Source organism: Lemur catta, chromosome 10, assembly GCF_020740605.2.
Source record: "Lemur catta isolate mLemCat1 chromosome 10, mLemCat1.pri, whole genome shotgun sequence".
Lineage (NCBI taxonomy): Eukaryota > Metazoa > Chordata > Mammalia > Primates > Lemuridae > Lemur > Lemur catta.
This window is the reverse complement of record NC_059137.1, coordinates 14,869,503-15,111,196: the sequence shown is the minus strand read 5'-3', so window position 1 is coordinate 15,111,196 and position 241,694 is coordinate 14,869,503. Positions and strand designations below refer to the sequence as shown.

General features: G+C 39.9%; 3 protein-coding genes across 20 annotated transcripts; 1 reads left to right on the top strand and 2 right to left on the bottom strand.

Moving 5' to 3' along the window:
- Nucleotides 1-17,554: 17,554 nt before the first annotated feature.
- TRAF1 (TNF receptor associated factor 1) lies at nucleotides 17,555-39,449 on the bottom strand. The gene is made up of 7 exons (XM_045563059.1): nucleotides 39,246-39,449; nucleotides 37,325-37,409; nucleotides 27,934-27,999; nucleotides 27,015-27,425; nucleotides 22,896-23,073; nucleotides 21,135-21,283; nucleotides 17,555-19,005 (listed from the first exon to the last, which is right to left on the bottom strand). Exons 1-7 carry the CDS (start codon nucleotides 39,383-39,385, stop codon nucleotides 18,787-18,789), a joined length of 1,248 nt encoding a protein of 415 aa, XP_045419015.1. The 5' UTR covers nucleotides 39,386-39,449; the 3' UTR covers nucleotides 17,555-18,786.
- A 477-nt stretch (nucleotides 39,450-39,926) lies between these two features.
- On the bottom strand, nucleotides 39,927-149,517 carry C5 (complement C5). Of its 9 annotated transcripts, XM_045563051.1 has the most exons (43): nucleotides 149,413-149,517; nucleotides 145,151-145,343; nucleotides 142,747-142,909; nucleotides 138,930-139,000; nucleotides 136,448-136,539; nucleotides 134,059-134,141; nucleotides 132,473-132,563; nucleotides 129,690-129,804; nucleotides 127,936-128,062; nucleotides 125,967-126,082; nucleotides 123,691-123,876; nucleotides 122,287-122,490; nucleotides 120,834-121,043; nucleotides 120,555-120,704; nucleotides 119,061-119,190; nucleotides 118,004-118,066; nucleotides 116,619-116,816; nucleotides 114,687-114,777; nucleotides 113,189-113,262; nucleotides 112,342-112,481; nucleotides 106,168-106,395; nucleotides 104,773-104,833; nucleotides 101,175-101,264; nucleotides 99,554-99,766; nucleotides 99,024-99,099; nucleotides 94,467-94,626; nucleotides 91,068-91,163; nucleotides 89,525-89,696; nucleotides 86,540-86,745; nucleotides 84,594-84,746; nucleotides 82,071-82,133; nucleotides 80,921-81,002; nucleotides 79,857-79,914; nucleotides 72,715-72,817; nucleotides 72,275-72,349; nucleotides 72,052-72,157; nucleotides 70,863-70,946; nucleotides 69,820-69,909; nucleotides 67,640-67,723; nucleotides 65,411-65,549; nucleotides 64,159-64,269; nucleotides 45,075-45,223; nucleotides 39,927-40,012 (listed from the first exon to the last, which is right to left on the bottom strand). In XM_045563051.1, exons 1-42 carry the CDS (start codon nucleotides 149,475-149,477, stop codon nucleotides 45,181-45,183), a joined length of 5,055 nt encoding a protein of 1,684 aa, XP_045419007.1. In that variant the 5' UTR covers nucleotides 149,478-149,517; the 3' UTR covers nucleotides 39,927-40,012; nucleotides 45,075-45,180. The 9 variants fall into 9 exon arrangements, with proteins under 9 accessions (XP_045419007.1, XP_045419005.1, XP_045419009.1 ...); XM_045563049.1 differs by lacking the exons at nucleotides 39,927-40,012; nucleotides 45,075-45,223 and adding an exon at nucleotides 50,453-50,989; XM_045563053.1 differs by lacking the exons at nucleotides 39,927-40,012; nucleotides 45,075-45,223 and adding an exon at nucleotides 53,744-54,024.
- A 6,858-nt stretch (nucleotides 149,518-156,375) lies between these two features.
- Nucleotides 156,376-240,736, top strand: CNTRL (centriolin). 10 transcript variants are annotated; one of them, XM_045563041.1, is made up of 44 exons: nucleotides 156,376-156,573; nucleotides 169,027-169,277; nucleotides 171,994-172,124; nucleotides 176,694-176,824; nucleotides 178,213-178,354; nucleotides 180,260-180,446; nucleotides 183,503-183,696; nucleotides 188,596-188,715; nucleotides 189,549-189,777; nucleotides 191,184-191,293; nucleotides 194,694-194,888; nucleotides 198,961-199,114; nucleotides 200,109-200,329; nucleotides 200,859-201,035; nucleotides 203,196-203,330; nucleotides 205,400-205,545; nucleotides 206,146-206,353; nucleotides 206,859-207,038; nucleotides 208,668-208,847; nucleotides 209,608-209,724; nucleotides 210,013-210,157; nucleotides 210,623-210,771; nucleotides 212,788-212,977; nucleotides 214,052-214,365; nucleotides 215,993-216,201; nucleotides 218,523-218,715; nucleotides 221,477-221,607; nucleotides 221,744-221,884; nucleotides 221,986-222,112; nucleotides 223,096-223,260; nucleotides 224,015-224,174; nucleotides 225,246-225,361; nucleotides 225,445-225,662; nucleotides 228,336-228,493; nucleotides 229,660-229,733; nucleotides 231,237-231,425; nucleotides 231,864-232,089; nucleotides 233,409-233,614; nucleotides 234,642-234,782; nucleotides 236,589-236,855; nucleotides 237,023-237,085; nucleotides 238,330-238,527; nucleotides 239,708-239,786; nucleotides 240,368-240,736. In XM_045563041.1, the coding sequence occupies exons 2-43, from the start codon at nucleotides 169,058-169,060 to the stop codon at nucleotides 239,756-239,758; spliced, it is 7,008 nt and encodes a 2,335-aa protein (XP_045418997.1). In that variant the 5' UTR covers nucleotides 156,376-156,573; nucleotides 169,027-169,057; the 3' UTR covers nucleotides 239,759-239,786; nucleotides 240,368-240,736. The 10 variants fall into 10 exon arrangements, with proteins under 10 accessions (XP_045418997.1, XP_045419001.1, XP_045419002.1 ...); XM_045563042.1 differs by having other exon boundaries at nucleotides 156,465-156,573; nucleotides 183,506-183,696; nucleotides 240,368-240,734; XM_045563038.1 differs by lacking the exon at nucleotides 156,376-156,573 and adding an exon at nucleotides 161,529-161,613.
- The last annotated feature ends 958 nt before the right edge of the window (nucleotides 240,737-241,694 follow it).

Below are 241,694 nucleotides of genomic sequence, written 5' to 3'. Positions count from 1 at the left end.
CTGCAGAGATCCCCGCGGGACTGGGGGAGTATGTGCTTTCATGGGTGTGACCCGTGGACACACCTCCCCCCAGAGCCTTCCCTGCTCACTGTCAAGTTGCCCACCCTTGCTGCTCTGCCTCCTATCCTGGGGGTGTGGTCTGTCTAGCCCCCTGCCTGCCTTTCCCAGGCTGAGACCCAGAGTCCTTTCACCTCCTTCCTTACCTCCTGCCACTCCTTGGTCCTGCTCCCCACTCCTGCCTCACTGACCCTTTCTCCGTCCTTGAGCCAAGGCAGAACCTGGCAGTTCTGAGCACCTGCCTCCCTCTGCCTGTGCCTGGAAAGAAAGCTGGGGAACAGCCCCATCAGATGGCATCTCCCAGTCCTGGAGAGCAAATTTTCAAGTCCCAAAGGGGCCCTAGGATCGTACTACTTATTCACATTTTGCCAAGAGGACATGTGTCCAGCGAGGGCAGGGCTGGTGAGGAGAGTGGGACACTCCCGCTGCTCTGCATTTAGGCTGGGGGGAGGGGAACAGAGATCATGGAGGGAAGTGTCACCTCTGAGGCTTACAGGCCATCTCCCCTCATTCCTAGCCGTGGGACCCTGAGAGTGTCACTTCAGCTCTTTAAGCCTCCATTTCCTCATCTAAATAGAATTGTTGGGAAGGTTAGAGTTAATGTATGCAAAGCCCCTGGCACCAGTGGGTGTGCAGTGAGTGATGATTTCTTTGTCAAGAAATTCTATATTTATTGAGTGCCCCCCTGGGTGGGACTAGAGCTGGGGACTGTGAGGCCCACATTCTCTTGGGGGAGTCTGTTGGCACAAGCAGTGACACGTACATAAATAACAGGGGCTTGTGCAGTGAACTGCACATGGAATTGCAGTGTCCTGGCTTCAAGTACAGCTCCGCCTCTGAGCCGTCGTGGGGTCCTGGGTGAGCTAGTCCCTCCTTAGGTCATGTTTCCTCTTCTGATCGAAGGGGGTTAATAATACTACCCCCATCTCCAGGGGCATTGCATAGATAAAGGTTCAAGTAGGATAATGAAGGAGGAGGTGCTTTTGTAAACTAAAAGGTGGTCTGCAAAATGATAAGTTGTTAAAACACTGCAGAACAGGAAATTATAAATGCCACAAGAAACATACAGTGTCACCAGTGATTGTTTAGAGGCAACTCTAACTTTGAGTTGAGGAGAGAGTAAGTTTCATGGAAAAGGTGACATTTATTAATAGATAGGCTGTGGAAATAGGGAGGTGGGTGTCCCAGATGGAGGAGGGAGTTTAACGGGCTGACAAAAATCCAATTTTTAAAAAAATGGGTTAAGGATATCAACAGGCAATTCATAAAAGAGGAAATTTAAATGGCCAAGATGGCCCAAAATATGAAAAGATGTTCACCCTCCTTGGTCATGTGGGAGAGGCACATGAAAAGAATGGTGGCACCATTTCACATCCACCAGACTGGCAGGCGGTGAAGAGTTGTCAGTACGGGGGTGGAGTGGGGGCAATGAGGACATGGCACACGTTGGGACGCTCACAGCCACGGATGGAGACAAGTAAATGGGTTTCATGACTTTGGAGAACAGTTTGGCAACATCTAAGGAAGTTGAAGATGCTCATATCAACAACTCAATGACCCCACTCCAGCCACCCAGCATATAATTGTAAAAATTTAGAAATTGATGAATTGTTCATCAACAGCAGTCCACATAGATAAATTGTGATGTCTTCATACAATGGAATAATAGACTGGGAATAAAAATAAATGAAGGCCATAAGCCTCAACATAAATACACTCTAGGAAAAAACCAACGTCAGGTTGTAGCATGGGTACAGTGTGATTCAAAATGTCTTTTAAAACATTCAAAAGTGTGCCACGTATACATTTTTAGGTGTACAGTCAGGTAGTAAAAGCATTGAAACACACATGGGAAATGAAAGACCCCAAATTTAGAATAGCGGTTACCTCTGGGAAGGAAGGGATGAGAATGATGTCAGAAAGAAGCATGTAGGGGATTCAGTGACATCTGTAACACTTTATTTCTTAGAAAAAAAATAAAGAGCTCTGAAGCAAAGACGGCAGTGTCAAGATTTGACAGGGCTGGGTGGCTCGTGCAGACTGGTTGCAGAAAGATCGGGACCTCTCTGATCTCCTCAAGTCTAAAACTTTTCATCTATTTTATGTGTGTTTGAAATATTTGAAATTTTACAGATGGGAGGGGCAGGAAGACTATGAGAATGTACAGAGGAGGTTCCACCTGTCAGGTGAGCAGGGTGGCTACGGCTCAGTGTCCTCTCTACTCTGGCATTGATCGCCCTCCTCTTTAAGACTTGTCACAGCTTAGTGAGCCAGGCGTGGCAGGCATTCAGGGGATAAAACTGCGGTTTGGAGAGGCGAGTGATTTCCCCAATTTTGTCTCACCCAATATTGTCACACACAGTAGGGAGTCAGGGCACATCCCCTCCTGTCAGCTGTGTCTCAGCTCCTGCCTGTCAGGGGAGATCACCAAGAGCCAAAGATCCCCAAGAGAATGCCTCCTGCCTCAAAATAATCTATCCTGCTCCTTCTGCTGAGCTGTTCTATTTCTTCTTTCAATTAAGGATGATTTGGAAAATATAGAAACACACAAGGAAGAAAACGAAAGTCACTTATGATTTTCACTTACTTTTAAAATCAGCTTTGTTGAAGTATACTTCACATATGACAAATACACCTTTTTGTCTTTTTTTGAGGCAAAGTCTAGCTCAGTGGCATCATCATAGCTCACTGCACCCTCAAACTCCTGGGCTCAGGGGATCCTCCTGCCTCAGCCTTCTCTGTAGCTGGGCCTACAGGTGTGAGACACCACGCCCAGCTAAAATTTCACCTGTTTTCAATGTACAGTCACTAATTTATTTCGAGAGAACATCATTTTGTTTCAGAAATATTTGTTCAGGTACTAAACAGGTTAGCATATGTGATAGTGCTGTACAAAGCAGATGAATAAGAATTATTAACACAATTTTTAGAGATCATTATTATGCAGGTGACCAGTTAGATGGGCCTGTGTTTCATTGCCTGAATTTGGGGGTCAGTTTGGTATGTCCTCACCATGGAGGTGCTGAGAGTTTTCAAATTATAGTAGAAAGCATGGCTGTTAACACCAATGGACAAAAAAAAAAAAAAAAGACTGACAGGGTCAGACTGTGACCTACTGAAGTGCCTGTGGCCTTGGTTAGCTGCCAAGCCATAAACACCTTTACCTGTGGCTTTTGTGGGGAAATAAGTCTGCTCTCTCTGTCAGCCCAGGAGGTGTAGAAAAAGGAGCCTTCGCCAGGCACAGGAGATCCCGTTACCCACCCCCATGCCCCCCAAGCTTGCTGTGGAGCCATGAGTGGGTCCCTTCCCTTCTCTAAATTTTAGTCTCCACATCTGTTAAAAATCAAGTGGTGCTTTATCCCCCCTTCCGACATCCCGCAGGCGTGTAGGCAGTCGCGCTGCGGGCAGGCACTGTGCTAAGTGTGGCAGGAGTGGCTTGGACATGAATAAGGTGCAGCCTCCCACCTCTAGAAGCTTCCAGTCCAGAGCCAGTGGCTGGGGCTGAGGGGACAGATGAATCCACAGGTGACTGTGGGAGTGTGTTAAGAGATGGGGTCTACACAAGGAGTGCTCTGCTCTGAGCAAAGCCTGATGACCGCTAAGGTCCCCTGATGACAAAATTATTTGATTTGATTCTATGAACTTAGTCTAAGCCTTGGTTCTCCGTCACTGGGTAACCTCGGATAAGTCACTTCTCTAATGGGCCTCAGATTCACTCACTGGTCAAAGTATGAAGCCGTGAACAAATCAGTGGTCCCCAATCATTCTTCATGAAGGACCTTAAGGAAAGATTTGACCCACCAAATGCTGCATTGACTGATTTGAGTTATTTTGTCTTGTTTTTATGAATTAGGTCTACATATGATGTTCAATTAGAGCTTTTGATTGACATGATAGAAATAGGATAATCATAAAAGATAGAATTCAATAGATAATAGAATTCTTCCAAAAGCAAGGGCAGTGGGTAATTTGTCAATCTATGCCATTTAATAGCAGACACTTCCAGAGATTAAAGATACCTTTAAAATTATCCCACATTAAAATACAGAGGAGCTAATTTAGTAGTGAACTCTAATAGTCACGAAGCATCTTTTCTGGGATGAGGAGATCCATGAATCTACCGGTGTGAGGTGGCGGAGCTCTCAGCCCCAAGCTGGGTGAGCAGGAGAGAGAGGAAATGAATGAGAACTGGTTCTGGAGCCAAGGCCCTTGCTGGGCGTTTCATGAAGGCGACAAGATATAACTGCTCAAGAAATAATCAGAAGAGAGCCAATAAGAAGATAACTGGATATAACAGAATCTTTGCATGTTTCAACTAGTATTGGTGGAATGGAGGTTTGAGTCCAGGTCCATCTGGTGTATTCAAAAGCCCACACCCACCCCACTGCCCCACATGCCTCTCTTGTGTCGTGACTGGAGGACAATGATGGTATCACCAATGTGGAGAATGAGCACGCCACTGGGTTTCATATTGGCTGTTACTACCCCACTTTACACATCAGGAAATGGGTGTATGTGGCAGAGCTGAGCCAGGAACCCAGGCAATCTGGCTCCCCAGCCTCTGACACCAGCCCTTCTGCCCCCGTTTGGTCTTGTGGGTCCTTATGCTGCTTACAACACCCTAGATATCATACTATGATATTTCATCTTGCAATGATACCTCCTATACAAATAGCTATTGGGAATTTAAACAAGGTCCTTCTCTCATCCCATCCCCACAGCAATTCTCCAAGGTGAATGAAGCAGGGTTTATGACTCCTTCCTTTTGTAGATGATGAAATTGAGGATAAGGAGGTTCAGGGATGTGGCCAAGGCCATGCAGCTAGGATGTGTTAGATGTAAGACTCAAGGTCAAGGAGTCCCCACTGGAGAGGACCTTCCAAGTCAGTTGCCCAACTTCTCATTTTCAGACGGAGAAACTGGTGTCTAGAAAGCAGGAGAGGCTTACTCAAGGGTCTGGGGGAAAGACTTGTTCAAGGTCAAATGATAAATTGGCTGATGAACCATGATTGGATCAAGGCCTCTGCCCCTCCCCTGCCCAGAGATGTACGTCATGTTGCTTGTGTCAGACGGCCAGCGGTCCTCTTGAGTTTTTCTATTGCCAAAGTTTATTTTAAAACCCTCCTGGTTGAGTGTTCTGTGACATGTGACATTCTCATGAATTTCAAGGGATCCCTGTCTGGGTAGGGGACCATCTAAGTGATCTTCAGGACCTCTTTGAGCTTGGAGAGGCTGTGACTCTGTTCCCAGAATTCTGCGGCTCTTTAAAGATAATCTTCACTCCTTTGCTGCTCTCAGGAGGAATTCTCAGGCCTGGTCTCTCTCTGTTGTCTGTTCTGCTCCCTGATCCTCGGGCTTAAGTTGGGGCGGAGAGCTCCAGGAGGTTTAGCTGGGACCGTTCAGATCAGCGCCTTAGCCTTATAGCCGCTTCTTCCAAGATTACAGTTCAAGGTCCCAGATGCCTCCAGCTGCAAAGGAGAGGAAACATCTGGGCCAGAGCTGTGGGGAGGGAGCCCAGTTGTGTGGGAGATGCCCTGGGGTAGGACCCTGTGAGCTCTTCATTCCAGATGTGGTCTGCCCACTGCGGGCCGGTCCCACCTGTGAGGAGGCTTTGATAGGCCCAGGGCATGTGTGCGGCCACTGGAGTGGGGGCGGTCAGGGGATAAGGATGCAGAGAGTTGAGCAGGCAGCATTCGCGAAGGAGGCTTCAAGGAGGTATGCGGGGCTGGTGGGGGAGGCAGGCATAGCTTGCACGGACTTCAAACCACAATGGAGAGATGCCAAGGCATCTAGACAAATGGTGGGGGCACTGCAGGGCACAGCCTCTGCCGTGAGGAGCTTAGTCTGTGTCGGTCACAGGGAAAGCAAAGAGGAACACAGGCTCACACCATGAGTCATTTACCCACTCACCCTTCAGGGCCAATCCCAGCATTTGGCAAAGCACCCTCAGTGTGACTATGGAGCCCCCGTCCCCCTCTGCAGCCAGGAGATGACCCAATGTCAGCTCAAGTGTTTTCCCCTCCACCAGCTGGTCTGTCCAACCTACAGTCATGGGAGGCGCCCAATCACAGGAGGCACCGCTCTGGGCCAACCTTTCTGTGATGGTTGATTATTTGTGTCAACGTGGCCAGGCTATTTACTCCAGCACCAGTGCAGGTGTTGCTGTGAACATGTCCTATCGATGTGGTTAACATCTATCATCAGTTGACTTTAAGTAAAGAAAATTATCCTCCATAGTGTGAGTGGACCACAGCCAATCAGTTGACTACATCTGCTTATAAAAATATATATATATGCACACACACACCACACAGAGATGGTCCCTAATTTACGATGGTTTGCATTGTAATTTTTGACTTTATGATGGTTTGAAGGCAATAGGCATTCAGTACAAACCGTACTATGACCATAGGGTAGGTGTATTAAATGCAGTTTCAACGTAAGATACCTTCAGTTTATGATGGGCTTACTGGGATGTAACCCCACGGTAAGTCAAGGAGCATCTGTATATATACACAGTATATCTCCTCCAACACAGGCCCTTTCACAGTACTTGAGAACAGAGCACTGATCAAGCCCCTCAAAGCACGTACCTCTGTCAGCAGATCACAACCACAGCTTGTATTCTGGCCGCCTTCTCCACACTCGTAACTCTTAAATAGCCAGAAGGTCCCAGATGGAAATGGAACTGCAAGGAGAACAAGCTTGGTGGCAGCTTGAAGATCGGGGCGGTCTGGAGCCCAGCAGTGAGACGTGAACAGGAGATGATACCTGCTTTTCAGGACGCAGGCAGAAGCCTGGACCACTGGGTCTATCTGCTATGATATTTCTCAGGTCAAATTTGGCAAGAGAGGCTGTGCCAACATTGTCACAGCATCCAAAAATGGCTTTCCCGGTAAGAAACTCCTTGGTCGGTGTCTGCAGCACCATGGGAGGTGGCTACTTCCTGCCAGCTCTGTAAACATGATGGAGACCTAGGACAGGATTCTGGGTCACAAGCAACCAGGACCAACTCTGTCCATCTTAAGCAAAGTGGGGACTTGCCGAAGGATAGTGAGGGTGCACAGAACCAACAAGAGGCTGGAAAATGGGCTTGGACAAAGGGCAGAGCCAAGGGAGCCACAGAAACTCCAGCCAAGGGAAGGCTGCAGGCACTGTCTGATCCAGGGTCCCCTACTGAGGGTGACTGATCTCCGAGGGTACCTTCACCACTCACTCAAGAGTCAGCCCCAAGAATGAGTATGCAGTCAGCTGATGTTGTATTCCACATGAGCCCGGGCAGGAGGGGATGGTGGGGAAGGATTTGGCGCTCCTGGGCTTTCCTAGTGATGGTGGCTCTGGGAGATGGGTGCTAGGTTGTCCCTGCCTCAAAACGAGGAATTCTCCCAAAAGGGAAACCATAGTTTTAAGGTGGGGGTGGATGGATGCTGGACAGATTATAGGTGACAGCTAAACCTCTTGGACTATTGCCCAACTTAAGCCAGTAACAGTTAGACTGTGTTGCTTAACCAGGGGCAAGATAGAGTGGACAGAACTTAGGATCTGGACCTGGATGACCCAAGGTCAAGTTCTACCACTTACTAAACATTGTGACTCTGGGCAAGTTATTTTATCTCTAACAGCCTTGATTTCCTCCTCTGAAAAGTGGGGATAATAACAGCACATGCAGCTCACAAAATGGTACGTGAAAACACTTTGGAAACTATAAAGGATTTGGAGCCCTGGAGGGTGGGCAGTTTCCCAGCCCGAGGCCTGGCGCCTGGTAAGTGCCCAGTGTGTGTTGAGTGAACAAACAAGTGCTCATCATCATCGAGCTAACTCGACCATGAGCTTTGCAGAAGAAAAACGGGCATATGTCGCCGGGCCTTGGTTCAGGTTTCATGAGCTCAGGCCTCACAAATGAGCCTGCATTTTTTTTTTTTATCAACCCTTTTGACGTTTTCATTTTAATATGTGAAACCTGGCTACTCGTCTCAGGGAGAGTTTATGGAAAAAAAGCTTCCAGCTGGCTTTGGGCAGCCCATAAAAATGTCCTGAAAACGTTGATCAGTTAGAAATGAGGAGCTGTTGGAGAACAGAGACCAGTGACGCCACAGACCCTGGTGGGGCCCACTGCGTTTCAGCAATTAGCTCCCTGGGCCGGAGGACGCGTTCTTCCTCCCTTCTGGTTCCTCGTCAAAGGATGAGGCCCCAGAATCTGTTAAAGAGAAACCACAGCTTTCAAATAACAAACACCATCTTTAACACAGGCAGTCTGTGATTCAAACGGCTTCAAAGGGCGTGGAGGCTGGGGGATGGGTTTTCAAGAGCTTTAACTGAAGCGGCTAATCAGAATGCCAGCTTCCCAAATCCTGCCGCTCCCCTGGCTTGGGTCTGGCCTCCTCCATGAAGCCCTCCTTGGTAACCCCAGTCCACCGTGGGTTGGTTTGTTCATCCATACAACTCCTTGCCCTACCTAAAACCCTCCAGAGGGGCCTCCTCGCTTCAGGGTCATATTCAATCTCCTCAGTTTGGCATGCAAGGCCCTTTGTGATTTGGCACCTTCCCACCTGTGCAGCCTCTTCTCAGGCTCCCCGCCCCCACCCTTTGACCCAGCTGTGCCAAACAACCTTCCCCGCCCCCGCCTCCACCTGGGCCTCAGAGCCTTGGCCTGCGTCCCTGGTTGGCTGGCATTTCTCTCCCCTTCTTCATGCAGCTGGGCGGTATTTATTCCCCAAGCTCAGCCCAAGCCTCTGCTCTGGTGGGGAGGAGTCTGGGTCCCCAAGGCTGGGTTAGGTGCTCCTGCTCAGGCTCCAGATTGCCGGTGTTTCCACTTGTCACACTTACTGTAAGGGCCATTTGCTCACCCGCCTCACCCTCTCCCCTCCCCACGAGCTCTGCTCAGCTGCAGCCAGTACGAGGCCGGCCAGAGAAGCTGCTCATTTTTAAGCCCCACTCCTCATACCTGCAGTACATTGGGATCACCTGAGGGGTTTTACAATGCGGACGCCTGTGTTCTTATCCTCAGAGATCCCCGTTTGATTGGTCTGGGATGTGGCCCAGGCCTGGGCTCCTGGAGTGTGGGTTAAAAAGCTCCCTAGGTGGCTCCCAGCCAAGGTGGAGTGCCACTGCCACTGTAATTTATAGCACATGACTTGGGACTCACCCAGCCACTCAGAAGAGCTGAGCACCTGTCAGGGAGCATAACCTTGAACTCAAAACCCTACGGTACTTGCCAAAAGTTGTGCTGAGAGAAAACTATTCATCCATTTATCTGGCTTGGTGGTGCTAGCAGCTGTACAGTTCCCCCAATCGCCCCCCCACTCCAGTCCTCCGCTTGATAGGAGAGACCACCCACATCACAGTCACCTCTGTTAGAAGGATGCCTGTCTGAGCCACAGCCCAAATCCAAGGAGCCACACCTGGGGCCCTGCACTATAGACAAGTTACCTGGCAGTCCCCTCATGCACACTGATGTGCCACAACTCAAAATATCCTAAAACAGGCCCGCACACTCCCGACAGCGTGAAGAGCCAGGCAGGAAAGTTAAAAGTGAAGAAGGGAACCATGGAGGGATGATCGGAGAGCGACTCAGCTCTAGCCAATTCTCATCCTTTGGGAATGAGGGCCCCATGTTGTCAAATTCCCCCACTTTTTTAAATTAAAAAAAAATACTACCAAAATCTGGATTTTTAAAATGTGAAATCTCCCATTTAAAGTTGACAACTAGTGCCAACAATCTAATGCAAAGCTCAGGCTGCACAAAGCTCACCTGAGAACTGCCTTTGGCATCTGCTACCAGCGTTCGCTATAAAGTGTGTGTGTGGATGAAGCTACAGTGGCGGCTCGCCTGGCCTTGTCTCTCCCCTCAGAGCTGCTTTACTGCTTTGGGACTTGGGCCAGCACGCAGAGGGGTGCCGGAAACAGCCCCTGAGACTTGTGCTGTACGTGCAATTGGAAGGCTGTTTGGGGACATTGCTCTTTACGTTCAAGAGTGTTCACTTCATGCCAGCTCACTAAAAAAAGACCTCTGCGTGCTCAGGGCCTACGAGAGAGTTTTGTTTTGCCTCAGCAACTGGCGTGTCAGTATCTTATGGACGCTGTGCACTGTGTGGGATCAAGTTTCTGCTGCTAGAAAGCTCAGAGAGCAATTTGTGGCCTGTCCCCATAACATGTAGGACTTCAAGGTCCACACTTTGGATACCTGTCTCATTCCTGGATTCTTCTGACTTCCCTCCAACTTCTGTTTATCATTTGTCACATGTCACATGACCACCCTTGTAAAATTTTATTCTTGTATATCAAGTAGAGAAGTTAAGAAGTTAAGTGCTTTCTGGAATAAGGCATGCTATAAATAAATACACCCATAAAATAGTAAGTGCTTAAAAAACGAAAAGGTTATTGAATACACGACTACTTGAATGATTCATTTTGTGGTCCCACCCAGGGCCTCGCACAGAGCAGGTGTTCAGGAAATGAGGGGCAGGATGATGGAGGGGAAAGCGGCGGTTTAGAGGTGGGGAGACAACAGCCCTGTCATTTCCTATCGCCTAGGACCTCAGCCAAGTTGTTTAACCTCTCTTAGCCTCAGTTTCCTTATCTGTACAGTGGGGATAATCTCAGCACCCACCTTATCAGAGTTGTTGGGAGAATTGACTGAGATTATATATGTAAAGTTCCTGGTATGTAATAGGCACTTAATAAGTGAAAGCTGTGATTATTTTAATAATTAAAAACACTCTCATACATGAATGTCATTCTTTAATAACCTAATAAATGCAGTAATGTGTGCAGCATGAGTGAGGGCACTCTTCCTCTGCTCAAGCCCACTAGGGTCTGACACAGGAGCCACATGAGCCCACTGGACAAACAGAAAGGCATTCTGGGAAGCCTTGTCCCAGGTCTCAGCTGGGCCAGCAGGTAGCTTCCTGTCCAAGTGCGGCCACCCCACATCCCTCTCTTCCCAGCAAGCTCAGGAGCAGAAGACCCTGTCCCACTTGCCCCTGTCACCCAATGCTCCAGCTCTAGCCCTGTGTGTCCCTTTTTTGGAAGCCTCTGGCAGTTTTCTGCAAGCTTCCCAGTCCCTGACTGCCCCTTCTCCTGGTGATCACTAAATGAGCAAATTCATCTTGAATGGTTCCTTGACCTTGCTTGATGGATGCACACAAAATGTGTCAAAATGTGTTCCATGTGGTACAGGAGGCGCATTCAGAGATGACTGAACGTCGTGTCTGGGGCTCATTCCTCTAAGGGTTCGGCACCAGTTAGGAACATAACCCTCTAGTATGGTTACAGGGAAGGAAATTCATCACAGAGCTTTGCGATGGAGGGTGGTCTATGGTGAATTTTAATCTACCTAAATGCCAAAAATTTATTTAGAAGAGGCATTATTGCGTAGGGCATAGGTTCTCAAAGCGTGGTCCCAGACCGGGAACATCAGCATGGACTGGGAGCATCTTATAAATGCAAAATTTCCATTCCTACCCCAAAACTACTGACTCAAAAGAGTTGGGGGAGGATCAGCACTCTGTGTTTTAACAAGCCCCCAGGGTGATCAGGTCCACAGCCAGATGGCGTGGTGGATCCCAGTCCTGAGCTTTGGTGGCCTCATCTGTAGACGGGAGGATACTTATGGCAGTGGGCTTCTGCAGGGGGAGCGAGATGAACGTGGGAGTCCCTGCCGGCTCGGGGTTGGTGGTGAGCACCTGCCTTCTCCAGCCGGTCATCAAACCAACTTTTGAGGGTCAGCTACCGCCTGGTGCTGTTCTGTGTCAGTATGAACCCCAAGAGAAAAGGACCCCAGTGGGAGGAGAGAGAGGACAAAGGGAAGGGAAGCCTGATCTGAAACCCTCAATGCCAACCTTAGGACTTTCATGTTTCTCTGCCTGCCACGAAGGCTTAACTGTTTCCATTACTTTTCTGCAACAAAGCACCAGGATCCTTAGGGGCCACCAGGATCCGTGGGGCCGCTGAGGACCAGCGAGTCCCCCAGGCAGGGTTAGTGTTTCTTCCACTGAGCACCCTGCCCTCCCTCGCTGGCCTTGGCGGTGCTCTGGGGAAAGGCAGCGGCCCTTCTTATCGGCTGGGGCCCTGGCTGCCAAGACAAGGCCGGTGCCTTCCAGGAAAAGGCGTCTGGGAGGGCAGCCCCGCGTGTTTGGAATGCAGGCGCTGCTCAATGCCTTCCATATGGCTGTGGGGCTGGGCCGCTCTGGGCCGGACCCAGGGGACAGACTCTGGCAACCAGCCGCTCCCCCTCGGCCCGGCCCGTAGTCCACCCCTCGCTGCCAAAAGGCACATGTTTTTGTTTGTTTATTGTCTGTCTCCTCCACCAGTCTGTGCACTGGGATGTTGACCGCTGATTACCAAGACTAGCAAGGCGCCGGGCACATATGAGGCATCCAGAGGATTTAAGAATAAATACCAAGAAAACGACTTAGTGGTAGGCAGCTTTAGAGAGTCTCCTCCTTAAGTAGCCCTGGCTTCAGCTAACATTCCTGGGAGCCTTCCACGACGCTGAGGGCCTTTTCCTTTAGATGTGTAATCCCAGCCCACCCTCATCTCCAGCGGGTCAGGGGCTTTGTTCTCCAACTTTGCCCAAGGTGAGAGTTGGGCTCAGAGGTGATGATGTGACTTGCCCAAGGTCACACAGCTAGCAGGGAGCAGGTCAGGATCTGAACCAGGCTAAAGAACTCCAGGTCCAGTGCTCTTTCTAGTCAAGCTCCTGAGGGCGGCAACCTCTTGCTGAAAGTTTAATCTAGCCTGGGATCCCTGGAGTTTTTCTCACGGGAATCCCAGAATTACTAAGACTCATGAAGTAAGGAACTCTCCCCTTAGGAAAACAAAGCATAGAAAACGCCAGTAAACTTTACTCTCTGTACCCCTCTCAGAGGGTTTTGAGATTTCAAATTTAAGAGCGCAACATTACCTTAAAGAGAAGCCTGTGACTTTCATGTTGCATTTATGTAATAGCCATAGTGGCTTTTTAAGGGCTTTATTGAAGTATAATCTACTTACCATAAAATGCACACTACATGATTTTAAGTTATTATATATTTCATCTATTTGAAAAAAATTTATATTTAGAAAATAGGACATCATTTGAAACCAAAAGCAAGTCTTTTAGACTGTATCAGTCAGACTGATTTATTGTCAGGAATTGACTTCCACCATGTGGGCTCTGGCTGGGCCAGTCTGCAATCACAGGGCAGGCCGCGGGAAGGGCTGGCAGGAGCTCTCAGGCAGGAGCTGGAGCTCCTGTCCACAGGGGAAACATCTTTGTTAGGGAACCCTTAGTCCCGTCCCCAGCACCTTTCAATAGATTAAATCTGGCCCACCCGGACCAACTAGGATAATCTCCTTTACTTACAGTCAACTGTTCATAGACATTAACCATGTCTACAAAATATCTTTATAGCACCTCCAAGATTATTATTGGATTGGGTAATTGGGAACCACAGCCTAGCCAAGCTGATACATAAAATTAACCACCATCTGGGTGAAGTTTCTGTGTCCCCGCCCACCATGATGTGCCAGAGACTGAGCCATAGATGGGAGCTGGAGGCCAAGCCCAGGGGTGCACGGGTGGGCAGTACCATCCTGAGCAGGAGTTAGGAAGGGCTGACCAGGTGTGACCATGGGCAGAGCAAGGCTTGCTTTGAAATGAGAGAACCTGGGTCTGTTTCACAGCCGGTTGATGCGATAGCTTAACTTTGAGTATGTCCCCTAAACTCTGAGCATCATTTTCCAAGTTGTTAAAATGGGGCTATGGATACCAACCTGGCAGCTCTGCTTGCTTACTGTTTCATCAGTTATTACACATTTATTGAGTGTCTACTCTTTGCCAGGCACTGGGTGCTTAGGAGGGCCAAATGAGGTAAAAACAATGACTAAAATTTATTAAGCACTTACTGTGTGTCAGGCATGGTTCTAAGCACTTTACATGGATTGATTCATTTAATCTTCACACCAGCCCTATAAAGTGGGCATAGCTGTGATTCCATTTTATAGACTAGGAATACTCATCAAAGTATCTGACCCTTAAAAAGACATGAACTAAACATTTATTTCCTTCCTCCTTTTAAGGGAGCAAGTAGTATGATTCATGTCAACATTTCTTTGAGTCCCATCTTATAGCTAGTTCTCATAAAGGGAGGAGAGAACTTTGACCCAGTGATTGGCATTAAATTTCAAATTCAGTCTGCTGGTGGGAATAGAAAATGGTGCAATTGCTTTGGAAAACAGTCTGGTAGTTCCTCAAAAGGTTAAACACAGAGCTACCATATAAACAACAGTTCTATTCCTAGGTATATATCCAAGAGAATTGGGAACATATGTCTGCACAAAAGCCTGTACACTAACATTCATAGTAGCATTATTCATACTAGCTAAAAGGTGTAAACAACCCAAATGTCCATGAATAGATAAATACAATAAATAATGGGTAAATGAGTGAAAAGATAAATCAACATGGTATATTCATTTAGTGGGATATTATTCAGCAATAAAAAGGAATGAAGGGTCTGACATGGTGGGTTGGTGCGGAAAGAAATCAGTTGTTTTCATAAAGAGAATATTCAATATTGATGCCAATGAGTTACTGGGTGCAGTGGGAAGGGCTAGGAACTGTGGTCAGAAGACCCAGGTCCTAGGTGGGCTCTGCCTTTTGGCACTGGGTGCCCCTGAGCAAGTCACTCTTCTCCTCTGAGCCCCTTCTTTTCATCTGTGAGAGGGGATCAGAGTCCCTGCCGCTGCAAGGATGCATCCAGCCACCCCAGAGGGCAGTGGGAGGGTGAGGGCAACAGGGTAGGAGGAAGTCCCAGCTGACCTCTCCTCATCAGAGAGGAGTCACAGGCCACCAGAGCCAAGCCACCCACCCACTGGGTGACCTTGCTCAGTGTCCACCCCACTCTGGACCTTGGCCTCCCTGCCTGTGCAGTGGTCAGGGTTATGGTGATGACGACATTGGCACTGCACACCCCAGATTTGCCTAAAATGCCTTTAGGATGGTGGGGGTTTGGGAAAGGACTCAACAGAGAAGAATGCCACTGGCCAGACAGTTGTACCATCCAGCTCCCTCTGGAACAGTCACCCAAATCCTGTCTGTGCCACATGAATGTGCTTTGCTTAAACATACACACACACACACACACACACACACATCCCAGATCCCGAGGCGGCAACTGAGATCCAGTTCCTGGCAAAGGGTCACCACACAGCATTGGCCCCCCAACCTCATCCTACCCCTCCCTGTAGCCGGTGTCAATCCCACCCAAGTGGCCCCCCAGGGTGGAGCACTCCAGGCAGGGGGCATCTTCCCTGGAGAGGGGTGCTGGAGAAGAAGGTCTGGCAGCTGGCCAGAAGGCACAGCACAGCTCATTTGACTCCCCCAGCGTCCCCCAGTCCCTGGAGAGGACACCACGGTGGGTAAAGACCTTGGGGAAATTGCCTGGCCTCTCTGAGACTGTTCTTTCATCTATAAAGTGAGGAAAACCATACCTTCCTCTCAGGTCTGTTATCAATATTAAGTGTGATACTTGCAAGTAAAGTTTGCGCTTAACAAATGATAGCTATCATCATTTTGTTATGGCTATTTAAAAAAATTATGTGACTTTTGTAGTTTTCCAGTTTTTCTATTATGTGTCTCTTACAATCAGACATGAGCAACTGCAGGCAAAAATGTCAGTTGTCCTCACTGCCCAGGGCTGTCTGCGCATCGCCTGCAGGCACCAACGAGGCTGCCTCCGTGAGCAGCCTGTGTGCTGCTGGCCGTGCTGGCCCTGCCCCCCTGGTCCTGCAGGGCTGGCCTCTGGCTGGGGGCAGAAGGACCCACAGACCCCCAAGGCCTCGCATGAGGATGTCACCTCATTGTGGCTGAAGACTCTACCCAAAAGGAAGCTTGAAGAGGAAGGAAAGTAACCAGAAACAAAAGACGTGGTTTCTAATGCCAACTCCCCTCCGCCCCTCAACTTTGAGCAGGCACCTGGTCTCTCGGGTCTTAGTTTCCTAATCTGTAAAAGGGGATTCAAGGGTGCCTGCCACACTGGGGGGTGTGTAAGGACCCAATGAAACAGGGGCTCTGCCGCGTCTTGCCTCCCCCATCCTCAAGTCACCTATGAGAGGTGAAATGTCAGGTCTTTGGTGCATTTAACATAGAGCTTTGTTGGAAGAGAAATTTTTCAACGTTTTAAATCATCGTCTCATCCTGCTGTTAGCAGGCCAAGGGTGACCCAGCAGGTGCTCTGGGGAGGGCAGTGCCAAAGCTGATGCCATCTACACTCCAGCTCACCCTACCTTTCCACTTCCCTCCACCGTCCTGCCACACAGACCCCGCCGCAGGCAAGCCCGCTTCCTGTCTCCAAGTCTGCACTCGCCCCTGTCCCCTCATCTTCTGCATTTCAAAATATTTCCAGGCTGCATTTAAATGCCACCTCTGCCATGAAGCCCTCCCTACCCCACCCAAAGGATCCGGGGTTCTGCGCTTTCTCTGAGCTTCTCCTACTTTCAGTCATGATGATCTACTTATGGGCCTGTTTCCCCCACAGAACTAAAAGTTTCTTGAGAGCAGGGTGAACATCTTACCTTCCTTCTCCCCAGTGTCCACCACAGCAGATGGCACACACAGTGTCAGTAAAGCTGTGTGGAAAGAATGGATGCTTCTCACACTGTTTGAAGATAGCATGTGTCTCTTCCCATCAGAAACAAGCAATTAAAGCTGTGGAGGGACAGCAGTCCCTTGTGATGGCTTGTCCTATGAATCCCCCTTTAGCTCAGCACTCGGTGAGAAGGGACAGAGAGGTCATTGCTAGGACACCAGCTCCGAGGCAGAAGCCCCATAACTTCCTAGGCCAGACCTTTACCTGTTACATCCACCTGTCAAAGGGAAGCGGGTCAGTCTCCGTGGCTGACACGCTATCAGCAGTGGGAAGAAGGAACAGCAGCCCTGGCGTGTTTGCAGCCTGTCATGCGCAGAAGACGCCATGGCACGTACACAGCGCTGGTGCTCCATCCCTGCAGCTGGGCCTCCTGCGAACCCTGTGAGCTGGGCTCCTCCTGGTTTTCAGGTGAGCAGGCTGAGGCACGAGGGATGCCACGGTTACAGCCGGGCTGGACCTGGGCTGTCTGATCTACTGAGCCCGCCGTGCCACGATCCTCCCTCACCTCCTTTGATCCTCCCAGACGCTGGGCTAGAGACAACAGGCAGGGCTACTGGCCCATTTTACAGAAGAAACCTTGAAGGTTTGCGGAGTGAAGACTATCACAGCCTCAGCAAAGGGAGGAAGAGTAAGCTGTCGGGAAGGCTGCCGTGGAGAGCAGCAGGAAGTCTCAGAGTCTCTGTAACATTGGGTGAGGCCTCCAAGGTGAGAAGACAAGCATGGGCCACCACCAGACTGTGACAGGGAGGCAGCAGTGCCCAGGGCCTCTCTCTCCCCAGTCTCTCCCATGTGGCATCTCCTTTGAGGGCTGGAGAACCTAGTGCGGGAGGCAGGCTGGGGTGCATCTCCCCATTATAGAACAGAGAAGACAGGCCAAGGCAGATGTTCCTGCCACCACGCCGGCCTCTGCTGCCACCTGCAGAACTGACGGCACCGCCTCGAACTCAGCAACGGCCTTTTCAAACTTGGCTCACTATGACCAGCTCCCACAGCCATGCACTTTGTGAAAAATCTAAGAGATTTAAAAAATTCTTTCTTTGGTTTTATACATATACAAAGAATAACCTCTGCTCTCTGGCTCAGAGGCCTTGATCAGTCAACTGAGAGAGGTGAATACTTTGCTTAATGAAGACACATGGGATTCTGGAAAGTACCAAAGATGGAGCCTCCAGGCAGGGAAGTGGGAAGTTTATGCCCCTCTCTTCCTTTGTGCTCCTTCGGTTGCTCCCAGGAGCTCACGGTGATCTGGTTTCACCTGGATGGAGTAAAGGGATGTTTGGCTGGTGGAGGACGGGACGCAAGGGCTGTGTGTGCTCCTGCATGTTGGGGAAGCTGAGCTTCCAGGGCTGGGGTGGCAGGTGCCCTGTGGGCCAGCTCAGCCCACCTGGGGGTACTTAAGGTGAGTGAGGAACCCAGAAGGCATGAAGATCCTGAGTGTTTCCAAAACCCCCTGCAGCCCTAGGCCTCACCTGGGCCAGGAGGCCTAGAATTAGCAACTTTCTTGGCTGGAAGGAACTACAAAATTCTCCAAACCTCCAATTTGATGCTCCATTGTAGCCCTCTGGATTTGCTTGTTCACCTCCAGAGACAGGGAACTCAGTCCAAGCCTGGACAGACTGACTCACATGGGCACCCCGTCCCTTCCACCCCCTGGTCCTGGTTCGGCCCCTGGGCGGTAAGAGAGAAAGCCTGTTTCCAGTTCTCTGTGGTCCCTGCAAAGGCCTCCCCGCCTAACGGCTTCTCTGCTCAGGTCCTGCAGCTCCAGGCCTGGTCCCATTTTCTCCCCATCTTGGTTGAAGTCTGCCTCAAAGTTCACGGCTAGTGTGGCTCCTTGGCCTCCCAGTGTCATGTGGTTGGTGCAGAGGGGAGCAGTTCTGCCCACCTCCTTCTGGACCCTTTCCTTTGTGGGCCCAGCCCAATGTCCTGCCATCCTCAGCTGAGGGCCAGCCACAGTCAACCTCTCAGTCCTGCTCAAGTCATGCCAGCCCTGGCCCATCCTTGTGCCCTGGGGTCTTGGGCACCAGGGGCAGGACATCATAGTCATCTTGCTAAGCCTCCAGTCTGAGCTGGTGCTCCCTCAGGAGCTGACCTTCCCACCCTAAGCACTGGTCTCCACGATGCACTTGAGAAACATGGTGTCGTCCTTCACGTAGGCGTGCTTGGGTGACTGCAGCTTGCTGAGGGGGAAGAAAAGTGGGCAGCCGCTGGCCACGTTGGTTTCACTCTGGGGCCGCTGGAAGGACGCTGAGCTCAGATCAGGCCGGAAGGCGTCAATGGCGTGCTCACGGTTGTTCTGGTCGAGCAGCATGAAGGTGACCTGCAGGGCAGGGACAGGCAGGAGATCAGGCCCCAGGCGGCAGCACCATGGCAGGGAGGCCCATGTTGGGCTCAGAGCCGGGCTCCATGCCTGCTGCCTGTGGGGCCCCTCTGACCCTTAGCCCAGTCGGATTAGGAGTCAAAGAAACCATGTAAGGATTGCCCCTGGTGGATGGCCAGACCCCAGCAGCCGGAGCACCTGAAATTCCGAGCAGGCTCCAGGGGCTGGGCTATGACTGGGATCAGATGTTTCTTCCTGCTGGTGAGGGCAGTCTGATACCTCAGCCAAGTTTGACTGGCTGCTGGGGGCTAAAGGAGGGACTGAGGCATTGACAAGGCTGCTGGACTCTAACTCTCCCTCTGGCTTGGAAATTTTTGATCATGAGCTACAGCCGGAACCTTCTGGGGCAAGGCAAAAGGGCAAGGACAGGCAGGCCTGCGAAGGAGGGGCTGTCGGTAAGTGCCCTAAACATTTATGGAGCTTCTGGTTTACACAGGGCAGATATAGGCACCCTGAGAAGCTGATCATCTAAAAGTGACACAAACTCTCTTCCCTGGCACGTGCCCATGAAACACCCACCAGGACCCTGAAATGTCTCCCTGTCACCTACTGAAGCAGTCCTTAAACTTGGCTTCATGTTAGAATCCCCTGGGGAGGCTTAAAAATCCTGGTGCTCAGGCCTTAACACTTACTGGGCTGAGACCCAGTCGTTGGTATTTAAAACAATCTCCCCAGCACCTCTGGGAACCGCTGCGGGGTGGGGACTACTGGCTCACACCCAGGCCACCATGACACGCTCACCCCGCCCCACCTGTTTCCCCACCCCAGCTGAGGTCTGTATTCTTGGCACCTCCCCCTCATGCAATGCTGCTGTTCACCTGCAGGGACTGCCTAGCCTCCCCCAGCAACCCCCTTTAAAGATTGTTAATAGACTTTATTTTTTAGAGCAGCTTTAGGTTCACAGCAAAACTGAGTAGAAAATACAGATTTCCCACATACCCCTGGCCTGCACGTCTGTCAACATCCCCACCAGGTGGTACTTTGTTAAAATGGATGAACCTACACTGACACATCTTTATCACCCAAAGTCCATAGTTTCCATTAGGGTTTGCTCTTGGTGCTGCACATTCTATGGGCTTTGACAAATGTATAATGACATGTACCCCTCACTATATTAATAGTATCATAAGAGTAATTTCATTACCCTAAAATTCCTCTGTGCTCCACCTACTCATCCCTCCCTGCCCCTTGGCCTTGGCAACCACTATTCTTTTTCCTCTCTCCATAGTTTTGCCTTTCCCAGAATGTCATGTAGTTGGAACCATACAATATACAGTCTTTTCAAGTTGGCTTCTTTCACTTAATAATATGTGTCTAAGGTTCATCCGTGTCTTTTCAAGGCTTGACAGCTCGTTTCTTTTTAGCACTGAATGATATTTCATTGTCTGGATGTGCCAGACATGCACCTACTGAAGGGCATCTTGGTTGCTTCCCAGTTTTGGCAATTATGGAGAAAGCTGCCATCAACAACTGCGTGCAGGTTTTTGTGTGGATGTAGTTTTCAACTCCTTTGGGTAAACGGCAAGCAGTGTGACTGCTGCACTGTGTGGTAAGAGTATGTTTAGTTTTGTTAGAAACGGCCACACTGTCTTTCAAAGTGGCTGAACCACTGTGCATTCCCACCAGAAATGGATGGGAGTTCCTGCTGCTCCACATCCTCCCAGCATTTGGTGTTGTCAGTGTTCTGGATTTTGGCCTCTTTAATAGGTATGTATTTGGTATCTGCCTCTTTCCCCTTTTTCTGGAAATCCTGCCAGTTCAGGCCAGCCTCACAGCACCTCCAGGCAGTTTCTGTATTCCCCAGACCATGCAAATATGCAAATAGGTTATTTCTACAGAACCTTCAGGAGTGCTCTGTTCCAGAAATTTTAGCTCCTGGACTCCCGGAGCTGGAGGGAGCTTTGGCTACTAGATCTGAAGTCAGCTTCTTGTTTTATAAAAGGGGAAACTGACAATGTAGAGAGGTGGGGGACTTGCCCAGGCCACATGGGCAGTTCATGCCTGAACCAGGACTAGGCCCCAGGTTCCCATACTCCCCCCACCCCACCCCCATCAGCCCCTGCCCAAACCTTGTTCCGGAAAGGCCACGGCAGCAGAGCGTCGTACTCCCCTCTCATGATCACGATGAAGAGCGACAGGTGGGTCCTCTTTCCCGTTCCGTCCCCATTCAGGTACAGCCGCAGGCACAACTTATAGCCGTACTTGGCAGTATAGAAAGCTGAAACACACAGGCAGCTGGGAAGTGCTGGGCTTTGCAGATGAGGGAACAGGGACCCGGCGGTTAGGCATGCCCCAGGTCAGTGGCTCAAAACTCAGACCACTAGGGCTAGAGCCCAACATTCTTCTTGATTAGAGTGTCAAAGAGGAACAGGCTCTTGGAGATCATCTAGTCCCGTGGTTGCCAACTGGCCATCCAAATCACAGACTGCTGGGCCCTACCCTCAAAGTTTCTGACTCAGTAGCACTGGGGTGAGCCTGAGGATTTGCATTTCTAACAAGTTTGCTGGGGACACCAATGCTGCTGGCCCTGGGGACCACACTTTCAGAAACCCTGATCTAACTAACCTGCATTTTAGAGTCTGAAAACTGAGCCTAGTAAAAGGAAGTGGCTGGTCACCATCTCTCAGTGTGTTGGGGGCAGAGACAGGATTAGGGGCCAGGCTTCCTCCCTCTCAACACTGGTTTCTTTCTGCTGCCCTAGGCCAACTGGTTGGGCTCTCCTGGGGGCTGGGGGTATGTACCGTGACTCACAGTTGTGCCAGCCGCCCTTTGCAAAGGCCCCTGAGCGCTGAGTCATCCCTGGTGGAGAAGCACAGAGACCCATGGGCTCTCCCCTTGGGCAGCTGAAAGGGCCACCCCATCTGAGTGTGGGTTCCAGCAGCTGTCACCCTCCGACACACGGTCCTTCTGGGAGGGGCTGGGTGGGGACGGGGGTCAGGGGCAGGCAGGAAGGGGTGGAGGAGGGACAGGCTGGCAGCCTGACTCATCTCTGCCTGTTATGTTTTGGTAGAACAGGAAGCCCGAGGCACTGCTTGCTTTTTCCCTCTTTGGAAAGAATTGAGGAAAGAAGGTCTGCGTGTGGGGCGCACAGCCACCCCATGGAGAGGGCTGTCCTGACAGAGGGGGATGAGCGCTGCTCCTGTAGGAAAGAGGCCCCGGCCCTGCTCTGAGGTGCAGGGCAAACTCTGCTGCCTCATTTCATGCACAAATATATGCACTGGTATATTAACAGACATCAACTAGTTAAGAGAAACATTTACCAGCAATTACTTTATGCAAGACATTGTGCCCAGCCTCAGGCCCCAGAAATGAGTAAGAACTGCCCCAATTTACACAACACTTATCTGTGCACTACCCGCAATTGCACACAAATGCGCAAGTGTTTTACTCAGTTCCCTACTTGTCTTATTCCAGACCACTGGCTATCTGAAGGCCGGGATCCCAAGGTGTTCGCCTGTGAAAACCACCATCTGCATCCCTCTCATCTGCACCAGCTCTGGCTCACAGCACACCTTCTTTCACATCCCGTGTCCACAGGAAGTGGATAACAATTTTCATTCCTATTTGCAGGATATGACTGATATTCAGGGAGGGAAAATGGCCTACCCAGGCCACTGTTGTATGTGGCTGAGAGCCACCCGTCAGAGCGTGGTTCACCTACCACCCCCACAGTCCCAGCACAGTTCCTGGCTATGGTAGGTGGCCTGAATGGACACTGGCCTAACTAGACACAGCCTGGCTGTCAGAGTTGACTGTTCTTATTGCCTGTTTCCTGGACCCCGTGGGGCCTGCCTCCCCCAGCTGGTCTCTGTGCTCCTGGGAGGTGTTACCTGGGGAGAAGAGGCTGACGGTCCTGCCACAGGCTGACTCGTGGCACCGCCTGGTGACGTTGGTGATCTTCCACAAGAAGGTGCCATCAAAAGATGCCTCCTCCATGAGGCGCAGGCTCTGTTCCAGCTTGCCTAGGGCCTGGTCTTTCTCGGCCAACGTCTGCTGCAACTCCACCACCTGCAGGGAAGCCCGTTCAGCCAGGGACATCAGAACCCGGCTTGAGGATAAGGTGGGGATGGCAGGATACGGAGATGGATCTGCCCCAAATATGCTTTCCTTGACCACACCTCACTCAGGCACATCTGTCTGCATTTGCATGAGCTGCCTCCTGCCTGGAGTTCCTTTTCCTTCCTTCTCCACTGGCCAACTCCTATTCATCCATTAGGAATCCAGCTCATATATCCTTTCCTCTGGGAAGCCTTCAACAACTGCCCTAGCTTGGCTGGTCACTCTCATCTATGTTCTCACAGAGTCTGTACTATGTTTTGTGAGATAGATTTTTCTGCCTTTCCTACCAGATGGTCTTCACTGAGGGCTGGGCCCATGCTCATTTTATCTTTGTGTCCATGCCTGGCATAGTGCCTGGCATGTAAAAGTATAGCCAGGAAGTTTGTTGGTGAAGCAAGAGTTACATAAATAAAGGCTTTACTCAGTCACTCAAACCCAGTGCCTAGACCTTCCATTAATGGTAGGTTTCCCCTATGAAATTTGAAAGAATGCAAATTTATTCTCGAGTATGCTAAGGTAGGGAAGCCAGGAATAGAAGGGAGTATGCTTAAAGAAAATATAACCCTTAATTTTACTGAGGGGGAAGCTGAGGTCCTGAGAGGGAAAGTGACTTGCTCAGACCTACACCGCAAGTTACTGGCGGAGCTGGACCTGAAATCCAGGCCTAATTTGGTGTGAGACGATGATGTAAGGCTGCTGCAGAAAAAGCAACGTGAGAATGGTGACTGGCTACGTTAAGAAAAGTATAAGCTCTGCAATTAGCCAAGAGAAAGAAATAAAGGGCATCCAAAATGGAAAGGAGGAAGTCAAATTGTCTCTCTTTGCAGATGACATGATCTTATATTTGGAAAAGCCAAAAGACTCCACCAAAAAACACTTAGAGCTGATAAACAAATTTAGTAAAGTTGCAGGATACAAAAATTAACATGCAAAAATCAGTAGCATTTCTATACACCAATAATAAAAGAGCTGAAAATGAAAGCAAGAAGGCAATCCCATTTACAATGGCAATAAAAAAATATCCTAGGAATAAATTTAACCAAGGAGGTGAAAGACCTCTATAAGGAAAACAACAAAACATTGATGCAAGAAATTGAAGAGGACACAAATAAATGGAAAGATATCCCATGCTCATGAATTGGAAGAATTAATATCATTAAAATGATCATACTGCCCCAAATAATATGCAGGTTCAATGTAATCCCTATCAAAACACCAACATTGGCCAGGTGTGGTGGCTCATGGCTGTAATCCAAGTGGTTTAGAAGGCTGAGGCAGGAGGACTGCTTGAGACCAAGAGTTCAAGACCACCCTGGGCAACATAGCAAGACCTCATCTCTACAAAAAATAAACAAATCAGCTGGGCATGGTGGCATGCACCTATAGTCCCAGCTACTTGGGAGGCTGAGGCAGGTGCCAAGAACATACACTGGGGCTGGGGAAAAACACCTTCAATAAATGGTGCTGGGAAAATTGGATATCCATATGCAGAAGAATGAATCTGGACCCCTACCTCTCACCATATACAAAAATCAACTCAAGATGAATTAAAGACTTAAACATAAGACCTGAAAGTATAAAACTACTAGAAGAAAACATAAGGAAAACACTCCAGGACATTGATCTTGGCAAAGATTTTATGGCTAAGACCTCAAAAACAGACAATTAAAACAAAAATAGACAGATGGGACTGTATTAAACTAAAAAGCTTCTGCACAGCAAAGGAAACAATCAACAGAGTGAAGAGACAACCTGTTGAATGGGAGAAGATATTTGCAAAGTATTCATTTGACAAGGGACTAATATCCTGAAAATACAAGGAACTCAAATAACTCAACAATAAAAAACCAGATAAGCTGATTAAAAAGTAGGCAAAGGACATGAATAGATAATTCTCAAAAGAAGATATAAAAATGGCCAACAGGTATATGAAAAATGTTCAACATCACCAATCATCAGGGAAATGCAAATCACAACCACAACTAGATCATCTTACCCTAGTTAGAATGGCTATTATTAAAAAGACAAAAAATAACAGGTGCTGGCGAGGATGTGGAGAAAAGGGAACTGGTTTTTTTTTTTTTTTTAAGAAACAGAGTCTCACTCTGTCACCAGGCTGGAGTGCAGTGGACTGAACGTAGCTCATGGCAGCCTCCAACTCCTGGATTCCAGTGAACCTCCTGCCTCAGCCTCCCAAGTAGCTAGGACCACAGGCATGTGCCACTATGCCTTACTAATTTTTTAATTTTTTTGTGGAGATGGGGTCATACCATATTGCCCAAGTTGGTCTCAAACTCCTGGTCTCCAGCCATCCTCCTGCCTCAGCCTCTCAAAGCACTGGCACTACAGGCATGAGTGAGCTACCATGCCCTGCCAAAAGGGAACTCTTATACCTTGCTGGTGGGAATGTCAATTAATACAACCATTATGAAAAAAAGTATAGAGATTTCTCCAAAAACTAAAATTAGAACTACCATAAAATCCAGCAATCATACTACTGGGTATTTAACCAAAGGAAAAGAAATCGGTATATCAAAGGGATACCTGCACTTGCATGTTTATTGTAGCACTAATCACAATAGCAAAGATATGGAATCAACCAAAGTGTCCATCGAGGCATGAATGGATAAAGAAAATGTGGCATGTTTTTCACCAAACTGATGCTTAAAAAACCAAAAAAGAAAATAAAATGTTGTATACATACACAATAGAATACTATTCAGCCACAAAAAGAATGAAATCCTGTCATTTGCAACAACATGGATGGAACTGGAGGTCATTATGTAAAGTGAAATAACCCAGGCTCAGAAAGACAAATATCACATGTTCTCACTCATATGTGGGAGCTAAAAAAGTTGATTTCATAAAGATAGAGAGTAGAATGATAGATACTACAGGCCGGGAAGGGAGGGTGGATGGGAAAGGAGGATGAAGAGACGTAGGTTAACAGGTACAAACATCCATTTAGATATTATAAAAGGTATAAGTTGTATCACTTGACAGCAGAATATGGTGACTACAGTTAACAACAATGTATTATATATATCAAAATAACTAGAAGAGAGGACTTGAATTGTTCCCAACACATAGAAATGATAAATACTCAAAGCGATGGACACCTCAAATACCTGGATTTGATCAATACACGTTCTATGCATGTAACAAAATATCACATGTACCATAAATATGTAAAATACTATTAATATGTATCAAAAAATTAAAAAAGAAAAGGAAAGGCATAAGCTCTGGAATAAAGGGGGGACAGTCCCATTGGACCAAGAATTCTCAGATAAGTAGATTATCTGGAGTCAGTCTGGGACCACACTCCAAGCATATAGACTCCTTTAGAGACTGAGCCAGAGCATATGAGGACAACATAAAACAATGTGCTCTGATGAAGGGGTGAAGGCACTGAGGCTTTTAGCCTAAAGAAGGAAAGCTCGGGTAGGATATAATCACTGACTATCCCTCTCTAAAGGGCTGCCACAGGGACTAGAAGGCAGATTTGTTTTATGGTCCCCAAGGGGCAGGGCCAGGAACAAAGCAGAGAAGACAGAGAGAGGCTGGTTTTAGCTTAGCCTAAGGAAGAATTTGCTAACAGTGAAAAATGTCTCACAACAGAATGAGCTGCCCAGTGAGGGGGTGTCCTATCACAGGAGAAGTTCAAGCAAAGGAACTGAAGCACTGGTTGGGGGTGTCTGACCTTGATTATAGCTTCTGACTCAGTACTCTTCCCGGAAGGTCCTGGGACACAGGGGAGATACATTTTGATGGGGGAGGGGCTGCTCTGAGCAGGATGAATGATTAGGAGGAAGGCTTTTCCACTGCTCTGGAGACAGGATGGGGCTCCCTGAGCCAGCCTTGAAGGCAAAACTGCTTCCCGCACTCACCCTCTGTTCCAAGCTCAGGATGCGCTCGCGGTCCAGCTGGCTCTGGTGGATGGAGGCAGCCAGGGCCATGTGGGAGGCCTCTACCTCCTTGTTGAGGACGGCGACAATGTTTTCAAACACGCGCAGCTTTCCTTCCAGCTCGGCCAGGAGTTTCTCCTTCATGAAGTGCTGCAGGGCCAGCTCCTCCTGACTCTCAGAGCAGGGTGCCCGGTAGCAGTCCACCTCCAGGTCCCCTGTCACCTCCACAGCTGCCTGCAGCTGCAGGTCTGACAGGTTCTGCTCCAGGGCCATGGGCCCGAACCCTAGGCCAGAGCCCAGCTGGGCCTTCCACTGTTTCATGAACCCCAGCAGCAGGTTTAGGTGGGAGGCCTGAGAGGTGACCTCATGCTCCTGCATGGACTGTGGGCTTCCCTGCCAAGAGAGTGGGACTGCTCAGTGAAAACAGAGGTGGAAGGAGGGCCAGGGAGGAGTGGACAGCCCTGCCATTAAAGGTTACCAAGCACTGGACATCTATTCACCCAGCAAAGGGGAAGTGTCTTTCTGTACACTGGGAGGTATTCAGGAGGAGGACCCTGACATCAGCCATGCCCAGGATGAGCCACGGGCATCTCAGTCTCAAGAGCAATGAGCCTGCCCTGCCCTTGAGCAAAACGATTGCTCAGGACCATGGAGAGAGGCATGGGGGGGGGGCGGTCACGTTAGTGATGTTACACCAATGCTTAGGTGAGGTGTTAAGAAGAACTTCCCTGAATACTGTGATGATGTAATAGTGCGAATTATTGCTTGGGAAAGTTATTAGTATGAGCAATGTCTAGAGGAGTCACTTGATGTTATGGGAAAATCCTGGCGGGGCTGGAGTGGGGAGGCCCAGAGGCCTGGAGCTGTAATGGACAGATCTTTCTTACACACAGATATTTACCTTGAAGGAGCAGCCAACACCTGCAAAGGGGCACCCAACTCCAGTCTCATCCATCTCAGGGTGAACCTGGAAATAATAACCATGTCACTGGATGTTATGGGGATCCCTGTGGCCACCCCTAAGGCTCTCTGCAATGCACCAGGATCCACCAGGGCAGGAGCTGGACTGGGCCACATGACTTTGCACATGCTGTTCCTTCTGCCTGGCTGACTCCTTTCCACCCTTTGAGCCTCAGCCCTTCCATGACCTTCCTTCGAAACAGGACCAGGACCCCTGCTGTGATCCTGGGCAGCGCTGCTCTTTCTCCATTCTCCATAATACATTCTCTGTTATCATTGTTCACTCATTGGTTGCCCCTGCTGGTCTGAGGGCTCTGTGAGGGTCATGGCTGTGTCTCAGTGCTGAGGGTGGTGCCGGCACTGAAGAGACACTCAGAGCATGCTGGCTGCATGAGTGAGCGCTTCCCTCCTCCTGAAGTCCACTAGGACTCCCCTTCTCACAATGCCCATCTGCATCCCTCCCTGGCCATCTGTCCTTGACTGAAGTGTGCCTGCCCTGCCCGGCTTTCCCTTCCAGGTGACATACAGCCCGAAGCCAGGGACACAGGAGGATCTTAGCAGTAATGGCAACTTGACATTACGGTCAACCTATTTAGGTCTGAAGGGTTTGCCAAGTGCTCTCATAATTCTTCATAATTCTGTCATAATGCTGTCATAATTCTTCCTTGGGCTCATTACAACACTGTGGGGAAGATGGGGCAGGGGTTTCCCCCCCCAATTTTACTGATGAAGAAACTGAGGCTCACAGAGGGGAAGGGATTTGCCCAAGGAGGCAGGGCTAGGGAGAGCGCAGCCCCAGTACTCCTCCCACACTGCATCACTCTCTTATCAAGAATAAGCCCATGGTCGGGGGAGATGGGAGAAATTTTTTTCAAAACATATACAGTCACGTGTCACTTAACAACAAGGATATGTTCTGAGAAAAGCACCATTAGACGACTTCATCATTGTGTGAACATGATAGAGTATACTTACACAAACCTAGATGGTAGTACCTTCTAGGTACATGTGGCCTTCTAGGTCCTTAAGTGCAGCCTTTTGACTGAATCCAAATTTTACAGAACAAATCCTTTTATTAAAAGGGGTGCAACAGAGAAAGATGAAGCTTCTCTTGCCTCCTTTGGTGCTTAAAAAAGAACAATCTTGAAATCAGAAGGCTACAGGTCCCCCATCCCTGGATAGCCTACTCTACACCTAGGCTATTATATGGTATAGCCTACTGCTCCTAGGATACAAACCTGTACAGCATGTTATTGTCCTGAATACTGTAGACGATTGTAGCACAATGGTAAGTATTTGTTTATCTAAACACAGAAAAGGTATCGCAAAAATATGGTATTATAAGCTTATGGGGCCACCTCATATATTCAGTCCATTGTTGACTGAAACACTGTTATGTGATGCTTGACTGTATCTGCAAAACGGCTGGTATCCAGAATCTATAAAGAACTCTTACAATCCAATAATAAAAAGATAAAAAAACTAATAAAAATGAGCAAACTACTTAAAAGATACTTCACAAAAGGAGATCTGTGAATGACAACAAGATGCTCAACCTCACAGGTCATCAGAGAAATGTAAATGCCACTAGCCACAATGAAATATCACTAACTACTCACTAGAATGGCTAAAATTAAAAAGAGCGACAATACCGAGTTTTGGGGAGGATGTGGAGCAGTGAGAATTCTCTTATGTTGCTGATGGGAAAGCAAAATGGTGCAGACACTTTGGAAAAATCTATAGAAGTATCTTATAAAGTTAAACCATATTTATAAAATAACTTACTTATAAACCATACTTACAAAGTTACCATACAATCCATACATTCCACTCTTAGGAATTTACCCAAGAGAAAGTAAAACATATGTCCTTACAAAAATGTGTATGTGAATGTTCGTAGCAGCTTTACTCATGATAGCTCAAACTGGAAGCAACCGAAACGTCACCAACTGGTGTATGGATAAACAATTTTTGGTATATCCATACTATAGAACACTACTCAGCAATCAAATGGAATTAAATACTAATATAAACAATAACATGGATGAACCTGAAAAACATTACGCTAAATGAAACAAGTCAAACACAAAAGACGATATACTACTTGATTCCATTCTTATGAGATTCTGGAAAAGGCAAAACTGTAGTGACAGAAAGTAGATCAGTGGTTGCCTGGGGCTGTGGGTGAGAGGGACAGTGCAAGGGACACAAAGTAGCTTTATCTGCAGCAGAAATGCTTGACTTTAGTGGGCACACGATGATGTACACTCACCAGACTATACACTTAACACGGGTGAATTTTACTGCATGTAAATAATATCTTCATTTTATAACAGCTTTGTTTTTTTTTCTTTTTAAAGAATAATCTATCCTTTAAAGGCCATGTGAAAGGAGATTAGAATGAAAGGAAAGGGAGAGAGGTCTTTTGGGTTGAGCAAATACAAAGCCATACTAGTTATTATTCTTTAAAAGTAAAATAAGCAGAGAGCTGCGGGCTTAATGAGTACAGTTGGTTTGGGACACAGAACACAGCTCAGCAAAGAGCCATCCCCCTCGCCCCACTGCCCAGGGCTTCAGGGACAATTTGTTCCCAACAAAGAATAGAAAACAGATGTTTTATGGAGGGCAGGCAGAGGGTGGCCCTGGCAGGGAGACCGTGCTGCAGCGACAAAGTGTCTCCCAATAGGTAGCTTTCGACTTGCGGGAATGATGGAGGGCCTGATACCAGGCGTGGACCCAGCTTCTGGGCAAATGGACTTGGAGGGTAACCTCTCAGGCCCTGCAACTCCCCAAAAGTCCATGATTTAAATCCTCTGTGGTTCTAAGGGTGGAAACTTGAAGTGAGAGTCATAGGGGATATAAAGTGAAAATGACCAAGCTCAGAGTCACCCCGCAGGTGGAGGGGGTGTGCTCTTGGGCAGCTAAGCCTTCCTGGTGCTGTGTGAGCAGTGAAAGCCCATGGCAGCGGGTAGAATGCTGTGTGGATGTACAGGTTATCCTTCTATGAGGCATGTGCAGGTGTGAACAACGACCTTGAATGGCTGCTGGAGGAGGGGGCAGGTGACTGGAGAGGCCTTCAGAGGCCTCGGTGGTCAGCCAGGCTGCCCTAAACCCTGTCATCAGTCACTCATTCCTCAGATATATGGGGGTTCAGGGTGTGGGCTCTGGAGCCGGCCTATTGGGGCTCAGAGCCCATTTCTGTCACTTCACGTACTAGCCGTATGGCCCTGGGAGAGTTATTAACCTCTCCACGTTGCAGCTTTCTGTGAGGATAATAAGGGTGCCCTTCCTTATAGAGTTTTTGTTAGGATTAAATGAGATAATCCAATAAGTTCTGATATTATTACCTATTGCTGCTATAACAAAATATCACAGACTTAATGGCTTAGAAGAACACAACAACACAACTTTATTATCGACAGTTCTGGAGGTCAGAAGTCCAACAGCAAAAAGTCAGCAGGACTGCGTTCCTCTAAGAGGCCCTAGGGGAGAATTTGTTCCCTTGGTTTTTCCAGCTTCTGGCGGCTGCCTGCTATCCTTGGCTTGTGGCCCCTTCCTCCATCTTCAGAGCCAGCAGTGGGACATCTTCTGATCTCTCTGACTCTCCTGTCTCCCTCTTATGAGCACCCATGCAGATAATCCAGGGTAATCTCCCCTTCTCAGTTTCCCTAATTTAATTATATCTGCAGAGTCTCTTTTGCCATTGTTATGGGCCCAGTATCCCTCCACCCAAATACATATATTGAAGTCCTCACCTCTAGGATCTCAGAATGTAGAGACAGGATCTTTAAAGAGCTAATTAAGTTAAAATTGAAGTCATTAGGGGTGAGCCCTAATCCAATGTGACTGGTGTCCTTATAAGAGGAGGAAATTTGGACATGAAGGACCATGTGAAGACATGGGGAGAAGATGGCCATCTATTAACACAAACCAAGGAGAGAAGCCTTAGAAGAAACCACCCCTGCCAATACCTTGTCTTGGAATTCTAGTCTCCAGAACTGCAAAGAAATAAATTTCTATTGTTTACACCATCCCGTCTGTGTAATTTTTTTTATTTTATTTTTTGAGAGAGGTCTTGCTCTGTCGCCTGGGCTACAGTGCGGCGGCATCATCACAGCTCACAGCAACCTCAAACTCCTGGACTAAAGGGATCCTCCTGCCTCGGCTTCCCCAGTAGCTGGGACTACAGGCACCTGCCATCACACCCGGCCTGGTCTGTGTACTTTGTTACGGCAGCCCTAGCACACAAACATCGCCATGTGAGGTGACACAGTTACAGGTTCTGGGGATTCAGTTATGAACATCTCTGGGGGACACTATTCTGCCTAACACGGTGTTCAGCAAATGTTAGCCATTAGTAGTGGTATTTCCATTAGTGCTATTATTCCTGTGGATTAAGCACTGCCCATTGGGACCTCTCCCCCAAGCCCCAGTGGTTGTCACATACATGCATCTCATTTCATTCTCACATCTCAAACTCTTAATAACTAATTCTATAAAACTCCATTTTCCCATTAGATTTCCTCAAGGAGGTAAGAAGCATCCCTAAATGTTTAAGTCCCTAAAACATCTTCTCTTATACAGGACCAAAGCATTTTTGAATGTTTTCTCATAGGATCTTTGCAACAATCCTTCGAGGCAGGTGGGGCTGGATCAGCTTCACCTTAATACTGACACAGAAACCAAGTGAGTGGCCTGTTTAGGGTCACGCTGAGCTTGCAAGCCAAGGAGCTGAGCAAATCTGGGTCTTCTCTGCCATAGTTACGAGCTGTGCAAGGGCCTGCTGCTTTCCCGGCACTTGTGCAGGCACCATCCCTTTGGATCCTCACAGCCATGAGGCAGAGGTCAGGGCTTTCAGGTTCTGCGTCCCTCATGCATGCGCGTAGGTAGGGCAGCCGAAGCTCAGGGGTGGTCAGGGACTTGTGGGAGGTGGTGGGGCAAGGCAAGGTTGAGCCCAGGCTCCTTCCTCCCCACCACAGAGTCCCTGCCTTGACCAAAGGGTGGCCTCACCTGAAGGCCGGGGACCAAGGGGAAGGAGAAGGAATCAGGCTCCAGTTGCAGAGGAAGAACAGGGGATCTGTCCTGGGCCAACCCTGGTGTATGTCTGGTGCCACAAGTGGCCCTTGTGTGAGTGGCCTTGCTGCTTGCAAATTGCTAAAAATAAAATTCACAGTGGAATTTCCGCTGAGGAGGAAACAGAAACACAGAAAACAGATTGCCAGCCCTGAGGGAACACTCGCTCTTCTGTCTGGGTCCAAGAAGTCTCTGGGTGTGTGGTGTTCCCGGCCAACCCGGCTACCCAGCCAGGCCCTTTGTGGTGGGGTCACAGTGGGCCTTGGCAGGGGCTCCCCATTCAGAGACCTGGGGGACTCCGAGCATGTGTGTTAAGAGGGTGTCCGGAGCATGAGTGCTGCCTCTGTGCAGCCGCCATGTGGAACAAAGAGGATCTGGGCATGCCAGGCACTGCCCGCCTGCTGGGCTGGGCTCACAGGCCAGCTGAGATTCTGCATGCCCAGGGGGCTGTTTCTGCTTGGGCCTCAGCTATGGCTGAGGGCCTGGTACCCTACAGTGACAGGGGAAACTTGGTCAATGTGCTGCTGCCTGCCAGCTGCTGCCCTCCTGTGTAAGTGGACCAGTTTCCTCTCTGTCAACCTCTGCTCAGGTCCACTGCCACCTCCTCCAGGAAGCCCCTGCCTGAATCTCCTGGTCTTGCCCATTCCCGCTTTTCCATAGCACTTAGTGGATTCTAGCACTTAAGGCGGATGGTGTTATTTAAACATGCATAAAACATTTTGGCGGGGGGAAATCTCCCATTTGGAGGTAGCACAGAGAAGAAGCCACCAGCCTAAGAGGCAAGAGTTGGAGCCTGGCTTTGCCTCCCGCTTGCTACATTGATTTTGAGCCAGGGACACCTCCTCACGGAGCCTATCTGATATACTGTCCAGAAAGTAGCCAGCCATGTATCCATTCTTGTTATATTACCAATGGCTAGATACTTTCCAGACAGACCTTGTATACCTATCAGTAAAATAGGGATATCACCACCACCCACCACACAGGATGTCATGGGATTGGTGAGATTACAGAATAACTGTCAAGTTCAGAAGTGTAAGAGTTTGGGGTTCATTTCCAGGTATCATGCTTCAAGAGACACAGAGGAGTGGAAGCACATTTACTCCAAATGCACGGAGCCTGGGCACAGACTCAAGATGGACGTGGTCAGTGTCTTTCCACAGAGGCAAGACTGACTAAGGAGACAGGAGGCTGACTTGCCTTTTATGGCCTCAAGAGAGACAGACTTCAGCTTAGTACCACTAAAGAAGAAAATGCTACAATAGTCATAGCCCCCCAAGGTGGGGTGCTTGTTTTACGGAATCATGGGCCTTCTGTCATTGGAAGGACATAGAGCCACATGGCGGGACTCCAGTACAGAGTGGGACCCAGGCTGGATATCTTAGACTCCTGCCATTTTCTAATTGTGAAAAAAGCCAGGGCATTATTGTGAGCTACTGGCATCAGATGCCAGCTTACCTTTGACCTTCCTGAATGGGCCTCAGGGGGAAGAGGGTGAGAGAAACAATCCCATTTGTGGGTACTTGGCAGACAGGATTGAATGTTATTTTCCTGCCACTGGGTCCCCTACTTCACTGTCAAAGGAAGATCATTCCAGGCAAGAACCACATCTCTAACTAGGTCAGTATTCATCCTTTAATACCTGCCTTTTACATTAGGTCTGTGCTCTGGGCACTTCTTAGCGAGATATTAATCTAATGAAGTCAGAGGATGAGGACAAACTGATAAGCAGATGGCAGAGAGAGTGTTTGCAGGGATGGGTGCTTTTGGGCTTAGCTCAGCAGGTGTCCAGCCCTCTGCCATTCCTCCCTTTCCTGGGGTGCTCCAGACACATAAATATAAGAATCACTGTGTATGCAAAGTGGTGACTTACCACTAGCTGCTTTCCTCTGGTCAAAAGTCCCCCAAAGTTCCCATCGGGGGCAGGAGCCAGAGGAGCCCCTGGTCCTTCCCCTCCATGGCTTTGTGCAGGTGATGACACCACTGACTCACCTCCCCCAGCTTTCCACTGGGCTGTGGTGATGGCTGCATATGCTGGGGCAGCCAGCAGGGACGGGGCTGACGCTTCTTGGATCTGCCTGTGTTCAAAAGGCCTTTGCCCCCAGACAGAGCAGCACCCACTCCCAACCCACAGCCTGTTAGGGTGCCTGTAATTCCACCATTAGAGTCCCTTCATTTGGTTCAAGGCAGCAAGTTTCAAACTGTGCTCTGCAGGGCCCTAGGAGTCCCCAGAGTCTCTCAGGGGCTGGGATAGGAGAAACAAATGGGGTAACTAGGAAGATGGTACTCCGGGGTCCCCTTTCATCAGAACACTTCTACTTTCATCTGATTTCACTTTAATAAAGATGAAAAAATTAAAGCCACTGGAGTAAGACATAACAAAATGTCCTTATCTATGTTATCTAATATTTGTACAATGCATGCCTATTAATTTTGTTAGGAGGAAAGAATAAAACAGGTTGTAAACAATAGTCCTGGAGCATGCAAGCAGGCAGGGCCTTAGGAAGCATCCTGCCCGCCCCTCCCTTGTGCAGGTGGGACACAGCAGCCCACAGGGCATTGAGTCTGCTCCTGTCTCACACCCAGTCCACTAAGACAGCCAAACAGGGAGGCGCAGGAAGTTACTCCATGATCAGTGTATCATATTAACTTGTACCACGTTGTAGAGTGTAAAGTTCTAGCAAAATGCACTTGATGTTTATTATTATTCCCTGAGGGCCTGCTGGTAGAGGGGCTTGCCGAGAAGGGGATGGGAGAACCCTTAAAACCGGCTCTGGGTAGGGCAGAAAATTCCCCCAAACTCTCTGAATGAGAGGACCAGGGTGGAAGAGGGAAAAGGTGTGGCCTCGCCTGCCACCGTTCCTGCTGGTGGGAGGGAGAGCTGCCCTGGCAACGTTGACACCACAGTCAGGACATCATGGATTCTAAAAGCTCTGCAGAGCCAACTTAACTTCTTCATTTTACAGATGGAGCAACATGGCGATTGCCTCCAGCCATGCAGCAAACTACACAGAACCATCCCTGGACACCAGGCTCCTGATCCCTGGGCCATAGTTTGCTGTAAGTAAAGAGCTTTGGCTGAAAGGTGCTAGGCACCTCACTGCAGGGGCAGGTGGGGCTGAGCAGCGAGACCCTGGCCATGGGAGAACTTCAGCACTGAGACTCCCCAGTGAGTCTTAAGGCCCACGTGTAAACAAGAGGGTTAGATTTCGAGCAGTGGTTCCTACATGTTTGGATTCATTGGCCAATACAATTATTTTTTTAAGTGAGAGATTAACATAGAGATTGCTATCTTTTTTATTTTACCTAGTAAAGGCTTTACCAAAAACTATCACCTACTCTCACATCATTTCATTTATATAAAGACATATAGGAATGACATAATCTCAGAGTAAAGGTTGACTTTACAATGGAAAGAATGTAGCTTTATATAAACTTATTTATATAAACTTTCTTCATTTTTATCATTTTGTTATGAACTAGTAGGCATGGGCATGTTCTGGATGTCATGTGGGAACCTCCAGGAGGGACAGATAACTAGGAGGGTCCTTCTAGCCTGGGAGGGCTGAGGTTCTAAACTGTAGCTCCTAAAAATGTCTCTTACTTCCAAAGGTGCCTCTTATTCTTAGAAGCACAGCTTGGCAGAGCCCAGAGGTGAGCAGGTAATGGCCTCTTTCTGCCTGAGGGCAGAAGGAACTATCTAGATCAGGAGTTGGTGAACGTTTTCTGTAAAGGGCCAGATAGTAAATATTTTAGGCTTTGGTCTCTGTTGCAAGTATTCAACTCCACTGTTGTAGGGAGAAAACAACCACAGATAACACGTAAATGAGTGGGCATGGCTGTGTACCAATAAAACTTTATTTATAGACACAGAGGTTTGCACTGGATGTAATTTTCATGTGTCCCTGTCTATCATTCTTTGATTTTTTTTTCAACCATTTAAAAACACAAAAACCATTCTTAACTCACAGGCTGTACAAAAACAGGTCGTGAGTCAGATCTGGCCCAAGAGCTGTAGTTTGCGGACACGTGGTCTAGACTGCTGTTACCCTAACTCTATCGCAGACCAGCCAGGTGGCATTGGGCAAGATGTTTCACCACTATGAACATCAGTCTCCTCATCACTTATAAAGCAAATTCAGTCCTGACTCAAGAAGGGAAGTGCCTGCCAGAGGCCAAGTGGGCAGCTGTCTACTTGGCCTCAACCTAGAAAAGTCAAGAAAATGGACAAATTCTCTTTCCTGGATATGCCAACTTACCTTCTCCTGAGTCAGAAGGCTTCCTGGGCTTACAGGGTGGAGGTCGTCTCCTCTGCATTTGGGACAGATCTGATCTTCACCATTCCTGGGGAAACGTGAACAGATCCCTGAGTGAGGCACTACGATGCCCTGGCACCATCTACTCTCCTGACAGCTCCGGAAGCCCAGACCTCACCCAGTGTGGCAACTGACATCAATGATCACGCAGGTCCATCATCCCGGAGCCACCATTCCCAAACCTCAAAATGCGCTGAGCATCCCGTGTTTTTCCTGAAGTTTTCAGAGAGTTTCCTGGGTAGCCAGACCTGGCCTGAACTGACCAGAAGCTATTATAGCCCTTACTTGCCCCACTTAGTGTGAATATTTGTATGTTTCATTGTAGAAACCTTAATGAGACTGATCATGGGGTACTACCCCACTCTCTGCCAGAAGAATTACATAATCCAATGATTTGCTTTTCTAAAAAAAGTCTGAATTTCCAAACACATCTGACCCCCAGGGTTTAGGCAAGGGACTGTGGACGTGTAACTATGTTTGCTCTTCTCAGCGTCCTCTATTTGGTTTTTGTCTCTTATTTTTAGTACTGACAGATGATCATGGCCTATTAGAACAAGAAGTGGCCTCAGAGAAATCTAGCCTGGAGGTTCTTAATCAGGAGAGGGTGTCAGATTTTGACTGGGGTGACACGTGGGCACCTGTGTTTTCACAAAGCTCCCAAGTGCTTCTGACCCACAGTGAGAGCTACTGACCCAGCCCATTTTACAGGTGAGGGAAATGAGGACCCAGGGGGCACGTAGATCTGCCAAGGTGGGGTGAGTCTGGAGCGGGGCTGGGCAGAAGCTCTTCAGGCCTCAGGCCCCTCCGACCTCTAGCCGCCTTCCTCCCCTCTCCTTTGCCAGGTTTTGGAAGAATGGAGGGAGGCAAGGAGACCTGCCACCAAAGCCTGAGAAGAGCCCCAAACAGCAGCTTGATGGTAAAACCAGCCAAGCTTTGCTCCCCCACCCCCTGACAGCTCTCCACTGCCACGACCTTTCCTCCCTCTTCTCACAGCCCCTCTTTGTCACCACATTTGACCTTCCCACTTGCCTGATTCAGTTTTCCCACCTTCTTAAGCTGTAAAACCCCAAACAAAAGGTCAACATGTGGGGCAGTTTAAGGGCATATTTGCCAGGAAACCTGGCCTGGGGCAAGCTTATCTAATCTCTCTAATAGGATATTATTAATAGTAGCCACCTCTCCAGGCTGTTTTGAGATTACTCACCACACAGAAGGTGCATAATAGCTGCTCAAAGAGGGATGCTAATAATAGTATTGATGTCATACCTTTCTGGGTTATTAACATCTTAAATATAAATAAATACATACATATATATTTTGTCCGTATCTATTAATATATATCTAGCTTTGTCCCCTTTAAAACGATTCCCAGCAAATAGTATGAGGCGATGGGCAATATTGTGGAAGGAGATATATTTGCATAACAGTTTGGCATCTACCAAGGGGTTTATATTTGTTATCATATGAAATTTTTTGATTATTATTGGTTGGGCCAATCTATTGACAATTCTGTGAGGCAGAAAATAGCTTTATAGATAAGAAAGCTGTGGCTTCAGACATCAGCAGCTTGCACCAGGCCACACAGTAAGTAAATAGCCTAGCTGGGCCTAGAGGCTCTTCCTTGGCAGAGGCTGGCCTTGTGCTGTGAGAGTTGACATCTTTCTGTGGCTACTTCTCCTTCCACCAACAGACAGAGGGGCAGTGTCAGGGAAAGTGAGGAAAGGTGTGGAAACTGAGGTCCAGAGAGGTGAAGTCACTTGCCCAAAGTCACCTGCTTTCCTCACCCTGGCCTCCCATCAAGCACCACTCCCCGCCGCTTCTCGCACTGTCTTCCCGTCCACCCTTTGCTCCTCTGTCCCCTCACCTCAGGTTCTCAGAGAGACAAGCTGTGCAGCAGAGAGCTCTGGGCTCTGTCGGGTCCTGGCAGACGGTGGGGGGACACCCAAAGGGAAACTCATTCTCATCAGGGGCTGGATGGGGGCTGCCGGCTGAGCTGGAGGCCATCCCAGGGTCCCAGGCTGGCCAGAGGGCCCGTCTGAGCTCTTCCAGGGCAGGGAACCAGCCCCGTGGAGTCTGTGATGACAGGAGAGGTGGGTCCTGGCCTGGGCCTCCCTCTCTGGTGAGCAGGACTCTCTGATGACTTTATCTTCACTCTGGCTTGTGTGGTTCAACGTCACAGCTGAGTCACAGCAGGGATGGGGCAGGAATTACCCTTTGTGGCAAAAAAAATCCCCTGGATGGTGACTGAAGGCTTCAGGAGTGTCCAGTCATTTTTTAGAGTGAGAAAAAGCAAGAAAGCGAGTCAGAGAAAAAGAACCATGTCACATACTTTCGGGAAGCACAGTTAGAGTTCCCCTGTCTGAGAGTTTGGGGCTGCCACTGGCTTCCTCTGCCTCCTCCCTGGGCACATCAAAGGAGAGGGCCACTGCTGGCCACTTGTCTGTGTGTTCCCTGGCTCCTCTGAGCAGCCTGGAGTTCTCGGTGGGGGTACTTACCTTCCTGGTAGAAATCCCCAAGGTCCTGGAGGCAGGTCCAAAAATTCAAGTTCCAGTGTTTTTGCTCTGCCTTGTCCAGCATCTGGGTGACCTCAGGTAAAAGTCACTTCCTCACAGTGGGTCTTGATTACCCCATCTGTAAAAAGAAAAAAAAAGGAGTTGCAACAGGTGGTCTCTGGGCTCTAAGATTTTGGGACCCTGTGGCAAAGGCCACCAGGGGCAGCAGGAAGGCCTGCAATGACCCAACTCTGTAGCATTCTGCATCAGTCGTGGTGATGACACAAGGCCCTCCCCTCCTTTGAAGTCCAAGGCCTTAGGACCACAGACTCCTCAGGGCCCTCCCCCACACCCCACTCAGGAAGTCATAGGTGGCTACATACTCGGTTCAGGCACCACCACTTCCCTGCCCTGAGGAGAACAAAGCGCTAAACAAATACAAGACCATGGCAGCTGGTCTCAGCAGCCAAGCGGGATGTGTTAATAGACTGACATTTGCAGGAAAACTGAACTGCAGGAATAATGGCTCTTGGCATGTCTGCTGTGTGCTGGGCCACATTTTCCCTCCAAATCCTTACAACAACCTGCTGGGAATTCTGCAGCCGTGTATAGGCTCAGAGAAGCAAGATGCCTGGTTCAAAGTCACACCGCCCCTAGTGAGTTCATACCAGGAGTGGAATTCATACCAGGGCTGTGGGGCTCCAAGCTCTGTGTTCTTCCACCTACACAAGAGACACAAGGGAGCTTGGTGGAATCTTTAGAGCCCAGGATGGACATCAGAGTATCCCACTTATCTCTCCTACTGAATGGAGAAGATGTCCCTGCACATCTGTCCTGTTGGGCTGCTACAGGGGCTTTGAAAACTTTCACTGTGGTTTCAAATCATGCGTTTGGAGGTCAGACAGATCTGAGTTGGGATCCTGGGTCCACCATTTACTAGCTGTGGGTCCTGGGACATGGTCCTTCACTTCTCTGAACCTCAGTTTCTGCATCTGTAAAATGGGACAATACCTACTTCACCCAACTGTTGTGATGACTTAATGAGATTGTACGTGAGAGTGTGGCATGGTGTGTAGCCCAAGTGAAGTGCTCCCAAGGCTTTGACATTTTACTCAGATGTTGGCCACAGCCACAGCCCTTCCAGTTCCTCAAAATCAGGGGAAAGGGTTAAAATAGTAAATTACGCTTATACAGTGTTTTCACATCTATGAACTTTACTTGAGCCTCACAGGTGGGCCAGGAAGGTCAGACATTGTCGTCTGACCCTAGATAAATTCACCATCCACCTTCCCTGGTATGACACCAGGGCTGCCAAGCGCAGCTGGCAAAGAGGGCACAGTACCCCGCCGCTGCAGTGTGAACTGGGAACTCCAGCCTCCCAGCAAACCCTGAGGCCTGCTTCAACACTATCAGAAAGTCATTCCCTTTACTGTACACTCTGAACTTGCAAACTCTCCTGCATGTCCACCTGTTTCCTCTTTCCCCTGATTTGGGATAGGAGAGGCACCCAAGACTTATCCCCCATCCTCTGAGTCTCTTTCTCTCCAGTCTCTTTTCTCTACCCTCTGTCTTCAATGCCTTCCTCTTTACCTGCTCCTTCCCATCAGCATCAAAATATGCTCGGGCAGCTCTAATAACAAAAGTGGAAAATAATAGGTACTACTTTTTAGTGCTGTGTTAAGTAATTTTCCAGACATCATCTCATCTAATTTTCACATGAATCCTATGAAACAGGTATTACCATCATCATCCCCATTTTACAGATGGGAACTGAGGCACAGAGAGGTTAAGTGACTTAAAGTTTTACGGCTAGTGAAGCCAGAGCCTGGGCTCTAACCACACACGCTTTAAAACACTTCACCCTCATCCCAAATTCCTCTCCCATCTACTCTCTCTACTCACTTAACAGTGGAGTTTCTAGAAAAGATCGTCTACACAGGTGCTTGAATCTCCGGGGAACCATCTCCCCAGGGTTATAAATGTCAAGGTTGCCAAACGTCCTGGGCTGGTCCCAGTTTCTATCCAACCAGCCCTCAGGCCAGCACATGACACGGCTCTTAGCCCTTCTTTCCCTGGCTTTCCGCACCCTGGGGTGGGGGGACATTTCCTCCCCTGCATCTCTGGCTGCTCGATCTGTATTGATCTCCTCTACCCCCTCTCCTCTTCCACTCTGAACCTGCCTCGGCCCCATCTCCATGGCTCCACCCGCCGGGGTCCACACGCGCGGGGTCTCTCTGCGCCGCCGCATGCTCCTATCTCCCCAGGCTCCCACTCGTCCTTAGGGGCGCATCTGCCCGCGTCCCCACTTCCCCAGGGAAGCCCTCTTTGTGATCCCTCGCGCCCCGCCGGCGCCAGCACAGACCCTGGCCGCCCGGCCCCGTGACGCCCGGTTGTCTGTCTGTGCCCCCAGCTCTGTCTGTGCGCCCCCCCGAGGGCGGGTGGCTGTCGTCTCCCCACCGCCACATCTCCAGTGGTGAGCGCAACTCTGGGAGCAGCGCGGCGCCCGCCCGCGCCTGCTCAAGGCTGACTGTGCCCCGGGGGTGCCGGGGCGCCCGCAGCAAGGGCTGGGGCAGTGCCGGGGCGGGCTCTGCAACCGCGACCGCAGGTCCCGGGCGGCCTTGGGGAGCCCCGGTCGGAGCGCGCGGTAGGCAGAGGCGGGCGGGGGTGCAGGGCGACCAACCTCCCGGCCGCCTGCGCTGCCTCCGCCGTCTGGCCGGGAGCTTCCGGTGGGGCGGGGGCGGCTCAGCCGGCAGAAGCGGGGAAGGCAGGGCCGGGGACCCGGGTCCTGCTCCGGAGGCCGCCGGTGGGTCTGGCAAGCGCTACCCTCATGGGGAAACCGAGGCTGGGGCCCGGTTCCCGGTACCGCGGGCACTGTTCTCCCACTGGTAACTACCGTGTTTCCGTGCCCCTCCTCCGCTCGCCGCGTTCCCGCCCCGAGTGCGGTGCCTGCACATGCTAAGTTCTCAGTAACATGCTCCCTGAGTAAATGAGTGCAAACCTGAAACTTGAGCCCTCAACCTGGTCACCTGCCTGTCTGAAATCCCGAGTGAAGACGAGGTGAAAATTAGTAAAACCTGAGTCTTAGCCTCCTTGGATTCCTGCAAAGAGCCCAGCACAGCGCCAGGCCGGTCTAAGCTTATTGGGTTGGAGCAATCAGTAAAGCGGTTCCGGGTGCTGTGCTTTTACAAAACTGGGTACTTTAAGGACCGGTTCGGTTTTAGTCTAAACACACACACACACACACACACACACACACACACACACGTGCGCGCGCGGCCGCTATTCCCTATGCATTTGTGTATATTAGTCAAAATAGTTATGGAGCTTAGTGTTGGGGTAGCATTTTAGTTTAAAAGCTACAAACAACCTTTATTTTTGCAAACTACCAGTTTGGTAAAAGCTCCTTCTCCATCAGGCCTCTTGTAGGACTGATAGCTGTGGGAGGGGTGAGGCTGCCCACCTTGAGATTTTGTTTCAACTCCTCAAAGGCACCCATTAAATTCTCTTTATGTATGTACATATTATGTGTCCTTTTATGTCTTGACTCTCAACTGCTAAGACCAGGGAACTATCTTTTACTTCTTTTGTTTATGTTTGTTTTTTAACCTTGGCTGTATATATAAGTCTCTTACCCATTAGGGGCTGAGCTGCTGTACCCCCAGCTTCTGGTGGACAGGCTGGTGCTGCAGGACAAAGTGTCCTGAGGGTGAAAGGAGAACCACGGGGTCTGCCTGCTTGTAGACCAGCAGAGGGTCTCAGGAGCCTCTAAGAGGGAATCAGCCATCTGTGGGAGGTTGACCAGAGGTGGGCTCTGTAGGGCCTTTTAATCTAAGAGAGAAGGATTCAGAGTTCCTTAAGTCTCTGATTTAAAAACTCATTGATTCTCAGTGCAATCCATGAAGTGAAGTTTCTCAAGGATTTGGGGCCTATAAAAGGCATTCTCCTGTCCCACCTCTCTCCCACCCACCCCTTCCTCTCTGCCCTAAGCCAGTGTAAGTGAAAAGAGCAGGCAGTCTGACCTCACTCTCTTCATGTGCCACATCCTGTTTTCAGATTAATGAGCTCATTCGTTGGAAATTTACCAAGGGAAATAGTTTAATTTTGGAAAGTACCAAAAACTTATCTGTAGTCACTCAGCTTAATTTTGGGGGCTCTTAAAATAGAGGGGCAACACCAGAGGACCTGCGAACGCTTAGTTAGGGAATGGCAAAGCTACAGAAATTGAAAGCTGAACCCAGTGAGGCTGAACCTGACTCAGAAAGGAAATAAAACCTTTTGGAGGCCACTCATCTCTGCCCAGTAGAATTTTTTCTTTTTCCTAAAAATAAATTTAAAAAGAGAAATAATCCATCTGGTCAAAACCTCAGATCTGGTGGTCTGAGCATAGGGCCATGATTGAGGAACAAGAAAACAAACACAGGGAAGTAGGTAATGTTTGAACCTCTCTTCTCATCCATGTATGTTCCACTTATTCTCAGAGGCACCGAAGGGCTTTCATTCTCCAGTTTTGCCCCTTTAGCTGTCAGACCCTTGACACTGAAGTTGTCTGTCTGGACATGTAGCCTTTTGCGCTTGTGGCTTCTGCAAAGAACTGAATGGCCAGGAGGATTCTGAATAAAGAGTTATGAGATACTCCGCATTGAAGATGATAGAGCACAAATGACATCCCCCCAGACTTTGCCTCTAAGTGCCCGACCACCTGCTGGCCTGCCCTGTTTCCTGGAGTAGAGAATTATAATTTACTCTAAGTGTAGAGTAGGAAAATGGTGAAAACTGATAAGGCCTTGAAAGTTTAGTACTGGAATGAAAGGAATTGTCTTCTTTCTCTCCACCGCTGTCTGAAATCTGTAGTGATACACTGGAAGGAGCACTGCACTGTGAGTCAGAAGACTTGTGTTCAGTTGTGTGTGTGCGTGCACCAAATAAATGAATCTTAAGTAATAATTCAAGAAATAATAGTTCATAGACTTTTTTTTTTAGCAGAAAATGATCTTAAAGATATAGAATGTGTTGGATTTTCAAACTTTGTATTAGCTGTAGGACCGTGTCTTCAAATACTCTTTCACTTGGAGCCCAAGTTCACAAACAAGATAGAAGCAGAGCAGGTGGCCAGGAACCCATGCACTGGGCTTCTCTCCTTCCCACCTTGACCTCGGGGACGCTAGATCCCCACAGGTGTGCACAATTTGAAAATCATGTACCTTATTTGAAGTTCTCAGGTCCCAGGTGTAGAAACTGGGGTTCTCTCCATGGCTTGCTTGCCTCTGCTGTCCAGCCCTGTCAACATGTTCTTCAACAGAGGTGCCTTTACACGTAGTATAGTTCAGGACCCTGGTAGCCAACGGTGTGGCTGGAGAGGGGAGAGAGTACACTGGCCTGGGTCATCGGCCCTCCAAGAAGAACCAGGACCAGTCTGCAGCTGAAACATCTCGAGAACTGGGGCCTGAGACTGTGGTCAAAATAACAATGACAATAATATCTTAATGACTACCTTTAATTTAATGTCAGACACTGCTCTAAGCACATTATATGTATTGCTCCATTTAATTTTTGTAACACCACCAAGAAGTGGTGAGAAAACTATTTTCTCTTTTCAGATGAGAAAACTAAGGCTTAAAGAGCTAAGGAATGTCTTCAAGGTCAAGCAGCCAGCAGTTGGCACTGCTGGGAGGGGAAGAACATTCACTTCAGGATTTGTGTCCTTTTCCCTCCTGTTCAGACGAAGCTGGGATCTCACCCAGTTCCCTCACTGGCAAGCCTCGAGTTGTCTTCCCACTCTGGGCCTCAGTTTCCTCATTTGTCAGGTAACAAGATACCCTCAAGGATCCTTTGCACACTGACACTCTTAGTTTACAAAATCCAGGCTTGGGGTACGGGTAAGTGCTGTGGGGCCACTTGACTTTCCATCTCAGTCCAATATGCCAGCCCACTCTTCAGCCATTTAACTAGAGATGGATCCCTGAGCCATTGTGACTCACATTTCCATTTAAGTGTCAGGAAGAGTCTTTAGTGAGGGGATCCTGGGAGAGAAGGAAATTGAGAGTCCAATTTGGGGGAAGTTAAGGCTCCATGGAGGGGTGAAGATATTTTGACTGACTTTGCCCATGTATTTATTGAACACCTGTAATAATAGGTTAGGCCATAAGCATGGCCCCAGATTACAGCTGTGAGTGAGACAAAGTTCCTAGTTGCCTACCAGCCACCTTCTAGAGCAGGATGATGCAAATGGAACTAGTAAATAAATCCAGTAGTTAATGACAGCCATTTGGGCATGCTGCTGTCTGTCAACAACCCTTAAAACGTGGAACCCAGAGTGGCTGTCACTCCCTGGACCCCAGCCTGCCCTTATCTTCTTTCTTTTCTCTGCCAGCACCATGCCTTGTCTCTGTCATACTCCCGGCTATGTTCAGTAAAAACAATTAGTGAACAGCTTTCCTGTTAGCGTCATCTTAATCTCCCCTGATAACTTCTGATTCCTGAACCAGGACATTTAATTAAACAGATGATTACAGGCTATCAGCAACCTACTAGATTAGAAGACCAAATGGTACTGGGTTCTTGAAGCCAAATTCAATATCTCCCTGTGGTACCTTACATAGTACTGATATTAACAACAAAACAAAGAAATAGACCAAATGATCTTGTAAAAATTGTAGCATATCATATGTATTTTTTGCTTTAGTTTGATGATTAAAAACATCCCAAGTTTCCTTCTGTTAATCTCTATTTTGGTTCTTATTACACATATTATAACTGGCAATTTAAAAAATGTGCCTGTTTACAGGGATTTTTTTCTTTCTGCCCCAGTAGAATTATAAATATGTGAAATTATAGGAATATATGAAACTATATGAATATATGAAAATAAATGGACTAAAGTCATAAAAGTAAAGCTGTGTCTGATTTCTTCATTGTTGTTTTCCCTGGCTTAACACAATGTTAAGTTCACTGGAGACATTCAGGAAATGTGTGTTCGATCAATGACTAATATGAAAGACACTATTAATAAACATTTTTACATAAAATAATAATGATAATTTCACTACCATCAGAAAACATTTATTAAGTATCTTTGACCTAGGTTTTCCCTGGGTCTTACAAAGTTAAAAGTAGCATTTTAGCAAAAATTTGGAAAGAAATCTTTGGTTTTGGAAAGGAGTTTCTATGTCTGGCTACTTTCCCCATCTCAACAGATTTCCAGATTTTTAGAAAAGAAATAGAACACCTCTGAAGTTATTTGAATTGTAGGCACCAAGGAATACCTGGGGTTTTTCTAATTGCTTATGGGACTGGCCGCTTTGATGGTACAATGGGGATTTCAATTTATGATGGGGTGCCAGTGACACCCATGGTCAGGTGATCTGGTCCAGGGGAAGAGCTTGGCAGGTGGACCTTTGATAAGGACCAGCTCTAAAATGCCCCAGTGAGGAAGGTGTTAATACTAGCCAACCCATTGCTTCTCTTCCACTGTCTCTGGCCACCTATGTGCCCTGTTTTAAGAGACTGTTTGCTGTGTGTCAATTCCTTCTTTCCTAGCCTCCGGAAACAAAGACTTTCCCCAAGGGGAGTACACTGCCCCGGGGCTGTTTGCTGGGCTGCAGAATTATTGCTCTTCCTTCACACTTAGGTTGTGAAGCTCAGGTTTCCTGGCTGCTGGCTAATGCAGAACAAGAATAACTTGGTGTTCTAGCTCAACAGCCGTCAACATCCATCCGGCTAGGAGGGGTGCAGCCTGGTGGTCTTCGTCTCACTCCACCCTGAGGACTCAGCCTGAGGGAGAAAATTCAAGGAGTGGGGAGAGCTCTTCCTCCAAAATCAGATCTGCTTCTGATGTTGACGTGGGGCTGCCCTCCCACCCTCGGGCCTAATATTCTCACCTGCTAAATGGGAGCAGGGCTTCAGTATGAACCAGTTTAATCACTTAAACTTTAATCATTCAAACCCTGCTGCTGGGGAAGGGGCACAAATCTCCCACCTATCTAGGGGCCACTCTCCCCATCTGGACTTGGGAAGAGTGGCCAGTACCATATGCTGGAAGTTTCCATCAGAGGCCCGGTCTTTTTGGACTCCAGATCTTTTTTTTTTTTTTTTTAAGGGAAGCTATGTGAAAAACTTTCTCTGATGGATTTCTTTCAGAGATCAAGTCAGGCAAATTCTCAGCATAAGCCAAGTCTTGGGAGCAAGAATGTGGGGTGGGAGCAAGTGGCTAAGAACTAGGGCTGCAGCTCCCACTCCCGCAAAGAATGCCCAAGCTAGGGGCCTGGAGGGTTGTGAGAGTGGGGTTGGTATTAACATTTGCTCATCTCTTCTGACCTCCTTGTCTTACAAAAGGGGAAATGGGGGCCCACAGAGGGAAAAGAGCTTGCATGGCAAGTCAGGGGTCCAGAAGCCTCTTCCTCTACATTCTGGTGCCCTAGTGTCCCCAAATGTCTCAGCAATGCCCTGTCCCTTTATTCCTGCACTCATTTCTCCTTGGATATCTCTCCACGGAACTGAGTTTGCCGAGGGCCAAGGAGCAGGGCTTATATGTCTTTGTAGGCCCCCGTGTACCCAACATTTATCTTGCATACAGGGGGGCCCAGTAAATACCTATTAAGAGGGACTTACCTGCCATCCTAAGAGGATCCAGGGATACTAGGAAAATATCAGTCCTACCTGTCACACCTGTGGGTTCCCCAAATGTATTTAAACGTGATTAAAAACAAATAAGTTTTTGGCTTCTCTCATGAGCCTTTTTGCTAATTTTTATAAGACTCCTGGCATATACATCTAGCAATACTTTCTGGGAAGATTATTTGTCTTAATCATTTCAGATCTAATCTTGTGACTTTTTAAAATGCTAAACCAAATAGATAAGAAAAGCCATTCTAACTGCCACCCTTGGTTACTATCTTCTGTAACCAGTGCCTCAGGGCACAGCTAGAGAGCCTTGGGTAGGGCCCATAGCTCTCTCTGGCCTCTGTGATTGCTGAAACTTGAGCTGCTGGGGGAGGCCTGGGGCCCTGGCACCAGCTTCTGCCCGGTCCTGCTTCTCCTTTCACAGAGGACATGTCTGCACACAAGCTCTCCTGAGCAGCCTTGGAACCCCTCCAAGGACAGCCCTGGAGACTGGCCAGGAGGGAGGGTGCCCCTGGGAAGGACACATCTATCAGGAAGCAGAGGCTGTGGCAGGCAGGCACACTCATGCTCCTGCCTGCAGGATGGCCAGCTCATCCAAGGTATCAAAAGAAACTGAAAATCTGGATTTTTATGTGAAATGTCTTGATTTTTAGAATACTCCATGAGTCAAAAAACAAACCCAAACCAATGGGCATCCCCACAAACCACGTCTGTGGGCCACTATTGGCAGCCTCTGGTAGAGCTTGGCATTCCGTAAAAACAACATAAGCAGATGTGTGAATATGCCCACGTGTAACTCACCTGGGCTATACACATCATTCATCCAGATGCAGACCCTACACACACAATGATAGAGACCATCAGTGAACACCGATACATATACACTATCTTTTAGGATGTGGTTTTAATATTTGCACTTTCTAGCTAAGGAGACTGAATGTCAAGAGAAATCTCCAAGATCATGTAGCTAGTGGGTAGACTTGAATCCCAGGCTGCCCGAACATAAAGCCAATGTTCTGAACTGCCATATAAGCCACCTCCCAGATGCTTGCCCTCTGAGTTGAAGTTGCCTGTTACTTTGCATCCCTCACTAAATTAAGCTTCATGAGGTTAGGGACTGTGTTCAATTTGCTGTTGCATCCCATCACTTGGCACTGTGGCCAGCAGAGCATAGAAGATGTTTAATAAATACTCACGGGATTGTACCCACAGGCACACACAAACATGTACAGACATGGCACGCATAAACCCACATAACCCCACTGTGCCCAAGAACATGTGCTCACCCACATTCATACTGCCGGCCTCCTTCTCCCACCTCCCAGGGCACTGGAACCTTAGCTGGGGCACCCCAAGGTCCCCCTGCCAGCCTTGCCCAAGCTTTTGCGAATAGTTTCCTGGAAATCTCAAGACGGCTGTGGTGTTCTTTTTTCCTAACTCAGGAGACAACTCAGCAGTTTTGCTTTTTAAAGTCTGGGACTCATAAACCTGGAATCCTTTCTTCATTTTTTCCACTAGAATTTTCCTTGGACTGTTGCCTTTCCCCAGGGCCTTGGCTGAGAGGTTACACTCAGAGCGCCCTCTGCCGGGCACTGCCCTCCCAACCGGTTGGGCAGTTGCAGAGGGGATGGAGGAGACCTACTTCACACAGCTTTACAGATGAGGAAACTGAGTCAGGTGGTGGTAGTGGAAGAGGTTAGGAGATATGGGCTTATTCCAAGTGTGTGTGAATGTTTATTACTAGTAAGTGGTCTTTTGTGATTTTTTTCATTGTTGAAAAAAATAAAAGAAGAAATGGCTTCCAGAGCTCAGATAAAAGCCCTCTGCTCTCCCTAGAGCCTTTGTGTGGGGCAGATGACAGAAGTTTGGGAACTTCACCTGAATCAACTTTACCCTTGAATCTCCACCACATTTAACAGGTGAGGAAACACATACAGAGAGACGTTGGGGGAAAGGGTGGGAGGAATATTTATTGAGCATCTGCTATGTGCTAGTTTTGCTTACAAATCTCTATCATTTAATCTTTTCAAGCAACCTTGTGAAGTAGGTGGTTTTGTTTCCATTTTACAGTTTAAGACATAGGGCCTAAGTGAGGTCGCAAGATCACAAAGGAAAGCGAGAAGAGCTGGAATTTGAATCCACACCCGCTGTTTTCTTGGCTGTGCAGCCTCCTGGATTTTTCCCATTTGGCTCCAGGTCTGAATTCAGTGGGGCCCACGGTGGAGTCTTTGTGGCTGGACTCATCAGAGGCAAGGGTTCTTTGGTCCTCCTGCTCAGGAAGGGAAGCCCTTCTCCTTGGGCTCTCCAGAGAGCCGTGTTCGGGGCCACTGGGAAATGGGCCAAGCAGCACCATCAGGCCTTTGAAGCCAAGGGCCACAGAGTTGGGAGTAGGGTCCTGGACTGGCAGCTGTGCCAAAGCCCCTTTACTAACAGTAAAAAACAGGATTGGACGTCTTTATAAACTGAACACGAGAGGCTCCAAAGGGCAGGGGTTTTCCTGGAAAAGAAAGCAAATCCTGGAAGGTTTTTGTTTTAATTTTTCTTCTTAATGGGACCCTGGTTAATGACTCAAGGAAATGAAGAACATGTTTCACCGAGAGTTAGTCGCTACCTTCCCTAATCCATCCTCTATCCTACTGCCCTGTTCAGAAACTTTCAAAACTTTTCACTTCCTGCAGGAAAAAAATCCAAACCCTGTATCTTTCTTTTTCATTTTTGGTCCAGCTTGGCCTTATCTTCCACTTGTCTCATTTAAACAAACTACCTAAGGATTTCTGTCCACACCTCCCTTGACTCCCACTGCTAGGCATTTGCTCCCATCATTTTTTTCTCTCTGAAATGACTTCATTTCAATGTATTCAAAATATTAGTCATTCTTCAAGTCCCAGCTCAGAGGTCACCTGCTCCACGGAGCTTTCTCCACTGAACCCAGCAGGAACTATCCTGCCTTGAACTCATCATATGGGTGCATGTTACAGTTCCCCTAATAGACTGAATCCCATGAGAAACAGTGTTGGATTCATCTTTGATTCCCCCATATATGGGCATGCACATGTGTGCATGTGCATGATGCACTTTATACTGCTTAGCTGTACGGTGCTGTAGAAAGAGCCCTGAGACCCTTAGCTCTGTCATTAGAAAATTAAGGTTGAATGAAGATTTTGTTGGAAAGAGCCGGTAATAAGATGTGTTTCCCCATTTCTTCTCAAGTCAAGACAGAGGGGCATGATGGAGTTTGCTTAGAGAATGTAACAGTAATGTCAATGGTAGTTTCAGGAGGGGATACATGTTGGGCTCTGTCTCACAGCAGCATCTGACAGCTACCCAAGAAATCTAAACGGTGAGAGATAGGCACCATCTTAGACAAACAAGACAGAAGAGAGGTGGCTCTGCTCTGATCAGCCTGAACTCCCAAAGCTGGTTTGGGCAAAGGATGGTGTCCCCATGGACGAGGAGTGGGCCATACATGAGAAGAGCTGATGTGAAGGCCTCTCAGGTTTGTCCAACAGGGGGAACAAACTGAAGGCACTGCTGGATTTCCAGGACTGCAAGAGGAGTGAACAATGGGATTCAGGGCAGTGCAATGCTCCTATAGTGGTGAGAGGTCCTTAGAAATTGGGAGGAGTGTCTAAAGACCCACGGTCATGCCCACCCAAGAGTCAGCTTTAAAGCCCTTGAAAGCCATCTTACAGCAGTACTGGTCAAGCACTCTCCTGCTCCCCTTTCTTCTACCTCTCCTCCCTACCCCAGCCCTCTAGCCCTGGAGAGGTCAGAAGTCACAGTTAGCTTGCACAGCAACATCAATATACTTAACACGACTGAACCGTTTACTTAGATGTAGTTAAGATGGTAAATTTTATGGTATGCATTTTTTATTTATTGCTACAATATCAATAAAAAGAAGCTTCCCCAGTTAGCAAACTGAGGAGGGAGGTCTGGGGAGAGAAGCAGCTGCCTATGACACTATTCCCAGCCTAGGGGGGTCCCACCTGCACCAAGCCCTGGTTGGGAGAGGAGGGAAGATTCAATTTTAAATCAAGTTTGGAATTTAGCTTTTGTATGGGACTGAACATGTAATTTATGAATAGAGTAGTTTGGTGACAGAAGTAATCACAGGACTTTTTACTTCCTAAGAGTGTTCAGAATATTCATAAGATACTTGGTTTTCCTTAAAGGACAGAGAAAGGACTTCTCTCCCTTCCCTCTGAGCAAGTCTTTATAGGGGGTTAGAAGACAAAATCAAGTTGACTTATGGATATATATAGCAAGTCTCATTTACTCAATGTAGCAATTATATTTGCTATTGTAAAACAGGATCTCGTCTTTCATTATATTTTCTAATTGTCATCATTTGCTTCTATCACTTCTTCCAAAGCAGCAAAGACCCTGTGCTTACTTCAGATAAAGCTACTGAACCATTGCCAGAAAGTTCAGCTGTTCTTCAGGCTTTAAACTCCTACCTTCTGGGGGTTCTCATGTCCACAGGTTGAGGGACTCAGTATCAATGTGCCTTTGTTGCAAGTTCTTATATGACAATTACATTCTGATTCTGATGTTCTATTAAATGTCACAGACTTTAATTTATACCTACCATGTGCCAGGTGCTTAGGATACAGAGAGCAACAAGATACAAGCCCTGACCTCAAGGAGCTCACAGAAGGATGGAGGGACACAGATAAGCAATCAGGAGACCGTGTGACAAGAGCTTTAGCAGAGGTGTGTTCCCAGTGACTATGGGAACTTGTACTGAGTCTACCCCTTGAGGCTGGCACAATGTCTAGTCCATGGTAAGCTCCCTACCCCAGGCATGCAGTTCTTTTTACAAAGGTCAGCTCTTCTAGGAAGTCTTCCTTGCTTAATTCTATTTCTACTCCAATTGCTTCTTTTTAAAAATTTATCTGATTTAATTAATTAATTAATTTTTATTTCAGCATATTATGGGGGTACAAATATTTAGGTTACATATATTGCCTTTGCCCCACTCAAGTCAGAACTTCAAGTGTGTCCATCGCACTCGGGATGGTGCATACCGCACCCATTAGGTATGCATATACCCATCCCCTCCTCCCCTCTCCCATCTGCCCCACACCTGATGAATGTTATTACTATATGTGCACTTAAGTGTTGATCAGTTAATACCAATTTGATGGTGAGTACATGTGGTGCTTGTTTTTCCATTCTTATGATACTTCACTTAGTAGAATATGCTAATATTCCCATAATATGCTGAAATAAAAACAATAAACTGGGTGGCTTAAAACAATAGGAATTTATTCTCTCACAGTTCTAGAGGTTAGAAGTCTGAAATCAAAGTGTCAGCAGGATTGGCTCCTGAGGGAGAATCTCCATGCCTCTCTCCTAGCTTCTGGTGACAGTGGCAAATCTCAGTGTTCCTTGGCTTGTAGTTGTGTCACTCCAGTTTCTGCCTCTGTCTTTATGTGGCCGTCTTCTCTCCAGTGTTTGTGTCTTCACATGGTGTTCAAATTTCCTCTTCTCGTAAGGACACCAGTCACATTGGATTAAGGGGCCAGCCTATACCAATGTAACCTCGTTTTACCTTAACTAATTACACCTGCAACAATCTTATTTCCAAATAAGGTCACATTCTGAGGTACCGTGGGTTAGAATCTCAACATATCTTTTTGGGAGACACAGTTCAACCTATAACATCTTCCTTTCTTATTTTCCTAAAAGTGCACCATTTCCTGTCTTCCCTAGCTGTATAAATGGCACCTGTAGTAGCTCAAGCCAAGAATCCATGAGTAATCCTTGATTCTCCTGCTTTCATCACCCCATCCCAATTCTTTCAGCAAATCCTTTCAGCCCCACTTCCAAAAATATCCTGAATCCATACATGTCTGCTCATCCCCATTTCTCCCATTCTAATTCAAGCTACTGTCATCTCTCACCAGGACAAGTGTAATAGCTTTTACCTGTCCTCCCCGCCTCTGTTCTCATCTCCAGTCTGGTCTCCTGCCCTTGCTTCATACTCTCAACTGCATAAAATCCAAACATCTCACCAGTGCTCACAAAATCCTCTTGATCTGGACCCTCTCACTTCACCAATCTCATTGTCCATTGCTTTCTTTGATCCAGCCACCTTGGCCTTTTTTTTTTTTTTTTTTTTTTTTGAGACAGGGTCTCAGTCTATCACCCTGGGTAGAGGGCATTGGCGTCAGCCTAGCTTACAGCAACCTCAAACCCCTGGGCTCAAGCTATACTCCTGCCTCAGTCTCCCAAGTAGCTGGGACTACAGGTGCTCACCACCATGCCAGGATAATTTTTCTATTTTTAGTAGAGACAGGGTCTCACTCTTGCTGAGGCTGGTCTCAAACTCCTGACCTCAACCTATCCTCTCACCTCAGCCTCCCAGAGTGCTAGGATTACAGGTGTGAGCCACCACACCCGGCCCACATCAGCCTTCTTGCTGTCCCCAGGACCACTGGGTATTTACATTCACCAGCCTCTCTTTCTGGAATGCTCTCTCCCAGACCTTCATATGGCTATTCCTTCCTGTTAAGAGAATCTCAACTTAAATGTCTCCTTATTTAGTGAGATTTAATAGACCTTCCCTGACCACTGATCTAGAGCAGCCACCCAGTTTTATTCTCTGTCACAGACCTTTATTTTAATTATCTGCAGAGAATTTAGTAAATATGTTTTTTCTTATTTATATAGATATTTATTGTTTTTCTCCCAATTATAATCTCCAGGAGAGCGGGGATCTTGTTTATCATGATTATACCATCTAGAACTATGCCTGGCACGTAGGAGTCACTCAATAAATATTTATTGAATGAATAATTAATCCCCCACAGAAGATCTTTGTGTACAAATTTTTTTTCCTTTTGGGAATTTACTCTACATAAATAATTCAACAGACGGATTATTGGATCAAGAGATATAAACGTATTTTGGCTCTCGGAATGCACTGTCAAGTTGCTTTGCAAAGAAGTCAGATCGGTTTTCATTTGCTGGGCAACTATTTGACTCCCAAGTGCCAAGGTGGTGATTTCTGGTATGTGGGGGAGAGAGGGAGGGAAGGCATGGGCTGGATGTGGGGATGGCAGATCAGAGCAGTGGCCCCTGGTGGGTCAAGGGAGCTATCGTGAGCAGCAGTGGTAATCAACCAAGCAGGGCCTCTCCACGGCCTGTCAAGAGGGGCAACAGCCCGGCCTCAAAGACCCATGTGGGATGACAGACCTGTTGTGTGAAATTGAGTCTGGCTATAGGGCCCAGGGTGAGCAGAAAAGCTGACAAGTGCACCTGCTCTTCAGCTTGCTATAGAGGTCTGGGGGACGGGGTTGGGAGGCAGTGAGGAATGAAAGCAAGGGCCACAAAGTGGGGCTTGAATCTGGTACTGAAGGCCCCTTCACAGAGGCTATTTCTAGTTTGGAGCTGTTCTGCTTAGGACATGGGGTTGGGAACACTAAGGGACAAGAGCACCTCTGTACGTAGACCTCTAGGGACAGAGAGACGTGTTTTATATAGTTCTGCACATTGCCAGGCCCACGCAGCAGCACTCTGTCCCTGTGTTCCTATGCTTCCTGCCTGGCCACTAGAGCAACAGCAGAATTTTTTAAAAATGAAAGAACATGGACAGTATTTGCTAGGAATATTACAAAAAAGGTGAAGCAAAAAAGAAAAAAAAAACACCCTCTAAGAACAAATAAATAAATACAAGCTAAAAATAAATAAAACAGAATAAGGTACAGGTTGTGTACCCCTTATCTGAAATGCTTGGGACCAGAAGCGTTTCAGATTTTGGATGTTTTCAGATTTTAGAATATTTGCATATATGTGTATATATATATATATATATATATATATATATATATATATATATATATATATATATATATATAAAACGAGATATCTTGGTGATGGGACCCAAGTCTAAACACGAAATTTATTTGTGTTTCATATATACCTCATATGCATAGCCTGAAGGTAATTTTATACATTATTTTAAATAATTTTGTACACGAAACAAAGTTTGCATTAAGTACTTATATATGGAATTTTCCACTTGTAGCATCGTGTCAACACTCAAAAAGTTTTAGATTTTAGGATTAGGGATATTCAACCTGTAACTATAAAATGATGGCAATTAGAAGGAAAAAAAGAGAAATTATTACAACTGCCCAAAAGAAAACAGGATGGCCTACCCCAGACCTACAGAATCAGAACTTGCAGTTTCACAAGCTCTTAAATAACACTTCTTAAACTTTGATGTGCCTATAATTTTCCTGGAGATCTATCAAAATACAGATTTTTCAGCTCTACCCCCAAGAGTTTCTGATTCAGTAGGTATGGGCTGGGGCCTGAGAACGTGCATTTCTAACAAACTCCCAGGTGATATGAATGCTGCTGGTTAGGAGACCACACTTTGGGTAGCACTGCTCTAAGGCCGACAGCCTGGAAGACCCAAGGAGGAAGCACTCAGGAAAATTTGAGGCACTGGGGGAGATTGTTTTTTGAGATAATGGCCCCTTTCCAATCTTTTAAAAGCATACCATGCAGTCTTTGCCAATGGTTTCTTAGCACAACAATACTTTTGGTTACTAATGCTATGTCCATATTTGTTCCAGATTCTACAATTTAAAAGTTCTTTCACTTGTTTAATATTATTCCATCCTTGCAACAATTCTGTAAATTGGGCTGGGAGAAATTTATCACCTCATTTCCAAAAGAGAGAACTGAGGCACAGAGAGTTAACAGGGTTAGAAATCACACTCTGGCCAGCTGCCATTGGCTGCCACAGACTGTGAGGTCCTGAGTTGGCACGTAGGTATTTTTTCTAATTCTTATAACACTTTAGGGCTGATAATGTTACTCCTACTTTATAGTTGGGCAAACTGAGGCTTGACAAGGTTCAGAAACACTCCCAAGGTCACAAGTGAGGGCAGCCCTTCTGTCTCATGGTTCAGTATCTTACTTCCTCACCATATCACTTTCCCATTGTAACGACTCCTTTTTCTCTCTCTCTTTATCTCTGTCTTTCTCTCTCTCTCTCACACACACACACACCCACACAACATAGCCAAATTGGTGAGCCATTTTAATTTCCACATCCAGCATTTAATTAACGTACAGACCACAGTTTGGCCTTTTGCCTTTAGAGGTGAAAGGAGGAGGCAAGAAGAGGATGAATGATGACTGACCCTGCCCCAATGCCCCAACAGACTCAGGAAACCTTTCTGCTCTCTCCTCCTACTCTGGGCATATCTCCTTTCTCTTCCTCTTCCTCTGCTCTCAGAGAATTAGAGCCTAATCCTGGCTCTAATTTCCTAAAGATTCTCTATTTGGAAAAATATTGTTAAGCCAAACAATCCTCCCCCTCCTGCCGTCCCCCGCATCTCTGTAGGCCTTGCTCCTCTCAGGCCTAGCTGGTAGGAGGAGATATCAGGCTGCCAACAGGAGGTAAGAGGAGCCGGGAGCTGGGGGTTCTAGCCCTGACTGTACTGCAGAGACCCCTCAGTGAGTCCTTGCTCTTCCCTGGGCCTGTTTTCTCACCTGTGAAAAGGGGAGGCATTGGTCAGGTGATCTCCAGGGGATCTTTAAACTTCAATATTTTATGATTGTAAGTAGGATATTCACAAGGAGAACATTTATTGAATTTATCACCTATAGTGTGCCAGGGACGTATTATTACCTAATCCTAAATTGCTTTTACTGGGCCAGGCACTGTGCTAATCATTTTATATGCATTACCTGTATTATCTCATTTAAGTCTAATAGAAATCCTCTGACTGAGGTATTATCAGTGCTTCCATTTTTCAGATGTGAAAGTGGAGGCTTAAAGAAGTAGATGTTTTCCTGACTATGAAAGGCCTCACATTAGGGCCACTGCCCCACCTGGAATTGCCCCTGCAATGTCCCTGGAAGGTGGCAGCTGGACTCTGCTTGGATGTCTGCAGCAACGGGGAACTCAGAGCCTACTCTACCTGAACAGCTCTGGCCGTAGGAAAACACTTCTTCACAGGGAGCCCAAATCTCTCCCTGTAACTCCTGTTTGTCGGTGTGGGGGAAAGAACACTGGGCTGAGTCAGAGGCCCAGGGTTTGTGTCCCTGCCCTTCCACCTAACAGCACCATAACCCCAGGCAAGCTGCCCCTCCACGCCTCTGGGCTTCAGTTCTCCCAGGGGAAAATGAAGGAAGTGGGTGAGATGAGATCTAGGTCCTTTCTGGTTTGGATGTTGTGTAACTTGTAACTGTGTATGTAACATACACATATCTAATTATAGTGATGGAAATAGTGAACGAGTGGACATTGTGTTCCAAGGAACAGATCCGTTTCTGCCAACTTGTCTGTCAGGGTGGCAACCCTGCCAGCTGAGAAGAATCCAGAAGGTTCTGAGAAATGGAGTTCTCTCCCTCCCTCCCTCTCTCTCTTCCCTTCTCTCTACTCCTCTCCTTTCAACCTCTCTTCTTCATTCTTTCCTTTCTGCCTCTCTCCCTCTCTCCTCGTCCCTTTCTTTGACTCAGAGACAGAAAGGAATATTTTAATCTCCCAATCAAAGTTAAAGATCGTGTCCCTGGTGACAGGTTTTTTCTCATTACATTAAACATACAGAATCAATCTCCTTTCAGGAGTAGGTAAAACCCACAGAAACATGATCCAGAGTGGCTTTGTGTCTCTGAGAACCTCCCAATTTGGCTGCTAAATTCCTGGCTCTTGAGACAGGGGTTTCCAATCAAGGGGTCCATGCATGGACTTTCAGGGGAGCCTCTGTAATAGTGTGCAAGCGTGTGCACTGTGTGCGTGTGCATTCTTTTGGGGAAAAGGTTCTGAAAGAGAAGAGCAGCCCGTGACAGTTGGAGCTAGGCCTTGGTGTCCCTAGGAGCTGACCTGAGACTCAGAGACAGGCTGTGGTGTACTCTGTGTCTGAACGTCACAGAACACCCACATCAGGCAAAATGCATCAAGACAAGAACAAAACAAAACAAAACAAAACAAAAAAACTACTCCAAATCATGTTTGAGCAGAGAATAAAAACAAGAACATTGTCCAAACCACAAAAATGACCACATCTCCCCCATTCCCAGCTATTGTGAGTGCTGTTCTTTTCCTCTTAGCTAGAGAATTCAGACACTGGACCGTAGGATTTTCCCTGCTTCCTGACAGCATCCAATCAGAGCAAATCTCCACTGCTCCAAACCTTCCCAAATAATCTCTCACAGGTACAAATCTTATAAGTCATTTCTACCACCCTCCCTCTCACTGAGCAGCCTGAGGGTACCATGGTGTGTGTTCTTCCTTGTTGCAAAGAGCCAATAAACTCAACTTTCCTCAGTTACAGGTGTTTCTAGTTGTCCTGACTGCAGGGAATTGGCAAGTCTATAGCTTTCATTAGACTCTGAGAAGGATCTGAATGTGGCTGGAGAAAACCCCACAAACCATGCTGACCAGTCCCACTTTACATTCATAACTAGAAACCTCAAGTGGATCCTTAACACTGAGAGGCAAACAGATCCTAAGTACTTAGTCTGTTCAGACTCCCTCTCTTCTAGACAACTTTTTTACCCCTCTTCCCTCCCCTCACACCTCCAATGGCTCCTCCTAGTCCCCATCTCAGGAGATGATCTTCCGATTTCTCTGAGGAAAGAACTTCCACAGACTCTCACCACCACGTCTACCCTCCTCAACATCTGCTCCTCGTACTCGGCCTCTCTGCCTGTCACCATGGACCAGGGATCAGTATGCTGCTGCCTGAGGGCTAACCTAGCCTGCCTCTGTCCACCCCAATTCCTTTCTGCATTATCTGTGGTTGCATTTGTGCTACAAGAGAGCTGAGCAGTTGCAACAGAGACAGTGTAGCCCACAACACCTAAAATATTTATGGATATTTTAATGTATGGCCCTTTACAGAAGTTGTTTGCCAACCCCTGGCACAGATGAGCTAGCAGTGTTCTTAGTTAAAGCCCAGTCCTCCACTTGTGCTCCAGATCCCATCCACTTTTCACTTTTCCTCTTCAGGGACATTATTCTAGCAATTCTCCTTTCTCTGTCCTGCAGCACCAATTATCTGATCTCTACTGGATCATTCCCTTTAGTGCACAAATGTGTTATTTCTTCCATCTTAACCTTTTCTTCACTCAAGTTCCCCCAACCTATTTCTTTGCTCCCCTTTGTGGCAAAATTTCTTGAAAGAATTGTCTATCCTCTCCTCCCATTCACCCTTAAATTCACTCCAATTGGGCCATTATTCCCACTACTTCACCTAACATGCTCTGTCAAAGTCACCAAAGCTAAACCCCATGGCCAAGTCTTCATCTTCTCTTTTCAGCAGCACTCGATGCAGTTCAACACTCTTCTTCCTACAAACTCTGTCCTTACACTTGGCTTGCAGGACACCTTGGTCTCTTGTTTTTCTCTCCTAACCCAAATCTTCCATCTCTTTTCTCTAACAACTTAACATCAGAATGCTTCAAAGGTCTGTCCTTGGTCCTCTTTTTCCCTCTCCTCTATATTCACATAATTCATTCATTGGTTAGTGCAATGAAATGGCTTCAATATGCTGATGACTCTCAGATTTTTATTTTTCAGTCTGGACCTCTCTCCTGAACTCCATACTGTATCACAATTGCCTTCTCGATTCCTTCACTTGGATGTTTAATAGATTTCTTCTGAAACTCAACACATCTAAAACTGAACTTCTGATTCCTAACTGCCCCCAGCCTGCTCCATCTGTGGCCTTCCCAATCTCAGTGAACTGCAACTCCATCTTTCCTGTGGCTCAGGCCAAAAATCTTGGCATTGTCCTTGACTCTTCTCTTTCTCTCATACTTGTTTCTAATTTATCAGGGCATCAAGTTGAATCTACTTTTAATATATATCCAGAATTCAACCACTTTTCAACACTTCCACGGCTACCACTCTGGTCAGAGGCACCATCATCCGTCACCTGGTTTATTATAGTTGGCTCCTAACTGGTCTCTTTACTTGTACCCTTGCCTTATTTTCAACACAGGAATTAGAGTAGTTCCTTCAAAAGGTAAGAAAGATCATGTCACTCTTCTGTTAAAAGCCTTGCAGTGACTCCCGCTTCCCAGTGAACCCAAAGCCCCTTCTGTTGACCTGTACAACCTGCACCTGTGACCCCAGCCTCTTGCTTCTCCTGTAACACACCAGCATGCTCCTGCTCTAGGCCTGGGCACTATGTTCCCAGAGTTCCTGGAACACTCTTATCCTGGTGGACACTTGGCTTCCACATCCTTCAAGTCTTTGCTCAAATCTCACCTTCTCACTGAAGCCCACTCGGACTGAACACCCTACTTAAAACTGCAACCCCTCCCCTGTCCATTACCAGTCTCCCTTAATCTGCTCTACTTTTTTTCCTCAAAGTTCCTTATCACCTTCTGACATCCAAGATCAATTCCCTAATTATTGCCTTTGTTGTTCATTGTATGTCTCCCCCAGTTGGAATTAAGTTCCACAGGGCAGGAATCTTGGTACCAAGCATCCAGAATTGGGCCCAGCCTACAGTTACCAATCAATACATATTTGTTGGATGTTCCTGAATAAATCAGTATCACAGGGGCTGAAAAGAGAGACTGAACATGACTTTGCTCCAGAGTCCCTTGCTGAGAAATACAGAGAGGGGCTGCCTGCCTCAGGCTTGGCGCATAGTCATCAACTCCACGTATTTTCTTAAGATAGGGTTTTTAAAATTTCAATCATTTGCATGCCAACCACCTGATTTTTGTCCTAAGAACAATCTATACTTTTATTTCCTTAATATTTTCCCTTAAATAGAGTTACTTCTTGACAAATAAATTTATTTTAAAAGAAAATTTTATATCATGGCTTTGATGTGCTATAGTTTTTCTTATACATGTTAAAATAAACATCTAGCTATAAAATGAACAATGTGTATCTGTATCACCTAAGATCACCTGGCTTACCCACTGTGGGAACCTGCCTTAAGCTTCCCCCCCACCCAGAAAGGCCTCTTGCACCCCTCTCTCTACCCAAATCCCACTGTCCTCCAGGAAGCCTTGGCTGCTCCTCCAGTGAGCTTCTCTGAGCTCTCTTCACACTTACAGACAGAAATAGATAGCAATATTTGGATGCTTACGTGCCATTTGATTTTGTTTTCCATTTCGCATCATAAGATTATAAAATATCTTCTTCTAGCTATAGATAAGAGAGATATTAGAGTGTTCAACTCCCTTGTTTTATAGGCTATCAAAGAGATTGAGAGGCTTGCCCCAAATCACTGCCTGTTAGGGCCAAAGCCAAGACTAGAACTTGGGTTTTCTGATTCCCTGCAACCAGTGGGGGTATCCATAAACACCTGTTGAGTCCCTAGAATGTACCTGTCATTGTGCCAGGCATGGGAGCTAATGGAGAATAGAACAGACCCAGACCTTGCCCACACAAGGCTTACAGTGTAGTCAGGAAGCTGCACTCCAAACAAATCTATATGATTAAGTAAATCACTGCAAGAGCACAAGTGCCCTTGGGGGAGAAGCATAGGGTTGAGTAGGGGCCCCAGTCTAGTTTGGGAGGTCACAAAAGCCTCACTAACAAAGTATGTTCAAATGTATAAGAGTTAGCTGAGGACGAGCTGGCAGATGTTTTAATGGTGCCAGGCTAACTCACAAAAGCTTGCTTTGATATTTGATAGTTCAGCTGCATTGCGGGTTAATTAGGCCATTGTGGCCCAACCTATTTGCTAGTGCTCAGGAAGAAGGCAGCTAAATAGCTCAGAGGCTCTTGTGCCTCCAAAGCAGCTTCAGTGGTTTCCTCTATTCTGCCTTAAGCAAGAAGGTAACAGGAGACACTGTTAGGCCCCCTCACCCCTCACTGACAGGGAGTTTGGGCATCTTGAATACATTGGTTGTTTTTTCCAAGCGAATGCCTACAATGTGAGCTTTGACATTAAAGAAAAATAAGTCCTTGGTTTCTGGAAGTGGAAAATCTTAGTGTTATTTACAAGGTACACTGTAGGGCCTCGGCAGTTTCACCTAACTGGTAAAATGCAGACTCTTCAGAGGGAATGCATTTCAGTCACTTTTAATTACCATTGTGGAGTTTATCTTCATGTTCCCTTCTGATAGTTCAGTGGGGCTGGTTAATCTACATCTAAGAAACTCCTACTACATGCTGCCTTCACCTTGGAAAATTAAGCCCCAAAGCAATGTTCTGTGTAGTGGTACAGAACAGGGATATGTTTAGACTGAGAGAGAACCTTCGGGTTTGATCTCCAATTCTGCCCCTTACTAGGCTAGGAAAATTGCTTCTCCTTTCTGAGCCTCTATTTCCTCCTCTGGAAAATGGGGTAATAATAATAATAATTCCTGTCCTTTGTGAGATTCTTGAAACATTAAATGGGAATATATGTGAGAACTCTCTTATAAGATTTGAAGTGCTGCAAAATGTCACTTAAAAATGAACCACCTTTTATAAATTCTCTTTTATAAAGCTCAAACTGAGGCTCAAAGACCTATTTAGGGCTAGAACAAAGGTCTCCTGATGCTCTTTCTTTTCACCAGGTTGTTGCACTGGGGCCTGCCTTCTGGTAGAGCAATTACTGGCAAGAGCAAGTTCCTGGGGGAAATGAACGTGTGCTGGGAGGGCCGGAAGGGAGTGGTGGGAGCTCCCATCTGGGGATGGAGAGGGCAGTAGAAGACGAGTGGGGCAAAGACAAGCTCGCCTACCTTCTCAGTTTGCTGAGGGCTCTGAGGTTAGGCCTTCTCAGTAGACAGTCTCTACTGTCGACCTTCTCCACTTCTCTCAATTGGCCTGGTCTTTGTGTGGTTGAAGCTGACCTAGCATAAAATAACATGCTCTTTAGCACATTTTGAAAGCAAAGTCAGGCTTTAATGATCAGTTTTCTGTTCCTTGGTATTTTCTTTCATGCAAAGGCCATGTTTTTGTAAGATACTCCATTTCAATGGGCTATTCTTTTGGCCCCAGGAAACATTCCTGAGTGCTAGGTTTTAGGAGGTGTTCCAATTTATTGCTTCCGGTGTCCAATAACCTTGGAGTATCTGCCTTCATGCCCCTCAAAGCCATGTTATTTCAGAAAGTTACAGCTCTTAAACCTGTTCTCTAATAAAAGCAAGTGCTACTAATTCTAAGTAAAGTGAGCTTTCCAAATAAGACCAGCTGTGAATGTTAAAAAAAAAAGAAGAAAAAAACTTCAATAATAGGAGTCCATAAGTGAAAACTGTATGCAGCTGAACTTCAGGCGTTTTGGCAGCCATTTAAAAAGATGTCTTCAGCAAACTCATCTAAATTAGCTAAAAATGCTTGACACGATGGACACGTTGTGTCTGTAGGCCAATATTCAATCCAGGTCAAGGAATCTAAAGGGTAGATGTACCTACCAAGAAAAAATGGAAAGAAAGTGTTTGTGAGGATGGCCACAAATAGAGAAAAGCTGTATTTGAGTTCCTTTGTAAGATCCCAGTTGTGGTCAGGTCCCCAGGGGTCAGGCTATCAGCCAAACTCTTCTGGACCAGCCTCTCCTGGGGAAGGTTCACAACCCCCTGCAGCATTGTGAAGCTGCTGGGGGCTCCTCTGGTTAAAGGCAGGAATGACGTCTATTTCAACGTCTAGTTTTCAAAAGCAGATAATAAAACGCATATATAAACATTTAGTTTTTTACAAACAGAACAGTCTGAGAACGCATTGAGGGAGCGGGTGGGGTGGTTGGGGCAGGCCAGACAAGCACATTCAGATTCACCATCAGGGTTAGTCACCCAGAGGGTTGGTCAGTCAGCTAGGTCCTCAGCTGCCATGATGGTTTCAAATAGTTCTCGGTTTGAAACTTGTATTATTTCATTTATGTTCATAATGGTCTGCTGGCTAACAGCAGGATACATGAGAAACATGTAGTGTATTTCAGAATAAATTACACAGAGTTTTGGAGGGAAGATCAGAGACTCCAAAATACTGATGACTTACCTGAAGCTGAAATTGTATTTTATCTGGAGGGCTTCTTTACCCATAATTAAATACTGTCTTCCTTTTACCAGGTCAGCATTAGCACAGGCAATCTTTCTAATAAAGGTGATTTCAGAGTCTTTCTCAGCAACGGCTTCCCCTGAGTGACACACAAGTAAGGTTATCACATTCGTGTTTTAATGTCACAATTATAAATTCTCTCTCAAGCTTTTCAGTTCCTTATGGCTACAGAGAAGTTCGTGGCAAGTACTGTATGATAGTAATTATGTAAATGACAAACTTTCATTAGTAATATAAATTTTAGTGTATATGCATTAGTTCAAGCTAATTTTCTTAGGCTGTCCCAATGGCATAGCTTCCTGTTGCAAGCAACATCTGAGCAATGCTCCCAGAACTATCTCCCAATTCAGCCCCTGTCATAGTAAGCAGTGTGGCTATGTGGGGCCTTACTATTTTTTAAAACTTTTTGTTGTGGACAATTTCAAGCCTATTCCGAAGAAGGGAGAATAGTTAACTAACCCCAGCTTCAACAATCACTAATCTTTTTTTCATCTTTTTAAACACCCTATGCTTTAGGAGAAATGCCAATTTATTATTGTCCTCAAACCACATAGTTTGCCCTGGATTCTAGATGGTTTGCTATTAGCGTACAGCAGTTCTTGTGTAAGTAGTATGTGGTATTTTGATATTTATATAAATTCAAAATTTATAAGTATTAAAAATGAACATCCAGAATGAAGAGATAAAGCATATGCAAAAGTTTCTTAACATTTCCTTTTAAATGTTATAAAAATTAACATTCTGAACCTACAGGAGAACAAAGAATAAATAATACTAATAAATGACTGCAGCTTGGGAATCATCTGATGCTGTGAAAAATTCAGAAAAGTCTGGAATGTCTTTGGATGCTATGAAAGAATTGGTACAAAATAAAGCAAACAATTTGTATTTCTGGAATGAAAAGCACTCTATTATTTCAGTAAAAAAGGAATGGCTTATGATTGCTTATGATGTCAATGTTGGATGCAAATGGTGCTCAAAACTTGGATTGTGGAAAGATCAAAGTGCTAAACACTTATTTCAACAGAATGGCAATCAGGGTTCAAATAAAGAAAATTTGTGACCATCAATGAAGAAAAAATTAAATAACATCACAAATCAGTTTCAAGCAGTGAAGCATTTGAAATAAAAAACTAAAAAAGTTTTTTATCAGAGTGTTGACAAATAAAAATTTGAAAAGTATCAATGGAATTTTAAACTCTAGAGTATTGTTAAAAATAATCAAGCCAGGAAGCTGAGATGGGGGAGCCCTTGAGCCCAGGAGTTTGAGAGCAGCCTAGACAATATAGCAAGACCCTATCTCACAAAAAATTAAGCATTTTCAGACTTGAAATACTTGATAGAATTTTAGAAGAGAGGCCAGGTGCAGTGGCTCACATCTGTGATCCTAGCACTCTGGGAGGCCGAGGCAGGAGAATTGCTTTAGCTCAGGAGTTTGAGATCAGCCAGAGCAACAGCGAGACCCCATCTCTACAAAAAACAGAAAAATTAGCTGAGTGTGGTGGCATGTGCCTGTATCTCAGCTACTCAGGTGGCTAAGGCAGGAGGATCACTTGAGCCCAGAAGTTTGAGGTTGCAGTGAGCTACAATGACACCACTGCACTCTATCTGGGGTGACAGACAGACTCTGTCTCAAAAAAAAAAAAAAAAAAAAAAAGAAAAGAAAAGAAAAAAAAAGAATTTTAAAAGAAAAAAATCAGTATAAATATATTATTGCAATTTAAATTTCTGGTCCTACTTATTGCAAAATTTGTTATCTACTGAAATGAGAAAATAACTTTTTGGAAGATATAAATAGGGTGGTAAGATACATTTTAATCATTATTGAATAAATCAACTATTTCATTTAAAAATGTTTTAAATAACTTCAAATGAAAAGTTGAAGATTTTGAAGATGGCTTATGGTTTTTGTTCGTCACAAGGTACTGGAAAGAACACATGAACAACATATCAAACGGCCTTGCTGAGATTTGGGAAAAAAGGATTCAGTGAGAAATATTTATATTAACACCTTTAAAAAATGTGTCTCCCCAAGAAGAATAAGCTTTATGAAGGCAGAAACCCTGGCTTGTTTTATTCAAGTTGTACCTTCTGTGTCTAATATAATGCCTGGCACATAGTAAGTACTAAGTATCTATTAAATGAAAGAATGAATAAATGACTTCTCACCAGTTTTGTAAATATCCAGAAGGGTTGCAGTGTACTTGATAAAGACATTTTCTTCAGTGATGGATGTGATTCTAACTTTATAAGCTGGTAAAAAACAAAAACAAAACAATTTAGGCTTAATACCAATAATGTTATGTCCAATAGAAGCTAGAATTTGTCAAACAAATGAGAAATTAAGCATAGCAAGCTATCATGGGCACCCTGAGGTAGATCTTATTTCTTCCAAGAAGCCTTTACAAATCTCCTCATTCTGAATCAATCTCTCAATCTGAGTCATTAGGCCTGGCCACTGTTATATAACAGGCTGATTAAGACAAAATCCATATTAAATTAAATAACAGAAGCACACAAAACAAACAAACAAGGCTTTGTTAAATGTAAGGTTCAGGTACTGATCCTTTAAGATTAGAGGAGTCATGCCCATGGGCATCCTTTGAAGAACATCTTCTCCTCTACCTGGCCACAGAGGGGGCTTTACTCTTCAGCCAAACCATGTGAGCCTCCTCATCTCCTTGCCTTGCTGCCACCTTGTGTAGCTCCACTGGCTTTGATCTTTAATAGAATTCTTTTTTTTCCTCACTCATCCTTGCTTGGATTGGCAACTATCTGACACGAACCACTCCCAATCCTGTTTTCTCTTTATTCAGGCATCAATGTTTGATGTATGGTGTGTTTGACCTCAGCTCTGGAATGACCAGCTTGAAGGAACCCATCCCTTCTATGGGGCCTCAGAAGAGACCCCTTTTATTTTGTTTCTGATGGAGTTGAAATGAATGACCTAAAAGGTTTGTCCATTTTTGAGATTCTGCAAGCCTATGAGTCTCTCCCAGATATAGACAGATAAATAAATGATACATAGATGGGTGAACTCATTGTGGCTGAGCCACAGGCTATGCTAATTAGTGGCTTAAAATGGATGAAAAATGTTCTGATTTTCAAATTCTTAAGTCTTTATGGTGAACATGGGTGTGGGTATGGGTAGAAAGAGGGAACTTGCATTTATTATCTGTGTTAAAATAGATTTCTCATATTTTAAAGTGAAAATATTCCTCAAATGAAGGGAAGAAATAATTAGCGAAATTCTTGTTTGTTAAAACAATATAGTATGCTCTTCAAGTCTTGATGTAAATTTTAAAAATTGCAGTGGGTCTTGGCAGACTTAGACAACTTTTTGACTTTTTTAAAAAATAAAGATGAATTCAAAGGAAAGAAATGCTACAAACCATACAAAATTCATTCTGGTGGCCATATTTCTATTAAGAGAATTCAATAGACTATGATGGAAATAATATTGGAAACCAGGATGCATCCCAGTTCTACTACTTACTTCCTGCATGACTTTGCATAACTTTGCAAATTATTTAATCTCCCTGAGGCTCAGTGTCTTCACTGACAAGGTGATGGTAGATCCTCTGTTACCTCAAAGGGCTTGTATGGAAATCCAACGAGAAATTGTATATGAAAGCAGTTGGTAACCACAAAGTGCCAAATCAGCTCTACCTATTTTTAAATTTATAAATAATGCCCTTCTAATTTCCAATAGAAGATCTGAGATAGCATCCAATATGCTCCTCTTCTCAAAAAAATTGAAAACTATGGATAGAAAATAAAGGAGCTAATTCTATCAGGAACTGAGACAAGGCAACAACTGTACTTCAGCATTGACTTAGCTCTGAGCTCTGGGCAACTAGAAGGAGATCCTCCTTTTGAAATGGAGAGAGTCTCAAACATGGATTGCAATTCTACATATATTGAAAATTATTTAGTATTTATGTTTTGACCTTGAAGAGATTTTTAAAAGAGCCAAACCTCCCAAATCACTTCAGTTTCTGCCTGTGCTCTATCAACTGCAAGAATACAGAACTGGAATCTTATATCTCTGTGGCTTCTCAATAGTTCCCTTTTGAGTATGTTTTAGTGCCTGTCATTCAAAAGGATTTACTAAAATATCTTGGCTGTGTGCATGTCACTTCTATTATTTTTTATGAAAATCATACTTCTTTGTTGAAGAATAAATAACTTTTCAGGTTAATGCTGAAAATTGATGGCATTTTCCTTCAAGGGAATACATGGAATGTTGTTTCCACATAATCATTATGTAAAGTTTTTGATTTTTCTAACTGATCTTATTTTCATAAAATTTCATGTTTAAAGGAACTCTATTGAACTTTTGAACTTACCATATGCAATCTCTGGTTTACATGCTGTTTCTTTTCTAGTATCTGCAGAGATTGTCAGATCCAATGCTTCCTGCATTTGCCCACAGTCAGCTGGATTTTGTGAAAAATGATATAAGTCAGCTTAATGTAAAGAAGCAGATACTCTCTCTGGGAGTAAACACGATTTCTTATAAGCCCAGAGACAATCCAGTATAATCTTACAAATGCCAGATTCCTAAGGCCAGCCCATTTTGTCCTCTTCCACAAAGTGAAACATTATATACAGCAAAAACAAAACAAGCAAAAACAAAAACAAAATCTTGAGCAAAAGTCTTATTCTTAGAGTGAGTGGTTACTCCACATTCAGCTCTTCAGAAATGCATATGCTTCCCTTGAAGAAAGGGGGAAATTTTTCCATTTTGAGTACAATCAAAAGACCTTTGAAAGACCCAAAATGATGATTTGATTGATTTGTAGCTAAAAGATGGCACAATAAGTACCTAGGAAATGTGCAGATATTAAGGATTTTGGGGGAAAAAAAAAAAAACCAAAACAAAGCCAAAACCAATCCAGACCCTTTTGGAGCCAGTGGTTGATTATTGGTGAGTTCTGGATCTTTTCCTTGGCCAAGAACTCTGTCTTTGATTTACAAGTGACTGAATGGAACTAGACAATAAACAGAGAATTCCATTAACTGGAAGGATAATAGGAAAGAAAGAGGAGCCAGTGTCTTAGACCTGAGCCTCTGTTCCTTGGGTTGTGGTCCTATTATGTTAAAAGACTAATTGAAAGTAAAATTTCACATCATGTTACCCCTGTGATATCTAACAACTGTCTGGATGGTGTTTCTCTGCCTCTGAACAGCACAAACTGTCAGGTTGTTCAGGAGTTATGGAGAAGTAGCTTTAAAATGCTCAAGGAATCATTAGCTTTCAATCAGCTGATATTACATTTCTACTTCTGAGAAATGATAGTTTGCCAAACAACTGCCCCCAGACTAACCTCAGATTATGAGTGGCTGCTTTAAACAAACATGCAGCCTAAATATGTTAAATGAAGTTTACCTTCTACACACTTGCACGTGGCTCCTTCACAGACTTTCTGAAGTTTGGTATTAGAAGTGCTATAAAACATGGTGCACTGTTTATCTGTGGCAATAAAAGTGTGGTTAAGAGAAGTGGTGTAATTGATGCACAACACATTTACTAATCGGTGAGTCTCTTACATGGGACCTCAGAGATCGCCTTTTCCAAACCCTTCTTTTTATAGCTAAGGACCAGGGAAGTTAAATTATGACTTGGCTATTCTGGGAAGGGCTCCTCTACCCACAGAAAGATTTCCCCTTGTCAGCTTAGTTCTGTGCCTGAAATTTTCCTGTTCAACATTTATTTCTCGAAATGAAAATATTTGATGCTTCCATGAATAAGAGGAAAATAAATTATGTTACGTGAGGATCTATTGAAAGAATTGCAATTGTTTAGGCTGGACAAGAGAAGAAAAGCATATATATCTCTCTCTTAGGGGGAAGAGGGCTTTAGGTATATCCTATGTGATTTCAGAATATAGAACTAGAATAAAAGGGTATCAGAGTTTGGTTCACTTTAAGAATTTTCTGACAAATAGAACCGCCCAAGGTAGAGTCATCTGTCTTGTGAACCAATAAACTCTCCAATCACTTAACATTCTCTGAGTAGTCAAATGCGGGATCATTCATTCAACAAATATTTATTGGGTTCACATTATATACTTGGCACTGTGTTAGATACTAGAGACACTCTGGCATTGGTGAGAAAGACATACAAACAAATAATTACAAGGTAGTGTGATAACTTCCATAATAGAGCTCTCTGCAAAATGTAATAACAATACAGATGGGGTAGAAGTTGTTCTGAGGAGATTAAAGAAATAGAAGGGTTAGTGGGCTTCTCTAAAAAGGAGAGATGTGATGAACACTGAAAGTGAACACCACAGATAAACTTGAAACCACAGATACAACTTTTAAAGTTGTAGGAAATATAATCCAGTTATTTTAAAAATGAAGAAACTCATGACTGAGAAGTGAAATGATTTGCTCAATGTCACGAAGTAGTTTGTATACAGTAGTTGGTATGAATGTTCTAGTTGAGACTTTTATGAAGAGTGGTGTCCAAAAGAGGCAATATATAAAATTTACAGGACTTTGGTGGATTTCTAAATGTTCTGTAAAGAATGTAAAGTAGTCTTCCAAAGAAATTTTAGAGTAGAGTTGATTACCTGGTCTGTGGTATTCATACACTGTGAAAGTAGCGGGACTAAGATACCCAACTTCAAAAAGTTCAAATATCCGGAATCGGACACAAAGGAAATCCCTGGAGGGAATCTGTTAGACAAATTCAAGGATTTAAAAAAATGATGGGAGAGAAGATATTCATAATATTTTAACCTGTAAATTTTGAATAGCAACAATAAAGAAAAAATGGTAGGAGGTGGAGCTTACTGAATTCAGTTGCAAAATAACATGTCCATCTTTGATCTGGTAATCAGTTAATAGTTGATCTACCCCATCAACAAGCTAAGGAAGGAAAGAGAAAAGATTGAATTTAATTTCATTATCTTTCTATTTAAATACATTCACCTGCTAATGAGATATTAAATCACAGGGCTGTGATCCACTACTCAAAGAAGTTGAAGAGCAGTGCCTCTTCTTGAAAGAGTCTGAACAGTTAGCATACGCGATCACATTTTTGGGCCATGGAACTATATGCTTCCATTTCACTTTGATAAATCAAAACTTAGGTAGATTGTTGTTTTGGAAAGAATATTCTGGGTAATTCTATGAAAGTGGCATATTAAAATGAAAGGAAATAAATTTATCTAAAAAATAATTCAGAAAAGAAAACCAAACATTCATAACAATATTTAAAAGAAAACACTTACAGCTTTTAAGTCATCTTGGTTTGCATTGATTCCAGTAGGTAGAGAGATATCCATCACTGCATGGGAGGATCCAGATGATGATTCTCCTGTGCTAGGCTTATAGCTAAAATACATAAGAGATTAGGAAATGTAATAAATAAATGGATAAGATTATTTAAGAAAGGACCCTATTCCTTAGTAGGCCTAATTTTTGAATCTGGGTTTCCCTTTATTTGCTTCTCTACATTGTATGGGTTAAAATTTCTGAATTTTAGAGTTGCAAGAGATCTTTGAGTCATCTATTCTCTTTCCTCACTTGACCAGTAATCTCAGTGGACTACTATTCTGGAGCATAGAGGTCATCCACTCCAAGCTAACTAGCTGGGGAAAATGAGGATGAGAGCAAGGCACTGGTTCAAGGTCACATGGCTAGTTCATGCAGAGCTGCACACGAATCCAGGTATTAGGTGGGCTTCATCCCAGGGATGCAAGGATGGTTCAACATATGTCAATCAATAAATGTGATTCACTACACAAACAAAAGCAAAAACAAAGACCATATAATCATCTCACTAAATGCAGAAAAAAAATTTGACAAAATCCAGCACCCTTTCATGACAAAAACCCTCAACAAACTAGGTATAGAAGGAACATATCTCAGAATTATAAAAGCCACATATGACAAACCCACAGCCAATATCATACTGAATGGGGAAAAGTTGAAAGCATTCCCCCTAAGAGCTGGAACAAGACAAGGATGCCCACTGTCACCACTCCTATTCAACATAGTGCTGAAAGTCCTAGCCACGGCAATCAGGCAAGACAAAAATATTAAAGGTATCCAAATCAGGAAAGAGGTCAAACTTTTGCTCTTCGCTGATGATATAATTTTGTATCTAAAAAAACCCAAAGATTCCACAAAAAGTCTCCTGGAATTGATAAATAAATTCAGCAAAGTCTCAGGATACAAAATCAATATACATAAATCAGTAGCATTTTTATATACTAATAACAGTCAAGCTGAGAGTCAAATCAAAGACTCAGTAACATTCACAATAGCTATAAAGAAAATAAAATACCTAGGAATATACTTAATCAAGGAGGTGGAAGATCTTTACAAGGAGAACTATGAAATGCTGAGTAATGAAACTGCAGAGGATACAAACAAATGGAAAAACATATCATGCTCATGGATAGGTAGAATCAACATTGTTAAAATGTCCATGCTACCCAAAGTGATTTACAAATTCAACACAATCCCCATCAAGTTACCAAAGTTATACTTCACAGACCTGGAAAAAATAATTCTACACAAAAAGAACAAATCTGAAGGCATCACATTACCAGACTTCAAAATATACTACAAGGCTATAGTAACTCAAACAGCCTGGTGTTGGTACAAAAATAGAGACATAGACCAATGGAACAGAACAGAGAACCCAGACATAAAATCATCTACCTACAACAAGCTGATCTTTGGCAAACCAGACAACAAACCCTGGGGAAAAAGAAGCCTATTTAATAAATGGTGCTGGGAAAATTGGATAGCCACATGCAGAAGGATAAAACAGGACCCCTACCTCTCACCACTCACAAAAATTAATTAAAGATGAATAAAAGACTTAGATTTAAGGCATGAAACCATAAGAATTCTAGAGGAAACTGTAGGAAAAACTCGTCTAGATATCAGCCTAGGCAAAGAATTTATGAAAAAGACCCCAGTGGCAATCATGGCAACAATAAAAATGAATAAATGGGATTTGATTAAAAAGCTTCTGGCATAGCTAAGGAAATAATCAAAAAAGCAAACAGACAACCTACAAAATGGGAGAAAATATTCATAAGCTATATATCCAACAAAGGGCTAATAACCAGAATTTACAAAGAATTCAAGCAAATTAGCAATAAAAAACCAAACAACTCTATTAAAAAGTGGGCAAAAGACATGAACAGATGCTTCTCAAAAGAAGAAAGACAAATGGCCAAGAAATATATGAAAAATGCTCAATGTCACTAGTCATCAGGGAAATGCAAATTAAAACCACAATGAGATATTACCTTACCCCAGTATTAAAAAGTCCAAGAACAATAGATGCTGGGGGGTGCAGAGAGAAAGGGACGCTTATATGTTCTTGGTAAGACTAACAATTAGTACAACCTCTATGGAAAACAGCATGGAGATGCCTCAAAGAACTAAAAGTAGGCCTACCATTTGATTCAGCAATTGCACTACTGGGTACCTACCCAAAGGAAAAGCCATTCAACCTAAAAGACACCTGAACTCAAATGTTTATTGCAGCACAATTCACAACTGCAAAGATATGGAATTGACCCAAGTGCCCATCAATTCATGAGTGGAGTAATAAAATGTGGTATATGTATACCATGTAACCATGGAGTCCTGCTCAGCCATAAAAAAGATGAATTAATACCTAATACCTTTTGCAACAATCTGGATGGAACTGGAGACCATTCTTCTAAGTGAAGTATCTCAAGAATGGAAAAAGAAACACCACATGTACTCACTATTAAATTGGAACTAACTGATAAGCACACATGTGCACAGAGGGAAGTAAAACTCCATGGAAAGAAACCAGGGGGAAGAGGAGAAGAGGGAGGGAAAGAAACCAACCTAACGGGTGCTATGAACACTATTTGGGTGATAGGCACACCTATAGCCAGGACTCAAGCATTACAAAAATGATTCATGTAATCTAAAACATTTGTACCCCCTTAATATTCTGGGGGAAAAAAAAGAATCCAGGTCTTTTGATTCTTGCTCTAGTTATTTTTCTAATGAAGCATATTCACAGGAGAAAATTGCTGTATATTGAAAAGAGACTCAATAAATATGTGTAGGAAAAGTTGGAAGAAAATACACTAAAATGTTAATGGTTACTTTCTTTGGATGGTGGGATTATAAGTGATTATTCTTTTTCATTTCTATGTTTTTCTCTATTTTCTAAATTTTCCACAATAGATGCTTTATTTAAAAAAATAATGTTTCAAGGACTATTCTTTGTCTAGGAATTATGCTAGTGCAAAGTTAAGCAGAAATGCAAAGAGGGTAAAATGGGAGGGTTTTTTTTGTTTTTGTTTTTGTTTTTGTTTTGTGAGAGAGAAAAGAACACTGAAATGGGGAATCAGAAACTTGGGTTTTATCCCAGTTCTGCTGAGAGACTCCCACAAATCATTTCCCCTTTCTAAGCTCATTTTCTTATTTGTAAAATTAACTGTGAAGAAGTATAAACTTGTGTTTGAAATTTATCTTTATAATTCCAAGGCTTTGGTTTTGGATGGCAGGGACCATTAAGGAAAGTTAGAGTACTTCAAATAGGGACAGGTTGGTGGGGCAGGGGCAGGGGTGGGACAGAGGGAGTGTGGTTCTGTAAAAGTTGATTTCAGGTTCCAGCCTCACCTCAAGATGCTTGAGAGTGGAGTTTGGAAAAGCAGTCAGGATTAAAAGGAAGAAACTGGGAAGGCAGCTTCATAAGGAGGAAAGAGAATCGAACTCACCTACATGGGTGAGTATTAGTAAAATAGGAAATATTATGTGAGTTAATTAGTTTTCAGGGCATATCATTTCCTCAATCACACCTCATAGAGCATCTATAAAGCAGTTCCTATTAGAAGTTTTAAATGTAATCTTTACCACAATACTTAAAAGTATTATAAAATCTCTGACTCATAAAATCTTTTTCACCCAGTTAACAATTTAGAACAGAATATAAGACATTGGATCTGCAATGTGACATCTGAGCATATCCCTAATTGGATGGGTAGAAGCAGAGAACTCTTGCTCACAGATGCAAATACTTTGTCAAGGAGATGGAAAAGGGCCTCCCGAGTGGAGCCTGTCTATGAAAAGGTTGCTGGAGCCTTGATGACTAGTTGCCATGGAGACTGTTTCAATGGTGGAACAGAAATCCTCCTTTCAAAAAGCCTTTGCCTGCTGCCAAAACCAGCAATCTTCCCTAAAGGCATTTTGTTGCTAGAGAAATGAAATCTTTTTTTCTTTTCTTACGAATACAACAGAGAGGTTGTAAAAAGCTAAATGCACGAAAGAGACCCTCTGAACATAGAAACTGTGAGCTGGCATTTTTTAATCAGGAGAGAGAATATTTGAAGGCAAAGAATTTCTTACATGAATAAGTACTACACAGTTACTTTTGGAATTTACCCAGCCTAACTTCAGTGTCACAGAGCCAAAAGGATATTCCACCCGCCTTTTTGGAACATTCTGTCCCCAATTTGTAAAAACCAAAGGATAGAATAGATAAGATTACATTTCTACTTGCTTTCTTTTGTATATTGACAATCTGGAATTAGGCCTCCTGTCAATGAAGTCAAATGAGTTTTTTAATAAGAACTTTTTACTGTATTAATATAGCAGAGTTGTGGACAATTAGAATGGGCAGAAACTTTGAGATAAGGTAGTATAATATCCTTGCTTTACAGAAGAGGACTGGAGATGTGAACTGACTTGCCAAAAGTCACTTGAATACTTCCTGGAAGAGCCTACCCCACAGCAGGTGTCTCAACCTACTATCAGAGAGCCCTTCTTTTTTAGAAAAATTACAATATATTTAGGGGATACAAGTACAGTTTTGTTACATGGATATATAGTATAGCAGTGAGGTCTGGGCTTTTAGTGTAACCACCGCCGAGATAGTGTCCATTGTATCCAATAGGTTACTTTTTCATCCTCCTTCCCACCCTCCCATCCTTGGAGTCTCCAATGTCTATTTTTCCTCTCTGTACAATGGTGTGTACTCATAGCTTAGCTTCCACTTATACGTGAGAACATGTGGTATTTGACTTTCTGTTCCTGAGTTACTTCACTTAGGATAATGGTGTCCAGTTCTATCCAAGTTGCTACAAAAGACATTATTTCATTCTTTTTTATGGCTGAGTGATATTCCATGGTATATATATATACTATATTTTCTTTATCCACTCATTGATTAATGGACACTTATGTTGATTCCATGTCTTTGATATTGTGGATTGTGCTGTAATAAACATATGAGTGCAGGTATCTTTTTGATATAATGACTTCTTTTCCTTTAGGTAGATACCTAGCAGTGGGATTGTTGGATCAAATGGTAGATCTACTTTTAGTTTTCTGAGGAATCTCTATACTATTTTATATAGAGGTTGTACTAACTTACATTCCCATCAAGTGTATAATTGTTTCCTTTTCACCACATCCACATCAACATCTATTGCTTTTTGACTTTTTAATAATGGCCATTCCGACTAGAGTAAGATGGTGTCTCATTGTGGTTTTAATTTGCATTTCTCTGATGATTAGTGATGTGAAGCAGTTTTTTCATACTTTTTTGGCCATTTGTGTGTGTGTGTATTTGTGTGTGTGTGTGTGTGTGTGTGTGTGTGTTTAAGAGATAGGGTCTCATTCTCTTTCCCAGGCTAGAGTGCAGTGGCATAATCATAGCTCACTGCAACCTCGAACTCTTGAGCTCAAGTGATCCTTCCATCTCACCTCCCAAGTAGCTAGGACTATAGGTGTATGCCATCATCCCTGGCTAATTTTTTAATTTTTTTGTAGAGATGGGATCTCACTATATTGCCCAGCTGGTCTTGAACTCCTGGCTTCAAGTGATCCTCCTGCCTTCGCCTCCCAAAATGCTGGGATTACAGGCATGAGCCACTGTGCCTAGTCTGTATATTTCCTTTTGAAAATTGTCTGCCCATGTCATTTGACCACTTTTTAATGAGGTTTTCCTATTTGCTGAAGATAAGATTATACCTAGAAAACCCTAAAGACTCCTCCAAAACACTTCTAGATTTTATAAATGAATTCAGTAAAGTCTCAGGTTCCAAAATCAATGTACACAAGTCAGTAGCATTTCTATATACCAATAATGACCAAGCTGAGAACCAAATCAAGAACTCAATCCCATTTACAATAGCTGCAAAAAAATAAAATACTTAGGAATATATTTAACCAAGGAGATGAAAGATCTCTACAAGGAAAACTACAAAACATTGTTGATAAACAATGTAGATGACACAAATGGATGGAAAAATATTCTATGCTCATGGATTGGAAGAATCAATATTGCTAAAATGACCAAACTGCCCAAAACAATCTACAGATTCAATGCAATTCCTATCTCAATACCAAAGTCATTTTTCACAGAATTAGAAAAAAGAATCCTAAATTTCATATGGAACCAAAAAAAGCCCTAATAACCAAAGCAATCCTAAGCAGAAAGAACAAAATTGGAGGCATCACATTACCTGACTTCAAATTATACTACAACGTTATGGTAATCCAAACAGCATGGTGCTGGTATAAAAACAGACACATAGATCAATGGAACAGAACAGAGAATCCAGAAATAAAGCCATATACCTACAATCAACTGTTCTCTGATGAAGCAGATAAAACCAAACACTGGGGAAAGGACACCCTATTCAATAAATGGTGCTGGGAAAATTGGATAGCCATATGCAGAAGAATGAAACTGGATCCCTATCTCTCACCATATGCAAAAATTAACTCAAGATGGATTAAAGACTTAAATGTAAGAGAATAAACCACAAAAATTCTAGAAGAAAACCTAGGAAAAACTCTTCTGGACATTGGCCTAGGCAAAGAATTTATGACTAGGACCCCAAAAGCAAATGCAACGAAAACAAAAATAAACAAATAGGGCTTAATTAAACTAAAAAGCTTCTGCACAGCAAAAGAAATAGCCAAAGAATAAATAAATAACATAGAATGGGGAAAAATATTCCCAAACTATACATCTGATAATGGCCAGAGATTTTGCTGGATAAATGCAATTTTTCTAAGTAAGACAGTAGGAAGTGCTTATGAGAGAATCTTTTGCATTTTATATTTAAAATACTTATATTACATGTCTACTCTTCTGAAAGATGGGAAAAATTATTATTACACTGTTTGAATCAGAAGACAAAAATGGGAGAGAAAACTATATGAGCAAAATCAAAGCTGTTCTTTTATAGTAAGTAGCTATTTAAGAATATCTATTAGTCTGCATTTTCTAAAAAATTGAACGATTTTGTACCTTCTGGATATAATAAAATTCAAAAATATGTAAAGAAATAATAGTGTAACAAAAGTGAGACATTGAATTCTATACTCCCCTTTGTGGAAACAGGCTCAGGCTCACCTGGCACACGCTACTATGCGTTTATACTCCGAGTCACTGTAGCCTCTGTAGCTGGATGCTGGTACACACAACAAACAAGCAAGCACATAAACAAATATGAGAGTAAACTGCTTTTAGCTGTTTTGGAACCTGTCAGAATAGAATCATTAATGAGAAATTCTCTGAACACTCTTAAAAATGATTTATGATTTGGAAGTTGACACTTTTGGTAATTTTAACAGGAATTCAAGGCTACTGACAATACCGGCAAGTCTTTAAATAATTAGAACAGTTCTCTGTTCTCAAAGAACTTATAGTTTAAATAAGTCATGTAAGATAAATATGTATTGGTAACTTGTTTGGGAGGTGTTGGAGGGAGGAAGAGCAGATGCTTGGATTTGCTGGTCGTTGGGCAGTTTTCTGTAGGAACAGGCCTCTGAGCCACAAATAGAAGACAACAGGGCAGAGGCAGCAGCACTTGCCCTGACCCTGGAGGCAACGGAATGGAGTGTGCAAGTGGACTTGATTTTGGACTGAGAAGGGAGAGCCAACCAGCCGAGGGATCTGAATACTACAGGTTAAACAGAAAAAAAAAAGGAAATTAAAATAAAAATCCATAAGTACTGGAGAGACCAAATTAAAGGTGGAGGCAGAGAAATGTGCATTTGCCTGACCTCTTGGAATACAGAAAGGCTAAGGGATGGAAAACTAGCAGGATAATAGAGAATTCAGGGTCCTGAACTGAAAGCTGACACAAAAGTAACAGAAATTCATGGTTCTAGAATTAGACCTTTCTGTGGCTTTACAGTTAGTGACACTTTTAAAAGTAATGTAGTCAAAACACTTTCTTGATCAATAGTGAATATATTTAGCTTTGTTATTTTAAGTTTAGTTTCCAACTATGATTAAAGAGTTCCATCTATTGTAATAAATGGCAGTAATGTTTACTTGGATGTTAACCTGCTAAAGAATACGATTAAACATTTTTGTTTTTTGAGCAAACACATTTTTCCTAATCAGGGAAGCTCTCTACTTGACATTCTTTATGTTTAGCCAAAATTACAATATAAATCAGGCTGTTTTACCTTCAATGTCCTGGGTATCAATTTTCAAATAAAAGCTGCAAAATTCCTCAGAGGTACTGGTTTTGTGAACTACAGTTCTTACCTACAATGGGGCAAGTAAACAAGAAGATTCTACTTAGAATGGGAAAGTGAAAAAGGTATCATGGCAGTACTGCTGCTGCAAATGGGATGCCTGAACTATTATTTTCATAATCCAGTACAAATGGTATACGTTAATGACTCATTTTTCCAGCAGCTGGACTGTCAGCAAACTACACAATCTGAAATGTAGCTGAGAAGCCCAAAGTAAGCAAAAAATGACTTCTGACAAGGCAGAAACTTGGTCCAAATCCCATGTGGTCAAATCTGAGCACCTTACTCTACACTAAAGTTCCCAAGGCTCTCATCCTGTTAAATTAAAATGAGTCTGTACATTTTAATTTAACACATAGCACTATAAGGCTAGGAAGTGCAGGTTTCTCCCAGCCCACACACCGTCATGGCCAACAGCAAATTTTAGGTGTGTATGGATGTGCAGGGGGCTTCCAGAAGTATGTACATCGAGAGCAACCAGAAGTGACAGAAAAGTGGACAATCTACACCCCCATGCAATCTTATAAACAGTCCTTGAAGGAATAAAGGTATGCTAAAGATAAGAGCATGATAAAAATCATCAGTAGAATGATGATGCACAAACCATGCAGTCTAAGACTGCATGGACACACATAAACAGCTTAGAAAAGTTTGCAACTGCCAAGTGGCTAAATTAAAAGAAATATAAGCCTTTATGTATAATACATCAATCCTTAAAGATGCTAGATAAATGAGATATGGCTATGTTACTAACCACAGAGAAAATATATATGTATATATGTACACACACATATACACACATAGGTACATATATAATCATGAAATTATATATCTATATATAAATATATATAATTTCTACAAATATACAGAATGTATAAATATGATGATTAACATAGTTGTTTTCAAAAATAAATTGTGAGGCCGGTTACAAAGATTGCTAGGAAGAATTAGACAAATGAATACTACTTTAGTCATGGTTACCCAAGCCCAGATTTCTTTGTGGCAAAGTGCCTGATTTTTATGTTACCTAGTACAAATGCACACCTAACTCCTTACTGGCTCTCAATTAAATACTTACATGTACCGTAGCCAAGCCACTGCTATATCCTGTACTGACAATGAGGTCATCATTGAGAGGCACCTGGAAAGGTGGGTAGAGAAACCATGCTTTCTTTTATCATCCAATAGGGAGGGAGTATAGAACAATGAAAAAAGTGGGCTGACACCTACCAGCCTCCCCTCTCAGAGATCTTGTGAGATTAAATGGATAAGACATTGAAAATGCTATGCCCATAGTAGGCACTGAAAAATGCTGGAACTTCCCACTTTCCTTGTACATGTAAATAAGATGGCTGAGATCTCTTGAGTGAGCCAACAAAACCAACATGTCAGAGGTCAGTTTTGGTTACATTTTCACTTATATATGGTTATGGTAAAACTGGATCTTCGTCTCCTTTGCCAACTGAATAAATTCCTTTCAGTGTGTAACTCAGGAATCAGCATTCTATGTGCCAACAAAGATCATTTTCATTAGCACCAGGAACAAGGAACTTCCACATAACCCTAGTGTGGGTGCAATCTATCTTTGACTCTCTCCCATCTCCCCCTTTGCACCTCTCTTCCACCTCTTGATAGTTCATCTTCCCCATTTGTCACTACGCCTTGTTTGTCAAAACCCCTGGTACTTTATCCCAAACCTCTTGCACTCTACCCAAGCCTGCCAAATCCTTAGTTGCTGATGCTATTCCCAGTCTGCTAGGAGGAAAGTGAAGACATGAACTGAGTTGAATAATTCTCCTTTCCAGAGAAACTCACCCCCATCCAAACGCTTCCTAATCTGTGGAAAGTATGGGAGAGATCATTTTGAGCAAAGGGCCCGAAGAGTTGGCTTTTCCTTTACTCCAAGTCTGCAGCCTCCCCTTCCCTTTGCTCAGCACGCCAATGCAACAGGGATTCTGCGTGCATTAAAGTTTGTCAATCCTTCCTTTAAATGTTAGCAAATGTAGGAAAATAGGTCAACTTTCTTGTTCTTCCTGATGGAATACAGCAACATTCACTGGAAAACAAGTGCCTTAAGACGCTGCATGAGAAAAGGCAACTGTGGACAAATAAGTTTGGGAGATGCTGTGCACTGTGCCCTGCCTCTGCACCTTTTCCTCCCCAGAGTCACCTCACTTACTCACATTCATATTAAAGATTAGGGGAATCTTAGATTAAAGAACTTGTTTAACTTCATTTAAACTAGAGTTTCCCATACATTCAGGAAACACTAGAGTGAAGAATTTCAAACTAGCTAGTAACAGCCCAGGTTTCACGTGGAGGCAGCATCCTGGGCTGAGGTTTAGGTTATTTTAAGATGACAAGCAGCCCTTACAACATTACCCCTCTAGAAAAGAATAATTCCAGCTACCTCAAATAGGCCTACCTCTCACATCAAGAGCTCCTCTTTAGAGCTTAGTCTCAGAATGTGAATCTCTGGTGAACTCTAAATGCTCCCAGGGAAGGGAGATACATTCCTTAACTAGGAACCACAAGCACAAATGCCTGCAGAAGCCCAGGCACAAAGCAAGAATGGGCATAAATGCCTATGCAGATGTCATGTGACTTGTGGGGATTGCAGCAAATTGAAGAAGGCATGCCAATGCCTGGAGCCCTGTCACCACATGTTTGGGTTTTTGAAGGGAAGTTGGGAATCAGATTTTTATTTGAAACCTCTGGATCTTTAAATGTTGCCATATATTTATGTCTATGTCTATATCCATATCCATACATATGTAAAATATATTTTTTACTATGGGCCACTGGTTTGCAATTTTTGCATTAAATTTTGTCACGCTTATTTACTTTTCACAAACATCAACTTGTGGAGGATGTTGACAGTGAGGACTATTTCCACTTATTTGTATATTTAAATATACTTGAAATAATACAAACATGGTAATTAGAAAAATATGTATTAGCAGCTGTATACTGGCAGTGAATATTAATATAGAGCCTAGTTTTTCCAATGTGTCCTTTTCTTGGGGAAATTTTCAAAAGCCATCAGTTTTAACTTTGAAGACTCCAATGGTAGCAAAGCACATGGCGTAAGGAATTGGGGGACCTAAAGGCTACTTCCACCCTGGCTATAGTCTGCATGGATGACCAGGGCCAAAAGAAACCACTGGCAGACTCCCAAACACATCTTCTCTCTTACTCTTCCGCTGTACTATGTATCCTATTATCTGTGTCTGAAAGCTTCTTCCCTTTTCTTCACCTGGATAATTCATTCTGATTCTTCCAGATTTGACCCATATATCTGGACATATCTAACAGACTCCAGTCTGGATTAGGAAACCCCCTCCGTAATTTCCATGTACCCATCAAGACTCTCATTTTTCACTGTCTATTTAAATGACAATCTCTCCCCAGCACATAGGTTCTCTGTGCTTTACTTTTGGATCCCTCATGCCCAGGATACCGCAGGCACCCTGCTCAGGACCTCGAAGGCACTCAGCATATGTATAAGTAGTGAATATATACACTTGTAAAATACGGGTGGAATAGATGATTTCAACGGTCCCATCCAACTGTGAAATATTATAAAAAATTCATCATTTACCTCCACTGGCCTCCCAAGGAAATTCTTCTCTGTCATCTTATATTGGTGGAAGTTACCTTTGTGCTTGTAAGAGACATTGATATCCATATTCAGGCGGAGTTCTTTAATCAGGAGTGAATATTCTGTCAGGCCCTCGATGGCATTAATTGTATCCTATCAACAATCAACAAGGCACAAAAATATGTTTAGCTTATTTATATACTCCCTGTTTACAAATGCCCTTTTTTATGAGAGGGTAGGGCAGCACTGTCTGGAGATGAAACTCCGTCTGACTGGTGGAACTGGTTAAAGGATCCACTGAGGAGGTGGAAAGGAGGTCTCTCCCCCGCCCAATAAGTATGCTGCTGTTAGCAGAGTCAGGAAGGAAGTGTGGCCTCAGATCTGGGTCCTCTCATACTTGTGCACGTAACCTCAGGCAAGCCACTCTTTGCAGAATGCTTCCGGGCTCTTTGCATGATTATCTCTTTCTTATCCTTCTGTCTCAGCTTAAATATCTCCCCAATGAGGCCATAAACTCTCCTTTCACATTATTCTGTTTCAGTGTTCCCCTCTGTCTTTTATAGCACTCACCTCAATTTGTAATACCTTTCATTTACAGTTTTTGTTGTCCTCCCCTATTATAATGTAAGATTCATGGGGCAAGTAGGTATTAATTGTATCTCTTTCTTGGTGTCTGCAATGGTTTGAATGTGTCCCTCAAAGTTCATGTGTTGGAAACTAGATGCCCAATGCAGTGGTGTTGGGAAGTGTCTGGGTCATGGGGGCACCACCCTCATGAATGGATTAATGCTGTTATCACAGGAGTGGGTTTTGTTCGTTTGTTTGTTTTTGCAGGTCTGGATTTCTTATAAAAGCATGCATTTGGTCTCTCTCTGCCTCTTTGTCTCTCTTCCTCACCTTCTCTTTGACCTTCTACCATGGGATGACACAGCAAGAAGGCCCTCACAAGATTCTTGTCCTTTGATCTTAGAATTCCTAGCCTCCAGAACCGTGAGCTAATAAATTTCTATTCATTATGATTAACCAATCTCTGGTATTCTGTTATAGCAGCACAAAATTGACAAAAACAATGTCCATTACATTCAGGAGGTACACATGGTAGCTATTCAACAAGTACTTGCTAAAGGGATAGTGAATGAACTTTATCTTTCTGGACCTCATCTACTTCATCTATAAAATCAGGAAACATGACTAGATCAGAGATGCTAAATACATAGCTCCTTCCTCTGCCTATGTTCATGGCAGCCAATACTAATCAATAGAGCACTCTTTTTTGCTAATCCCACAGTTGTACCCAAGATGAAACCTATTAGATGATCACTAAATTACTACTGAAGGACTCTTCTACCTCTAAAGTTTATATATATAGATATATATATTCCATCATTATCTAAATATCCAGAAAGCAAGGAAGATGGTAATATTTGAGCTAAACTTTGGATATAGATGTATGTTATACAACTACATAATAGTTGTAAGCTATTGCAACTCCAATGAGCTGATAGATAGCTAAATATCAATCAGTATTTCTCTCACCTTTTATTTATGTTTTTGGTGGGGAGGAAACATCAGTACCTTTACCTACATGGGAGCCATTATTTATTCCATAGGAGGTGACATAATCACTGATAATCATGCTAGCCTTTCACAGTGATTAAGAATCATACAGGAAGTACTGGGCTTAGAGTCAGGAAACATGAGTTCTGATTTTGGCTCTGCCACTAATTCCCTGCATGAAGCTCTCTGGGCTCATTCTCTCCTCTGTATAATAAGGGTATTAATGCAGACAACCTCTGGGGGGTCCTTTGATTGTGGATGTTTATTCATACCTGTGGCATGATGATTTGGTGGACAAAAGCATAGAGGCCAGAGTGAGTGTGGAATGTATGGTCTGGGAGCAAATAAAAACATCTACAGGAGGATGAAATGAGACAAATAAATGTTACCTGGGTTGAATAAAAGCCACCTCCATGCCTCTGTTCTTCAGATAGCCATTTGATGATTGGGTTGACATAATTCATTTCTTTCAAGCTCAGGCTGGTGAGTAAAGCGTAGGCAGTGGTTTCCACTATACGTGCTGTACCAGCATTAGGTACAGAGCTGTCTTTTTGTTGCAGATCGTCTTTCCAAAAACGATACGTGGGTGGATTACCTGAACATCAACAAATCACATTCATTAATATGATCAAAAATGTGAATTTGACATAAGAATTCTAACAGGTATATTATGGCTTTCCAGTTTCTAGAAGTTACTTACCTCTCTGTGTAAGAAGAACTTCCTCAAGACCAATAAAAAACAAGATCCCTTAATACAGTGCTACTGGACTTTACATGTTGAACAACCCTAATACAAAAATCCAAAATCCTCCAAAATCTGAAAGTTTCTGAGTGCCAACATGATGTCACAAGTGGAAAATTCCACCCTGACCTGGTGGGTTGCAGTTAAAACAAAGTCAAAACTTGTTTCATGCACAAAATTTTTTTAAAATTCTGTACAAAATTACCTTCAGGCTATGTATATAAGGTGTGTAGGAAACATAAACAAATTTTAGACTTGGGTCCAATCCCCAAGAAATCTCATTATGTATATGCAAATATTCCAAAATCTGAAAATATCTGAAATCCAAAACACTTCTGGTCCCAAGCATTTCAGATAAAGGATACTCAACCTATATTTAAAAAGGTCAACATAGAAATTCCATATGTACTGGGGAGAGGTAGTATAGTAGAATGGAAAGTGAAATAAACTGAGAATTAGTAAACCCAAGTTCTAGTCTCTCCTCCTAACTGTGTCAACTTGGGCAAATTCCTTTAATTCAGTGGGACTTGGTTTCCTAATACCTAAAGTATAGATAATAGTTTCTTCCATTGCAGTAAAACTCAAATGAGATACTAAACGTAATAGTTTTTGTAAACCTAAAAACACCATGCACATATAAAGGATTATTATTATTACTGACATGAAAAGATAAATTGGAAAACCTTTCTCCCTAATGGCGAAAATTCACATCCTGAAAATTATGAGATTATACCCAAAGCCTTAGTTCAGTCTTTCATTATCTCCTATTTATTTATGTATTTATTTTTAATTTTTTGTAGAGATAGGACCTCACTATGTTGCCCAGGCTGGTCTTGAACTCCTGGCCTCTAGTGATCCCCCCACCTCGGCCTCCCAGAGTGCTGGGATTACAGGCATGAGCTACCATGCCCGGCCTCTCCTCCCAATTTAAAGCACTAAAGACAATTTCACATATGTAGTACTTTTCATACATTAGGTTCTAATTATATTTGTTATTGCTTTAGTAATTTAAACTTGTAACCTCAAATTCTTCTTGGAACAAATTATTTTTTAAAAAACAGTAATGCATATTTGGAAATCATTTTTTTTAAAAAGCCAGTAATGTATATTTGGAAATTTTGATGTATATGTTCACATTTCATAACTACATTGTTTGTATGACCTTGACATGATACTTTCTTTCCCTCTCAGAGACTCCGATTTGCTGTATTTGAAATGAAGGGTTTGAAAAATAAATAAATAAATAAATAAAACGAAGGGTTTAGTTTAGGTTTTTAAAGAAACTTCTAGCTCAAACATTATTTGAATTATTAAGTTCCCTTCTGTCTCTTAAATTCTGTGATTTTATGATCCATATCTCACAATACACAATAATTTCTTTTATATTATTTTAGAAGTATCATACAAATGGTTTTGAGGTATATGTTAAAATTTAGTCATTTTTAAACAAATGATGACAGAATACAAATTTTGTAGATTGTTATAAACCTCAGTAAGATTTATAAAACTTTTAGAAAACCTTAGGCAGGAGAGGGCTCAGAAGTGCCCAATCATGCCAATGATCACTGCTACTCTTTCTATTTCTTTACTCTTGACCTGTAGGAAGCAATACCTTCATTCAAAACAAAATACATACTTTTATAGCAAACCTGATAGGATAAAATCCAGGTCATGTACTCCTTTGCTTAAAATTCTCCAATGGCTTCCCTTCTCATTCAAAGCTGAAGCTAAAGTTCTAGGCTCCCTCTGGCCCCACAGCACCTTGACATGGATGAGACACAGGCACCTCTTGCTTTGGGTGGAAGCAGCCCTAAACCAGGGCGCACAGCTCGAGGACTGGAGCACAGGCTGGATTTTAGCCTCAATTCACCTGCTCGCTTGGGTGAATTATCCATCCCACAACTGTATACAGAAGCCCCAAATAGCCGCTGTAATGACTCTAACGTCCTACATGACCTGCCTGTGCTTCTTCACCCTTTCTTTCCCTCACCTCACTTTCTACTCCTCATCTCACTTCTCTGCAATCACACTGGCGTCCTTGTCATTACTGGATGCCAGGCATGCTCATGCTTCAAATGATTTGCACCTGTTGTTTCTCCACCAGGAACACCCTTATACATAGCCACAGGACTTTTTTCCTCACCTCCTTTCAGGTCTTGACCCAAATACCATCTTCAGTGATGCTTAAGCCTAGACACCCTGTCTAAAATTACAACCCACCCCTCACTGTATCTCCTTTCCCTGCTTACTTTTCTTCCTATCAGTCATCACCAACCTATTCACAAAATTTTACTTATTTATCATGTTTGTTGATACCCAATTAGAATGTAAGTTTCATGAAGGACTGATTTTTTTTTAGGTCTGTTTTGTTTGTTGTCTTATCCCCAGAAACTAGAACAGTGCCAGGTACAAAGGAGGTATCCAGTGGATACTCAATTCATATTTACGGAGTAAAGGAATGAATAAATATTTGTTTAATGAATGAATAACAGCACTTATTACATTGTATTGTGATGGTTTGTTCCTTGAGGGCAGCAATGTGTCCTACTAAACTTTGCATGCCACCACCCACTTCCCAGAATTAGCAGACTTAGTAAATGCTTGCTGAACAAATGTATGGAACAGATCATACCTTTAGCCAAAGCTTCCCTCTTCAGGGTTGAAAGAATTAAACGAAACTGGGGGTGAGTTTTATCTCCCAGGGAAAGTGCATAAGCAGCAATGGCCAGTGTAAAGGTGCTCCGGGCTGGGAGGGTATTTTCAAGCAGAAAGTTTTCAGCTTTAGTTATAGCTGTGCTGATTTTCTGAAAACAAGAGCAGAAGATACCTAAGTTTCTTTGTCAAGCATCCTATGAACTGATATGAACTACCCTCAGGTCACACCATCCTGGGGCAGGCAAGATGAGGGGTGGAAAGAGGACCAACCTAATGGAAATAGATGGTGTCTCAGTGAAACAAATCCTTCTGAGAGAAGGAACAAAGCATAATCTCAGAAGGGACAATGACATTGTTCAAACTGGGTTAAGCTTTTGCCTCCAAATTCTCACTTCCCCTTCAGAAGTTTTGTCCCTTTAGTTTCTGATTGCAACATCACACTTAGTCTCCAGGAAGCAGCAGCACCGAGCATGGACGGAACTTTCATCATTCCCTCTCAGCATGGCTGAGACAGGCTCTCCAATTCAAAAGGAGATACACTTAAAAAATAGCACCATAAATAGCAGGAAAAGAATACTGCCAAAGTAGTTTTTGATCCTAAGAATTCCTGAAAAATAGTCCCAATTGCTTTGTCCTGACACTATCAGAATAGTTATTTTTGGATAAGTGGGTTAGGAGAAAGCCTGATGCAAGGCTGCTAACATCCAGCCTGGCTCCTAATCTCCCAGTTCTGCCTGTGTCTCTCACTCACGTGGCCACTAAGTGCCAACTGGTCCTCTAGGCCTCTGGGAACTGGTTGTCACTGATTATTTTGTCTTGTTAAGTGTAAATACCAATGCTTTTGAAACAAACTAAAAGGAAATGGTTTTGTTTTGTGGTTCCTGCAAATCCCCTGGGATTTTTCCATCTTGATTCTGTATCCTGGTTTGAAGGACATGTCTAATTGACTTCCGACTTGTAGGCAGGAGTATTTAACCTCAGCTCGGGGCTCCATCTCTTCCCAGACCAGGGTATCATTGCCATTAACCTTTGGGATCTTCTATGTTGATTCACTTAGGTGGATCCTCTCTTTTCTCCCCTCAGCTTCTGAGCAAATGAAGCAGAACAAGCTAAAGAAGCAGCGTCCCTCAACTACAGGATAACAGTAACATACGTATAGTAGGATCTAGCAGAGATAAGAGAGGGAAGCTGGAGACACTGGGTCATTCTCCCATCACAGTCCCAGTTACCGGTTCCAGACTCAGCTCTACAATTCAGTAGCCCGTGACACTGGGCAATTGAATTCACCGTACTTACAGGCCTCAGCTCTCTAAAATGTCAATGAGCAGGTTAGACTAAGTGATCTTTAATATCTATCGTAGTTCTGAAATCCTTTGATTCTGGAGTTAAAGTTATTTTCAAGTAATGTGAAAAGAAGGAAAGGCAGCTTTTGAAACTAAGTGTGTTCTGATAGGTGGCCCCTCCAGTACTGTGTTATAGAAATACATGATGGGTGTTAGAGAAAGAAAACGCTCACTTACCACCAGGGGGCATATATCAAAAGCCTTTCTAATTCCAATCACAGTAAAGGCTGTAAGATATAAGGTGTTCTCTTGGGTTTCAACAGGCAAGGTGCCCTAAAAAATAAGCAATGTTTTAAAATGAGAGTGAAATGGTGTCTTTAAAGTAAAATGACCTGGTTCTGATCTCTGTTTTGAGCCTTATCTCCCACTCTTTCCCTTCATGCAGTCCAGCTAGGCTGCTTACCACTTCTCAGTAAGCTCTGGGTCTTTCTTACTTGAATGCCTTCTCCTACCTGTCTCCCCTTCCCCTCCCCGAGCACCACTTCATACTTTTTCACCACATTCAAATTCTTTCCCTCCTTCAAGACCCTGTTAAAATGCCACCTCCTCTATGAAGCACTAATTGGTCTCTGTTCTCCCATAATTTTTCCTCTTAGTGTAGGGATATTCCAGCGCAATGCTTAGAAGACCTTCAGTGAAGTCTGTTTACTTCTCCAGTTTTATTTCATGCCACTCTTCCCCTAGCTCTTGGGGTCCCAGTTCTTTGATGAACCACCCTCTCTCTCTCCAATTCAAAAGGCCGGGCAAAACAGGGATATGATAAAACACTGAACATCATTAATCATCATGAAAATGCAAATGAAAACCACAAGGAGATATCACCTTACACCTGTTACGATGGCTATTAACCAAAAGACCAGATGGCAAGGATATGGAGAAAAGGGAACCCCCCCTGTACACTGATGGTGGGAATGTAAATTAGCAGAGCCATTATGGAAACTAGTATGGAGGTTCCTCAAAATATCAAAAATAGAACTACCATATGATCCAGAAATTCTACTTCTGGGTATATATCCACAGGAAATGAAATCAGCATGTTGAAGCACTGCAATATTTAATGTCCAATGTTCAATGTTCAGTGAAGCATTATTCACAATAGCCAAGATTTGGAATCAACCTAAATGTCCATCAACAGATGAATGGATAAAGAAAATGTGGTATATACTTGTCTCTTGGTATCTGCTGGGGATTGGTTCCAAGACCCCTACAGATATCAAAATTCATGAGTGCTCAAGTTCTTTATAAAAATGGCATAGTATTTGCATATAACCAACACACATCCTCCTGTATCTCTAGATTACTTACAATACCTAATACAATGTAAATGGTCTATAAATTGTTGTTATATTATATTGGTTTTTAATTTGTGTTTTTTAATTGTTGCATTTTTATTTTTTATTGTTTTTTTCCTGAATATTTTTGATCTGAGGTTGATCAAATCTGAGGATGCAGAACCCACAGATATGGAGAGCCAACCATACACACAACGGAGTGCTCTTCAGTCTTAAAAAAGAAGGAATTCCTGTCATTTGTGACAACATGGATGAACTTAAAGGACATTATACTGAGTGAAACAAACCAATCACAAAGAGACAAATACTCTATAATCTTGCTTACATGTGAAATCTAAAAAAGCCGAACTCCTAGAAGCAAAAATAGAATGGTGGTTACCAGGGGCTATGGGTGGTGGTGATTGGGGAGAAGAATAAGTCCCAGAGATATATTGTACAACAATAACAATACATTGTTAATAACAATGTATTATAAACTTGAAAATTGCTAAGAGAGTAAATTTTAAATGTTCTTACCACGAAAAATGAGAAATATGTGAGGTAATACATGTTAATTAGCTTGATTTAGCCATTCCACAATGTATACATACAGCAAGGTATCATGTTTTACACCTTATTTTCAATAAAAAAAGAATATTAATTCTTAAAAAAAGTGCCAGGCATGCTGTTGCCTCTACGTGAAATGCTCTTTCTGCTTCCCTCCCTCCTACCTGTCTCCTAGGAGCCTGGTTAACTCATTTTTTTCAACTCCCCCTATCTAGGTTAGATCCTCAGCTTTCAATGAAACTCTATTTCCCTTTTCTTAACATGTATCACACACTTGAAATTACTTAATAGCTGACATTTCTGCTGGATTGTAAGCTGTATGGCCTCAGTGACCACACCTGTTTTGTTCACTGTTGTGTCCTTGCCATCTAGCACTTAGTATGCATTCAACAGATATTTATTGAATAAATAAATGCACGTACAGACATATACATTGATTAGAGTTGCTAGTATTTATACTAGCATTTATACCCCACCTTCTTTACCAGTGTATGAGCTCCTTTGTGGCAGGAATACTATCTGGGGTCCAACCTTTCCACCCCTTCTGCCCCACCATGCCCAAAATAGTCCCTTGTATGTATTGAGATACTCAGTGAGTGGTTATTCAATGAATGCAGATAGATGGACGGATGGATGAGTATCTTAAGAAAAAAGAGTTGTAGTATTTTACTCTTCAAATAGCACCTAGATGATGTCCATTGCCCCATTTCTTGTGGGAGTTCTAATCTGCTATTGTTACAACTGAGGACCACTATGAGAGCCAATGTCAGCCATGGAGGTCACTCATGACTGGTAAGAAAGGGATTGGATTGGGGCAGCCAGAAAAAAAAGAGATTCTGTTGAATTTTAAAGAAACATTCTAAGGAATAGATGATATAGAGATATCTTGGAGTGATATTATAATTACAGATGCTCCTCAACTTATGATGGGGTTATGTCCTGATAAACTCATCATAAATTTAAAATATTCTAAATTGAAAATGTGTTTAATACACCTAACCTAGCTAATATCATAGCTTAGTCTAGCCTATTTAAACATGCTCAGAACACTTACATTAGCCTACAGTTGGGCAAAATCATCTAATTCAAAGCCTATTTTATAATAAAATACTGAATATATCATGTAATTTGTTAAATACTGTACTGAAAGTGAAAAACAGAACGGTTATATGAGTACTAGAAGTACAATTTCTACTGAATGCATGTTTCTTTCACACCATCATAATATTGAGGACCGTTTGTACTTTTTAATTCAAGCTTGTATGTAGATTCTAATCTCAAAATCACTTTGTTGTACTTTTTAATAAATTGGCCCCCATCTTTCTCACTAACAGGATATAAATAGGGTCCCATCTTTCATGACAACACCTTGCAACCTTGACCTGTAAGAAGGCTCTGAACTTCAGGTACAGATTCATATCGAGGGTAGGCAGACAAATTAGTATATTTTACTCATTGTGAGATCTCTGGAATTTATGCCCTGTGAACAATGAATGTCTGTCATGCAAGATGTCTAAGATATCACTTATCTGACCTCTAGTGAACTTTCTGAAGATCTTGTCACTTCAGATAGTGTGGGAAGACCTTTTGTATTCTTTGCTTGTTCACAAAAGGAGTTTCTTGCAGGATTATATATACTTTTTTCCTTTCTTCTTTTTCAGCCTCCCATAAAAGGATGAGAATGAAACTCAAAATTGTCAGTGAAACTACTGCTAATTTGTACATCTGGTTTCCTTACCTGTAATTTTATTGGTTGATACTGGGAATTTTCCTTGAAAGCTCCATTTTCTAATTGACAATTCTCAACCAGCCACAATAAAGAATTACAAATTGAATTTTGGTTCTGTTCTACATATCTATTTACTTGTCCAAGTACTCTTAAAGCAAAAGCTGTTAACCTTTAAGACAAAAGAAAATAAATAAATATTTAGAACATTGAATCCCTTTTGGCTTTTGGTTTATAAGGTGTTTTAGTTTATACAATTTTATTCTTTAAAAAAAAGTAACATTTTAAATATGCAATTCCAAAGTAAGTCACTATTTTACAAGGGAAGGGAAGATTTTGGAAGCTCTCCAAAGCATTCAGTCAACAAATGTGAACAGCACGTCTTCTGTGATTACAACATTGTTAGCTAGTACACAAGCTAAAAATTGATTCCTGATGATAAAAAAAAAAAACTCCCTAAAGCTAAAGATAACAGAGGTGAAATAAATAGCTTTGAGTCAAGGCACTGCCTCATGAACAACAGACATGAAAGAGTAAAATATTAAAATTCTAGATTGTGAAATTTGTACATGCCATGGAATGTAAGTTCCTATCTGTGGCCTGAATTCCCCTTCCCTACATTCTCTGGAGCGTTTATCTTTTTCCCTTTTGAATGATGCCATTGACACAGAACTCACTACCTCACAAGGAAGCTTTAATGATCATGATTACTTAGTCAAAAAGTAATTTCAGTCTCTACTAATATCCATCAAAGAGCATCAGAGAGGATGGAATTCATACCCTCTATGACGCCTCTTCAATTTCTCAGCTGCCCAAGAGCCCCAATCCTGAGATTCAGACCACTCGACTCCCCATCCCCCACTTCCTCTCACATAAAATTTGTTCTATCTTTGTGTTCATTTTCATTTTTAAAATGTATTTTAAGCAATTTTTTTCAAGAGGTAAAACCCTCAGGTAATTCAAAGGTCCAAAAGCATAAAAGGATATATAAGAAAGTCTCCCTCCTGCTCCATCCCCCATAGAAGGCTATTGTTGTTTCTCATGCATTCTTCCAAATAATAAATACAAGAATATAGTCTTCCTGTCTACCTTTCCCAACCATACACAAATAGTAGAATATTGTTTACATTATTCTGTACTTGGCTTTTTTTTATTTAATAATATACCTTGGAGATCTATATTAATATATAAAGTTTCCTCATATTTTTTACAAATGATTTTATACATTAAATTACATTTGGTAATCTGTACATTTGGTACAGATGCACCAAAACTATGTTAGTCATTTCCCTATCTATAGACATTTAGGTTGTTTTGATCTTTGCTCTAACAGCCTTAATTATTTTAAAAAATATTTTTTTGATATAAATTGGAACTTGCCTCTCCACAACTAGGTGCCTTTTCCTAATTCTTCCTCTGGAGACATCAAAAGTTCATTTTCTATCCTGCTGACTTTCAGGGGAAAGAATTGAGATCTCCTCTTCCTTTAATCTCCCATGATGCTCCCAAGGAGCAGGAATGCTTCCATGGATTGGTCATGTTCAAGGGCACTCACATTTTCAAGGATTGGCCTGAATGTTATATTGGGCTTTCTTGGGATTTTGGCCTTTGGAAGTCTCTTTTCTGTTGGCAGGTTAGGGAGGCCTATGAGTGTAGTCAGACTGCGAGGCTGACTATTAGCCACTTGGCCAATTATGTACCATCTCTGTGCTTCAGTTTCATCTCTGAAAAAAGGCAATGGCAATACATGGGAAAAGGTCACTCACCTCCTGGAATTAATTATAAGGATTAAATGTATGGATACACTTAAAATAGTTCTGGCTTACAATAAGTATTCATCAGTTGTAAGCTCTTATCTCTCATTCTCTTTGGTACTCTTAGGTGCCCCAGCCCCAGAGTCCTCAAGGAGTGAGTGTCTATACAGCTCTTCTCTAGTATCGAAGCAAATACATCTTGCTTTAGCTTTTTGTGTTCTCCTCTTCTCATTGACCTGTCTCTTGTAGACTGGCTTGAAATTTAAAATTTAAGAGAGGCTTGGAGGAAAGGAGAAAGAGCAGGCTATTTGACCTGTTTTTGTTCTAGATCCTAGACTACCTGTAAAAGTTCTTCACATACTCTAGTTTAGCTCTTCAAGTTTTAAAATAAGGTCTAGGACTAAAATAGTAGAAAAGAATTTTTAAAGTTATTTTGAAGAGAAATCTGGCAAAATCTTGCAAAACTGAAAATGTACATGCCTTATGTTGCACCAATTCCATCTCTTGGGATAGAGAAACTGTCACACATGTACACAAAGAGACATATGAAGATGTTCATTGCTGTATTGTTCATTATAGTAAAAATTGGAAATGACTGTCCATCAAAATGAGAATGGATAAAGAATATATGATACATGATATATTTGCAAAGAGAAATACTGCATGGCAATGAAAAGGGATGAGCTAGATTTACCTATATTGCTAGACCTACAAAACTAACTATTGAAGGAAAAGGCAAGTTGCAGAATGATAAGTATAGTACTAGTTATGATCATTTAAAAACACAAAAGGGACCCTATATAAATTCATATATATGTATATAAAGGATTAGAAATGGTCTGGAAAGATACACAAACTCATGCTAGTTAATGTCCTTGGGGGGAAGTAGATGAGAATAAGATGGAAACTTGTGTTAAAAGGAAAAGCTTGAACTATATCTGTAATGTTTTCTTTTTAAAAGGGAAGACTATGCTAATATGAAAATATTCACAGTAATTAATTTTGGGTTTTGTTAATATGAGCGATATTTGTACTTTTTCTGTATTGTCTCTGTATTTCTCAAAAGAAATGTTTGAGGGTATTCAGTGCCAGATACTTTCTTCTATGTATATTATTTCTTTCAAGGAACTTGTGGAGTTGGGTCTAGAACAGTACTCAAGTGTTCCTATGTTTCTGGATGAACATCATCCAGTCAGCCTTGCCCCAGGCTCTAGAAGGCTCTGGGTGTTTACTGAGAGGTTGTTGCACCTCCCCATGGGGACTTTTGTTCTCCAGGCATCTATTTTCCAGGTCCTGTTGTGGCAGTTTCCCAGTTTTCATTGACACCCACATCCACTCCTGAATGCTGGGGCTTCTCCTCTGCTTTGCATGCTCCAGGGTCTGGGAGTCTTTTTGAATGCACCACCCACACTTGGTCAGACCCAATTCTAAGGTACAATCTGTGGCACTTGGTAATTGTTGGAGATACAGCCAAAAGGAGAGGGAAGAGTCAAAAACCTAGCGATGATTCTGACGTGATCAATGCGGGGCAAAGTGTAGGGTATTGCTGCGTACTGATCATGAGAATAGAGAAATGTGTTTGAGAAAGAAGAGAATGAATTTGGCAGCAATTATGTTTGAAGGGCCTTTGGCTTCCAGTCACCTAGAAATGTGGATCTGGAACTTAGGAAAGAAGTTGTTAGGCCTTGAGATATTGATTACAAGTCATGAGCAAAAATGAGATTGTACAAGGACAAATTACAGAAAGTAAGAGCACTGAAGATGAAATTCTGGGGACTCTTATTTAAATGGCAAAATCTAAAAGTAAATTATTCTAGGTTGTAAATTTCTTAAATGTGTTTCATATAGAACCTACAAAACACCTGGCACATTGTATTTTTATTAAATATTTTTTCAAAGCATGATAATATTTTTTGAAAATAGACTACTATAAGGAATTTTAATCAGTTCAGACTGTGTTTCCCTCAAATCACTAGAATTATGGAAATTGTTTCACTGAATAAATATTGAGAACCTACTATGTGCCGGCTAGGTACCAGATGCTAGGAATACTCAGAACTGCTTACGTGGAGCTTATATCCTAGTGAGGAAGACGGGCAATAAGTGGAATAAGTAAAGATGTTAGTAATACATGCTAAGGAGAAACAGAACATGGGGGGAAGGAAATGAGGTATTGGGATGGGTTGTGATTTTAGATATCATGATATAGCACAGTTCTTACTGAGAAGGTGACTTTGGTAAAGACCTGAGGGAAATAAGGCCACCAGCCATGGTTAAACCGAGGGAGGAGCACTCCAGACAGAGGGAACAGTCAGTGCAAAGGCCCTGAAGTGGAGGGAAGCAGTGGGTAGGAGATAAGGTGGGAGACCAGAGGGGGGCGCAGAGCTTTGTAGATCACAATAAAAAGTTTGGTTTTTACTCCGGATAAGATGGGAAGGATTTTGAGTGGCACGACCTAATGTGCTTGAACAGGTTCACTCCAGCTGCTGCTGTGCTGAGTACAGACTGAAGAGGAGCAAGGGCTGAGGCAGGAATACTAGAGGCTAGTGCAAGACGCCAGATGAGCAATGAAAGTGGCTTGGCCCAGCATGGTGTGGTGGAGTTGGTGAGAAGCAGTCAAATTCAGGATATATTTTGAAGCCACAGCCAAACATTTCTGCTGGATCAGATGTGGATTGTAGAAAGAGAGGGGAGTGAAGGATGACGAGGCTTTCGGCCTAAGCAATGGAAGGAATGGAGTTTCCATTACGGCTGTTACTCTTTCGTTAATGAATCAACTACTGTATGAAAACACAAGTCAAAACCTTCTACTTACCAAGTGCTAGCACTTCCACCCTTCCACACACTGTAAGAAAAGTCAGCATTTCTGTAGGACATGACGCTCACCATTCCTAAGAGGCACCAGGAAAAGAACACAGTGCTTCAGTGACCCCATTTCTACTCAAAGAGCCCTTTACCAGCCCCTGGGAATGGTAAACTTCCTTTGGTGTTGGGCAGCAAGCATGTGTTCGGTGGCCAACACTGACTTCTCAAAGGAAGTATATGAATTGCTTGAATAGGGAATTATCAAGCAGAACATTCTGATCTCATTCAAAGAGGAAGGAAGTATTCTGTAGAACTTGGAAGGCAGGTGTCTTGTCTCTCATCCAGGCATTTTGGCACGTTAAGCCAAAATGCTACAGAAATAGTATTTATTTATATGGTAGAGTCCTCCTCATGATTTTTTTTTGACTAAAATGTTTTTACAATTAACCTTTATATAATTCATAACTTAAATATTAGTTTAATTAAAATATTAGTTCAAAAATCACTAGATTTTTATGTGAAATAGCTTTTTTTTTTTACCTTCTTTTAATTTTTTCTTCAGGTTCTGTTTTTTAGTTAATGAGTTCGGATGAAAAATGTTCCAATGATTTCCTGCTTCCAGGTAGTGGTAAACATAGAATATTGGGACAATGCTCATCAGCTCTGCCTCTGCACTCCCCTTTGGGAGGTGGGTTAGGATATCGATGCCTTCCTGACTTAGAACTGCAGACAGGACCTCACCGATAAGTAGTCCTGAAACAAAAAAGAAATCAAAGTAGACACAACCATTTTCTATCAACTTCTAACAGTATATTCTAAAGAGGGAAGAGTAACCTTCTCTATTCTTCCCTTTTTATCTAGGCAGTTGACTTGCTTCTCAGAAATAGGGTGAGAAGAAAAGATCTGGTTAGGAATATGAATTGAAAAGAAACAATAACAACAAAAAAGAAGATTTAAAAATATCACTAAAATATGGTGGGAGATAATGTAATATGATGGACAGGTTACTGGCAGAGAACATGGCAAATTAGTTGTCATTCAACCTGATAGCCTTAGACATTGTAAACCATGTTAACCATCCCTTCCCAGGAAGCAAGGCAAAGAGCCCAAACAGCAAGTGCTGTGACTACTCTGTCTGTAACTCACCATGTAATCTTGGGCAAGCCCTTTTTTTCATATCCAACAAAAGGGTTGCACATGGTCAAAAAGTTCCTTTCCAGTACTAACATGCTGTGATTCCAAGATTTTATCTGAGATAAAACGTAATCAGGACAGTCTATCATTTTGAATGACATGTTATTAAATTATAAAGGCTGGAGAGCAGGCAAAACCTACCAAACAAGTCACTTCTGCAAATGTAATGGAAGGGAGAGAATCTCTGCTATAGTTTGAATGTATACGTCCCTCCAAGATTCATATATTGAAACCTAATCACCAAAGCAATGGTATTAGAGGGTGAGGCTTTTTGAGAATCAGTTAGGTCATGTGGGCTCGGCCTTCATGAATGGGTTTAATGACCTTATAAAAGAGGAGTGAAGGAGCTGTCCATCCCTTTTTGCTCCTTTGGCTTCTGCCATCTACCACTTGAGGATGCAGCAACAAGGGGCCGTCTTGGAGGCAGAGGGAGCCCTTGCCGGACACTGAATCGGCTGGTGCCTTGTTCTTAGACTTCCCAGCCTCCAGAACTGTGAGAAATAAATTTCTGATCTTTATAAATTACCCAGTCTCGGGTATTTTATTTCAGCAGCATAAATGGACTTAGAAAACCCTTCTGGGACCGGTACTTCAGCAGAGCAGAGCTGTTCTCTTGGGGCCACTTACAGGTCGTATAGTCTTCTCTGGAGCAGGACTGGACCATGGAAAGTTTTTTAAGTCTAAAAGCAGCTGCACTCCCGTTTTAGAGAAGTCTTTGGGCCAATGACAGCCCCCATCCTCCATCATGGGAAAAGGAATCTCCATTTAAATCACGCCAGTGGGGGAAGACAGTTGGAAAAGTGATCAAATGTTTCAAGGTGGTGGTGGGTGGGGGTAGGGTACTCCCAGAGGTGGGTTTGTATGCTACTGAGCAAGGAAGTGGAGAAACAGAGTAATCATGAGGATATTTGACTTTTGTTTGAAGAAAAAGTGAAATAGGAAATAAAAATGGCATTTGTTAATTTACCTTTTACACTCAAAATCCTTTTGACTTTTGTTTTGGGGACCATATCTAATGGTATCCTGTATGGGAACTCCTTTCGTCTGCTGATGACACCTGTAATTTAAAAAATGTACATTTACACAGAGTTCCTAGAAGGCTATTTTCAGATTATTTAAAGTACATATACCTCCAAAATTTTTTTCAGAATAAAAGATGCTTTTTATAATAACACTATTAAAATTTTACAAGAAAGAAGTCACTGAGGAGTTTTATCAAACCTTGGGCTTGTATAGTTTCTTTAAATAAAGTATTAAATTTGGCTATAAGCTTACTGGTCATTATAAAAGATGAAATAAATAGGTTATATAAATCTTACTCAGCAGTAAAAGGTAGAATGCCATTTTTTCCAAAACAAGAAAATTGTTCCTAGAACTGAAATCTAAAAATAACCAACATGTAATTTCTTGTCAAGGATATATGAACATTAGCTCCACTGGGAATCATGACCTGAAATTCTTTCCACTTTTTCCTCTCAGTTTAATTTAGGATATTTTTTTCCCTAGGTGTACAATAATTGAGTTTTTGGCATACTGGTATCAGAGAATTTTTCTATTGAAAGCACTGGTTTATGTCATAAAAATGATAACATTTATCATTCTACTGATACAGCATCAAGCACTTTACTAAGCTCTTTAAATGCATTTGGATTGTCACAACAACCCTTTATTCAAGGTCTATTTTTATTATTTTAATTTTATAGATGAAGTTGAGGCTTAGAAAGAACTAGTACAAATGGAACTGCAATCTGAACTCAGGAAGTTTTACTGCAGAGCCCACAGTAGTCACTACCAAGAGACTCCACCTCCCATTGTCCTGCTAAGGAAGCTCTGAGGGCAGGAATCATCTCTTATACAAGATGTGGTACTTGGCACAGTCTCTGGCACATAGAAGATGCTTTAAAAATGAGTGACATTTTGCAATTTAGTGGACAAGCCACATGGCTTTGCCGCAGATGCAGAAACATTCCTTGTGAAAATTCTTTCTTCATTAACCCTTAGTAAATGCTGAGGTTATAATATAAAAATAAAACTCAATGAAGACATTTATAGGCTTGCATTGTGGTTGAACGAGCATGTTTATAAGATAAAATTATGATGGATTTGGCTCAAAGGTTTATTGTTGCTCAAAGAAGTACATCAGAGGCAAAATCAAGAAGAAATAAACAAGAAACCTCAAATGGAAAAGAGAAAAAAGTGCAAGAGATATGATTAGGCAATTGACAGATGGGAAGTCCAAATAGCCAACTAGTATATGAAGAAATGTTTAAAATCACTAGTAACCAGAAGAACCCAAATTAAAACAATAATAAGATATCACTTTATACCCATCAAAAATGCCACATTTTAGACACAGAATTAACACCAAGTGTTGGTGAGGATGTGGAGAGATGAGAACCCTCATGAACTGCTGGTGGGAGTATAGTCATTCTGAAGAGCAATATTGCAGAAGTAAATAACATGAAATATGTGTATGTCCTTTGACCCAGCAGTCCCACTCCTGGAGATATATATATATTCATTCCAGATAAATACATATTTTTCAAGAGAAATTTATAAGGATATTCACTGCAGTGTTTTTTATGGTAGTGGAAAATCCATCACTAGGAGAGGGGTAAGTAAAATTATGGGGCAACATACTCTGAAATTCTGTGTCAGAAGAAATGAATTAAATGTACATATAGCAATAGAGATATTTCTTTTAAATTGAGTATTGAGTTTAAAGTCTTAAGAAATAAGATAGGATCTATAACACAACATGTTTTATATATGTTAAAAAGATATGCACACAAAACAATATTGCCTCCCTATTCAAGGACATGTATCAAACACATTTGAGGTGTGCATTTGAAGGGAGGGAAATGGGAGTGGGATCATGGATGAAGGAAAAAATAAAACATGCGAGAGGCCTGCCCAGACCAACGAGGATGATCTTGCCAGGATGTGAGGGAGCTTAACTCTCTGCATTTGAGATATGAAAAGAGTTGGGAGAAAAGGGCTTGTCAGAGAAAGAAAGTAGAAACTAAAAACTAGAGCTAGTTTTGAGTATTGAGTCTCTGTATTTAGTCTCTTTTTAAGCTGATATCACACAATTTTCACTACTATTACTTTATAATTGGTTCTGATACCTCATTCTCCCTCACTAATATTTTCTTTTCAGACTTCCTTTAACATTATTGTCCACTTACTTTTCCAAATACATCTTAGCCTTTTAAGAAACTGAATTCTGTAAAGTATCATACTAGTATAATAATTTCAATATACATATATTGTAAGTCTCTAATAAAATCTCAGAAATAACCTAGACAGGACTGATGGTCATCTTTTTCCTCTTTAGCTCTCTAGAAAGCAAGAAAGCTGCCTAAATATAAGTTGTCTAAGATGATAAGGAAAAAAGTCATATGATAAGACTGGGAAGGAGTATAGATTTTTTTAAACCAAAATTTCTCCAGAAAGATTTATTCCCAGATAAAAAATCACTCCCATCTTGTGGCCCTGATGTTCACACCTAGGATGAGAAAGACAAGGCTGCTTTGCAAAACTGTTTGCAATAATGTCAGTATAGGAAGTATCAGTGGTGAAAAGGAAGAGAGGCCAAAGGACACAGTGGCTCTGAGGCTTGACGTAACTGCATGAAGCCAAACCCCTAGAACTTGTAACATCTCTACGCATAGATTATTCACAATGGGCAGACTGGGAGGAGGTCTGTGTGAAGGTAAAATTAGAGAAATAAGTTAGCACGTGGCTATATGTATATAGGGCGGATTTTTCATTTTATTACTCTACTGAAGTCATCCTTATTCATTTCATGATACTCAGCTGATTTAAAATGTAAAGGGTATTAATTCTTTGCTTCTCAGAGGAAATAACATTCTGAGTATAGTCCTCCTGATTTGTAAGTAAATGTTTTTTCCCACAGCTATATCACTGAAAGAAAACAAAAATGATTTGATACAATGGCAAGATAAATTGTAAGGATTTAATAAAAACTACTGCAGTCTGTCTTTTTTAGTTGAAAAGAAAAGAATTATTAATTGAGCACATTCTAAATTTCATAAAAACATGCATATGTATTTAGGCCTTGATTCAGTGCTCAAATGTTTGCAAAATTCTAGCTTTGAGAAGATTTAGAGTATCTCAATTGAAAGAAAAGCGGGGAAGCAGGAGTAAGGAGGAATGGGTTTAAGCAATTAATCAGCATTATTGTGTTTTCAAATAATACATGTTAAGTTATGTAAATGACTTTTTCTTAAGTGTTCTTTAGATTGATAGTTCTATAATAAAATATTATTGTGATGGATAGAAAATGACTAATATATAAGGGAAGTCATGCAATTATTACTATTTCAATGCTTTGCATTTAAAATTAGTGGAATTATTTTACTTTAGTCTCAGTCATCCAGATTATGATACAGCAAATCCTACCAAGAAAGGCAGTGATCTAAGAAGCGGATATTTCTGATTCTAGACAATTAACATTTTGAAAAATAGTGTTTTAAGTGATATTACACTTTAATTTCTAGAGCCAAAAGACAACATATGAAATAAAAACTCATTTTGCCTACCATAAATACCCTTAGGGTCCAAGGTAACACCAGAATAGCTTTCCCTTTTGACACCTTCTGGCTAAAATAAAGGCAGAAAACATTCAGTTGAGAATATAATTAAATTTATATGACCTGCATTCCCTGGATCAACTTTTCTGGACCATTTTTCCAATTAAAAAATCTCTTTTTTTGGAAAAGGCAAAGTGTGTATAAATACTTACATGCACACATGCATGAATAAGATTTTACATCTATTTGCATATTGATCACAGCAAACACTTAAATAGAAGTTATTATAAGCCAGATAATTGATCTAAGTGCTTTGTATGTATTAGCTCATTTAACCTCTAAAAAAACCTCTATGAGGTAGGTGCTATTATCACTTCTATTTGACAGATGAGGAAATTGACACACATGGAGATCAAGTACCTTATCCAGTGTCACACTAGTAGGAAGTGGTGGAGCCAGGTTTCAAAGCCAGGAAGCCTCACTCCAGAGTCTGTGTGTGGAACCATGATGCAAGGATGCATAAGAACATGCCTTGCACACAATAAGTCAATACATGTTCACTGAAGTAAATTTCAGAGCTAAAAACAGAACTCAGAGAAGGAAGAGCCAGGAAGACCCAGCCTGTCATTAACTAGCCACATGACCCTTGGCAGGAATCTTATCTTTTTTCAATTAATATGTTTTTAAATGAATAATGTCCTCATTTCTCTTTCTGAGGAATTCTTTATTTTCTTGAAGGTATATTTCTTTTTTTTAATTTCAGTATATTATGGAGGTAATATTTTTAATTGACAAATCATAATTATATAAGAATCTTAATAAGATAACATGAAAACACTCAACAGACTGTGGGTAAACAGTATTTAACAAATAATGGATGTCTTCCTTTTTTGACCTGTTTATTTATTTACAAAATGGAAAATTTTCTAGACTCCAAGTTCTTTAAACTCAAGAGCCATGTCTTATTTATTGCTTTTTCTCCAGTATCTAGCAAAATGTCTGGCACACTGATTTCAAGACATACTTTCTGAATGTGTTGGGACAAAAAAAACCTGGGAAGATATGTACCAAATTGTTAAAACTGGGTATCTCTGAGTGTGGGAATTATTAATAACTTTTATTTTTTCTCCATGGATTTTCAGTATTCTATATTTTCTACAATAAGCAAATGTTATTATTTAAAACTCTTAAGGATAATTTTAGACTTACAGAAAAATTACAAGAATAGTACCCAAAAAATCTAGGATAACCTCCATCCAGATTCCACATTTAACATTTTGTTATATTTATGTTATTGTTTCTCTCTCTCACTCTCAGAATTGTTTAAGCAAAAGTTGTTGATAACTTTTTTCCAGAATGAAAAACCATTTTTTAAAAGAATCATAAAAAGCATGTTTTTCTTACCACCACTCGTAATGTTTTTACTAAGATTTCTCTTCCAAATGAAGTCTCCAGTGAAAAGTTGATGTTGTGGAGGCCAATTTCCAGAGGAAGCACGCTGAAGGTCACCAAGTGACTGGAGGAGCCCTCTATTCTCTGGCGCACACACTTGGAGGGCTTTGTCCCGTGGGGATCAGTGGCTGGGCCTCCTGATGTGCAGATTCCCTCCACAGCAGACATTTTAACACAGAACTAAAATACCATGAGCGAAGAATTATATCAAAGTATTTTACCTCTAAGAAAGTTTACCCTGATTATGCTTGTCTGGATACCAACTCTCCACTGGTGCTTTAACAATTTTCAGAGAACCCCTTAGATTCCAAGGCATAGGAGAAAGCTCCTGTCAGATTTCTTGATATATATACACAAGTTGCTGTAGGGCTTAGCATTGTGAAAGGATGTCTAGAAAACTCAGCACTAGCTCAGCACTAATCTTACCTTCCTTAGACTGCTACCTACTAAATTAGGTCCAAAGCTGCTGTCATAAGTACTTTGTTCATACCGTTGTGATAGCACTTGCTATACTCTTTACACATTTGTATGGTAGACAGTGGGAGCCTCAGGCTCAGGTACTCGTTTATTTTTCTTTTATTCACCTTTGCATCTTTTACCTCAGCTGCTGATATTCAATAAATGATGGTTTGATGAAAGACTGATAATCCCATATCTTGGCATTCAAGGCCCTGCCCAATATGTCCCCACTTTATTTTTCCAATCTTATCAATTTCCTACTTGTATCCCATTTTAGAACTAAACTCTGGCTCCAGAAAGACCTAGATTCAAATCTTGACTATCCTCTTATCAGCTGTGGGAACAGGTTGCATGAACTCTCGAATCCTCCGTTTCCTCATCTTTGTAATGGGAGTAATAATAGTGGCCCACTGATTCTGGTTCAAATAGTGAATATTTTTCATCTTCCCTACAAAATCTAGTGAACTGACAGAATAGAGAACTATACCCTAAAGAACAAATCTATAAAATCCAGTATAGATCAAGCAGGTAAACAAGACAGAGCACTAACATTCCACAACTAATTTTGAGGAATTTCTTAAAAATGGAAAATTCCTTTTCCCTCTCAACTATCTTCTTGGGAAACACAACAGCCAGGGGAGTGGGGCAGGAGTTAAAGAAGGTTATTGGGTCACCTGTGGCCAATGATTCCCCCAGGATAGTGGGTGGAGGGTGGGGAAGGGTAGATATAGAAGTCATTTGATAAAATTCAACATAATTTCATTATAAAAACCTTTAGTAAATTGGGCATAGGAAGGAACTTTTGAAACTGATGGAGAACATCAATAAAAAATATACAGTGGTGGTTCTGGTTTCAGTAATAGCTAAGTACCTTGTATTGCACAACACTTCTTCAAAAATAACCATAAACTCTAGACAAGATATATACTAAAACAAACTCCCTAAATACACTACAGAGTGGAAGGGAAGGTGGCACTTGGGAGAAGAGAATGACACTGGGTAAGTGCCCTATTTTTTATAGCTTTAACCTGAAGGCAGGCATCATCGGTACCTTGAGGAGAGGCTAAAACCCCAGTGGCAACCTGCCATCTAACTGGGAGGTTTTAGACAGAGGAGAGAGTATGGGGTAGCCACCATAGCTGCAGAGTGAAGAAGCTTCAAGCTCTGTGCATAATCTTTGCTCAAACTTGGCCAACCCTTGAACTGGCATCCCTGAACCCTGAACACAGCACAGACTCCAAGCATCCAAGCTTAGGCTAAAATACTGAACTGAGATTTTAGACTTTGAGATTGAATTCAGCCAACTGCCTGCTAAAACACACACATACAAATGAAAGCTCTTCAGAGGAACATAATAGAATGCAGAGTCTTTATAATGCTGCATTAATCAAGTCCAAGGTTTAATCCAAATTTACTAGATATAAAGAAAAATCCTAACCCATATTCAAGAGGGAAGGTAATTGATAGGGACTAACCCTGAGATTGTACTTGTTTTGATATTATGGAAATACACTGATAATTTAAAGATTAAATAAAATATGGATGTATAGTGATATGTGTGATACTTTAAAATGCTGCCAGTTATAATTGTGTCATTGCAAAGGTCACACAAAAAGAGAAGGCAGACCAGATTTGGCCTGTGGGCCATAGATTTCTGACCCCTCATCTAGGACATAAAGTAAAAGGACAAAGAGATGTTAAAGATTCAATATTGTGGTGAGTCAGTTTCCCTTATCATAATTCATAAATTCAGGATAATACCTATCAAAATCTTAATACAATTTTAAAAGCAGAATTCAACAAACTAATTCCAAAGTTTATCTGGCAGAGTAAGTGTGTAAGAAAAACAACAACATCAAAAACATTTGAAAAATAAGAATACCAGAGAGTACTTGCCTATTAGATATACAATATAAAAACAAATCTATGGTACTTTAAAACAATGTAATATTGGAACAAAAAAAACCTGATAGTTCAATAGAATAGAGCAGAGAATCTATAAAGAGACCCACATATATGAGAATTCAATATATATGGGCAAGATGACATTTTAAATCAGTGGGAAGAATATGAACTCCTTAACAAATACTGCTCGATCAAGTGGCTATCTATTCGGGATTTTATTTCAGATAAAAAATCTAAATGCTCACAAAAGCTATAAAAGTACTAGAAGAAAAAAACATTTTTAAAAACTTTCAGCAAGGAAAGATTTCCAAAAACACAAAACTGAGAGGCATAAAGGAAAATTTATAGATTTTATAATATACAAATTAAAAGAACTATTAACAAAGTTAAAGAAAAGTAGCATATTAGAGAAAATACCAGCAATATATATAATCAACAAAGGATTAATAGCCATAACACACAAAGTGCTCCTATAAACAATAATAAATATATACATCTATTGAGTACTTACTATGGGCCAGGTACTATACGAATTAGCTCATTTAATCTTCAACAATCAAGTAGATAACTATTATTATCCTATTTTTTAGATGAAGCAATTAAACAAGGAGAGGCTAGGTACCTTATCCCTGAAAAAAAACAACTCCATGGAAAACAAGGGAAGAATATGAAGGCAGTACATAGGATATCAGAGGTAGTACATGAAAGAAGAAAAACAAATAGCCAATAGACAAATGAAAAGAGGTTCAACATTGTTAGTAATCAGGGTAATGAAATAGAAACAGAAATGACATACTATTTTTCTCTATCAAATTGGCAAACTTTTACATGTATTAATAATATACAGTGCTTTCATGTTTTCAAGTATTTATGTAGTTGTATTCATTGTGTACATATATTATTCTGCACTTTGTTTTTTTGAGCAGCATTGCATTTTTTGAGCTTTAATAAAAATGATACACGTAGTATCTATTCCATTCACTTCAACTGCTGTATGGCATTCATTACATAAATAAAGGAAAAAATGTTCATCCAAAAAATCATAAGCATGTGAGGAATCATGGCTACTCACACACAATTGGTATGAATATCAACTGATGTAGTCCTTTTGGAAGACAATTATGGCAATATTTATCAAAAGGTAAAAAGTTCACGCTCTTTAACCCCGTTATCCCACTCCAAGACAAAACACCTATCTTACAGAAATACCCATACATATGTAGGAAGATATGTATGCATAAGTGTAGACTTTGAAAAATCAATTATAATAGTTCAAACTTGGAAACAACCTAAATGTCTTTTATTTATTTATTTATTTAATTTTTTTTGAGACAGAGTCTTACTCTGTTGCCTGGGCTAAAGTGCTGTGGTGTCAGCCTAGCTCACAGCAACCTCAAACTCCTGGGCTCAAGCAATCCTACTGCCTCAGCCTCCCGAGTAGCTGGGACTACAGGCATGCACCACCATGCCCAGCTAACTTTTTCTACATATTTTTAGTTGTCCGATTAATTTCTATCTATTTTTTAGTAGAGACGGGGTCTCGCTCTTGCTCAGGCTGGTCTTGAACTCCTGACCTCGAGCGATGCTCCCACCTCAGCATCCCAGAGTGCTAGGTAAATATCTTTAATAGAAATATGGTTAAATAAATTATAATATATCCATCATGTGAATTACTATGCAGCTGTTAACATAATAAAGTAAATCTGTATATACTGATATGGAAAGATGTCTCTGATAATATTATTAGTGGAAACACAAGTTGTTGAAGAGGTGTATGCACATATATGCACATATCTCTTTTATATGTCTATGATTAGGTGAGCTGGGGAGCCTCCACTGATCTCTTCACTCCTCCTGTTGACCAGAGTGTGGCTTCTGTGTCCTCCCTACCTACTTATGTATCTACCCTGAATTACAATTTGACATGTTTTAAGAATGACACCTCTTAATATGATTTGTATTGAAAAATGAAATTGGCCTTTCTAAGGTAAGTCTGATTTTGGCTGATTGCTTTTGCTGTGACAATGAGAACTGATTTTTCCAGTTAGGTTATATGGCAAACATATTACATAAATTGAATAAGCTAAATGGAAATCTCTTTTATTAAGATAAAAATGTATTGATAAAGGGGCAATAAAATTGACAATATTTTTATTTTCCCAATCTTCCTGATAATATTATGTTAAACAAGAATGCTTACTTTTATAAAAATGAAAAGTAAGAATAGAATTTATGCTGAACCCTCTTTCATTCCTAGCAATAAATAGTATTTATCTATAGTTATTAAGCCAGTTGAAGAAAATTTTTCATTTACTTAATGAGATAATTTTTAATAAAATTTTATTTTTATGTTTAATAATTTTAGAAATTTATAATATGCTGTTTTATCAATTGGATGCTAATAATATTTGTGATGATAGCTAAATCCACAATTATTTGACACTTAGAGTCTTATAACCAATTTAAAAATATTTCATTTTTAATGTAAATGCATATTTTTGTTACAAAAAGTATGATAGAGTGATCAATAGAGAAAATTCAAGCATAAAATATATAATATTAGGGGAGTGGAATGGAAATATGAGTTCATTGAGAAAAAGGTATAATATATAATCTGTTGTTAAGACCTTATTTGAATGTGTTAAAAATAGATTGCTATGGTATTTAGATTCTGCTGTTACACTTAAAGGTTTGATTTAACAGTTTATTTAAAAATATCAATATTTAAAGATTCCAAAAATTATAGATTATCATCTTTTTAAAAACGTATGATAAAAAATTTTTGATGCCAATTTTAAAATGCATCCAAGGAGTACATAGTTTTTTCAAAAAAAAATTTAGAGGTTATATAAACAAAAATTTTGAAGACTACTGAAATACTACTCATCTCAAAGACTAAAATTAGAGTCTTTAAAAAATATAGTTAGATTTCTGGACCACACTGAATTCCCACATAAAATTTTATGAGTGTGATTTTCAAGTGAAATCCGTCTATTGTACAATTCTCTGTGAAGGTGTGCTGGCAAAGAGAGTACAAACGACGGGTCTGGCCATGGATTGTACCCTGGAGTGAGAGAGGATCAAAGGAATTGGCATGATTTTAGTCAGTGCGGTTATAATGATGGTTCACGAATTCTAACCTGAACAAGACGGCTAATGAATGAAGAAAAAGGGATTGTGTCAATGGTTTAGAGGTTTCAGCGATGCTGCAGAGCTGTAGCTATGGGAGTTAGCTGGTTACTGAGTTAGAGGGATAGGAAGCAGGTTGTGACTGGAGGATGAGATGTTTGAAATCAAGATTTTGAAGAGGATGACAAGATCTACAAAATGAAGATGAGTATAAATGGCTAAAATGGGGGAAAGGAAAGGTTTGTTACAGTCAAGGACATCAAGGGACTCAGAGTCCAGGCTAATAAAAAACCTAAATGTAAATTCATCCTTCTCTGAACTTCCACAGTACACTATATATTGATTATCTTAGGCACTTTATTCTTCTTGAAATTGAAATTACATTAATACGTACTTGTCTTAACCCTTCCTGCTTTCTTCATCCCTTCACTTGTTAAGCCACACATCTAAGTATAATATTCATTTTAAATGCTTGGCTTATACTGCTGAACTAAGTTGAATTTTTAGTGTGTGTGTGTGTGTGTGTGTGTGTGTGTGTGTGTGTGTGATAATTCCATCAGTAGAATTCTCAGAAAACCAGAGAATGTTTCCTTTTTTTCCATTTATTCTAATATACCATAAATATCTACTTACATACATCCCGGATGTCCTATAGTTATAAACAGTTCCTTTCAATTGGATCTGCTCCCCTCGTACAACAGAATATGGTATATTCATTTCCAGGAAGACATCTTTAAATACCTTTGCCTTGAGAGTATCAGCAACACATATACCTTCAGCCCAAAGTGAAAGCAAAGTAGAAGCATATTAGAGAATTCTTTTAATGTTTTATTAGTACCAAGATGTCTCATATTTGTTTTATTTCAATGAAAAAGTATTGGATCATGTTTTTCTCTGCACTGTCGCCCCATGTCCTTGAATTTTCTATTCATTGGCCTTTATTTCAATAATTATTGGTATTAACAGAAAACTTCATTTGTTTAACAAATATTTAATTCTATTTAAGGCATGAGAATACTCATCAACTATAGCACTGAATATTTTTAGATATTCATTATTGGCTCCATTTAATGGTTATACATTTTTGATTGTGGAAATCCAGAGTTTGTGAAAACAAAAATAGCAGACAAAACCAACCCTGAAGTTATTTATAAAGCCTTTGCACTTAGGGGCATTAGCCCAAGAGAGAGGTCACATATTTGTTTCTAAGGCTACACAAGCTCCCAGTCAGTGAGAAAAGTGAAGGAAAGTAAGGACTTGATACCAGCATTTATAAAATGACAGCTAATAGAAGAGCAAAGGAAGAAATCAATACACTCAAAGATATAGGAATATCCAAGTCTTTCAGTAATACATAAAAAAGAATATTTTAAAAATGATACCACCTAAGTCTTGGGTAAACTAAATAGACAATAATAAAAAGCTACATCTTGCTAATTAAATCATTCCTTAAATAAATATATAACTTAAGCTTGCTTACCACTATTTGAAATGCCAACACCTTGAATTTCCCAGGTAGTTAGAGAATCAGGTAGCACAAACTGCAACTGGTTTCTGAAAGTTAAAATGTTGACATTCAAATACAGTGGAACATTGATTAACCCAACTTGACAGAGGCAATCACTGACAGAAATTTTGCTTCATACTACTTTAGAAGAAAAAAAATCATAAGACAAAATCGTATCAGGTATTAATATTAAAGAAAAACTTATCTAGAAAAATATGTTCAGTAACTCTCCTACATATTCCATGTTCAAGTTCAGAAGGAAGCCTTTGAAATGTTGCAAAATCAAAGTATATAAAACAAAGAAAAAAATTATGCTCATTGTGAGTATGTTCTAAAATAGGAAAGCAAAGTAATGTATCTTAGCACTGCTCATAACAAAGGTGATAAAATTAAAAGTTTCTGATTACTGTTAAGCTTGCATACTTATTTACAGCTACTGTCCACCAACTTTGTGAAAGGCATAGTGCCATGCACTGAGCATACAGCACTTATAAGACATAGTCTCTCTCTGGCAGTTCACAGTCTAGCAGAAGAAATAGTAAAGAAAATAAATTGCATTTCACTGTAATAACTGTACCAATAAGGCATTAAAAGAGTTCAGAGACAGTGTGCATTCATTCAATACATTTATTTTCATGCCTCTACAAGCCAGATTCCAGGCCATGTCCTGGATATAAAATAGGAATCTGAATTTAGTCCTTGCCCTCCAGGTATTTACATTTTAATGTGGAAGACAAGCAAGTAAGCTAGCCATTATAATACTATGCGATACACACAACTGAGTTAATTGGGAGGGGTAATTAATCCAGTCACTGGTAAGATGGGAGACAGTGGTAGGAAGGTTTACCAGTGGAAGTGCTAGCTAATGGGCAGTGTTGGATGAAATGGACAATAGTGTGGAAGAAGAATGAGAGGGGACAAGGGTAGGAACAAGGGGACACATGAGAAGATGACAGCAGGGCTCTGGACTCATTCCTTGACTTCTCATAGGAAAGCCAGTGCTTTGAGCCCACCTAGGAAGAGGGAGGCTTGGGCACTTAGTATTGCCCATCACTGTTCAATGCCTGGTACAGAGAAGGCATGTCATAAAAATGTATTGAATAAAGAACTTCAACAAGAAAAGAAACTTCTTGTTTATCAATGTTGGCTTTATAGTACAGATATTTAAGGATGAAAGCAGCTGCTTCATATGATATATAGCACAGAGCTGTGTGCAGCAAATACATACTGAAGTGAAATGAAATTTAATGAATAGTACCTTTCATTACCAATAGTTAGTCCTGCCCTGGAGCTAATCACCAGAGGGAAGTACATTAAAAAAGCAAAGCAAAACAAAACAAAACTTGACCAAGTGTTAAGATCATCTTAACTCTTAAATAAGCTGTTGGGAAATGAGTAGTTCCCAGATTGCTGGCCATAATACTTGCATTATTCACCTTTCTTTCAGAGGAACATGAAAGAAGTATGATACCTTTTGGGAACATGATGAACTTCCCATAACCAGCTTTCTGGAAAATAGCTTCGAATTTCTGGCTTAGTTACTGGTAACAGGGTCCTCATATCTGGGCAAAAAAAGCATATTCAATTATGTAAAAACAATGTAGATTCTTATAGCTAAATTTTAAAATATGGCCATTAATCTATAAGTTTTTTCTGAAAGGCCAATGAAACATTTTGTTTAATGCTTTCAAAATAGAACTATAAAGATCTTAGAATTTCTCCACTAATAACATTGACAAAACAGAGCATGAAAATATCTTTCATGATTTGTTTCTTAAATTGTTAAATGTTTAGTGTTGCTGAGATTATACAAGATACTGGTCAGTCTATAAAGATATTTGAACTTCCATAATTTTAATAGTTGTGTTTATATTAGAAAATAGGAAAGTTTATGTGATTCTTCTGCCTTAACTCTGTAATTTATTTGTATTTACTTTAATAAAAATGGATATAACTCTGCTTCTGCTCAAGATATACTAATAAGGACTAGACTTACTCTTTTATCTTAAAAAATTAGAAAACCATACACAATAAATAAAACAATAATTTTCAGACGTTAGAACATAAGCAGCACAGGACTGTGATTCCCGAGAGAAGGGAAATAGATTAGATGAAGCCTAAAATTGCCCCAGTTTACTACCTACAGGCAGTTTATGGGCTAGGGCAGGGAGAGGAACCCATGCAGAGCCTGTTGGTCTTGAAAGTTTGTGGCAACACAAATGGGAGCTTTGGGAGGTCAAGCTGCCTGGAATAAGGGGTGGAGTACCATGGAGAAGGGGGCTACAAAGAGTGACTTCCACATAGCTGAAGCCAAACCAGACTGGGAAAAATAATAAGCAAAAATTGGAAAACAACCTAAATATCAATCAATTGAATACTCTGATTGTTTTGCTTAACAGTGTATCTTAAACATTGTCCATCTCAATGAATATATTTCTACAAACGTAAAATCTTATGGCCATTTACCAAAACCATGCTATTATATATACACTCATGTGTCACTTAAGAATGGGGATCCATTCCGAGAAATGCATCATTAGGCAATTTCCTCATTGTGCGAATATCATATAGTGTACTTACACAAACCTACATGGTACAGCCTGCTATCTACTTAGACTATAAGGCACAAGCTTATTGCTTCTAGGCTACAAACCTGTGCAGCCTGTTACTATACAAACTCTGTAGGCAATTGTAAAACAATGGCAAATATTTGTGTATCTAAACATAGAAATGTTACAGCAAAAATACGGTATTATAATCTTATGGTACCACTGTTGCAAATGCAGTCTGTCATTGACTGAAATGTCATTATGTGGTACATGTCAGTATAAAACAGGAGCTGTTGTTCTGCTTTTGTTTGTTTTATTAAAGACTATATATAAGTGAAAAGAAAGTTCTAAATGTTCTGAAAACATGTTAATCAGAGTTCTGTAAATTCTGAATACATATTTTGCAATTGAAACTGAAATAAGATTTCAACTTTTATATATGTACACTTAATTTTATGCTAGATTTAGAAATCTTTTGCTATATTTGGTCAGTGTAGTTATAAACTGAATTTTTAATGATTGTAATATCACAGAACCACAGAATTTTGGAACTCAAAGGCATGCTGGTTGCAGCTCCTTGCTTGTAGCTCACAGAGGATAAATAATCATTCAAGTTTACAGAATGATTTGGTTTTACATTTATACTGGGTCTTGGCTCTGTACTAGTGTACTCTGCACTATACTATAGCTCTTCTGATTCTCCAAAATGAGAGATTTTTTCTTATGGGCATTTACAATTTCTCTTTTCTACGTTCAATTGTAAATAAAGCATGAAAGCTGCCTTTCTTCGCAGCATAAAATTACATAAACTTCCCCATATCAGGCAGAATTCTGATAGAAAACATCATACTTACGTAGCCTTCCCAATTGCACAGGTTTATAAGAGTATTTAGCACGGACCTGGGTTGCAATGGTACAACATTCGTTGAAAGCTCTGATGCATACTGGCCCTATGGTAACCCGTGCAACTCGCTGTTCACAGGTTTCATCATTAACATGCTGAGCTCCATCATAACAACATTTCTTTGGTATTGGATGTTTGTATTTAGCAGCTGAAACGGTAATAATACAAGTGCCCTTGATTATGCATAGTTATAACATCTCAGGCTTAGAAGGAATCTCAATGGATACCTGGTTTCTACTGCCATACGACCTCCTTACCCACAGGCCAGGGCTACTTGATTGAGCAGCCGCCCCTTGGAACTACTCTAGGAATGGGCAGAATGTGACCTTACCAGACAGTCCATTTCAATTCATAATAAATATTAATAGTTAAAGGGTTTCCTGCTACTAAGGTAAATACTAACTCTTGACACTGGCACTTTGGGTTTAAGCAACCTTTGAGTAAAATAAGTTAAATATTCAAAAAGCCGTCAAATATTTGAGGATGGCTATAACCACTATACAAGTATTTCCTTCTTCAAGCTAAATATCCTATTTTTTCAAAAATTTCTTATATAACATGGTTTGTGGACCTTAATTAATGGCATCATCCTTTATTGTAAGTACTCAATGGCTCTTTTTTCATATCATTAGAACTCAGAATAAAGGTTAGAATTAAAATAACATATACAAATGGAAGAAATATTGCCATAGCATGATTATTGGTGGAACTCAGCTCACTGACTCCCAGTTCAATGTCTTTTCTACTGTAACATAACCAATTATCATATTCTATTTAAATAATTATTTAAAAATAATTACCATTAGATATATTTTCTAAAGAATAATCTAAAATGCTATTAACTGTTAAAACATATGAAATGGAAGTAATAGACTTTTATAGGTCTATTGTACCCCAAAGTTAATCAAATCATGAATTTTGTCAGAATGAAATAGAAGAATATGATTTTAATTGCTAGATGAAGTTTGTAGAGAGAAAATATTTATGATAAACAAAAGTTAATATTTTAGAATTTTTTTTCCAGTAGAGCTGTTCTCTCTATGTTGCCCAGGCTGATCTCCAACTCCTAGCCTCAAGCAATCCTCCCACTTCAGCCTCCCATAGATTTTAAAGATAGAAATAATAAAGACCCATTTGCCTCAGATTAAGGCTATGGCAAATAAGCTACTGGATTTATTTGAATTAATCTTTCTAAGAGAGGGGAGCTAGACCTCCATGTATCTTTCTTTTAACCCATTCTATTTGAATTATGGGAAATCATATAATATTGAATTTTCTCCAGCTTTTGAATGATGTGACCATAACCTTTTTATAATCACATGGATCTTACAATACCTGCTTCCTGAATTTTCTGTTGCAGCATTCTTTTTGGCCTGAGAATTTCTTTACAAGGTTCATCTGTTAAAAAAAAAAAAAAGATAGACAAGAAGAAAATGAGAAGATAAAATCTCAAAAACAATTCCATGAAATTGTTTAAGTATTTAAAACATTCACAAGTCATTCATTCAACAAATACTGAGAACCTGCTTCAGATTAGGAATTATGCACCACTTGACTAATTTGACTTGTTTTACCTTAGGGAACTCATGATCTAGTGTCATATAATTTGACTTGTTTTATCTGAATTTGGTTTTGAATCCTGCAACCTTTTTGATCCACTGATTACAGAGAAATACCCAAGCATTTAGAATAAGTAATGTTTTTGTTGGGTATGCTATTTTTGTTATTTTCTATTTGTGCTATATTATTACAAATATAAATATGAATATCGTAGTATGAAGTATCATTAAGAACAATTTTTAAAACATAGAAAGAAGATAGTTAAAATATGATTTCTGTCCTTAAAGAGCCCACAGTACAGTGGGTGAGACAGACTTATAACTAAGTGTGAGAATGTGCAATGACACACTGCTATCATATTACTTGTAAACAGATCTAGTTCCTACAATATCCTCCCAATTAAAAGAGGAGGGAATGATCAATTCTATATGTGGAAGAGGTCTCATAGAGGGGATGATTCTTACACCAGCTTCTTCTCCAGGATAATAAAGAGGAAAGCAGTCCTGATGAGTAAAGGTTCAAAGGTGTAAAATAGCACAGTGCCACTCAAGAACATACACCTGGATCTGTATAGCTTAAACGTAAGATACGGCACAGCAGGGTAAGAGATAGTTGGAGATAGTGGGGGAGAAGATTAGGGAAGGCTTTGGAGTATAACACTAAAGAATTTGTGCTTTATCTGAAGGCCAGTGAAAAATTTTATACAGGGGAGTTACATAGTCATGGCATTCTACAATCAGGGGAGAGAATATTCTGGAAGAGGGATAAAAATCACTTCTGGGAGGCAAATGATTATTGCAAATTTCAGTAATAAAAATGCTGAGTGTTTTACCATTTTCTTGGGAGTCATCTGCATTTGCGTTGGTAAGGAAGGTGAGTCCAGCTAGGTGGAACACATCTGCATTGTTGCGGCCACCACCTGCCCCACATCCCAAATCACTCTTCTCTAAAACTTGAAATACCTGTCCAGAAAGGCAAAATGTTGAGCCTACTCAGATGTATAAATCATTCTTTTAAAGAACTAAATGTACTAGTTGTTACAGGTTATAACAAACCAGTGAAACACACAGGTGACTCATTTAACAAATGACCAAAGACTAAATTTCCCTACTTTGTTTCTAAGTTTGTCCTTTTGTATTTATTAACATAAATATATTCCTATTCAAAATTAAATCAAGAACTAAGTCTTAAGCAAATAGCTTTGATGAGGAGTTTCTTAGAAACTGGCCCATGGTATTTTGTATATAGAATGCATGCTGCAATCAATATAATGTCCTAAATAAATAAATAGCTGGATGCATGAAGGAGTGAATTAACAAAGAAATTAATTTTTAAGTTGCTAAAAAAAGAGCATAACCTCTTGTGTTTTGAGAGGGAAGGCTCTAGGTTCTAAGTAGGTGAGAACTTGTTTGGGGGGCTAATTCTAGTTTTAATTTTGACCTGAAATATCCTTTTCTCTCTGAGCATTTTTAATTTTACAGTTTCTCAGTTCTTTCTTCCTTGTTCAAAGAATTCAAGCCTAGAAATAATAATAGCTAAGCCCAGTGGAGATAAATGGGAACTTATCAGAATTGAAAATTTTTCATATTCTTCTTTGCCATAGATTTTTTTTTTTTTCAGACAGTCTCACTTTGTTGCCCGGGCTAGAGTGAGTGCCGTCAGCCTAGCTCACAGCAACCTCAAACTCCTAGGCTCAAGTGATCCTCCTGCCTCAGCCTCCCGAGTAGCTGGGACTACAGGCATGCGCCACCATTCCCGGCTAATTTTTTCTATATATATTTTTAGTTGGCCAGATAATTTCTTTCTATTTTTAGTAGAGACAGAGTCTCGCTCAGGCTGGTCTCAAACTCCTGACCTCGAGCGATTCACCCGCCTCGGCCTCCCAGAGGGCTAGGATTACAGGCGTGAGCCACTGCGCCTGGCCTGGCACAGATTTTAATGAGAGCAAAACAACAGCAACAATGAAAACAAACCCAAAGTTTACCTATCCAGTCTTCTCTTGTGCTGCTACTATATAACCACCACCACCCCCAAACTCTCCTAATTGATGACACTCTTGTTCCACGGATGTAATTGCTATCACAATCTTATGTTTTTAAATGCTTACACATTTACATTTGCAAAAACAAAAAAGGACTGACCTGTGCTTTGGAAACTATTAATAACATGAGGATGTTAATTCTTACCTTCCTAAGAACCACTATGTTGAGTAGATTATAGAATAGCAGGCCTAGTCTTCCCTTAATTCTTCCCCTACAACCTACCCCAGTGGCCACACTTTGTGAAGCATTGCATTGAGCCAAACCACAGAAAGTCACCACTTAACTCTTTCCATGGGCTTTTTAGTGCTTCTTTGGACTCCATACACAGCACTGTCTACTGCTGTTAATGCCACCCATGAATCCATCTCAGTGGCCACATTAAGAGACACAGTTTGGCCTGGAGAATATGCATCTGCATCTGGAGACAGATGAACCTTAAAGTTCATTTGAAAAAGAAAAGAAAAGATGATTTGTATGAGACAAAACTTTTCAGAGGCAGCTACTTTGACAGCCTCCTTCACTGAGAAAAAAATTCAGTTGTGGTTTTGTAATTTGTGGCTGACCTGGAGCTGGTTGCCGCACTTCTCTTCAATGTTTAACCAGACTGAGTCAGACACTAATTCTGCTGTCTGCTCTCCTGTGACGATGTAATAGACCAGGAGACGAGCTGAAGGAACCATGTTCTGTGTCACTGGAATGTTTATACTTTGATAAGATGAATCTGGAAGCTTCTCCCTTGTGCCAAAGTGTATGATTTTGCCCTTGGATAAAATCTAAAAATAAACAGTGGCGGCAACAATAAGTACAAAACCAAAACCTGTATTTCACGATGGTGCTTGGAGCTGGAGCAGAAATTATGTTAAGGAAAAATAAGGTTAACATGTATGGGCCTATCATGTGCCAGGCAGGAACTTTAACATTTAACTCCTTTAATTCTCACAATATACCAGTAAGATAGGAATATTATTCCCATTGAAGAAACTGAAGCTCAGGAACCAACTCAAAATCATACTGATTTTAATTCAAAATCACATAACTAGAAAATTAGTGAAAACTTGAACACAAATCTGTTTAAAGTCATCACACTGTCACCAAAACCTCCTTTGTTTCATTGATTAAAAAAAACAGATGGATAAATGGAGTGCATCTTATTTGGGGATTAAGTTTTAAAGACAGGGATTAGATTCTAAATTGGAGGTTTAAGAATTTAAAAAAAAATCACATGAAGTCAAAATGTCCTCAAATATCCCTTAAATTGTCCTTAGGGAGAAGGACTGCATATATGGTTTTGGTATGTAGTCCATAAACAGTTTCCCTAATTTTTCATCAGTCAATGTTTTTCTATAGTTCACATTAATGTTTTAAATTTCTTCCTCAAAACTGTTGAAAAAGACATCACCACCTATTTGGCCTGGCCATTGGAATAATTCATCCCATTTCTTGGCAATTGTACGGAAGCCCTTAAGATATTTTGGACTTTCTTTCTGAGGTTGTACAAACAGGCTTGATTGATCCACCTCCAATTTAATATTAATATAAGTGATACATTAGGGATGTTAAATTGGAACAGGCATGATATGACTCAACTCTGAAGAGCAGGATTTGAATCCCCCCTTTTATGCTAATGAAATGTACTTATCTGAACTAGTTCTGGTCATGTCATCTTTGGCCACGAAGTAGAGCAGAGGTAGTCTGATTTAATCAGGCTCTCTCTGTGGGAGTAATTAGGAGTTATCAGATCAGGAGTCAGAGGTCCTCAGTTCAAATCAACATCTTCCTCTTCTGAGCTGAGTGACCCTGGGGAGTATTTTAACTTCTCTGTTCCTCAGTTTCCTCATCAGTGACACGCATGCCCTATCTCAAAGGTTTCTGAAAAGCTGATATTCAAATTAGATGATGTTCTTGAAAGTGCTTTGTAAATAACAAATGTAAGGGATCGTTCTAATGCTTCTTTATATGCAATGGAAAATGTTCCAGGTGGGGAATAAGATGTAAATCTATCATTATTGTACTTACCAAGTAATTGTAGTGAGTTATTTTGTCAATATATGGACTTTTGGGGGTAACGATAATATTCAGATGTTCTCCCACAAGCAAAGCTTCATGGTTTTCAGTCCAATCAATATAAAGGTAACTTTGGCTGAGAGATGAATACGCTGTTGCTTGGTAACATCTGCTGGCCTGATTTTCTTCTGGAAGATCTGAGGCATCGGTTTTGACCTGAAAAGGAAAATTTCAAAAAGACATGTGGACTGTGATGCAATGCTTTCTGTAAAACACACTTTTCAATTTTTTTTTTCTTTGCTTTATAAATTTCTAAATTTCCATTACTCCAGTGTTGATACTGCTGTGGTATCAAGTAACTTTGCAAAGACTGTGGACAATAATGACAGGATTATGGGCTATGGTGGAAAAGTCTGGTGAAATCAAGAGAGAAAGATGCTCCAGGAACAAATATTAGCACCCTTCCTGAAATGTCATGGTAAGTTGGAGACTTCTCTTCCTATGAGATGGCATGGCAGGAAATGGTAGGGTGGTGGGGAGGGTAGCACTAACTCTTGAGGACTGTGGTACGGGAGTTATGAGTGAATATCATAGAGACTATCTGGCCCAGTGTCACTGTGAAGTAGTGGCCTAGAGGAGTGCTTATAAACCAGGGTGGGGCAGAAATGATATCATGGCAGCAATATCTACCTGTAGACGACACAAGGGGTAACAGCTCATACTCTGGAGTCAGACATGCATTGGTTTGCATCCCAGCACCACCACTTGTTAACTCTGGATAAGTTATTTAATCAAAATAGAGGTTAGAAGCCTCCCTTTCCTCAGCCACAAAATGGCAAAGATAATATTTTCTAACTCACTGCTGATTAAATTGGTATTAAATGTGTTCTTCATAAAGCTCTTAGCACAATGCCTAGCACTTAGTAAGTGCTCGGTAGACGATAGTGAATATGTGCATACTGTAGTCATTGACCTGCATTATTAACTTACTCATATTTTATTTGATATTAGGAACTTAAACATTATTTGCTTAAACACTATTAAGTAAGCTCTAAAGTAGAGTGGTTCCTGCAGTTAGAACAAAAGAAAGCTTCCACATCTGACCCTTTTGTGGTCCTGAAAAGAGATTGAAAGTGGGGAGAAAAAAGAGGATATTCCTACCAGTCATGTACACTGTTATACCTACAGAGAGAAAATAATTATCAAATAAACAATTGATAGATTTATCTTTCATGAGGACCATTCAATAGATTAAGCAGATTGTCTCTGAGACTCATTTGTTTTGGATGCAAAATTATGGAACTGTTCACTGGGCTTGGGTTTAAAATCTGCTGCATCTGTTCTGCACACTAGCCAAAACACACAGTCAAAAAGTACACATTGTCCTAAAAAATAGAGCAGGAGAATTCAGCTCACGCAAAACTCCAGCGTCATCACTCCAGATGGGAGATTAACCACAAACGAAGCTACTCCATCACTGAGACGTGTTACACTATTCTTTGGCTCCAAGTGAGATGTCTCTTGGTTTTCATCAACTGTTTCTGCATTCAGGGTTACTGGGATCTCTCCTACCAACTGGTCAAGCGAATCCTTAACCTGCACCTGTTTGTCAAAACAATGCAAATCCATTTTAACAGCTCATCACTTCTTTTAAAGCATAACTATTTTGAAATAATTTTCCTTCTTCCCCACCAAAGTATAAATTATTTATACTTTGTTTCTTTTTATTTTCTGAGATGGGGCCTCACTATGCTGCCCAGGCTGGAGTGCAGTGACTAGTCACAGGCTCGATCATAGCTCACAGCAGCCTCGAACTCCTGGCCTCAAGCAAGCCTCCTGCCTTAGCCTCTGGAATAGCTGAGACCACAGGCATGTGCCACCATGCCTGGCTTATTTATGTATTCAGTAAAGAGAAATGTGTTCTCAGTTTGTAAGCTGAGAAAGGTTTAATTCTATTTAGTTAAATCATTCTTGAATGGATTCCCCCATATATCAAGCAGTCTCAAAACACAAATATCGTTCTATTAAGTCAGCCAAGGAGTAAATATGATTAAGGTCTTCTGCTATCTAAGTTCTGTATTTCTTTGACTGGTTTAGGGCTGGATAAAGGAGAAAATGAGGCAACCACTTCTGGGAATGATTCTCTTGGATATGAGAAAAAATAAATAGATATACCTTTTTTTTCCTTAACCTCTACCACTCACCACCATACATACACACACACACACACACACACACACACACACATGTATTTAGATATAATCTGTATACAATTTCCACAAAGATATATTTTGTTATTTTATATATGATATAAAATATTTAAAGGTAACTTAAATTTATATTATATATCACATTTTATATATTATATATTGTTAGATATTATATTATTGTATGATAATATATTAGATATTATATATATAAGAAGCTATAAGCATGTCCAAAGCTTGCTTTGGGCTTGGTAAATCTTTTTCTCTTAAAAGCCAGGGAACCACAGTAAGTAATAAGTAATACATTTTAAATATACTTACGTTGATTTTCTAAAGTAACATATTTTCAAAGAATAAAAGCATAAAACATTCTGCTCTAGCTTTCTAAAGTAAGAACAGGGAATAAAATTCCCATTTAATAAATATAATAAAATATGATACATTTTATAATAAAATATATAATATAACATAATAAATTTAAAGTATAATCAAAAATAACACAAATGTTTCAACTCTATACTATCAGCATTTAAAAAAGGAAAAGTAGAGGAAGGTGAGAAAAATTAAAGAAGAAGGACGAGACAAAAAAGACAGAAAAAAGAGACAGTAACAGAAAGAGTCAAAAATGAAAAGGACAGGCCAGGCGCGGTGGTTCATGCCTGTAATCCTAGCACTCTGGGAGGGCGAGGCGGCGGGTGGATTGCTTGATCTCAGGAGTTCGAGACCAGCCGGAGCAAGAGCGAGACCCCCGTCTCTACTAAAAATAGAAAGAAATTATATGGACAGCTAAAAAATGTATATATAGAAAAATTAGCTGGGCATGGTGGCACATGCCTGTAGTCCCAGCTACTCAGGAGGCTGAGGCAGGAGGATTGCTTGAGCCCAGGAGTTTGAGGTTGCTGTGAGCTAGGCTGATGCCACGGCACTCTAGCCAGGGCAACAGAGTGAGACTCTGTCTCAAAAAAAAAAAAAAAAAGAAAAAAGAAAAGGACAGAGAGCAATACAGGGAAACAAGGGACCAGACAGAATTATGCACAAAGACGATACAGAGACAAAGTGAAACATATAGAAATACATACTCAGGAACACACTGGAAATAATAAAATAGTGAGAAAAAGGGTCTGTTTTCAAGGAATGATATCTCTATCTTGAGGCTTTTAAAGAACTTGCCACCAAATAATTTTAAATGTTAGTAATTTTTGAACTATAGACTTCTGGGGTTCTATATGCATATAATCTAATGCAATGCTTACTTAGGTGATGCCTAAGATAAGGCTATCTTGCCCTAACTGTTGAAATCACTCAGAAGGCTGCAGCTGGCCTGCAGTTTCCCATGTGGCTTGCATCCACAGGAGGGGTAGGTTTTTACGGAATGAGCTCCCTCTGTGTCTCTCTTCTCCAGTATCTTTCCCCATTTTTCATTCACATGTTTTCCATAAACAGAAAAAGATAATTGTATTTAGCAGGGTTCCCTCCCCCACCTACCTTGATGGAATATGGAATCCCAGGCTTCAAGAAAAGAGGAGTAGCAACCAAATTCAGTTTGTAGGGAGAGAGGACGTATTTGACGCCAGGTACTTCTGCCTCTTCAGAAAATCCACCTAAGGAAATGACAAGCATCATGTTGACATTTTTTAGGAGTATAAGATCTGTGCAGATATCTATTTTGTCTCTATATGGCTCCACAGACTGATTCATTCACCCACTCAATTCTTGCATTCATTCATTTACCAGTAGTAACTAGGACGTGGCTCTTGGTTCAGAGGGCCAGCACAGAGCAGAGTTTGCATCTCAAGAGTCTCCAAAATCTTATGTACGAGGCTTGTAAGTAGAGAGGCCCTTGCAGGAGTAGAACAATAGGACTGAACTGAGGAGGGGTGTGAAGAAAGGATACTGCTTTTTATCAGTGGCCTGAGTTTCAGTTGAATATGCTCAAGGGATTAAGGAGAGAGGGAAAGGGTAGGCCAGAGACTGAGCCTTACAGGGGGTTCACTGAGCACAGGGATATGGAGAGACATGGAGAAGAATCAGAAAAAGACAGCTTGATGTAGAGAGAACCCTGAAGGTCTACTGGAAAGAGCCCAATAGTCTTACCCTCCAGCTAAAAATTAAGTTAAATTAGTCAGAATAATTTATGAAGCTGTAGTATCCCCAAACTCCTTGCCGAAAATTATATCCCTAATGCTCCCTATACATATTCTACGCTTTAGCCAAACAGGATAATCTGCTATCCTCAAAGATCAAGCTTCACTGTCTACCCTTCTTAGTTTGCCCTCTCACAGAGGGTGCCCTGCTTCACCCTGTCTGTCATCCCTGCCTCAAAACACTACTTGTCCTTCAAGACTGATCATCTTCATGACACTCTTCTTCTCTCTCTTTTTTTTTTAATTTGAGACAGGGTCTCACTGTTGCCTGGAATGGATGAAGTGGCATGATCACAGCTCACTGCAACCTCACGCTCCTGGACTCAAGCAATCCTCCTGCCTCAGCCTCCTGAGCAGCTGGGACTACAGGTGCTTGCCATCTTGCTTGGCTACTTTTTCTATTTTTTTTTGTAGAGATGGGGTCTCACTCTTCTCAGGTTGGTTTTAAACTCCTGAGCTCAAGCTATCCTCCCACCTTGGCCTCCCAGAGTGCTTAGTGCTAGGATTAGAGGCATGAGCCACTGCATCAGGCTAACGACACTGTTCTTGGTTGTCCAACAGTCATCCAGAAGCTCGGCTTCCTCTGAAGGTTAATAGCATTAAATACTTTGCTTAGAGCACATATAAGATTATCTCTTGTAACAGAGTTTTTTATTCACCTGTCTTACACCTGATGCTAGTTTGTAAGCCACTTAAGTGCAGAGATTACAAATCACTAATGTTTGTAAGCCTGTGTGTTTACTAATACTCTTTGAATATCTCATAAATATTGCTTAAACTGAATTTATTTGAAATAAATTTGAGGAAAAAAAGAAAAAATAACATTAAAATAATGCTGAAAACTTTAGACTTTAAGAAGCATTTAGTTCAACTCCGTCATTGTACAGAGGAGACTATAACAATGATAATAGTAATAGTTGTGTAGTACTTCATCAAACGTTTTTACATGTGTAATCTCATTTTGGTTTTGATTCTCACCAGGTGAGAACTCTGGGGTGCCAGATGTTCAAGCCAGATAGCCTGCAGAGCCACTTTGGTTATAAATTAGGTAGTTTTATACCATTTTTGCCATTGAGGGAATAGGGACCAAATTGCTTGCCCAAAGACTACAGAGAAGCAGAGCTCTACTCTTTTATAATGGTACAAAAATCTACTTTTTATAATAACATAAAAAGTAAAATCTGTGAAAGAAAATAAAATATGAAAGAACTATAGAACTTATTTATACCTTTAATATTCTATATAAATATTTCCCAAAAGAAAGTTAAAACACACACACACACACACACACACACACACACAAAATTTACCTGTAGATTCTATGACTGTTACAGCAATATAAAGGTACTTGTTGTTTAAATCTTCTAGACTGTTATAGGATAGTTCCTGGATTGCTGTTTCAGAATCAAATGTGACTTGAGCAATTCCATTTATCAACTTTTTTAAAGGGGAAAATGGAAGAGTTATTTCAGAGAAGAACTTATAATAATGAAAATTAACAAAATCTGCTCTTACTAGCCTCTAAATTGAAGGTAAATGTCAGAGGAATGATTTAGCATCATTAGTAAACTGGATGACTGAGTTGACAATTAAGCCCAGAATGTTATTTTTTAATTTATTTGTATAGAATTATAGATGTGGAAGAGTCTTGAACATCACATGGTCTGACAGGTCTTTTTGGTATGAGCTGACAAAAATGTCTTCTTCCAATTCCTGAGTCATCATCCATCTTCCTAGACCTCTCAACTTATATCTGCCCTTAACTGAGAGTTTGTTGAATTTTATAATATTTAATTTGTACTTTACTGTCTACAAATTTAAACACTAAGTTTAAAACAATGGGTAAAGGGATATAGGGCTAAGTCATATTATATTATTGATTAACACAACAGTAAAATAATATTTGCCTTATTTTTCCTTCTAAAATTGAATGACTTGAGGTGAGCTATTTTTTTCTTATTTAGCTTTAAATATCAGAGTCTAAGATAAACTCTTGCATTTTAAAAAGGCTTTTAACTTATGTCTTGAATAAATGAGGACTGGCTTTTGAAAAATCAGAGGCTAAATAATTGATGATGCAAACTACATGAAAATGCAATAGTGAACAAAAAGGACATGAACCCGTTATCATCTGTGGTATAATGTAAAGAACAATGAATAAGTGAAAAGGGAACCAGGGCTCTAATCTCATTCCAGTAACCACTAGCCCTTAACCAGGGGCAAATAACTTTACAAATTTCTTGCACCTACTCTGTGCAAGAAATCATGCTGCCTCTGGGTGTATAATGGGAATGATTCAGACCTGCAAACAGTTTAATGTCAAAAATGATAGGTAAGTAAATAAACTATTACAACAAAGAAGGCTTTCTCAACCTCAGCATTATCGACGTTTTGGACAGGATAATTCTTTGTTGTAGAGGCCTGCTTTGTGCATTGTAGAACTTTAGCAGCCTCCCTGGCCTATACCCACTAAACTCCAGTAGCACCATCTTCCTCAGTTGTGACACCACAAATATCCCTGGACATTGCCAAATGTCCCCTTGGGAGTAAAAATCATCTCTGGTTAAGAATAAAGTGTGAAAAATGCTCTGATAAGAGAGGCTCAGGGCCCAAGGGAGTATATGATAGGGGTAACTAATCTAGTTTAGAGGACTCAGAGGAGGCTTCCCAAAGAAAGGGTGTCAATGTTGAAACTTAAAGAATAAGAAGGAATTAGCCAGGCAAAGAAGAGGCAGGCAGGGACAAAGGGAGAGAGTATTTCCAAGCAGAAGAAACAACACTGCAAAGACCCAGAGGCAAGAGAGACCAAGATAAGTCTGAGAAATTGGAGTGATTATTTACAGGAGTGCAGGGGGAATGGCATGAGATCAGCTGGCAAGGGAGGCTGATGCCAAGGAAAATGGACTTCACCCTAAGGTCAGGGGGAAGCCAATGGAGGATTTTAAGTTTCAACTTCCACACCTGTATATAATAAGGGATCAGACTAGATGATTTTGAAGTAACTTTCCATCTCTCATATCATGATGCACCTTTAGGTAAGAGTGAATGTGTCTGAACAGCTTACCATTGTGTTTCGCATTGCTTTTTCCATCATTTCTTTTTGATCATCTTGTAAGTCTTCTCTTATCCCGAAAGCAATATAAACGTCAGCCTCAGTGACTACTTTATTATAAAAATATCTGTCAAACAATAGCATAAAATTGTTTTGCTAACATGGTTACAATAAGATTCAGATAAAATGTAACAATTTTTTTTTTTTTTTTGAGACAGAGTGTCACTTTGTTGCCCTGGCTAGAGTGAGTGCTGTGGCGTCAGCCTAGATCACAGCAACCTCAAACTCCTGGGCTTAAGCAATCCTACTGCCTCAGCCTCCCGAGTAGCTGGGACTACAGGCATGCGCCACCATGGCCGGCTAAAGTTTTCTATATATATTTTAGTTGGCCAGCTAATTTGTTTCTGCTCAGGCTGGTCTCAAACTCCTGACCTCGAGCGATCCACCCGCCTTGGCCTCCCAGAGTGCTAGGATTACAGGCATCAGCCACCACACCCGGCCAAAATGTAACAATTGGAAATTACATAGAGCACTTGATACATTTTAAAGTGTATTTCATGCACTATTTTATTTCATCCTCATAAAGCCACTATAATAAAGCTAGAGTATGGATTTTTATTACAATGTGCTAGATGAAAAGAAATTGATCTTGGGGAGATCAAAGGATTCAGATCCAGGATCTTTTCCTACAGGCCACATTACTTCCTTGATGATTTTTTTTTTTTTTTTTTTTTTTTTGAGACAGAGTCTCACTCTGTTGCCCGGGCTAGAGTGCCATGGTGTCAGCCTAGCTCACAGCAACCTCAAACTCCTGGGCTCAAGCAATCCTCCTGCCTCAGCCTCCCAAGTAGCTGGGACTACAGGCATGCGCCACCATGCCCGGCTAATTTTTTTTGTTTCTATATATATTTTTAGCTGTCCATATAATTTCTTTCTATTTTTAGTAGAGACGGGGTCTCGCTCTTGCTCTTGCTCAGCCTGGTCTCGAACTCCTGAGCTCAAACGATCCACCCGCCTCGGCCTCCCAGAATGCTGGGATTACAGGCGTGAGCCACCGCACCTGGCCCTTCCTTGATGATTTTGATACTAGTGGGAAGCTACTCCATATTTTCTTTTGTCTTAAAAGGTACATGTCCAATCTCACTGCTATATAAGTTCCTTTTTAAAAATTCAAACTGCATATTTCCTTTTAGTTTAGATAAAGTAAAAATAAACATTCTACAAAGTAAATAATATTATAGCAAGATTTAACTTTTCTTTCTTTTTTTTTTTTTTTGGAGACAGAGTCTTACTCTGTTGCCCGGGCTAGAGTGCTGTAGCATCACCCTAGCTCACAGCAACCTCAAACTCCTGGGCTTAAGCAATCCTTCTTCCTCAGCCTCCTGAGTAGCTGGGACTACAGGCATGCACCACCATGCCCAGCTAATTTTTCTATATATATATTTTTAGCTGTCCATATAATTTCTTTCTGTTTTTAGTAGAGATGGGGTCTTGCTCTTGCTCAGGCTGGTCTCAAACTCCTGACCTCGAGTGATCCTCCTGCCTCGCCCTCCCAGAGTGCTAGGATTACAGGCCTGAGCCACGGCGCCCGGCCTAACTTTTCTTATTAATAGTTTGAACAAATAAATTGTCTCCATTATAAGAAATCAGTTTCTATAATTTTCTCTCAAGTGAACATTTTATTTACTTAGCCTAAACCAGCATAAAAGGTACTCTATTTTCAGAATAAATGCTAATAAGAGAGGCAGTATAGGGCAGCGTTTGAGGCATAGACTTGGGGACCAGACAGGCTGTGTGATCTTGAGCAAATTTTTTAACATTTATATACCTCAGTTTTTTCACTTAGAACATCGAGATAGTCATACGATCTACTTCATAGAGTTGTTGTCAAAATTAAATGTTCTCATATATGCTTAGTGCTTAGAAAAGTGCCTGGCACATATACTTATATAAGTTGGCTATTAATAACTACATTATATCATTATATCATTATTTTAAAACAATCTAAAATTTTGTGATAGGTTGCTTGCAAAACTAACCTCAATTCTGTACCTCCCCATGTATCCACAATCTTTGCAGTTCCTTGAGTGTACAGGGCACGGGAGGTGTGTATTTCCTCTGGCCTGGCTTTGTAACTTGCTTTGGATAAAAGAATGTGGTGGAAGTGATGGCATGCCTGTACTAACTCACGCCTCAAGAGGACTTTTATGCTTTCATTCTCTCTCTTTCAGCATTGCTACTGCTGCAGGCTAACCTGCAGGTCAATGAGAGACACACATGGTCCAGTCACACTTTTAGCCCCGGCCAACTGCCAGACATGTGCATAGGACCTTCCTAGACCAGTCAGCCCCTAGCTGACCCACCAACTGACTGCAGGTACATGGGCGAGCCCAGCTGACAACAGACTGCCCAACAGACTCACAAATGCTTGTGGCTTTAAGGCATTGGGTTTCAAAGTAGTTATGCAGCATTAGCTGGCTGATTAAGCCATGAAAAAAATGACAAGTGAAGGCTTCATATCTCAGTCTCAGTATCCTAAGTCATGCTACTTCTAAACATACACACTAAACTTAAATCTTTAGGGCTTTTTGCTGGTAAATAACCAAAAAAGCTAAAATCAAAGTCAGCTGAAGTCAGAATAAGCAAATAAATATCGGCATGGTGTCTCTTCCATCAGGCCAAAGTCAGGGCAGACTCTGCTAATTAATCACGGATTTCACTTTGGGCAGCTATCACCAACCAGAGTTGGCACTTGATTTAGCTCATTAATCTGAAAAACAAAATAACTTTCTTACCTTGCTTTTACAGTAATTTCAAAATTCTTAAAGTTCTTATAACTAATGAAATTACTTTCTGGTTCTATTGAGACAGAGAAATGTGGCAAGACTAGAAGGAAAAACAAATAGACAATATCACCATTTAAATTAGCCATTTAAAATCTAGCTAACAACTATACTTTCTGGTATAGTTGGACAAGCTGTGCCATCAACACAAGATCCACCTTATCATCACCATTATCATCATCATCAAGAACAATATTTGGGAAACCTTCCAGCTCCACCAATCAGAGGTCAATCCAGCCACAATGTGCCAGAAGCACTTTGCTTATATTTTGATGATAGCATTTACTATAGGCAATAGATCATTTTCTCCACTAGAGTATGGGCTCCTTGAAAACAAAAAAAGACTATTCTCTTTATTTTTGTGTATCACTCAGCTTTTCTTTTCTTTCTTTTGTTATTATTTTTTTTTTAGAGACATGGTGTTACTCTGTTGCCACCCAGGCTGGAATGCAGCAGCGTGATCATAGTTCACTGTAGCCTCGAACTCCTGGTGTCAAGCAATCCTCCTGCCTCAGCCTCCCGAGTAGCCCTCCTAACTTTTCAATAGTGACATAACATGATGAGATTTGCATTTCCAAGATTATTTTGGCTAATACAAACCAAGATAGCTTGGAAGGAGAGACATCAGTTAGAAGACTTTCTCAGTATTCCTGGAGGGAGCCTGGTGATGAATTTATGAGGGTGGCTACAGATAGTAAAAGGTGGATGAATTTTATATATATACAGAAAGTAGCAAAAACACTTGGAGGAACGGAAATCAGTTAGGGTTATATGTTACAGAGGGCCTATAATCTTTAAGGTTGAGTTTCATTGTAACAAGTTTGTTTTGTCACTGTTTTCCTTGTTAATTGTTAAAATTTATGTAAGTATTTATTATTTTCCATATCATTATGAGTCTCCTGAGGGAATAAAAAATGGTTTCAAGCAGAAGAAAGTTAAATCTGATAGCAGAGCACACAGATAGTCTAGTATACTACTACAAGAAATAGAAAGATTAAGCTATTTATATGTTCATTATTAGTCCATTAATATGATTTATTTTGAAATAAGAATATCTTAACATTTCAAATTAATATATTAGGGATTTGTAAGCCCGAAGGAAATGGCACTGGACTAGAGGTAAGGAAACCCAGTTGTTGCCTTTGTTCTGTCACTGGTTATAAGACTTAAGTAAATCATTTATTAGTCTTACTAGGTTCCACTTACCTCATCTCTGTTTAAGTTTCTCCTAATAATAATCATAATTCTAGAAAGGACTTTAATTAGTTAATCTCATCAGCTAGACTAGTTCTCTTCCTGCTCTATGATGAGGAACACAAGTGCAGAGAGGTTGGTCTGCTTGCTCAAGGTTAACAAGGGCACACTGAAGCTAGAACCTAGGCATTCAAACAACCACCGCTCTCCTCAACCAGCACTTCTAACCATACCAGCAGGCTGCCTCATCTTCATCTGGGAATGATTTTGCATTAAGTACATTAATAAAAAGAATTATTGCAAAAACACTTCTTATAGGTAAACTTTTAATTGTCATAAATTACCATATTCTTTAATTTCAAAATATGTGGTTGCAGTTGTTGAAAAGTCCTCTTTATATTTAGCTCGAATTGTCCACACACCATATCTGTGGAAGCAAAATATTGAAAATTACAGATGTCATCAGATATTTTTAATTCACCCAGAGGAGGGCTAATAAATTCTTGATTTAAAGAGGGAAGGATACACAAAGATGTACGTAACCTAAGTAATATATTTTATTTGTGACATATTTTTAAGCAATAAACAGAAATGACTGAGCATTTTTAGGATAATAGAAATTGTTAAGTAATTAGTTTTTTATATATTGTGTCATCTTTTCCAGGTATTTTATGTTAATATAGTCATTAGCTTTGATTCAAAGAACTTATGATACTTGCAAATTTACATAATCCTGGATCTTAATTATGCTAACATAATGCTAAAATCCACAATATAGTAGAAAACCGATAATAATATTGCTAGAAACATGTAATACAGGTCAAGCCTATCCTGATGATAAAATTCATACCTCATATGAATGAAATTATGGTTTGAGACAAAATGTGTTTTAAGAGGAAAATAACCTGGATTTAATTAACAATCTTCATTCAAAAATACATACTGAGCACTGGATTAAGCACTGGAGATAAAAAATGAACAGGATAGAAGAACACCTGTCTTCATAGAGTTTAATATTAATAGTCCCTAGCAGTTCAAAATGTTACTTTTCCATTTACTAGCAGGTTTGACTTAGGCAAATTATGTAACTTCATTTGTAAAATGGGAAAAATAATACCTACCTTGCAGATTGGTTATGCAGTTAACAAATGTTAATATTATAATAATCATTATTATCATCATCAATTCAATGAATATTTATCAAGTATGCCCAGTATGTTGAAGTGCTGAAGATAAAACAGAGTGCAATACAGACAAGGCCCCTGCTCTTAAGGAGTTTATAAGCTAGTGGGGAATAAAAAAGCAAGTAAATAAATAATTATGACATTGAGATAAATGTCATGAAGAAAATAAACAAGATGCTGAGATAGACAGTAAAAGAAAGTGAGAGACGACATTAGCTCATGCAGCCAGGAATAGCCTTTTTGTAAAGGCACCATTTACCCTGTGTCCTAAAAATGAAAATAAGTCAGCCTTAGGAAGAGCAAGGTGAAACCCATTCCAGACAGAAGGGACTGCATGTGCAAAGGTACTGAGGTAGGAAAATATTGATCATAATAGACTCTCATGGCTATCATAATCCACCATGGGGCAGGTGGCATTAGATGAAGTTGCAGAAATAATAGGTTCAATTCTGTACTGTGGAACATGTAATATTTTCAAGAAAGTATACAATTTTTAAATTATCCAAATTACTTAAATCCCCCAATTTCAATCCAAATTTTTAGAATATTTTCAGTACAGTTAATTAACTGCAAACTCCCTTCTAGAGGACAGAAGAAAATGACTATAAAAATATTTTGCCTTAAAGTTATATTATAGACATTTATAGGTACATTTGTCTTATTCATCCTGTTCTATTGTAAGTTCCTTGAAGCAGGGACTGTGAATTCTTCATTTCTATTTTGCATCTCTCACTCCTATTGTGATTTGCATATAATAAGAATATGTTCACTAAATATTTATTACACTGAATCCTGTTTAAACTTGTTCTCTTTTTTTTGAGATAGAGTCTCATTCTGTTGCCCGAGCTAGAGTGCCATGTCATCAGCCTAGCTCATAGCAGCAACCTCAAACTCCTGGGCTCAAGCAATCCTACTGCCTCAGCCTCTGGAGTAGCTGGGACTACAGGCATGTGCCACCATGCCCAGTTAATTTTTTCTACATATTTTTAGTTGTCCAGCTAATTTATTTCTATTTTTTTAGTAGAGTCGGGGTCTCGTTCTTGCTCAGGCTGGTCTCAAACTCCTGAGCTCAAATGATTCACCTGCCTCGGCCTCCCAGAGTGCTAGGATTACAGGCATGAGCCACCGCATCCCACCTAAACGGCTTCTGGTAGTCTATGCAGACAAAAACTACAGAGGACCATATTTTATAACACCTAGAGGAGAGAATGGGACCACACCAGCCTTTTAGAAGGACAGTCAATTAAATTCCTAGGAGTTGATGGTTTTGATGAGAAAAAGCCTCGGGACTATTTCTGCCTCTTCTCAATTTTTATTTCTATTAATATATGTAGAAAGGATGGGTGAGAAGTATTGGGGTTTGTTTTGTTTTGTTTTGTTTGCCAGGAACAGAGCTCTAACTTCTCACTGGACTTAAAAAGATTTTGCATATCCACGTTTGTGACACTCTTTGTTAACACTAGATGGCTCCCTTTGGTTACCTGCTTCACAACCAAAAGTTGCAGATGTGCTTTTTAGAGAAAATTTTACTGACAAAACTTTAACATACTTAGGATTAGATGGAATCTTGAAGTCAGGAAAAGATATAATTCCAGTATAATCATTTTCTTCTACTATGTCAACTTCTGATCCTTCGGGATCCTTTGAATAAAAACAGACACCCTTAAAGCATAGAAACCACATCTTAAAAAAATTTAACTGATTATATGAACTTTGATCTACAAAAATATTCACCAATGAATACCCATGTCTTCAAATTAAATATGAAAGATGAATAACAATTAAATGTTATAGAAGGCAAATACCATTGATTTCGGCCACTTCCCTCCCTTTTTTCCAAACCTTTCCCATGTCTCCTCATTATCCAGAAGAGGCTCTACTTTCTATTCTACAACCAAAAAAACAAGTGTAACAAAATGTAAAAAAAAAAAAAAAAAAAGACCCAAAACTGATATTTTTAATAAACTAAATGTGAACTTAGCAGGCTTTGTAAATACCAGAGTTTAATTTTTGTATATGTTCATTTGAAGCTTTCTAAAGTAAATATTCTATAAACTGTATTCTTAGCTAGAAATTTAACATACAGCATGGACATTTTGGTGTGATAAAACCCTCAAAATCATTAAACAAACTTGATAGCTCTCATAAAGCTTCCTCATAAGCTTCATTTTGTGTTTGGGTTAGCAAATTATTGAAGTGAGGTTTTGACTTTCTTTGGACTACATGTGAAAGTCCAGCTCAAACTTAACTCAAAAACTCAGCACCATTTACCATGACTGAAATTCACAGTCGGAATTTTAAGGTATTTTTTTCTTGAATTTCAAATTGTAAATCTTACAAAAGCCTATTTTGAACAAGAATTATACTTGGGCTAAGCATCTTCATCCCACCATCGACTGTGCACAATCCTTCTAAGATCATCTTTCTTAAGTACTATTTTCAAGATACTTGCTACATACTGACTCCCTTCAGCTCTGGGTTCAGCTCCCTCAATCCTCTCTTCCTGGGGCAACTCTTACACAGGACAACTGGCATCCATTCTTCCATGTCTGGTGGCCAGAATTCTGCATCACTCAAGTTGGACAATGGAGATGTCGGACAAAGACCAGGTGTCCATACCCCTAGCATTTTCCAATAGAAAAGGTGCATTTGAGTTGACATCGCTTCTCTTTAGTTCTCTTCCAGACCTTCCACCAATCAACCAGTTTATTTACTATTCTCATTTTTTATTTCTTCCTGCCCCCAAAGCTTAACTCATGCTGCTTTTTACACGGGATGGTCTTTGTTCTTTTTCTTTTCTTTTCCTTTTTTTTTTTTTTTTTTTTTTTGAGACAGAGTCTCATTCTGTTGCCCAGGCTAGAGTGCTGTGGCATCAGCCTAACTCATAGCAACCTCAAACTCCTGGGCTCAAGCGATCCTTCTGCCTCAGCCTCCCGAGTAGCTGGGACTACAGGCATGCGCCACCATGCCCAGCTAATTTTTTTTTCTATATATATTTTTAGCTGTCCAGATCATTTCTTTCTATTTTTAGTAGAGACAGGGTCTCGCTCTTGCTCAGGCTGGTCTGCAACTCCTGACCTCGAGTGATCCTCCTGCCTCGGCCTCCCAGAGTGCTAGGATTACAGGCATGAGCCACCGCGCCCGGCCGGTCTTCTTTCTTTTAAAAGAATCTCTGTCTACTCCTTTCACCGAGACTCAGCTCACGGTTTCCTTTACCTATTCCACTCCAGAAAAGGATTATATTACCCTCACTCTCACCCCTAGTTTGTCTTCCCTCTGCATTCATGTTCTATTTGTCCTACTGTATAATTTCTTTGGTTTATATTCTAGTTTGGTTTTGTTCTCCAGTATCTTTTTTCTTGCACTTGCATTCTGATGAGTTTTTATTTTTTTATTTGCATAGCAGAAAAAGTGCCATAACCTATGGTGAAGGACCATTACTAGTACACCTACAGTTAATAAGTGAGCAGTTATGACTAATTATATTATTTAATTTCCCCACAAACATGTTTTAGGTGTGTGAAACAAACTGGGTAAGACTATGGGAGTTTAATGCACATCATGTTACATATGTCATGTCTGATAAATGGTTGGCAACTGCTGATCTCATGGTTTAGCAAGACTTTTTACATGTGTTAGTAAATTAGTTATTAAGCTCTGTAAGTTTCTTAAGAGTAAGTACTATGGATTATAATTCTTTATTATAAATTATACAAATAAAAATCTTATACATACAGATATTCAATTAATTCTTAGTGACTTATGGGTGTTCCTTAAAAAAGAAATCCCCAAGGATATACTTAAATGGTTTCATTCAAAGTCCTTTAAGTTGTTAAAATTTAATTTTTATGAACTTTTTGCATATGTCTATTGCAAAGGTATAGATCTGGAATACTATACTCATTGCAGGTGTTCAATAACCATTTATAGACCATTGAATGATTTAATGTAGTGTGAGAAAGGATTATGGAACTAGACTCTCGTTCTGAAAAAATGAGTTAAAGTATTATTTAAATAAATAAAATACTTACTATGAAAGTTAAGGCAGTTTCTCTTTTGGCTGGCTTCAAGTCATCATTCAATGAATAAACTCTAACCTTTACTGCAAGAATAATTGATGTCATCAAAAACTCTTCTAAACACCAGGACATTTTGATTTTTTTAAAACAATCATCCTTAAAAGAGATGTCTTATTTTATTTAAAAACTCAATATACAATCAATACACAAAAATTCATATTTAAAAGAAAGAAAAAGTTCATTTGCAGATACATACATTACTAAAGATTTTTTTTGCTTTAAAGAAAATTCTCTGGGATTCCTTTAAAGAGCTACTTCTAGCTAACTTGACTTACAGTTCACTTTATTAAAATACACTTAACATACAACTTTTTGGAAAAACATCCGTAGTACAAAATCAGTTACATCTGTAATTAGGCCATTGTTTATCAAGAATTCTGTAGTAGCAAAGTAGTGACATCTACCATATGGGTATAGGAGAGCATAATATATCGTCTCATACTAGAGTTGAAGATTTTAATGGAAAATTGGGAGTTTGATTCAGACATTATACACTCTTCCATTTATGAAAATCAACAAGACCTCGAATTAACTCTTACTGAAAAAGGGAGCTTTGAAGCGTACAGTTTTGTTGTATTTATTGAGCCAGATCCTACAATTATTCTCTTGTTGTTAAAAGAGTAATGGCAGGGGCTCAATAACTGTTAGTTCTCTTCCACATCTTTCTGTCAGTTAATAGATCCCTACTTTTTGCACAGAAGCATCTGTTTAGCTTTTAACTCACAGCTGTTTGAGGCACACTGATCTAGTTCCATCCAATGACATACTGTAATTTCTCCAGTGTTTTGCTGATGCTCAAATCATTTCATGGCCACAACTTTGCCCACAAAGTAAAACAGAACTGGCACTATAAACCCAAAACCTTTAAAAAGGTCAATATCACGCAAAGCTCTAAGAAGCCACATTAACTAATGCTGGTTTTACTAAGATCACAAGGTAAAAGCAATATGCTCAGTAAATCCTCAAGACTCTGCTCTGTCCTTCCCTTCACACCTGCCTCATGCACACACCTGGTCCAGGCCTGAGCATCACTGCGAAGCTGCCTGAGGCAGGCAGTATGTCACAGAAGTGAAGAGCACAGCCTCTAGAGTTAAAAATTTCGGTTTCACTCCTGCCTCTGCCACATTCTAGCGTGACTCTGAGTGTGAGATACTTAATCCCTTTAAACTTTAGTTACCTCACTCATAAACCAGGAATACTGGTATCTGCTCATAGTGTTATGAGAACTAAAGAAGACAAAGCTTTTGCATATCCTGGAACATAATTGTAATTGATAAATTTATATTACTTTTATTTTATTATTATTATTTCTATAACTACTATTCATCTAGTTTTTATCCCAGTTTGTTTAGGTTGGAAAATTAATCTTGTTTTTGCAGCAATAGTGTATCAGAGGCAAGATCAATATGATTTTTTGTATCAAAGATATGAGCTTATTAATTTAAAGAAATGTTTGAATGCCTTCTATGTGCCAGGCACTATGCTAGACACTGAGATGTAGTAGTGAAAACAGCTCAAACATGGGCATCTTCTAATGGAGGGAGGAGAGAGGCAAACACAATTATATGTAAGATTCCAAGGCTGTGAAGTGCTACAGATGACACCTGCCCAGCTTTATGTGCACGTAGTAGAGGAGATATGAAGTGGTCAGTGAGGTCAGGAAAGGCTACCCTTTAGAAGAGGCCTGTGATCACATGTAAGGGTAGAGTAGGAATTAGGGCAAAGGAGGGACAAGAATGTACCAGGCAGAGACAATGGCATGTTACACTGGCCTTAATATGGATGAGGAAATGGTGTGAGAAAGCAACTGAAAATGGTCAGTTTGGCTTGTGTCCACAGATGAGGGGGCACGTGGTAGGTGATGAAGCTGAGGAAAAAGGTAGGACACAGACTGTATGGAATTGAAGGATTTAGGCCAAAATTCTAAAGTCCTTTATCCTATAAGGGCTTGAAGATTTAAGCCTGTATCCTAAAGATACTTATACTAAACATACATCAAGGATCTTATGTGTAGATCAGGACATTAGAACTGTAACTAGCAAGATTTAATTTTTTTAAAAGTTACTTTTAGGTAATTGTTTTTCTTTTTCATAAATAAGGCTTTGTCCTATTCTATAGATTAGATAATAATGAAAAAAACTTTCTTAGTGCTTACTTTGTGCTTGTCACTATTTTAAATGCTTTGCACATATGAATTCACTTAATTCTCACAACTCTATGAGGTAAGTTGTCATATTACCTACATTTTACAGATGAGGAAAGTGGGGGTCTGAGGGGCAGAGTTACTCATGCAGGGTCACATAGCTAATAACAGCCTCAGCGGGGATTTGAACCCAGACAATCTAGCTCCAGAATCTGATTTTAATCACTTTACTTCACTACATCTCACTAAAGGGCCAATATTTAGAGCAAGGTTCTCTCATTTTCCTCTATGATTAGAATAGATAAGGATGTCATATTTTATGGTAAAGAGAAATAATAAATGAGGCAGTTCTTAAGGAAAGGCTTGATAATTTAAAAAGGTCCCAGGCTGTGAGTGTTAGACTACTTATTGGATGAAGACTGATGACCCTAAGTTGTAGGTAGTGTCAACAGTATCCAATTAATGAAGCATCCTCTAATGAGGGAAAGGATATGCTTATTTCTAGGTATGATTATGTTTAAAAAGACTCAACCTTTATAGGCAGAGACTATTTCCTTGTAGACCAACTGAACTTGGAGTCAAGAGATGCTACTATTCTGGCAATGATATTCTGGCCAAGCAGATAGCAATATCCCCACCCTCTCTAGGCCTTTCCTTTCTGAGATGATTATAACAAGTGCTCCTGCTGAAATGGTAATGATGTAGCCCAGTTTCACCTCACTACTGTCATCATCATCACAAACCAACATTTAGCAAATATCCACTGTGTGTAAAGTTTTTCAACAAAGCTGGCTTTTCTTCAACGAAGAAAGTCCTGCCTTCCTTTCTCTGTCTTGTCCCAACAATATCATTAACAAAACTCCACAGCCTCTCCCTCCCACATACATATTTCTCATAGCCTATCTCTGATGTGCTCAAAAGTCAAGGATGGCCAGAGGGAGGGAAAAATGGGGGAATTGAAGGCTTTGCAAATGTGTGAATGTACTCGGCAGCATTTGTACTTCGCTGTGTTTTATTTTTGATTTGTTGGGAATAAATCCAGTCATTCCTTATTCACAGGGTTTTGACTATTTGGCCCTTTTCCCTCTAAGAGAAGAACTGTGAATATGAAACAATGTTGTAACAGCAACTTTCTTAGGTAAATCCCCTTTGAAAATTAATATCCATATATTTCTGTGATCTAGTTTATTCTCTGCTGAAACATCTGATCCCCTAGGAGCAGATTTGTTTTCTGAATTTGGGGATTAGCCCCAGAGTCAAGGAAATTTTTTATGAACATGGCTCCACAATAAATTATTTTCCCATTGCCAAAATTGTATTTGCAATTAAGTCTTCTATTTGTTTAATAAATACGATCTAACATAACATTTTATAATTTTTAAAAAGATTTTTCTAGTTGGAAATAACAGAAGGGGTAGATAATATAATTGTGGATTTTGCAATTTATTTAGCAATTTTTCTATAAATTTAAAGTTATATGCTATTTGAAAGTATAAGTCATTAGGAACTGAGACTCTTTTGAGCAAGTTGGACACCTGTCTCCACTCAATTTCGGGTATTAAAAAGCTCTAAAATATAGTGTCAACCCCCACCCACCCAGGGAAAGAAACATTTTATATACTCTACCTGACTGATGTGGAGTATAAACAGGTTTATCTGTATGAATAAAGAGAAATCCATTGTCATAGGTTATTGGCATTTTTTTTGATTTTGAAAAATGTTTTGATATAACTTCCAAATACACATATGAAACTGGGTTTTGTCCACCAGACAATTGTTTTGGTTGTATCTGTAAAAGAAAATGTTGATGGAAAAGAGAATAATAATTCTAAGGTTGTAAAACATATTGAATTTCTAAATACCACTGTAATCTCATTAGAACAAAAAATGAGTATGTGTATCTAATCATTTAAAAAGTGGTACAGGAACCAGAATAGTAAATAAATTTACAAAGCCCTTCAGCGTCTAATATCATAATAAAAATTAAGCATTAAACAATTGAAAGTCTTTTGCTTCTACATTTCCTGAGTTTGATATACATTTTGTAAAACTACTATTTTAGAAGCTCTTAAGAAACCTTCACTTAATCAGCTTGCTGGATTCCCCATGCTCCCCATCCCCATCCTACAACATCCTAACTGACATTTTGGACACTTTGTATTATATCATTTACTTTTGTTCCCAAGGGTTGAGATGCATGCTTTCCAATTTGTCCAAGTATTAAGTTTGCACAACATTTAATATAACTAAAAAATTTACAAATTTAATACATGAAAAGTAATAAAAAAAAGAAAAGTATATCTATGAAAACTTAGGCTTTAGAAACATGGGATGAAAGTTAATCACTAACAGCAATTGTGAAATTAGCTATGTGAAATTATTGTAAATGTTTGGAAAACAGTAAAAATCCATAAATATCTGCACTCAGATTGCTTTGCAACTGTCTTTAAGTTCTCTCTCCACTTTTAAGAAACAGAAACTATAGAACACAGATGAATCGTTAAAGCTGTAAAATGTAAAAAATAAGATTTGACATGACAATCAGGGGATCCATACTTAAAGAAAAGACCTTGGCATAACATCAAACTCTTGGCAAATAAAGATATGTTATAATGTTAAGATAAAATTAAATGCTTCAGAAATGTATCACTTATTATTCCCCCACCTTAATCTACTTTTTCAGTTAAGCATCTAGGTCAGCACTGTTCAAATAACTTTCTGTGATGACAGAAATGTTCTATATCTATGCTGACCAATATAGTAGCCCCTAGTCACATGTGGCTATTTGAACACTTGAAATGTGCCTAGTGCAACCAAGAAACTGAATTTTTAATTTTAGTTGAATTTAATTGATTTAAATTTAAAGGTAAAAGCCACATGTGGCTCTTCTCACTGTATCAGATAAGAGAGTATCTACTGAAAATAACACTTTTGGGAAATTAATTTTAATTGTTAATAAACCTAATAAGTGGATGTATTTGTTAAGAGAGAGGAGGGTTTACTATTAAAAATATTAATGAAAGAATTCTTATTTTTGATTAGAACTTGCTTAGATCACTGTTGTTCAAACCTGAGTAATAAACATACCCTTTTTAAAGGATAAAGATGTAGAGGACCCTCAGCATTGACTTTTTATTATTTATACATACAACTAAAAATCATTTTTATTACAATGCTATTTCAATATGTACAAACTTAAAACTAGGTATAATCTTCTGTGCTTATGACTTTTATATGACCAAATATCAAAACAAATTTACAAAATAAATTCAAAATATTATAAGATCAATATAATTCTAATTTTAAACTCTTTTTAAAATTTCAATTTTTATTTCTTTATAAAGAACTCACTTTAGAGAAACAAAGGTCTAAATGAACAATAGCCTCTTTTAAGTATGATATTCTTTGATTTTCTGGTTCTTTATTAGTTATCAGAATTTTAATAAGAAATGAATTGCAAGTATGTCTCTAACCAATCTTACTATAATATCTTAATAGGAGAAAAGTTATTTGACTAAGATTGTTCTTTCTATTAACTACAGGTTGTCGATGAGAACTATTCACTTTAGTAATCAAAAATTCTATTAGTTTTGGATGCTATAATTATAGAATATTGGAGTTTAAACAAATGTTCAATAGCACCTATGGGTTTTTTGTGGGCAATGCACTATAGATCAATATGCATATTCATATTTCTCTATTTCTTTGTAATGATAATTTTCACAGCAAGTGTTTTCAGTTCATCTCCAAACATTTTTTGCATTAGTCCAATTTTATTTTCCAAAAAGAATGTGAAAATTTACATGCATTGCTCAAAAAGTAGATATATTACATCACATTCTAAACAACTCTTCCATTTAGAATTTTTTGTTTCACCCATATTATCATTAGTGATTGACATCATCTAATAATCACACAGTGGTTGAGTGGTATAAATTATCAAATCTCTATGTTATCAATATTCAAAGTTTGTACATATTTTACTGAGGATATTCGGTATTTATATAAAAAATGAAGATTAAATACGTACTGTAAGGATCGCAGAATTTTGGAATTTATTTTCTGAGGATAAACTAACATAGCCTGAAGAGTAAGTAAATTTTTTATCAGGATAACTTTTAATGGAGATTGTTGCATCAAATGCTTCAGTGTATCCATAAGCTTGAATTACAATATTTTCAGATGCTCCAACACGGAATACTTTTGGTGCTGAAATGACATAACTGTTGAAACAGGAAAAAAGAAGGTTCAGTACCTTTACAGGACATATTTTCTTATACTTTTGATTTTTTTCTCTCACTTGAGAGATTCAATTTGAAATAGATTTCCTCAATTTAAAAATGATATTATTAAGTAAAAATTTATTTGTGATCTATGATAATTTCAGCATAATTTCCAAGAAGAAATAGCTTGGAATTAAGACCTGAGAAATAGAGCTGGAGGTTTAGTTTACATTTAAAAAGGTAATAATAGCACGTTCCCTTAGATACTGCAGCCAAGGAAGACTTTTAATGATGTTGACCAGAATATGTAAGTGGAGTCATTATTTTTTTGTCCAGTGAAACAACACAGGCACCAATGATTGAATTCCAGCTCTGCCATCTGCTGGCCAAGTGACTGTGGTAAAGTCACTAACCCTCTCTGAGGCTAAAATAACTTACTTGTGAAAATATCACCACCTTCTGTAATAAGGATTAAATACAAATATGAAAAAATATATATATACACATATGTATATATGGGGGGGGCAGGCGAGGTGGCTCACACCTGTAATCCTAGCCCTTTGGGAGGCCAAGGCAGGAGGATTGCCTGAGGCCAGGAATTCAAGACCAGCCTGAGCAAAAGTGAGATCCCGTCTCTACAAAAAATAGAAAAATTAGCCAGGCATGATGGCACACGCCTGTAGTCCCAGCTACTCAGGAGGCTGAGACTGGAGGATTGCTTGAGCCCAGGAGTTCAAGACTGCAGTGAGCTATGATGATGCCACTACACTCTAGCCTGGGTGACAGAGCAAGACCCTGTCTCAAGAAAAACAAACAAACAAACAAACAAAAGAACATATATATGAAAGTGTTTATTGAGAATATTAGAATAGCATGCTTAGAACTCAATAAATGTTAAGGTTCATTGATTTCATTAAATTAGTTAAAAGGAAGTAATCTTAGAGATACTACGTTATACTATTAAGTGGCTAAAGAAAACAAGTGAGTTGGAGAAATGCATTTGGAAATGGAAATAGTGATGGAAGTCCTTGAAGAGCAAATCATCATCATCATCATACAACAGTAACAGTAATTGAGTAGTTACCATATCATCAGAGGATGTTAGCACTTTACAGACAACTCTTTTTAATCTTTACAAGCCAATGATACATGTACTATTATTATTTCTGTTTTACAAGTGTTAAGAGGTGAATTTGACTTGGGTCATACAGCTTGTAAGTGAATGGGGCAGGACTTTATAGTCAGGTCTTTCTCTGTTGTTATATGTACAATTGAGGTCAAGGTTAAAAGTGTTATTCACAACCATAGACTTGTTTTCTCATTTTTATTTTTCATGTGACAGAAGTGAATGTATGCATGCTTTTGTAATACAAATTTTAAAATATGTGATTTTTCATTGTTTTACTAAATAAAAACTTAGAAACATAAACTAGATTATTAACTATGTATTCACAAAAATATCTAATTTGAATAGTGAGAGCTACATATGCTATTGCATAGGAAAAAAGGCATTTCAACTAAAAAGGACATAGCGAGTGACTAATTCAAGTGGTCCAACAGGCTTGGGGTGCACCCAGCACCCCAACTGGCAGAATTATTGCAGGCTCCTAACAACATTACAACATTTTAAAAGTTTTTTAAAAGCAACAAGTTTTTAGTAACAATGAAATGAATTTGTTAGCAATTAAATCCTTTAAAGTATCTGGCAGTTCTCCTCCATGACAACTTGGATCCATTTATAGGCAAATTGTAAAAGAGGGGAAAGAATTTATAGATTTGCAGCCATCATCTGAACTCCTCCCTTCCCCACATGCTTAACAGGGACAGTAGAAAATTAGAAAAGTTCAGCTTTGATGGTAATAAGATGCATTTACTGAGCTCTTACCATGTGCTAGGGACCATTCTAAACTCTACGTACGTAAACTCATTGTGTTGCTGCTACAACTGCTCTGTGGGAAAGGTACTATTATTACTCCTGCTTTAAGGTGAGGACACTGCTAATTAACTTGCCCAAGTTCACATAGCTCATAAGTTAATAGAATTAGGAATTGAACCCAAGCAGCCTATTTCCAGAATTAGCACTTCCAACTGCTGTACTAAACTGAACTTATCAAGAATTTTGTAATCAGAAAAATCTAGGGATAAAAAACTATTTTAATTTCAGTGTTTGTAGATGCTATATGTTTTTCAGTTTAGTGATGTTTTAATTTTGAATTGTCTATATGGTGATAGTGGTCAAATGTAAAATATTTAGTGTTTAGAAGCCAATAAGAGATGACTCTGGAACCGCCCTTCATATAGACTTTGGTCCTTATTGATTTATCAGTAGCATAATCTATTCATATAAAAAATTCATACTTTTCTTATTTTCTTTCAAGGACTGCAGAGGATCAGGTGACTGAACTTAGATAGAGGTCCTGGCCTTCCTGGAATGCTCTTTCTCCAGATACTTGCATAGTTTGTTCCCTCACTTACTTCAAGCACTGTTTGAGTGTCACTTCCTTCAGGGAACCTTCCCTGTCCACATTTTTAAATAGTTACCTATCATTTCTTTATTCTCTTACTCTCCTTTATTTTTTTCTTCATAATACTAATAACTACCTGACGTTACTTATACATTCTTACATTGGTTCATTCATTCATTATTTGCTTCTCCCACTAGAATGCAAGCTCTAGGAATTGTCTTTTACCATTTGCCATATCTCGGTGTCTATCACATGGTAGGTGCTCAATAAATATTGGTTGAGTCAATCAACTGATTAATTAAAGTGATTGATTACCATTTTGTAAATGATACACTCTCATTTTTCAGAGAAAGTGAGGAGAAACTTTTATTAAGGGCCAGTGCAGTATCAGAATAACTCTGGACAAGAATCACAGAACCCAGTTTCTAGCCCTAGTTCTACCACTAATTTGAAGTCACTTAATCTCAATCTCTCTGAGCTTTATTCCTTTCAAAAAGGAATACATAAAAACTGCCTAAGATTATGGAGTGATTTTGGCTATGTGAAAAAAATCTCAGATTAGAGATGGGAGAGTGCTAAAAATTAATGACATCCTAAGTATACATTTATATGTATATATTCATGACAAAATGAAAAAAATTTGATGTGATAAACAGGATACCTTAATGAAAATCTTGCCTCTGTCTCTCTCTAGCAGTATGACCTATCTCCTATCTGGATTTAACCTCATATATAAAATGAATAGGTTTCATTAGATAATCTTCAGTGACTTTTCAGTACTAAAATATTATTTCTAGATATAAGATCGCTATTTTTAAGATGTGGTTTAAAATGCATAGTATTTCAATAATAACACTAAAAACGGTGACTGGGTGTGGTGGCTCACACCTGGATTCCTAGCACTTTGGGAAGCTGAGGCAGGAGGATCGCTTGAGGCTAGGAGTTTGAGTCCAGCCAGAGCAACATAGCAAGACCCTATTTCTGGAAAAAAAAAAATTAGCCAAGCATGGTGGTGCACATCTGTAGACCCAGCTACTCAGGAGACTAAGGCAAGAGGATTGCTTAAGCCCAGATTTTTGAGGCTGCACTCACACCACTGCACCCCTAGCCTAAGCAAGATCCTGTCTCAAAACAAACAAACAAGCAAAACACCACTAAAAATCGTGAAGAATAAGCTCATAAATGTAGAACTAATTACAACAATAGGTTTTCAAGTCACATTTATTAGATTTGACCCCCAAGTAACTCTGGCTTAACTGTGTATAGTCTATGAAAAACAAAGAATAGTAAGCACCAGATAAAAATAAGCCAAAAAATGCCCAGAAAGTTTATTATCTTGAGTTTATTTTACATTTTTTTGAAGAGGAATTTGAATAATCACTTATGTAATTTTCTATAAATAACAATCACACAAAAGCTGTTATATTGTTAGCCACTCAACAAATCAAGGTGCTTCCATGACTTTCTCATTCAGAAATGAGACTTTTCACTTGGTATTCTCAGAAGGAGAAAGTTACTTTCAAATTAGCACAAACTGTCAAATTTACTTTTCACTCATCACAACTAAGATGCATTGAAAAGTGAAGATGGCTTGTTTTACTTACGTTTGTTCTTGTCCCCAAGTTTTCCATAGGAAGATTAAAAAACAAAGTATTCCCAAAAGGCCCATGGCTGGAGGGAGCAGTAAATCATGGATATAGCCTTCTTGAAGTTATTCTCCTTTTAAATAAACTGAGCTTAAAGGATTTGAATAATCTGGTTAATTATTAATATCAGAAAGACGAACCTCTAAGTAGGAAAACTAAACTAAAATTTGAACAAAAACACCCTTTCATACCCAGAAATAAAGATAGCGGGTATTTCATAGAAACTTACATCCTGGATATTTAGTTTTTATTTTATTATTTATTTATTTATTTATTGAGACAGACTCTCACTCTGTTGCCCGTGGCAGAGTGCCGTGGCATCAGCCTAGCTCACAGCAACCTCAAACTCCTGGGCTCAAGCAATCCTCCTGCCTCAGTCTCCCAAGTAGCTGAGACTACAGGCATGCGCCACCATGCCTGGCTAATTTTTCTACATGGATATTTAGTTTTATTAATATAAATGCGAGTTTGATTCCCGGTCAGGGAACCTTTTTTAAAAAAGGAAAAAATAGAAAAGAAAATACAAAAAAAGGAACTCTGAAATAGGAGTTTGACACTACAAGGAGTAGCCCAAAGCTAGAAACCAGTAAGTCACGTGGCCTTTGGGCTTTCTCTTCTTGGCCAGGGCATTTGCTCTGATGTAACATCTGTGAGCATACCTGTGCTAGGTGCACTGTGATACTGGATGGAGACCCACCTGGATTTAGTTTCAAATTGAGATGATTTTAGAATTGTTTGGTTTAGACAGGGCTCACAAGGTTGTCTTTTTTAGAGACCTGAGCAGTAGTGTCCTTGGTGCTAGAAATGGTCTAAGGATAACATAGATCTGCAAAGGGAGTCCAAGGAATGATTTGTCCCAGTCTAAAGGAGAAGTCGAAAATTAGGTGGAGGAAAGATTGTGACTGGGAATAAAAATGCCATGATGAGCTTGCTGGCATTGTTCTCTACGTAATTACTCAAATACCTTAATATTTAATAGGGAATGGATATCCTCCAATATTTGTTAATTCATACACCACTCATTCAAAATTTGCCTTTATTCAGATAGAGAATATCTTCCTTTAAAAAAACTCATGTTATATCTTTCAGTGAGAATTTTAATAATTTTAATATAAGAGCTCAAGGAAAACAAAGTTTCCTATAACAACTGAGTCTAGTAATTAACTTACAATGAAATAAAATTTTATCTTTAACATTTTTAATTAAGTTTATTTTTATGTTTTATGTTCATTAGAAAATTTATTTACTACCTTCCTCTTACTAGTACCCATTTCTACCTTAGTATATAATATATACTCTAACTTAAAGTGATAAAACAGATGTCTCTAAACATATTTCTATAAATCAGATATCTATGGTTCCAATGGCATTCCTTACTTCGAATTAATAAATAACAACCCAATATATTTACTTTTTGGTCAATCATTTATTTATTATTCATTAATTTGGTTTACCAACACTTTAATACTGAATTCACTAGGGAAAAAAAGGAGCACAAAGGAAAAATGGATATATAAATTTCACTAACACTATCTCTTGCATATGTTATTGAAAAGGCAAAAATTTGGCACTATCATCTGCCCATCTAGCCCATTTATTTCAAAAGGGAATCTTCAAATAAATGATTAAGCTAGGTTGTGAAAGACGGGTCAAGTTAAAACAAGCAAAGTCCTTTTGTCATCATTTTCGGGAAACAGAATTTAAGAGAGAGCAAGAACATTCAAATCAACATAGGTAATATTTGTATTTTTAGTGCAAAGAAGTTTGTTTGCTTGTGCTATAGAGTTTACAGGAAACTGATATTTGCAAATCATTGGCCTGTTTCTCTGGAAGAAAATGTTTAAGAAATAATGGATCTCGGCCGGGTGTGGTGGCTCACACCTGTAATCCTAGCACTCTGGGAGGCCGAAGCGGGTGGATCGCTCGAGGTCAGGAGCTCGAGACCAACCTGAGCAAGAGTGAGACCCCGTCTCTACTAAAAATAGAAAGAAATTATCTGGCCAACTAAAAAAATATATATAAAAAATTAGCCGGGCATGGTGGCGCATGCCTGTAGTCCCAGCTACTTGGGAGGCTGAGGCAGGAGGATCGCTTAAGCCCAGGAGTTTGAGGTTGCTGTGAGCTAGGTTGACGCCACGGCACTCACTCTAGCCCAGGCAACAGAGCGAGACTCTGTCTCAAAATAAAAAAAACCTTTCTGGTCAAATTTCCTTCTACTGCGTTGGTGGTATAGTGGTTAGCATAGCTGCCTTCCAAATTTCACCCTATTATCAGTACTTATGTAACTTAGGCCACAAACAGTCGACATTCTCAAATACTGAAACTTTTAGAGTTTTTGCCCTCACCTTGTGACAAATAGAAAGGAGAAAAAATAGTACTGGTAGGTTATGTCAGCGTTTCTCAACCTCAGCACTACTGACATTTTGGGCTGAAAGACTGTTGTGAGCAGCTGCCCTGTGCACTGTAGGCCACTTAGCAGCGTGCCTGGCCTCCACCCACTAGATGTCAGTAGAGCCTTCCCAGTCCTGAGGACAAAATGTCCTCAACATTGGCAAATGTCCCCGGGTTGGGGGCAGGGCAAAATGGTCCTTGGTTGAAAATCTCTGGTTGTTGTACGGCTATTTTAGCAGTTAAAAGGAGAATGGGGAAAGTACTTACCTGCGTTCCTTTCAAAGATACAGAATTCAGCAGTCTCTTCACTTGCACAACTTGGCTATTTCAAATTACCATGGAAAACTATAATTCCTACATTTTCTTCACAAGGAGGAAAGTCATCACTTCAAATGCCATTTCTCTACTGCCAGCTTCCAAATTTATCTCTTCAATGGGAACCTCTCCCCTTGAATGTTGGAGTGCCCGAGCACTCAGGCTTCAGACCTCTTTCCTATCTACATTTACTCACAAGGCAATCTCACCAACTTATTTGGATTGGAATATCAGTTATATACACCAACACACCTACATTTAATTTCCTAGACATCTCTCCTAAGCACAAAATTGTACCTCTAACTGCCTCATTCAAAATCTTCACTTGTATATCTAATTAGCATCTTTAAAAACTTACTATGTCCAAAACAGAAATTCCAAAGACCTCCCCTCTCCAACAGAACAAAGAATTACCAGACATCTAAGGAAGGCCTCTAACATGGAAGATAAGGACCAAAACATTCACAGAAAACCAAAAAACTTGGACTAAATAGAGGGTATACAAAGTGAAGATTATTCCTCTCCCTTGCCCCAAAAGAATAACCTTCATTAATATACTCATAAAGAGAAAGTAAGATATTGTATCCCCAAAACAAGACTAGGATACCATAAAAAAGGAACATTCAGAGAACAAACTGAGCTCTTGGATATTAAAAACATGACAGCATGATCCATTTGAAGATACCTTTACTATCATTACAATGGGATTTGGGAGGATATGATGCCAAAAAAAATTTTAAATGAAATAAAAGAGTCCCCCATAATATTTTGAAATGAAAACAATAAATAAAAAAATAAAAGAGCGATTTAGTTCTCCTTCCCTCAGTTCCCATTGTAAAGGTATTTTCCCCTTTGCAATTAATAAGTAATTTGTGGGGTGATATTTTGAGACCAAGGGAATATCTTATTCCCCCAGCAATATTTCATGCAACGGTTTTAATATCTATTGATGATCTTTGAATTAAACATATACAGAGTGCTGTAAAATAGCGATTTCCTAGTTCAGTCCTTTCATTTATATTTATTAGCTGATACTCTTCTAAACAGAAGGGCTTTCCCTTTTGCAGAAATTCAAAATGTTAACTTATAAAACCTTTAAATTTCCGAAAGCAGTTATAAGAATTAGAGCTGAAAATATTTTGAAGCTGGACACAAGCAAATTGTATTTGGAGGCTGTTTTGGTCTTAAATATTCTCTGGATATACCCTTTCAGTCACATGGGAGAGTCCCTCTGGCTGGGGGAAGTGAATAGTAAATAACAGTTTGGCTTTAAGTGGTAGAGCTCAGAGGTAGAGGAGTTCTGGGTTTGCCTGACTGCCTCTGGTTTGGACCTGAGCACACAGACCCTGCCCTGGCCCTCTTGAGAGTAGACCCAAACTCACAGAGCAGGCCACAGATTCTTTAAGTCACAATGCCTTCATAAACCTTGGTGCTAGAAACAGCCCAGGGTTAACCTGGGAAGAGTTTTTATGAAACACTGGACATCGTAGGTCCTTCCCATTCTGAACTCTAATCCTTACAGGGATTCACACAGAACAATACCAAGTTTCTAATTCTACTCTACTGTCATAGTGTTTTACTTTTCTGTATTTCCCAATAGTCCATAATCTCAGTAAGGACGGAAACTGTGTCCATCTCATTCACCATTGCATTCCCATAGAACTGGCACATAGTAGGGTTTTAATATATATACTGACAAAATGAATAAAGAGGCGATCAGGGAAAGTTGAACAACAACAAAACCAAAACCAAAAAACAGACCCAGTACATTGAACAAAAATTATAAAGTGCTTTACAAGCTGGCCCAAGAAATTTGGTATTTTCAACACAGTGGCAGTTCATTCTGCATTCTTGTAAAGCAATCAGGTCATTTTCACATATCAATAGTCACCACTGTCTAACGCAGAACTTACATTTAGACATAGTACATGATCTTTTATATTGCAAATTATACCTTACTCTGTGAGATTTTAAAAATAAACACTTATTTAAAATATATTTGTAATTCAATTAATTTTTTAAATCACACTAGCAAGTCAAAGAAAGAAATGACAATAACGGAAGCTGCCATCCTTGCCTGACAAGTTAGTCTGGTTCTTTCTCTAAAGCAAATTTGCAAAATGATTAAACAGGGTTGCAAAAGAGGAGGCAAGTTAAAGCAAACAGAATAGCTTTACTTTCATTTGGAAAAAAGGACTGAGGGATAGCTAGGTCACTCTGTATTGTAAATGCAACTCAGAAGAACGACAACTTCTTCACATTGTTGGATAAGTCCAAATTAGTGTGGAATGAAAGAGCTGCCCCCACTCCTTTCTATCCTCACTCCTGCTTTGGGGAGGAAGGTTCTTTTAGCATGCTAGTAGAGACAATTAATATTCAAATTAATTAGAGAAAGTTCTCTCCTTTGAAGTCTCTAAGGCCTGAGCTGCCTTAGAGACCAAGTTAGACACCAGCAGAGGGTCCTGGGTCTGTATGAAGGGGGAAAATCGGGCAACATGGGACTGGAGAATGCCATCCAAGGCTCACCGGATATGGACTGAGAGACTTCACAAGGGAAAAATAAGTGTTTTGCACCATCCACAGCACTTTGTATTTTCAATGACTTCTAATAAAATTGATAACGAACTACACTAGCACACCATGATTTGACAATGGATCCCACCTGAATACCATTACAGACTTTGAGGGGCATAGTTATGAGGTGACACAATAAATTCAAGTCTCTGGTGGAAAAGAAAAAAGGAAATAATGAGTGTCACACTCCCAACTAATAAGTATCATCTGAACTTCCATTAAAAATGGATACAATCTTCTTTTAATTTTAAATGGAGCTTTTCAGGAATTCTGGCTTTCAACTCCAAGGGCTTCCTTCTGTGTTGCATAAACGGGGTTGGCGGGGGCGGGGGCAGGGGGAGAGGGGAGCATCATTCACGTAAATGTGAATGAGAATGGTGTTTCTTGTTGGAAGTTACCTGGATTTCCTGTGGTGAAGCCATCTCTGCCTTAAGGAAAACGGAAGTGTCTAATAACATTTATAGTAAGTCCCCTTTTCTTTAACTTCTCCACCCCAGATTTTTGCACGAGCCATACTGAACTATTTAATGTCTCCATACTACTTATGTTTTGTTCCAGCCACACTGAATTACTTAACATCCAGCACATTGCCAAGCTCTTTCCTCCCCTTCTGGGACTTGCACAAGTTGTTCTCTTTGCCAAGCAAATTCTTCCCCACCTCCCTACTCCTTGACTAAATTCTTCTCTTTTGGGCATAGGATGAAACATGACTTCTCGGAAACCTTTGCCTAATAATAAAATAACTACAACATATTAAGAACTTACTATAGGCCGGGCACTGTTCTAAGTTCTCTCACGTGCTTTAACTTATTATCAGGACGACTGTAGGACGTAGGTATGAGTACTTCAGTGAGGAAACTGGAGCACGGATAGAGGGAATTTCTGAAATAGTGTTGATTTCTGGAGATGGTGCAGCCTGACGGTAACACGGTCCAAGTTATCCTTTGGAAATGGGAGGGAGGCTGGTGTGAAAGATGTCCCTGTCGATAACGCTTTAAAAAAGTCACTGTATTTCCCTAGCACCCAGCAGTCTCTGCTAAATTCTCTTAAAACATCTGTTTAACGCATGTAGTGAATGCAGCACTTAAGGGCAAGCCCCAAGGGAAGTCTGCAAATGCTCCTTGCTTTAGCTTCCCTGTACCAGCCCGAGGAATATTCTGTGCCCCGGATTTCCAGGCTGGTCTTGCTCCCTAAACCTCGGGTGACAGCCGGATCCCAAGCTGCGTCCGCCATGAGGTTCATCCATGCCTGGTCTGTTCGGTCCCTTGCGAGAATTCGCCTCGGAAACAGCCGTGCAAGAAGAGGCGTGGGGCGAGGCACACAGGCTCCAGGCCAGCGGGTCAGCGAAGTGGAGGAAGCCTGTGACAGCGCCGCGTCTGTCCCGCAGTTAGTCCTCCGACCCAGCCCGGGGGAAGCCTGTCAAGAGTCTCAGAGTGAGGCGTCTGCAGCTTCGCCTCAGCGAAGGGAAATGGCCTTAAGGGCGGCTGCCGCAAGAAACCTCACCTCTCGCATACGCGACCTTCCCAGCATCGCCACGCCGGGGCAAGGGCGTCGCGGGCCGCCGGGCTCGCGCAGCCGGAAGCCTCCAGGCCAGGCCTCCCGGCGCCCTCGCGCGCCAGCGGCTGAGGCGGCAAAATTGGCGGGAAGCTCCTCCGCCCCTCCCAACGGCTCCGGGGACGGGCGTGGCTGAGACAGGCCCCGCCCACACGCGCGCCGGCCCTCGGCAACCGGCACAACATAACAAAATGGCCGCGGGGCCGTCGGGCGCCTGAAGGGAAGGACCCGCGCGTCTCTTGCTCCGCCTCGTCCCGCGGGGCTGCTCGGCCCGACTCCTAGGCGGTGAGTGCCAGGCCTGTTGAGACCGTCCTCCGGCGTCCGGACCGAGCGGTAGGGGCCGGCGGCACCGGCGGGAAGGCCTGGACCTAGCGGGGGGTGGGCCGGCTCGAGATGGATTCGGGGCGGGGGCGTGTGGCTGGGGATTGGGATTGGATGGGAAGGATGGGAGGACCCGGAACGGGCGTGCGGAGGTGGGTGGAGGGAGGTTTGGATGAGAAGGCGTGGGGATGGCGGGGGCGATTGGGAATGGAGGAACGGCGTGGGGCGTGGAAGTCGGGTTGCGGCCCCGAGAAGGATGGGGGTCCCACCACCTGAAGGGGACGGAGGGGCTGAGGTGCGCCAGGTGTCTGTGGGGAATGACCGGGGTAAAGGATGGTTTGGGTGTCCTGACCGGTGTCATGGTATCGGGTGGAATAGGGTACATGGAGGAAAAGATCAGAGTTAGGATGTTGGGACGAAATGCTAAGAGGCTGGGAAGAGCAACTACTTTGTTGTATAATGGTTAAGGGACAGTGAATTTTGAATCCAAACTTAGGTCGGTGGTGGAATAGAGACTTGATCTCAAGTCTCTATTCTACCCCCTTGTGTTATTTAACCTTCCTGAGCATGTTTCCTCACTTGTGAAAATCATTGTTAATCACCTTTGAGTGTTCACTGTGTGTCAGAAACAGTTCTAAGTACTTTGCACGTATTAACTCATTTAGAATTTAAAATAACTTGTATGAAGTTATCATCCCCGTTTTAAAAGTGATGGCACCAAGGACCAGAGAGGTTAAGTAATTGGCCTAATGTCACACAGTATGTGGAAAAATCAGGATTTGAATTCAGGCTGTCTAGCTCCAGAATCCAAGCTCTCAATTGTTAATGATACACTGCCACTTGTAAATGAGATTAATAAATTCTGATTTTATACAGCATCTGTGAGGATTTAAATTTGGTAATGTCGTTAGAGTGTTTAGCACAGTCCTTCAGTCAACAAATATTTATTGTCTGCAGAACAACAGACAAATAGAGTCCCTGCTTTCTTGTAGTTTATAGTCTATAAGGAGAAACAGGAAATAAGTAGTTTCACAAATAATTATTTTCAATTGTAAATGTTATAAAGGAGATGACTTGGTGCAAAGACCATGTGTAACAGGGTGATATAATCCTGTCGTGCATCTTAAATGTAGAAACCCTGCCTTCTCAGCATTGTATTCTTAGAACCTAGCACGGTTCTTGGCACATAAAAGTTGCCTAATAAAATTGAATAAATAATTAATGGAAAGGGATAGGAAACTTGGGTTTTACGGTATCTGAGTAGAATGAGAGACATGGCAGAGGGAAAATCAGGCTGTTAATAGGATGGATGACATAGGGGCCAAGATGTTAGGATGGAAAGGCAACTAAGTAGGCAGTTCCATTGGGATAAAGAGGAATGGGTGGAAGTTTGAATATTTTGTTTGGGAAGGGGAATATTTGGAGGGCAGAGTATTGGAATGCACTAGGATGTCAGGATATTTTCTGGGATGAAGGAAGATGAGCAGTTTGGGAAGTCTAGATGGATATAGAAGTGTTGAGGGAGGGTACTGGAAAGAGCTGTAGAGAAATGGGGGGAACTAATGTGGTGTTAGGGAACTGAGAATTTGTGGGAAAACTTGGTAATCAGAGTGCGATGAAGAAGGACGGAAGGCAAAGGTAGGCAGCACAGGATGGAGGAGTTAGCTTTGGAAAGAAAAGAGACTGGAAACTTTGAAGAGGAATGAGAATCAGGATATTTGGAAGGACTCAAGAAGGTTAAAGAATAAGAGTATTTGAATAGGTCAGAGGGTATGGGATGAAGTAGAATTGGAGGGAAAGTACTAAGACCCTAAAAGGATATAGTGTGGAGAGAAATATGGGAGTTAAGAAATGGGGATGGGTATTGCATATTAGGATGGTCTGTAGAGAGACAGAAGGTTTTGGGATTATTGAGGTCTGCCTCATTTGGAGATAGAGAAGATGGGAAGTTAGGAATGTTAGGATAGCTGGATAGAGGTGGAATTTGCAGTCTCTAGTGAGCTGTGATGGACAGGATTTTTGTATCAGGGCAAGTGTCTGGGTTTGTGGGTGGCAGGGTGGATAGTGTTTTGCTGCCATATGATTCTGATTATTACATCATTCCAATGCCTTTCTCTTGCTCTGCAGACTACCTTCTGGGCCTTTAAAATATGACTCCAACTCTGGACTTGGTTTCTTTGTTTTCTCTTTATCCTGAACTTCCAGTCACTCTAGCCCTACCTCTCAGCTGTCTTTTCCATTGCTTGGTCTCTTTGTTCATGTGATTGCAAACAACATAGTAGGGTCAAACTACACCCTCATCTCTCCCTTAAAATTGTAATGCAAGGTTTACCACCTCTAGGCAGTAGTCTTCTGAAATAATGCCAACCATTTTTAAATGCTAAATCCCTAAGCCTAGTTCCCAGAGTTAGCTATTCTATGAGGTAGAATACATGTATCTGTTTTTCAGTGTCCAGGCTTTACAGGAGCTATGGCAACCCAGGAAGGGGATTTGAGAATGCTCTGTGACTTTGGAAGCCTTACTTAATCTTTCATGGTATATTCATAAAAGGAAAGAGTTGATATAGATTTCTGGAATCCATTCTAATTTTTTTTTAAAGTCCATGAATGAGTAAGCCTGAGTTTTACTAATCAGGAGAGGTGACAGAGGACCTCATGATCATCAAGTGAGGGACAAAGGGTCTTGGTCATTAGGATGACATGAGAGGAATTCTGGATAGTTCAATACTTTGAGAATTTGAAGAGAAGTCTAAGATGCCGGATATAAAATAATTACGTTGCATAAAAATATAGAATGCTTTTTTAAAAACCAAGAAATTTTTAAAAATACAAAGCATATCTCTATAGCATGTAGCACACAATATTATTCCAATTTTATAATCTTCTCTCATGCTAGGGATGGAGAAGGATATATAAAAGTGCGACTGTGTCCTGTTCCTCCTCTCTTTTATTTTTAAATTTCTTGCCTTTATGAAAACTACATGCTATAGTGTATGTCATCCATTAACTCATTTAACTCAGGAATGAATAAAATTTTACCTTTCTAAGCACATCCCTCTTAGCTATTCTCTAATTTGAGAATATTAATCTTATTTAGAAGGAAAACATCAGTACAGTTTAGCACAGAATCAACAGTATTACTCGGAGAATACAGGATTAAACAAATTCAATTTCTCCCACTACACTCTCAATTCTGTAGGTATTTTCCCCCACACGTCAAGTAAGCAATCAGTTCTGCAGTGGTGGATACCAGCTGGGTTTCCTGCAATCCAGTTCAGTCTGATACTATCTATCTGGAAATAACAGATCAGATCCCAGAGGTTGAGGGCTTAGTCCCACAAGGCTGCCCCCTGCCAATTGGAAGCCCCAGATTGTTTTTACTGACTGGCTATAAATTGGAGTTCTCATGACCCCCTCCTTGGGTTTGATTAATTTGCTAGAGCAGCTCACAGAACTCAGGGGACTCTTACTTATAGTTGCTGGTTTATAATAAATATTACAAAGAATACAGATGGGAAGATGCATAGAGCAGGGCAAGTGGGAAGGGGCACGGGGCTTCTATGCCCTCTCTGGGCAGATTGCCCTCCAGGAACCTTTGTGTGTTCACCTATCCCCAAACCTAGTCTTTCTGGGTTTTTATGGAAACTTCACTATGTAGGCATGATTGATTACATCATTGACCATTGGTGATCAATTCAACGTTCAGCCCCTCTCCTCTTCTCAGAGGTTTGGGGAGTGGGGCTGAAAGTCCCAACCCTCTAATCATGGCTTGGCCTTTCCAGTGAGAGGTGGCAAGTCAGTCAATTTACTAGCATACAAAAAGACACCTGTCACCTTGGAGATGCCAAAAATTTTAGGAGTTGTATGCCAAGAAAAGGAATTAAGGCTAAATATATATTTCACAATATCATAGTTACTAAGAGACTTTTTTCTATGACAGCATGGTGTGATATAAGATACAAAAATTGTTTACCACATTTTTGAAATTAGGACCAAAAGTCTTGTTTGTGGCAATGGCATAAGTAGCAGTTATGTGACACAGGAAGGGAGATTCTGACCCATGTGGATAGTTTAATATGAGGAAATGAAAGAAAAATAAAGACACATTTAAGTTAGCAATTTAAAGTACAAGTTGAGTATGCCCTTATTGAAATACTTGGTACCAGAAGTATTTTGGATTTTGGATTTTTTCAGATTTTGGAATATTTTCAATGTACTTATCTGCATTTGTATTTTTTATATTTATAATTAAATATTTCAGAATTTTAGATTTGGGATGGTCAACCTGTAGTGATCCTAGGATATTGGAACAAGGCAGTTGGCCATATTGTAATGTATGTCTGCAAATTAATAATTGACTTTTTAAAAACAAACAGTGTGGCAGATTTTTATTTTCTTCACACTAGGCACCTTAAGAGGCCAGATCATGATTTCAGTGATCCTATCTTTGTATAATATTTTCTGGTTTTCCTTCAGGAATTGTTTTTATAGTGTATGTCACCGATTAATCCAAATCATTTAGTGGCATTTATTTATGGTCTGTTTTGTGTAAAGTATCATGCTAGGCCCTAGAGAACAAAGCAAACATAATCAGGATTCCAGGAAACTCAGTCAGCTATATGACATAGTAATGAAAAACATGGATTTTGGAATCAGATCAGGATTCAAGTTTTGCTCTAAGCAATTAAGGAACTCTGAACAAACTATTTAACATCTTCATCCATAAAATAGGAAATAACAACACCTATCTCGTAGAGTTATTGTATTAAATTCTTTCAATGTAATGATACATGTAAAGAGCTTATCACAGATATTTGTTTGTTTGGTTTTTTTAGAGACAGGTCTGCCTGTGTTGCCCAGGCTGGAGTACAGTGGCTATTTACAGGTGCAATCACAGCAAATCGAACTCCTGGGCTCAAGTGATCCTCCTGCCTCAGCCTCCCAAGTACCTGGGACAACTGGCACACGCTGTGCCCAGCTAAATCTCACAATATTTGGTACATGGTAAGCCCTCGGTAAATATTAGCCACCAGCATTATATTCTTTAGAATTAACTTCAGTGTCATCTTTTCAGAGAGGATTACATTTTTGAAAGTAGCCAAATTCATTTGGAGTCAAGTTTACTGAAAAAGGTTAGTGATCAAACTGGGAAAATAAAGACAAAGTGTAGCTGAAGTGATGGGCCTGATTTTCTTCTGAGACTTATAAATTAATTCTGAAAGTAGGACCCAAAGAGGAATTCTAAGAATGTTTTGGGCAAAATCAGCATTCCTAGAATGACTATATGGTCATTGAAGGGTATTACATCTGCTAAATGCTGGCTAATTGATTGAATATATTAATGAATTATATTAATGGAAGCCCACCGTTATACTGTATGTGCTCTGTAGAGATAGAAAGGGGATTATCCCTTTCCTTCCCATCATTAAGGTCATGGTTCCTACCCCTATAACAGGTTAACAAGAGAAAAACAACAAATTTATTCAATCATAGTTTTATGTGACATGGGTGCCAAAGAATGAAGACCCAAAGATACAGGGAAAGCTATCCATTTTTAGGCTTAGGATCCATTATGGACAGCCAAGTAGAAATATGATTGGATAAAAAGGTTATGATCTAATGCTAGTAGACTAAGTTAGTAAACTCAGCAAGGCTTGTCTGTTCAGATTTTTCCTGGCCTCTCCGTATACCATTTCTTTCTCCTGAGTATGGAGTAGGACCCTTATGGAACAGAGGTCTTAATTTCTTTATGGCCAGCTGTTACACAGAAAGACAATGGGTAGCAGGGGTAGAGTAATATTTTTAGACTTTATGGCTGTCTTTGAGGAAAAGGGGTTCTGGTTTCTATGACCTGCTTTGGGGAAGAAGGATTCTAGTTTCCATGTCTTGCTTTGTGGGAGAAGGAGGGGCTAGAGACTGGAGGGCAGAAGAAGGCTCACTTTGCTTCTGAGGTCTTCACTTTGGGGTATCATTTATCTGAGTTCCAACAGCTCCCACCATTTAAAAAATAAGTTTCTTCATAATCGCAGCCTACATAATAATCCCTATGAAGGTATATTATATATTAATATAAATAGGAAAAACCCAAAGTGTTTTTCCCACTCTCACACCGTGCAATACAATACTTGTGACACCAGATGTGTGGGGATTGTTTCCCTACATACCAAGTACTTCCCCAGTAGACACCAGCTGGGTGTCCTCTTATTCAATTTAATTTTGAAACTATCTACCTAGAGGTAGCATCAGATTTCACAGGTTAAGGACTCAGTCCCAGTCAGCTGCTGCCCACTTCAGACACCCGTCACAAGTAGTAGATTGTCACCTACACTTCTGACTAACCGGCTATAAATTCAGGCACCCACTACTCCCTCCTTGGATTCGATTAATTTTCTAGGGAAACATTTTGCTTACATTCACCAGTTTATTAATAAAAGATATAATAAAGGATGCAGTTGAAGAGTTATATAGGGCAAGGTATGTAGGAGGGGGCATGAAGCTTCCATGCCCTTTCTTGCGTGCTATCCTCAAGGTACCACCATGTGTTCAGCTATCAGGAAGCCCTCTGGACCCTGTTTTTTGGGTTTTTTATGGAAGCTTCATTATGTAGGCAAGATTGATTACATCATTGGCCATTGGTGATCAAAAGAACCATTAGCCACTATTTTGGTGACCAGCCCCCATCCTGAGACTATCTAGGGGCTCATTAGTTATATTATTAGCATACAAAAGACACTTAGCACTCTGGAGATCCCAAAGGTTTTAAGAGGTATGTGATAGGAAACAGGAGGAAGACAAAAGGAAAACTTTCAACAAATTACATTTAACAGAGTTTACTTGAGCAAAGAACAATTCATAAATTGGGAAGGCCTCAGAATCAGAAGTTCAGAGAGCTCCATTCTGCAGTGTGGTCAGGCAGCATTTATGGACAAAAGGGAAGTAAAGTACAGAAACAGCTTGCCTGGTTACAGCTGGGTGTTTACCTTATTTGAACATGGTCTGATCAGTCTACTGTCTGTGATTGACTGAAGCTCAGCTGTTGTGATTGGCTGAGACTCAGCTATTTGTTACAAACAGAGAGTAAGGCTTTCAGTTAGTTTACCTACCAAGTTTGGTTGCAGTTCATTATGTATTAATATTGGTGGCAGTTGATTGCTAGACTCAAAGTACAGAGGTACCCTCAGGCCAAATTTAGTTGAACACACAGTCATTTGTCCCTTAACAGGATACATTCTGAAAAATGCATTGTTAGGTAATTTCATCATTGTGCAAACACAGAGCATACTTACACAAACCTAGATCACATACCTACTCCACACCTAGGCTGCATAGTATAGCCTATTGCTCCTAGCCTTCAAACCTGTACGGCATATTACTGTACTGAATACTATAGGCAGTTGTAACACAATAGTAAGTATTTATGTATCTAAATATACAAAAGGTATGGTGAAAATATGGCATAAAAGATAGGAAATGGTATACCTGTATAGAGCACCTACCATGCATGGAGCTTGCAGGACTAGAAGTTGCTTTTTTAGATAGTGAGTGGGTGGTAAGTGAATGTGAAAGCCTGGGACATTAGTGAACACTACTGTAGACTTTATAAACACTGTACACTTAGGGTACACTGAATTTATAAAAAATATATTTTTCTTCGATAAATAACCTTAGCCTCCTGTAACATTGTTATTTTATAAACTTTTTAATTTTTTAAACTTTTTGACTCTTTTGTAATAATACTTATCTTAAAACATAAACACATTGAATAACTATACAAAAATAATTTCTTTATATCTTTATTCTACAGTTTTTTTCTATTTTTAAGATTTTAATTTTTTTCCAGACTTTTTAAATTAAAAACTAAGACATAAACACATTAGCCTAGGTCAGGATCATCAATATCATTGTCTTCCACCTTTGTATCTTGTCCTACTAGAATGTGTTCAGGGGCAATAACACACATGCAGCTGTCATCTCCCATGATAACAATGCCATCTTTTAGAATACTTCCTGCCTGAGGCCGTTTTACAGTTATCTTTTTAAAGGAAGTATAAGGAGTATACTCTAAACCTGTGGTCCCCAACCCCTGGGCTGCAGACCAGTACTGGTCCATGGCCTGTTAGGAACTGGGCCAGACAGCAGTGAGCCATGGGTAAGCCGTGGGCAAGGAAGCAAAGCTTCATCTGTATTTACAGCTGCTCTCCATCACTTGCATCACCGTCTGAGCTCCACCTCCTATAAGATCCGCAGTGGCAATAGATTCTCTTAAGAGCATGAACCCTACTGTAAACTGCGCATGCAAGGAATCTAGATTGCATACTCCTTATGAGAGCCTAATGGCTGATTATCTGAGGTGGAGCTGAGGCCATGATGCTAGCACTGGGGAGCAGCTGTAAATACAGATTATCATTAGCAGAGAGGTTTGACTATACAGAGACCATAATAAGTCAATTGCTTACAAACATATCAAAACCTTATCACATCAAAACCTTATCAGTGAGTGGCAAGTGACAATGTAACAATAATAGAAATTAAGTGCACAATAAATATGATGCGCTTGAATCATCCCAAAACCATACCCCTCTCCCCTCACCCCTGCCCCTCACCCCTTTCCCCCAGGGAAAAATTGTCATCTGTGAAACTGATTCCTGGTGCCAAAAAGGTTGGGGACTAGTGCTCTAAACTAACAATAAAAGTATAGTATAGTAAATACATAAACCAGTAACGTGGTCATTTATTATCATTATCAAGTGTTATATACTCTACATAATTGTGTGTGCTAGACTTGTATATGACTTGCAGCACAGTAGGTTTGTTTACACCAGCATCATCACAAACACATGAGTAATACATTATACTACCAGGTTAAGACATCTACCATGTCACTAGGGGATAGGAATTTTTCAGCTTCATTATAGTCTTATGGGACCACTGTCATATATGTGGCCTGTTGTTGACTGAAACATCTTTATGTGGCACATGACTATACATATTTCACAATATCACATATATGAAGATGTGTACAGATGTGTACACATCATTCCTTTACAGTATTCTTTTCTAATACCAATTTATGTGGTACTAAGACTTGAGCTACCCCAAATAGTTGGATTGAAAATTACTTTAACCTTATTTCACTAAATAAGGTTTTAATCTTATTTCACTAAATTTTTTCTAAAAAATAATCTGTTTTATCTTCACATTTTTAGCAATGAGAGTAGGGGAAATTCAGGTATTGAGCAAAGATAAGATCATTGTTAATGCAGCCTTGCTCAAAATCTATACATCTTATAAGATTTTTTATCTAAAAATGTGTCAAATTTATAATTTTTGTACTGTTTTTAGATTAAATGTACTTATAAGAGCAACTATATATCATGAAAATATTGTTTGTATACCCCTTACTTTGCAAATTAGGATTCTTGGTGTTAAGGGCTAATATTGCTCATGAAGATATCTTTTTGTTGAAGTACCAAATAGTATTTTATAAGTTCCATGTTCTTTATGACTAATTCATTTAATAAATATTAATTATTTACCATTTTCTAGGCTCTGTTCTAGGCCTAGAATACATCAGTGAACAACATCCTTGCTTTCATGGAGTTTATATTACACTAGATTAGTATATGATTTGACTTACAAATTAGGTTGAGAGACGGAAAACTTATTCTCATCATTACTATTGCTAGCACTGTGACTAATCAAGTCATTTATTTTCTGAAACTTAATGGTTATTAGCTGCGCCATTCTTTCATACAAGAAAAGAAATGTTTTTATATGAAAAATAAAGGAATTTGACCAAGGTCCCTTTCATGCATCAATGCTTTAGTTCCTTCTGGAATACCTACACTTCAATAAAATGGATTTTGTGGACAAGCAATAGTAGGAACCGGAGTTTGAAGTGGTCAGATGTCTTTAGCATGAGACAAACATGAATGAATTTCAGAAACATAATGTTTTACAAAAGAAAGCAGATATAAAAGATATTATATGATTTCATTTATGTAAAGTTTAAAAATAGTTCAAGAATCTCTGTTGGAAGTCAGGATAGTGATTACCCACATGTGGGGGTTAATACTGAGGGAGCATGCAAGGGCTTCTGGGGTTCTGGTCATATTTTGTTTCTTGATCTGGCTGCTGGTTACATAGCTCATATTCACTATATAGAAATTCATAGAGTTATAACACTTATGATTTGTATACTTTACGTATGATATATTGTATTAAAAAACATATACATACAGAGAGAGAGTATGCATGAGAGAACACACTTTGAAAGTGTGGTTTCTAAACAGGTTTAATTCTAGCTGTAAGATGTTAGATGTATTCAAGGCCTATACACATTGAGATGCTGGGAATTTAGAGATTATTCTTCTACTTGTGGATATTACATTCTGGGCAAGCAAAAAATATAAAGTAGAATAAATTCTTTAGTAGAGGTAGATTCAATGTGATAAACAGGGAGGATTGGTTCTACCTGAAGGAAGTAGATTTTTGGAATGTCTTTACAAATAAAGTGATATTTGAGTTGGTAGAGAGAAAGAAGAGGATGCCATTTTAAGGAGAGGGAATTTCATGAGCAAAAACCTATGATGCATTCAGGTATGATAAAAAGATGCCTGGAGTGTAGGGTACGTGGCAGGTAGGGGTAAGAGATTAGGGCAGAATGTTGGGGCCAGATTATGAAATGTTTAGACTTATAGGCAGTGGAAACCATAAGATGAGTTTTGTTTTTATGACGTAAGTGGGTCAAAGGTAGAGGGCAGATTAAGGGTAAGGCAAAGGAGGATTAGAAGGAAGCTGGTTCAGAGAGTATCATAGTAGGCTAAGCAGAAGATGATAAATGTTTGATCTAGGGCAGTAGCTATGAAGATGGGTACAGATGAATTTCCAGATATTTCAGAGATAGAATCAATACCTTGGTGGGTGAAGGAGAGGGATGAACAGAAGGTAACTCCATTCATTCAACCAATATTTATTGAGTTCCTTCTAGGTGGCCTGCACCATGCTAGACTGGGAAGACAGTGGTAAACAAAACAGAGAAGCTCTTATGGGGCTTACAGTTCAGAGGGGAGACAAATGTTAAGCAAAAATCACATAAATGTATAATTCCAAACTGTAATTATTCAAAGAAAAAATACAAATTGACTGAGGGTATAGAACTGGGGACTTCACTTTGTCTGCCCTATACCAGAGGCTTTCCTGAGGAAGCAACAGTTGAGCTGGTCTCTGAAGAAAGACTAAGAATTAACATGATAAAAAGAATGGGATCAAGCATTTGAGGCAGAGGCCAGTGGAGGCTAGTGTGACTGGAGCCCACAGTTAAGGGGATGAAAAACAGAGGTGAGTCTAGAGAGACAGGGCCAGATCATGGGGGACCTTGTAGATCATGGTAAACATTCCATATTTCACAGTCCGCTAGATTTACTTTCTAAATAGATCACTCTGGCTGTCTGGCTGTGGGGTAATAATGGAAGAAGGTGGCAAAAGAGCTTGTAGACAGATCGGTTAGAAGCTATATAGTGGTTTGGTGAGGGCTTGGATTAGAGTAGATGAGAGTGGAGATGGAAAGAAGTAAACTAATTTGAGAGGTATTGGGAGTTAGAATTAACAGGACTTAGTGATTGGATATGGGCAAAGGGAAGAGGGAGGTGTCGAGAATGACTCCCAAATTTCTCGCTTATTCTAGTGAGCACCAATTACTAGTTAGGGAACACTGGGAGGAACAGGAGAGTGAGGGGAGAAAAGGGATAAATGATAAATTCAATTTCAACTGAGTTTAGTATGCCAATGAGATATCAAGTAGGCAATTGGGAATAGTCTGGAACTCAGAGAAAGGTTGGATTGAAGATATAAATATGAATATACACGTAGCATTAGGAGCAATGGTTGTGCATTAGATTGTCTAAGATGAGATGAGAGAGAGACTAGAGGGAAGCTTTGAGAAGCTCTGACATTTAAATTAGGCTGCACAGAGGGAAAAAAGCCCATGAAAGAGGCCATGAGTAGCCAGGAAGGCAGGAAGATACCAGGAGAATGTGGTGTTCCAGAAGCCAAGGGAAAAAACTTTCAGAAAGGAGAGAGTGCTCATCAATATTAAATACTGCTGCTTGCCAAAGAGTCCAGCTTCCTGCATTCTAGGATGCCTTTGTGTGTGTGGAAGGGGCCTTGTGACTAGTTTGATCCAGTAAACTGAGAACAGAAATGACAAGTAACACTTGTGGCTGGAGCATGTGTCAACACTAGATCTTCTGGAGGTCTCTTTTACCTCTGGCAAGGTGATCAGTGATGTTTGAAATAATGTCTATAGCCTCCGAGTTTATAACTTTGTAGTTCTGAAAGCTCTAGAAATAAATTAATTTAATAGTTTTGATAGCTCTTAAAAATTAACCTTGTTGAATATACTGAAAACTCTTACAGGTGTTGATGGACACCTGGCTTTACTCTTGCAATGAAGAAAGGTCCTCAACAAAAAATATTCTCCAAAGCAAAGATGCCATTATCATCTCACTCTCCTAGTCCATGGTCTCTTAAGACCAATATGAGATCTAGGTCGCTTTCACCTTTAATTGGATCAGAGACTCTGCCTTTTCATTCTGGAGGACAGTGGTGTGAGCAAGTTGAGATTACAGATGAAAACAATATGCTTTTGGACTGCCAAGACCAGAAAGGTACCACTTTTTTAATCTAAGAATTTGACCGCATACTCTTAAGCAGAGATGGAAAATTTTGAGCTAACATTTTTGGCCCAAATATAATATCTATTCTGGTACTAACTTGATCTGTTGTAGTTATTGTCAGAAATTGTGTAAGGAGAGTGGGAGGACTGAGGCTTCTGGGTGAGGGTGAAGATGTCTGAAAGGGCTTGGGGAGGAGAATTTCCAGAAAGAGGAAGCTTTATTTCCTGTGGTAGGAGACTGCCTTAAAGCTCATACCCAAAATTTGCCGTCCTCTTTGGTTGGGGAGAGGGTGGGTGGATCTTTTCACTTCAGAGTGGAGTGCCTTAATTCGATGTGAAAATTCAGGCCGGGAGCGGTGGCTCACACCTGTAATCTCAGCACTCTGGGAAGCTAAGGCAGGTGGATTGTTTGAGCTCAGGAGCTTGAGACCAGCCTAAACAGAGTGAGACCCTGTCTCTACTAAAAATAGAAAGAAATTAACTGGACAACTAAAAATATATAGAAAAAATTAGCCAGGCACGGTAGCGCATGCCTATAATCCCAGCTACTGGGGAGGCTGAGGCAGGAGGATTGCTTGAGCCCAGGAGTTTGAGGTTGCTGTAAGCTAGGCTGATGCCACAGCACTGTAGCCCGGGCAACAGAGTGAGACTCTGTCTCAAAAAAAAAAAAAAAGAAAGAAAATGTTATCCACACTTTGGCTATGCCAGTCTGCTTATTAGCAAACTACTTATGTATGAATGCACTGATTTCCATATATAGGACATGCATACATTCTACCAGCGTTTTAATTTTTTTCTTAAAAACATTCTATTAGTGTAGAAATCTGTTCTCAAAAGTGTTATTTTTTGCTAAGTCATGAAATAACAGTCATCAAACTCTATTGACCTGAATATCTTACTAGTTTCTGTTAATTATCATTAACAGCATTGAATTTATGCTATATCTTTGCTACCAGTTGGTACATTATCATTTCTAATTTGATTAAAGTTTTAGAATATTAGTCTAGAACAGACCAAGTTGAGAAAAAAATCATTTTATTTTGAATGAAAATAAATTTAATATTAACTTATAAATAATGGGCTGGGCATGGTGGCTCACACCTGTAATCCTAGCACTTTGGGAGGCCTAGGCAGGAGAATTGCTTGAGGCTAGGAATTTGAGACCAGCCTAGGCAACAGTAGGGGAGACAAAAACTTTAAAAAATAATTAGCTGGGTGTGGTGGCATAGGTCTGTAGTCCCAGCTACTCAGGAGGCTAAGGTGGGAGGATGGCTTGAGCCTAGGAATTTGGGGTTATAGTGAGCTATGATGATACCACTGCACTCTAGCCCAGCAACAGAGTAAGACTCCGTCTCAAAATAAGAAAAAAAAATTATGTTATAAATAATCGTTAGGAAATCTTTGGCCTACAGCCTGGATCTGAACTCAGGATTTTTTCTGACTCATAAAGCGAGAACCAAGAGGCAATTTTCTTTTTATGGCTGCTTTTATAAAATGTAATATAGATTTAACAATCTTTCTTTTAACAATCTTTGCCCAATATTCTATACATTATTGACTCTCTGTAAGGAAGGGATTGGCAAACTATAGCTTGCAGGCCAGATTGGGCCTGCTACCTATTTTTAGAAACAAATTTTATTGGAACACAGCTACACTCATTTGTTTACATATTGTCTATGGCTATAGTAGCAGAGCTTAGTTGTTGCCACAGACACTATGTGGCCACAAAGCCAAAAATATTTACTATCTGGCTTTTTACAGAAAATGTTTGCTAATCCCTGCTCTAAAATATTTATTACTTTGTTCATAAACTATACAACATGAGCACATTGTGATAGACAGCTTAAGGGACAAGGTCTTGTTGGCCAGGCTGGAACATAGGCATGTACCACCATGTCTTGCTAATTTTTTTATTTTTTGTATGGATGGGAATCTCTCTATTTTGCCCAGGCTGGTCTTAAACTCCTGGCCTCAAATGATCCTCCAGCATGCTGGGATTACAGGTGTGAGCCACTGTGCCCAGATAGCTTTAACAATCTTTGACAGCAATATCCAGGAAGGTCATAAGACAGGATGGGCTATGCATCAAGTTAGCACTTTATCTCTATAAAATATGTTGAAATACTCTCTATTTAAAAGAGCAACAAAAAAATAAAAAAAGAAGAAAAGAGGATTTTAAAGAGTTTCAGTGTTTCTGAATTTTAGAATAAAAAGAAAATAACTAAGTAGTGCCAGTTTATTTTTTAAAACTAACATGAAAATATTGCTAAAAACTTCAGTGATGCATATGGTTAAAAGTGCAGGTTTTGTATTCATCTGCTTGGGTTCAAGTCCTGGATTTGCACCTCATTATATTAGCTGCAAGATCTTGAACAAATAATTTTTTTTATAAATGAGGATATTAATAATTACTATCTCAAAAGTGTGCTGTGCAAGTAAAATTTTTTAAATGTAAAGTGTTTAACACAAAACTTGGCCCACAGCTGACATTTATAGTGTGTAATTGTTATCATAATCATTATTATTATTATTATGGAATGCTATAAAGTAAAATATTATTAAAACATCATGATTAGAAATAGGCAGCTTTTTTTTCTACATTTGCATGGCTTAAAAATTTTTTTTTTTGTTATATAACATCAAAATGATTTTTTTTGGTGATATTTATGTCTTCCTTCACTGATAATGATCTGTTTCTGTAATTTCAGGAGCTGATTCACCTGCAGGAGTTCGATATATTACAGAAGCTCTCATTAAAAAACTTAGTAAACAGGACAATTTGGCTTTGGTAAAATCTCTGAATCTTTCACTTTCTAAAGATGGTGGCAAGAAATTTAGGGTAGGTTACCAACAATTTCTGAGTTATACTGTTTTAAATTTTTTGCACTCTAAAATTGCAAAAAAAAACTCACAAAGATTAGGATCCTAATGTCATCTAATTTGTAGCAGACCTTTCATTGTTTACAGTGAAAGTTCTAAATCAGAAATTTTACATTTCCAGATTCATAGCTTTCTATTGCCCAATATTCTATACATTATTGACTCTCTGTAAGGAAGGGATTGGCAAACTATAGCTTGCAGGCCAGATTGGGCCTGCTACCTATTTTTAGAAACAAATTTTATTGGAACACAGCTACACTCATTTGTTTACATATTGTCTATGGCTATAGTAGCAGAGCTTAGTTGTTGCCACAGACACTATGTGGCCACAAAGCCAAAAATATTTACTATCTGGCTTTTTACAGAAAATGTTTGCTAATCCCTGCTCTAAAATGTTTATTACTTTATTCATAAACTATACAACATGAATACATTGTGATAGACAACTTAATTTCTTTAACTGCAAAAAATAAAACTTTGATTCCTACCACATGTTATTCACAAAGATTAATTCCAGAGGGGTAAAGAGCTAAATGAAAACAAAGCAAAACAAAAAACCAACCCAAAAAAATGCTATAAAAGTATTAGGAAAGAATATATGAGAATATTTTTAACATATGAGAAAGACCCTCCTAAGCAAACACTAGCCCTAATACCACAAAGAAAAATATTGACAAATTTAGCTTACATAAAGATTTAAAAGTGTTTAATGAAATGTATCTTTTAAAAAGTTAAAAGAAAAGCAACAAACTTGCAGATATTTGCAACATATATAACAGTATACACACAATATAAAGATTTCCTATAATTCAGTAAGAGAGAGAAAGACAACTCAATGGAAAATGTGCAAAGGATATGAATAGGCAAATTCAAAAAGTACTTTGAATGACCAATGTTAACATGAAAATGTGTTCACTTCATTAATGTCAAAGAAATGTCAGATAAAACTGTTAACTAAAAAAAAAATTAATGAGGTTTATACTTTGGAAACAGGAGAGCTTTATTTCTCATAAAGGGTAGCAACTTTTGGGGCGGCCATTCCAACAGGTTGGAAAGCAGCCCCAGACAGAAGCCAGGCACCTGTGCTTCAAAGAAGAGACAAAGGGAATAGGATTTTATACTGAGTGGGGTGATCAAATATACGTATTCAACAAGCTATGGGAGGAGTCATGAATATTTATGAAGGGAAAACATGTGCATGTAATTGTGCTTTCTCTCTCCCATCCTATCATGGCTGGGAACTCAGTTTTCAGGTGTTTCCTGGGTCCTCTTGGCCAAGAGGGGTCCGTTCAGTTAGCAGAGAGTTTAGGATTTTATTTTTAGTTCACAAAACAATAGTTTGATGCCATTTTCCATCTTTTATGTCTAATGGACAAGATTTGAAAAGATTATTTCAGTATTCAAAAAGATGTGGGAAATGAGCATTCTCATATGTTTTTAGTGGACATATAAATTGGTACAGCATTTTAGGAAGATGATTTGGTAGTATTTATCAAAATTTCAAATGTGCGTATTCTTTGATTCAACAATTGAGTTTATATTCACTGATCCAGCAATTCTACTCCTGATGTCTATCCCACTGTTATTATTTGCAAATGCTTACAAAGTGTCAACAGAGGAATATTTATTAAGCATTATTTAAATAGAAAAATTAGAAATAACTGAAATTTAACAACAGAGAATTGGATAAATTATGGTGCCATGAAATACTATGAAGTTTTTTTTAAAAAAATGAGTTAGAACTCTATGTGTTAATGTGGAAAAATGTCTATATAGTACATTCAGTGAAAAAAACAAATTCTAAAACATTTTATTTAATATGATCTCAAACTATTTTTAAATATTTTGTTTTTCTATATGTGTATATATGGACATAAATGAATAGAAGACTCTGTATGTATATATACCAGCCTCTTAACAATGGTTACCTTTGAACAATGAGATTTAGGTGGGGAGGGGTGATTATGGGGACTTGATGAAGTCAGCAAATACTTTATGTTTTGTTTGAAATTTTTGCTAGAATATATTCAGGTTTTCTGTAATGAAAAAAAAAGGAAACATGCTGGAGTCTAAAAGTTTCAAAAATGAAATATCAAATTACTAAATAGTTACTGTGTGGTTATTATATGACAGGCATTATGTTAAACTGTGGGGGTAGATACAGAGGTAAATATCTCTGATCTCTGGGAATTTAGGGCATAGCGTGAAGAGTGCCTAGAGTTAAGAGGAGAAATAGTGAGGGAGAGTCAGAGAGAGTGCATGGAACAGGCCAGCTCAGTGAAAAAGCCTGATGGAGCTACTGGGACAGGAGAAGATCCAAAAGTATGATAAATGGAGGCCAAAGGATGATATAAAATGCTACAGAATAATCAAATAAGAAGGAAACTTAGGAATCATTTGGATTTGGCAGTTAAAGAATCTTTACTTCTGTTTCTTGAACCCACCAAGTTCGTCCTTTTAGGGACTGTATGATTTTTTCCCTGAACCTGGTATTTTCTGCCCCCGGATGTTCACACAGCTGGCTTCTTGTTATTAAGGTCTCAGCTCAGTGTACTTCCTTTATGAGGCCTTCTCTTACCACCCAATCACAGTTAGTTACCTTCTCCTCAGTCATGCTCTCTCATTCTTTCAGTCAACAGATACTTATTTTAGTCACTCATTATGTGCCAGGCAGTAGTGCTATAGCACTGAACACAACAGACAAATCTGCCCTTTTGGTACCTTGCATTTTGTCACAAAATGTTTTCTTTATTTTCTTGTTAATACTGTTCACTGTCTGAAAATCTTATTTGCTTATTTATTTGTTTGTTTGTTGTCTGTCTCCTTGAATGAGAACAATAACCTTAGTTTCTTTATTCACTATTTCATTTCCAGTACGTAGAACAGCTCCTGGCTCATAATCCATGTTTGATAAATATTTGTGGAATGGATGAATGAATGGTAATCTTGGAGAAAACATTTGAATATACTGGTGTGGTAGAAGATGTATTACCTTACAAATACAGGTGGAATATTCCTAATCCAAAAATCGAAAATCTGAAGTGCTCCAAAATCCAAAACTTTTTGAGCAGCAACATGACGCTCAAAGGAAATACTCATCGGAGCATTTCAGATTTTTGATTTTTGGATTGGGGATGCTCACCTGGTAAGCATAATGTAATTATTCCAAAATCTAAAAAAATCCAAAATTTGAAATACTTCTGGTCCCAAGCATTTCAAATAAGTGATGCTCAGCCTGTAAAATAGGAATGAATGGAAGGTAGAACAAGCAAATGTAGACAACTCTTTTTAGACTATTGTTGGCAAATAAGGGAGATAAGACGATGGCCTGAGAGGAAAACAAGTTTAGTGCAAGGTGATTTATATGGAAGAAATTTGAGCATGTTAAATGTAAAGTCTATGCAATAGGGAGAAATTGTCTAGTTCACTGTAATATCCCCAAATTGTCTAGTTCATTGCCTGGTGCCATACCTCGTATGTAATAAGTGCATAATGAATACTAGTTGGAAAATGACTACTTTTAAACTTCAAAGGAGAGAAAAAACCAAACCTGCCAACATCTTGATCTTGGACTTCAAACCAACAGAACTGTGAGAAAATAAATTTCTGTTCTTTAAACCACACACACACACACACACACACACACACACACACACACACACACAAAACAACTTGAGGGGAAGATGCAGGAAAAAGAGATTGAATATGCAAGGGTGTTGGGGAGGAAGTCAATGCGATTATGCGAGAGCATACATACCTAATTTAACTTAAAAAAGAAGAAAGCTATCTTAGGCTGGTGTTTTTGCTGCTATAACAGAATATCACAGACTGGGTAATTTATAAAGAAAAAAGATTTCTTTGGCTCACAGTTCTGGAAGCTGGGAAGTCCAGGATCAAGGGGCTACATCCGGTGAGGGCCTCCTTGCTGTGTCATAAGATGGTAGAAGTCATCACATGGTGAGGCAAGAGAAAAAGAAAGAGAGAGAGAGAACATGCATAAGCGCACGTGGGACAGAAAAAGGGGGCTGAACTCCAATGACAGCTGTTAGGCCCTCATGACCTAATTACCTCTCTAAAAACCTCTTACACACAGTTATATAATCTGTTGTGGGATTAGTTAAAAAAACAAAAAACAAAAAAACACTGTTACAGAGGCAGTTAAATTTCAACATGAGTTTTGGAGGACATTAAAACTGTAGCATTATCTCTTGGAAGAAAGGAGAAGAGAGAGTCATAGAAAAGTTGAGGCAGGGGGAAAGAGAGTGGGGGAATTCTTGTTGGACAGTCTTGAGCTTCTTAGGACGTAGGAACTGTTGTAGTCCACTGGGGGGCAAGGAGAGTTTGGTGGCTCGAAGAGAGTTGCTATTCCTGGTCAAGAAGAGCTGTGCCAAGGGATTGTCAAATAAACAGTAAGGTTTATTATTTTCTGATGACTGATTAAAACAGCCCCTGATGCATGTACTTAAATATTGTGCTTTATGTCAAGGCATCTGTTGTGTAAAGTATTTATTCATTTGTTTCCAATTAGTATATCGAGAATTTGGAAAAATGTATTAAACTTGAAGTATTAAATCTCAGCTATAATCTAATAGGGAAGATTGAGAAGATGGACAAACTGTTAAAATTACGTGAACTCAATTTATCTTATAACAAAATCAGGTAAGTAAGTACTTCTTTATGTGGCATCGCAGCGTCGTCTTTCTTAGAGCAGTAGATGAATGCTACTCACACTACTGAAAGAATCCTTTGAAACAGCGGGTATTTTGATCTTTATTCATTGATAATCTAGTCCTTCACATATGTAACTGTCTTTATGTTTTGGTGTTACTAAAGTACAGAATAATATCTTATCTAGCATTATCAAAGAAGGAGACACTTTTTGAACACCAAATTTTATCTTAATTTTATTTTTAACAGGAAGTTTCCCCAGATATTGTCTATGATTCATTGCCTTATTACATAAAGAATGTTGACATGAAACAGAATGTACCATTTTGATTCCAAGGATATTTTAACCCATTTTGATCCTGTGGCTTTATCCTGATATTCTTTGCTCATTGCTACAAAAATTATACTCTCAATCTTGTTTCCAGTTCCTAATAAATATTATTGTGAGAAATAAACATAATAAAACTGACAGGGGTTAAAACTGCATATAGAAAACTTGATATAGACAAAATAATGCAAGAATAAAATCTTGAAAAATCTTAATATCTGTATGTTTTCCCCCTTGGTGAACACAATGGCCAAGAAAATAAAACAAAATAACTAACAGTAGGAGAAGTTCTAATAAGACAAAAATGAAATGGAAAAAAACTGATTAATGAATCAAACTCTTAATATAAGATTTGTATAAAAAAGAATTCATCGTGATGAAAATAATTTCAGCAAAATAAAAATGAAAATAGAGAAGCTTAGAAATATTTGCCCAGTATAGAGAAAAGCTTGGAAGTGTTTGCACAGCACAGAAAATTGACCAAGGAGTTAAGTTGGAAGTAATTTGGGAAAAACTTTATCAATCAAAATTCATCAATATGGGTGATAAATTTTTTATTAATTTAAATATTCTGATTAAAATACTTATATTGATAAACACAGTATTTTTCTGAGGGCTCTCCTATCCTGCTACTATAGCTAATCTTTTTGTGATGACTTCAGGGAATAATTAAGGACATCTTCTCTTGGGCAGGGCTGTAGCACATAACACAGTGTGCTGTTGAATTTTCCAGATCTCCCCTGGCTATCTTCTAGTGCTTTTCACAGTAGTCAGTGAGATTGCCATGGGCACACTCTTCTGTGTTATGCAGTCTTGAGTCTGACAGTAAGATGGGTAGAATTCCTGGGCATAATAATGTAGGGTTGACAGTTTAGCTGTTCTGGTAAATTTGATTTTAGCTACTTTTCTTTGTTCTCATTTAAGAAAAAAGTTGATAAATTACAATTATGTAAAGAATTCCACATGGAACCCAAGCTGTTTATTCTAAAAATACAATGGAAGGAATCTATCATTGCACTTACTAAATTTAATTTTATTTTTTGGTTTTCAGCAAAATTGAAGGCATAGAAAATTTGTGTAATCTGCAAAAGCTAAACCTTGCAGGAAATGAAATTGAGCGTATTCCAGTATGGTTAGGGAAGAAGTTAAAATCTTTGCGAGTCCTCAATCTGAAAGGCAACAAGATATCATCGGTAAGTTACTCAGAATAGCAAGAATTTTTTCATATTTTTGGATGTGTTGAAAAATAAAAGATTCAAAATCTAAGTTTTGTAAAAATGGCACTTCTTCTTTTATCATGTCATTGGCCCTTTGACAAATAACAAATTCAGATAGAACCCAATATAGGCAGTCCTCATTTTGCATGGGTTCCACAGTAACTAAGAACTGATCTCTTAGCATTTTTATATTTATTGTTTCATTTGAGCCCTATAACATTCTTGTTAAGAAGGTAGTACAGGGATCATTTTTATAATACTATGAGTTAGATAGTATCATCTTATTCCATTTTACAAGTAAAGTCTCAGAGAGGTTAAATCCCTTACCTAAACTCACAGCTTGTACCAGAATCCAGATCACTGAATGCCTAGAATAGAGTTCTTTTTTTCCTAACAATATTACCTTGTAGTAAAGTTTTCAAATTTATGAATTAATCTTGATTATGATGTTAGATGTTACAGGAGGCTGATTATTAGCTTTTTACAGTAGAACAACTTTGTTATCATGGTTCACATAACTGAATAATGATGTATATTTTTCTCTGGAGTATAATTTATGATTTTCTTGTGGTATTTATTTACAATTAGGTGTTTAGTAAGCATTTTATTAGTAAAGACATTAATTTATATTTGTATTAAAATGGGAAAAATCATGCTCTAATTTATAGAACATCAGTTATAGAATAGAAAATCAAAGATGTGATTTCAAGTATGGGCCTAGACTTGCCTTCCATGTCCTTGGAGAGTTTCATAATCCCTCTAAAACTCACTATTTAAATTGGAGAAAGTTAATTCCTATACTGCCTCCTTTACAGGGGTATTATGTGGCTTAGATGAAATGATAGATGTGAAAATGCTTTAAAAACTTTAAAACACCAAATAACTCTAAGGCTGTATTCCTTAAACCTTCACCAGTGGAAGCCAGTAACATTTATGTAACACTGTATTATTGACGATATCTATGCTTTTTTATTTCATCTTCATAAAGATCTGATAAGGTAACTCTCTTCCATTTCACCGTGATGGCCCAAGAGCCTCAGAGACCAACCCTCATACCATGTTGCACAGGATCACCTTGGAGCTCTTGAAACTAATGGGATAATGGGAAGAGGTAGCCATGAATCTAAAGTTTGCTACAAATGTTTCTCAAAGTACTTGATCTTTAGGTACTACTCAGTATCAGCTGAGTAATAGGAAAATCATTCAATAAATAAATATTCACTTCAAATTTTATATGATGTTCTCAACCTAGTTTATATTTGACGTTGGCATAATTAAGAGTGATGCATATTCACTTAGGAGAGAAGTTTTATTTGTACTAGTTATTTGGAATCTGTTTCTAAACCTTTTAAAATCCCTCTTTGAATAGCATAAGAATCTGACTTTAAAAATGTGAGTATCTCTACATATCCTTATGTTTTTTAACTATCAATTGTAACTCAGTTATCTGAAGATTTATCAAAATCTTTTTTATAGCCATTCATTTTTTAATGTATTCAATCAATATAATGAAAAAACAATAACTTGATTTCAAGTCCTGTTTTATTCACTTCCAGGCTCTGAGCTTTGGGGAAGTCACCTAACTTTTTTGTTCCCCAGTTTCTTCATCTGTAAAATTAAGATGATACTTACATCCTAGGTTGTTGTGAGGAGTCACACATGAAATGGTATATGGAAAGTGTATAATACTACCCTGATACACTATAAATACTCAAATACTCCCTTTCTGTCCCTCCCCTCACACCACTACTTTTGGGTGACTGGTTTCATGAATAGCTTCCTTGCCATATTAAGAGAAATTTTCTTAACTTATTACTTCCTTTAGGTATGTTTATGATTTTTAAATTAAACTATACTAATACTAATGTTTTATCATTTCAGCTACAAGATGTAAGCAAGTTGAAACCGCTTCAAGATTTGACTTCTCTGATCCTAATTGAAAATCCACTTGTGACCCTTCCTCATTATCTCCAGTTTACCATTTTCCACCTCCGTTCACTGGAAAGTTTGGAAGGTCAGCCAGTAACCACTCAAGATAGACAGGAGGCTTTTGAGAGATTCAGTTTAGGTAAGATGACATTTAAACTAAATTTGGATAAGGGAAGAATTTGTTTTCAGGAGTTATCTAAAAAAATGTGTTATCAACTTTATAATGCTGTTAAAATGTACATGGAAAATGGCACTTTAAGTCAATTCATTCAACAAATATTTATTAAGCATGTACTGGGCACCAGGCACTGTACTTGGTACTATGGATACACTAAGGAGCAACACTTACGGTACTGGCCTTCATGCAACTTATGTTTTAGTCGAGAAGACAGACAAAAAGCAAATGAACTCAGATAAAGTAACTGAGGGGAACCCTCTTTGTGATATAAAGGAATGGCTCTCTGAGGAAGAGACATTTAAGCTGAAGACAAAGGGAAGAAAGGGTTAGCCATGTGAAGAATGGCATTCAGGAAGAGGGAACAGCTTGTTCTTTGAGGTTAGAAAGACCCTAGTGAGTTCAAGAAACTGAAAGAAGATCAGAAGGATTGGAGGATAGCTCAAGAAAAAGTTTGGAGAGAGGGGGAGGTGTGAAATGGCACAGGACCTTGCGGTTTGAATTTTATTCCATGTGCAATAGAAAGCCACTGACAAATTTTAAGCAAAGATGGGACATGGGATCTAGTTTATATATGAAGAAGATAATTTTTGATGCATGGTGAAGAATGATTTGGAGCAGGACAAAATGGAGAGGAACGGAGGCTAGTGCAGTAATGTAGGCTAGAGTCTATGCCATATCACCCTGAACATCTCCAGTTTCTTCTGATTTTGGAAACTAAGCAGGGTTGGGTCTGGTTAGTACTTGGATGGGAGTAATCCAGGCTAGAAATGTGGGTGGTGGTCTGTATTTAAGTGTTGCATGTGGATATGAAAAATAGATGGATCAATTTTGAAGGTAGAATTAGCAGCACTTTCTAATGGATTGGCTCATTCTCAGCCTTCTGGTTTGAGTAAGTGACTGAATGATGGTACCATTTATAAAAATGGGTGCATTCAGAGTTTTGTTTAGGACATGCTGAGTTTGAAATGTCTGTGAGGCAACCAAGTAGGTGTCAAGTAGAGAGTCAGAAATGTGAATCTGGAGTTTAAAGGAATCTGGACTAGAGGTATAAATTTGGGAGTCATCAGCATAAAAGTGGTATTTATTTTCATGCAAACCAGCTCATTCAGGCAGGGTTTGGGATGAGAAAGAAGAGCAGCCAGTTAAGGAAACTGAGAACAATAGGCCAGCAAAGTAGGAGAAAATCAAGAAATAGTGGGTTACAAAAGCCCAGAGAAGAAGGTTTCAAGACAGGAAGTGGTCAACCATGTTGAATGTTGCTGAGACATGAAGTGAGATGATCAGAGAAGTGCTTTGGGTTGGCAACATGTGATAATGATCTTGACAGGAGCAGTTACGGAGTTGGTAGGGACAAAGGCTAGATTATAATGGGTTGAACAGTAAATGAGAGGGAGACATTTGCCTGAAGATACAAAATTTCCTCCCACAATTTCTCTTCCTGAGTACTTAATAAATGAGTTTTTTAAGAAAGTCTAAAAGTTAAAAAAATTAAAAATTCACCAATAGCTTCTGGACCAGGAAATGGGCAGAAACAATGAATGCAGTAAACCTCAAAGCCAATAATCAAAGAAACAAACAGAATGTTCAAGATCAGAATGAAAAAAGAAGTCATGGCTCAATTCTTTGGTCCTTGAGGAGACAAGAGAATAAGATTAGAAAAAGAGGAAAAATCATCTCTTAGTAGGAGGGACACTTTCTCCATCAGAAAAGAGAGAAGATATCAGAAAGGAGAGAAGGTAGTTTTGTTGCTTTGGTGGTGGGAAAACAAGGGAGTTCCCACTGATGGGGTCATTTTCTCAATGAAATGTGAAGTCATCAGCTGAGAGAAAAAGTAGAAAAAGATGTATGGGAGGTTTGCAGAGAAAGAGAAAGGTATGAAATAGCCATTTTAGAATGTTGGGAAATGAGCCTGTATGTTCAACCATTTGAAATTGATGGTAAGTCTGTTTTGACCTACAAAAATGGCAGTTTCATATGGTTTGATCCAATACTTGAGAAATGTGGCAAATTTCTAATAGTTTGGAATTCCCCCTAACTCAACATTTGTTATTCTGAAGTTTATGTTTTGGAATCATTAAAAATATAAATAATGCAAAGGAAAGTCATCATATAAATATTCTATTAGGGGAAGTGCTTAAACTACTTATGGTTCATTCATGACTTCAAATATTAATTAGAAGCCTTTAATGTTAGGATCCTGTGGTGAGCCAGACAGATTCAGTTTCTGCTTTTGTGAAGCTTTAGTGGTGAAGGCAGAGAGCGAAGCTATTTGATCACATTTTACAACTCCCTGTGTGATAAGGGCTATAGCAGAAGTTCAGGGTGGCAGGGGAGCATCCCTGAGAAGCATCTAACCTCAGGGTCAGGGCAGGCGTCTCAAAATATTGTTTAAAACTTAAGATCTAGAGGATATAAAATAAAATAGCACAGTAGGAGATAGAGGAAGACAGTTTCAGGCAAAAGGTGTGAATAAAAGCCTGGAGGTGAAAAGAGGCATCACAAATCTGAAGAACTGGAATCATTTTAGGAAAGCTGTAATTGAGTATGCTTAACGATGAGGCTGAAGCGGGGAGTCTTGTCAGCTCTTGGTGTAAGCTTTCTGGATCTTATCCTAAGAAGAAGCCTTTGAAAGGTTTTAAGATAATGTAGTGTTTTACAAACATGTTTGCAGTATCCTTTAAATGTAATTACTGATATCAAATAAAATAGTGCATGTTTTTTAAAGGGGACCTGGGGGAGAAACTTCATTTATCAACACACTAATTGGATTAAATACTTGGGAGTAAAGTATTATCTTTTTAAAATGTAATCCAAATGTTAATAATGCCTTCTTGCCTTTTAATATAAATCAATTTCAAGTTCAAAATAGTCTTTTCTCCCAAAACCATGATGGATAATTTTGAAATTAGAACTGTGTTAACATTATTCTTAGACTTTTTAGCTATTGTTTTAAGAAATATTCTTACCTTTTTTCAAGTACGAAATATAATGATAAGCTATTTAATTTTTATTTTCAGAAGAGATAGAAAGACTGGAAAGAGACTTGGAAAAGAAGACAATGGAAACTGAAGAGCTTAAAAGCAAACAAACAAGGTTCCTTGAGGAAATTCAACATCAAGATAAACTGAACAAATCATTAAAAGAGGAGGCCATGTTACAGAAACAGAGCTGTAAGGAGCTACAGAGTGACCTAAACACAAAAAATGAATTGGTAAGTTCATATTTGCCACTGTTTTTGGCTGTATTCTCTTAAGACAGAGAATGCTTTGCCCTTCAGTCTAAAAATACAACTTCCTGACCATAGAATGGGGAAGATGTGGTTTACCAGTAATATGTGCAAAAGGCTTTATGAATTGTAGTTAACTGTGTACTCTGTGATAAGGCTTCCTGAAAGACTAATGCTGTTTTGGGCTGTGTTATGTGAAGTATGGTATCCAGAACAAAAGGTAAGGTTACACTCCACTATGAGGAGTTGATGAGACTGCCCCTAGATGTTTGTATTTTTTTTAAACAACAACATTGTAGGTGAGATCGTACATTGGCAAAACGTTTAGAAGGCAATTTGGCGAAATTATCCAAATTTTAAATGGATATACTTGATATCTCAGAGATTCCATTTCTAATAATATGTTTTACAGAAATGGTAGCAAGAATATGTAAAGATTTTGCATATATATGCATATGTATATATATGTATGGGTAAACACACACGCACATATATAAGGATTTTTACTACAACATTGTTCATATTAGCAAAAATTGCAGATAACTAAAATGTTCCTCAGTGGACTTTCATGTGGTAGAATAGAGTGTTGCTGTTAATAAAATGAACTAGAGCTGTATGTCATGACATGGAAGGATGTCTAACACATTTCACTATGTGAAAAAAAGCAAGTTGCAAAACAGTATATCAAATATGATGCTATATCTAAAAATACTTAGTATTATGTTTAGGGAAAAATGGCAGAATATATACCAAACTCTTATTTCTGATGAGTGAAACTATAGAACACTTTCAAATTGCCCTTTATGCATATCTATAATATTTAAATTTTGTATAATTTGGCTTTATGGTTGAAGTAAGAAAAAATATATTCAAACAGAAAGATTTAGACAAACTAGATAGTGTGTGTTTAGAAGGTGACTGACCCAGAGGCTTCAAACCTCTTAAGACCATGTTATAGAGGAATGGACAAAAGAACAGGGCAGAAGAGGAGACCCAGTGAGCTATGAGAACTGCTCTCAGAAATTCAAAGGAGTATTTCATGGAAGAAGGACTAGAGTTATATACTAAGGTCCCATGTGATAAAAATAAGCCCTGGTAAATGGAATTATGGTAAAACACATTTTCATTTAGTAATAAAATAGAAATTTCTACTAGCTGTCCTGAGATAAAATGTGGTGCCTCTGGATTGTGTTTGCTGTCACTGAAACAGGCAGAGGCTGGATGACTGTATGCTCAGGGTTTTGGGGAAAGATCAAGAATATTAGACAGGGAGATGGACTAAATGACCTTAAAAGGTTTTTTCGGCCAGAGAATCTGATTCTGTAAACTTAGGCTATTTTCCCTGAAGGGAGAAATAAATATTGATATCCTCTTTTATTTTCTTTTGACAATTCCTTATTCCGATATAATTTAGAGAATTGTACTTATCATATAACTAATAGAATCCTAGATACATTTATCCTTTATTGCATCTCCCTTTCAAGACTGGCATTCTTGCTTACTAATTGGTTTTGTTAACAAGAAGAATTCTGCCTAATCACTTACTTTTTTTTAACAAGCAGAAAAGAATGATTTCCTTCCCCTTGTGTGGGGAAGGAAATCGTTACTCGAAAATTGATTTTAACTACCTCCTTCTTGAATGTCTCTTTGCTTGAGAAAAAAGGTAATTTGTAACAGGGGGACATGATGGAAAGATAGGACAGCTTCCCCAGCAGTGTTATGCGAATGTTCAGAGTATTTGTGGGTTCTTTCATGTGCCTTTTATTTGAAGATAGTTTTCAAATGTCTCAGCTGTATTCTAAAGGCATACATTGATGATGTTAATAATCAGATGATTATTAGTGGTTTTTGATTATACGTACTTCTATTGCTGTCCATTCCATAATAAAGTAGAATAGATTGCCAGGTGTAGTAGTATGTACCTGTAGTCCCAGTTACTTGGGAGTGAGGCATGAGGATTACTTGAGCTTGGAAACCAGCCTGGGCAATATAGTGAGATCCCATCTCTAAAAAAGAAATAAAATAAAAAAAAAAATGGAATGGATGGATGAGTAATGAAACCAGTGAAGAATTACATGGCAATCCAATTAATTTTATTTAAACAGTGAACTTTGTGTGCCATCACATAACATTTGTGTTTAAAATATAAAAATAAAAAACAGTACTTACTGTGGTATCATGTGACATTTGTAAACATTTAATAAATTTTCCTGAGTTACAGTTCTTTTTTGGAACATAAAATCTATCTTTTATTACTAAAATAAAAGAACTTTATAATTTCTGTATGCTGACTTCCTGGTGCATATTAGTCAACCCATTGAAAACCTTGGCAAATATTGTGTCTTAAGACTTTGCACTATCCCAAAATTACAGATTATTATGATTACATAGTTTTCTCTTTTGCTTATTTATAATGTTGCTATGTTTCTGCTGTGAATAAGTGTTTTGTAAATTGTCAACAATTTTTACTTTTTTTTCTGTAACTGTTTTTGTTAGAAGTCAGATTGTACTCTTCTCTATGTCATTATATTATTTTTATCATTAACCACTTAAAAACATGTATATATACAAAATTTATGTATGTTTATTATAACGAATTTAGATAATACAAATATATACAGTAGAAATGAAAGTCCACCCCATTCCCCAGATGTTAGTGTACATCCTTTTGGTTTTTCTTGCTACCACACCTGGCAAACTATTCTACTTTTTATGGAATGGATAGCAATAGAAGTATGTATACTCAAAAACCACTAATAATCACCTGATTATTAGCATCATATCTTCCTACAGTACGTTGTCAGTAAAGAGCAACTTATATTATTACAGCTTAACTTTCTAGAGTTCTCCAGGTGACAGTATCTGTTTGCTTCTTTCTCCTTTTAGCCTTTCTCTTGGTTTCTTGCAGGCCCTTTTCTGGCTGATTCTTTATTCTTCCCTAAAGGTAGTTCTTTCAGGGCTGAACAGCACACTATGCTTTTCATGGTTTGCATGATAACTTGTATTAATATGCTTGCTTATATTTTAAGTTTTAAAACTGGCTTGCCTCCTTGAGAAATGTGCTTGTGTGTATGTGTGTATTTTCTTAATGGATGTGTACATATGAAAGCAAATTTGAATCTGGAGGAAAGAATTTGTAGTATTTTTATGATTGGTGAATATGTTACGTGCAGTCAACTCTTGATTATCCACAGCTAATACTGCAACTAGCCTACTTTCCAGTTCATTTGACTCCTATTTTGCTCTCATTTATGCGTTTCTTCAATAGACATTTATTGAGTGCTTACTATATGCTAAGCTTAGGGCTATAAAAGATACAATAGTACTTTGGAATGTATAGACTATTTATTATTATTTGCCTACAGAGACCAATCCATGCATTCTCCATGATACCAGTTACATTTGCCTTTTGTTTTCCTCTATTGTCAATGAGCTTTGAGGAGAGAAGCCTAAGATTAATTGACACTGTTGGTTGTGAGTTGCTTTCTTGAGACTCCGGGACTTATGAGCATTCAATGAAAAATATCAATGTGGGTAATGTGCTGGACACCCTGCAACAGGACATGGGAAGTGGCATGGTACGATAGGCAGAGTGTTATATCTGAAATCAGGAGTCTTGGAATTGAACTCTGCGTCTTCCACTACCAGCTATGCAGCTGGGCAAGTTATTTAACTTCTCTGTGCAGTTTTTATCATCTCACAGGGTGGTTGTGAAAATTTAGTGAAATAGCATATGTAAAATGCTTAGCACAGTGTCTAGCACACAGTGAGTGCTTGGCTCAATGTTACCTGTTATCCAGGCTAGCATTATTTCCAATTTGATGGATAATCAGGAGGTGATTGTAAAGTAAATCATGCACGACTTTGATTTCCTGGGCCTTGTAAAATGTTCATGTTTGTTTATATATTATTCTCTTCAGCTTGCATTTTTATATTAATGAAAATTTTCTGCATGTTTGTTGCCTGGTCTCTACTGTCAGACACTGGCAAAAAAAATAAATATAAAAAAATCACTTAGTGGACCTTTGAAATGAACTCAAAGGACTGGTTTAGTAGAAAGGGGGCTAGTATTGTTCGTTAATTAATAAAATATTTAACCTCTGCCATTAATCTAATGTATATCTTTTGACAAGTCAGTTCACCAATCTGAGATTTAATTTCTTTATTTATAAATTCATAGAATTAGATTGGATGATTTTTTTATCTTCTCCCAGCTCCAAAAATTTCTAAGGATGACTAAAAAGTTACAATTGTAATAGAATTACTTTATTAGAAATTTAATATTACATATTTGGATCTGATTGACCTTATTCACGTTCCTTCCCCTCTATTACAAAGAATAATGTTCTGAACACTTAAAACTGAGATGCCATTAGCCACAAATACCACAGCAACAACAGTACAACAGTTAAAACCAACCTGTTATTTTCCTCCTTCTCATTCTTCCTCATTCCTCGGTAATGTCAATTATCATTTTCCCCCCATGATTTGAAGCTATCATTAAAATAGAAGAAAAAGTCCAATAAATTAGTGCCAATTATTGAGAAATCAGGAAGCAGGTGCTTAGTAGCCAGTTACAGAAAAATAATTGATACAGAGTTATTTTCATGTTTAGATAAAACAAATTTAAATGACCTTTAAAGTCTTTATTCATTGTGTCCTGAAACAGCATATAAACTTCAAAGGTCTTTTATGTGATCCCGTATGATAATTTTGTATTTCATTTTTTATAGTACTTTAGAATTAAGATAAAGTGTCCTGAATGTTGTGTGCTTTGCTGTGGAGTTTTGAAAATATAATTTTTAGTTATGATGAGCACTTACCATATCATTACACCTTTATACTAATTACTGATATGTTGTCTGATATATACTGGGCTACTAGCTAAAACAGAAAACCATGGAACTAACACGAGCATGTCAGAAGCAGTATGAGCTGGAACAGGAATTGGCCTTTCATAAAATTGATGCTAAATTTGAGCCACTAAATTATTACCCATCAGAGGTAAGTTATTTTAATTTTTTAGTAATCCAAAATTAAAGCCAGACTGGGTTGGGCTGGGGGAGGACAGGTGGTAGGGACATGTAAGGGATTTTATCAATAACTACTCCACTTTCTTGTTTGAGGGAAGTAAACTGCATTTGGGTTGAATCTGTGAAATATTTGGCTCAGGGAGTTAGAAAAACATCTTAAAGAGCTAAAAAGCCCCAAGAGAATTTTGCCCACAGACATATCTATAACTAAAAGCAGCACTTACCTTGCTAGAGAGTATGGGTTAATCAGGTCCCTTAAATCCAGACTTCCAGAAAAAGTGCTTTAGTACCATCTCCCTACATGGTTTGTTCAGTAATCACTAGGTTCAGTATTAGGCAACCATTATTGGTACAAATGCTATAAATACCACTGCAACAGGGGAACTGCCTAATTTCTAAGACCCAATGATTCCAACCAATATCATATATTATTTAATTTTTTAAAATTTAATTGTTAAAATTTATCAGCCAAGAAACCAAAATAAAACATCCAGATTTATAATTTGAAAGATTAAGCAAAACTAAAAATCACAGAACTGTAGGCAGTTCTTTAATCAGTCAATCCAAACTTTCACTCTTCAGTAGCAGGAAGAAGAATCCTTTTGAGACCATTTTTAGTTCTAATTTTTTTTTGGTATATTAAGAATAAGACAAAAATATATATATTTTTTAACTTCTAGGCATATAGGATTAATATAAACAAGCAATTCTGTGATATGTTTATTGCTAATAAAATGAATGTCATTTGACTGCTTAGAAGTTACATATTAAGTCATAAATCTATTAATTTTATTTTGCTTTTAGTATGCTGAAATTGATAACACCCCAGATGAAAGCCCTTATATTGGCAAATCGAGATACAAGAGAAATATGTTTGCCACAGAGAGTTACGTTATTGATAATGCCCAGGCAGTACAGATCAAGAAGATGCAGCCAGATGAAGGGGAACAACTTAGAAATGAGCATGTGAACTTGAGAGCCCATGCACCACTGGACATACAACTGGAAGACAAAGAAAAAAAAATAAGTGCAGGTTTTTAAAAGTTATTTTAAATTCTTTAAAAATATAAAAAGATTGAATATGTAGGCCAGTTTTGTTTTATAACTCTTTTAATTAAACATGCTGATGGTATTTATTATATTGTTGTTTACATAAAAAGTATAAAACAGAAGCATTGATTCATTGAGCAGACTATTTTTTAATGATTCCTGTTATGGTTGAGAAGGGGGTTTTTGACAGTAATTTGATAGCAACACGTCCAGGGAATCCAAGAATGCGTAAATCTCCTCCTGCCAGCAGGCATTGGAACTATACACTCAAAGCCATAATTGGTAATAATTTAAGCAAGTGAAGAATCATTTTATTGATTACTATGCATGTAGCCAAAACCTAAAGCAGTGCTTTGTATAAGCTGGAACAGAGCACTCTCCTTAGGCTTGGGCTTAAGGCTAACCTCTGATTCTTTCTGATACCCTACATTCCACCTCCCCAACCCTCCCCCCCAACCCCACAGTTTAATTCAAGGGATCTTGCTACCTTCTGGCAAGCCACATAGAGAAAGAAGTCAAGCCACATAGAGGAAGAAGTCAAGCCAAGAGGGCACTTTAGAGTCTCTGCCATTTACAAACTTTGAATCCACTTACTCACTCAGCTGTGTGGATATGGAAGAAAGAGAAGGCTGACCTGAGTTCGTGCTTCACACTAGTAATCATGGCCCATTGTGGGGCTCTAACCAATCAGATTAGCAGCTTATTTTCCCTTGATTGGTAGCTAAATGGAAGGCATGGAAGGCCAGTAAAGGTTGACTTGATGAGGGGAGAGAAGAGATTGAGTTTTCCATGTTTACATATACTATATGCAAGGCTCTGGAGGGGGAAAGCAAAAGTAAATCAGATATATGTGCAGACTAACTTCAAGGGGCTGGCTAATAGTTTTCTAGGAGGGTGGGAGGGAGAGACAAATCTGAAATTTGAGATAGAAAATAATTGATTTGAGATCACCTCCCTCTGGGAGAGACGGCTCAGTAGTGAATTTCTTGATAGTGAGTCCTATCATAAAGCATTTGCCTCTAACACAAGGTTTTGTATTTTTTTTTTAAATACGCTGAACCTAATTATAACTTAGTGACATATAAAATGGATATTTGTAAAATCCTTATTCTCTCAAAAGGGTTCACTAGTGTTGGGAATGTCAAATAAAACTCGCTTTATGTTAAGAATTTTACAGATAAAAGGATCAAATATAGTTCTCTAGCATATCATGAAATAATTTATTCTAGAGATTAACTAATAAAGATGATTTTTAAATTTCTGTGATCTATAATGACAAATTAATTGAGGAAGAAGAAGTTATTGTAAAAAAAGAAAATCTCATAGAATTTTCAGAATTCTAGGTTTTCCTTGTGTATGTATATGTGAGCATGGTTTTTAAATTTTCAGCACAAAGTCGACTGTCAGAACTACATGATGAAATAGAAAAGGCAGAACAACAAATTTTAAGAGCTACGGAAGAATTTAAACAACTGGAAGAAGCTATACAACTAAAAAAAGTATGTAAAAGCAAAACAGCAATGCTAAGAGGAAGTGAAAAATGAAATATGTTTTTCCCTTTATAGCAATATAAAACAGTTTTAAAATCAGTGCTGTTTAATTAATTATGAAATAATAAATTTCAGAGTCAAATATGGTTCTGCTTTTTCCCTGTTAAATTTTCCTTCTGTTCATGCTGATAATCCAGTTAGAATTTCATAAAGTATATAGAAATAAATTACTTAAAATTTATGTAAAAAGGTATCTTTATTTAGTCTACTATATTATGACAATGGCTACTTACCCAGGGAAGTTGCTTCCTGATATATCTCTTCTAATTTAATTAAGTGCCCTCCACCTTTAAGATCCTGGGACCTAGATTAAGAACCAAAAGACATCTCTGCTACAGCATGAACATTATGAAACACAAGAAGTAAAAACAAACAAAAAAGATATAAAATATAGCATACAAAAAGATTGAAGTAACATACTCCCAGAATTTATCAAAGTGTGTTATGAAGTAAGCAGCTCAAACCCATGGTGTGCTTGTATAAGGAGAAAATTCAAAAACAAAAGTATTTTGATATTTTAAAGTATATAAAAAATTTTAGTTATTTACAACTTTTAAAAATTAGTATTTCAAAATTATGATGGTAACTACATTCATACCATCGTAAGGTAGAAAAAGAATGTGAAGTCCAAATTGTAGATTCTTTTAAAAGACACACTGTATTGTTATTTTCAAATTATATAGTAACAAAAATTGATTCAAGTGTATTGGAAGCTTATTATATGCCTGTCACTGACTATTGAGTAATGAACAAAACAGACATGTGTTCCTGTCTCATGGACAGACTTGTAGGGGAAATACACAGTAAGCAAAAAGGTAAAAAAGGAAGATATAGTTAAATAACATCAGTGTTATATGAAAAAATAGAAAATTAGAAAAAGATAATAAAGGATATAATTTAGACTGTGGGGATCCACCAAGGCCTCTCTGAGGAGGTGACATTTAGGCTGAGACACAAAGGATGAGAAGGAGCCAATGAGGCAGAGTTGGGGGAAAGAATATTACAGGCAGAGGTGACAGGTATGCAAAGGCCTTCAGACTAAAGATTTCTCTAAAGAGTGGAAGATGAAGTTAAAGAGGCATGAGGTTAAAGATCATGCCAGACTTCATAGGCCATTTTTAGAAGTTTGAATTTTATTTTGCATGCAATGGGAAACCTTTGAAGAGCTGCTGATCTTATTTGTCACTTTAGTTACTGCATGAGAGTGAAATGGGGTGAGGGAGATGGAAAGAATGGAGATGTGTGCACTGTCAGAATGCTGTTGTTCAGTGCAGGCAAGAGATGATAATGGCTCACACCAACCAGGAAGGTGCTGGTGGATGTGGAGAGAAAGCCAACCGATTCTAGAGAAAATTAGGCAGTGGAACTGACAAGACTTAAACCAGGTGCAGTGGCTCACGACTGTATTCCCAGCTACTCAGGAGGCTGAGGTGGGAGAATTGATTTGAGGCCAGGAGTTTCAGACCAGCCTGGGCAACATAGTGAGACCTTCATCTCAAAAAAACAAACAAACAAACAAAAAAAACCCAGAACTGACAGGACTTAAATATGGATTGAAAGTAGGACAGGAGGTAGAGGGAGCTATCAAGATGGTTTAATAATTAAATAAGAATGTTTTATAATAGCACTGGCCAAAGCTTTATATAGATTGTTTTTTTTTGTTGTTTTTTTTTTTTTGAGACAGAGTCTCACTTTGTTGCCCAGGCTAGAGTGAGTGCCGTGGCATCAGCCTAGCTCACAGCAACCTCAAACTCCTGGGCTCAAGCGATCCTACTGCCTCAGCCTCCTGAGTAGCTGGGACTACAGGCATGCGCCACCATGCCCGGCTAATTTTTTCTATATAGATTTTTAGCTGTCCAAATCATTTCTTTCTATTTTTGGTAGAGACGGAGTCTCACTCTTGCTCAGGCTGGTCTCGAACTCCTGAGCTCAAACGATCCGCCCGCCTCGGCCTCCCAGAGTGCTAGGATTACAGGCATGAGCCACCACGCCCGGCCAGCTTTATATAGATTGATAGATGTAAATAATATTCATAATTTTTAAATAAATGGATGCTGCCAAAATATACTTGGAAAAATAGTTATTTATTTATTTAATTTTTTTTGGAGACAGAGTCACGCTCTTTTTCCCCAGGCTAGAGTGCCGTGGCATCAGCCTAGCTCACAGCAACCTCAGACTCCTGGGCACAAGTGATCCTCCTGCCTCAGCCTCCCGAGTAGCTGGGACTACAGGCATGTACCACCATGCCCAGCTAATTTTTTATATATTTTTTAGTTGTTCAGATAATTTCTTTCTATTTTTTAGTAGAGACGGGGGGGGGGGGGTCTCTCTCTTGCTCAGGCTGGTCTCGAACTCCTGACCTCAAGCAATCCTCCCGCCTCGGCCTCCCAGAGTGCTAGGAGTACAGGCGTGAGCCACCTCACCCAGCCTAAAAATAGTTATTTTAAATGCGTAAATATAAGTCTGAATTTTTCTTTATGCTGTTCATTTGCTTGGCATGCTAACAAAGGTAAAATAAAAATCTCAATTTAAGGAGAGTTTGCTGTATTTTGTAATTCTGTAGTGTGAGATGGCTTTACTGGTGAACATGGCATTTTAAATTTTCTTCCTGATTATAAAGGTATTGCAATTATGGGGAATTACGTAATCATTATGAGTATTTTATTTTATATCCTTCCAATTTTTTTGTCTGCATTTCTTTTATACTTCTATACAGACTTTTGAGAAACATTTTTACATTTGTTTCAATCTCTAAAAACAGTTAGAAATAGGAGATAGAATATTAAGTTATTGCTTCTATATTAGTAGATTTATTGGTCAACTATCTTCATGTTTAAACTAATTAGGAAACTGTAGTGTAATAGCTAGTAAAATTGTCTAGAGTCATACAAAGTCTTGGTTTCACAACTTCCTAGTATGACCTTGGGCAAGATATTTAAATTTTCCGCAGTCCAGTTTCCTTATCTGTAAAATTGGAATAAATATACTTTTTATCTTGAGGATTAAGTAGATTAAAGGATGTAGAGTTTAGAACAGTGCCTGGCACATAGTAAGTGCTAGATAAAGTCCGCTATCATTAATACTATGGTAATTATTAATTAATTTGCAAGTTGCTTCTACTAGAATAACTTCATTTGTACCTGCTATTAAATTATTTTCATAAACTTTTATAAAGTAAGATTTTTTACATATAAAATACACATGGAGTACTTAGATAACTCCCACATTTTATTTTTATTAAAAAAAACTGATAGAACATAGAATACCTTTTTAAATTGTAGGCGCTGTTGTCTTTATAAATCAGTGTTGCTATCCTCTGTTAATTATATATCCGGGTTTGGGGGATTAGATTTCAGAAGCAGAGAAAGACCTTCTTTTCAAGCAATTGAGTGGTAGGATACAGCTTGTAAATAAATTACGCCAGGAAGCTCTGGATCTAGAACTGCAGATGGAAAAGCAAAGGCAAGAAATTGCTGAAAAGGAGAAGGAGATCAAGGACCTGCAAATAGCCATAGATAGCCTGGATTCTAAAGACCCAAAACATGTGAGTAAATTAAGAAATTTTGGCTTTTCTGTGGAGACTAGAATATTATTCTGACTAGACAGTACATGTCTCATCATTGTTAGCAACAGCATCCTTTCTGAAAGTCTCTTTTAGTTTGATGCACAAATATAAGTGAGGTATACATAGTCAGCCCTCTGTGGGTTCTGCATCTGTGAATCAGCCAACCTCAGATTGAAAATATTTTAAAAAAAGATGGTTGCATCTGTACTGGACATGTACAAACTTTTTTTTCTCATCATTATTCCCTAAACAATACAGTATAGCAAGTATTTACATAGCATTTATATTGTATTAGGTATTATAAGTAATCTGGAGATGATTTAAAGTATACGAGAGGATATTAAACGCAAATACTACACCATTTTATATAAGGGACTTGAGCATCAGTGGATTTTGGTATCTGTTGGGAATCCTTGAACCAATCTCTTATGGGATACTGTATATATATGTGTGTGTGTGTACAACATGTGTATGTATAAATATTATTGTGTGTATGTATTATATATAAATATATGTATATATACACACGTATGAAATGTGTATATATGTCTAAAACAAAACAACCTAAGCCTTGAAGGAGGTAGCTTTCAGTAAATGATAGCTGCATGGTACACAAATTTTTTTTTTTAAATGGTTCAGTTTCATTGTATTTCAGAGCAAGAGAAACCTGCTCCAAGTTGCAGTCCAAACCTCTTATCCTTTCTCCCTCATCACCTTCTTTTCTTCTTTTTTAAGAGCTGAAAGATATTCAAAGTCCCTTTTCCACTTTAATCCTTTTTGCAAATATTGCACTTAAGCTATTTGGTATTTCATATTGTTTTGTTTTGTCGCTAAAAATGACACAGTTCTCTGGCAGGGGTGGGGAACCTGTGGCCTTGGGGCACATGTGACCTTCTGGATCCTTGAGTGTGGCCTTTTGACTGAATCCAAATTTTATAGAACAAATCCTTTTAATAAAGGCTTTCTAACAAAAGCCTAGAAATTGAAACCAATTAAAATTGATTAAAACTATGATCTATGAATCTAATTAGTACCAATTGTGTGTTTTCTTTCAACAAATGACTATGATGTTCTTAGTGGACAGGGAGTTTAATTTTCACTGGATTTCTGTAAAGAATTACATATAGAAAAGAGCTAAATGAGACATAGGAATATTGTCCAAGTTTTGAAGGGAGCCAAAGTCAAGCTATACTAGTGGGAATGAAACATACAAACCGGATTTAAGTTTCCTTTTTGCTTTTGTTAAAACTACTAAAAGTTCTTAAGGTTGCAGCCTTAGTCCCAGTACCAAAAGACATCTCTTTTTAATTTGTTTACGTGTAGGGAGCATCACCTGTAGGGAGCATCTTTTTCTAATTTGCAAATTTGCATATTGGCTAGTGTTAGGCACCCCATTTTAGGCTACAAAATGTGAATCTTTTAGCAAAGCAGAAGGAATCAGGGTGGGATCCCTGTGTATTTTTCTACAGGTAGATAGACTTATTTAATTAAAAAATTTTATTATTCAGTCGGATGAGGTATCTTTCTGAATAGCGAATAGAATTTAAAAGTAAAGGCTTGACTCTGATGAGATATCATAGAAAACAAACATATTTAGTGCCCACGATGTACCTAGCCTCATGCTAAGTATTGTGCATATTCTGGGGAGACATTATTTTTATCACAGCATCCATGTGAGGTTGGTGGCATATTTTTGAAAGATTAAGTGATTTGCACGAAATCACCCTACTTTTAGGAAGAGGTGGAGCCCTTGCTTATGCTACTACAGTGAGACCCTTTCTTCACAAAAGTATTAAAGGTCTAAAGAGATTAATTATTAAATTATTTTAAATTTAAAATGGTTGTGAGCTCAGAACCAAGCCTAGTCAGGTTTTCAACAAATAAAAGCATTTAGCTAGGTTTCAAAAGGAAAAGCTACCATTTAAAAATGAAATTCCATTTTAGTTACAATCTTATTTTTCATAGCTAGAAGCACAAATATAAGAAGAGCAAACATAGTAAAGAAGATTTGTTTTGCTCTTCCCTATCGGAAAATGCCCTATTGGAAGCAAAAGGTAACTACTGTTAGCCTGTACTGATCTGTTGCAAAGTTTGGGTGTGATTGGCCTACGGGAGCTTCCTGTGTTTTGATTTAAAGCTCGGAGGGTGGGCCCTGCCCACAGAGGTTGCTGGTGATTGGGTGGGCTGGGCCGCCGCTCACTCTTGGCCAGGAATGTGGTTTGAGGCTCTGCGAAATTACTGAGGCTCCGAAGCGCTTGCAAAAATGTGGCTGTCAGAGAGGGAAGTGCACATGAATTTGAAGACAGCATTAGAAAGCGTTCCGCCCACAATTTCTCTGTTCTCAACGACTCCGTTTTAACAGGACAAATTCTAACTTAAGGTATGATCATTTTTTCTCTCTCTGAACAAAGAACTTAAAAGGAGGAGGAGTCAGATGTAAGTTCCTGTTTTTACAATAACTCTTCTGTGAGCTCCACAGTAGTGAAAATCGCAGAATCTACTTTTGCTCCCATGTGTTTAATGCACACCGTTGGCATATTGAACCAAATTTTTGGCCTGCATATAGAAGTTTCACTGGAATTTTTAATGGTGAATTTTAAGAATTGATAGATATGAATGCAGTAGTTTTGTTTTATTCATCAGCCATAAAAATCCTAAATTCACTTACAATATAAGCTGTTATCTGCAGTTAACCTTTTCAGAAAGATTTCACATGGGTATTTTGGAAGTGCAGGGAGAAGAGTTTTGAAAATCCCATGAAGTTTTACCAGTAGTAAAATTAAAACCTTCCAATTAAGCTACCACTCATTTGTTCATCAGAAATGAAAAGACTTCTTTCTTGTATTTGGGGGAAGCAGACACCTGAAATCGAGAAATATTCTTTTATAACCAAATGGATCTTACACTTGAAAACCTTGGTGTTCTTAGTTCAAACTCTAATACAGTTTCTCTCTCTCTCTCTCTCTCTCTCTCTCTCTCTCTCTCTCTCTCTTTGTTTATTGTTCTATTCCCCTGATCCTGTGGGGGCAAACTTAGGATCATGAGGGTGTGAGTAGGAGGGCAAAGGTTCTCTGGGGATTTATATTGTCTCCATATGAACAGTTGCCTAAGGAAACCTGGGCAAGTCATTTGATGGATCTGAGATTTAGTTTTCTCATGTGTAAAAGGAAAGGTTATGGCAGATCATTGGTTCTCGATTTGTTTTCTCCAGCACACCTGAGAGATGTAATCCACTTCTTTCAGTCAACAGCAAGGCCAGTCAGGGTGTGTGGTTGTGTTCCACCCAGGGGCAAGTGTGGTGGCAGAGGGGTGTGCCACCCCAGGGCCATCCATGTTGAGACTCACAGGGCTAAGTCGTTTTTGAGGTCCCTCTAGGCTCTCAGTGTGTTGCATCTAAAAGCAAAATATTTCTTTGTAAATAAATTTGAATTCCAAGTAAGTATTTCATGTCTCTATTTTCCCCTAAGAAACAATTTTTTTAAAGTACATTTAATGTGCTTTTTCAGATTAAAAAGGCATTATTTATCTATAATAAAAGTTTTAAATATAAAAAAACTCTTTAAAAAGGAAAAATATCTCCTGTCATCCACTTAGATATAATCCTCGTCATCCTTTCTCAGTCTTTTGGTTGAAATCAAATGTAGTTATAATCCTTGTTAATATTTTTTGAATATACTTTTTAAGTCCTTTTCTATAGATATATGTCAATATAATCAATTAACTTTTGGAAACCTTTTTTAAAACACACATTTTAATATAGTGCAAATAACACTGAACTTGGCTACATTATTAGGTGTGCCATTGGAAAAATCACTCAACCTCTTTGATCCAGAGTTTTCTCATCTGTAAAATGGAAATGATTCCCCATATCAAGTTAGCCTGAGGTTTAAATGAAACTACCCATGTGAAAAAAATACAGGGCCTGACACAAAATAGATGCAAATTATTACATTTTATTTTCTATTCTTCCTTTTAAAATGTTAAGGATTATTACTTTTTAAAAAGGTTTAAAGAACTTGGAGTTTTGTTGATTTTTTTTTTTTTAATTCAGTCTCATATGAAGGCTCAGAAAAGGGGTAAAGAACAACAGCTTGACATTATGAACAAGCAGTACAAACAACTTGAAAGCCGTTTGGATGCGATACTTTCCAGAATTGCTAAGGAGACTGAAGAGATTAAGGACCTTGAACAACAACTTACTGAAGGTGAGAATTTAAGTATAATTTAAGGTAAATCAGTTTCATTATTAATAAAAGAAAGATGATAAAGATAGGTATTGATCCAAATGTTAGCTGAATATATATTTTAGCTGTTTGTACCAGTATTTGATAGGGAAATATTAATAGTGTAAGTACCCAAATGTGTTTAATAAAATTTAAAAATTTTATTTTAGTTTTATTTTGTTGCATTGATGCCTCATGAGTTCAGGTCCTTCCATTCAGTAGGCAAGAAGTAAATACATGATCATGATAAGCTCTGGCATATGATTGTTTTTGTCTGTGGTGTAAGATCCTTTTAGGAGTGAAATGGTTGTTGGCATCAGGGAATTCAGTGTCTAGTTATAAGAAGAGTATAGAAAGAACTTTGGGATCTGTTTTTGCAATGCCAATTTAAATTGTGACATTCTTATAATAGTGGAAGAGGAAGACAATAGGCTGTTGCGGTAAGACCCTGGGCTCAGTGTAAAAAGGTCCCAGTTCCTGTTTTGCCGTTATCAGCTATGTCACCTTGGACAAGTTATTTCTATCTCAATCGTTAGTTGTTGGGAGGATTAATTGACATAGTATTCATAAAGTTCTTGGCACATAGATGGTATCCAGTATTATATATGGTGTGTATGTGTGTGGTTCTTTTAAGTCATCAGGTTACATGCTTATGCTGCCAGTCTTGGATTAGTTTTGTATACGGAGTGGTTTTGTTTTGTGTGTCTAATAGCAAGTACTCATGGTTTTGGTGCACATTTTTCATTATTTTATTTGGAAGTTATTCAAACTTTTTACAGCATGAATTCAGGCATTTTATAAGCGTTGTTTACTAAATATAGTATTTTTATTGTATACGTGCTTAATACTCCTATATTATGAATAATAGGAAATCATTGAAAGCGTAGACTTTCACTCTTGGCTAATAACAAATAGCTAAGGAGATAATGTAGTATTATTAAAATATACATTATTATCATTTTTGCATCTTGCTTAGGCCAAATAGCAGCAAATGAAGCCCTGAAGAAGGATTTGGAAGGTGTCATTAGTGGGTTGCAGGAATACCTGGGGACCATCAAAGGCCAGGCAACTCAGGCCCAGAATGAGTGCAGGAAGCTACAGGGCGAGAAAGAGACATTGCTGCAGAAATTGACTGAAGTCGAGCAGGAAAGGGACCAACTGGAAATAGTTGCCATGGATGCAGAAAATATGAAGAAGGTATGACTTGTTTCTTCCTTCCTGTTTTCCCTAGCTTGAAAAGTGATAATGTCCAAATTAAGTTAGTTGAAGAAGTTAACAGGTCAATTATAAATGGCAAAAAGTATTAGAGGCTATATGGTAAAAATTATAAAACTGTACAAGTTGCCTTATGCAGCTTGTTATTGTGAAGATACAATGAAATAATGAATGTGAAAACATTTAGTCCTATGTCTGATGAAAAATAGGCCTTAAATCTTATCCTCTGAAAGTAGATTTTTTTTTTTTCCTTTCTTCCTTCTTATGTCTTCAGATTCATTTAAAGTATCACACAAATGGTTGCTTTGGGAAACAGCATGTTGGTAACTTACTGACTTTCCCTTACATTTAGCCAGGTTTCTGTTTTCTAACCAGCTAATGAAAACTTACTGTGGCAGGCAGCAGTGGCTGCCAGCATTTGGTTTACAGTGCTCAAGTTACTTATAATGATTTGCAGATGCTTAAGCAGCACAGTGAGGGTTCTGTAGTTAAACACACTGAATTTTTCCAGGAGCTTGCAGAGCTAGAAAGCGCCCTCCAGGAGCAGCATGAGGTGAATGCATCCTTGCAGCAGACCCAGGGAGATCTCAGTGCCTATGAAGCTGAGCTAGAGGCTCGGTTGAAACTAAAGGATGCTGAAGCCAACCAGCTCAAGGAAGAGTTGGAAAAACTCACGAGGCTTACCCAGGTAAGTAGGAGCATAAATCCAGCTAGAAACCAAGTAGCCTATACTTTAAGATATCGTCCTTCCTTTACTTATATCTTAATTTAAGATTAACACCTTTTAATATAGTATATATGGAGTGATAGGAAAGGCACATTTTTGGAGTTGACATTCTGAGTTCAAATACTAGCCCTTTGTGAACATGGGCAAATCACTTCATGGCTCTGAGCCTCCCAGCCTATTCCTCCTCTGTGAAATGGCTCATGGTGAAGATAAATGGATGTGAAAGCACCTAGCAGTTGATACTCAACAAATTCTGGTTTTTCTTTCATAGAACAGCTTTAGTTTGCTGTTTCCTATTATGCTTGATTGAAGGACCTGCATTCAAATGTACTTGCAAATTAGAGAAAGCATCATCCATCCAATAAATACTTATTGATTGACCATTGAGGGCCAGGTGCTGTGGATGCTCTAGGGAAAGCACCTGCTGACAGTCTACCAGGTGAAACAGGTGTGGGAGAAAGAAAGGGACAGGGTTCTGTGGCAGAGGAAGGCATAGTCAGAGAAGACCACTTTACAGAAATGTTTCAACTGAGGCCTGAAGGATGAGTAGGATTTGGCCATGCAGAGGAGTCATAGTGAAAGGGGTAGAGGTAAGGGATGGGTTCTAGGCAGAGAGCCAAGGAGAGAGAGCACAATACATTTGAAGTGCTGAAAGTATGCCTCCAGCTACACTCGTGTCTACTTGTTTCTGTTTTCTTAGTGCCTGACACATGAGAAGCATCAATATGTGCTTAATGGATGAAAATGAAATAAAATAAGATATTTTGAATTTTAGGAATGCATGTAAAAGAGAATTCATATGATTAGAAAAAGAACTGAAAGTAGGTCTGGTTTATGGTAGTAATTATGTTATTGTCTTCTTTATAAGATATCAAATGATCACTTGCCAGTTATCAGGATTATATTATATTTCTCAAGAATACCAGGTTTTGCACAACTACAGTTGACAAGACCAGAGTCTCAGAAAACAGGGTTGGGGGAAAATAATTAAAATAACAGTAAGTATTTTTTAATAATAGTAAATAATTTCTAGGTGATATTTCCTTTCAAATAAATTCTCTTCTTTTCAAGCCAGCCCTTACTAGTTTGAAATACACTGTCCTTTGAACTTCTATTGTTCTTTATATTTTTCCCATAAGTCTTTTTTTTTTTTTTTTTTTGAGACAGGGTCTCACTCTGTTGCCTGAGCTGGAGTGCAGTGGCCTCATCATAGCTCACTGCAACCTCAAACTCCTGGGCTCAAGTGATCCTCCTGCCTCAGCCTCCTGAGTAGCTGGGACTGCTGGCACATGCCACCATGCCCAGCTAATTTTTCTATTTTTTGTAGAGATAGGGTCTTACTATGTTGCTCAGACTGGTCTGAAACTCCTGACCTCAAACAATTCTCCTGCCTTGATCTCTCAAAGTGCTAGGATTACAGCTATGATCCACCACACTTGGCCTCATAATTCTTGACAGAAATATTATAAAAGCCTGGCTTTCTCACTGATTCACTTGATATTGAAAGGGACGCTCTTCGCCCTTCCTTAGCACCAAGACTGCCAGGATTAGTTTTCAAACCACACATTGATAATATGGAACATAACATATCTTCTGTCTCTGATCTACAAATCTACAAAGCTCTGATTGGTAAAATTTAGTTATATGAAGTCACTTGTGAAGCTTGTTAAATACAGATTCTCAGGCCCTGCCATAGAGATTCTGATCCATCAAATCTGAGATGGAGCCTGAGCATCTGCATTTTTACTAGGCACACCAAGTGTTCATATATATACTTGAGGACCACAGTTTGAGAAATACTGGTCTAAGGGAAAAAAAGAGCAATAATTGTTAGATTACTTGCAGAACTTTTAAAGGTAGGTGCTTGGGCCCATCCTTGAAGATTCTGATTTAGTATTGGGGCTGAGCTGATTCTGATGCTTATTTCTCCTTAAGTATTAATAGTTTAAGGACATGTGAAAAAAAAACTTCGATTTTTAAATTTGAGAGTATAAAATAAAAACTGAATTGTAAAACCATACTAGCAAGGCAATGTGGATATATGTAAATTTATTTGGGCTTTTTGGATCATAAATTTATTGCTGTTTTACACTTTCATGTCATTGCTTCCTGTGACAACAGTTAGAACAATCAACCCTTCAAGCAGAACTTGAGAAGGAAAGACAAGCCCTCAAAAACGCCCTTGGAAAAGCCCAATTCTCAGAAGAAAAGGAACAAGAGAATAGTGAGCTCCACACAAAACTTAAACAGCTACAGGTAGAGATTTGTTGTTTTAGAATTTATTCTTACACAGGACACCCAAAGATGATAATGTCTTTAGTCAGGCATTTACCAACCTGCTCTAACATGTAGTAAGCAACTTGAATTATTAGAAAAAGAGGAAATCTGGGTGGGGCAGTACTATAGCCTCTGTTCTCTTGTGACTGTGGTTTTAAGATTATTAATACAAGTGTACTTGTATTTTGGGGTGCAAAGAGGTGGAGGCAATGTCGATAGTAAACAGTATACTGTGTAAATCCATGGGCAAAAGCAATACCTTGCATTCCTTCTAGAAGCAGATTTTTCACCAGACTGAGCTAAAATTATCAGATTTGTACATTCCTCTTCCACTGAAATATCTTTGTAATTATCCAGAAATTTAACTAGAGTGGATTGCAGTAGGGTTTCTTGACTGTAAACAGTTTTCACAATTCCCTTCTCAGAAAATATGCTATTAAAATTGCAATCATTTTATATTTATGAGAATGTATGGCAGAATATTTTTATAGCTATTCTCACAATAATATGTCCAAGAAACTGCAGGAGAAACAGGTGGATAGAATTTTTCAGATAATTAAACTCTCAAAGAAGACAGATGTCTGAACAAACAAGTACTTGAATCAACACTCAGATCTCTAAAGCTGTGAGGTCATGGGGGCCTCTTGGCTGGCTGTAGTGGCAGCTGTTGTCACCAGAAATAAAAGGGCAAAGTTTATGTGGTTTGGAGGAAGGCTTCCAAAAACACATGCAGGGGCATTTGTGACAGACAAGACTAAGCTCACTCATATTTTCTCTTCTTCCAACACTGCAAATATTTTTTGCAAAATTTTAAGGAAATCTAATAATGTAGAATTTAATTTTTACTGCTGTCAGTTCAACTTCAGAAGCAAATATCATAAAAGATGTACATGTTTTCCATTCTTGTGTGAGTTGTATATATGTGTATTAGGTCTTCATTGGGTTATCATTTTTTATTTTTACTATGGAAATTTTCAAATAATCACAAAAAAAGAGAAAATACTTTTATGACCCTTTATTTGCTCATCACCCAACTTAAAACAGTTATCAACTTTCATCGTTTCATTTTGTCCACCTTTTTTGTTGCTGGAATATTTTAAAGAAAAATCTCATACATCTTTGTTTCACCCATAAATACTTCAGTATACATCTCTTACAGAAAAGGACTAAAATATATTCTTCAGGGGCCATGTCCTCCAAGGTAGAAACTGAAGTCAGCTTTCCAGAATGCTGGCCCATATTGTAGGACTACCTTAGTTAGAACTAGGTCCCATGGTTACTTGGCCAACTATCCTCTTGATATATAGAGCACAAGTTAAACCAAACCCACTCTACATTTGTCTTTGTTAGAAATCATTTAGTTGCAATGAACCTTAACCTACTCATGCTAACTTGAGAAAGGAGACAGTTTGGTAAAAATCGGAGCTGCTATATCAGTCTCTCAGGGGATACTTGACTCTCTCATTTCTCCTTCTCTATCTCTTTGAGCACTTACTTGGCTCACTATGGACCTCAGCCCTGAGCTGACATATCTTTCCAGGTCCAGCACTTATATAGACTTGCTGTACTGGATCTTGGTTCAAGTTATAGAGAGAGTGAGAACCTGTTTTTCTGGCTAGTCAGTGGATTGACTGGCCTTGAGTGAGATCATCTGTGGCTGGGATTAGGTAATAGTACAGAAATGGCTGCCTCAGGGCAATGGGCAGGGACAGTTTACAGATAAACAGGACTCCAGATGGGACAGGCACTTACAAACATGTTAATGGTAATTCTAAATTCTCCATTTTAGTTAAGAGTGTTACACTGAGTTTGAAATAGATTAACCACTCAGGTAGAATGTAGGTATTCAGGGGAATACAATCAGTAGCTTAGGGTATAAAATTATTTTTCTCCATAATTTAGGGAAATTTTAGCAGTTTCTTTTTACTTGAAAGAGGAATTGTCTGAATTTAGTTCTGTGGTCTAGATAGGTTAGCTAATTTAATTTGTTAGTAGTGAAACTATGCCGGCATGTAACAGATACACTCCCTATTTCACCCCCTCCATAGGATGACAATAACCTGTTAAAACAGCAACTTAAAGATTTCCAGAATCACCTTAACCATGTGGTTGATGGTTTGATTCATCCAGAAGAAGTGGCAGCTCGTGTGGATGAGCTAAGGACAAAACTGAAATTAGGAACTGGGGAAATGAGGTAAGGGAAAATCAAGACCTCCAAATATGGGTGGGCCACTCAACCTCAGGGTTGTGAATGTGAGGTTCAGCGCTTAACTCAGCCTTCTAAGTTCTGTTAATGGCTGATTTCTTTTGTAGGGTTCTCCTTATGGTGTTTCCATGACTGAGACACAAGATTGTTTAATTCTAATGTCACTTTTTTTTAATGTTTTACATTTTAGCTCTTAAAAGAGCTAATTTTAAAGAATAAAGGTTTTAAGAGTAATTCTTTCTTGAAAGTTCATTACATATAGTCAGGAAGCAGAGCTACATTGTACATTTTAAATAGAGAACAAATATCAAAAGAAAGCAGAGGATTATTTCAAATATAGGAAATGGACATTTATTCCATGAGCAAACATTGTTAACCTGACATAAGCCTATGTTTTTAGAGTAGCAACAGTCATTTGATAAAACAGTGATTTGCCCTTAGGAGATGTTCTAAGTAAATTGCTATGGATTGACACTGGTCCTTCCATATAGCTATTTTTACTCTTGCACTACTATTAACAGCATATTTGCAACCAGTATCAAGAATAAAATGTCACATTTATACCATCTTTTTTTCCTTCCTTACCAGAATCCATAGTCCTTCAGACATCTTAGGGAAAAGTCTTGCTGATTTACAGAAACAATTCAGTGAAATTCTTGCACGCTCCCAGTGGGAAAGAGAAGCAGCACAAGTGAGAGAGAGGAAACTACAAGAAGAAATGGCTCTGCAGCAAGAAAAACTGGCAAATGGACAAGAAGAGTTCAGGCAGGCGTTTGAAAGAGCCCTTGAAGCAAGAGTAAGAAAAGGGCAAGAGGCAGCTGGAGGGAAGTGTTTGACAAATAGTAATGTTTTTCAGCAAATTGCAATGCTTTCTTTCCCATGTAAATATAACATTATTGTTATTTTCGCTCATAACAAGTCAATTTTAGTATGACTAAAATTCAACCCTGAATATGGTTATGATGTCAAAGTCAGGCTTGTTTTATGACACTATTCTTTCCTTGTTTTGGAAGCAACTAAGATGTTTTCTAACAAGTGGGTAAATAATACCACATTGCTAGAGTATAGTGTGTAGTGTGGTGCCAGAATCGGATTTTTTTGATGTAATGATTTTAATGATGAAGCAAACATTCAAATGGGTCCTAGAGAGTATCCTAGGTAAAACCATCCCTGCTAACGCATTAGTACAAAATTTCATTAATAGCCTGTATTAAAATGAAAGATAATTCTATAAAAAGTTTTTATTTTGTTTAAAACATATTTTGCTTAAAAATCATTCTTGAAACTTGATTTCCTCACAGATTAATTCTGATAAGAGGCAACATGAAGCAAGAATCCGGCAGTTGGAGAATGAAATTCATTATTTGCAAGAAAATCTAAAAAGTATGGAGGAAATCCAAGGCCTTACAGATCTCCAACTTCAGGAAGCTGATGAAGAGAAGGAGAGAATTCTGGCCCAACTCCGAGAGTTAGAGAAAAAGGTAGGGAAGGCTAGGAAGGTGAGACACACAAGTACCTCCTGCCCGGGTCATGCCCACTGGTGATTGGGTCAGCTGAGAGGAGTGTTATCCAAAGTAGCCTCTAGCTTCATTGCTGGCACAGAGCTGAACCTGACCTAGGAGGGACCTGGATCCATGTCACCAAATCAAAGACCTGAGACCAGGGTGTCCTGATAGATGGAAATGAGAATTGGGAATATAAGGAGGGACTTTAGAGTCAATTAAGTGGTACTTAACAAATGATATTGGGATGAGTTTGACTCCTTAGAAACCCCTTGCCCAATTAGATACATCCATGGGAAATTATTTTTAAACTCTTCATCTTCCTTTCTAATACCCTGGCCTCTCTCTGATGGCTTTTCTCTATCCCACCTCAACCATCTACTCCCATTGTCATATCTTATATTTTGTCAAATTCAGAAATTTCATCTACCACCTCTGAAATCACAAACTGAAGTGTCCCACTCTGATCATGACCTCTTATGGCACCCCCACACTAACAATGTTTCAATCTTATGAAGCTGCTAATTTGTTAGTCACACCTTTTCTATCTGTTCAGCCCTTCCTGTCTTTACTGTTCTCCTTGTCCAACTTAAATTCCATGCTCTGCCACTACAGCCATTTTTTTGCAAATATCCTCAGATCTCTTGCCCTTTTCTCCTATCTTAACTTCCCTACAAAACTGAAGCTCTCTGCATTCTTTGGGCCTGCATCCATGGAAGGTATTCTTGGAGGAAAAAGTCATCCATCCAGCATAGTGGTGTCATTATAAACTCATGGTCACCAGCCTCAAATGGGCAACATGATGCTTTTCTCTGGTGAACTCATTCTCTTATGCACCACTGTTTCATACCTTCTCCGCTCCTCACACCTGCCATCTCCCCCTTTTCCCAGCCTCAGTGAATGATTTACTTCATCCTTCACTGAGAACCCAGGCCCTTTTGAATCTATCTCAAAAATATATCTCGAATATATGTCCTTTTTCCTCCTCTGATGGCACCACCCTCATCTATCATTTCTTCTGGACAATAGCTGTGGCTGCTTGACAGATCTGCCACTTCTACTCGTGACCCTGCTCCACACAGCAGCCAGCATGTTCTTCTTTCTAAAATGTGGACTGGCTAGAGTCAGTCCTCCTCCCCGTAGTTTCCCTTGTTCTTAAGATAAAGAACAAAATTTTTAAGCCTTTGAGGCCCTGCATAATTGGCTTCTAGTGAGATGTCTCCTTTTCTCACTAGGCTCCTCCTTGCAGTTCCTCAGAGACGCCAAGTTCTTTCTTCACCGCCATGTGCCACAGCCGGATTCAGTGATTTTAAAAGCTGGTTCAGCTATTTCTTAGTGATGGTGCCAAGCAGTGTTTTTCCAATGAATGATTGAAGTTAGGAACACTAAGATTCTTGACTAGGAAGACTGATTTTAAATGTATCTTAGTTTTGAGATTTTTAAATTTGTTTGTTCAGTGAATATTTATGGAGCACCTGCTGTGTATCAGGTATTGTTCTAGGCATGGGGTGTGTAGTGGTGAATAGTGTCCCTGCCCTACTGGAGCTTACATCCTGATTCATTGCTACCAAATGATTCATCTGTTACTTACTGTTTCTTTTATTTTAGAAGAAACTTGAAGATGCCAAATCTCAGGAGCAGTTTTTTGGTTTAGATAAAGAATTGAAGAAACTAAAGAAAGCTGTGGCCACCTCTGATAAGCTAGCCACAGCTGAGCTCACCATTGCCAAAGACCAACTTAAGTCCCTTCATGGAACTGTTATGAAAATTAACCAGGAGCGTGCAGAGGTGAGTCCACTTGTACAGACCAAGTTTCCACCAGTGCTGCTGTCAAAAAGCAGCAACTTGCATTATTGATCTCTTATTATAGACTTAAATTATTTTATAAACCATTGTAAAATTATCTGTGTTTCTTAATGCCTGAAGATTGTAAGAATTTGTTTTGTGCTACCATGGGCCCTGTACTAAATATATTTAGTCCTTAAAGGAATCATCAAATGAAACATACTATCCCTACCTTAAAGTGTAGGGATCCGCCTAAGGAGGTAGCTGTCAACACATACCTGGATGAGGGTTTTGGAGGCCTATCATATAATCCCTCTGAACTTCAAATTTTTCATCTTCTAAAATATTTATAGGACATATTTATGAAAATATGTTACTTCATAGGGCTGTTATGACTCCTGACTGAGATAATGTCTGTTATGGTGCTTTCTAGGATGCAAATGCTGATGAGATTAAGATAGTGATAATGATGAGAGCCCGGAGAAATGTCAATCATGGAAGACTGTAGAACAGGAAAAAAAAAAAAAAAAACTAGCCCTTGTTCATTCTGAAGCAGCACCCTGCCCACTTGGCCCTCTGGGGGCAGGGAAGGCTGCCCAGTGATGGGAACAACACAGGAGAAGGTGGGACTTGGCACCACATGTGCATGGATAGCCAGGCAGGCAATGTGACAAAAGCATAAGAATCAATGTGAGAGGAAGAAAGAATGAAGAAGACAACCTGTGATAGCAATGCTACCTTTCTCATACTTCTGTCCCAGTAGGAGTTGCAGGAAGCAGAGAGGTTCAGCAGAAAGGCTGTACAAGCGGCCAGGGATCTGACTCGAGCAGAAGCTGAGATTGAACTCCTGCAGACTCTTCTCAGGGACAAGGAGGAGCAGGTCAGTGTTGGTACCCTGAGACCTTCTCCTTACTAGGTCCTTATCAGTTCCTAAAAGACTAAATTACTGTAGGTGATTTCTGAATGAATTCTGCAGTGCAATCAATAATTAGTACTTTATCCTCTACAGTGTGCCAGGTACAGTGCAATATAAATATAAGGAGTAATGTGGTTTTCTCACTGGTAAAGTGTAAATAAAAATATAGAATTATAATCAATTAGCAAGGATAAACACATCTGGGAATGAATTAATTCATTGACAACTTTGTGTATGTGATTTTTTTAATAGGTTCGAACTGAGATGGAGAAAGCCGATGTAGGTATTGGAGGAACAAACTCACAGGTGCTAGAATTCGAGAAACTGCATGAGACAATGGAGCGACAGAGGACTGAGATTGCACGGCTGCGGAACATACTAGACCTCACTGGGGCTGGTAAAGTATTGGGCTTTGAATTTTGCAATGGTTTTGTAGTTCTAAAATCAAATCATCTTGTTTGTTTTTTGCCTTTAGAAAACGTATTTAACTGTTGTTGCAAATCAACCCCATGCTTGATTTAGAGAGCTGTGGTAATTAACAAGTAATATCAAAGAATTTAAAAACATGTCATGTAAGTGTAATTTAAAAAGAGATGAGGTTTGCATTTATATAATAATTTCAAAAGAAATAATGTTTACAAATCTGTTTATTTGCTTTGTTTGACTTACTTTATAATTGAATGACAGAAGGATGTGCTATCCTGTTAGTGTTAGCAAAAACTAATTACCAAAGGGCAGATGGAAAGTCAGCTTTAAGGAACTGATAAAATTCATTGGCTCTCATGGAATCTCTTTTGTATTTTGAGAGAGAAAGGAAGTAAATGATTTTATCCCAACCTCATAGAATGGCTTTCCTTTACAGACAACAAAGGAGGCTTTGAAAATGTTCTAGAAGAAATTGCAGAACTGCGTCGTGAAGTTTCTTATCAAAATGATTACATCAGCAGTATGGTAGATCCTTTCAAAAGACGAGGCTATTGGTACTTTATGCCACCGCCATCATCATCAAAAGTAGGAATTCTGTGATGTTGGAAGTGTTTACTGAATTTTCTTAAAGAAAGTATGACATTGTCCCCTTCCCCAAATTTGGGAACAGGTGCCAAGAACATTTCTATGCTAAGCCATGCATTGAGGTTCTTGAGTGTTTTTAATATTTGAGATGAAAATAGGGCCTTCCCAGGAAAGATGGCAATTGTCTGTTCATGCTAAGGTAGTATATTGTGGGATCCCCGAAAGAAGATGCTGTAAGGGGAAAAGGTGACTTAAGCCCAGAAAGCCTGTTGAAATTGGGTATAGAATTGTGCAGAGGCTCAGACAGAAAAATAGGCACCTGGATTTCATTTCCTTTTAACAAACATTGACTCAGTGCTTACTGAAGTCTAGGCCAAGTGCTAGGCAATGGTAGGGTACCACAATGAATGATGCAACCCTTGTTCTCAAAGAGCTCATGGGTCATGCCAGTGTGATTACAAAACAGTGATGTGCATGTGACAAGAGACTTGACCTTTGTGCTGTAGCTGCAGAGAGGTATTAAGTATTATCTCATGGGGAAGTTCAGGAAGGAAGGCTTCACAAGCAGGGTCCTGCAGTCAGCACTTAGCAAGCAGTGAGGGATGAGCTTTTGGCAGGGAGGAAAGAGCTTGTGTGGAAAAGGAGAGTTGGCTTAGCCATGGCAAATAGCCATGTGGGGCTGGAGGGTTTGATGGGAACAGTGAAAGATGAAGCTGAAAAAGTAGATTGGGGTCATGCATTTTTTTAAAGGGCCTTAAAATCCCTTGCACTTAATTATGGAGGCCATGGGAAATGATTTGTGTGCTAACATGCTCAGAGCTATGGTTGGGGAAGAATATTCTGGCTAAGTGTGGAGGCTAGACGTGTGGCATGGTAAACTTTCTGTGGGGCTGTTTGAACTGATTCAGGTGAAGAATAGGAGAAGCCAGAGGTAGATTAATGGAGCTAGAAAAGGAAATATGGGATTAAGGGATCTTAAGGAGATAAATGGTCAGGGCTTGATGCCTGAATATGGGAAGATGAGGAGGGCTGTACTCATCCAAAGCGGAGGGGCTGGGTGTCATCTTGCTAGAATTAGCTGATAAGCAACAAAGAGAAACAGCTTAGGCACACTGGGATCCCAGGGCTGATAGACTTAACCAGAACCCTGAAGAGCAGAATCTAAGGTCTTCCTTCCAGAAATCTAACGGAAGCCTTGGAACAACTAGGGCTGGAGGTGGAAGCAGTGTAAGTTAGAGCAAAACGTGTAACCCTGAGCTGGGTGAGGGTTTGGAGGATAGACCTGCAGACTGGGAAGGAGAGGGAGAGGAGCAGAATAGAGCTTTAAAGCCATGCCAAGCTCCCAGGACAGTGGAAGACTGATATCCCCAGATTCCCTTGAATGTTCACTGGTTTCCTTTGCCTCAGTTGCTGGGCCGTCAAGGACAGGGTAAAAGAAAAAGAAACCACCAGGAAAGATGAGGAGAAGAGAGGCTGACACCCAGGGGTTTGATCACTTATGTAGAACTTGTTTTCATTCCTTTCTCTTGGGGCATTGCTGCATAAAATTAACCCAAACAGTCAGATAACATTTCAGCATTGTCAAGGACTTGTTATTTCTAGAAAGTTGTACCAAAAGACAGGATAGGAAATGGATATTTTTAAATAATTTCTGAAAGGATAGACATTGGTTTGTCTGCTTTCACCACACTCTGAGCCCTTCGCTTTCACAGAGCAGTCTGATGTGACCACAGCCATTGTACATACACAGCCTTCCTCTTTTCTCAGCCTCCCTGACATTGCCATGTTGATTAAGTCTAGAGGGACATAAATAAACTGAACCATGTAAATGGAACTGCAGGTTATGTGACTGTATAATCACTTCTCACTTCTGTCTGAAAAATGAGAATTATGGTAATGAAGAGAAATCAAGTTCTTTCTCAATTGTGCTACATCTCAGTTTTGCTGTAGACTTTGACATTTCTCAAAATCAGCCTTTCTACTTGTAATGGTGTGCTCTGCTGTCATTTATTTTAGGTTTCAAGCCACAGTTCCCAGGCCACCAAGGACTCTGGTGTTGGCCTAAAGTACACAGCCTCAACTCCCATTAGAAAATCACATCCTGGGCAACAAGATGGGAAGGAAGGCAATGGGCCTCCACCTGCCTCAGGGTACTGGGTTTATTCTCCCATCAGGCGTGGGTTACATAAATTGTTTCCAAATAGAGGTAAGTCACATCACATAGAGAAGTTGCATTTCTCTAGCATGTTTAATAACCTTTTGTTGGTTCCCTGCAATTCCTAAGACATAGTCCAAACCCCTTAGCTAGGTCTGCGAGGCCTTCTGTGATCTGGCCTTGGGCAACCACCTCTAGTCTGACCTCCCATCACTCTCCCACGTCATACCTGACTGCTCAAGATACTCACAGCATGCCACGCTCCTCAGACCTCAATGTTTTAAACTCTATGTCTGGAATGTCCTCCTTCCTCTCCCAAACTGATTCCTACTCATCCTTCAATAAGACGTAGATCCTCAAACAATACTCCTTTATGGAGCCTTCCTGCACTGTGCATTGCCCAGGCTGACTGAGCAGCTTTTTAGCCTTTTCTAGAGCATGGTGCCTTGTATCTTTGCATCATGGCATTAATCTCACCCTGCTAAAATGAAGTGTTGTAGGTCTGTCTTCCAAAGCTCTGGGGGGAAAGAGTCCAACCTGGGTAAATCCCAGCTTTTTCGTTTAGTAGCTGTGTGATCCTAGGCAAATTGTTTAGCTGCTCTGAGACTATTAATCTGTAAAATGGGAATACTACCTTCTGAGGATTTGTTCATTCAGGAACTATTTATTGAGCGCTGTGTGCTAGATTCTTTGTCATCAGTGATCAGCAAACATGTTTTCTGCGTTTGGGAGAGATAAGTAAGCAAGCCATCACATTAGAGAGTGTTATATGTCATGACAGCAATAAGCACTGAGTGCTGTGAGATCTCACACACAGCACATCTCTGTTGTCTTTTATGTAGCGTGAAGCAGGCACTCAAATGGTTGCTGAATAAATTAATAACGAAACAAACCAACAGGTAGACATAAGAAAAACTCAAGTATCAGCCACTGAAAATACTTTGAATCCATATTTTGATACGCTTTTCAAAACTACTTTTGACCTTTTTTTACAGAGTTTTATTCTCACATCTCTAGTATCTTGGCTTAAATGCTGCTGTTCTCTAATAAACTTATTTACCTAGTAAACCGGGGCGGGGGGGTGGGGGGGGCGGGTAAAACACTCTTCTGTTTATTTCGTTGAAGATGCAGACAGTGGAGGAGATAGCCAAGAAGAGAGTGAGCTGGATGACCAAGAGGAACCCCCATTCGTGCCTCCTCCTGGATCCATGATGTATACTGTGCTCCCTGATGGTTCTCCTGTACCCCAGGGCATGGCCCTGTACGCACCGCCTCCTCCCCTGCCCAACAATAGCCGACCTCTCACCCCTGGCACTGTTGTTTATGGCCCACCTCCTGCTGGGGCCCCCCTCGTATATGGACCTCCACCCCCCAACTTCTCTGTCCCCCTCATCCCTATGGGTGTGCTGCATTGCAACGTCCCAGAACATCATAACTTAGTAAGTGGAAAGATATACAATCCTCTGTCCACACTCCTTCCATGGGTGACTGATAAGATTATATACTTAATGAGAAGACATATTTATGACTAGATTATATACCAAAAGTGTGTTTGTAAGGCTAATGTCTAGAACTGTGCAAGCATTCTCTTATTAAAATAACTACTAAGCTGGGTGCAGTAGTGTGCACCTGTAATCCCAGCTACTCGGGAAGCTAGGGCAGGAGGATCGCTTGAGCCCAGGAATTAGAGGCCAGCCTGGGCAACATAGCAGGACCCCTGTCTCAAGAAGAAAAAAATACTGCGAACAGGAGGTAGGGTCACAGCCCAGTTCACCAACCTGGCTTAGCCACTGTATAACAGAAATGCTTTCAGTCTTGAAATTAACCATTTTTACCCAGTTTATATATTTTTCAATTGACAAGTGCTATATTAATGTGTATATATAGATATATTCACAAACTAATGCCTATACTTGTACCTATATGTGTATTATGAACACACATATGTGCACATATGCACACATATGACCAGCAAACAGAAAGGTTTTCGGGACTATCTCTGGGTGGTAGGATTTATTGATTATTACTTGTTTTCATATTTCAGGTTGTACATACAATTTTGTATTCTGTTTTTCCCACTTACTGTTATAAGCATTTCCCCGAGGTTTTACAAATGTTTTTAAATAGTATTTTAATGACTGCCCAACATTTCTATATTTGTGGGTACTACAAGCTCACTGTGTGTAAATTCTTGCTGTATTTCATATTCTTTTCTTAGGCTTGATTCTAAGAAATTATTACTTCCTAATCATTAAATTAATTCCTAACTTTTTGGTTCCAAAAAAATAAAATGCGACCCAATCTCCTCTTTCAAACTCAGAACAGTTGGGACCTTTGTTTTTTTCTTCCCCTCTCAGCAGATTAAGGGGAAGATAAAGGACTAGGACACCTGGGTATCAAGTCACCAGTCCCATTTTAATAAGTCAGACTAGATTCAGAGGGTCTGCGTGCATTTACATGCTTACCAGTGGTAGTCACTCACATTCTCTTGCAGTTTTTCCATGCATATTGTAATTTTTTCTGTTCAGCATTTAGTGACAATCTCTTAAAGTGGTGGTTTTACTCTTCCAAAGTACCCAACTTCTTATACGGTTTCCCAGGTGTTCACATGTCATTTCTTCAGCCTAGATCTTTCCCCTTTCATTCATTCTTCAAAACCTAGGCAAAATACCTCTTCCTCTGAGCACTCTTCTCAGACAACTCCTGTCCCATGTGTCCAGAGGAGGGAGACACTTGTGTCTGTCTCTTCTGCTAGATGCTGAACTCTTTGGAGACAGATGTTGTCCATAGGAGGCTTGGTGAATGTTTCTCAACCATAATTAGACTGATGGAAAAGTTAAAAATTCAAGTTAAAAATTCTATCAATCCATTAATTTCATCTATGACATTGAAAAAACGGGCTTCACTTAATTTTTTTTTCATACTAAAGTCTTAGACTCTACCACCATTTTTAACATCATATTAATAGATACCACTTTAACCACAGTTAATGTCAGCTTTTGTCAGGAAAGATGGGAAGGAAGCATCCTGTGATGTTTCAGTACTGTATTTTTTTCCTTTGTTTAGGAGAATGAAGTTTCTAGATTAGAAGACATAACACAGCATTTAAAATCAAAGAGACAGGAAGAACAGTGGAGGAGAGCATCCAAGCGGCAGTCTGAGAAAGAAATGGAAAAACTGCATCATGATATCGATGGTCTTTTGCAAGAGAAGAAAGACTTGGAGCATGAAGTAGAAGAATTACACAGAACTATCCAGAAACGTCAACAGCAAAAGTAATTATTAGTAGCCATTATATTTTTATAATTCAGATGAATATGGTGTTAGTTCATTAAGATAACCTAAATCAACACTATCTAATGGAACTTTCAATGATGCTGGAAATGTTCTAGATCTGTACTGTCCAAAACAGTAACCACTGGCCACATGTGGCCATTGAGCACTTAAAATGTGGCTAATGGAACTGAGGAACAGATTTTAATTTAATTTTGATTAATGTAATAACCACATGGTAAGTACCATCTTAGACAGTGAAGGTCTAAGTTCTCTTGGCCGATAATCCAAATCAACTCTTCTATGGTCTCTCGTGGGGAATGGCAGAACCATTCCTCCTGCCTAGTAACTCTAGCTAAAAACATGGCAGGTGTTCTCAACTCCTCCCTTTCCCTCACTCCCCCAGGCATCCGTTTGGTCTCCAAGTTCTGCTGACTCTATATCCAAAGAACTCAAACTAGTCCCTTTCTGTCATCTTCACTGCTCTGATCTTTAATCAGTCTCATCTTAGGCCATTATAATAGCTTCCACACTGGCCTTCCATGTCTTGTCTCTTTCTCTCCACTCTGTCCTTGACACACTGTACATCTGATTTGCTACTCTCTTATGCGACTCTCACTCCATCAGAATATACACCTCCCTCCACAGTCTGAACCCTGCCTGTTTTTTTTATCCTTCTTGCCCACACACAATGTTTGGGCTGGGCCACTTAGTTTCCCGTGGCTTCCCAAGCAGCATATTTTCTCCTGCCTCAACACCTTTATACGTGGTATCCTTTCTCTGAAATGCTTTTCCTACCCCTCTGCCTAACTCCAACCTGTCTTTCCAAACAAAAGCCAGGGATTCTCTCTTACACTCAGGCACTCACAATTCAGGGTTGGCAATCTTGATCGTAGCACTGTTCACAATGTTGTGAGGAGCCTAGGAGCTTCTTGAGGTCAGCAGCTGGGCTTCATCTCTGTGTCCTGGTGCCTGGCATAGGGTCAGTTAGTGAATGCAACATCTGTTGGTTGAGTCAGTTGTGTAAAAGCCTATGTTTTGCAGTAGTCCGTGACATATGACACTTCTCTAGTTTTTGTCATTAAGTCATACTGGCCCAGGCCCCTGGGAGGGAGGGGGTCCTGTGGAGCACATGGAGTAAGACATGGTCTCTGCCATCTAGGAGCAGACACGTGACTAATAGACCTGATGGGAGGAGGCAAAGGCCACACCTACAAGGGTGGACCTAGATGTTTGAGGATTGGGGGGATGATTGTATCTATTGGTTTTGTGGGTATATATGTTGGGGGGAGTTTTTTTATTTTGAGGGTTTTGGGGGGAGATGATAGGGCAGTAGGATAGCTACTTCTTTTCCTAGTTGTAAAAGTATAATAAATGATTAGTCTAGGAAATTTGGATAACACAAAAACATTCAAAGAAAGTAAAAAGTCATCTGTATGCCTTCATTTAAAGAGAAAGAATCTGTTAATATGTTGAATTTATTTTCATATTTTTCTCTCCTGCAGTCACTGATAGTCCCATTTTCAAGTAATTTTGTCTTGTTAGCCTGGAGATGTTGAATCATATGTCATGCTTCATGCTTTGTGATTTGTCAAATGTCACCATAGTTTTACTCTATCAGAATGAAATAAATTACAAAATTGTGTAGTCTTCCGGGTGGCCTATGAATTGGGCCTGGAAGAATAGCTTTGAGGGAATGGATGATTATTGTGGTAGTGGTTTGTTTTATGTTTCTATCTCAGAAGAATAGAATTATCAACATTTCTTGGCCAGGTGCTGACAACACACTAATCTTTGTTGTTAGATTTAAAAAGATAGTCTGGGTGTGGTGGCTCACGCTTGTAATCCCAGCACTTTGGGAGGCTCTTGAGGCCAGGAGTTTGAGATCAGCCTGGGCAACATAGCAAGACCTACCAAATAAATAAATAAATAAAGTAGCTGACTGTCTTGGCATGTACCTGTAATCCCAGCTACTCAGGAGGCTGAGGCAGGAAGATTGCTTGACCCCAGGAATTCAAGGTTACAGTGAGCTATGATTGGGCCACTGTACTCACCAGCCTCAATTGCAGAGCAAGACCCTGTCTCTAACAACAACAACAAAGAAGGCAATTCCATCATACATTTTACATATTATGCATTTATTGTCACTAGTATTCCATGTTTAATAAAAAGGTAAATATAAACCTTGAGCATAATCCAGTGTAGCTGCCTCTCTTGTCCCTGCTTATATAAAATTAGAAAATCATTGTGCATCTTTTTATTAGTTAGCCTACAAGTGTCTACATTTAAAATATTTTAATATGTATGTATATGATTTTTTTAGGGACTTCATTGATGGAAATATTGAGAGTCTTGTGACTGAACTAGAAATAGAAAAATCACTCAAACACCATGAAGATATTGTAGATGAAATTGAGTGCATTGAGAAGACCCTTCTGAAACGTCGCTCAGAGCTTAGGGAAGCTGACCGACTCCTGGCAGAGGCCGAGAGTGAACTTGCATACACAAAAGAGAAGGTATGTCCTGGTGTGGTTTTGGGTATGAGCTCAGTGTGAGTGAGACAGCTTACTGTCTCTGTGAAGGATTAGAAAGAGAACAAGTGAGAAGAGCACAGTCGTCTAAGTCCAACAGCTGGGTTCCAGGTTAGAGTCCACTAGTTAGGGACTCTTAAGTGACTTGTGAGAATTTGGGCAAGTCACTTAAGTCCCTGACCTTTGCTCTCCTCATCTAATAAATTCAGGCTAAGAATATGTAGGCTGTTCAGTATGAATTAAATGAAATAGCATACTTAAAATTCCTGAAGTTATTTAGTTCCAGCCTACCCCACTTCCTTATCCTGTGTGTGTCTTTTTTTTATTATTTGATTTCTGATATCTATGTTTTTTAAATAGGTCAATCTTTATATTCCTATTAAGCTACAGTGGACTTCACAAGCCTTACGTTTTTCTCCAAGTTGATAATGACATAAAATTTTTTGTATCACTACAATACAGAGGGAAGTTGGGGAGGAAAAGGAGCTAGCTTTTATTGAACTCTTCCCTTCTATGGACATGTCAGCCATTTTATAAATTCATTGAACCTTCCTAGCAACCCGGTAAGACGGTGTTACCATTAGCTCAGAGGCTGGTAACTGGCCCAGAGTCACACAGCTGAAGTTCTGCCTCACCAAGAGCTCTTTTAATTAGATGAGAATTCCAGGATGAAAAATGTTCCTTACCCACATGGAACACCTCAGGAACTATCATTTTTATATTGTTATTTCAATGTGAATCTGTTTAAATTAATAGAAATCTATTACCCAGGACCTGAAATGAATGATTTATTAAAGAAATTTGTAATGGATTTAATAAGAATGGGAAAAGTTCTCATCTCTTCAGATGAGCAGTTCTAGAAAGTTGTCACGTTAGATTACTGTGAGAGAAAATAGGTGTGAGCAGAACTAGAGAAAAAATTATCACTGGTATATGAAAGAAAATTGATGACACTGGTAGTAGGCAGAGGTAGTAAGTGAACCAAGATAAGCTCTTTTCCCTTCATCTTCCCAAAATGACTCAGGGAGGCAGCTTGGTACAAAGGAGTAGGAGAGAGGAAGTAGCTGTGTTTTTTAAGGAATGTGCCAGACATGTTAAAACCTGACATAAAAGGACACAAAAAACTACTTCGAAACATGGCGTTCTGGAGTGTGTAATGAGTTTTGTCCAATGCTTTGCTGATAAAACTGACAGAAACCAGCTATCTGACATGGAAAGAAGTATAGTGAAACATCTAGCTCTTTGGGAGCTTGCTGACCCTTTTGTATTCACATGGGATATTTAATAGACAAATTTAACGTACAGACTCCTCAACTGTGGTATAGAGCACAGGCAGAGCTTGTTTTTTTGGCTGAAGGTGAGTCACTGCTCAACCAAGTGCAAAACCAAACTCTATTTTTGGAACTTTTGATGACATTGTTTTAACCCTTTTATGTTAGGCAGAAAAAGAAACCAAGCTGATAGTGTTTTTACCAGATCTTATATGGGAAGATTTTTATTTTTATTTATTCATTTTTTTTGAGAGGGAAGATTTTTAAATACTTGGAAAGTAGTTAATATTTGTGTTTCTCAGCCATAATTAAATCATTATCAGATTAATAAGTTTTTACTAAACTTGATAATATCTAGAATACAGTAAGAATCTCTATGTAGGTTAAATGACTTCATTGCCACTTAATTGGGTAGATGGTTTTATATTTAAAAAATCATATAATAACATTATGGATTGTTTTGAAATAAAAAGATCATCTACAGTCTCACCACCTTCAAATGAGTTTATTTTTGCATAGCCTTTCTGTCTGTGTTGGTGCAGATATAGTTTTACACAGTTGCTCTCACAGTGTTTATGCCATTTTAAATTTACTTTTCTCAGCCAATATAATATTATTAACATTCCTTGCTACATTGTCATCTTACCACTTTATTTTTATTTTTATTTTTGAGATAGGCTCTCACTCTGTCACCCAGACTAGAGTGCAGTAGTGTCATTGTAGCTCACTGCAACTTCAACCTCCTGGGCTCAAGGGATCCTCCTGTCTCAGCCTCCCAAGTATCTGGAACTACAGGCACATGCCACGGCGCCTGGCTAATTTTTCTATTTTTAGTAAAGACAGAGTCTCACTCTTTTATTTTTTTCTGAAGTCTTTGTTGTTGTTGTTGTTGTTGCTGTAGTTTGTGAGAGTCTTGCTCTGTCACCCTGAGTAGAGTGCAGTGGTGTGAGCCTAGCTCACAGCAACCTCAAACTCCTGGGCTCAAGCGATCCTCCTGCCTCAATGTTCCCAGTAGCTGGGACTACACTCGCACACCACCACATCTGGCTGATTTTTCTATTTTTAGTAGAGACGTGATCTCACTCTTGCTCAGGTTTATCTTGAACTCCTGAGCTCAAGCTATCCTCTGGCCTAGGCCTTCCAAAGTCCTAGGATTACAGGCATGAGCCACTGTGCCTGGCCTCGTCTTACCATTTAGACACTCTACAGTATTCCATGGTGTTACTGCATTATTACTTACTTAATCTACTATTTCTCAAGTTTTATATTATTTCACTATACGATGAGCATTTTCATGTAGTACTTCTTCGCTTCTGAATTATTTTCTGATAATTAAAAAGTCAAAGTTAATGGACTTTTTTTTATGACTTTCTATATCATCTTGCTGTTTTCCAAGAGTTTTATCAGTTTACACTGCCAGTAGCTGCAAGTGGGTATTGTAACTGTATTGCTTTTAATGACAGTTTCTTTTCTAGACAAAAAATGCTGTTGAAAAGTTCACTGATGCCAAGAGAAGTTTATTGCAAACTGAGTCAGATGCTGAGGAATTAGAAAAGAGAGCTCAGGAAACTGCTGTTAACCTTGTCAAAGCTGATCAACAGCTAAGGTAGGTGGAATCCCTAAGCCATTGATGCATGCAGTGAGATGAATGAAATGTTTTCGTCTAAGAGAATAATTGGTTTATGATAAATAACGCATGTTATGTCTGAGGGCCTTTGGAGGAATAAAGGAATGTGTTTTAGATTGCTCCAGGCTGATGCAAAGGATTTGGAGCAGCACAAAATCAAGCAAGAAGAAATCTTGAAAGAAATAAACAAAGTTGTAGCAGCAAAAGACTCAGACTTCCAGTGTTTAAACAAGAAGAAGAAAAAACTGACGGAAGAGTAAGTAAGGCTTCTGCAGGGCTGCAAGGGGCTTGTGCTGGAAGACAGCTCTGGGGTCAGTCTCCCTTAGGATCTGCTCTAGTGCTGCTGGTGCTTTGTAGGCTTCAGAAACTGCAAAAAGACATCGAGACGGCAGAACGCAATGAGGATGACCACCTGCAGGTCCTAAAAGAATCTGAGACCCTGCTTCAGGCCAAGAGAGCTGAGCTGGAAAAGCTGAAAAGCCAGGTATGGCAATAGATGCCTTGAAAAAACAATTCAAACTGTATTAAACCTGTGTATGTTTTATAACTATAAAAGTAATACATATTTGATTACAGAAAAGATTAGAAAATACAAATGAAGTATAAAGAATAAATTAGGCTATACATATGATGGTTAAATGTCTAAACTAAATTTGAATCCCAGCTCAATACAATATATTATTGAGTGAAAGAAGTGAGTCTCACAACATGGAATACTCTATGAGATCATTTTTGTTAAATGTGTTTATGAACACTTATATTTGTATTTTTATTCAATACAAAAGTAGTCATCTGATAAGGGGAGATTATGAGTACTTTCTATCTTCTTCCTTTTCCATGTCTATATTGCCTGCTTTTTTTGTAAACAAATATATATTGCCCTTAAAATTGTAAGTAATTTTTAAATTTAAAAAATGAATAAATTTTTAAAATCTCTTCCATCACCAAGGCTGTCAAAATGGAATGAGGTATAGATAGGAAAGTTCTTTGAAAACCATAACCTATGCTTGAAGGTGCAGACTTGGGGAGGTGGGGGGGAGGGGATGGAGGTATGACTACATGATGAGTGCCAGGCACACTGTCTGGAGAATGAGAATGGACGCGCTTGGGACTCTGACTCGGGGGGATGGGCGGGACATGGACAATGTATATGACCTGAACTTATGTACCCCCATGATGAGCTGAAATAAAAAAAAAAAAAGAAAACCATAACCTGAGGGATAATCATTATTATCATATTGTTGTTCTCACTGTGATTTGAGTGATTTTAAGTGTGTGAGCTCAAGGTCTTTATTAGGCATTTCATGTTTGCACCCCCAGCCTGGCCTTCCTGATTTTGGGGGCTCAGATATTAGCTCCTGATTTCTACACAAAACCTTTAGCTGGACTAAATCATCTCCAAGTTAGCACTGAAGGCTGTATGTGGCCTGTGTAAAACTTTATACTCTTCCGTTTTCTTTAATATAGGTGACAAATCAGCAGCAGGAGATGGCTGCCTTGGATAGGCAGTTAGGGCATAAAAAGGAGGAGCTTCATCTACTCCACGAAAGCTTGGTCCAGGCAAAAGCTGACCTCCAGGAAGCTCTGAGACTGGGAGAAACTGAAGTAGCTGAGAAGTGCAATCACATTAGGGTATGTTTTTCAGTAGGTTTTCTTGAGAGTCCTAGGACAATGCTATAGATTTTCTTTGAGGTATTTTCATGGTTCTCAAAAATGAAGATATAAATTCGTGAAGTCGTGCTGCCTCTGTAATATCAGTTTGGTGTTGTGTTGTAGATCCAGGCTGTGGCTGTCAAATGTAGTTTCCCCCATGCTGTTTTCTGGGTATGGCCAAGGTTCTGCCTCTGTGCCTTTCTCATACTACTTCATCACCAGGAATTCCCTTTCTCCCCTATCACTAGCCAGATCCCACCCGTTTCTCACGGCACAGCTTCATGACACTGTCTCTGAAACTTACCTGACTTTTCCCTTCACCCTGGAAGAAGGAGTTTCTCTTTCTTCTAAGTTTTGTAATATCGATCTGCTTGTTTCCCAGGGCATCCTTACCCTTTTGTGATCGTGTTTATGTTCCCTGCTTTACCTCTCCACAAGGTACTAAGCCCCTCAATAGTAGGAGCCGTGTCTCAATCAGCCTTTTTGCTCTGCAGCACATTGCTTTGCACATAGTAATGTCGCATAGACATTTAGATGAAGATAATGTTACTCTCTTACTTCTATTATATAGAGATATTAGTGTAAAATATAGTGCTGTTCTTGATATAAAAAGCAAAAATGAACTTGTTTCCAAATTAGAATTTATATGAAATGAGACAATTAATAATAGAACTTATGTTAAAGTAATTTCCATTTATAATCACAGGAGGGGGGGACTTTTTTTTTAACACAGGAAGTAAAATCTCTTCTGGAAGAACTGAGTATTCAGAAAGGAGAACTGAATGTCCAAACTAGTGAAAAAAAAACTCAACTTGCCCTTATAAAGCAGGAAATTGAAAAAGAGGAAGAAAATCTTCAGGTAGTTTTAGGGCAAATGTCTAAACATAAAACTGGTAAGTTTAAAGAAAAACAGTCATATAAAGTTTGAGGTTGGAAATGTCTATATTCCAGGTCACAGAAAAATTACAAATGGCCAAATAAGCTTCTTTTAAAGTTTAAGCTTGGTACTAATAAGCAAAGAAAAACAGATTATAAAAGGAACAGGATATTATTTTCTGCCATCTGAATTGGTAAAGTTTATTTAAAAGCAAAATAATCATCTTTATTGATACCCAGAGTGTGCTGAAAGAGGAACACTTACAGGTTGTCAATTGAAGTATTCGCAGTGTTTCAGAATTCTTAAAATTCACACCTGTTGAACCAGTGAGCCCATCCATCCATCCAGAGAAGGCAGACATTTATGCAGATTGCAAACAATATTTATAATGACAAAATTTGGAGATAAATGATCAATTTAAAAGCCATATTTTTAACATTTAATGACATGTAAATATTTTCATGAGAAGAATGAAAAAAATAGATAAAAATGAATATGAAATATAGTCCCAGTTAATTTTAAAATGTTTGTATGTGTGTATGTGTGTGCTCCTGGAAGGAAATACATCAAAATGCTATTGTAGTAGTGATCATCTTTGGATGATAGGATGATAATGGGTTTTTCTTTTTTTCTGTTACGCTTTTTTTTTTTTGTATTTTCCAGATTTTCTACAGTGAGCAAATATTTTTATAATCATAAAAAAGTTAATATTTAAATATCTATATTTCAAAGGGCAAAAGACTTATATAAATCTCAGTCTATATTTTAAAGTTTTTCCTATTTATTTTGGTAAAATTTTATTTATATAAAATTCTCTTAGTTCATTCTTTTTTGTGGAGTTAAATGCTTTTAAAACCAGATCTTTGTTAAATGTTCTTGTTAAAATGTTTTTAACAAATTAAATAGTGTTTAGCAATACCTTCAGAGAAGTTTTTCCATTAAAAACATAATTAGGACCATTAATTCAACTCAACAAAATTTTTTTTATTATCTTGTATCACTCAATAGCATTATTTTCTGTTTCATTTTGTAAATGTTTCCAAGTGCATTTAATAGCATTGGACTATGATTTGTTTCGGTCTGTTAGAACTAAAGAATATTCTGGACATGTTGCAACTTGAAAACAATGAGCTACAAGGTTTGAAGCTACAACATGACAAAAAAATGTCTGAGTTAGAGAAGACTCAGGTTGAAGTGCTAGAGGTAATGAACAAAACCATTGTACCCTTAGCAAACTGCATTCTTTCTCATTTAGGATGTTTGAGTCCTCTTTTATCTGATTTTAGGAGAAACTGGAGTTAGAGAATTTGCAGCAGACAGCCCAGCGACAGAAAGGGGAAATAGAATGGCAGAAGCAGCTTCTTGAGAGGGAAAAACGAGAAATAGAGCGAATGACTTCTGAGTCCCGAGCATTACAATCTTGTGTTGAGTGTTTGAACAAAGAAAAAGAAGATCTCCAGGAGAAATGTGACATTTGGGAAAAGAAGGTGGCACAAACCAAAAGGTGGGAACAAGAACAAATAACTTTACAGGGTCACTTCTTGAAGTCCAAAGCATTATAAACACACTATTAAAAAAATTGGAAGATTTGGATTCTAAGTAGTTTCAGAAGAAGAAAAAATTGGAAGATAGAGATAAGGAAAAAATACACCACAAACTTGGTATAATACAATTCACCAATAGCATTTTTGGTGAATTTCCTTCTAGTGTTTTTTCCCCAAAAGCATTTTTTAAAATAATCTGTAGTTTTTTTGTGTGTGATTTTTTTTTTTGTTTTTTTGTTTTTGTTTTTTTGATACAGGGTCTTGCTCTGTGGCCTGGGCTATAGTGCAGTGGTGTGATCATAGCTCACTGCAACCTCAAACCACTGGGCTCAATCGATCCTCCTGGCTTAGCCTCATGAGTAGCTAGGACTATAGGCACTGTTGTAGCTTTTTAAGTAAAATAATACATGCTGGAAATAATTGGAGAGATATACCTTGTTCATGGATAGGAAGATAATATTGTTAAGATTTAGTACTCCTCAAATTGATCTAGAGATTCAAAACAATTACAGTCAAAATCCCAATAGGCTTCTTTTGTGGAAATTAACAAGCTTATTCTAAAATTCATATGGAAATACAAAGGATCTAGAATAGAATTTACATAATTTTTTAGATACGACACCAAAACAATTTTGGAAAAGTAGAACAAAAGTTTAGAACTAATACTTCCCCTGACTGCAAGACTTTGTACAAAGCTGTACTAATCAAAACACCATAGTATTGATATAATAGGAGACACATAGATCAATGGAACAGAATAGAAAGTTCAGAAATAAATTCATATATTTGTGGAGCACTGACTTTGACAAAGATAAAAAGGCTTTTTTTCCCATATAGAAAAGATGGTCTTTTGAAAAAATGTTGCTGAAACAATTGGATATCCAGAACCAAGAAAATGAACTTCAATCCATACTTCGCACCACATATAAAAATTAACTTAAAATGGGCCATAAACATAAATGTAAAACCCAAATATAAAACTTCTAGAAGGTAGAAGTAGGTAAATGGTAGAAAACCTTTGTGGCTGGGCGCGGTGGCTCACGCCTATAATCCCAACACTCTGGGAGGCCGAGGCGGGTGGATCACTTGAGGTCAGGAGTTCGAGCCCAGCCTGAGCAAGAGCGAGACCCCATCTCTACTAAAAATAGAAAGAAATTATCTGGCCAACTAAAATTATATATAGAAAAAAAACTAGCCGGGCATGGTGGCACGTGCCTGTAGTCCCAGCTACTCGGGAGGCTGAGGCAGTAGGATTGCTCAAGCCCAGGAGTTTGAGGTTGCTGTGAGCTAGGCTGACGCCACAGCACTCATTCTAGCCTGGGCAACAAAGCGAGACTCTGTCTCCAAAAAAATAAATAAATAAATAAATAAAAATAATAAAAAAAAAAGAAAACCTTTGTGACCTTGGGATAGGGAAAAATTTATTAGATATGACACCAAAAACGTGATCCATAAAAGAATAAATTGATAAAATTAGACTTTATCAAAATTTAAAATGTCTGCTCCTCAAAAGACACTGTTAAGGTAATGAAAAGACATGTCACAGGTTGGGAGAAAAACCTTTGCAACCATGTATCTGATAAAATACTTGTATCTAAAATATATAAAAAACTCTCAAAACTCAATAATAAAAAAAAATTTTTTTTTAAATGTGCAAAAGATTTGAACAGACATTTTAGAAGATATATGGATGGTAAATAAGCACCTGAAAAGATGCTCAGCATCATTAATGCTTAGGGAAATGCAAATTAAAACCACAGTGAGATATCACTACATACCTATTAGAATGACGATACCAAATGTTAATGAGGAACTTTCATACATGATTGATGGAAATGTAAAATGGTATGACTCTCATTGCGTTTCAATGCCTCCCCCCAAAAAAGAAAAGAAAATGGTATGACTACTTTAGAAAACAGTTTGGCAGTTACTTAAAAATCAAACATACACCTACCAGAAGACCTAGACATTCCACACCTAGGTATTTACTAAAGAGAAATGAAATCATACTTTCCACACAGAGTGTTCACTGCAGCTTTATTTGTAATAGCCAAAAACTAGAAATGACCCAAATGTCCATCATCTGGTAAGGAGATAAATTGTAGTATATCCATACTGTAGAATACTGCTCAGCAATAAAAAGGAAATGAAGTATTGATACGCACAGCAACAGGGATGGATCTCAAAGTAATCATGCTGGTGAAAGAAGCCAGACAAAAACAAGTCCACACTGTATGGCTCCTTTTATGTACTAGAATACATGCTCACGCACTTCTGTTAGGTGGACAAATCCTGTTGTACATACAATTGTTTTCTGCTTTTTAACTTTTCACTGGTTAGCAATCCATTTTTATTTCTCCAATGTTTGGCATTCTGAATGTTATCCATGTTTTTATCCATGATTTTTATAAAATTTAATTTAGCGAATCACTTTTTTAAAAAAAAATTTTCTATTTAGAAAGCTCATAATAAGATTTGTTTTGAAAATAAATTATCTTAAGTTTTGTGAAGATTTATAATCATTCAGACTTTCCATAACTGTACATTGTGAAAGGGTAACACTATTCTTCATTCATCTCATGTGTGCTTGAATATTTTATATTTGATTGTCTGAATTATTCTCTATGTGGTAGGGTTTTAGCAGCAACAGAAGAAAATAGCAAAATGGAGCAATCAAACTTAGAAAAGTTGGAATTGAATGTCAGAAAACTGCAGCAGGAACTTGACCAACTAAACAGAGACAAGCTGTCACTGCATAATGACATATTAGCAATGCAGCAGCAGCTACAAGGTATGAGGCAGCAGAACTGTAAAAATGTGATTTCTTTCCCCTTTGTTAGATTTTTTGTTTGATTTTTCTTATTACAGAAGTAGTTCATGCTAATGGGCATGGGGTTTCTTTCTAAAATTATATTGTGGTAATGGTTGCACAACTCTGTGAATATACTTTTTAGTATGTTTGGTGTATTTATACTTTTTAGCCTTTGAATTATACACTTTAAATAAGATATACATATGTGAATTTTATCTCAATAAAGCTGTTTTTGAAAAAACCTAATTCATGTTCCTTAGAGAATAATTTAAAAATGTAGCAAAAAGATGAAATAAAAATTGCTATTGACCTCACTCCTCAGAGATAAGTCCCATTTAACAGTTTGAATACCCTTCCAGATTGTTCCTAAGGGTATGTGTGAGGTTTGAAAAATGAAAACAAAGATACAAATAATGAAGTTTTTTCTATTAATAAATATTTATAAATATTCATGATAACTTATTTAGGAGAAATTGCTAACTAATTATAGCTAATTGAGGAAAAAAAGAATATATATATATATACACTTAGTATTTACTATGTCCTAGGCATGATGCATTTTCTCATTTAATCCTCATTTTTCATTTTTATGAGATAGAAATTTTCATTTTTTCATTTTTATGAGATAATAATTTTCATTTTTTCATAATTTTCATTTTTATGAGATAGAAACTATTATTTTACCCATTTACAGATAAGGAAACTGAAGCTGTTTTCTTGTGACTGCTTAAGTGAGAAGTGAGTTGCTCAAGGGCACACAGCTAGTAATTGACAAACACAGTATAGATATAAAATTTATTCCCAGATTGTCTTCCTGAAAGGTTGTGCTCAATTACATTTCTACCAGCGATGTAGAAGGTACCTCTTATTAAACCATGCACCTTACCAACGTTAAATAATATTTGTAAATATTTTTATGGTAGGTTTTGAACATGAAAATTTTTGAAAACCTGAGCTCCAAGCCCAAATCTGGGTTGTGCATATAACTCTTATCTTTTGGCCTTTAATAAGATAATGTGGCATAGTCAAACATGTAACAGAAATTAGCTTCAGGTAACTTCTACTCTACTTTTTTGGGAGGCTGATGGGAATCTGTAAAAAAATATATATGTATTTCTTATTTTATGAAAATTTTATTTCTGTAGAAAAACGAGAAGCAGTAAACTCACTACAGGATGAACTAGCTAATGTGCAAGACCATTTGAACCTAGCAAAACAGGTAAGGTTAACAAATGTAATCTTTTAGTACTATCTTGAAGGCATGCAGACAATTGGTTTAAATTAAAAAACCAAGTAGCCTAGTTCATTTTCATGACAACAGGTCCCATAAGGCCATTTGTATAACACAACCATCACATAAATAAAAATTTTAGTGCAGAGTAGTGGTTTTCTAATTTATTTTAGCCCTAGAACCCTTGATTCAAACAAAGTGTTACTCAAACCTAGTAAGTAGGGTGGTGGCTAGACCAGAGCCCAACAGCAGTCCTTCATCAGCCCCTCTGTGGGCATCAGGGACAAGACGGACCATCTCTAATCCATGGCATAGTTGAGGCTTCTGAAGGCTGGGCTTAGATTTGATCACTCACTGGGCTGCAGAGTAACCACCAGATCTGGGCCTCCATCTTGTCGGGTGTTGAACAGAGCAGATCCTTCACCCTTGTACTTCTGATGATATTCCTGAAGGTAATTCCATGTTGTCCTATGAGAATGGTGCTATAATTTGAATTTCAAAGAACCTCAGGCAAGGTCTGGGCCTCACTTTCCACTATGTAAATGAGTTGGATTAGATATCTAAATTCTCTTCTACCTCTAGGATTCTGTGTTTCAAAGATGAATAAAACCTAAAATACTCTATCTTTTAAAAATCTTACACAGATTCTTATGAATATTTTCTGTGTTGGAAACATGGTTAACCTTTTCAGGCTGGGTGCAGTGGCTCACACCTATAATCCTAGCACTCTGGGAGGCTGAGGTGGGAGGATTGCTTGAGGTCAGGAGTTCGAGACCAGCCTGAGCAAGAGTGAGATCCCATCTCTACTGAAAATAGAAAGAAATTATCTGGACAGCTAAAAATATATATAGAAAAAAAGTTAGCCGGGCATAATAGCACATGCCTGTAGTCCCAGCTACTCGGGAGGCTAAGGCAGAAGTATTGCTTGAGCCCAGGAGTTTGAGGTTGCTGTGAGCTAGGCTGATGCCACGGCACTCTAGCCCAGGCGACAGAGCGAGACTCTGTCTCAAAAATAAATAAATAAATAAAAACCTTTTCAAAAATCCTTAATTTGGGTTTCTTAAAGAAGTATTTATTGTTTTCTGAGTTTTTGAACCTGTATAAATATTTCAAATAGTAACAAAACCATGACTTTAGATTCATTTTTCAACAAGAATTAAGCCTTATTCACAATTTTTCTTATTCTTTTGAACAGTCCTGTGAGGTTGGTGATCTTTATTCTCACCTCAGTGATAAGGGAGCTAAAGCTCAGAGGAACTGAGTCTCTCGCTGAGATTTTGACATCTTTTATCACCTTATTTTTGACGTACATTAAGGAGGAAAGCTAATTAAATTAGTTCTGAATACCTTTCTATAAGTTTGTTGAGGTAATAAAAGATATGGAACTTCTATGCTTCTCATTTTGTCAGACTGAATAGATACTGGAGTGGCACTGGCCTCCTTAGTAAAGATGGCTTTGTTAGTAGTTCTCATTTGTTCTTTCACCCACAGGACCTGCTTCGCACCACCGAGCACCAGGGTGTACTGCTTCGGGAGCAGACTCAGCTCCAGGATGACATCAGCGAATGTGTGAAGAGGATCAAAAACTGTGAGAAAGAAGGAGAGACAAAACAACAACATCTCCAAGTGCTTCAGAATGAAATCGAAGAAAACAAACTCAAACTAGTCCAACAAGAAATGGTACTACACATTGGAGATTTTATATAAAAGGAAGCATTTTCTTGCTCATGTGAACATTTCCCCCCTGGCAGAAAGCTGCTGAGAAATATCCGCCATGGGACTATGTGTCACGTAACTGCCCTGTGTAGCCAAGGGTGGCTTTTATACCCACCACGTGCCTCTCTTGGGATTAATACTCATGGACCTCTCAAATCATAGAACACTGGTCCTATAAAGAATCTTAATGGCCACGTGCCATTTGCTGCTTGAATCCCCTCCTCACTGTTGGCCAGCTAGTTTCCCAGTCCCTGCTTGATCACCTTTGTAAAGGAACTGTCCCTTTGGGCTGTTTCCTACTTTCTACTGAACTGGAATCTGTCTCGTGTCCATGTAGGTGTCCTCATCTGGGAAACTGAGTCTTTGCTATTTTATGACTGACTAAGGTTATTCTCTATTAAGATGTTTCAGAGACTCCAGAGAGAGAGAGAAAGTGAAGAAAAAAAATTAGAAGCCAGTAAAGTGACCCTGAAGGAGCAGCAACACCAGCTGGAAAAGGAAATAACAGACCAGAAAAGCAACTTGGACCAGGTGCTCGCAAAGGTGCAGGCGGCTGAAAATCATGTCAGGACTCTTCAGGAAGAGGAGAGGCGGGGCGAGAGCCTAGAGAAGACACTGTCCCAGACCAGTATGTGTTCCGGAATGGCTTGCTGGGGGAGAGGGGTGTGTGTGGCCCTGCCGGTTGTCTTGTAATGTGTGTAAGGGAGACCCAGGCCCCAGCGAGAGCTTGAGAAGGAGGCAGGAGAAGCAAAGCAGAAAGCATGAGAGCCCTGTGCAAGATGAAGAAACAGGTTCAGAGAGACAGAATTTGTATCTTTATGGAGAAGACATTTGATCCTGAGGCTGATTAGCAAGTCATTGTACTCTGCCATCTTGCCTCCTTTGAGAATGCTGTCTCAAGAAAGCATAACATTAAGGCAAAGAACTGCCAAAAATACTCTAAAGCATATTAATTATGAGCTTTGGGAATATTGATCCATTTCTTCTCAACCAGTCAAAAAAACAATATTAACAATTCTTCGGTCCAGATTTGACATAGTGAATGGTACAGGTCTTTGCCTTTGGGCCCGTGTATCCTCTCTTGAACCATATATAAATGGAATTGACATGGGAATCCAGGGTAATGACTGTTCTTACATCAGTAAATGGTTTTTCTCTTTCTTGGGCTGCAGGGTTTAATAATGCTCAGAAAATGTTGTGAACTTGGGGATCTGAAAGGGTTATTATTACTTTTCCCCTGGGAAATCTTGATATATCCAGACCTGATCAATTCATTCTTAAAATGAAACTAAACAAATTTTGACCAACAAGTTTTGACCATACCAGAGGTCTTGAAAAGTAAAATCTGGGCAAGGTACTACTCTAAATAGGGTGATAAGAAAAATCTCTTTTAAATATCACTTTTACTTATAAGCATTCTTTGTTGAGTACTCACTATGTACCAAGTGTTTGCATACATGATTACAATTGGACATCAGGAACTGTGTTCCTCATCTATAAAATGGGGCTAACGGCAGTGTGGGAATCAGCTCCAAATCCTGTACTCTTTCTACCCCACTGGCCCCTATGAAGGAGTGGTACTAGTATGTCTCCCTTTATTAAAATCAAGGTTTGTGAAAAAACATTTCAGTTCCGTGTTCCGTGCACCTCAGGATTGGTGCTGGGTTTACTCTTGTTGGTATCTAAGACTTGGAAGGGAAGATAGTAGCTGTCGGTCACTTTGGGATCAGGCTCTCCAGGAACCAATTACTTCAAGAGGCACCCGTATCTGGGCCTTTTTCTGGGCCTGTGATGTGGGTCAGGGTAGGCTTGTAAGAATTGGGAATGGAAGAAAGCACCTGTGTAGGTGGCATGTCACCATTATGCAATCTGCCGCAAGGCAAGGAAAGCTCTACCCACAGGTGGCCCAGGGCCTTTGGCTAAGTATGCCTAAAATGCTCATTTCAGAACAGCAGCTTTCAGAAAGGGAGCAGCAATTAATGGCAAAGTCAAGTGAGCTGCTGGCTCTCCAGAAAGAGGCAGACTCTATGAGGGCAGACTTCAGCCTCCTGCGGAACCAGTTCCTGACGGAAAGAAAGAAAGCTGAGAAGCAGGTGGCCAGCCTGAAGGAAGCACTTAAGATCCAGCGGAGCCAGCTGGAGCAAAACCTTCTTGTGAGTACCTGCTGCCTTGGCAGTTTGTGAGGAAACGATAAATTTAAATGTTTGAACTGCAGCATCATTTAAATGTAGAGAAAATAAACTACCCCATCAACCCAGCCCCTAACCCAGCTACGGTTACTATTGTATTTATGTGTCATTTGTTCTTGAAACTGACGGTAAGTTTTTCCTGAGACTGGGCTGCAGCCGGGAGGAGCTCTTTCTGCCTGGCTGGCTGGGGAGACTGTCAGGGGGACAGTGTCGGCACAAAGTAGACGGCACGTTCTGCTAGTGAGCCGCTGCTGACACCTGCACTGGCAGGGGAGGAGGGGTGTTGGAGAGGGCGTCTGTAGACATTTTGACACAGCTGCAGTTAATATTTAACACATTTTTCACATCCTGCCCTTTTTGGCCATTAGCTTTAATTAACCGTTATCCTAAAACCAGGAGACTAAATCTACCATACCTTCATCCCTGAAATAAATTTGGGAGGGGATACTCAGTTCAGAACAATTTATGGTGGGTGGAGGCAGGTGCACAGCAACGGGACTGTCATGGGAATGGATTTTTCCAACACCCTCTGGAGGAATTCATGAGCCCTATTGTGTGAAAGGAACTTTTAAACCATGTGTGTTTCCCAAAGGAAATAGCAATAGGCAACTAGTGATAGGTAAGATGATTGTAAAGATAGAATATAGATGTCTAAAATTTAATTCTCTCAGTAACCCAGTGATGATGGGTGTTATTGTTCCCATTTTACAGACAATTAATGGAGGCTCAGAAAGGGAAAGTAACTTATTATCAAAGGTAGTGCTGCAGATCGGGATTCACACTTTGGGCTAACAGACTATGACACGTATGTACTCCCAGCTATACTGTATCTGCCCAGTAAAGGGAGGTAGAATTATATTATCTCCACTGTACAGCTAGAGAAGCTGAGGCCCAGATGGGGAATGAAGTTACAGAGCTGGTGAGTGTGTAAGCAAGCTACCCACACTGCCCCATGTTGGATCACAGAGTCATTTTCCTGCTCTTGTGCTAGGAGCAAAAACAGGAGAACAGCTGCATGCAAAAGGAAATGGCAACCATCGAACTGGTAGCCCAGGACAACCACGAACGGGCCAGGCGCCTGATGGAGGAGCTCAACCAGATGCAGCATGAGTACGCAGAGCTCAAAAAGCAGGTGCGCACCCAGGAAGCCAGCTGCCAGCCTGGGACAGAGAGCCCCCTCAGAGCTCTCACCACCCTCAGGGCTCAGGCGGATTGTATTGATTTTTAATATCTCTTTTAAGAGGAGCATTTCTTTATGGAAATTGTGAAAAGCTGATTATAAGAGGGTTCTTTATATCAAATCTATTTTTTTCAATCTTAAAATTTAGAAATGCACCTCCACAAGAAGAAAGTATTTGTTAAAAATATACTTTCAAAATTCTCTTAAGTTTAACAAGCTTTTTATGTTAATTTTTCAAAGAAAAGAAGTTATTCTTCAGCATAATATTTTATCATGTCCCAAAGAACTATATTGAAATGTAAGATTTTATGCCATAAACAAGTTTACGGGAGCCAATCCCCCAATCCACCCCCTAAGCAAGAAAAGACAGTCCAGGGGAAACGTTTGACAGACCAGGTGGAGAGCATGAGACCAGTGCATGCTTGAACTATTGGAGTCTCCAATCCCAGACTCCCCTGGTGTCCTCTAGCCTGGGCCATCCCTCAACTCCTAGTCCAGCTGCTATAGCCACTCACTCAGCCCTGCTATACTGTGTCCTTTGTGCCCCTTCCAGTTTCATATGTGCTTCCAACCCCCCGCCTCCCCCAGCCCACATTCCCTTTGGTTCAAGAAGAGATAACTTTTAAAAAAATTATTTAAAGGCCACAGCCCTGAGTGATTTTAGATGCCTCTGCAAACTTGGTATGGCAATTAGCAGTAGATACGAATCTAATATCTTCACTAAGCTCTTTATGGGTGCAGCCATGTAGGATAGTCTCTCTCAAGTATCAAAAACAATCTGTAGGCCAGGCACGGTGGCTCACGCCTGTAATCCTAACACTCTGGGAGGCCGAGGCGGGTGGATCGCTTGAGGTCAGGAGTTCGAGACCAGCCTGAGCAAGAGCGAGACCCTGTCTCTACTAAAAAATAGAAACAAATTATCTGGCCAACTAAAAATACACATAGAAAAAATTAGCCGGGCATGGTGGCACATGCTTGTAGTCCCAGCTACTCGGGAGGCTGAGGCAGTAGGATTGCTTAAGCCCAGGAGATTGAGGTTGCTGTGAGTGAGGCTGACGCCAGGGCACTCTAGCCTGGGCAACAGAGCGAGACTCTGTCTCAAAAAAACAAACAAACAAACAAACAAAAAACAATCTGTAACACTTTAGGAAACCTCTAAACTGCCCAAATCACCAGATTCTTCACCTGTGAAATGGAAAAACATTTGTTCATTTCTAAAGCCCTTTCCAGCATTAACATTTATAATTCAGATCACTCATGATTTATTTTAATAAATGGCATTTTTCTTATTTGGGATTTCATTATTGTAGTTGCCAATTGGGTACCACTAAGGTGTTTCATGTAAATTCTCACTTAGTTCTCACATTTCTGAGCAGAAGGTATTTATTTCCATGTATAAATGAGGTAACGGAGGAACAGAAGTTAGCTAAATTGCCCTAAGTCATACTGGTAATGTTTACTGGAAGTGAGACTGGGATCCAGCTCTGTCTAACTCCAAAGAGGTTGACTTCTGTAGAGTAATTCACCTTCAAGGTACCTTATGCACATGCATTTCTAAATGGAAGTTGCTGCAATCAAAATTGTTTACTTGGTACCTTATAGATTTCTGAGTATTTGAAAAAGCCCAAGTTTTTACAGTTCTAGTAATCATAGTAGTTGCTGTTTGTAGGTCTTTAAATACCTGGCACATTAAACACCTCAGTTCCAAGTAAGTCCCAAATTTTACACAGTGGTATTTGACTCTGACTCACTCTTTAGATGGCAAACCAAAAAGATTTGGAGAGAAGACAAATGGAAATCAGTGACGCAATGAGGACACTTAAATCTGAGGTGAAAGATGAAATCAGAACCAGCCTGAAGAATCTCAACCAGTTTCTTCCAGAACTACCAGCAGATATGGAAGCTATTTGGGAAAGAAACGAAAACCTAGAAGGAGAGTTGGAAAGCTTGAAAGAGAACCTTCCATTCACCATGAATGAGACAACTTTTGAAGAAAAACTGAGCTTTCCCCAAGTTCACATAATGGTAAGAGGTTGTCCTGCTAGTCTCTGGGCCTCTTAGGATAGCCCACTTCCCCCAGTTAAGCTGAGAAACAGATTGGGGAGTGTGCGGTAGGGGGAGGGAAATGCTGGTTGACTCCCCGTCGTGGTATTTGGTGACTCATTAGTGTCTCCCTTTTCCCTCTGAAACAGGATGGACACAGGCATGGAGAAGCACTCCGGGAAGAACTGCGTCACCGTGAAGATCGACTCAAGGTTGCCCTTTAAAACAAACAAACAAAAAAACAGTATGAGATACTTGGCACATTGGGGAGAGCAGGGGAAATTCTTACCTTTGTGTGCTGCTCTCACATTTACACTGCCACAGCACTCCTGGCAATGCCATGGCTTAAACGACTGAAGCTCAGAGAACTTGGCGTCACAGTCAGTAAATGGCAGTCAGTGTTTAAATCCACGAATTCTGGTGTTAAGTCCAGTGTTCTTTAACCTGTGTGATGCTGCTTTACCTCAGCTAACTGACAGAACCTAAGTATTTGGGACAGGACATAGAGACACAATGATAAACTATAAGGACATCACAGGCCAGTGGTTGGGGGAAGGATTGGGAATACTGGAAAAGCAGGCGGAGCCGTCAGATTGTCTGATAAAGAATCATTTGGCTTAGAACATAGTAAGTTTGAAGGCCCTATGAGATATCCAGGGAAGGATATCTATCTGTAGGCAGCTGAAAATGGGAGTCTAGGATTGCGTGATCAGTGTGGGCCTAAAGATTTGTGAGGTAAGGGTACAGATGGGAGGACACATCTTTGGGGAATGGCTGAGAGGGTGCAGCACTGCAGTATTGAGTGGAGCCCTGTGACATCCAAGGATAGTGTCCAACCACATGTGGCTATTGACATTTTAATTATAATTAAATCAAGTTTAAAATTCAGTTTTTCAGTTGCCACCTTTCAGGTGTGTTCAGTAGCCACATGTGTCTAGTGGTGACCATATTGACAGCCAGAAACAGAACATTCCTGTCACTGCAGAAGGTTCTGTTGGATGGCGCTGCTATGGACTTTAAGAGAATCATTTCAAGATTACAGCAGTGGGGAAAGCCAAAAAGTAGTCTAGGATGAGGATTAAATCCATAGGGAGGAGGCAGTGAAGATATCAAGCATAAGTTAATCTTCTAAGTCTTGGCAGATAAGGAAGAAGGAGATGAGGCAATAATTGAATGGGGAGGCAGGGGATGCAGAAGCCCTAAGTGCTGTCAGCAGTGGAGAGAACGGGCCGAATAAAAGGCCCAGTTAATGACAGCACAGAATGGTCAAGTTCACACACACTGAGAGTATCCATCTGGCACCTCCTATAATTTTTTTTAAAGGCAAGCATTTCCAGCAGCCTTTCCTACTTTATGTTCGATTTGCCTATCAAATGTTAAGTGTGAGGAAGCTGAGTAACAGTTCTGGTATGTTTCTCCTGTGTAAAACCCTAAACTTTATCATAACCCTTTTCAGGCCCAGCTTCGACACTGTATGTCCAAGCAAGCAGAAGTATTAAGTAAAGGAAAGCGGCAGACAGAGGGCACGTTACACAGTTTGAGGAGACAAGTGGATGCTTTAGGGGAATTGGTTACCAGCACCTCTGTGGATTCGACATTGTCACCCAGTCTGGATTCTTCCCTTGCGGAGGACTCTCAACTTGGACAAAATCGGGTAAGGGGAAGCTCTTAACAAAGGGTTTACTATATTACATGGAAAGTATCGAAAGCTTTAGGGTGCATAATCTAGAGGATATTCAGAAGGACATAAATATGCCACCTTCAACTCTCTGGAAAACTTGTCTCAGCAAAGACTTTTTTGTGGTCCCTGGGAAAACTGGAAGGTACTGGTTGGTAGATGGAGAAAGAGGATAAGCTGATGGCTTAGGAGATAGACTAGAACTGGAGATCGGATGACCTGACAGGGGTGTAGTTAATTCTACTACGAATGTCCTCCACTTCTGGATTTCCTTATTTTCTACTCAGTCAATAGAAAGAGCTTAGACCTGTGAGGTCAATTTGAGTCCACTTTGTCTCCCTGTATCTTGTAACTTGCAGACCTCTTATCCTAGGGTCTATAAAAACTTTGAATTTCACAAAGGTTTTCTATGTGAGACTTAATAAGGTTAATAATCATTTAGAAGGAACATGAAATATACTCATGGAACTGGTAACAGTATACAGCTGTCAGAGACACATAATAGCTTCCACTTTTGAGTGCTGTATACACATACTAAACTTTATATATATATTATCTCATTTAATCTTTACATTCTGGGAGGTAGGAATTATCCCTTAACATAGATAAGGAAATTGTGTAAAATGATAAATGACTTGGTCAAGGATGTATCAAAAGACAAAAGCAGGATTTAGGGACTAATCTGTCTTTACCACAGAGCAGTATAATGGTGGAACCTTCAAGGACAGTTGCTTCTTCAGTATGCCCAAGGTGGGCAAGTGACTTGCCTAGGTCACATAGCTAATCGGCAGAGCCAAGATTTGAACATGATTACCGTAACACCCAAGTCAGGTAACAGCCAAAATCATCATGGGCCTCAGGGCAGGGTTTAAGAAGAGAGGCACTGGGCATTGAGTAATAGGCAGGCTTTGGAAGTAAGATAGCCCAGAGAGTGCCTATGGGTTTAGGAGTCAGTTCAATTCAATTATCAACTCAATTATCAATTCAATTACCAGAATTCAGGTGCTTTAAAGGCAAGGCACAATGGGTGGGGGTGAGATTGTTAGATTTAGAAGTCTGGGGTTGTAATCCAGACCTATGGAGGATAAAAGCCTGAACTAAATTGGATTTAGGGGGCTGGATTCTGAGCCTAACATTTTATCTCCCTTCTATTCAGAGCTCCTTCCTACGGGTTCTACAGAGCCCGCCAGATGGTTACCGACACTGATGCCACTTCCCAGATTCCTGCTCACAGGGTATGTGTTACAAAGCGATCTTTTAACTAGCATTTTCAACTGGAAGATCTTCAATTCTAGCAGTCTTAAGAAAAATAAACTTCTAACTTGTCATAATTTTGTACAGTGGTTTACCGTAAAACATTTTTCCCAAGAGATATTTAAATTACCTGATAGCCTCAGGCCATCACTAAATTCTGTTAATTTATTTAAGACTATTTCTAGGCTGGGCGTGGTGGCTCACGCCTGTAATCCTAGCACTCTGGGAGGCTGAGGTGGGTGGTGGATCGTTTGAGCTCAGGAGTTCGAGACCAGCCTGAACAAGAGCGAGACCCCATCTCTACTAAAAATAGATAGCTGGACAATAAAAATATATAGAAAAAATTAGCCAGGCATGGTGGCGCACACCTGTGGTCCCAGCTACTCGGGAGGCTGAGGCAGGATTGCTTGAGCCCAGGAGTTTCAGGTTGCTGTGAGCTAGGCTGACACCACGGCACTCTAGCCCAGGCAACAGAGTGAGACTCTATCTCCAAAAAAAAAAAAAGAATATTTCTATTGTTGCAAGAATTTAATTCATCCTTTCTATTTCTGTCTTGCTGTAGGAACGTGGCTCAGCCAGATGAAGAGTACTGTATTGTGTAAATATATGAGAGAATACCTTCTCCACTACCTCACTAACTTGACAATTGGAAGGCAGCTTGGTTTTTTTGCTGAAACTCCACTGTAGTTTATTTTGCTTGTAATATTAATGCCAAGGTTTTTGTAAATCACTTGTACATGTGGGAATAGTTGTGTACAATTTAAACCAGGGTCCTAGGTGGCCAAGATATATTTTTTTTTAATCTTTGGACTGTTTTTATAAAACCAATGCTGATTTTAACTGCATTATTTGTTATCTATAAACTGGCAAATCTCATGACAAAAAACGTACTTAAGCTCCTCTTCATTTATATAGTGTCAAGAGTTATTTTTCAATTCTGCTTAAAATCTATTTTTCATATAAAACTAAGATATAATCAGCTTGGGTCTGTCATCTGACTTTACAATTCACAAATCAATTTACAGTAAAACCATCAAGCCATAAAATTTTTACCTAATTCCAAAAAAAATCTTTCAGGTGGTTTTTCCATCTTTTACTTGGAGGTTGAAATGTTATCAATGAATATATTTCATAATTTGTAAGTATCTACTATACAACTATTTCACTTCAGATGCTTTTCCTCAGCCAAAAGCATTAATTCTTTGGTGGAAAATTAGGAAAGCTTTGAAGAATCTGACCCAGTGATAAATTCAAATTGTGTTCAGACTTTTAAATTTTTGAACTACTATAATTAACTGGTGAACTCCATGATGTGTACAGTTTTTAAAAAAACAATAGCAACTGCTGTCACAGTTTTGTGGCAACAGAATTACTCCCAGGGGCAAATATGTAATATATTAGGTTTTAAAATATTCCCAAGAACTCTTTTCTAGGCCACTAGACGGCCTTTGAGCCACAACAGGCATTATACCATGGTACTGCAGTACAGAGTAGCACAGTGAGTGCAGTATCCCTCACCACCGAGGTTTGTATTCCTGAAAAGCTATTTGGGTACAACTGGACCATTATGGCATAAATATAATTACAATAAAGACAATGAAAATGACATACAATTTATTAACATAGTAAGTGCTAGAAGTCATCTACTTCCAAAACAAAACTTGACTTGTCTTTTATATTTACATTCTCTTTTTTGTTTTACTTTCTCAAGTCTTAGCAAAATGCTTTTTAAAGGCCTAGCCCATTCACAAAATTATTGAAATCCTTCAAGGACACAATTTTCTGGCCCGGCCCCTGTTGAGCGAGGGTAAAATATCTTCTCTCCAGACTGCCTCATGAACCCTCTCTGTGCTCCCACATGAACAGGAACGGAAGGTAATTATTTGGAC

Coding starts and splice junctions, on each gene's coding strand:
- TRAF1 (XM_045563059.1), bottom strand. CDS start 39,385: ATGGCCTCCAGCTCAGCCGGCAGCCCCCATCCAGCCCCTGATGAGAAT. Junction 27,426..27,933: donor GTGTTGGCTGCTCCTTCAAG/GTAAATATCTGT, acceptor CTCTCTTGGCAG/GGAAGCCCACAGTCCATGCA. Junction 21,284..22,895: donor CGTCAGCCTCTTCTCCCCAG/GTAACACCTCCC, acceptor TGTGTGTTTCAG/CTTTCTATACTGCCAAGTAC.
- CNTRL (XM_045563041.1), top strand. CDS start 169,058: ATGAAGAAAGGTCCTCAACAAAAAATATTCTCCAAAGCAAAGATGCCA. Junction 194,889..198,960: donor ATTCTAAAGACCCAAAACAT/GTGAGTAAATTA, acceptor TTTTTAATTCAG/TCTCATATGAAGGCTCAGAA. Junction 221,885..221,985: donor AAGAAAAAACTGACGGAAGA/GTAAGTAAGGCT, acceptor GGTGCTTTGTAG/GCTTCAGAAACTGCAAAAAG.
- C5 (XM_045563049.1), bottom strand. CDS start 149,477: ATGGGCCTTTTGGGAATACTTTGTTTTTTAATCTTCCTATGGAAAACT. Junction 116,817..118,003: donor ACAGAAAATTCAGGAAGCAG/GTATTGTAAGAT, acceptor TTACCGTTTCAG/CTGCTAAATACAAACATCCA. Junction 82,134..84,593: donor TCCTTGGGAGGCCAGTGGAG/GTAAATGATGAA, acceptor CCACCTTTCCAG/GTGCCTCTCAATGATGACCT.